General features: G+C 39.3%; 2 protein-coding genes and 1 long non-coding RNA gene across 5 annotated transcripts; 2 read left to right on the top strand and 1 right to left on the bottom strand.

Moving 5' to 3' along the window:
- Window positions 1-15,628: 15,628 nt before the first annotated feature.
- On the top strand, window positions 15,629-17,852 carry LOC310636771. Its single transcript, XR_014491790.1, has 3 exons — window positions 15,629-15,894; window positions 16,783-16,859; window positions 17,628-17,852. It is a non-coding gene; the product is annotated as an uncharacterized lncRNA (long non-coding RNA).
- A 68,853-nt stretch (window positions 17,853-86,705) lies between these two features.
- On the top strand, window positions 86,706-136,422 carry CHST13 (carbohydrate sulfotransferase 13). Its single transcript, XM_083353851.1, has 3 exons — window positions 86,706-86,954; window positions 129,815-129,897; window positions 133,447-136,422. Exons 1-3 carry the CDS (start codon window positions 86,861-86,863, stop codon window positions 134,290-134,292), a joined length of 1,023 nt encoding a protein of 340 aa, XP_083209977.1. The 5' UTR covers window positions 86,706-86,860; the 3' UTR covers window positions 134,293-136,422.
- A 14,222-nt stretch (window positions 136,423-150,644) lies between these two features.
- On the bottom strand, window positions 150,645-189,754 carry SLC41A3 (solute carrier family 41 member 3). Of its 3 annotated transcripts, none has more exons than XM_083353849.1 (11): window positions 189,691-189,754; window positions 184,420-184,733; window positions 173,098-173,205; window positions 170,491-170,562; window positions 168,938-169,082; window positions 164,066-164,212; window positions 158,634-158,778; window positions 157,298-157,377; window positions 154,501-154,635; window positions 153,310-153,458; window positions 150,645-152,121 (listed from the first exon to the last, which is right to left on the bottom strand). In XM_083353849.1, exons 2-11 carry the CDS (start codon window positions 184,723-184,725, stop codon window positions 151,936-151,938), a joined length of 1,473 nt encoding a protein of 490 aa, XP_083209975.1. In that variant the 5' UTR covers window positions 184,726-184,733; window positions 189,691-189,754; the 3' UTR covers window positions 150,645-151,935. The 3 variants fall into 3 exon arrangements, with proteins under 3 accessions (XP_083209975.1, XP_083209976.1, XP_083209974.1); XM_083353850.1 differs by lacking the exon at window positions 189,691-189,754 and adding an exon at window positions 189,547-189,652; XM_083353848.1 differs by lacking the exon at window positions 189,691-189,754 and adding an exon at window positions 186,585-187,015.
- Between the last annotated feature and the right edge of the window lie 57,759 nt (window positions 189,755-247,513).

Genomic DNA, 247,513 nt, shown 5'->3' with positions numbered 1-247,513 from the left:
TCAAGCTCTCTAACCGCTGGATAAAAACAATCTTTCATGAATAGCTGATTAGAACAACTTCAAATTGTAGAACAAATTGTTGAATGTTCTATAATTGGATTATTTGGAAACAAGTTTACAATTTTAAAATTAGTTTCAGAGCTGGGTATTTTTGAAAGGGGTTACTTCTAGGAGAGATGAACTATCTGACCTGTTTCTAATGTGGTAACCCTACTTGAAAAATCATTTCCCCCACTTTCTACAGATGTATTCTAAATATGTTGGTTCAACTCATATTTTAAAGGTGCATCGTGATAAAGATTGTGAGAAGTTTGGGAAAGTAATGGGAGGAATGTTAGGAGAAGGAGGAAGAAGTTGGTTAGTATCTGACAGTTCAGCCAGGCTGTAAAAACCTCCATCAAGACTACTGTACATAACAAAATATCTGAAAATATTCTATGTTAATGAATGCACTAATTATGAAGGCTGGAAGTCTTTGTGGCAGTTTCCAAGAATTTGTACTTGCATTAAAAAGTATAAGTTCTGTAATTTTGACTTTGTTGATCAGGTTTAAGGTTTGAAGTTAGTCCATTAATTATTCAAATATGTATATTAAATATAATGGATGGCCAGTGATAAGGGCAGTTAAAAATATAAATATTTCTGAGCCATTCATAGCTTATGCAATTAAAGATATATGCATGGCCATGACAAAAAAACATAATTGGAATGTGCACCCAGAGGCATAATGGATTTTAGGTCTTTCAGGACAAGTTCAAACAATTTATTAAATGATTCATTTTAAAATAGGGAAGGTGGTTATTTCTTAAATGCTAATTAGTGGATTAGTATTTCATTAAAAGTAGAATATCATGTTGCTTGATTTCTACAACCAATAATTAAAGCTGAGATAATACAAGTGCATGTTAATATATACTTGAGCGAAACTGCAAGAACAAGCTTGCTTACGTCAGACCGATTTTTAGTTAGAGGTATAGTGTGGAAGGACATAAAGGACAGCCTGTGTTCCTTCCTCCACTCACTTCTTGGCCCTCCTCCATCAAAAACGACCCAGCTGTAAATCAAATTGCAGCATTGGACAAGAAGTGGGAAGGAGAAGCAGAAATAATGGCTGCCTAGGAGCTCTGCAACCCTGGCTCTTGCAACAAATGGGCTGAATAAACAGAACTAAAGCCTAGGAATCAAAACTAAAACTAAACCTTCATGAGAAAAGGCAACAGGACAGGACCACTTGAGAGGTGGTGTGTGTATTTCCTTCCCTCACAGTGGTGTGGTAAACATTCAAGCCATTTTAAAAACTCAAGAAGCCTAGCAAGGAACAAACAGAAAACACAGAGACCTATTTCTTTCACAGAAATAGAAAACAGAGATTTAAAAGATAGATTGAGCTCTGTAGAAAACATTGTACAACTATATAGAGCAGGGGTTCCCAACCAGAGGGTGCGAAAACTTGGTTTTTCAAAATTATAGTGTATGCATAATTCGTTGCCGTTATTTAAAACTTTTGTAAGGGGTGAGAGAATATATCAACCATTCTAGGGGGTGCGGGGTATAGAGAAGGTTGGGAGCCACTGATATAGAGTGACAATAAAAATATACAGCAATTTTTCATTCAGTTGTGTACAATTCTCAAAATACATCTGGACAAGTTCTTAAAGTTTACTTGGCATAGTTTTTCAGAAGTAGTTTTCATTGTCTCCTTCCTAGGGCTGAGAGAAAGTGACTGGCCCAATGCCACCCAGATGGCTTTCATGCCTTGAGAGACACTAGGTTTCTAACTGATGCCTTAACCACAGTTTTAGAAATATAAGTCACCAATAAATATATTGAGATATAAAATAGATGTGAAGATATAGTGAAATTGGACTTTAAAGAGTAGTATAGATAAAAATCTTATAGAAAGTATATAAAATAGGAAAAAAAGTTTTATTATTAAGATTCATTTCTACACTAGTTGACAACATTTATAACTTAACATTTGTTTCCAATGCTTTGTGTGCATTGAATCTGAGTCAATCTAAATTATTGCAGGTTCAAAAAAACTTCAACATGTTAGCAATCAATTTAGCTTGAAGGGCAAAAAAATGTGCAAGTAAATGTTAGAGCAGTGATTGAAGCCTCAAGTTGCTCAAATATTTCAAATCTACAATTTTTTCTATGCAGGAATCTTGACATGGCTTCTGTGGAAAAATTCAAAATATTTCTTTTTTTAATTTCAAATGAATGGAATTATGTGATAGAGGTTAGAGGTTTAAAAATGCAATAAATAAAATTCCAAATATTTTTTATTGCCAGGAAGTACTGTAAGAAGGTATGCAGAAGAACATATGATAAATGAAATTGCTGTTAAAATATAAAGAAAACATTGCAAAATAATAACTGTAACTGCTGTATGTCAAATCCAGTCTTATTTATAGCGAGATTTATGTTCAAAATTTTGCACCTCTCCTACCCAAAGCTATCTAATGGTCTGACCCAATGTTTCTCCACTTTTAAGACAGATGGACTTCAGTTCCCAGAATTCCCAAGCCAGCATGGTTGAAAAACACTAGTCTGAACTACCCTCCTTTGTGGGGAGGGGGGAGGCTTGGTTTTCATTTATCCCTTATTTGGTTTTTCAGTAATGGACAGTCCTGCTACATAGTTTTCTCTGACCATGTGAGAGCTAACCCTATTGGCTAATAGGACAATCAGGATTGGTGGGGGGAAGCATTTCCCTCTATCCTCATCAAAGACTAATTATTTACTTTCAAGGCACTGTGCAATTTAATTAGAACAGATCTTACACCTACCTTCTGACCTGGAACTACCAATTTCAATGTCTAAAATGCTGGTCTATAACACTGGCTAGAATCCAAATCATGCACAATTCACAATTCTACCTGAATCAAGAGAAACAGATCCATGGGTCATCACATGCTGGTAGCATCCAAGTCCTTAACCTCATGCAGAAGGTTCATGGGCAAGAGAACATCTGGAACCTGCAAAACTTCCCTTCAAATTGGCATGAACTTGAGCCTAATAGTTGTACTGGCATACTTTTCCCCGTGCTGTTATCTGAAACAAAAACATAGCTAATAACTGAGGCACCAGGCCCACTCATACTATTATTATAAGAATATTAAATACATTTTAGAATGCAAAATGGGATTATAAAATGGTGGTTCGAAGCTGCACGCAGCATCTAGGCTGCCTCCTTCCGCAACCCTTTAAGGCAGGCACAAAAATTATATCGCTTTTATTGCTTTTTTATTAGACTGTGGAGCCTGTGAAGAACGGTGGGTAAAATCTAACAAATAAAGAGGAATAAACAATATACGCGTTTCCCCAGAAAGACGCCAGAACGTGTGTGTATCACATAGAAACAATCTTGTAGTCCTGCAGCGAAGCAACTCAATGCTTCCAAGGGAAGATTTATTTATTTATTTATTTATTTATTTATTTATTTATTTATTATTTATTTATTAATTTAATTTATATACCGCCCTTCTCCCGAAGGACTCAGGGCGGTTAACAGGGCAATACATAAAAACAAGTTACAAAAATTAAAAATTATTGAAAAGTAATTAAACAGTGCCCATAATAAATTAATACAGATTGAAAATTAAAATCCATTTATAAAATCCCACCCCGTCCCATCAGGCCAGGCCAGCTTGTTCAAAGATATTTCATTTATTCCAGTTGAAGGCGATTTTAAATTGCTTTAATTCAGCGGCACCAGACGGTAGGGCGACGCTCGTGCAATCAAGGGGGAAGAGTTGTTACTATGCCGGTCAAGTGCAAGCAACAGGGACGGGCTCGAATCCACAGGCATCTGACCGATCCTAACGTTCACGCGCAAACCTCAGCGACGAAGGCAAGGGAACGCCGGTGCTGAGGCTCGGTATATATAAAAAAAAAGTTTTGCTCTCTCCAGTCCGACCGTCCTGCACCTTCGCAAATTTGCCCAATTTTCAGACAGGGCAGCCTGAGGAAGACTCGACTCCGTCCGCTTCAACCCGTCCTTTCATTAAGGCTACTTTCAGCAGAAATACTTAAAAAAAAAAGCCTCCAGAAGCTTCAGAAGTTGGTCTTGCCAAGAAAACGTTCACGTTGGCGGCAAAAACATTCCTTTCTATCAGCAATGGCAGACTTCCGTTTTCCAAAGAATTCGTTCTTCTGTAGCGGCAAAAGCCAAGGAAAGAGGTCAACCACGGGCGGCTTCTTTGGCAGCGGTGTTTTATCTATTGATTTATTTATCTATCTTATTTTTTTTATGCCGCCCAGCTCCCCTGATAACGGCGGTTCGGTTGGGATGGCCGTTCTGAAGGAGACGTCCCCGCCACCTCCGCTTCTCCTTGCCTGGAATGGCTCCCATAAAAGCGTCGCCGAAGCGGGCGAGCGCAACTCTCCTCTCGCTCGAATGTCGAATTCTATTGGCTCCGCCCCATCCCCCCCCCCCGCTCGCTGGGAACTTTTAATAGAAGGCGGCGCGCTCGCGAATGACCCTCGCGTTCCAACTTGGAAGGGTGGGCGGTTGTCCATTCTCTCGCCGCCGCCTCCTCCGGATGAAGTTCTCCGGCAGCCTTGTTTGAGCCGCCCCTGGAGAGTTTCCTTGACATACTGCGTGGATCTCTCTCCCCCGCCCCACCGGGAACCCGAAGTTTCTCCCAGGGCCAACTCCAGCGCCTTTTTTTCTCCTCACCGTTTGGCCATTTTATCCTGTTGCTTTGAGGGACATAAATGGAGCTCTCTCCCTCCACGCCTTTCTCTTATTTTTGGGAAATCTCGTTGTTTTAAGCTGAAGCAAGCACTTCTGGTAACTGGAAGAAAGCGAGTTGATGGGGCGGGGGGGGGGGGGAATGAGCCTAGGAGCCCTTCTGATTTTTGTTGACGGGTAAATCCTAATAGGAAACGGTTCACAGTGCAGTGTATGTGTCAGGACTAAGTTTTGGAAGAAAACAAATTATCAATAATAATTGTATATATCTATATATACTACAAAAGGGACTGTGGCTCAGCTGAGCTTGTCGATCAGATGGTCGGCAGTTTGGCTACATAACAGAGTGTCCCAGCTTCTGCCAACCTAGCAGTTCGAAAGCTCGTAAAAATGCAAGTAGAAAAATAGGGACCATTACGGTGGGAAGGTAACAGCGTTCCGTGCGCCTTTGGCGTCTAGTCATGCTGGCCACATGACCACAGAGACATCCTCGGACAAGCGCTGGCTCTTTGGCTTTGAAATGGAGATGAGCACTGGCCCCTAGAGTTGGAAACGACTAGCATGCATGTACAGGGGAACCTTTACCTTTATCTGTATATATACTACAATTGTATATATGTATATTATTATGAATTAAATCATATCCCTGTTGAATATACAGTAGAGGTGACAAATAGATTTAAGGAATTAGATCTGACAGACAGAGTGCCTGAAGAACTATGGACAGAGGTTCGCAACATTGTACAACAGGTAGCAACCAAAACCATCCCAAAGAAAAAGAAATGCAAGAAAGCAAAATGGCTGTCTGAGGAAGCTTTGCAAATAGCTGAGGAAAGGAGGGAAGCGAAAGGCAAGGGAGAAAAAGAAAGATATGCCCAATTAAATGCAGAATTCCAAAGAATAGCTAGAAGAGATAAGAATGCCTTATTAAATGAACAATGCAAAGAAATAGAAGAAAACAATAGAATAGGGAGGACCAGAGATCTTTTCAAGAAAATTGGAGAGATGAAAGGAACGTTTCATGCAAAAATGGGCATGATAAAGGACCAAAATGGCAGGGACCTAACAAAGGCAGAAGAGATTAAGAAGAGGTGGCAAAATTACACAGAAGAACCATACAAGAATGAGCTTAACGTCCCTGATAATCACAATGAGGTGGTCACTGACCTCGAGCCAGACATCCTAGAATGTGAAGTGAAGTGGGCCTTAGAAAAGCTGAGCAACAACAAAGCTAGTGGAGGTGACAGTATTCCAGCTGAGCTATTCAAAATCTTAAAAGATGATGCAGTAAAAGTGCTACACTCAATTTGCCAGCAAATTTGGAAAACTCAACAGTGGCCACAGGATTGGAAAAGATCAGTTTACATTCCAATTCCAAAGAAAGGCAGTGCCAAAGAATGTTCAAACTATCGCACCATTGCACTCATTTCACATGCTAGTAAAGTTATGCTTAAAATCCTACAAGCTAGACTCCAGCAGTATGTGGATCGAGAACTACCAGAAGTACAGGCAGGATTTCAAAGAGGCAGAGGAACTAGAGATCAAATTGCTAACATACGCTGGATCATGGAGAAAGCTAGAGAGTTCCAGAAAAACATCTACTTTTGCTTCATTGACTATGCTAAAGCCTTTGATTGTGTGGATCATAACAAACTCTGGCAAGTTCTTAAAGAGATGGGCATACCAGACCATCTTATTTGTCTCTTGAGAAATCTATATGCGGGCCAAGAAGCAACAGTGAGAACTGGACACGGAACCACTGATTGGTTCAAAATTGGGAAAGGAGTCCGGCAAGGCTGTATACTGTCGCCTTGCCTATTTAACTTATATGCAGAGCACATCATGAGAAAGGCAGGGCTAGATGAATCAAAAGTTGGAATTAAGATTGCCGGAAGAAACATCAACAACCTAAGATATGCAGATGATACCACTCTAATGGCAGAAAGTGAAGAACTAAAGAGCCTCTTGTTGCGGGTGAAGAAGGAGAGTGCAAAAGTTGGGTTGAAACTAAACATTAAGAAAACCAAGATCATGGCATCTGGCCCTCTCAATTCCTGGCAAATAGATGGGGAAGAAATGGAGGTAGTGACAGATTTTATTTTCCTGGGCTCCAAGATCACTGTAGATGGGGACTGTAGTCAAGAAATTAAAAGAAGCTTGCTCCTCGGGAGGAAAGCCATGGCAAATCTAGACAGCACACTAAAAAGCAGAGACATCACCCTGTCAACAAAAGTGCGTATAGTCAAGGCTATGGTCTTCCCAGTTGCAATGTATGGCAGTGAAAGTTGGACCATAAGAAAGGCTGAGCGCCCAAGAATTGAGGCCTTTGAACTGTGGTGCTGGAGAAGACTCCTGTGAGTCCCTTGGACTGCAGGGCGATCAAACCGGTCAGTCCTAGAGGAGATCAATCCTGACTGCTCTTTAGAAGCCAGATCCTGAAGCTAAAACTCAAATACTTTGGCCACCTAATGAGAAGGAAGGACTCATTGGAGAAGAGCCTAATGCTGGGAAAGATTGAGGGCAATAGAAGAAGGGGACGACAGAGAATGAGGTGGCTGGATGGAGTCATTGAAGCAGTAGGCGTGAGCTTAGATGGACTCCAGAAGATGGTAGAGGACAGGAAGGCCTGGAGGAACATTGTCCATAGGGTCGCGATGGGTCGGACACGACTTCGCAACTAACAACAACAACAACAATATTATTATTATCTCTAATAATCTTAAAAACTTGAATCCTAGGTATATTCATTAAAATACAATAGAGCTACTGAACTCCGGGATAGAAAAAACTTTAATAGATACAACTTAGCTTTCGTCAATCCTCTGTTGACATCGTCAGAGTTGGTAATTAGTAATTATATAGCTTATATAGCTTATATAGACTTATAAAGATCTAAGACTTCTCCATTGGCTCTTGTGAACCAAATATTTCATATTTTTCACCACAATAACAACCTTGTGGTAGGCTGCTAGAGGGTAAATAACCCAAAGTCATCCAGTGTAGTTGAAGGTGGAATAGAATCTGGATCTCTCAATTTCTAGTCCAACACTTTAATCACTGTACTACACTTTTACCCTCTTCCACCTTTTATTCATTCCACTTGTATAGAGCTGACTGACCCTGACTTGATAGCACAGAATCAGTGCAATACAGATTCAGTGCTTAGCAATAATAATACGTTTTTAATATTATTATTCCCTGGCTACAGACTCTATATCTGTGAATTTGGAACCTAGGAAGATAAACTTACTACCATACTTTCTTCTCTACTTAATTATATTGGGTCGGTATTGCCTCTGTCATAATCATATTTCCTCTTTCACTTCCCCTATATTTTCTGTATTAAGAATTAAAACTGATGCATTCGTGCTACTTCCCATGATTGTTTGATGGGGTTTTAATATTGTAGTATTTTCAATGTAGTCTGCCAAATTATTTTGATTTCTTTTGTTTGTACTCAGTGCCCAGTTGATCAATTCCTCTGAGTAATCTTGGGTATCTAATGACCTTTGGCATTTTTTTAACTTAAATGCTTTAAATATTGTATAGAATTATTTTTCAGTTAGGAAACCGTTTTCAAGGTCTAAGATTAGTTGATGAAAAAAATAGGGTACTGAATATTTTGCATTCGATCAGATTCTTATAACACTCTTTCTCATTAGCTGGACAGAATTAGCCCGAGCTGAACTCTGTTTAAGAGTTTGTCAAACTCCTGTTAAAATAAATGTGTGGCACTTCCTCTTTATTAGGGAAATTAATGCTTTGTTTTTAATTTCAGGTAAATGCTTTACTAGTTAACGACTGCATTCTTGAGTACCAGAAAGTTGCTTAAGCCAAGTTTCCTTCTGGCTGCTCATCAGGCTTAGGAATGGATATCAGTCAAACAACTGCCAGTGCTATTAAAAAGCCAAAAAAAAGAGGTGTCAAAAATAAAAAGAAAAGGTGAATTTGAATTTTTATATGTAAACATGTTTGCATTTTGTTTTTGTTTTTTCCTCAAGGGTTTATCTTTTTAGTGTTTTATGTTTCAATAGTTCATAGACAGGGATGCTTAGTTGCAGTATTGTTTTTTTTCTTTTTCTAAAAATTTTTTTCAGTAAATTCTATTTTTCTTGCAATATCCATCCAGAGGTGAGGCAGCTAGCTGCTGGTTTGTTTGTTTTTTTTTGCTTTTAATTTAGATTCCTGCATTAGACAGAAGCATGGGTTCAAAAGCCCAAATGATTCTTTCCAACTGTGTAATTTTATAATGTGGAAATATCTTTCACTGACCATAAATGAGTAAAAGCTGATTCTCAATAAATTTATTTTTAGGACATGCTCGGAAATATTTCATTTGTTTTGTATTCCAAGGATTATGCCCTAAAACAACTCTAACATATTTTAGGTTAAAAATGTGTCCCCAGGTAATCACACACCAGCTCTGTAAATTCAGATTAAGTGTCTTGACCTGGAAAAATCACTTTACAGGTAGTTCTCGATTTACAACCATTTGTTTACTTATCATTCAAAGTTACAACAGCACTGAAAACAGTCCTCGCACTTATAACCATTGCAGAATCCCCACAGCTATGTGCAGAAAATTCAGATGCTTGTCAACTGCCATGTATTTATGATGATTGCAGTGTCCTGGGATCATGTAATCACCATTTTTGACCTTCCCAGCCAGCTTTTGACAAGCAATGCTAATGGGGAGAGCCAGATGCATTTAACAACTGCAATGATTTGCTTAACACCTGTGGCAAAAAAGGTAGCAAAATCAGGCACAACTCATTTAACAACCATTTTGGTTAGCAAGGGAAATCTTTGCCCCAATTGTGGTCATAAATAAAGAACTATCTGCATTACTATTTTCCTGACATTCCGAGACTCTGAAGACTTTGTAATTGAAAACTGAAGTTTCTCAGTGAGGAAGAAATTCATACCCATCCATATATTTATGTTTTCGTGATTGTAGACTAGTTACTGATAATTTAAAATTGTATTCTTCAAAGACTGCAATCCTCACAATTTGTTTGATATTGAAATTGCAACAAGCTTCAGTACAACCTAAGAAATGAACAAACAGTAAATGCAGCAAAAGTTAAGACCACAAAAGAAATAAGGTGCTATGTGAATATAACACTGCAATATCCCCAAATAAACCCTTTTCTTTGAGACAATCCTTCCATCTATAAGCTACATCCTCTTAATGCTAGCCAGGTACCATGGAGAGAACCTTGGCCACAGAGCCTTTGAATTTTATCCAAAATATATTTAACATAAAACTGAGTGTCTCTGTCAATGGCGATCTCTTGGAAATGGGAGGAACCAGTTCAAATAAAAGAATTTTGATTATTGCATATTGCACACAAGAACAAATGTGAGTACCATTGTTATCAAGAATAGCTGCATAGATTACCTAGGACTGCAGTATTAAATTAGATGCAATTTACTTATCCATGTCTACTTAAAACTCAGTTATATTGAGTTTAATTGGGTTTACTATTAAATATGTGTCAGAAACACTACAGGCTTTCATTTCTCTGTTGACTTCAACTATATAGGAAGTCAAGACTTCAGGTTAAAACTCATAATTTGTCTTTTTAATGGTGTGTCTAAGACTTTAAAGGAAGGTTTGGAAGGCTAGAACAAAAAATGGGCGGTTTTAAAAGAAAAACTAAATTTAATTTAATTTATGGTAAATTTAAATGCAATTATATATTTCATATATAATTAATAATTTTCCTTTCTGCTGCAATAATTATCATTTGGATTAATTTTTGAGGAATTATAAAATGGAACTTTTCAAAAGCATCTCAACATTTCAATAGGAGAACCCAGCTTCTCCAAATTTGAAAATCTTGAACAAAGGCCTTGAATTTTACTTTCACTCTTGGTTCCTCTTACTGTCTCAAGTCCTGCTCCCTAGAACAATGTCATGACCAAAAGCTGCTGATTTATTTGAAAAATTGCCATTGTGGTACGTTTTGTGTGCTATCATAGTAATAGGAGGTATTGTAATTATAATAACAATTCCTTATTTAATTCATATATTTATTTTTGTGAAGATTAACTTTTCAAGATGAAACCCATCCTGAAGAGGACTTAACTGTAAAAGAATCAAAACATTTGTAAGTATATATACTGTGGAATCTACCTGAATGATGATGATGTTATCCATTCAGTCATGTCCAACTCTTGGCAATTCTATGGGCTGGGTTTCTCCACATCTCCTTGAACAAGTGATTTTGTACTACTTTGAGTTTTAGGATGTAGCTTTTCTTTTGAGCTTTAATATTAAGCATACTAAGATTCTAAGTTGATAAATTTTCCCCTTTTAAGTCTTTTGAAGATGAGGATAATTAGCTGTGATTCAGATTCATTTTTCTTCATATTTTATTTATATGTTTTCAACATATTTTTAAAAACTGTTACAGTGCGTTCTAACGTTTGGTTTTTTTCCCCTCTGTTTCAGAGTCACAGCAAAGACTCCTAGTTACCTTACCTTTGGCTTTTTTTTAATTAAAAGCTTACCTTACCACAGTCTAGATATAGTAGGAGGTAAGAGGAAAAATAAATGTTACTTATTTAAAGAAAAAGTCCGGAGAATTTGTTGAAAATTAAAAGGTTGTTTGCATATATGTGAGCATTAGAGAGAGCAAGACCTCATGTTAGCAAGGATGAGTGAAACAAACTTTACACCCATATGTGTAAAGTAGGCCAATCTCAACCCCTAGTGTACTATATCCTTCCACGAGAGTGGTCAAAAACCATATGCACCATATGTAAGTGCCTAAGAAGAAAGAGAAAGGGAAATGATCTCAGTTAAGCAATCTCCTAGTCAAAAAGCAGCCAGAGTGATAAGCAAATAGTGGACACAGAGTAAATCCTTAACTCTTTATCTTTATCCCACTCTCCAGCTGACTTTGTAATAATGCTGCTTGGGGGGTGTGTGTGTGAAAGCCCTAATAAGCAGGCATATACATAGAATGAAGGCTACTGCTAAGCTTGTAAGCCGCCCTGAGTCTTCGGAGAAGGGCGGGATATAAATGGAATTAAAATAAAAAAAATAAAAAAATTATTGTTTGGAAAACATGAGGTGTTGAGGAGTCAGTGGCCTTGATTTAAATCTGTAACAGAAACACTGTTGCCTTCACTTAGTCTTTGCTTATGAAAACATGGAGGAATTCCACAGAAGTTTTGAATTAACTAAGAGGTCATGTAGATCACCACTCCCAATTTGCTTTTCAGAATAGGAGGAACCATCAAACAGCATCAGGAAGTTGCACTAAAGACTGAAGCATGTCTATGGAGATTCTTAGTCATCCAGGTCACGGTTGTCCCAAAGGTATTCTTTCCAAAAGCAACTGGACTTTCTTTGTTTTTTCTTGAAGACTCAAGTGAAGACTTTTCCTTCAAGACTCAAGAAGTGGCCTCAATGACTCTCAGAGAGTAATGAACGTCCTTCAGAGTGCTAATGATCAGTTAACTAGCACTGATGATGTTACCTAGTTAGGGTAATGAAAATAACTGCAAGGAATATAAATCCTTCTCTTCCCCACCATTCAGTCAGAACTGAAGAATTTCTTGGATGAAAAGTTAAACTCTTCAAGGACAAAAACAAGAAAGTCCAGTTGCCTTTTGAAAAAGCACCTTTAGGACCAAGACTGAAGCAGGAATAGTAGTAATTTGACAACATTTGCTTCTTATCTATTTTTCTTCAAAGGAGCATGTCTTGAGAAGAGCTTAGTCATAAAACTCAGTAGACTTCATATTTATTGTCCTCTTTTTTTAATCTCATGTTGCTTTTTACTATAAAACAAACCAATATTTTTTTTGTTGATAGTTGTGATCTGAAAACATTCCTTTTAACAATCCTTTGTAGCAACCTATAATAACAGGAGTAAAAAACTGGTGCTGATAGATGGAAGAGGATTTTTCAGTCTGGATTTGGTACCGTCCAACTCTACTGGTGAGGTGAATCAAGGGATGGTCTTCCATTTCATTTTACATATTCTATTTGGAGAGATGTATCTTTTATAAGAATCCAGAACTCCTTTATAAGCTTTGTTCTAGTATTATATTTAATACTTTGATATTAACTCTTTTTTGCTTCATTTCTCTGTTGAGTTCTTAATGCTTTCCAATATTTTTATAATAGTATGATTGCTTTTTACTGGATATTTAAATCCTTTTAGAAAATAATTTTCTGTCCATTATTACAGAATTATCAGAAATACATGAATTTAATTTTTAAAATTTAAATTTTACATTTTCATTAACATTTTGATAGCATTTATGTAAATAAATTATATTTATGCATTAAGTATGCATATGTGTTTCTATGGATTTGTACCATATTATCTTACTAGGAAGATTGGGCTGTAGGCACTAGGATATATATATATATACTGCAACACAAGCAAGTAAGTACACACATCGATGGAGTATACATTACTCCTTCCTTTCTCTGCTTGTCTTCTTGGTTAAATGGAGTAATTTATTTAACAGTCTGCTAAAAAGGTAGTTGCATTTCTATGCTTAGTATCCAATAGTTTTCCCTTTTGATGTAGCCAATATAGAAACACAATTATTAGTGTCTTCATAGACAAATAGTTAATTATTTTTAAGAAAATAGTATTATATATTCATTTAAGAGACTGCATTTGGTTATCAGGTTTAATCAGAATGTTTATTTTCCCATTTTAGCTAAAAGAGAGATGTATTTTCCAAAGTATCAGTTTAATTTGGCAAGAATAATCACTTACTCTGAAAAATACAATGTTTACTTTGTTCTGCAAAAAGATTTTGGAATAAAGGTAAGCTAATATATTTCCTTATAATATATCTCTATCAAAAGCTCAAGAATATTTTTAAAGTGGACATTATATCTCTATCAAAAGCTCAAGAATATTTTTAAGTGGACATTTCTGGAATATTTGAAAGATGGAAGAAAGAATTGGCATTTCTGATAAAGCTATTGTAATGGTTCCGATAAATGAGACCGGTAGAAATAAGAACTCTGAGGCATTTTCTTTCCTCAAAGAACACTTTTAATGGCTACATAATATCAGCACGAACAAAGGTGAAACCAAAACTGAAAGTTACCCCCCCAAAAAAGTTACAAAGTTGAACTCCCCATCCATTAGTGTGTCATAAATCACAATCTCCAATTAACACCTTTGGTAGGCTTCCTGACAGTAGCTCCAGCCCTACAAACACATAGGCTGCTTGACCTTGGTCCCCAAAAGAAAGTTATTTTTTGACTCAACTATAAGAATGCATCTCCCCCCTCCCATTGCTGTGGCAGCCAAAAAACGAAGAAAAATGGTTGTATTCAGAGTGTTTGAAGGTCTGACAGTTATAGCAATGAATTCAGGTTTTTTAATATATTAAAATGATATCTACAGATTTGAGAATAAGATTGATTCATTCAAAATGTATTTAGGGTGTGATGAACTCATCCTAACTTCAGCCTCAGGAGATAATATTGTTACTACAATAAACATTAAGGTAATATAAAAATGTTATTAAAAACTAAGAGTTTCTGAGAACAAATAATGGTTGTTATGCATGCATATGCTAAAAAAAAGAGATATGGTTGTTACAATTTACTGTAAATAATGGTTCTCACTCTTGGAGGTTTTGCACAACTTGGTTTGCAACCTTTAATCCAGGAAGTTGGGTTAAGTATTTAAGAGTCAATTAAAATTATTGATTTTTTTTAATCTTCCGATAGACTGCAAATAGTCAAGATTTGACCAAGAATATTGAGGTCATATTAACATCTCACAGCTGGTCCTTAGAAGTTCTTCCTCCTCTATTTCAGTAAAAAATTAATGAAATTGGTATGAATCTTGCTGAATCTTTCCACCATAGCAAGCAGGCAACGACAAGCTTGTTCTGAAATCTTGCCAAGAAAACTGCAGGGATTTGTTCAAGCAGTTTGCCAGGAATCAAGTCTGACGTGAAGGCATCAATTAAAAAAACCAACCACAACCACAAGAACATCAGGAGAATAATGTTGGATCAGACAAGCATCTTTATCATATGTACATACATACACACATTCATACTGTTTTATTCCAAGAGTTTCTTTAAATTCCTTAGAGTTTCTAACAAAACACGATCCACTTGAAGGAGCCAGAAGGGCAGCCTTCAGTTTAGAAAATGTTTTTCTTTAAAAAAATAATAATCTGTGTTGCATCAGTGAGAATGGATTTGGGGCAGCTACAGCTATTTTATCCCTATATAAATTTAATAAATCTAACCTAAACCTAATATGGTCACAGTTAGCCAATAGGTAATATTTAAAAAAGGTTGAGGACTCTGTTTAGCGCTTACTTAGTAGCAATTGTTCTAAGGACAGAAAAAAAATGGGGGGCATGGAAGGAGTTTCAATAAAGCTTGTGCTAAAATTTAAGATTACATATAATATAGGCAATGTGTGGAAAGCTGACATTGTATAGAATGTCTAGGAAATCGATGTATGACATTTTTAGGCAAAGTATGAAATGTCAGTATTATGGTTTATTTTAATATGCTACATAGTTACTCTCCCTAGGTATTTTGTATAATACTATTATACAGCTATTCAGGCAAAGTATGAAAAGACAGTCATGAAGAGTTTAGGTTACGATTAGTCTAACCCTAACTCTAACCCTAAAATGCCTAATTTCACATATTGAGGGTAACATGTGCACACCTTTGGTAGATGAGATTTTCTTTGCAGTGTTGGTTCTGCTTTAAACAACAGGTTTGCTTCCTTACTTGTTTGCGTGCTTACATGCTGATTTGGGATTTTAGAAAGTTTGTATCCTGTCCTTTACAGAGTTCTAGGTGACTCACAGCAAATACATTAATACATCATTGCTATACACTACAAATAAAAAATAGAAAACAGCAGCTAAGACCAATCATGCTTAAAAAGCAGAAATTCATAAAAAAACGCAAAAACTTTGTGTTCTAAGACCATCCTTAAAATGAAGGTCTTCAGCTTCTGAAAGGTTATCAGGTATCTAGTAAAATTCTTGGTTTGTTGCTTGTTTTGTATTCCACCCGATTTTTGATATAAGTAATTGTTTCTTAAGGTTTACAACAAGAACTACGCTGAAATTTGCTCTGTGGAAAATCCAGGTTTAGGTCGATTAACATTTATATCATTTAACCCAGTGAAAGAGGAACTTATCAGTGGAGGAATCACTGGAGTAAAGGTGATGGTTTATTTTATCCTTATTATTGATAGGTTGGCTTGTTGCTGAAATGATCCGTAATATGTGAAATTGGATATTTGGGGAAGAGATCTGTATAAAACCAGAAGATACTGTATCTTGCTATTTAAAGCCCTACAGGTTTATATGTTATTCCTGATATCTCTATATGATCAGAAACCTCTTAGGTAGTTTCTATTAATAATTGGCACCTTTCAAGTACTGTTGAATGCAGGAGCTTTGTTCAAAAAAGAACAATCTGGTCCATAAAAATATAATTTCCATCTCTCTCTTGACTTACTAACTAGACTTATTGGCTTCATAAAAGAAGTAAGGCTCATCTTTACCCTCCCATAAAAAATGTATGTAATTTTATAAATATATTGTCCAAGCAGTTTTTTTAAAGAATAGACTGGTTTATCTTTGTGAATTAGATAACAGAGTATATCATATACTCACCAGAGAAAAACAGGCGTGGGTGAAATGTAATCAAGGTAAGTGTCGATGCCATGAATTGGGTCATTTTCCCACAGATCTCAAGGGCCCTTGGTGCTCTCTGAGCTTGGTTGTTTTCTTGTAGACGTTTCATTACCCAGACTAGGTAATACCATCAGTGCTAGCACTGAGGATGAGAGCGCCAAGGACCCCTCATTTCAACCCTGACCTACAATAATCTCCTTTAATCGTATCATGGATCTCAATAAACAGTTCTTTTAAACACCATAAATGATCTGTAATTTCTCTATAATTCCTTTATGTCCCAGCACTGTGTTACACTATTTCTTCTTAAATTCCTGGATATCCACTTCAAATATCAAATCATAGTTGGTTTATTTTTATGTATATTTAGGTAAGCTTATACATACATTTATATTTCTTTCTGTCTTTTAGACTTGGAAATTTAAAGAAAAGAAGCTCCCACTTGACTTTAATCCTATTCCAATGTACAATTACAGTCTTTTCCTTAGGTACATTATTTCTCTGAGCTTTGAATTACATACTATGTAGCTATGACCTAAATCTCTGTGTATATGTTTTATTGTATTTTGTCACAAATTATGTAACTTAAATGTATGGGAATGCAGTATAATGCTAAGAAAGCTATGTCTAGCTAAAGAATAGGAGACAAAATTAAATTCCTATGGTCATGTTATATTTGCTGTGAAAAACATTTTGAACTTAGAACCATTTTGAATATTCTGACTTTCAAAAGAAATCCCATGTGTTCCGAGAGTCTTGTCCTAATCTTGCAGTGTGAATGTTGAGTAATATAAAGTCACCTTGAAGCAAGAACCATTTCCAGCCTTGAAACTGGCTAGTTCATATGTTTTGTTCTTTATGCAACATTTAATACATTTCAGAAATGTTATTTCATGCTTAGAGCAAAAAGCACTCAAGCTATTTCAGATTTTGTTCTGCCAAAACTCAGTCACCTCAGCTCAGTTCTCAGCAAATACGCAAATTAGCAGTGTGAAATGTGATCCTCAATAAGTGAGAGATTATTGATATTGTTTTTTCACAGCATTGTTTGTAGGTTTATAAAAAATATGCAGAAATTATTAATATTGTTTTCTCATAGCATTGTTTCTAGGTTTCTAAAACAAATATGCTTTTATTTGTTACAATGCTGGGACTTTCTTATCTGATTGAAGTTATTGTTTTTTAAGAAAAAAGGATTTAAAGAATGTTTATGGCATTTTCATAATTCAACATGTTGCTAATATTTTGAATTGTAGTACAGAATATCCACATATGGGGAGGAGATGGTGTACAAACATGGATTTTGATGTCACTATGCAAAGATATTACTGCTTTTCTGATGGCCACTTATTCTGCTATGATATCAATGGGAAAATGCTACTTGAGATACTCAATGCACACCAAAGTTCTATTCTCTCTTGTGTCTACTCATCTAATGTTAACATTTTGCTTACTTCTTCAAAAGGCAATGAAAGTAAGTTGGCACCTAAAAGCAAATATACTGTACATACATTTATCTTATCTTGTTATTGACTCAGTTATTTTTGTTTTAAAAAAATAATGGTGATAACCGAAAGATGTTCATTAACATGGAATTTACACTGCTTAATCAGCAAGATCATAAAAACAGAACAGATATTTTAATGTATTTAGTTACCTGTAAATTTTTCAGAAAATTGAACAGGAACAATGGGTGACACCTCAAAAGATACTACCTTTTTATGCAGTGAAGACTAGCAGATATACAAAAATTTATGTAAGATAATCTTTAAAAGGATTTATATGCTTGGCATGGATTAAATCTCAGTTGGAGCTAGTACCAGAGGTTTGAGCTTGCTTTCTACAAAGAGAAATTTATTGATTTGTACTTTATATTTCTTAAATGACTACTTCCCTCCCAAATTTCTTCTTAATTCTCCTAACTATTCTATTAAACCCTTGAAAGAAATTTGCAGTTTTAAAAACCTGTTTTATTCTATGAATTCTACTGTACAATTAATACTTAAAAAGAATATATATATATATATATATATATATATATATATATATATATATATATATATATATATATATATATATTACAGTTGCCTCCTTAGAAGATGAGATTTGTCCCCATACTGTATTGCTATATCGCTGCAGTTTCATTTGCACTTCCTTTTGGTTATTAATATACATAACAGGGAGGGAGAGTGTAGGGAGAAATATAAGGAGGAAGGAGAGTATATGTATATGCATATACCTGTGTATCTGTGTGAGAGTTTTGAATATTCGAGGGAATGGTTGGTATTGCAACCAAGTAGTAGTATGTAGAAGAAGAATTCCTGCCACAGACACAAGGAGTTCAATTGGAGGAGTCTGACCTTCCGGGGAGATTTCCAGTATGACTTGGAACGGGGAAGGGTTGCTATCAGAGTTCAGTTCTGCATTCAAGAGTGCCATTTGTGCAAGGTACTTGCACTGCTTAATAAGGAAGGAGTTAGGTCTTGGATTTTTACTCTGCAAAAAAAATTTCAACAAGGGATGCTAAGGGATGCATTTTTCTCTTTGATCTTCTCATACACTCCATTGAGATGGTTCCTGAACCATACTGCATCTATTCTTTGTCATGGGCTCTTTTAACTATGCCCAATTAAGTGGGCTCAAAATATAAAACAGCCAACTCAAAATGGGTCTCTAGACAGTGCGCATGTACACACACACACAGAAGCATTCACAAGCTATTACTGTTCACCACTACTACACTCTTCTCCACTGCTGCTAGCTACTACTTCTACTCCAACTACTCCTACTTGTGAGTCCTATTATTCCTACTCCTTGTGCATATTGCTAGAGAAAACTGTCTCTTTCTATCTGTTTCAGGCTTCTTTAGATCTACAAAGCTGTTTTACAACAACAGCTTTTATAGTCAATATGCAACCCCTGCTTGGGAGAGGGCTTAAAACAGCATGGGTGCTATCCATTTCTGGGCACCATGTTCTCTCACACCTTTTGTCAAAATCCAAAAATGTAATTTACAGTATTAGGGCCATAGAAATCTCTCATGTGCTTTTTTATGAAATATTACTTACTAGCTACAGTTTTAATTCCTCAGAATTAAGACAGATAGAAAAAAAACATGTGCTTTAACATAGAGTACAACAGGGGTGTCAAACTGCCGGCCCACGGGCTGGATGCATCATCCGGAAGCCACGCCCATCCCATTGCCAGCAGTGGCAAAACTGTCCCGATACTTTGCGCGATACTAATACTTTGCAAAATGATATGGTGAAATACCGTATTTTTCCATGTATAAGATGCTATTTTTTTCCTGCAAACACCTCTTCAAAAATCAGGTGCATCTTATACATGGAAAAATAATGGTAAGCTCTGCAGCCCAGGGCATGCCTGTGTTGGTTGCCATGCCACCTGGTGCAGGTGTCAAGCCCCTGTGGGCTTGCCATTAACAGGAGCTGGGAGGGGGCACGATCTTTGGCCTGCCAAACCTGTGGATTTGCCAGCTCAGCTGTTCAGCGCTCCGCCAAACAGCTGATCAGCACGGAGAGCGTCTTATACAAGGGTGCGTCTTATAGACGGAAAAATATGGTAATAGAACAGAATAGAATAGAGACAGGTTGTTCCACTGATTAATTGTTCTAACTGTCAAGAAAGTTCTCCTTAGTTCTAGGCTGCTTCTGTCTGAGATCTTGGGGGTCTTCTAGTCCAGGGCCCTGCTGTCTGTACACACAGACAGCAGGCAACAGAGCTTTGGTGTGAACTACAATTTCTGGTCTCTTGACCCAATAGCTTAATTTCAGCAAGTAGCATTTTTGGGTTTAGTTCCTTGAAATAATATAAAAGGGTAGGAAATCCATCCTAATGGAGACTATCTGTAGTCCATTATACATATTTGCAAACACCTCCTGCAAAGGGTCAAAATACCAGTGCAAAGAAACTGAAAACAAGAAAATTGGAAGTATAAAAAAAATTACAGAAATCAAGGGAAATTTTTATACAAGATTGTCATAATAAAAGAACAAAACCAAGCATCTCCTGGAGAAAGAAGGTGTTCAGATGAATGTATAGAAGATCAAACAGAATAGAGCTGGAAGAGATCTTGGGGGTCTTCTAGTCCAGGGCCCTGCTCAAGCAGGAGAACCTGTACCATCTCAGACAAGTGACAGTCCAGCCTCTTCTTAAAAACCTCCAGTGATGGAGCACCCACAATTTCAGAAGGCAAGCTGTTCCACTGGTTAGCTGTCCTCACTGTTTAGGAAGTGTTTCCTTAATTCCATGTTCCTTCTCTCTTTGATTAGTTTCCAACCATTGTTTCTTGTCCTGCCCTCTCCTGCTTGGGAGAATAATTTGAGCTCCCTCTTCTTTGTGGCAGCGCCTGAAATATTGGAACACTGCTATCGTGTCACCCCTAGACTTTCTCTTCATTAAACTAGACATAGCCAATTCCAGCAACCGTTCCTTATATGTTTTAGCCTGTCTTCACTCTTTGTTGCTTTTCTCTTCACTCTTTCTAGAGTCTCAATAGCTTTTTTACATCATGATGACCAAAAACTGGATTCAGTATTCCAAGTGTGGCCTTACCAAGGCGTTATAAAGTGGTATTAACACTTCATGTGATCTTGATTCTATCCCTCTGTTAATGCAGCCTAGCACTGTGTTGGTTTTTTGGCAGCTGCATCACACTGCTGGCTCATATTTAAGTGATTGTCCACTAGGACTCCAATCTAGTTCTAGACTAATATTTCCCACTTGGGCAATGTCCATATGTATTGATTTCAATTCCTGGATTTTTCAGCAATTAATATGTTGACTGGGGACAGATATGCATTGACATACAAATTTGGCCAGGTTGGAAATAATGATCTAGTTAGAGGGGCCACACAATGAACTTCCCTTCAGGTTTTACAAGGAGAAAATGTCATAAGTATGTGACCTTTTGTATTCATTTATTGTGATTCAAGTATTTATGCACATACGTTTATTTCTTTGTTCAATGCATATAACTGCCCACCTCACATACGTGGATTCCAACTTTATATATGTAACTGGATCTATGTTTTTCTTATCTTTTTAATCCAGTAAAATCTTGGAATGACCAAGGCTGCTTGCTGCATGTATTTCAAGGTCATTCCAAAACGGTTACAAAGCTTCTACTGCACCCAAACACTACTTCTTTATTTATCTCTGGATCTCTAGATGGATCAGTCAAACTCTGGTCATTCGATACTATGGATGCTTTTTACAGGTAGCTGGAAAAAAACTTTTTTTCTAAAATCCTCATATCCCCTGAGTTGAATCCAAAGACACTGTTATAAAGAAAGTTTCCTGAGCATCAGTCCATGTGTTTCCTATATTAAAATGTGTACTATAAAAAATCAGGGAGCTTCAGAAGCTTTTTTTTTAAAAAAAAATTTATATACCAACATTGACAGTGGTATAATTGTGAGTATACTTTGCAGCTCTGGAACATGCAGAGGATGTCAGATTATCATTATTTTCTCTTGTTATCTTGGAGGTAACCAGTAACTAAACTCTTCTTTGAACCCACTATCAGTGCATCAGATTATGAGTTAATGAAAACTCTTCATTCCCTTTCAACAATTAAATAGCATCTAATCTATGCCTTAATTTTTTAAAGAAATATTGGGTAGCTTGCAAAAAAAAAACAAAAATGAATCATATACTACCCACTTCTGGAAAGCTAAAAGATAAATAGCAAGGGAATTTTAAAAATATAAACACATGCTTTTAGCTATGGCGATATAGTGGTAAACCTGCATTAAGAAGCCTTTTGGTAGGGAGAACAAAGGAATAGCAGCTATAAAAATGCATATACAAATATCAGGGCATGGAAATTCCATTACAAAACACTGACTTTAATGGAGCCATGGGGAGAGGATTGATTGCAGATACTGTTACCTGCTCTGATTTCAGATGAAAATAAAGTGGTGAAACTGAAGTCAAGAATCAGGCTTATGGTAAAAAATTCCACCTACGGAAAGCAGGGAATTTTCATGAGCTACGCAAATGTTATGGAAGTTTTCACTGATAGAGTAATGTCAGCAACATTGTATATATTAAAAGGGAAAAGAGTTTTCAGCAAGAAATACAGAAAGAGAAAGCTGTACAAACATCAGGTTAGAAATGAGAGTCTATGAGACATTCTATTGGCAGTTTAAAAATATTCAGAAGGACTTAGAGTGACAGGATACCTCTGGATGAGTTTCATATCAGTTACAATAAGTAGGCTAGTATTAAGCTTTTAGAATATAAAAATATAAATAGAATATAAAAATATAAATATTAAAGTTGTAGTGCAGAACAGGGCTCAAACTAAGCTGGAACTAATATTAATAAAATAATATTAATAAATAAAATAATATTAATAAATAAAATAATATTAATAAAAAGTTATTTTGAATTACTGTCTATAAAATAAATTTATTTTTATAAAAATGTTGGATTTTTCCCTTGCATGAATCCTTGTAAATATCTCAGTGATGCATACAGAAACTATGGAATTATATTCTAAAACATATATGAGGACTCTGGTTCAATTATACACATTTTGTTATCATTTTGTGAACATGTTTAATTTTGTTCAATTATACACATTTTATTATCATTTTATGAACATGTTTAATTTTGTTCTGTAACACATTTGAAGCTGGTTTCTTCAGCAGTACATAACTGGCAACTGACTTCTTTTTTCTTCTTACATTTGGTCTATATTATCATTCTTCTTTATCCAGTTTATCCCTCTTCCAAGAAGGAATACTTTCAATTGGCACGATGGAAGATAAATTTCTTTACTGCTGTTCAGCTCACAATGTTCATATTTATGATCTGAATTCATTTACCAGCTTTTGGAGTCATGTTAGCAGCCCAATAAATCACTTGCACATCTATAGCGCTGTTGGGAAATCCAGCAGGGTGGCTGCAATGGGTGTTGACAACAGGTATGTGAAAATGATAATAAAACTGGCAATCTTCCTTTAAACTGTCTTAGGATTTTTGTTAGGTATTAATGTTTTTAATATGAACTCGTGACCTCCCGGCTAGACTACTGCAACGCTCTCTACATGGGGCTGCCCTTGAGGACCACTCGGAGGCTTCAACTGGTGCAGAATGCAGCTGCACGAGTTGTTATGGGAGTTTCCCAATACTCCCGTGTAACACCTCTTCTCCGTGAGCTCCATTGGCTTCCAGTTGCCCTCCGGGTGAGATTCAAGGTGCTCGTAATGATCTATAAAGCTCTCAATGGCTTGGGTCCGGATTATCTAAGGGAACACCTGCTGCCGGCATCAACTTCCCATCGTCCCGTGCGCTCCCACAGGGAGGGCCTTCTTAGGGTACCGCCGGTCAAGGAATGCCGGCGGGTTATCCCCAGGGGAAGGGCGTTCTCTGTGGGTGCGCCGGCCCTTTGGAACCATCTTCCCACGGAGCTTAGGACTGCCCCCGACCTTCGCTCATTTCGCAGGGAATTGAAAACTTGGCTTTTTGAGCTGTTTGGCCCAGACTGAGGGGTTTTAATTATTTATTAATGGGGTTTTAGTTTAAATTCAGGGACTTAATTTAATTTTAGTTTTAATTCGATTTTAACTTTGTATGTATGTATTTTTAATTTTTCCCTGTAAACCGCCCTGAGTCCTACGGGAATAGGGCGGTATACAAGTTTAAATAATAATAATAATAATAATAAAAAATTCTGATAAGAACTGAAATAGTGCCCAAATAAGTACATTTGTGGATAATAATATCTTTTAAAATGTTATCATATATAACTAAAATAAACTTCACTAATTTATGACGGCTGTCTATAGGGAAGCATTTTATGACAACAAAACCATTACTTAAGATTTATGTATGCTATAACTGTGAAGTGTTTTTTAAGATATACTGAATTTTCTCTGTTTATTTTCAAAGTTTAAGAATATTGTCTCTTCAAACTGGGAAGAGATTATGCACCGTTCTGCCACCTCCTTATCCCCCTATGCTTCAGCCAGTTCTCAGTTTCACCTACAACCGAACTTGTGGAACTATTTATTTTCTATTGACACACTATGATATATGGATTTATACAGCAAGGTAATAGAAAGTATGACACCTCTATTTTAATAACAGTTGAAAATAGTAATTATTATGTTAGGAGAGGATAATGAGTTGGATGTGAAAAATGAGAAAAGTTGAAGTTAAAAATCTAAGGGGAAAAAAATAGCAAGTACCTTTTTCTGTATTTAAATTTTAATATGTGGTAGAATTGATGGAATTAATTTATAGAAATGGGCCAAGACTTGTAACATCAGGATGTTGTGGATCTTATTTCAATGAAAAAGAAAGCATCTTTGTTTTGCTGATATATTTCAAAACTAAAATGAAACACACATAGTGTATACTTGCTTTCAGCTTCAAATGTCTTAGCAAATAAAAACATTTTAATAAATGTAAGCAAAACAGTTGCAAAATGTATGTATTTGTTTTTGTATGTCCACAGTATAATTGTGTTGTGCCAATTTTGCTGGTGTTTTTCATTAATAAAAATAATTAAACTGTTAATCTGATAAAAATTAATATATAATAATATGAATTTGCTTCCAATCCACAGTAATATGCCATCTTGAAATCTATGATACATTTTATAAATTCTTTTTTCTTAGTGTTCATAGTGCCTTTTGATTTTCTAATTTGCATGGGGAAGAAATAAGAGAAAGAATGAGCTATCTTTGCTGCCCAATATATACATTTGCTTAGCTGAATAATTAGGATGACTTATTACTTGGATGATCCTAAAGATTTCTTCTTCCCATATTTGGGCCGACAGGTGTATCAAAAAACACTCAAAACATATTTCCTCCCCTGTCTCTTCCCTCCCTGATACAGCTGACAAATTGAGAAAGAGCCTGTGGCCCAGGGGTCAACACACCTGCCTAATGTGCAAGCAGACCAGGTTCAAATCTCAGAAGGGTAGGGCTGGCTGATGAGAGCTAATTAGCTCAAAACAGCTATCCCAGTGACCCTTTAACTCTTTGTTAGCAATCCAAAAATTTAGTGTGTGTGTGTGTGTGTGTGTATATATATATATATATATATATATATATATATATATATATATATATATATATATATATATATATATATATATATATGTATATATATATATATATATCTGACTGATGAAGACTAATGAGTCAGAAATGCATCTCAGCCTCCCTTAATTCTTTGTTAGTAATTTACACACACACACACACACACACATATATATATTCAATACTTTATTGAAACTGCGATATCATTGTTTTTATTATTATTATTTGTTCGAGCCAAGAATTTTAAATGACTTAAACAAATTATTGTTAAAACACATTATTTAACCTCTCTTTTTAAAAATAAATGTTGACATACCTTCTGTATTTTATCTCTGAAAACAGAACATGGGATTTATTTACAATGGAAGATCAGAATATATCACCATTTTAAATTAATTATAATTTTAATTTCCATTTGGTATGCAGTTTGCCCTTCTAATTGGCCACCAGCTCCCTATTCTTTTTAAACTTGAGCCTTCGGTTGTTATATAAAAAGTCTTGCCAAAAATGCCTTGCCTCAGATGATGTGCTTAATGAATATTAGGTTAAACCTCAGCTCTGATTATTTGCAGATGTGTGCATCCTTAATTCCTAAAAAATAATTTGTATTAATCCTCAGAATTTTTTATCTTTGTCTGTTGGGTGAGATAATAACTAGCTCTGTGGTTTTTGAAGCACTTGATAAATAATATTTAAAGGGATGGGAGTTTTTGAAAAAAATAAAACAGACTTGCCATTTCTTGTATTGTGTTGCAATCTGAAGAACAGTTGATTGGATATTCATGTCAACATATTCATCTATAGTTAAAGTGAGAATATCGAATATAGCAGACTATTTTTTCCCACAGTGTTAATTTTAATGTGAAAAGACAATGAAATCAACATCAAAAGGTAACTCAAAAAGTAATTTCTCAAATGAAATTATCAGAGTATTTTTTTCTGCTTTCAGTGTCAAAGACAGATTCCTATCTTTCATCTTTATTGTTAAAATTGTTTGATTTTTTTTTAAAAAAAATCAAAACAGCATTTTGTATTATATAGCACCTGTTATTCGTCCCAGCTTCTGCCAACCTAGCAGTTTGAAAGCACGTAAAAATTCAAGTAGAAAAATAGGAACCACTACGGTGGGAAGGTAATAGCGTTCCGTGCACCTTTGGCGTCTAGTCATGCCAGCCACATGACCATGGAGACATCCTCGGACAAGCTCTTTGGCTTTGAAACGGAGATGAGCACTGGCCCCTAGAGTTGGAAATGACTAGCACGTATGTGCAGGGGAACCTTTACCATCTATCTATCTATCTATCTATCTATCTATCTATCTATCTATCTATCTATCTATATGGATCTTTGGTTATTCGGGTTTTTCCCCGCGTAGAACTAAAGGTGTAGGCGCAACGTTTCGACGGAAAGAAACCTAACTACAGCTGCAACATCAGCCACTTTAAACCCCTCCAAACCACACAATAAGCAAACTGACACCCACTATAAAAACATGGCACCACCACAAACACGAAGCCGAACAAAAGCAGCACAACTCACTAGCTCAGGTCTGGAGCTGGCAGCTGAGACCAGCCCATCCACTCAGAACACACCCACCATTCAAAACACACTCCCACCCAATCAGAACACACTTGGTCCCCCACCCAATCAGAGCACACCTCCACCCACAGAACAAACCCCCTCTGGCAGTTTAAAAAAGAGGAACAAACAGCCACATGCTTCTCCCAGAAGAAGGAAGCTAAAGCCACCAGCCTGATGATGACGGATGGGATTCCGTCGAAACGTTGCGCCTACACCTTTAGTTCTACGCGGGGAAAAACCCGAATAACCAAAGATCCACTTACAAACACCCGCGAAAACCTCAGAAAACACACACACACACACACACACACAGATATGTATATATATATATATATATATATATATATATATATATATATATATATATATATATATTCACATACACACATACATACGTACGTACACATATGGTGTAAATTGCTTGTTCTTCCTAATACAATAGTTAATTTCAATTTAATCTTAGTCCCATTATTATTGCTATTGATATTATATACCTGAGGTTGGTTTTGATTTTAGGACTGATCCTGCATGTAGAGCAGCAGTATGGACCACAAGAGAACTACAAGAACATTTACATCGAAAACACCCTTTAGCTTCGCAAGTATCTTTAATTTTTGTTGTAGTTAAACCAAATTGTTGGACAGCTTTTTTATATGTTATAGAGAATTTCATGAACAATTTTGGTTTGTTCAAGACAAGTCATTTTGGTGGTATTAGCACACAACATTTAAAATATTGGGTATATATAACTCATTTTTCAAAACACACCATAATTTTGTTTCACAAATTTCTAATATAATGATCATTATGAAAATTATTTATTAATTGCATTTATAATTATCTTTTCTATTTAGAAAGTGCAGAAGATAGCTAATTATAAAAACACCTTTAAAATTAAAAATCATTCATCTAGGCCAGTGGTGGGATTCAGTCGGTTCGCACCAGTTCAGCAGAACGGGTAGCTAATTTTTTGTTGCCCAGGCCCAGAACAGACTTCCAGAAGGGGCATCCACACAGAGAACCAGTTGTTACGTACTTGAATCCCACCACTGGATCCAGCTAAAGAGGAGAGTCTTGAATCTTTGTCAAAATAATAGTAGCAATTAGTGGTATCTCCAAAGAAACCGCATCCAATAGCCCTGGAGCAACAACCAAAAATGAAAACATTTCTAAGAAGGTTTGTCCAGATATCAGTACCCAGACGTGGTCTCCCAGTCAAGTCCTAAGATACTTAGGTCAAAAGCAACATTTTATACTGTGGCCAGAATAAAACTGAAAACAGTACAGGACTTGCAACATAGAGGTAACATGTGCGTAGTACTGTGATAGTTAACAGCACACACATCCTTAGTGTGTTTCAGCATTAGATGTTAAATAATCTATGTTGACTTGCAAAGTGCTCCCTGTGTCTGAAAGAATAGAATAGAGCTGGAAGGGACCTTGGAGGTCTTCTAGTCCAGCCCCCTGCTTGAGCAGGAGAACCTATATCATCTCAGGCCAGTGACAAGGAAATAGTCTAATCTAGCGGAAGAGAGTTGAATGCATGTAGGGTATGAAAGTGTAGGTTTAATTATAAATGAAAAGGCAAAGGTTTATGGCACAATATATGAACTATGTTTTTAGGTTGTTAAGGCTTTGCATGGAAGCTTAGAACTGTTATTTCTTATGCTGCAGGAATTGGTAATAATGGAAAAACCAATTAATTTTTGGATTACAAGGAAGGTGGTTTAATCTTGTGAAAGTCCACACCTAATGGCTTTCCAGGGAATAGAGACTGGGGTTTTTTTCCACCAGAAAGCCTTTTATGATCACACAGTTGGGAAAAGATCTGAAGAATCAGAAAGAATGAAAAAAAAGCCTCTGCAGTGTTGCCGGGGGAAAAATTGTTAAGACTACCTTATTTAGCTTTCTGGAGCAGCAGATCAATGTTTAAAGTAGCATAATCACTTAACATGTTCTGAACACGGCCTGAAAGTAAAGAATGAAAACTGCTAATTGCTAATGCAAACCCAGCTGATATCCTACTAAGAGATCAAAGAAAACTAATAGGACTACATTCTCCCTATCCCTTTCACATCACAGTGGTCAAAGCAGTCTCAATCTTACATCCTGGTAGAAGCCTGTTTTGTTTCATAAAAATAAACAAAACAGGAAAGAAAAGCTTCCCAGTTACCCTTTTGGAGTAGCTGTAAGACTGCTCTCCATCAGACCGGATCAACTGATTGTGTAGCCTGTGCAGAGGGATAAGCACTTCCCTAAGATTGGCTGACTGAGTCCGTCATATCATGCAAATACAGTCATTATCTGAGAACTTAAGTAAATTACTGAAACATCTGATCAGAGCAGGAATGGAAATTAGAACTCTGGCTTAAAGTGTGTATCTCTCATCTTTGTAAGCAGTAAAGAAACTGGAATACATCATAAGCCAAAGATTATACAAAGTAGTAGGGATGCTTACATTTTTTATATAAGGGAAAGATTTTCTTTTTGAGCTGTGTGAACATTAACTAATCAGAACAAAGGATTTTAGAATAGACTGTTAAACCAAAAGCACAGAAACTGCACTTAAGACCTTTTTTGGGGGGAGGGGGTAAACAATAGGGTAAATAAGTTTCTGAGTAATACTATCTGAAAAGAAGAAAAGAACTCACAAAAATGAAATAAGATTGATGCACAGGTTTATTTACTAAAATAGAAAGATGTTTCTCATTGTCTACAAATGGTTGAAGATGCTTTTCACTGAAATCAAAATGATCCCTGACCACGGGCTACTACATTTCCACATGCAACCTCTTAAAATAATAACAAATTATTAAATTTATATGCTGCTATACTCTCAGCAACTCAGGGACACAGCTTCTTTGAGAAGGGAAAAAGCTACTGCCTACCAAGTCCAGCTTAAATGGACTCCAGAAGATGGTAGAGGACAGGGAGGCCTGGAGGAACGTTGTCCATGGGGTCGCAATGGGTCGGACATGAGTTCGCAACTAACAACAACAACACCATGTTGAAATAGTACTTTGTGGATGTCTGCTCACTTTTTCTGTTGGGATGGAATAACTTTATTAGGAAAATGATATGGTCACATTGTATTATGACTAATAATTGATAATTAATAGTTTTGGCTGGTAAATGCAAAACAACTGATCAAAATCTGTTTATGAAACTGCTGTCTTTTCTATAAAAGTAAGTTGACTTACAACTGATAGATTGATTAAAAGGTATCTCAATATACCTTTCTAGATGTATTGAGAAAAATGGATATTTTCAACATACACAGAAAAGGAACTTTAGGACTTCAGCAAAATGTGAATGCCTCTGTAGCTTGTCCTCACCACTATGTTACTTGGTAGATGAAGGAATGGTGTATGCAGATAATCAGGAATTTCTGGTTCTTGGTATGCAGGTAAAAATGCACCTAGATATATATGTGTGTGTGTGTATATATATATATATTTGCTGTTAGAGATTATTTGAAAATGATAACAACTTTGGCATGTTTCACAAATATTACAAATAAAAATATTCCTCCCTAAATCACTGATCATTAAGAAGGTGGTACACACAATCAGAACTTTAAGATTCTTTTATTATAGTCAATCTTAATAAAAGTAATTTTAGTCTGATTTACCTAGTAGAGCTCACATGTACTGATATAGTCTAAAACACGGGTGTCAAACTCGATCGCCTCACATGACATGTCGAGACTTTTTTTGCCTTTGCAAAGCTGGGCTGGGCCAGGCCTGCATGTGATCCATCCAGCCCACAGGCCCCAGTTTGACAACCCTGCTTTAAAGTATCATCACGAATCGAATTATACTTTTCAGGAAAATAATATGAGCCACGTTGTCAAATAAAGGTAAAGTAGTGTCAGATTAAAAATCAAAATGCTGCTTGTTTGGATCAGTGTGAGAGAAAAGATTTTAGACTAAAAGGCACGTTTATTCTCATCTAACATATTGGTTGATATGAAAGATGAGAAGTTGAGTATGAAAGGAGATGGGCATTGAGATTGAGGAAAGTGAGCAAACTCACCAAAGGAGATGAAAGGGGAAAAAGGGGTGGCCCACTGCATGGGGATTATAAAATAGTATCAGGTGAGCACATAGCATCGGAAAAAATATGTCCATAGGAATGTAAAAAGTGTCTGGAATTCAAAAGGCTATAAGGAATGATTTGAAGTATTGACTGTGTTTAGCCTGGAGAAGAGAAGAATATGTAGACCATGAAAGCTATCTTCAGACGTGAAGAATTGTGATGTGGAAATGTTTCAGGTTTGTTGCAGAAGATAGGAGAAGAAATAGTGTGCTCAAACTGCAAACAAGTAGATTTTAGCTGAATATCAGGAAAAAAAATCCTAATGATAATAGTTGTTCAGCAATGGAGAAGGTTGCCATGAGTAGTGGTGGGCTGACTGGTGATGGAAGTATTATTAAAAAGAGGCTGAATGCCACGTGCCAGAGATGCAATATTAGGGTTTGCCTAACTGGATGGGATTGCCAGAGTCCCTTCTAAACCTAACGTTCTGTGATTCTAGGGAACACTGAAATTTCATTTTTCTAGGGAATAATTAAATTTCATTCAACCATTTAAATTAGGATTTTGAGTCAATAAATCAAAGTTTCATTGGCTAAAATTAAAATTAAATAAAATTAAACTTCGATTTGTTGATTTAGGATGAGTTTAATTATAGGGCATAAACTTTCATTATTTTTATATTCCTTGTCTTTCATGCTAGGTGACAACCAGTAATTATGTTTGAGGTGTTTAGTGTATTTTAAGCAAGTATAGCAATTTATTCAGATTATGTATAAATACATATTTTAGTTTGTTCAGGCAAACTGTATAATGCAGTATGAAATGATCAGTTTATTTGTTCGGTACTTAAACATTTGAACAGTATAATCAACACACAGTACATCATTTTAGGATTACTGGAAACAAGAATAAGCAACTTTATATTTCATCCATTCATTAATGTACATATGAGATGTGATGTTACATTATTTCAATTTGCCACAGAGTTTTGTACATCATAAAATGTATCTCTAAATAATTGTAGAGTGGGTCTCTAATATTTTGATAGTTGTGACTCAAAGATTATAAACAAATATGAGGTTGAATTTAGAACTTAGTCATTAGATTTTTATTTGGTGACTTTTATCAAACTGTAGATTTCTATAACAGGGCTTTGAACATTTTGGGGCAACAGTTTAGAATTTCCCAGAATCCTTGATCAAGGGGCAAAATTCTAGAAATAAAAAGTTGGCTGCCTTTAAATGATATTTTTTGACCTTAGTCTTTCCAGTTATTAGGAAATGCTTGAATGAAAAACCTTTGAAAAACCCTGATCTATAAAACATTTATTTTCAAGAATTTAAACATTTTAAGTAGCTTATTCATATAAAATGAATAACACAAAGTCATTGTCTCCTGAACACAGTGATACAATGAGAAATCATCCCATAATGCTCCATAGAAAATCTCTGTTTGTGGATTTCCATATATCTATATGTATATGGTCATGTGGTATATCATATTTTCATCATACTGGGTATATATATTTCTTTTAAAAGGATGGAAGAATTCTATTTCTCCATACATCAGTTCAAAACTTGGTATATTATGAGATGGCTACTTATGAAGATCCTGTAAGTGCATCTTTCCTAATATTTCTTTTAATTTAATGTCAAAGATATGTACAAACATGAATCAGTTTCTTGTTTCAAAATTCAATATAATGCCACTTTGAATTATAAATTTACTTTGTCATGCTTTTAAAGTAAGGTTTGATTGTGTAAAATGGATATCACTGGGATCTGCTATGCTGGGCAGATCTTCATCCATTTTGGAATGTTAGATGTCCGGAAAATTTCAGTACAGTTATGCAAAAATTATCATTTCAGTTATCAAAAGCTGCTACAAGAATAGTCCTATGTGTTATAGTATCTTGATTTGCTATGTCCTTTATGTAATAAAGGTTGAGACACAGTTTTTTGATCAATGCATAAAAGGTTGCATATATACACAGAGCTCTGTATTACACACAAAAAATTACTTCAGTTGCTTCAGAGGAGATTTTTCAATCGCAAAATTCCAATATTCATTAAAATTTGTTTTACCAACTCCTAAAATGTTATGAACTAAACATTAAATCTAGCATGTTTTTCCCATGACTGGTACTTCTGGAATTCAGAAAAAAAAGGGTTGAGGTTACTGAAATTTCTAGAAATGGAAGTAAAATGTTAGCTGATTCACTGAGTTTAAATATCATGATGAAATCAATAACATGCTACGTACCCTATCTGACATTTACTTGTTTATATAAAAGGAATATTTATTTACAAGGCTGACATGGGCGCTGTCTCATACAGTGAAATTTTGTGAATTTGGAAAGTCTACCAAGCAACCATTCTGGGTCAGCCCAGGTGGTATTAATAACAATAGTAATAAAAAAAATGCAATCACATTTCTGAGTTTCAAACTTCTTTTGTAAGAATTTAATATTATTAAGCTTATATTAAAAAAGTATTCCTCAAATATTAAATTTTGTTTCCCAAAACTATATAGAAGTATTAACCCATTTAATCCAATAACTTTTTACATTTGTTTTTATTTTTAATTTATATAATCACTTAATCAGTTAGAAATTGTTTTTATTAAAAATACATCCAACATTTAGATCATCCATTTGGATCATGATATAGTCCATCATCAATTGGTAATCATGTGCCAGAAACCAAAATACAAACTGATTCACTACAGGAGTCTACCTGCTCTGGAACTGGTCTTTCAAGTTTATGTGCCAAACGATTCCACTGTTTTCACAAGGCTTGTGAGTATAATATTGTGAGTGTAGAGTTGAATGGCATTGAAAGAACTATACTTATTTATTCATTATAACTGCTTGTTTCTTTATGATTCCTCTAATCACAATGTATGGATCCTATATGTTGCTTGATCTATCTGGCTACTGTATATCTCTGCAGCTGGTCACATAGCAGAAAAGGGTTCTAATTGTGGATATGAGGAGATCTTTTTAATATTTGTACTGAATTTATTATCCCAAGACTCGTGAATGATGAGCACTTCTATTACACACAAAGTAAAAAAAGTGAAAAAATGGTATGAATAGATATGACCAGTTGACTTTCAGGTTTCACTATACTTTATATGGAGATTATTCCTAAAGTAGTATAATTCTTGCCAAGTTGTCTTTTAGACATTCAGTTTTGAAGATCATATAGGAGCTGTGACCAGGGGGGGCTTTTGCCCAGGTTCGCCTGGTGTGCCAGTTGCAGCCCTACTTGGACCGAGATGCACTACGCACAGTCACTCATGCGCTCGTGACCTCTCAGATAGACTACTGCAACGCTCTCTACATGGGGCTGCCTTTGAATACCACTCGGAGGCTCCAGCTGGTGCAGAATGCGGCTGCGCGAGTTGTGATGGGGGTCTCCCAATACTCCCATGTAACACCTCTGCTCCGCGAGCTGCATTGGCTTCCAGTTGTCTTCCGGGTGAGATTCAAGGTGCTGGTGATGACCTATAAATGGTATGTGTCCGGGTTATTTACGGGAGTACATTTTGCCGGCATTAACTTCCCATCGTCCTGTGTGCTCCCACAGAGAGGGCCTCCTCAGGGTGCCGTCGGGGGGAGAGCATTCTCTGTGGGTGCACCTGTCCTCTGGAATCAGCTTCCTGTTGAGCTCCGGATGGCTCCCGACCTTCGCTCTTTTCGCTGTGACCTGAAGACTTGGCTATTTGCCGGCCTGGACTGAGGGACTGGGATTTTAGATCTTAAATTTTAAAAAAATTTAATTTTTAGAATGTGTTTTATTGTTTAGGGCTATTTGGTTTAATTTCATTTTAATTTTTGTATATTATGTGCTGTTCATAGTGTTTTAATTGCCCTGTACACTGCCCCGAGTCCCTTGGGAGAGGGGCGGTATATAAATCCAAATAAATAAATAAATAAATAAATAAATAAATAAATAAATAAATAAATAAATAAATAAATACATAAATAAATACATAAATAAATAAATAAATATGACATACTTTTTTGTTATGATTTTAGACCAATGATACTGAACTGCCTTTACCTTTCATAAAATAATGGTGTTAATAGTGAACTTGTGGAACAATACCAGTAAATATATGGGAAATTATATGGAAAACACTTTTACTAATTTTCTATGCTTAACTCTTCAGTTTCATTTTACATAGCTATTTTAATTCCTCTGTTTCAGGAAAGAGAAAAACTAGGAGCAGAAGCTGTTTATCTGAAAACAGACCTGTTTTTATGTATTAGCTGAAAAAGCAATGATTTGACACCTATTATAAAGCTGTTATTGATTCTGAACCCATTTGCATATTTCAGGACAGATCACTTTTTATTGGCCTGAAATCTGGCATCGTGGATATTTTAAATATTCTAGAGGAAAACAATGAAATGATATTTCCTGAAAAAGGTATGAAATTCGTTGTTAAAAATTTAATGTACAAATCAATTAGAAGAATTGAAACATACCTTTCTGTATTAGAAATTTTTCTAGCACGGGCCACTAACACAGTTTCCCCCCTGGATATCTGATTCTATGGTTGTGGTCAAAAAAACAGACTAAGAAAATAAGGGATAGTTATGACTTAACAGTTAGAGTTCACATATGTTCAGTAAGAACAGAATCATATTGTGGTCATCATGCTGTGTAAATCCATTTGATTGCAAATAGGTGGGGCTGATTGTTCCACTTATTTGCAGCAGACGCACAATTTAATTCACTTAGATTAGTTCTATCTGTAAATCAGATACTTATCATTTAGTTGGGCATCATGCCCAGAAAAGGCAAGTTGAATATTGTGCAACTGTTATTTAAATCACAAGGCTCTTCAAATAGATAAGATGACTATTACGTACATGGATACAATTTGTATAGTCAAATCCTCTAGGTCTAATTATTCTAGTTTTCTTCTGTTTCTAGATCTAGTTTTGTCTAGTTGTCATATCATTATAATAGCAGAATTTTTTGTTTGACCCTTAGTTGATAACTGCTGGTATAAATCATAAGTATCTATTTTTTCCAAGGGATCAAATATTACTAGGATGGGATGGGCTAAGCTGATGATGAGGTTGATGACAGAAAGCTGAGTAATTTGTTCATAATTGACAAGAGTTATTCTCTGAATAATACCATATTGTGTAATATAGTTGAATAGGATAGGATAGGATAGGATAGGATAGGATAGGATAGGATAGGATAGGATAGGATAGGATAGAATAGAATAGAATAGAATCTGGAAGGGACCTTGGGGGGCTTCCAGTCCAGCCCCCTGCTTAAGCAGGAGAACCTACACCATCTCAGACAGGTGATTGTCCAGTCTCTTCTTAAAGATCTCCAGTGATGGGGTGCCCACAATTTCTGGGGGTAAGCTGTTCCACTGGTTGATTGTCTTCACTGTCAGGAAGTTTCTCCTTAGATCCAGGTTGCTTCTCTCCTTGATCAGTTTCCAACCACTGTTTCTTGTCCTGCCCTCTGGTGCTTTGGTGAACAACCTGACCCCTTCTGCCTTGTGGCAGACCCTCAGATACTGAAACACTCCCCTATTTCTTCTTTTCTTTAAACTAGCCAAACCCAAGTCCCTCCAGGCCTTTGATCATCCTAGTTGCTCTTCTCTGAATTGAATGAACTCTGAAGTTCATGTCACCTGTTTAATTCCACCCAAAAATATTCTAGTTAGGAATTCTGTAACACTTCTCAAATACTTTGCACGGTTTAACTTCTGTTGTTCAGATGCTTTCAAGTCTTCATGACTTGTTGAACATTGTTTTGCCAGACTATCAGTAATTGCAATTACCACTCCATTTAGTTAATATTTGTTTTTCTTTTTTATTTATTAAATCTTTTTGAATAAACAATTAGAAACAAAGAGGGAGATCCCAATACTTTATAAAGACATGATGTATCTCAACTATCTCATTTGTAACAATAAATATTAAATACTAATTTAAAATATAAAAGAACTTCTCTCCTGAGCAGTGTTTAAGTGCATATTTGGGGCCAAACATGATAGAAACAAACTTTCCAATGCCTTGGTCACTGTTAAAGTTGCTAGGTTGGCTGCTGCAAATTCTAATTCTCTGCTAGGTAACAAAACTCTAATCTTCTGCAACCTACACACACTGGTTTTATCACCATTTTTCTTTTATAGTTAGAAACCAGGTATGTTGCCTTAAAGTGGAGAAAACAAAATGAAGGAAGAGCCCGTGCTGGCCACTGGAAAGCATTCCCTCCACACTTATCTGCTTTTAGCTGATTTTGTTAAAAAATAAAATAAAATACACAATGTGTGAAGTTTTCTAAAGTTAGATTACATAAAGAAAAACATGTATTTCTGGTTATTTACTCTGTGAGATAGATTAATTGCACTGCATATGGACATGAAGTACAATAAAGGGTTGGTGGATAGTTCAGTGTTACTTCCTGTTAATTAAGACTTCTTTCTATTTAGTCGACCTACAGTATGCACCATCAATTCTTTCAAGGAAGATATAGGCAGCTGTAATTTATTGTCTCATTTAACTTTCCAATAGATTGTAATCGAAACAAGTGAAATGTTTAAGAAGGCAGCTAAATCCATTTCCACTTAATTTAATGCAATATTAGCATATGTACTGTTTATGAGTAATGTAGTGCTACTACAGTTATGACAGTGTTAAATTCCTATCATTGCAGATTAAAATGCTTTCCTGACAGGATGGAATATTAGCCAACTGCACTTGTTGGGTACAGCATTTAAAAACCATCACAACTAGATACAGTGGTGGGATTCAAATACCTGAACAACCTATTCTCTGTGTGGACACTACTTCTGGAAGTCCATTCCGGGCCTGGGCCTCCAAGGCCCAGAACAGATGTCAACAGACTTCCAGAAGTGGCATCCATGCACTTCCGGTGGACCAGTCTGGGTGGCCTCCCACAGGCCTCCGAGACTCAGAACAGACTTCCGGAAGCAGTGTCCACACACATCCGGTGGTCAGTTCTGGGCCTTGCAAAAATGGGCTAGGGCTTCAGCCAGTTTGCCAAAGTCAGCAAAAAATTAGCTACTGGTTCTGCCAAACCAGTGCGAACCGGCTGAATCCCACCACTGACTAGATATAGACCCTTTATTCTGTGCAGAACATAACTGGGACATGGAAAGTACCTGAAAAAAAGTGTTTGATATCTTGCATGGACTGGATGCTGCATTCAGATCAGTCTTTGCACAACAAGGATATGTTGTCTTGGCCAGCATACTAGCAATTTAAAAATCTAATGATAGCAAATGTTATCATTATAAATATTGCCATTGAGATTTATATAAGGTAAATTGAAGTGATTGGGGAAAAAACCCCTGTGTCTTACAATATGTTAAAGAGTAAGTGTGAATTGTTTTTTTTCCCCCGCAGGATATTCCTCTGTTAATTTTAGTCATACTATATTTTGTAGTATTACTGTCCAAATTAGCCATACTGCAATTAGCAAATCTATAGACTCAGTGAAGCAGAGAAAAAGACATAAACCTGTAGATAGTGTTAAAATAATTTAAAATTGAAAGGTGTATTCAAACTCTGAAATTATGTAGCATAATTCAGAACTGAAATTCATGTTCCTTCTTCAAGAGAAAATAGAAGAAAAAAATCTTCCAGCAACCTACCATGAGGGTCCTGTGATAGCAGTGGATTCCTGCAAGAATCTTTCTGTCTTTCTGAGTTGTGGGTAGGTAAATAAATCAGTGTTGCCCTTCTATAAAATAAGGTCATAAAGTAATGAAATGATGATGATGATGATGGAAGGGACTTGGAGATCATCTAGTCTAACCCACTGCTCAGGCAGGAACCCCTATACCGTTTCAAACAAATGGCTGTCCAGTCTCTTCTTAAAAACTTCCAGTGTTGGAGCATTCACAGCTTCTGGAGGCAGGTTTTTCCACTGATTAATTGTTCTAACTGTCAGGAAATTTCTCCATAGTTCTAGGTTGCTTCTCTCCTTGACTAGTTTCCATCCATTGCTTCTTGTCCTGCTTTCAGGTGCTTTGGAGAATAGCTTGACTCCCTCTTGTTTGTGGCAACCCCTGAGATGTTGGACCACTGCCATCATATCATTCCTCGTCCTTCTCTTCATTAAACTAGAAATACCCAATTTCAGCAACTGTTCTTTATATGTTTTAGCCTCCAGTCCCTTAATCATCTTTGTTGTTCTTCTCTGCACTCTCTCTAGAGTCTCAATATCTTTTTTACATCGTGGTGACCAAAACTGGATGCAGTATTCCAAGTGTGGCCTTACCAAAGCATTGTAAAGTGGTTTTAACACTTCACATGATCTTAATTCTATCCCTGTTAAGGCAGCCTAGCACTGTGTTGGCTTTTTTGGCAGCTGCAGCACTCTGCTGGCTCATATTTGAGTGATTGTCCACTAGGACTCTGAAATCCATCTCACAGTTATTACAATTGAGCAAGGTACCACCTATACTATACCTGTGCATTTGGTTTTTCTTGCCTAAATGTAGAACCTTACTTTTTTCACCATTGAATTTTATTTTGTTAGATAGCGCCCAATGTTCAAGTCTGTCAAGATCTTTCTGTATCTTAAACCTGCAAATTTGATGAGTTCCCCATCTATCCCCTCATCCAAATCTTTGATGAAGATGTTGAAGAGCACTGGGCTCAGAACAGAGCCCTGGGGCACCCCACTACACACTTCCCTCCACATAGATGCAGTTCCATTGAGGACCACACGCTGAGTACGGCCGGTCAGCCAGCTACGAATCCATCTGGTGGTGATGCTGTTTAACCCACATTTTTCTGTCTTATCAAGTAATAGGTTATGGTCTACTTTATCAAATGCCTTACTGAAGTCCAAGTAAATTATATCTACAGCATTCCTCTGATCCACTAATTTTGTCACTTGGTCAAAGAATGCAATAAGATTTGTCTGGCATGATCTGCTTTTGACAAACCCATGTTGACTTTTGGTAATGACTTTGTTTGCCTCTACGTGTTCACTGATTCATTGCTTTATTATCTTTTCCAGAATCTTCCCAGGTATTGAGGTCAGGTCTGTAGTTTCCTGGATCCATTTTTTCCCCTTTTTTGAAGATGGGAACTACATCAGTTCTTTTTGCAGACAAACGAGTGCCTCTTTGAAAAAGAATGAAAAATTGGCACTCTGAAAAATAATGCTTGCCAGGGTATTTGGTGGCTATTCCTTAATTTTTCATTCAGATTTCTGATTAGGAGGGCTGCCATAGCTATTTCTGAAACTTCTTGCTTCAGCATTAGATTGCTCATTCTTACTGCTGCCCAGCAAGAGGGGGGCATTGTCTCTTTCTTTGCAACCTAACAAACTCAACATTATAGGAAGCACTCATGGCATTTTCCCAAACACTTTTCAAATCTAGTAGGAAGGAAGGATGGAAGGCTGAATCAACCTTGAGCTGGTCAGAATCGAACTCCTGGCAGTGAACAGAGTTAGCTTGCAATACTGCATTCTAACCACTGCACTACCACAGCTCTTCCAATGAAATAAGCTGGAATTGTGTTACACTGAGGAATTTAGCCAGAGTCTTAGATTCCTCAGTGAAAGACCGTCTCCTTTCTCCCTTCTCTCTGTTCCTCTGTTTACGCTGTTTCTTTGTGGCCTGGCTCTCTTTCCATTTCTTGTAGCTGTTTTTGTTTTGTTTCTAGACCCTCCATAAGTTTTGTGTGTACAGTAATGCTGCTTCTGAATCTTTATTTTTCTTTTTCTCCTCATAGGAATTAGATGGAATTAGTTGTATTTTTACTATCCCCTACTTTAGGAATCCCATCCAGTTGAGAATCTTTTCTGTTAAGTTACTTCTGCTAAGGATTTTACCACTGATTTAAGTACCACTGATTTAAAATATATTGTTTTGAAATCTGAGATACATATTTGACTACTTTCAATTTTAGCTTATGTTATAAGCAAGACTTTTATATTGCATGATGATCTTTTATCCCCATATCCCTGGTTTTTCAACTTATAACAGAACAGAATGTTTCATAACAGAAACTTCCTCATGTCTTCCCTATTGATTAGTATCAAAGCAAGTATAACTGATTCTCCTGTTTTCTCCATTATCTGAATAATAAAATTGTCAGTAAGACAAGTCAGGAATTTCCTAAAAAGGACAATACTTGATTTTTTTTCTCTTAGCAAGGAATAGCCTTTCATTATAATTCCATTCCTCTTTGTAAAATTTGCAGTTTTAGAATCTTCTGTGCTTTTCATTTAAGTAGGCAAGGGATAACAAGTACAAAAATGCTATCACCTTAAATGTTCATCTATCTATTTTAACTGAAATGCTCTGTACAGACCACCAAATTTATTCATTTGGGGCTATATGACTGAGACAGAAAGATTGCACATCGAAGTTGTCTGTAAATGCCTTTTGTTATATACGTACATTTAATGCATTATATTTGAAAATGTGAACTGAATGTAGAAATGTAAACAAAATTAGTAATCTTAATAAATTTAGTCTGAAAATTATTTAATAAAATAAAAAATGCATCTGATACTGTCTATTTTGAAGAGGAAGTATTTTTCTTTGTTCATCTAAGGTATTGAGCTAGTCCCTCTTTAAAAACAATTTTGGGATGAAATTTGACTACTGTACAAGCTTAATTGAAGCAAAAATGTCTATACTATTTGCTTCCTATGTATTTTAGTAGTATGTGGATCTTGAACTTAAGCATTTGCATAAAAATAAATTAAATTCTGTATAATGATTATTTCTTTTATTTTCTAGTTCAGATGCTACAATAAAACTGTGGAACATTGATAAAGATCTATTGGCTGAGATTGCACTTGATAATACTTTAAGCACAGCCTGTTTCCTCAATAATTCTGGTGATATTTTACTGGCTTTCAAAAATGATATTTATATCTTATATCACAGTAAAATGTTGCACAATTTGAGAACTAGTATTCAAACTTCCAAAGTTTCAGAAGCAGGTAATCTTAATTATGATATTAACTGAGTTTTTATATCAGTCTATCCCAACCCTTTTAATTCAGATGCATACACTACTACAGTATATTTAATGGAATTTAAGACCTTGCAATGCTGCAGCCTCTTTGTGTCAAGTTGTTCTATGTGTTAATAGGGAATTCACTGTGTGCATGTGGATTCTCAGATAGCCAAAGTATTTGCACAAAAAGGGAAGGTATCAGCAAATGTTGGGAAATTTACAAAAACATGAACTAAAAATAATTACATGGAAGGGGAATTTAAAACAGATGAATAATGTTCGTGCTTACCTACTGAACATGGAAATTATTATATATAGCCTATTTCCAAGGATACTTCTTCACCTCACTTTGAACCATAGCCATGTGACTGCAAGCATGGAAACTGTACATATTTCTGGGAGAAGTATATAAATTGAATAAATAAATAAATAAATAAGTTGGGGAACTATTTTAGAGGGCAAAGGCTTAACAGAGAAGCATGCTTCCTGGGTCTGCAAGATGACATTTAATTGAAGGACCTGCACATACTTACTCTCCCTTATTGTACTGGATGGGAAGAAACAAATGAAGACAGTAGTCCTTCAAATAACCAGGCCATGAAAGGCTTTATAAGTTTTGTCCTGCATCTTGAATTATATCCTGAAGCCAACTGGTAACCAATGCAGTTTGCAAAGCAATGTGAAGACATGGGCGTAATGAGAAACACCCATTACTCTCCACACTGCTGCATTTTGAACCAGCTGTTGCTTTGAGATGGTCCTCAGAACACATCACAATTGTGAAGGGACAAGGATATGAAAGATCTTTTTGAGGTCTTTTCAAAGTCTCTTCAAGGTCTTTTCAAGATCTCTTCAAGCAGTACCTGCAAGTCCAGAGGACCGCCCAATTACCTGCCTGCATTATTAATTCCATTTTTTGAATGCACATTAGTTCCTTCAAGCAAGTTATTTGCTGTGAAAATCCCAGTTGGCAACATTTATAGTTACCAAAACTCACAAACTAACTATTTCTTTATAAGGAGTGTTTCCAAGTGATTCCTGCTTAATGCTACCCATCAAAAATATAATATTGCCATTCCGCTTTTTCCTTAGCAGGAGATGCAATAATTATTATTAGAAGAAACAATAGTTTCTTTCATAAGTAAGGTTCGTGACACATTTGCATATCTTTATTATATGAACTGTGAATAGTGAAGTTAACTGAAATAGTAACCCCTGGTCATGAGCAGCTGCAGCAAACCAAGATTACATCAAAATGATGACATTCGCATGGTGATGTCATGATGGAAATCCCACTTTTAGATTTTTGTATCTCGTTGTCATTGCAAGTCCTAAGTTGTGGTGTTGATACCTGCTCATACCCATGCTTCTGGTTAAATGCAACAAAGGAAGGGTAAAGTGATTCATACTATTGAACATGAGAAACTGAACTTTTTAAAGGCTTTTTTACATGTAACGTATGTCTTCAAGAACTCAAAATGACATCAAGTTTGTCAGGATATGAATTCAAGAAAAACAAATTGTGTTTGCTATTCATTTGAGCAAAGTATAAAAGAATATCAGTAATGAGTACAAGACATACATGATACACTGAAGAGAGAGAAGGTCCCTGATGACGGGCTTCTGCATGAGCCCAAAAGATTGGATCCTGCAACATTATCCTGGGACATGTATCATTCACTTGAAAAGTAAATTAGGGTTCCTTGTTTAATTCTAAATTTTACAAAAAATTAAGTGGGATTTTTAACCAAATTTAGCTATCATGTAGTATTACAATATAAGTGTCACCACTGTGATCTCCTTTCTAGAATCCTACATTTTTGAAAGCCAGCTTTTAGATTACCAATACAAAATGGATGTCCCTAAATCAGTTGAGATGGCTTCATATCTGGTAGGTACTCTTTTGATATTACTTTAATCAGCTGAGGACTTGAAAACACACTGAGCATTAAAGACATAGACCAGTAAACTAAGCAGCATTTAATATTAGATGCAGAGTCTGCCACCCTCTGTTAAATATATTTTAGCATAATAACACCAAGGGGAAATTCTAGTTGTAGGATTTCTTTAAAATGTAAGTTTAGAATATTTATTTATTTTTTATTTTTTTTTAAAATTCCATTTTATATCCCGCCCTTCTCCGAAGACTCAGGGCGGCTTACAAGCTTAGCAGGAGCCTTCATTCTATGTATATGCCTGCTTATTAGGGCTTTCACACACACCCCAAGCGGCATTATTACAAAGTCAGCTTAATTGCCCCCAACAATCTTCGTCCTCATTTTACCTACCTCGGAAGGATGGAAGGCTGAGTCAACCTGTTGATATGGTATCAACAAAAACTTATTTTTTTCATTATAATGTGTATAAGCATGTTCTTACATGATGGTTTCTGTTTTTTTAAAAAATATTAAGAATTCAGTAGATGCTTAGCTTTGATTTCTCACTGGGATCATATTTCACTGTTCCTACAGTGCAAACCACTTAAGTCACCGAGACTTCAGTTCTTTACTCGCCTTAGCATAAGCCTCCTTTTATTAATAAAGAGGTAAAATATACAAGGCAACCTTTGTATATTTTAACTTTCCAACATAAATATCATATAGTGTTAAAAGTTATAATGCCATGGATATATTTACTGTTTTTGTTTGTTTGTTTTCTTTTGGTTAGGTGCCTTATAAGGGCTATGCCTTCACTGAAGATTTTACATCGGATTTGGAGGTTTTGCCAGAGAAGAAAGGAAAGGTAAGAATACAAAAGGCCTACAATATAAAGAAAAATGTACTTCTATCCAGTCTCTACAAGATTTGGCTAGTGTGATTTAACGAATAAAACCGTGAAGAGATGAATTAATGATGGTCTCAAACCCATGAAATTTGACACCAGCAGAATAAACCTCTTAAGAGTATAATGGAAAGGAAACAAAATTCTTTCCTAATAGCTGTTCTTATTATTTATTGAAGATAAAAAGGAATTTGGGGGGGGCGTCTTCTAAGTAATATCTACTTACTCATTCGTCTCATTAGGTGGCTTTTGTTTAATCTACCTCAATAAAGTTGTTCTGAAAATGAATAAATCTATAACTGTTTAGAAGGTTTACTTGAAGGAAGGGTGGGATACAAAGTAATATATAATATTGGAGTTGTTAAATGTTTCATTGTTAACCAGTGCAGCACAACTTTAATAGAGTCGAGAATTAAAGGTCACACTTCTTTGTCATGATTTTGTTGTGATGAATATAGCAGGAAAAGGAAAAAGGAAATACTTAAGATAGCCCAACCTTTCTGATAACAACTGCTAATGTATCATTTAGTGAGTCAAATCATAGTTTCTGTAGTATTTAAAGGGTCCTACAAATAGTGTAAGAAGTTTCCAAATGTATTTGTATAAAATTTATGATCAATTAATAAAATAAATTTCATTTTTAGCATATTACAATCAAGGTTATATCTTTTTTTTCTCATCCCTTAGAGATTCTCACAATTGCCACTAGCTCCCTCAATGATATACTTGTCTCCCTGTACCTCAGAGGCATCTTTAAAAATATTTGATTTCCTTCTCCAAGATGGAACTCATGGCTTAGAAGAACAAGATAAAGCTAAGAGTAATGTTTTTGAGAATTAATACATTTCTGAGATGAGCATAGCACCCATTATTTGAAAGGCATACATTTTCTGTCTGATGAAAACCTATCCCAGACCAACAAGCATACTTTTTCTAGCTTAATAATATCTTCACTTAGTTTAATTGGTGTGCACTAAAATCTGAATAATGGAGAAAAATTGGGAACTACTATATATTATGATTAAATAATTGCTCATGAAATGCCCTGATGCAACACAAAAGGAAAAATCAATTGTACATTTCAACTTGATGATATATACTTTGTTTTATTAATCTCATTTATTTGTCCTTTCTATTCCTCCTTTTGCTCCAGTTTGTTTCCACCTTATAGTCTCCTCTGAGCACTAAATAGGTGGAAAGATATGTCCAACAATTTATCTACTTATCACTGAACTGTGGTTCCCAATTCATCGATTCTGAGTTGTAACAAACTATTGTAGTAGAACTAAAAATTTTTTATTCTTTCTAATTTTAAAAGGATGACTTCAGTATTGCTTGCTTTGGACTAGCAAAACAGGACTAGCAAAAACAAAATACTTCTGCATATTAACCAGAAGCTCCACGTTTTATTAAATAAATGGTTGAAACTATGTAAATTAGTATATAGTGCATTCCAAATCAGAAACTGAACAATATTCATATATGTCATATATTTCCTTTCACATAGCACAGATGGAAAGCAAACATCTAAGCTGGACACTGAAGCAGCTGCTATTTTAAGAGATACAGAGCAGAAATACTATATATTACCTGCCTTTACATATAACACTAGAGGTAGACAATTCAATACTATTGCAAATAAAGAGAGAATGCAATCAAACAAATGTTAACAATTTACTTTAGTTAAGGAACATTTGGTTTCAGTTTAAACTAGTAAAGCTTGCCTTTCAGCCACAGATTTCCGATTTCAGTGACAGAGAATAAATGTGAAGACTCAACAGATAAGATGATTTGATTTATTTCCTCAGTGTATAAAAGAATGATTGTGACCAAAGATATGAAATACATGCCTGAGCCCAAACCTGCAGCACCAGCTATGTTGGAAATGCCATTCTTTGGTGTTTCTCCATCTCCATCTTTTATTGAAGAGCCACTTGAGACAACTACGCAGCAGGAAGAGCAGGTTTTTATGATAATTTGTATGGTTAATGTTAAAATATTACAGGAACAATTCTTTAAGCAAATAAGCTGCAACTGAATATCTGTGTGCATTCTCCTTTCAAATTGCCCTTTATGTTTTTTTTTTAAATATCAGCTCATGTTAAGCGTGATCAGAATATCTTCTGTTCTTCTGGATGGTTCATACCTGTGTGAAAAATAGGTTTCTCCCAAATCTTCAAAAGACACTGAAGCTTCACACACCATTATTCTAACAGTGATTTCGCCAGGATCCTAGGACTGTTATCACATCTTTTATTAGAAAAAGTGAATAGTTGTTCTGTACCAGCCTGCTACCGGCCCTGCAAAAAAGGCAGGGACAACCCCTTTTACAAGAAGGCAAGAGGCTGGAATTAAGCCTGCCAAATTTATGAATACAAAAACAAACAAAACAAGACACGAACCAAGAAACAGGAGCTTTTCAAGCGGTTGCCTTCAGCAAACCAGCCCTCCCACGCATTCCCCTTTTATACAGTTCAGGGCGTGGCTTCTCTCTGCCTCCTTCCAAGGTGCCCCATTGCCTTCCTCTGTTTACTCCTGATTGACTGCCTCCTGCGTCGGGCGTCCTTGAACAGGGCCAGCTGTGGGTCATCTTCATCCACGCTGTCAGACTAACACAGCTGGGTCTCCGTCATGACCAGGTGGGAGGGGCCCGGCTGAGGGCTCTGCGGAGCCTCAAGGCCATCATCAGCAAGTTCTTCAACACCCCCCTCCTCCTCCTCTGATTCGTCCGACCCAACTGCCGAACCCACAGGCTGACCCTGAATCACAACAATAGTATGGTCAAATAGCATACGATAAGAGCAATATCAATGCCTTTTCCTTATGAGCTTGCTTTGCCCAAACTAAGGATCCACTGGCTGCAGCATTATAGCCATCAGCAAGAATACAGAATCCTAAGCAGGAAATTCTTTGCAAATTAGCATCATGAACTACAACTGTTTTCGGTTCTGAGTTTCCTTCCAGTGGGATTCTTTTCTTTTCTTTCTTTTCCTTCTCTCACTCTCACTTTTTGGTTCTCAGACTATTTAATTTAATTTAATTTAATTTAATTTTAATTCCATTTATATCCCGCCCTTTCTCCGAAGACTCAGGGCGGCTTACAAGCTTAGCAGTAGCCTTCATTCTATGTATATGCCTGCTTATTAGGGCTTTCACACACCTCCCAAGCGGCATTATTACAAAGTCAGCTTATTGCCCCCAACAATCTGGGTCCTCATTTACCCCTTTATAGGAGTTTTTGCTCCTCTTATTTCCTTTTCCAGGGTTTCTTCTTTTTATCTTTTCCCCCGATTCACTCTCCCCCTTTTTTTTTCTTCTAGTCCCCTTTCCATTTTCTGTTTACTATTTTCTTGTTCTAATTTTTGAGTTTACTTTATATTTATTTATTTGTTTATTTTATTAAATTTTTATGCTACCTGTCTCACCTACAAGGTGACTTATCTTCCAGAATCTCAAAGCTTTGGAGTTTCGTTTCCACTAAGGAGGCAAATTGGGTTAATGCCTTTGTCTGGCAATTTTCTTGAGAGCAAAATATCTTCTTTTTTCCCCCTTTTCTTTCTTATATATTTGGGAAACTTAAAAAAATGGAATTGCTACATAATTATCTGTATACTATAATTGTCACTGCATGTTTTTTTTTAGTTCATCAGAAAAGTTTATTTCTAACTGTACATTTCCCCTGCTCTCTGCACCTGTGGTGATAGCTTATCTGGTAACCATAGTGATTCTCACATGTTCAGCTATGTTATGGCTTCAGACTGTTTTGTGCGCATGTCTAGAAAAAGTTTCTCACAGTTATTCTTTTATTTTCTTTCACTTTGCTGTTACGGTCTGTTATGTTAGGATGTAGTCAGCTAGCTCTCTTTATAAGATTATGCGTCGTGTTTTATTTCCTTCCTTCATGCACATCATGCATCCTCTGAAGCACGGTCCTTTGTCCTCTACTAAGGTGATTTATACCTTGACGATAATATTGAGTTTATGTTGCAGTCCTAGGATTGCCAGTATTTACGTTATGAGCAAAAAGATAAGAGTTCTGAATTTTTCACCTTCAGCAAGTGTTGTACTTAATTTGTGACATCTAATACTGCTTTATTGTTTTAAAGACAATTGATAACATGACTGCATTATCCATAGAGGAGCCATTAAATAACACACAGCATCAAACTTGCAAAGAAACGTCTCCAACAGCACCAGAAATAATTCCAAAGCAGTCTTACTGTTTGCATAAAAAGACAAAATCAGACCCAAATATTTGTACATGTGAGTTTTTATTATCTACATAAAATAAATCCCTAAATGTAATAGATATTGTTTTGGGAGTAAGTGTTGACTTTGTGGCCACATAACTGCTAACAGATGCCTGTCAATATATCTGTTCTTTCCTGAAAATGTAAAAAGATTAATTTTGGATTGGATGGCAAATATTATTTAATAATTTCCTTCTGAAATTGGAGCCTTGTTTCTGCTTCATAGAGTTAAAGTAACGAATGCAAGAATGTATTCTAATGCTATAAGATATAAATCTGTTTGAATTCATTGGGATGTTGTTCTAAGTGAAATATACCACAGTAATGTCGTATATCTTTACAGTATTTGTTAAATAACATGTATAACAAGTGGAACCCACAGCAGAATACTGCAGTGTTTCCCTCCCGCTAAAGCACTCAGCATTCCATAATAGTCTCCAGAAAAGGAAGGGAAGATTTAGAATGCTGCTTAGTGGAAAATAAAATAAAATAAATAAATCCTCCAACTCGCTAGAATTGAAACCCCTGTATATGTAAGCACACTGCAGACTATTCTACAAGAAAAAGCCAGGCTTGAGTAGTTGGATTCGTGCTTCATAATTAAAAGCCCATAACTAGAGCTTGCATGAACAGAAGCAATGGCATGATCAGTTCTGCGTTATCAGAACTGCCACTTTCAGGAACTTCCAGAATCAACTGCAGACTGGCTCCTTGTTTTTCTGAACTCCATCTAATCATTCATCTCAATATTGTTGCCTCCACGTTACCGATGCTGTGATTCCTGCTCTCCTTCAGTTCTGTTACCGGGTTTCAGTTTGACAATCCTTGGTTTGAAGAACTAACCATTCATCAATAATGGGCTTCTAGGGATACCGTTGTAAGATTCAGAATAGCCTTTGCCTTTTTTTATTATGCATTACATATTTAATTTTTTTTAGTATTTCTCCTTCCAATATAAAAGATTATTTGGTTTATTGCTGGCAGAATGCAGCATTTTCTCCATTTGTCCTATCAACTTTTCTTTCCTTTTGGAAGGCAAACCTTGTACAGTATTAACCTTGCTATTAGCAAGCTGAGGCGCTGCCATGTGCACTGCCTTCAAGCCGTGAATTACAAACAAGAAATTACAATAACCAGCTGGATTTGCAGACAAATGTGGCTTATGATAGCATGTGCACCAGTGGATTGCAGTTCAAAAAGCAATAGAAAAATAACTAACAATAATTTCCTCTAGGATCATTTTTTTAAGATGTAACAATTTCCATATACTTGATACATGCAAATAATATTATTACATTAGTTTTCACATTTTTTGGTTTTGTTTTTGGTTAGATTCTTATATATTTGAAGGAAAGGTGGAAAAGGATACTGGAAAAGACAAACTGCACAGGAGAGAAACGGTATCCTCTTACTTAATATAAAATTACTTTAAAGCCTGCTGCCTTTAATAGGGGAATAAAACATTTCTGTAACCATTACTGTAATAAATAAGCATTCTTAATTTTAATTGAGTTATATTATTGTTAAATGTTTTTCCAATATTTTTTATTTATTTTTTTATTTTTAATTCCATTTATATCCCGCCCTTCTCTGAAGACTCAGGGTGGCTTACAAGCTTAGCAGTAGCCTTCATTCTATGTATATGCCTGCTTATTAGGGCTTTCACACACACCCCAAGCGGCATTATTACAAAGTCAGCTTAATTGCCCCCAACAATCTGGGTCCTCATTTTACCTACCTCGGAAGGATGGAAGGCTGAGTCAACCTTGAGCCTGGTGGGATGCGAACCTGCACTAATTGCAGGCAGCTGGTGTTACTTAAGGAGGCATTAGCCCACTGCTCCACCAAGGCTCTGTATGATTTTTCAGAACCCCACATGGAAAAACCTCTCTCCACAGAACTGGTTCCTGGTGCCCAAAAGTTTGGGGACCTCTGCTATAACCCATGCAATTTAATATTCAGGATTCTTTTTTCTTTCTTTCTTTTTTTTTGCTGTATCATTAGAAGTCAATTAATACCACCCTGGAATTGGGCACAGTTGCGTATACAGAATAAAATAACGTTGATGTTGCATTATGTAAACAGATTATTGGCCACAGCACAATACAAATACGGCATCTATGACTCATTTCATTTTGCAATAATTAGATTTTTTTGATTACCAGGTTATTGTTTAATGTGGTTAATTATTTAAATGTATTTTACTTCCTAGTATCCTAAGGAGAAGATACGTTTTGAAGACAAAGTCACATACTCTGGCTTGACCGAAATACAGAAAAGAGTGAGGGTTTTTGAGCTTTATTTTTTCCAATACTTATATTTTGACTTTTGGAGGATTTTGCTCTTAGAAAATAGCCCAGTTCAAGCCTGAACAAAAATGAATGTTCCCGAGAATGCAGACCTGATGAAGGAGTGCTGCATCATTTTCTAGCTTTAGCAGCTCTTTAGTATCTCAAAATAAATATGGACTATTAAGATTGTGCTGCTCGGTTCACTGATATCATGTTACCTAAATCTGGCCAAAGAAATGCAAATTTCTAATATAATAATGGAATGGCCTTTTTCTCTTTTTTCCCCTAAAGCTACTCTGGTTCTGTCATTATGTTATGATTTACATCTTTCTCGTCTAATTTTCTCAAAGAAAATTTTACAAAAATGTTGCCCACGTTGATGGTATTTTAAAAGGGTTCACCCACGAGCGCTGCCATCTGCTGGTGACAAGTGTGTATTTTCTAACTACAGTATAACTGGTTTTGTTGCGTGGCTTATTTCTAATCATTATTAGAACTATTCTAGAAGGAATTTACCTTCTTGTCATAATGTTTCTATCTTGTAATTTTAATATCATTTACTTCTTTTTATTTTTGTAATTTATATAGCAACCATTTCCCCAGCTTATTTTCACATTCAATTTTTTTTTTTAGATTATTTTACTTCAGTTTGTCTCATTAAAATAAAGAACTGCCGACGTAAAAGTTTAATTTGTTGTGTAATAGTTTTCTGGGAATTTCCTTTAACTTATTTTTACAATGTTTCTTTTTGTAATAATGTTTCATTCAGTCTCCATCTAAAGAAACTAATTTTCTTTTTGTGCTCTTTTCTGATGTGGCTATAATAATTGATATTTTTATAGTCTTTTGTAAACAGTAGTGCTATCTGAATTGATGTCAAAATCCTGAATCTGACCTAGTTTGAATAAACAGAAAAAAATTATCTGTGTAATTTTCCTTACCCAAATTTGATACGGTTATATATTGTCTTTAAAAATAAGTATTATATGCCTATAAAGAGCACTGTTTCCTGTCTTTCAGTCATAAATGTACTTGTTTATAAGGGCAAATGTTTGGAAAATATAATTATTCAGTTATTTCTATAATTATATTATATGAAATGTTTAGAAACAAGAGCTCAAGAAACACAAGCCAAGGAAGCTAGGCAAAAGAGGAAAAGTTGGTCTCATGAAGAAGTGGTTGCCGAAATATAGAAAACCTTTTTCTGCAACAATGGTAATTACTGTTCTATAAATAAAAACAGTATTCTTTTTTGCTCTTCTAACTGACCAATTACTGATCACCCTTATTTGCTATCCTCTGATCTCCCCTTATTCCCCTTTTCCATCTCCTGCATTATTTGCCTACCATAAATTCTCTACAAAGTCTTTAAAAAGCTAATCAAGTGATTAAGTACATGCTGAAATACGTGCAGTGCATTTGGAGGCCACAAAGGATACTTCAGTAGTGCATGGAAGTTCGTTCACCAAACACATCAACTTTAAGGTATTTCTAAATAGGACTCAGCCAAACTGTGGATGGAATGCATTCCATGCTACTTGTTTATTTATAATTCACATTTTAATTTTACAACTCTCAGCTGTCCATTCTCAATTTAGATGTCTAGGAAAAGGACCTGCTATTATGTTGAAACAATACCTGCTCTATTTTAAGAGCTTGTCGATCAGAAGGTCGGCAGTTTGGCGGGTCGAATCCCGAGTGCCGCGTAGCAGAGTGAGTGCCTGTTACTCATCCCAGCTTCTGCCAACCTAGCAGTTCGAAAGCACGTAAAAATGCAAGTAGAAAAATAGGGACCACTATGGTGGGAAGGTAACAGTGTTCCGTGCGCCTTTGGTGTCTAGTCATGCTGGCCACATGACCACAGGGACGTCTTCGGACAAACGCTGGCTCTTTGGCTTTGAAACGGAGATGAGCACCGGCCCCTAGAGTTGGAAACGACTAGCACGCATGTGCGGGGGAACCTTTACCTTTACCTCTGTTCCTCAGCTCTTCCCACAACCACCATGAGACATTCAGGAAAATGCATGAGGAAATAAATAGGTTTTCAGTCCTTCCTTCCTTCCTTCCTTCCTTCCTTCCTTCCTTCCTTCCAGTAACTGAGAGGCTTAAAAAGAGGTATGAACATCAAAACAGAAAATAAAAAAAAATACATCAGTAAGAGCATTGCCACAGGGTCAAAGAAACACAATATTTTTACATATGGGAGATACTCTTAATTTAAAAGGGAAGATTGTTCTGCATAATGGACGTCACAAAGGAGAATCCCAGCTGACTGAAGCCCAGATAAATAAGTTATCAATAGGTCACAGCATTGTAAGTAAAGCATCCTTAACAGAACACAATAACCAGATATGCCTGGATGAGAAGAAGTTTCTGAACTACTTAAAGCTTCATACAGGTAGTCCTCAACTTACAACCGCAGTTTGTACAACACATTACAAAATCCAGCAATGAAGTTACCAAAGAAGGTAACACCTTCCATACCAGGCATAGCTGATAACAGCGACTATTACCAATAGCTATTAATTATTGCTAAAGTGACTGTGGGAGTAGAATCAAATTAGAAGAAATTATACTCCTGCACAAAATCTATAAAAGTTGTCTTATCACATGATTGCAGCTGATTCTAGATACTGAGACCTGACACCAGATAAACATAAACCAGATATTTCTGTCTTGGTTTGGGCTACTACTATAATCTCAGGTCTCCTGTTCCTATAAGGAAAATGGATGAGGGATTTACAACCAAACAACAATTTTCAAACTCCAGAGAACCCTTTTTTTAGAAACGACTGCATAATAGTTTCTTTGGTGGTAGATGACACCACACTACCACAATAATAAAGAATTAAACTATTTCTTAAAATTTATTACTAATTCTTCTATTTCACACTCCTATCCACACAGCAGCTTAATGCAAGGAGTATTCAGGAGATGGTGGGGAAGAAATAGCTATTTCACCTGTAGTGTCCATTTTGCCACATTTGTTAAAGAAATATAAACATCAATTTCTGTTCCCTCCAGGGTTCTGGAAGATCACGAGACATCAGCATACGGCCTCGATCAGCACACTCTGCAACTTATGTTGGTAAGATCAGGTATTCCGAAACTAAGTCAAATTTGTTTCTGTCCAGCTCAAGCCCAAAGATGATACAGTAAGATCCAATTGAGTCCAATCCTTTATTTTCTTACACCTACAGTGATGGATAGAATCTTGCTCAGGACTGTGCAGTCTCTTATTCCAGGCTGTTTTACATTGCCAAATCACACCCTCCCAGTGGTGGGATTCAAATATGTCAACAACCAGTTTTCTTTGTGGATACCACTTCCAGAAGTCCATTCTGGGTCTGGGCAACAAAAAAAAATAGCTACCGGTTCTGCTAAACTGGTGCAAACTGGCTGAATCCCACCACTGCACCCTCCCCTCCCTACTTTTCTAGGTCTACATTCCATCACAGTTTCATACAGAAAAGAGGAGACAAAAACAAAACTTTGCATAACATTTTTTTTCAAAATCAAAGTAATGTTAATTTTAACAGTTATTGAATTAAGAATATATTTGAGGGATATTAATTCTTTAATTCTAGGCATTTTAATTACAGTATAGTTTATGCATGATATCACAGTTTCTTAGTGATATGCTAAATAGTATAGAATTGTTTCCTTCATCTCATTATCTGACTCAGAAGTAAATTTGTACACTGGAACCAAAAGACTACCAAAAATAAGCAATATTTAGTAGCAACAAGCTCGGGTATTTCATGATCCAAGATAAACCTCTTAGGATAGGATAGGATAGGATAGGATAGGATAGGATAGGATAGGATAGGATGGGATGGGATGGGATGGGATGGGATGGGATGGGATGGGATGGGATGGGATGGGATGGGATGGGATGGGATGGGATGGGATGGGATGGGATGGGATGGGATGGGATGGGTAAGGTAAGGTAGGATAAGATAAGATAAGATAAGATAAGATAAGATAAGATAAGATAAGATAAGATAAGATAAGATAAGATAAGATAACTTTTATTGTCATTGGTGGATCACAATAGCTTCCGTTTAACCTAATTACAGTAAAGTTCAATTGATGGATCAAGAAAGCTGGCTGCCAATACATATAGTGTATGCTTACCCACATTTTACATTATCCATGGTGGAGCAACCAGAATACCAGTTCACTAGGATTTAGGAAATTGATTTATGGCAGTATCAAAAATGATTAAATTTAAAAAGCCATGCTCCTTAAAGATTCCCTAGCATAGTTTTGCCCTGAAGCCTATCCTTCATTGAGAGAAAGTTTAGTGGAAGATCTGTGAGTGCCACTGCTTGGCATAATACTAAATATCACTTTAAGCCCAAATGCCAAATGATAGATGTTGCTCCGGAAAAGCAAGCAGCGATCTTCTTATGGAAGGTGACAGAGAGCAATCCAAGCATGTTGCATCAGGATCCTGCTCTGAGAAAATCACTGATCTAATGGGAACTTTCTGCAAGACAAGAGGCTTTAAGTCTGTTAATTCCTCTGTACTGAAACACTATAAAATATTTTTGATAGGGAAAGAGGAGCAATAGTGGATTAATATTCAATGGGGCTGGGGATGGAGATGGAGGGAATGGAAGGGGTAGCAGTAGTTAAGCCACACAAGGGAGCAATCTCCAGGTTGGCCTCTCAGAGGAAAAAAAATTGCTTTCTTTGCAGTTACCTTAAATAGCCAGAATGTGGAGCACAAGCCACACAAACTGTTTTGGAAATATGGAGTTAGTTCTTAGATATTAGCTACAGTTATGTGAAATGGTCCTTTTCCTTCCAAACAAAAACATGACTGCCTGGACATTTTAGCTATATTTTCTTGCTGAGTGAGCCTCTAGTGAAACAATTCTACAAACATCCTCAGAGTGAATTAGATATACCATCTAAACTGTGAAGGCCTCTATGATTTTTAATAGATACTTCTTTGGAAGAAAGTCCTAATTCTCATGATGTAGGGTAGGCCACATCTAAAATTAGATTATCACCAGTTGTAGTACTAAGTAGTAGTTGCTTTAAAATCACCATCACCAAGCAGTTTATATAACATAATTGCCTAATCCAGTAGCACCCTTATACTGTAATTGGCTACTAAACCAAAATTAAGCCATAGGACTTTTCTGTTACGATTGCGCACTGAGACTCCACAGTCAGTATTCCTTTATCACTGTTGTAGAGATTCACATCCTAAGTATGGTAAGAATGTTAAATATATAAAAGAAATGAGAAACAAGGAAATATGATTCTGACTACGTATGGCTAAAAGCAGGAAGGAAGAACAATGCAACATTGATTTTGTGTAATTTAAAGCATTAATGTTACCTCTTTCCTACTGGGAGTTAAAGGCAGCTAAGAATACTAATTTTTCTAAAAAGTCATTACAATGAAAAGCAACATTAAAAATCAAAATGCAAAACTAATTGGTAGGAAATTGCTAAAAGAACTAAAGCATATTCTTGACTGATTATAGTAGCATGTTAAAGATTACTTGTTGAATAGCTTGCTATAAAGAAAGTCTTTAACTTCGTTTAGAAGATCCTGCATAAAATGGACATCCTAAAGGAGGTGTGTGCAGATTCTAATTGCTAGTACTTTCTCTAGTACTAGCTGAGATTTTCCTCAAGTTGGTGGATTTACTGTACCAAAAACTTCAGCATTCATTCTTAACAAGTAGGCACCCAGTAGGCCAATAGTATGATTAACTATCACACACACACACATTCAGTGACATTGTTTGTACTATTGTGATGTAATATAATGTGTCTCATATTTATGAAATATTAAAATCTTTTAAACCTCCAGTTTGTCAGAATCATCCACAGGTAAAGCAATTGAAATTCACTAAAATTGAAGACTTTATTTTTAAAAAAATTGAGGCTACATTTTTAGTAGATTGTCATTTTCTGAAAGTTGGTGATTTATTTAGCATTTTGTGAAGCCGCTCTTCAGAATATTCTAGATATTTTAGATATTTAATGTTCTAAATCATAGGGAGCTGTCCACAGCCATCAGCTGTGAAACTGATGGCATTCTCTGCGATTAACATAAAGTAGAATTTTTTAAACTGTGCTGCAGGCAGCCAATTTACTTGCCATCCTAATAATTAAGTATAACAGTTTTCAATCAACCAAATCAAAATTAGTTATACTATCGACTTGTGGCTTCTATAAGTAAAAGGCCAAGAAGTTATGAAGAATTTTATATTGCTATCCTTTATTCTAAATAATTCTAAATATAAAGTTACTTTACTCAGGTAAACTTTGATTACAAAATTTGTATATATATATATATATATATATATATATATATATATATATATAGTGAAGTCATTGGAAAATATAGGATTTCATTCTACCACAGGGTCACTTTATTATCTTCTAAAAAACACTCTACCAAATAAATATTGCTTAAGTGACCTCATTGCTTTGTTATCAACTCAAACTAGTCAGGAAATACAGACTGATGTGTTAAAACCTCTATGTGTGTATTTTGCACATTATAAGTTCAGTTCTTCAAGAAATGTGTTAATATGTCTGAATAATGTAGAAATGTCAACAGCAATGCTCATCTAGCTTTTAAAAACTTTTATTATGCGTTATCTTCTGCCAGCAGGACTAGCCTTCCTGCACTTTATAAAGATGTCAAATTGAACTTCTTTTTGAGAGATTTTTATTATTATTATTATTATTATTATTATTATTATTATTATTATTATTATTATTATTATTATTATTATTATTATTATTATTATTTTGCTTCGGTGTTGTTGTAGAAATATGACTTTGTAGTTGCCTACTTTCCATTATATATTCTGCTCTAGAAATATTTCTATAATTCAAAAGTCACAAATGTGAAGATAAATTAGCAGAAGAGGAATGTGAGTCTATACTGGTATTTTTCATTTTTATAGCCAGTATTGTCCTGCGGGGGAAAAAAACAGTAAGAAAAGCTTATGACAACTTAAAGGATGAGTGTAGTGGTATTGATTTGTAATCATGCTTATGTTGTTATTATCTAGGTTAACAGTAGTTTAAAAGTATTGACTTGCCTAGGATTAACCTTAATTATTAGTGTCAAGGCCAAACTACAGCCATAGTCTTTATTTTAGCTAACTCTAGACTTGAAGTAAGGCAGATTCTCTGAAATTAGGGGCTTCAGCTAGATTCTGAATGCAGATGACTAATGGCCTTGCTCTTTTGATCTATTTTGATCAGAAGACCAGGTTTCTAGTACTTGAGCAGTACTGATTGATCCTGAAACTTCCCCTGCCATTAATTGCAGGAATAGTGTTAAACCTCCCATTTTGACTTGCATTTAAAGAAAACTCTAGTCTAGAGCATAGACAAGAAGCATGCATACATAGTTCATATTAGCTCACTGGGCCTGTAATCTGAATTTTCTAGTTCAGGTATTGCACACCACAAGAGATGTCTCTTTTCATATTGGGTTACTAGGCATTCAATATTCATTGAGTGGAATATTAGATGACATCTTCTAGGTTTATTATGAAAGGACAAAAAATGAAGAATGTTACCATGGTGAAAGCATTTGGATTCTCACTGGATGTACCCATCTCTATACAATAAAAATAAGAGTGGTTGTGAGGCTACCAGTGCTGCGCAGCTAGATCCGATCTCTTGGGTGGATTTCTCACTGTTTGGGGACCCTAAATGAGCCCAAAACCACCCCAGAGAGGTGGCAAGGAAGGAGGGAAGCCCCGCCGATCCTGGGGAGACAGTGGTTGATCTGGACGTCTGGGGAAAACCGACAGAAGAAAGGCTAGTGTCATTCGTGAATTTAGCCCAAGCTACATGCAGCTGTAGCCAAAAAGTACCAAACTAAGCATGATTGTAAACAGCATGACTGAACTGGATAAGAATAATGATTTTCTCTCTTCTACCTGATTGATTTCCTGAGAGAAAAAAAGAAAAAAACCCAGAAGTAAAAATCCTCCAAAAGTGAGGAGGGTGTATGTCTTTGTTCCACCACCCTCTAAACAGAAGCGGCAAATTAAGTTTGGGGGGCAGAATTGAAAGATGGACCCGTGCTGACATCTAGTGGTGGGTGAAAATACTGCCCTAAATATATATAGCCCAGAAAGAAAAGCCTGTTGCTGTGACCTTCAGGGTGTTGATTACACAAAGATTAGCTGTAACAAAAGAAAACATTCTTGACTATCTACAAAGTGAGAACTACAAAACTTAGAAAAAAATTGACCTTCCTGGATTATAAATATTTTTTTTAAATTGCAACTTTAAAGTGATTGGCAGAGAAAGGACTTTTGGTCATTATGGAGCATCAGAGATCTTCAGAAAGAATATACCAAGAAAAAATAAATACTTACCAGGAGAAAATGTTTGTTCTGTTACAACAAATGCAAATGATATTAACTTCAAACCATGAGGAAATTAAAAATGAATTTGAAAATATAAATGAATGCATTCTCAATTTAACATCACAACAATCAAATGACCAGAAAAAAAAGAGAGAGAGATCGTGTAAAACAGTCAACTGAATATAAGCTAGTGGAGACTCAAGTGGAGAAGGACTTGCAAGAAACATTGAACATTGAAAAGACCACAAAGTCTTTTCAAGATTTAACAAAATGGATTGCTGAGTCGTTGGGAGTACTACAAGAAATGGGGAGACAAGGGATGATGAGAGAAATCTTCAGTGAATATGAAGAACCAAAATCTTTTTACAAAGACATGATGTTTGATTTGCCTACTATATCCACAACAACATTTTCAACATTATGGAAAGACTCTGATGCAACGGAATATATTGATTGGGAGACATGCTTGCTAAAAGAAGAGGGCTAAAGTGAAAATTGAGGAATTAGATGATGGGGTGTATCAGAGGGAATATTTAAAAATTAAACAGTTGTTTGAATATGGCTGAAGAAATTGAAAGTTTTATTTTAAGAGGGATGAACCCTCTAAGTAAGACAGTATCTTTTCTTTTTTCTTTTGTTTTTCAATATGAGAACTATAAAAATGCGTGGGATGTTTAACATAAAGGAAATGTTTTAGATATTTAAATGTAATTGATTTTAAGAAAATTCCAATGGATAACTAAAAATGGGAAAAATGTTTTGAATAGAGTTAAAAGATTAGATGATTGGATTTATTAAATGGAACATTTAAAGATTAAGCATAGTTTTAATTATGGGTAAAAAGAACAGAAAGAATTTGGAAATAAGTGTATACTAGTTCAAGAGGGATATGTATTTTAAGTAGTATTATTTTCTTTTTTCTTTTTTCTTTTTCTCTCTCTCTCGCATCTTTTCTTGTTTATATCTTCCTTTTGTATCTTTTTCTTACTTACCTTTTAAGATATGAAAATAGATTTAAATACTTCAAGGTAATTAATGCTGGAAAAATTTTAACCAGTAGTGCTGTGGAACATCCAGGTGCTCTTTTGCAAACTTCAAACGTGGACCGATGAAACCAAAATTGAGTTGTTTGGGAAAAACACACAACACTATGTGTGGAGAAAAAAAAGGCACAGCACGCCAACATCAAAACCTCATCCCCACTGTAAAACATGGCGGAGGGAGCATCATGATTTGGGGCTGCTTTGCTGCCTCAGGGCCTAGATGGATTGTTGTCATTGATGGGAAAATGAATTCCAGAGTTTATCAGGACATTTTGCAGGAAAACATACGACCATCTGTCCACCAACTGAAGCTCCACAGAGGATGGGTGATGCAACAGGACAATGACCCAAAGCATACAAGTAATTCAACCAAACAATGGCTTCAACAGAACAGAATACGCCTTCTGGAGTGGCCCAGTCAGAGTCCTGACCTCAACCCGATTGAAATGCTGTGGCATGACCTTAAGAGAGCGATTCACACCAGACATTCCAAGAATATTGCTACACTGAAACAGTTTTGTGCAGAGGAGTGGTCCAAAATTACTCCAGATCATTGTGCAGGTCTGATCTGCAACTACATGAAACGTTTGGTTGACGTTATTGCTGCCAAAGGAGGGTCAACCAGTTATTAAGTCCAAAGGTTCACATACTTTTCCACCTTGCACTGTGAATGTTTCCATCTTATGTTCAATTAAAACATGACAACAGCTAATGTTTTTGTAGTATTATTTTAAGCAGACTGTGTTTTTCTATTGTTGTGACTTAATGACGTTTAGAGCGCATTTTATGGCCAATTCATGCAAAAAACCACGTAATCCCAAAGGGTTCACATACTTTTTCTTGCAACTGTAGAAAGTTCGGAACAGAAACAGATAACTCCCACCTCCCCCCCCCAAAAAATACTATATATAAGACAAGAGAATCTGGATATATATTTTGTCCAGAAAACAAAATTTTCCATCTGAAACAAGGAAACATAGGCAAAGGTGGAATGGAAGATGATACTGTTCATTTCTGCCTTCCAACAGAAACAGTTTGTGCCACACTTATGATGGCACAACTTGACACCGCAGGGTTTGCACTTAACCAGAGGAAACTTCAGATGCATAATAAATAAATGCCTAAGCAGAATATTCAGATAGCCTGGAATTTCAATTAAGGATTAACAAATATAAATAAGAGTACATTCTGCTTGTTTGTTTTTTGTATTAGGACAAAAAGTGTTCCCTGCCCTTGGACCTCAGGTAGGACATATTTAGTATGAATGTAACATTTAAAGGAAATTTATGCTATATTCAATATTTGTGTTGGATGTTATACTTTGAAACATTGGGCCATCTGGGAGATATTGGTTGGATCTTGGTGTTCTTTGAGCAAGTTTTCTTCTTACAATTAGTAATCTAGATAAAACTATTAATACTTCAACAGAAGAGAGAAGAGTGACTGGCTTTTATGTTTGACAGTTTGTCCTGCCTGCCCTGATCAGAAATATAGTTTGTACAGTCTGTGTCAACGCTACAACGAACCTGGCCGCAGTCAGAACCTTGACAGTCTGTTTCTCATTGGCCTAGCTTGGTTCATTGTTTTGTTTCATCTTAGATTGTTCTTCACTTAAGCATTCTTGCTGCACTGGTAGTAAATTATTCCCGTAGTGATTCCTAAAATAGAGAATTCATTCTCTAAAAATTGTTGGAAATGTAATAATCAAATCAGACCATTTTTTTCTTCTTCACGAATAGCAATATTTTAAAGCCCAACAGTTTTAGAAAATGATTTATAAAAGAATGAAACACATTTTAAATGTTGAATACTACGTATTCTATAAAGTATACCAAGCTGGCTTTGTATAGATTGACAGCTGCTAAGGTACTTTGTGCTTTTCTCTGATAATTTTATTGTGGAAATGCTCACCAATGTCAAAAATAACCTTGTGTTTGAAAAATAAATTGGATAAAGCATTCAGTGTGACTTGGAAACTAGTCCTGAATTATAATTCCACCTGTGGGTTTGTACTGCATCCAAATTTTGGTTTTCTTCTTTCCTAAGCTTTTACATTTCTTTATTATTTGTGAAGTATAGATTTTTGATTAGGCAAAAATCATTACAATCTTTCATTTTGCTTATAATTTAGACTATATGATTACTGCATATTATCTTGATTACTCTGAAATTTTAAATGGACATTCTGTATAATATTTCAGTATATAGAATAAAACCAGTGTTGCTCTGACATTTTTATTTGATCTTTCTAGATCTCTTTCCTAATTATTTTTTTGCTTTTCTTGTTTTTCTGTTTGTTCTTGATTATGTGTTTAAATATTTAATAACATCTTTAAGAGGTAAATAATGAAATCTCTTGAGAAAATAGCTCATATATCTGTATTTTCATATTCCAAACCTTAACATAGTAGTCATTTAGCATTTCTCTCTGCTTCAGGCATTATCACCTACTGAAAAAAGGTATGTATTATGAAAAGAAAATATTGACAAATAATGTAAATAAATGAAATAATAGTTGATCAATGCTCTACTTCCTCAAACTTCCCCGTATCTGAAAAAGACTTTGGGGACTTATTTATTGGAAGTCTCATATTTGTGTTTACTCAGATTGAAAAGTGAATTAAAAGAATTGGCATGACAAGAATTAAGGAAAGCACTAGTAGTTTGTTCATTAATTAATAAAAAAATGTTAAATAAATACATGTTGAATGAATGGGTTAATGAATTCATTTATTTAACATTTTCTATGGCCACTCATCTTAACCAATATAACTTGGGGTCACAAGCAAAGACATAAAAACACAAAGAGCAATCAGAAGCCAAATTTAAAAGTTACTTGAGATATCCTAAAAAAAATTCTGTAGCACATAAAAGCACACACATACCAGGCTCCACTACCATCCTGTTTCCACAAACGGGAAGAGATAGATCTTCATGGCCTTCCAGAAGACCAGCAGGTTAGGGCCATCCAAATCTTAGGGGGAAAATTATTTCACAAGGCAAATGCCATAAGAGAGAAGGGGTCTTGGGTCCTGCCAGATGACTTTGCTTCCTAGAAAGGAACCTGAGCACGCTGTTAGAGTCTAGTAGAATAGACAGAAATATTCAGATACAGACTTGCAAGTAACCTGGTTCCATGCCATGTAGGGCTTTAAGTGACAACCAGCATCTTGAATTGCACCCAGAAGGCTACTGGAAATCAATGCAGCTCTCATAGAGGTTATATTACCTGGGTACACTATGGTATGCCAAAACTTCATGTTCTGCCACATTGTGTGTTAAATAGCGGGTTCTTTGGCACAGGAATGAAGACGCAAAGCTGAGTACAAGGTAACTCATAGTTTATTTTGTGCAGAAACTGTACTAGGGAAAAGGCTGCAGCTAGTCGCAATATATAGTCTAGCCCCTAGGCGGCAGCCAATAGGTTTGAATCAACCATTGCCGCCTGGAGATAGCCAATTGCAGCACAGGAGACTGGTAGTCTGGGTTGCTGGAGAGCTGTTAGCTGCTCCAGGAAACCACATGGTATTCTTTAAGAGCCCAGTACATAACACCCCTCCCCTCTTAGACCAAACCATAATAACACCAATTAGTCTCAACAATTGTCAAGACTGATTATCCAAACACATTAAAATAAAAGTGGTAATAATAATAAAAGTAAAAAAAAACAATGTAGGTAACAATGTTATTAAACGACGTCTCAATGAATAGGCTTCAAAAATGGCACTATTAGACAGTTACATCATAGCATTAGTTTCTGTAGTGTAGTGGCAACAGGAATTACAACAATATATAGCTCTTTATTTTACAACATAATCTGCAAGATATGAAGGAGGCTTGTGTGCCCTAGAGGAACATCTTGGAGTTCCCATCACTTTGTGCTCTACCAGCTTACCCAGTGTGCTGGGTAGACTTGTGTCTCTTCGTGCTCCTGAGTCAAGGGGATTTGATGCACTCTGGCTGGCCTCTCCAGTTTGGCCCACCCCAGAGTCAGACTGTTCGGCAGAGTAGGCATAGCAGTTGCTGAAGTTCAGTTGGCTTTCTCCTTCAGGAGACCCATGTTGCACTCCAGGGCTCCCCAGTTCTCCCTCCGGTTCTGCCTCAGTTAAGAAGGAAAAGTCCTGATAGTCCATGTGAGGACTGGCTTGGCTGCAAGTTTGAGGACCTTGGGAGGGACTTATGAAGCAGTCCTCACTTAATGGCCATTCTGGAAACCATTTCCTGAGGTGATCAATGTGTCGTCTAACAACTCGTCCTCCCTCCAACCCCACTTCATAAGATAGGGGTCCGGATGCCTTGGTAATTTGACCAGGAACCCACAGATTCCCATGACCATAATTCCTGGCCCAAACCCAATCGCCCCCTCGCAGCCCCCTCGGGGGTTTTGGTCGAGAGGCTTCTGCTGCCACTCTATCTGGATGCAACCTGTCCAGTTTAGTAATCAAATGCCTCCCCCAACGTAGTTCTGCAGGACTTTTGCCTGTAGCAGTGCAGGGCGTAGAATGCTAGCAAAGTAAAAAATCTGCCAATCTGTGATGCCAGTCACCTGTTACAATGCGCTTGAGTGCTTCCTTCATTGTCCTCACCATGTGTTCAGCTTGACCATTAGAAGATGGATGAAAGGGCGCAGACGTTGCATGTCTGATGAGATTAGCTCTAAGGAAGGCCTGAAATTCAGCAGCACTGAATTGGGCCCCATTGTCTGAAACTAAGACATTTGGCAACCCATGTGTGGCAAAGAGTTTTCTCAGCACCTGGATGGTCCTAGCAGTCGTCATGTTAGGAACTGGAATTACTTCCAGCCATTTGGAATGGCTATCCACTACTATAAGGAAGAGCTGTCCCTGAAAGGGCCCAGCGTAGTCTATGTGAACTCTAGACCAGGGAGTGTGCATTTCCTCCCACCTGTGAACTGGAGCCTGTGGCATTTCAGGCCTAGATTTCTAGCATGTATAACAACCATGGACTTGAGCCTCAATGGCCTTATCAAGGCCAGGTTCACCAGAGGTAGCTTCTAGCTAAAGCTTTCATTCTGACAATGCCAGGATGGCCTTCATGTAATGATTGTAAAACCCTGTCTCTTAGGGAAGTAGGAATTATGACTCTGTTTCCCCATAAAATGCACCCTTTATGGGCAGATAACTCATGCCTCCTGACAAAATAGCTCTGAAATTCTGAGCCTGGATTTTTATCCAACCAACCCATATATACCCATGACAACACTCTACTAAGTATTTTATCTGTGGCAGTTTCAGCAGCAATGTCCCCAGCATGGAGGGGAAATTCAGTTATGTATGGATAATATTCTAGCAGCTGGAGCCGGATCTGGATCCATTAGTGGCAGTGGTAGTCTGCTGAGGCCATCAGCATGGCCCATTTCCTTGCCCAGTTTGTGAATTAATTTAAAATTGTATGCAGATAGGAAAATAGACCATCTCAGCATTCTTGGAGATAGTATGTGGGGGGTTTGTTTGTCTGTTGTGAAAAGTCCCAACAGAGGTTTGTGGTCAGTGTATACTGTGAAATCCCTGCCATACAAATAGTCATGGAATTTTTTTATTCCAGCAACGATGGATAGCCAATTGCAGCACAGGAGACTTGTAGTCTGGGTTGCTGGAGAGCCATTAGCTGCTCCAGCAACCCACGTGGTATTCTTTAAGAGCCCAGTACATAACATTGTGGATTAGCTGAAGCTACTGAATGTGCTTCAATGTAGCCCTAAATAAATGACATTGCAGTAGTCTTGCATGTACAGGACTAAGGTATGAGTAACTAAGCAGTCCTTTCCAGTCTAAGAACCGGCACAACTGGTGCATATTGATTTATACAAAAGACTCCCCTGGCCATGGCTGCTACCTACTGTTCAAGAGCCATGGGTCTCGGAGGACCTTCAAGTTACCTTAGCCATAGTTAATGATGGGAGGTGTCTGGATACCAGAGGAGGGGGGCTTAAACTCATAATCTTTCAGTCTTGTTAGGGTTCAGTCAAGTCTACCCAGGATCACATAATCTTAAGGTATGAGGAAAGGCTATCACACTGTCAAGGTGCAGATGTAACTTGTTATCATCAACATATTGATTATACTTAACCTGATGCTTCCAGATTACTTTTAATAGGAGTAGAGTACAGAGCAGTAGCCAAGGGCTAGGCCTGCCCCCCCCCACACACACACCAAGTTGTATATTGTCAATCTTATTGAATTTCCATTGATTATGATGTCAAATTAACAAAGTTATGCAGGTTTGATTTGCAGGGGTGTCAAACTACTGCCCACGGGCCGGACACGTCATCCGGAAGCTGTACCCACCCCTTTGCCAGCAATGACAAAACCATCCCGATACATTGCGTTATGTCACATGCCATTGCGAGTTTGATATGTCTGATTTAGAGCTTAAATAAAATTTCTCTGTAATTCATACTGGGCAAAAAGTTTCTAGGTCCCCTTAGAAAGGAGAAACTGGCTTTCATTTCTATTGTTCTAGCCAAACTCATTGTTGGTTCTTGGTTTTCCTCTGTCAAGTGTCTCAGTGCACTGGCTCTGGGTCTGCCTTTTTTTTATTATTTTTTGCGGTGGCCTCTGAAATGATTTTGTCACATATGTTGCTTTTGAGTTTATAGTTATTCCACCACAAATGCAATTTTCTTGTATTTTATACTATATTAAAGCTATTGTATTGGCCTGAGAACTTATTAGTGGCAGATATTTCTTGGCACTTGTGACATACTCTTCGGAAAGCTTTGAAAAACATACACATACTTTGCAGTTGATATTATCAATATTATGATAATACTGAATTACTTGTAGACCAATGAAATCATGCTGTTGAATACACTTAAAGTATTTAAGTTTAAAATGTAATTAGGAAAATATTTTTTTTCTAAAAAAAAAGTTATAACTGGAAAATCATGTTGAAGAAAAAAGCTCCTTATATAGTTTATTAGTCCATTTTGCCAATTGCATATTTGTTTTTTGATCTCCCTCACCTGACTAGGGTCCTACTAGTTCAAAATTATGTATTTTTTTTCTTTATAGGCCATCTTCAAGAAAGAAAACAGAACAACAGTGCAATGAAGGCTATCAATTCTCTAAGGAAAAAGATATAAGGTACCCTTATTATAAAACATATGAAGTACCATTAATAACAATTACTGTTATTAATAATTTGATTTTTTCTTCTAGGATATGTTCAGTATGATTTACACATTGAAACATAGAGCACATTAAAGAATGAATTTACAACCCAATAATAACTAGTCAAGCTAATAATAACTATAAATATAAGCTGCAAATGTCATATCAAATGTTTTCCTGACTTGACGTGTGTCAAATAATTGTACAAATTGTACAAAGCCACCTACCCCAAGAGCTCCTGTTAAACCAGAGCTTAGTTAAAGCAAAGCTTTTCAAGGTAGCAAGGTCATACAGGACTTGTTGCGAGCCTGGAGTATTATAGCAGTTAAAACTAATATTATTATTATGGGAGAACTTAATATTGTGTATCCTCAACTTTTTACTGGGTTTTTGTGGTTTAGATGAGGAATGTGTGTATGCACAGCTTCAAGACGTCATATGTCCTTTACCGCAGTGTAGCAGTAATGAGTTATGTAGTTTTGTGGGGAAGAGAATGGCTATTGACAGTCATGATCTCCAAAATGTATACTCATTTATTTATTTATGAGCGCCAGACCTTTGTGGGTGTGCCAGACCTTTGGAACCGTTTACCGATTGAGCTCCAGATGGCTCCTGACCTTCGCTCCTTCCGCCGTGACCTAAAAACTTATTTATTTGAATTAGCTGGCCTGGTCTGATGGGTTTGGGAATTTTAATATTAATTTTAATTAATTTTACTGTAATTGGGCTTAATATTTAATTCTATCTTAACTTTTGTACACTGTATTTTTATTGTATCTCCTGCCCTGTACACCGCCCTGAATCCTTTGGGAGAAGGGCAGTATAGAAATTAAATTATTATTATTATTATTATTATTATTATTATTATTATTATTATTATTATTATTATTATTATTATTATTATTATTATTAGACTTATATACCGCCCTTCTCCCGTAGGACTCAGGGCGGTTCACGAGTTTTTTTTAAAAAACAATACACAAGTTACAAAAATTAAAAACAATTAAAATAATTACACTAACCTTGCACTAAAAACCCCAATTACAATTAAAATACAATTAAAACCCCAGTTAATACCCTCAGTCCAGGCCAGAAAGCTCAAAGAGCCAGGTCTTCAGGTCCCGGCGGAATGAGCAGAGGTCAGGGGCAGTCCTAAGCTCTACAGGTAGCTGGTTCCAAAGGGCCGGCGCACCCACAGAGAAGGCCCTCCCCCTGGGTATTGTCCGCCGGCAATCTTTTACTGGCGGTACCCTGACAAGACCCTCCCTGTGGGAGCACACAGGACGAAGGGAGCTTGATGCCGGCAGCAGGTGTTCCCTCAGATATCCCGGACCCAAGCCATTTAGGGCTTTATAGGTCATCACCAGCACCTTGAATCATTACAGTACCCTTGTTACTGAAAGTATATTTCAAGGCCTTTTTGTTAAATGGAAGTGAAAGTAAAGTTTAAAAAAAGATCTACTTCCTAATATTGATTACTAAAAGATTTGCATTTAGTAGCAAAGTTCATAATAAATCTTTGTAGGATCAGAAATCATAAATGAATGACAGTCTAGAAGCATATCGTTAAAATTCAGAGCTATTTATATCTTGCCTTTTGTTTAGAGTGGTGTTCTTGAGGAAGGAAAATGAACGAATTCAGCAAGTGGAGGAACAGAGTTTGACGCAAGAACCTGAAAAAAGGTTGTCTTCTCACAGACGCTGTTTCACACCTAACAACTCTCAGCAATGTAAGGTTGATTATTTAATTAGCATAACAGGACTACTGTAAAGGGTTAGACGGAATAGAAAAACAAACATTCTGGGAAAAAGATGAGAAGGCAAACCTTTTCCACTCCTTTGCCAAGTGAATTGCATCATGTGTTTAGCTCACCAGAATTGAGCTCAAGTTAAAAGATAATTTATGTTTAAATGCAAAATTGCACCAAAAGAAATGGCTCCTCTCTTTTTTCTAATGTTGACTTAGTATCATTATTTTTTTAGTAAAACTGTTTATAATGATCAGTATGAGTTTAAGGCATAATCAACAGAAAGTGGAAAGTGAAATTATGAATTAGGTTTTTAATAGCCTTAAAAGAGAGGTGAGGCCAAAAGATGAACAACACCGCAAAATTTGAATTAAAAGGGCCGGAATATTTTTTCCAAAGTTCAACTCTCAGTTTTTCTTGTTGCTTAATGATAGGCCACATAAAGACAATCAAAATTAGAAGTTATGACCCGTTAAGTGTCAGTGTGCTCTTAACCTTAATTTATTTGCGGATGACTTCTGTTCTAAATGACAACTAGGCTGAGCCTATGGTTTACATGAGGCATGCAATTCAAAATGTTTCTTCCATTCTATGTAATTACTGGCCACTTAAAGCCCAGTATACACCCTTTCCATACCAGCAGAGCAGATGACATCAGTGGAATATACTTTCCAACTAAAATAGATACTTCTTCCCTGGTATAATTTTAGTTACGCCACAATATACCATAAAAGAGCTGCCGATGTTATTTCAGTGATAACATTTAGATTTTTAAATATATGTATAATTTGAACCTCTGACTCCCTAAATAGACTTCCTACGTTAATTGAGTAACAAATTTACAAGTTTAGGCTACAAATTAATATATTTAAACACGAGCAAAATAGTAGATAGCCTACCTTTAACATATGCCTTTATAATTTGTCCGAGAAATCCAATTAACTAATGTTTCCAACATGAAGGTGATTGTATGCCAGTCGGAATATTTTGCAACTGGTATATTTCTTACAGGAAGACAAGCTAATTCTTGTCCAAGATTTCAGGTTCTGCACTATTATGTATTATTTAAACGTGGTGTTTTCAGGCAACAAATGCCTAGCCATAGAACATTCTGTTGCACGCCACCTAGTTTAGACGAAATGCTAGAAAAATATATACTGTTTCATCATGAAGTTCTTTTGTCTGTCATCTTTAAACTGGGTCAAAAAAAATCTCTATTGACAGGATAGTTTTGTCAATAGGCGTATGTTATGGCTGTGTTATGTTTGAGGTCAATTCATCTAGCACAGATGAGACCTATTATAGCATGGCTTCTTATGATCTGTCAAATATAGTAGGTCCAAAACTGCATAATTCACCAGCTTGCCTCTTTTAAGATTGATTGAATTAATGCATGTTAACATAGTCTGTTAGCTTTCTACTTTTCTATAAAAATAGATATCCATGATGTAGATATTAAAACTTATAAACCTCTGGATAATTTTCACTTGGGATATGGAATCAATCCCACATTGATCATAATTGGTCTTGCTTGATCTTTCACCATCTTCAATAATATTAATCATGGTTTTGTTCTAGACTCGCTGTAAGCATTGAGAGTAGGAAGCATTGTTTTTCAGTGCGTTCCCCCCATCTTGAATGTGTGATTTCAGTTGGTAGTGATGGGGAAAAAGAAGTTCAAGGATCATGGTCCTCTATTGTGGGGTTCTACAACATTGGACAGTTTCTCTCTTCCTTATTTAACAGGAACATGAAGCCACAGAAGGAAGTCGATCAATTGCTACACAGGCAGATATCATCAGTATACAGTATAGGATAATCAGTTCCATGTCTCAATTGCGGGCCAAACAGGAGATGTGTGGTTAGGATGCTTTCTTGTTGACTGGGACACTTAGGGTCTAAGATAGGGATGACTACCTTTAGGTTCAATGCTAGTAAGATAGAATGGCTGTGAATGCAAAAGCCAGTTTGGTCTAGTGCAGGGATCTCCAAACTTGGCAACTTTAAGACCTGTGGACTTCAACTCCCAGAATTCCTCAGCCAGGCAGGAATTCTGGGAGTTGAAGTCCACAAGTCTTAAAGTTGCCAAGTTGAAGACCCCTGGTCTAGTAGTTATGGCAGCAGGCATGAAGCTGGGTGACTCAGTCTATTAGCCCAACTTACCTCACAATGTTGTTGTTGTGGGGAAAATAGGAGGAGAAAGGAGTATTGAGCATATTTGCCACATTGACATATTTATAAACATAATAAAGGTGAAATAAAAAAAATATTTTTAATGATTCCACAGAAATGTCATCTTTAATTCGCTATGCTATGGTGACTGGAATAAATAGTAAATGCATTTATTCATTTTCATCCACATTTTGCACAAATCAATGAAACTTTTTTTCCAGTGTCAAATGTACAAAATCAGCAATTTATTAAATCAATTAATCAATAAAAAGAAGAATTAATAAAAGCAGTATACTATTAAGAATCACTTATACAAATAAAAAATGCTGAGTATGTTTGTACCTGATAGCAAAATGATTGTTCAAAGTTAAGTATATCTTCTCACAGGAGAATATGCCCTAACAAGGTTATCATTATCAAAGTAGGTAAATAGAAGCATTGTCTTATCTTAAATTCTTACCTTACTCTTCCTTATCATTTAGTGGGAACAATTCCCACTGAAATCAGGCTTGGTTTTTAGTAGGTAAGCATAAGACTATTTTGTTGTATCAATGCATATAGCTTGATATCAGAAATTATGCTTTACAATGTCTGCAAATACATAGAAAACAACCTTATAACTGAGGGAAACCATCACTTAGAAAGTTTATTGACCATAAGGTCAATTTTAAACCAAGAATGTAAATTTAATAAATTAAATATAACATTCCTAAATATTTATATCTCTTTCTCTTTATTCCTGGTTGCCTAGATCAAAGTTTAGAATATTCCAACATTGCATCTGAATCATTTTTTGCTATGATGAAGCCTTTCAAACAATATCAAAGACGCCCATATACTGTGATGGAAGAAAGTACCATTAACCTTCCTAGGGACTTTCCTTACAGGTAAATCAATAAATTATTTTAAAAATGTCAATTTGTTTATTAAATGAATTTCTTTCAGTATACCGTAGTTTAAAAAAATCTTGCTCTTGTTCACATCAAGATTTCATCCACCTGAAAGTAAAGTAAATGCAGTTATTCCATGTGCAGTGCAGCACTCAACGTTTAAATTTTATTTTGCCTTTTCAACCTTCTTCTTGGGTAGATTTGTCTTTGAGTAAATTTCCAGGATTTGAGGGGATTTTTATCCTACTTTAACATCTGCAGGGGATACTGTATCATTTCCTGTCCAGTTAGATAACATAGAAATCCTTCTAGAATTCACCAAGAAAAATAATGAAAGAGAAAAGGGGTGGTTCTGTTTGAAAAGGAATTCTTTTAACAAACTTCTCTTATAATGAAACTAAGTTTGGGGTGGGGTGGGGGGCTTTTTCTTTATAAATAATTGTGCTCTGTATTATTCAGTTAATAGCTTCTTGTATCCCTGGCTCTAATAAACATGAGAAGCACACTTCTATCATATTTTTATTATTGATTTCCATTTATGCTGCTATTTTCTGTAGCACTGCATTGCTGAAATGCTTATTTAATTGTTTTGAAATATTTTTCTTTTGGGAAGCCGGAAAAGAAACAAGAACCATCCTCACTGTGTGCAATTTTGTGAAGTTTTAAGTTTCTTAAACAGTTCTGAAGCCTGTCAAATCGGTTATTCTATTATATGTATATTAACCCAGGTTTGAAGAAACAGATTACAACAGACATACTTCCCATCACAGGCAGACACATTCTCTGTGGTAATATGAGTGTTCCTAAGAGCAGGAATCTCTCCTGAGACTTAGCAAAGCAGGCTTTATAATTCTAACTCAAAGGACATTTTTAACAAGGAAAAACATTATAAAGATAGACAAAGCTCAGCACTTAGTTAACTGCATCTTAGCATGTAAAGAATCCCAAGGTATGTGCTCTGTGTGCAGGGCTTTTTTTCTCATTGAACGCTCAGAACGGAGTTCCGGCACCTTTTTTGGATGGAACCTTGTAGGGTAGGCAAGGCGGGTTGTATAACATGTGTGAGTTCCGGCACCTTTTTCTTTTACAAAAAAAGCACTGTCTGTGTGTATGTGTGTGTGTCTGAGAAGAAAACTAAAAGGAAATGATCTGAAATTAGCACAAAGTAGGCAGAGAGATGAAGAGGGACACAGAATAAATCTCTATAGATATCCAATTGCACTTTGTGCTCAGTAGCTTACAAGGTGCCAGAGGATCAGGATTCACACTTCCAACATGCTCATTTTAATCAAGTTTTGGGGTTATGAAAAAGGTGGAAGAGTTTTGTAAATACATAACTGTAAAGGGAAGGTGATGGGTATCTGGCTCTGTAATAAACTAGTAACAAAGAATGGCAACTAGTAAGCCTTCTTTGGAATATCTGGAAATATCCTACAAAAGAAAAAAATCATGTCTGTTTGGACATACAGTATGTCCCTATGGAAGTGGACATAGGAATGCAAAATATTCTGACACTAGATTAGTGTCAGAATATTCTGACATTGTATTAAATTGGCATGAATTTTTTTGTCCTTAATTAATATATATTTAATTCAGTGTAATTTGTTATATTCATAGGCTGGCCTGGGGGACACCAACCACTCAAGATCTGAGCATAAAACTTTATCATCCCAAGATGAAATTCAGAAAGGAACATGGAACAAGCAAAGTGGTTCAAGAAAGAATTTTGCAACCAACCAGATCAATTCCAGACAAAGGGTATATTTCGTAGATAACAATCACTATCATACCAACACTTCTTTGTTAGCAATGGAGTTAATTGTGTCAGCATTATATTAGCAATGGAGTTAATTGTTTCAGAATTTTCATGTGGAGACAAAAGAGAATATTTTTTCCAGTGTGGTCTTTCAATGCATTTTCAAGGTTTCATAGATTTTTAAGTAAAAGGGAAAATATTTACAGAACAGTCCAGTTTTAGAAATTAGGGACGCGGTGGCTCAGTGTGTTAGGATGCTGAGCTTGTCGATCAGAAGGTTGGCAGTTTGGCAGGTCGAATCCTGAGTGCCGCATAACAGAGTGAGCGCCTGTTACTCGTCCCAGCTTCTGCCAACCTAGCAGTTCAAAAACACTTAAAAATGCAAGTAGAAAAATAGGGACCACTAAGGTGGGAAGGTAACAGCGTTCCGTGCGCCTTTGGCGTCTAGTCATGCCGGCCACATGACCACGGAGACGTCCTCAGACAAGCGCTGGCTCTTTGGCTTTGAAACAGAAATGAACACCGGCCCCTAGAGTTGGAAACGACTAGCACGCATGTGCTGGGGAATCTTTACCTTTATCAGTTTTAGAAGAATGCTATTTTATTGCTACTAAAACCTAAACATTTTTAAGCTGAACTGAGCAGATAGATATTATCCATTTTTATAACATTTTCCCACAATAATCAGGTTGGTTTTTTTTATACAGTCAATAGGGTAGAGTTGATAATGTAGACTTCTTGCCTTGATAAAAATGCCAAACCTGATGCTAGTTTCACATTGCTAGCAAATAATAGGATCTAGAGATATTTGAGCAATCTTTTGATTTCACAGATGCATCAATGGCTCCAGAATAAAAAATAAAAAATGAAACGTCATAGATTTTATCCTTACTATTGCATAATATGCAAGGTTTATCTCTAGTATAATGTGATATTTCCATGGATGTGCAGAATTTTCAAAGCTGCTATCGCTAATGTAATAAAGACATTCAAACATTTAAAAACAACTCTATATCCACTAGGTTAACAGATTTACTATTTCCTCTATTGGAAAATTGAGCATGGCAATAGTAAAAATATGAAAATCAATAGAACAGGGGGAAAAAGCATTGAACTGGAATTGAACTTCTGTCCTTTTAAAAAAGAGAGGATGCCAAAATACTGATTCTTAAAGAAAATAAAGACTATGCTTTATGGTCCCTGGGTGGCCTGAAATCAAAATACAAAGTCAGCTTGTAGGGTTTGTTCCTGAAGAACAGACTGTCAGCAGTAAAACAAGGCATTTCAAAGGTCCCTGGTTTTTACTTTTACTTTTGTAATGCTAATTGAGCATAAATCAAGATGAAATTATGTGTGACACATGAGAAAGAATTTATCTAAGGAACTAAAGAAGCACGAGTTCTGTTGTCTTTTGTTGTCTTACACTTACACAAAGGCCCATCTCAAAACTTCCAACTGGTGAAGAAGTAACCCAAAAAGTTTGATTTTTTTTTACATCCAGCTACTCTACCGTTCTGTTTCCTTGAGTGTAGCAAAAAGTGGTTATACTGTCTTGTAAAACTTGAAACACTTGATCATCCTCTTGATGTTTGTAATTTTACTTCAATCAGGAACTGTTTACTTTGTAAACTTTTGAAGTTCTAGTGATGGCAAACCTTTCAGAGATCGAGTGCCCAAACTGCAACCCAAAACCCACTTATGTATCGTCGGGTGCCAGGTGGGCGTGGCTGATTGGGTGGGCGTGGCCCATTGGATAGGCGTGGCCCATTGGGTAGGCGTGGCTTCAGTGGTAACGGCATGCTGGGTGGGACTAAAAAGTTCAATCAATCAATTCCAACTTTGCGAGAAGTTGAAATTAATTGATTGAACCTTTGTTTTTTTGCACACGGCGGCGGAGGCCTAAAGCGAAAAGATTTTATAAAACCCATCTGAAGGCCTAGGGCGACAGCGCGCGTGCCAACAAAAAGAGCTCTGCATGGCACACGTGCCACAGGTTCGCCACCACGGTTCTAGTCAGTTCACTCTAGTTAAGAACATGAATCTGTGGTGGGGACTTCACTCTAAAAATTATTGAATGTTTAGTTAATATTTCAATATAGTCAATAGGGCCATTGACTGATTTTCTCTCTTCCACTCTTCAGGAGATACATCTTAGTGAATGACCCAAATTCATCACCTTCAGCTCCTGTCATGAGTTCACTGGAAAACAGGCTGCTCAGTGCTCGTTTCCCTGCACAGAGAGAAAAGATTCTCCGTTCCCTCTTCTGAGATATGCAGGAACCCAAGTAGTCTTATCCATTTCTTTCACCAGCTTCTTCGGTGTAGTGAATAAGACATTTTCAACATCTTTACTTCTCGCAAATCCTCACTAGGTAATAATGTATAGGTAAAAGCACACTCTTTATGCATTTTCCCCCAAACCAATCTAATAGTGCCTTCTCCCTTTACAGCATTTGAACAAATTAGCCATGCAATAACACCAATATCTGAGCATCCATATTTCATGGTGTAGTACGAATTCTTTTACGATGTACTTTTTGCACCTTTTAATCTATTCTTATGTGATATTATTTTCAGTTGAGTAGTTTTTGAAGGAGTAACAGCAGATCAAAATATTTGGTTTGTTTTTCTTTTCTTTTCCCGATATGGCGTGTACTGCACTTTCTCAAACTTGCAAAGGCAGGGTTAACTCTCTGTGGTGTTTCTGTAGGCATGTCAACATGTTTTTGGTAAACTGGTGATCTGTTCATTTACAGTCCAATCTTCCTTGAGGGTTAATTAATAACTAGTTTTAGTTACTACTGAGATGTTGGGGTTAAGATTAGCTTAGTGAATCCTGAAAGGGGAGTCACTTTAAAATTAAGACAGCTCACAAACTGCTGAAGCCTGCATATAGAGATTTCTTGCCCTCTTATCAATGCTTTGGAACCTATGTCTTTAAAATGTCTTATTGTACTTTAATTCAAGAGATGTGAGTTGGTAGACATACCTTAAATAAGACCATACCCTTAAGATCTTTAAATAAAATACATGATATAGAAACAAATTTATTGTAATTTTGCTAAACCAATAAATGATGCATTTAAAATTACTCTTTCGCCAATATTTCTCTTTTTCCTTTTGTAATATTTTGTCCTTTAGTTGCTTTCTAAACTCCAGTTTTCAGAGTTCTTCTAGTATAATCAATAAATGTGGTATCTCCATATCTTGAGCTCTTTTTTACAATACTTGGAGCCCTTTTTGAAAGCAGCAGTAATGTTTGGAGGCTGGAAATACATAATAACATTAGTATAAGCCACAACATAAGCTCAATAATTTTAAAATCAAAGAAGTACTCTACTCATTCCAACAAGCCAGAAGAAAATAAACACGAACATGACCTCACCTAAGACAATTTTCATTTCAATATAAGCCAGCTGCCTCCTTAGGCTTGAACAGAACGACCAAATATCCATTGATTCTGAAAGATGGGAGCTCTAAAATTTAAACTCTTGGTCATCAACCTATCTGTACTCTTAGATTGCTACATAGACACATCTTCTATGTGAATATGAATTTATTCTCATCTGCAGTAATGATGATTAAAAAACAGCTAATCAAGTTGTGTCTAGAAATTTGCTGCAGAAAAACAAATCTTTGAATTAAGTCATGGGTAACAATGATCCGATCTCCAGTCTACCTTTTTAGGGAAGGTGGTAGAGAGAGCGGTTGGACATCAGCTCCAGAGGATTGTGAAGACAACAAATGATTCGGACTCATTTCAGTTGGATTTCAAATCAGGGTTCAGGATGAAGAAAGGATCAGCTATGGTCCTTGAGGACTTGTAGTAAAGTTGAGAAGATTATAGTACATCTCCCCTTGTATTCCCTAATCTCTCAAATGTTCTTGTTACCATCCTTTCAGATCACTTTTGCCGGTTGAGAGTAGGGAGTATTGTTTTAGGATGGTTCTCCTCCTTTCACTGTGGCTGGTTTCAAGAGGTGTTGACACCGGTGTCGAGGGGAGTGTTTGCACCCATGGTCCCTCACTTATTTCAACACTCTCCCTTTCTATTTAACATCAACATTAAACCAGTGAGTGAAATAATCCTCTAGTCTGGGGTCAGGTATCATAAAGATGTTGTATATCTCAAACCTTGGCAGGCTAAGTGATGCAGTAGAAGTCCTAAGCCAGCATCTCAAGGCTGCACAGCTCTGGATGAGAAGGAACAGACTTAAACTGAATCACGGAGACTGAACAGCTTTGCCTGTTTGCCCCACCACCACCCATATTGTGCCAGATTGCTTGGACTGGGAGGCCCTAAACTAGCAGGCCCTTTAGACAGGGACACATCCTAGTCCAGGGGTAGGCAACCTCGGCTCTTTTATGACTCATGGACTTCAACTCCCAGAATTCCTGAGTCAGCTGACTTCAGAATTCTGGGAGTTGAAGTCCATGAGTCATAAAAGAGCTGAGGTTGCCTACCCCTGTCCTAGTCAATTCACAATCAGATTATTGTAGCACATAGTACATGGTAGTGATTTTGAAGCTTTCTGGAAGGAAAATGGCTTTCCCCACAATTATTAGGATAGTCCGAGGCTGGAGCCCACTGACTGTGATTTTATTTTAATGTATTGGGCATGCTGTTTTAGGATACTATGAGTAGTTTTTTTGAATGTTGGTTTCTGTTTTATGTTACTCTTTTATGTTATTGCTGTTGACATGAGCTTCCCAGAGTGATGCCACATGAGATAGGTGGTCTAACTGTCATCTACATGTATTTGGGGCAATTTTCAATTGATAGTAATAAAAAGGTATTCTATGGATGTTACCTAGCATGTGCTGTGCCTCATATCTCACGAATCAAAAAAATGTATTTATTAACATTAAAAAATGAATGTAAACAATTTGATCTAATTCAGAAGAGGTTATCATCCCTGAATTCCCCTATTTTGCCACACAGCATTCTCTCCTCATTTTGAAACCAGGATTATGTACTCAGCAACACATTCAGACCAGCTTCACATATTTGTAAGCATAGTTTTTGCTACATAATTTTTAATTTGCTGCTGTGCATATCCATTCACTTACAGATCTTAGTTTAATTAAACACAATCTCTGAAGAAAACGTACAAATTTTAGTAGCTGGAGATACCACATCCAACTTCACTTAGCAGTTGGCCCTTTTGAAAATGCCCCAATTAGTTTTGGTTTGTCTGAATAGTCAAAATTCCTCCACAAACCAATAGCCACAGCTAAGTGTATAGCAAACAATAAAGCAATTTCCCATCACCCTTTGAACCAATGCTTAGTGGAGCAAGAAATAAAGGAGGCAAGCTAGAAGGTTAGAGGTTTCCTCAAGTCATGGTTGAAGACTTTTCTTATCCTAGAGGAGAAAGGAGAAATACGTTGAGAGGGATTGAGAGCAGAACAAACCCACTTCTGTGCAAAAGGGTCTGCAATGGAGTTATAAGCTATGAAAGATCTTGGCATTCATTCTTGTGCCAGAGCTGCTTTGTGTTTTTGCTATGCCATCTCAAAGGTTTAATTGTAGGAAATTAGGCATTTCTCCTAGACAATTTCAAAAATTTAAATGCTGGCAGGAATCCTTTCCTACTGTTTTCCAATCTTGCAAACATTTCCTTACTTATCTCTAACCTATTTGCCTGTTCTTTTCAATACACAGTTGGTTGGCAGTGGGAACAGAGGTCAATGTCCTTGGGTACTTTACAGTCTTGCCTACAGTCATTTTGTGTATTACAGTTCTGAAACTGATGGAAAACTCATCATGCACTGGGATGGAACACTCACAAAATAAAAAGCTGTCCGTGAGCACAGATTCATTTTATGCACCAGCTGCATCCCATTCCATTCCTCAAATATTCCTCTTTAAAAGAAACATGTGTAAAAGTAAAATCTTTCATGTGTTTTTGTCAGCATCGAGGATCCCTTACCGTGTACTCACTGGAATGTAAATGTAGCAAAGTCACAAGTCTGAGAGCAGTTGTAGCAACAGCTGACTGACACAGGTATCAGTGTGAACCTGTAACTGTCCGGGTGAAAATTTACACTTTTCCCTTCAGAAAGAATTCAAAAAGGAAGGAATGTTTAGGTTTTTAAGTCCTATACACGCCCTCCAATCTCAGGATTTTTTATAAACTGGGAAGTGGGAAAGAGACACTGGGAGAGTGGTGGTAAAGGTTATTGATGGCATTCTCAAAAAAAAAAACAAGCTCACAAAGTGTATTTTAAACTAAAGATAAAGAATATGATGTTTTTCAGACTTTTGTTTTGTTTACATACCAGCAGAGAACAAAATAAAAGTGCTTCATACCAGGAATATCCTCCTGTCTTTCATGGCTGTTCCACCATGTCCCAAAGTGCTTTTTCAAAAGGCAACTGGACTTCCTTGTTTTTCTTTGAAGACATTTTGCTTCTCATCCAAGAAGCTTCTTCAGCTCTGGCTAGATGGTGGGTAATGGAAGAATTTAAATAATAATAATAAACCTTTATTGTCAAAGTACAACATGTGTACATTGAGATTAGCTGAGCCTCCCCCCGTGCTCTCTCCCCCCAACACACAGTGACAACAAACCCTCCATCCTACCACACCATGTGGTGGTATTCCTTGCAGATGTATTTATGTTACAAGTACACAAAACCTCAGAGAGTTGGAGAAGCATCCCTGACTCTGAGAAAATACTTTAGTTGCTCTTTCCATTGTTGAATTTAGTTGTTGTTGTTAGTTGTGAAGTTGTGTCTGACCCATCACGACCCCATGAACAACGTTTCTCCAGGCCTTCCTGTCCTCTACCATCTTCTGGAGTCCATTTAGGCTCACACCTACTGCTTCAGTGACTCCATCCAGCCACCTCATTCTCTGTCGTCCCCTTCTTCTCTTCCCCTCAAACTTTCCCAGCATTAGGCTCTTCTCCAGTGAGTCCTTCCTTCTCATTAGGTGGTCAAAGTATTTGAGTTTCAACTTCAGGATCTGGCCTTCTAAAGAGCAGTCAGGGTTGATCTCCTCTAGGACTGACCACCTTGATCGCCTTGCAGTCCAAGGGACTCGCAGGAGTCTTCTCCAGCACCAAAATTCAAAGGCTTCAATTCTTTGGCGCTCAGCCTTTCTTATGGTCCAACTTTCACAGATATACATTGCAACTGGGAAGACCATAGCCTTGACTATACACACTTTTTTTGGCAGGGTGATGTCTCTGCTTCTTAGTGTGCTGTCTAGATTTGCCATGGCTTTCCTCCCCAGGAGCAAGCATCTTTTAATTTCTTGGCTGTACTTCCCGTCTGCAATGATCTTGGAGCCCAGGAAAATAAAATCTGTGTTGAATTCAGTGGTAGGATTCAAATATGTGAACAACTGTTTCTCTGTGTGGATGCCGCTTCTGGAAGTCCATTTTGGGCCTGGGCAACAAAAAATTAGCCACCGGTTCTGCCAAAGTGGTGCGAACCGGCTGAATTCCACCACTGGTTGAACTGACATGGTATATTAATCCTAAGCATCCAGAGAGAGTAAAGGAGGAGAAAAAGGAAATTGCATTTACCATACATGGAAGACAGTGGCAGAAGGAAACAATGTGATTAAGCTGCTTGTAGAAATGAAAGTTAGAGAGGAATCAACAAAATCAGGTTAGAATTCAGGGAAAGAAGTCACGGGGGAAACTTCTTTGCTCACTGATAATTGAATCAATGTGCTGCATCGTCTCCTAGAGCAGGGATTGGCAAATGCCCAGCAATATGGTTAATAGGAGCAGCATGTGTATCTCCTTTAACTCAGTAAGCAATGGAAGAAGAAACATTTGCAGAGCCTTTGAACCCAGCTAATCCTCTTCTTTTCCTAGCTATTTTTCTGTTATTTCTTTCAGTTGTTTTTTCTGGTTTTTGTTATTGCCCGATTGTATCTTATTAAAATATTTGCTTTCCTCTTTTGCTTGTTCGTTTTAATCTTTGATTTAATGAGTTTATATTTTTAGTTATCCTTGTACCCCACAATGAAATGGGTATTAGGCCGAAGACTTAAATTCATCAGTATACATGAATGTGATGGGTTTACAAGGGCTTTGGTTTCAACAATAACCATTCTCATCTTTGAATGAGAATGGAACATGATAGCAGTGTTCCAATATCTCAGGGGCTGCCACAAAGAAGAGGGAGTCAAGCTATTCTCCAAAGCGCCTGAAAGCAGGACAAGAAGCAACGGATGGAAACTAGTCAAGGAGAGAAGCAACCTAGAACTAAGGAGAAACTTCCTGACAGTTAGAACAATTAACCAGTGGAACAACCTGCCTCCAGAAGTGGTCAGTGCTCCAACACTGGAGGTTTTTAAGAAGAGACTGGACAGCCATTTGCCTGAAATGGTATAGGGTTTCCTGCCTGAGCAGGGGGTTGGACTAGATGACCTCCAAGGTCCCTTCCAACTTTATTATTATTATTATCATCATTATCATCGTTATTATTATTATTATTATTATTATTATTATTATTATTATTATTATTATGAAAATGTAGAGAGGACTCGCTTGATAGAACAGGGAGAAGAATGTAAATGGGATTACCCTGAGCACATTTACTTCAGAAAGATGCTTTGAGAGCTGACTCTCATGAAAAGAAAACAATGCTAAATAAAGTCATTGCAATAAAAGGGTCAAAGTTTTTCTTTTCAAATATCTTAACAAATAAAGCTTTGGGGGGGAGGGCCTACCAAAGTCATACTTTTTCATTCAGACAAAGGAATTTTATTTCTCAGGCTTATCTAGTCTGCATGGATTTTCTCAATGTAGGAATGGATCAAAACTTAAAAATATATGGTATATGTTTGTGCGTGCACAAAACCGTCTTTAGGATGTTATTCATGGTCTACATTAATATCCATGTGCAAAACCTCACTCACCATTTTGCACAGAAATAAAATTCTGTATTTGTGAAATTGAAAGTTTAGTGTAGAATGTTTTAGGAATAGGGCAACTTTAAAACCTGTGGACTTCAACTCCCAACACCCAACTTCATGCTAGGTGGGGAATTCTGGGAGTTGAAGTCCACAAGTTTTAAAGTCGCCAAGATTGAAATCTCCCCCACTCCCCCACTTAGAATATTGTTTCAACTCTCCTTCCCAGAATTATCAGTGACCTTTTCAGTACTGCGGTCCCATCAGAGAAAAAAGTATGGTAGAGATTTTCATATCTGTTTCCAATTTAAACTGAGATGTGATTGGGGAAATGGAGAGAATTATAAAAGCAAGTTTAAATAAATACCTTCCCTGAAGTTCATTGCAAATTCAGCCTCCAAAAATGAGTATAAAGCAAGAAACTTAAAGCTTGGAGAGAAAATGTAGCAAGATTGTTTCTTTGAATGTAGCAGAGGATCATGTTGTTCAAAGAAGTAATAGCACTTAAACTCATATACCACTATAGCATTCTCTGAGCAATTTAGAGTCAGCATATTTTTTTTTAAATTCCATTTATATCCCGCCCTTCTCCGAAGACTCAGGGCGGCTTACAAGCTTAGCAGTAGCCTTCATTCTATGTATATGCCTGCTTATTAGGGCTTTCACACCCCCTCCCAAGCGGCATTATTACAAAGTCAGCTTAATTGCCCCCAACAATCTGGGTCCTCATTTTACCTACCTCGGAAGGATGGAAGGCTGAGTCAACCTTGAGCCTGGTGGGATGCGAACCTGCACTAATTGCAGGCAGCTGGTGTTACTTAAGGAGGCATTAGCCCACTGCTCCACCAAGGCTGCTGATATTGCTCCCCAACAACTTGTGTCCTCATTTTACCAACCTCGGAAGGATGGAAGGCTGAGTCAACCTTGAGCCAGTCAACTTTCTAAGAATGTTTTTAGCTAATCCAAATAGTTTTTTTTAACACAGTTAGCTTCCTGTTTCTCTTTCCCCCTACCAATAAGAGTAACTATCATGATGAATGGCTTGTTAGCATGTTAGCACCTATTAGTGATTATTGCACTGCAGGTCCTTCTGAGTTTGCGGGACAGATAGAGAAGCTTGTTGGTTTGCAATTAGTTTCTTCAGTAGATCTCTTAGGATTTGTCTTAGGATAAAATGGCATTTGTGGTATTGTCCTTACCTTCAGTAAGGTTGGCTCTTGCTCCTTTTGTGCCCATGGGAGAGATTTGGCCACTTATTTGGATTTCTTGGATGAATTCTACATATTATCTGTACAATATTCATGTAACAGAATTGTTAATAAAGATTTGCAGAACCTGTCTGTGCAAGTATATTTGCTGTCAGGCAAAAACCATTTGGATTGGAATTTTATCACTAGTAACAAGTTAAAAAGCTGCAGAGACTGTTGTGTGTAGGATGGGAATTAAGACTGTATATCAGAGTATGTTTCTGTGAGAGGTGTTTGTCTGAAGAATTATAAAAGCGAGGTGACTGCACTGAGAATGGGTTACCTATATTTAAAAATTAAAGATATTCTCAAACTGAAGTTGACTCCTAGTCTGCAACCTTGATATTCCTCAGAGATCTCTTGCCAAAGGGTTACAAAGGCCCAACCATGTTTTGCTGCCAAACCCAGCTAAGGTTTGCTATTCTGAGATGTTCTCTTAGTTAACTACCGGTACACGAACACATCCATCTTTCTCTCTCTTTCTTTAAACAATACTCCAAGTTGGTTTGTCTCTGCCCTTCCCAGAATTTTCCTTTCCCCAGTTTTGCCTCTGGCTGTAGGATTTCCCAGTGATTTCCCATCCAAGTACTACATTAACTCACCCCCACCCAAGATTAGCCAAGGATTGATAAGTGCTGCCCTCCCCTGTGAATCCTTCTAAAGGAAAGAGGGGGAAAAACCCCCCTCACCTTCCAGGGTCTACTCTAGAGTTTATGGCACGTAAATGATTTCAGATTCTATTCTAAGGATCTCTATATAGGATTTGGGAAGTCTCTAATATTTTCTAAAAAATGTGGGGACCACCACCCAACAAAGTTGAGAATAAGGGCCGTCAGGCTTAATAACTCCATAGGCAGCAGAGCCTTACACCCCGTTACTTTATAACAGAAAAGGGACTTCTGAGACAGGGCAGTCCACGGACTGAGCTGCCAAGGGCTAAGAGAACTGGCGTCTCTCAAATGCTGGCCCAGGAAACTCCAAGCATCGCGAAGACAGCGAGGCAGTTCTTTCCTAGGGATAAGATTATTTTCCCAAACTAATCACCAGATGCTTAACTTTTCAGCTGCCTTTAAAGGAAACTCTTTGCACGCTCAGGGAACGGTCTAGTCCAGCGTTTTCCAACCTTAGGAACTTGAAGATGCGTGGACTTCAACTCCCAGAATTCCCCAGGCAGCATAGCTGGCTGGGGAATTCTGGGAGTTGAAGTCCACACATCTTCAAGTTCCTAAGGTTGGAAAACGCTGGTCTAGTCCTCCGGGAGTCTGGATTCCCCCGTTAAAAAGAACAAACATTGAAGCCGGCCTTCCAAAGGTAAAAGGTAAAGGTAAAGGTTCCCCCGCACATGCGTGCTAGTCGTTTCCAACTCTAGGGGCCGGTGCTCATCTCCGTTTCAAAGCCAAAGAGCCAGCGCTTGTCCGAGGACGTCTCCGTGGTCATGTGGCCAGCATGACTAGACACCAAAGGCGCACGGAACGCTGTTACCTTCCCACCGGAGTGGTCCCTATTTTTCTACGTGCTTTCGAACTGCTAGGTTGGCAGAAGCTGGGACGAGTAACAGGCGCTCACTCTGTTACGCAGCACTCGGGATTCGACCCGCCAAACTGCCGACCTTCTGATCGACAAGCTCAGCGTCCTGAGCCACTGAGCCACTTGGCCTTCCAAAACCCTTCCCCAAACACGCAACCTGAAAAGCAAACGGGACATTACAACCCGGTGTGCCTTTTGCCTGCGTATTGTGACTTCTTTCTTTACTCGGACTGATCCACGGGACAGGAAGACGGAGGGGGGGCCCCCGCCTTTCCGTTTTTCCCGGACGGTCGCTGTTATAAACTTTTCTCCGCTTTCCCACCCCCCCCCCGCCTAACCCCTCGAAGACATTAGGCACATACGTGCACAGATAGGTACAGAGGGGGTGACACCCAAAGGAAGAGAGACCTGACCCAGGAAAGCATCGTCTCCTCTCTTCTTTGCTCTTCGAGCCTCACTTCCCCGGCCCGCTTACTTAGTACGGTCCTATCCTGTGAAGAGGTTTCTCCCCGCTTGGCCCAGGGGGAGCTCTGGGCTTGCGAGCCAGAGGAGGTGGAAGCGGCGGAGCTGGGCTGCCAGCCGCTCGGAGCGGAGCCGGACAAGCCCGGCCATGAGTCGCTGGCGCCAATCCTGGCCATTTCGCCGAACTTCCACCAAGCTCTGATCCGGGGTTGGGGTGGGGTGGGGTGGGGGAATGCGGCGCAAGGGCGAAGATGAGAAGAAGCCGGGTGCACCGCATGGTCTTGGCCACTTGCGTGGGCTCTTTGCTCCTGGTCATCTTCTACTTCCAGAGTAGCCTGAACCCGGGTAAGTTAAAGATTGACCTCGGAGCCTCGTCCCCGTCACCTTTTCCGGCAGGAATGTTCTTTCGGGGGGGGGGCAAGAGGGCTTCACCCCCACCCCCACCCTGGTAATCTTCCTGACCCTAAATTGAAATAACGAAGAGACACCTCGAGCCTTTTCTCTCGATTTTTTTTATTTTATTTTATTTCTGGCGTTAAGTTCTCCTCCAGACAGACACCAATATTTTAAGGTGGCCTCTCGGGAGACGCGCTCCGGGGCTTTCGTTGCCAAAAGGCTTCAGACGAAGCTTGTCCCGGAGGGGTTTCCTCTTGCCTCCTCCTGCTTTAACCGAGACTCGGAGGCAGACGAGCAGACTTCCCCGTTCGTCAGGCGGCAGAGCGGTTAAATTAATTAACGACCTTATTAGGGGCTTCGCTTTTGAAAGTATCATTGACGAATGGAGAAAATAACGTTATTGCACGACCGGTACGGGCTACCGACTCTAGCTTTTGCACTGGTAGTCCTCGACTTACAACACACACAGTTCATTCGAAGTTACAACGGCACTGAAAAAAGCGAGTTGTGGCTGTTTTGCATATCTTACCATCTTGCGGCATCCTCATGGTTACATGGTCAAAATTCGGGATGCTTAGCAACTGGTTTACATTTATGACTCTGGCATGCCCTGGAGCCATGCGGGTCACCTTTTGCAACCTTCTGACCAGCCCAAGTCGATGGAGAAGCCAGAGTCACTTAGGTTTGTAACCGGGTTGCAAACTTAACAGCTGCAATGATTCACTTAACAACTGTGATTAAGAAATGTTATAAAATGAGGCAAAAATGACTCGCTTAGCAATGAATATAAATTTTGGGCTCAGTTGTGGTTGTAAGTCGAGGACTACCTGTACTTGGATGTTAAATGGGTGTGATTTCTGAGAAGAGCTAAGAAGAGAGGATTGGGCTCCAGGGCAGAGGGGAAAAAAGATCACTGAGAGATGTCAAGCGGTGAAATACCTTTCAGTCTGCTGGCTTCAGTGAAAAGATTTTAGTGGTTTTATTTTCATGCTGAGACATGAGCCAGTAGGATTAATTGATTTTCAACAGGTAACTGAGTCAACATCTGGAGAAGAATTTCTGATACAAAATTGTGCTTAAGGAGTGTAGAAGTTTCCAGGTGGCTGGGATTCTTTGCAGAGAACGAGGAGGACAACAATATAGATAATAGCATAAGATCGTCTTAAAATCCCAATTAACTTTGTGACTTATTTCAAAGTGGTTTCAAGTTTAGATTTCTTGATTGTGTAGACATAAAGGACATGGAATGCAATTTGCACAGAATATATTGGAGGCTGATGGCCTTGAAAGATGTGAAGATAAGTCAAGGCTTCAATTTAACTGACTTCAGTTAAAGGAATGGGGGATGAAATCAGCTACCTTCACTATAGGCTTATAGACTTAACTTTTCTGAACTAACAGTTCATCTCAATATAGTGCAAATGAGTTGTAAGCAGCACTGGTAAGCAAGTACAAATTTACTGTGATTGGTAAGTAAGTAGAGTCATAGAAGTGACTACAGGAGACCGCCTAAGATTGCATATTTTAGCGAAGTTCATTCGACTGGTGGTTGCACATTTTGACAGTGGAGTGTGACATACAGCTGCAAACTGAGGTGTGCTTAAAAATTTCCTTTGACATAAGTGACACCCAGAGTATCTGTAGAGGAGATAGAATTGGAATAGAAATCCAGCTATTCCTATATTGGCCTTAATTTCTTGGATTCTGAGCATTAACAAGCAAAATGACTTACATGAATGAGACGCCTGCACTTTCTAAGGCCTGTCCTAAGAGTATGGCACTCCTCTTCACACAGAGATGAACTTACAGTTTTTAGCAATCTACATCCATTTACAATGTAATTTTTAACATCACTGTGACACTAATTTAATTAGTGGGAGGGAGGAATCTTGGATATGTTCACCGCCTTAAGTTATTTGTAAAAATAATAAAGGAGGAATACAAATAAAATCTTGGAGGTGAAGCAATACAGATGGGAAGGAACTGAAAAAGCATAGAAGTGTTACACTCCAGACAGATACCTTTGTTGATCACATATGCCATGTTCTCTTCAGCTGCTCTGGACTCAATAGGTAATAACACCCGTGGTTTACTGAGGCAGTGGGAATACTAAAGAGAAGATTCCCCGGAAAGAAAGCCCATTGAAAACCTCTCAAGTAGGAAAGCAGTTCCAGTTCTCTTCCTCTGTTCTTTTGATCCCTTACTTCTTCCCCAAAACTCATAGACATTCCCGTGGATCACCTAAGTGAGGCTGGCTGTGCACAAACTCAACTGAGTTTTCCAGATTCAAGAATGTGCGTAGAGTTACCTAATGGAGCTTGGAATAGGCTGACAGAAGCTTCGTTCACAGATGCTTGGCTTTAGCTGGATGGGGCTTGTGACACAAATAGAAGAAGTTGGAACTCACTCATATATTTATTTTCTGGACTCTGTCCATCCCTTCCTACTTTATATACTGAGAAAGATCTGTTGCATATAAAAATGCATTTTTCAATGGGACTTAATACTATTCAACTTTGTATTTGTTCCATTAATTTAAGTAGAACTTAAGCACAGGTGCCACCTTCCGTACATGCCTATTTGGAAGTTCCATTCAGTTTGATGGGGATTTTTCTTGAATATATGTTTAGGATAGCAGGATGTATGAATTTCCTGCTGAAGACCAAACCCCATATAACTAAAATGAAGAGATTCAATGAATGAGAGAGCAACTCTTCCTTATGTAGCCATTGAAAAGAAAGGCAGTGTAGTTTATTTCCAGCTTAAAAATGCATGAGACTATATAGCCTTGGTATCAACATTCTTGACTCCGATGGTATTTTCCACCATTATTCTTTGGTATCTATGACTTTGAATTAACAAGTTGATTGGCCTTCAAAAAGGTAGTTTATTCAAGGAGAAATCATGACAAAGCCTTTGGATGAAGACATGAATGAATTGCTGTTCATTTCATTGATTCTTTTCTAAAGCAGAAATAACTTGGATTTCATGTATTGGCTGGGTTAGGAGTTCCAAAGTATTGGCAAGAGGTTATGAATTGGAAAACAAAATTCCGTTACAGCCCTAACAAATTAAAAGCCAATTCATTTCTATGCCAGTTAACTAGCAGATTGATCCACCTATTAATTCAATTCATGGTTTGGCTACTCATCCAAGCAGTGCCAAGCTTAGAGAAGCCATCCTTTCTCCTGCTCCCCCGCCTTCATTTTGGTTCTTGGAAGTATATTGTTTCTTCATTTTAGAAATGTCCATGTGACACTTGTGAATCAAATATATGCCAGTATTTCTCAAGAACATCTTAGCAGTTGCCAGGATTATGCTGATGTTAGTGTTGACCTTTTTTAGCACTGTGAATTGCAAGTAACATTTTGAGTATACTGTTTTAATGAGAAGAATATGCGACAAAGCGTAATTAACAACTTTCTAGCTTAGCAACAGAAATTTTGAGCTCAGTTGTGGCTTCAAGTCAAGGACTACTTGGTCTTGTGCTTTTCCAGAGCCTGCTAGATATTCACACTTCTTAACCTGAAACAGAATTTTTGAGAAGCCAGCTTTGGAGCCTCTAAGCTTTGGTGGTATATCTGCTGTATTGTCCCACATCTGTATAGTGATGGTAAAAATGATCAACTAGGCCAGGGCTTTTCAACCTTTTCACCCACTGTACGACTTTTAGGATATGGCAACATCCGAGTACCACCAGTCACCTAGCAAGGTGTCAAAAACTTGATGACCAAAAAAAAAGGAAAAAAATGATGAAGTATAGGTAGTCCTCAACTTACAACAGTTTGCTTAGTGACTGTTCAAAGTTACAATGGCACTGAAAAAAGTGCCCCCCCAAGCCACAGCCGAGCAAGATGCCTGCCTGCCCGGCGGCGCTCTTCCTCCTGTCCAAGGTTTTCATTGTTGTGAGCATTTCTGTTGAGGATTGGCAGTGGGGGTAGGGTTGGGTGGGGGTTGGTTTTTATTTCCCCCCCCCCCGCTGGGTGGTTGTAGCAGGTTTGGTCACTTCGCATGACCCTGGGACACTGTGACCATCATAAATATGAATCAGTTGCCAAGCATCTGAATGTAAATCACAAGACCCTGGGGATGCTGCAGCATTCCAGCTGATTGGGCTCAGAAGCACCAGGATCAGTGCCAAGCTCCAGCTGGAGCCTGGCGCTCATCCTGGCACTCCCGCTGAGCCCTGACAGCCCTGAAGAAGCGCTGATCCTGGTACTTCTACTGAGCCCTGACAGCCCTGCAGCTCCAGCCATCTCTTGCTCAGGCTTGTGCGGTGCTGCCACCGGTTCAGCTCATTCCCCTCCTCCACTACCACTTTTCTAGGATGGCCGCGTACTACCTGCCAGGTGCCAATGTACCACAGGTGGTACCCGTACCACTGGTTGAAAAGCCCTGACCCAGGCTAAGCCAACAGGCTATAAAGTGTTTATGGAAAAACTACAAGCAGTCTCCTTGTGGCTAATTCTCTGTCAATTATTGTATAGCCATCATGATGTCTTACAGACTTTTCTATGAATACATCTAACTGTTCCTAATGCCTTCCAAATTGGGGCCAGCTTGGAGTGCTGAGTTCTAAATGTGCTTTGCAGTGTTCTTTCTTTTATATCAAGTCTCAGTTTCTGTTGGAGTGGTCATCCTAATCCTAACTGAAGTATCCAGGGAAAACTTCCCAATTTTTAATCCCTTTAAAATGAACTTTGAATGAACAAAATGACATGGTTTAAGAGAAGCACTCTTTTGAAAGAATTATCATTGGATGAATCTGATTTTAAGAATGCTTATAGATCCTATTCTTATATTTATCTATCCCGGTGCACCATTTAAGACATTACCCATGTAATCTCAATGGCTAAAACAATGATATAGTGATTATTAGGGATTGACAAAAGGTTTGGAATAGGCTAAACTGGTATAAAAGGTGAAGCTTTACTTGTACAAGAATGTAGTTGCATTTATTTAATAAGGCTTTATTTACATGAGTTTACTCAGTTGATTTAATCCTGTCTTGTTTGCAGGAGCTTGTACTCCACCCTCAATGTTACACCACAGTACGTTACTGCAAATTTCTATGCCCTTGGATCAGTTGAACCTTTGTATTCCTAATCCTATTCCAACTGGAGGCCTCCAGTCTTTCTCATCCTGAGTAGTAGTAAGATGTATAGATGTCAAGTCTCAGAATTCTCAGCAATGATATTTCCAGTTGGGAAATTCTGCAAGTGAAGATTCACCCTCCCAAAGGCCGACTTGGCCATATCGTCTCACCCATAAAAGCTTTCTAGAGGAAGGACAATGTGGGTGGAGGTGTTTTTTGCTGTACTTGAGGGGAAGGGAGAGGAACAAGCTGAAAACACACAGTAGAACAGCGGCTCCCAGCCTTTTCTATACCCCGCCTCCCTAGAATGCTTCTGATATATTCTCGCACCCCTTCGAACAAAAGTTCGAAATAACAGCAATGAATTATGCATATACACTATAATTTTGAAAACCCAAGTTTTCACACCCCCTGGAATATCGTCTCGCACCCCCAGGAGGTGCGAGCACACCTGGTTGGGAACCTCTGCAGTAGAAGATAGAGACAAAGGTATGGAAAGACAAATTAGGAAAATGCCTATGCCACAGGTATTTGAAGAAGGAAGCATTTTCTTTGCTAATAGAAATATCTGAATCAGTGGAGGTAATAGAAATAAACGCTAAACACTTTACATTAAGGGCAAAACTAATCCAACTCATCCATTGATGCAAACAGTAGAACAAAAAAGGCATATTATACTGTTTTATAAGAGGACTATAGGGTGTACAGGATTCAACCATCAAAATGTTCTTTATTCTCCTTAAATATTAAACTGCCTTTAAAGAGCAGATATGCTTTCCCCTTCTACCTCACTCTAACTGTTAGGATTACAGGCTTGAAGACGGTCACTGTCCTACTGAATGATATATCCAGCACAGAAGAGAGTTAGTCAGATGATAATGCTTATTGTTCTCTAGATCTAGTGTCTTGGTAGAAACACGCAAGGAGCAGTTTCCTTTTAGGACTCCTAAGGATGCACGACCCCCATCCCACCCACACCAGGGATCTTCCAAAAGTGTGACCCATACCGTTTTCATCCCATACCCAGGCCTGAATCCTGATCAAAAGGATCCAGATAATCTGCTTCATCCAAGGTTCTCTGAAACTGCTACACAATCACCTTCTCAATCACCTCACCCCTAAAAGGATGAAATATAGTCCAGTATAGTAGGTTCCAGCTATGGCTTCTTGATGAAAAGGTGAGCCAAAGCCCTCTTAAGAAGCAAAGGAACAACTCCTCACTCCACAACCAATTAACCATTGCTAGAACCCATTCACATGACACCCCTGGGCTTCTTTCAGTAGCCAAGAGGGGCATGAATTGAAAGAGCAGGAAATTGAGATTGCAGTCCTTTGAAACCTATCCACTTCCTTGGGTCCATTTTTTATTTAATATAATAAGAATTGTATTAATTTAAATATAAGACAGTAAATACCAAGAGGAAAAGAGAGGAAAGATTTAATGGAATAGTTTGAGATTGTACTAAAGATATTTGTATGTTATTGAAATATTGACCAACTCACCCACCATGTTGATTTTCAAATATTTAAATGTTAGATATATACACACACACATGCACAAGCTGTAGATTTATTAATAAAACAAAAATCTATAAAGAAAGCCTTAGGTACTGTGTTAGTATTAGTATTGACATTGAACTCAGTAAATACACCTCAATGTGAATGAAATGCTATTAATTATAAACTGGACAGGCTCTTGCAGAGGAAGAATCTCCTTCAACCAAAGTTTTTTTTACCTTCTGGAGCAGGCCCTAATACTATTCCTACTCTATATTGTGACATTGAAATGGCTTCTTCCTGAGAGATGCCCTCTCCTTAGCTACTAAAATTCATATTTTTAATATCCCAGAGCCCAGGAGCATGGGGAAAAGTTATAATTGGCAGACTTTTATTTACAGTCAAGGCCCAAAGTCTGAATCCTACAGAACTACTGGCTGAAAGTTTGCAAGAAATGGCTGCCCCTAGAGAAACTTTCCAAGCTATGCCTGCAGCCTGTTGAGCTAAAAGTTGCTTCAAAATTGCCTGACAACAAAGCCATTGTTTCTCCTTGAACATAGCTGCGAGGAGCCCCATATGAATAGGACCTCACAGAGGAAGATCCAAAGACTTTTAGATAGCTGAAATAGAAAAGCTTTACCTGCCTTGGTTTCCCAAACCCCTTTGATACCAATTGTTGGGTTTTGGTTGGGTGGGGAGAAGCAACACAAGGGGTAAGACCTTTAAAATTACAGCAGAGGTAAAGAGTTAAAGTCTCCCTGCCTCTCCAGGCCCCTTTCTCCTGAGTCAGAGAGGTGGTGTAAGACTAAGGCAGAAGGCATTATTTTAAATCGTATCCAAGTCCCTAGATGCTGTTTTTAAGAGTTGACTGTGCTGTGGTTTTATAGATGTGGCTTCTGTTTAGCTAACACACAGCATATGAAGCAAAAAATGGAATTGTTACTCTACTTTGATGGTTGATGGGTTTAGATCTCAAGAAAATAACAGTTTTGTCCCTTTTAAATGTAAGCTAAAAATCATGCTTTTTAAAAATCAGTTATGTCCTTCCTAGTTTTCACAGCACTTACGTTGTTTTTAGTTCTAATGGTTTTTGCAAGGACATAGTTTTCCCCTGCAATATTATTTCAGCATGTCATAGCGTGATCAAGCTAATACTTAGTTATCTGAGATGATAATTTATGCTTGCAACTTTAGTTTCCTTGCAAACTTGGTACATAATCCCCCTCCATAAAACTGAAAAAACTCTACATATGGCAAATTGACAGAATGATATCCTATTGGTTCTATACATTTGCTGTTGTAACAATATGATGTTTTAATGCTTACAGTTCTATGTGTAGTCTGATATGTAATGCACAACTTTCTCAACATTGTATTATTGAAGATCAGAAACTATTGTTTTGATCTGTTTTTTCACAAAAATAACATTTCATTGGTGGCTGCTGATTTACTGCTGATTTTGTGACCAGTCCAGCAACTGATCTTAATCTATCATTCATCTTAATGATTCAAAATTACACAGGGCCTTTTTGTGTGTGTGTATTTCAACACCCAAGAGACAGAATCTTTACATATATCAGGGCAAATAACATAACGTCTGCTTTAGTAATGGAATATGCAAAATGATTGGAGTTGTCAGTCCAGAACCTGGATCTCAAGTACCAGCTACACAAATGCAGCTGCAAATGAACTAATGTTCTTTATAAACATCATAATAAATGGACAAAGAACTGATATGGGCATAAAAGAAGGGATAATTCCATATTCACCACTTTGAATGCCCAGGGGAAAAGGAAGCAGATATCGGAATATCTAATTCTGCAGCATTTTTGTTTTTCATAATATAAATATTACTAACCCTTTGATTGCAAATATCTCACATATCTCTTTAGATGGAGGAATTTTGGAAAAACAGCAGGAGTCTAAACTTGTTTGCTTTGAGACTAAATGTAGAAATTCAGCCAGTAGTTGGCTGGCTTTGCAAAATTTAGTGTTTACACATTTTGCAGGTTTCAGAATATTAGATACTTCTATTTCCTGTGAGAGTTATTTTTAAAAATGTCACCTTCTCATCCTTTCCTCTCTTTCTGTCATGAAGAAGTTCCTCACTTCTGGGAAAATATAACAACTATTGTCTCTTGCCTTTTTGCAATTTTCTGTCTCTGTATTGTGCAAGTTACACATTTATTTAATTAATTTCAGCTCTGGGACTAGAAACACTAACTTCAGATTAAAAAAAAATGCAAGTGTCAACAGGGAAGGCTGATGCCACTTTTACAACACATGTTGATGACTTTTAGAAGATGAAATGAGAAGAGAGTATTTTCCGAAGTTGATGGAATTCTATTATTGGTACCATCATTTTAGAGTTTATAAATAACCACTCTGAGGCCTCTGGGACAAAAAGCGAAGGAAGGTGGTGAGAGGAACACCCATGCTGTATTCACATGACAGAATGTTAAGTTTGATCAAGATGTGCAGGTTGAATGTAGGTTGATCCCTCTTATTTAGGAGAGGGAAATCTTCATTTCCCCCAACAGTTATACAATCCTTGACCTATGACCACAATTTGGACCTGGAAAATTCATGATTAAGTGGTGCAGTCGTTAATCAAGGTATGTGATTGCACTCAATTTTATGACTTTTTTTGCCTTGGTTGTTAAGTGAATTACACATACAAATTCAAGTTAGAGTTAGGAACAGAATTTGTTTCTTAACCAGGCACTGCCTGTAACAAAAGCGGTTAGATCCCTTCCTTCATGGACTGTCTCCATCTGCAGTCCTCAACGTACAACCACAATTAAGCCCCAGATTTCTATTGCTAAGCAAGGCAGTTGTTAATAGCAATAGCACTTACACTTATTTACCACTTCACAGTGCTTTACATCCCTCTCTAAGCAGTTTACAGAGTCAGCATATTGCCCCAGACAATCTGGGTCCTCAGAAAGAAAGGCTGAGTCAACCTTCAACCGGTCAGGATTGAACTCCTGGCTGTGGACAGAGTTTGCCTGCAATACTGCACTTAACCACTGTGCCACCATGGCTCTTAAGTGAGTTGCACCCCATAGTTGACTAGTTTTGCCATAGTTGTTAAGTGAACAATGTGGTCCTTAAGTGAATCTGGGGTCTCCCGTTGACTTTATTTGTTGGACGCCAGCTGGGAAAGTTACAAATGGTGATCACATAACCCCAGGACAGTGCAACAGTCATAAATACATGCCAGTTGCCAAGCTCCTATCGCATGACCATGGGCATGCTGTAACGGTCATGAAAACCAGTCATAAGTCACTCTATTTAGGGCAGTTGTAACTTCCAATGGTTAGTAAATGAATACCTATAAATTGAGGGCTACCTGTATTTAAATTTGTCTTAACTGCTGTAAGAAAAAGGAGAGAAAGACCACCTTGCTTACAGTCTTAAAGTCTTAAAGAATGTTTAGTATCCTCAGTTATAGAAGGGAACTGAGGAAAGCTACAGATTTGTTTTTATATTAAAAATGCTGGTGATCAAGTGGCAGGAGAGGAAACTTTATTTGGTAGGATTTGGTGGATGATTGGAAAACTGCTGGACATAAACTTCAGTTTTCTTTGAGAGTTCTGTTTTAGCACTGTTACTTGTGTTACTTGTTCTTGCTTGTGCATTTTTCCTCTCTGCACATTTTACTTGCAGGAGCTATTTGAACTGTGCTGTTTTGTTGCTGTGTTTGAGCTGGATTAAATCTTCTGAATATTCCCTTCTGCAATATTTTTTACACCTCCCAGACTTGGAAACCATTTGGTTGGCTCCAAATAGAAAAATGCCAGGAATGAACAGAAATCTATTTTATGTGTCCCTTGGTACTTATCCAGTTCAACCCATGTGATGCAGATTTGGAAAAAGAGGTTGTGGGTTCCACCTTAGCTTCGGTTGTCCCATGTGGGTATGCTCTCCTCCGAAACACATCTGCCTGCTCCAGTTTCTTTCTGGCTGCAGGGAACAGCTGATCTTCTCTTTTGAGTGCATAGAATCAAACCAGTGTTAAATAGGTTGCCCTCAGGAGCTTTTCCATGCCCATCGGTTGTATCAAGAACCTGGCTCTTTCCTTAGCACTCCAGCCATTAGTGAGAGATGCTCCTTTTGTTGCTGTTAAGAAAGGCTTTATTATAAGCATATAGTCACTTTGTACCCTACGAGGTAATGTTGAAAACATAAAGAACGTAGAGAGGTAGTTTGATTTAGCGGTTAAGGCACCAGACTAGAAACTGGGAAGCTGTGAGTTTTAGTCCCATCTTAGGCATGGGAGCCCACTTGGTAACTTTGGGCCAATGGCTCTTTCCCAGACCAATTCATATCACAAGGTTGTTGTTATGGAGAAAATAGAAAGAAGTATTAGCTATGTTCACCTCCTTGAGTTACTTATAAAAATAATAAAATGAAAGTAAAGGCAGTAACAATAGTAATAGGCACCTTGGGTGTGATCCCAAAAGAATTGGAGCATCACCTGAATACCATCAGCATAGACAAATTTGTCATCAGTCAATTGCAAAGAGCAGTTTTACTCGGAACAGTTCACCTCCTGTGACGATATGTGTAACACCATCAAACATCCACATCTGTCTATCCCAGGTTCTTAGGGAGGACAATAGGCAGATTAAAGCTGTCTTGTTACAGCTATTCCTATAAAACGATGTCCCAGGTACCCCGAAGGCAAGCTCAGGGGGCATGAAAACCCTTCTGCAGAGCAGAGGGACAAGAGTGACCTTGATCTTGATTTGAAGAAAGTGATTCTCAAGTATAAGCCTTCACAGTGGATATGTTTCATTATGAGACTATCTTGAAATTATGGCAAATTCTGGCTTACTGTTCAGAGGCAAATATGTTTCTTGATTTCTCCAAGGCATTAAAATAGTTGGCTTAAAGCTTCAGAACTGCCTCTGGCTTTTAAAAGTCACAGGGAAGACCCCCGAAATCTTTCCCAAAGAGTCTGATTATTAGATTTCCTCCTCTTCCTCCTCCTCCTCCTCCTCCTCCTCCTCCTCCTCCTCCTCCTCCTCCTCCTCCTCCTTTTCTTGACATAACTGCATTTAATTGATTTTATTTTACATGAATTAAATATAAATGAAATAAAGTCAAATGTACTTTCCATCCTGGCCCCATTACATCACTGTCATAGCTCCTACCTTTTATTTGAATGGAAAAAAATGACTTTATCAGAAACTATTCAAAAAAGATGTTTCCATTTCATCAGAAGCTGGGTTCCTATTTTCTCACATTTCCCCTGACAAATAAGAATCTGAAAACAGCATCTGCAACTGGTTTGTTTCTTTCGATTTAACAACCAAGTGGCAAGCAAGGATCCAGGTTTTAATATACAGTAAAATCTTGATGTTATGAATCAAGTAGAAGAAAAGGGGATGGCATATTTAAGAGCTGGGATTTTTATTTTGGGTTCTTGATTGTTTGTTGCTTTTCCTGGATAATTTACCTACCTACTTAATTGCTTTCCAATTATATACCTTTTTTGTTTGCTGAAAATAGTCTAGGAATTGTGCTTCTCATTTTAATATTTGCTGCCATTGATCTGTCCAACTGAAGTAAGAATGGCTGTTTTTCCCAATATGGTTTTTGTATAATATTGTAGGGGATTCTATGTTACCATTTCCTCTATGGTTTTCTATCAGTTTGAATGTATGTTTATTGGGTATAGAAAAGGAATACTGTGATAGCTTAGTAATAGTATTTAGGCTTATATATCACCTCATAGCGTAAACTCTGGGCTATTTACAGTGTCACATTATTTGCATATAGCCCCCAACAATCTCATTTTACTGACCTCTGAAGGATGAGTCAACCTTAAGTCCCTTCAGGATCGAACTGCAGGCTATGGGCAGAGTTGATCAAATATATTGTGATAGTGGCAGTTGATCAAATACATTGCAGAATAAGTTTTCATAAGCCCATTTTGCAGATGCCAGAAACAGTCATGGAAGATGGTACATACAGATTTTTTAAAGGACTGTGTTAAACTTTTGTAGATTTGCCAAGGAATCCTGGAAGAATGCTGAGTACAATGCTTAAATCTCTAGTTCCCTCAAAATCTGTCGTATTGGACTGAGTTATATTACTTGATTTTTATAAGCCTTTCCATTTCTTCTTCAGCAATGATGAAGTCTTAGCTTAAATAGAAATGAGTAAGATAAGTTGGAAAGATATGAAAAATTGTACTGTATCTCCATTCTTCCATTGTCCGGGAACTGTACCATGAACTGGAATTCATCAGTTCCAGATGTGGAATTGGCAGACAAACTAGAAACAAACCATTCAGGCACATGTTACCCTCTGAGAATGTCAAGTTTGAGCAGTACATCAGAGGGTAAATCTATTTATTTGTTGATGTCTGTGACATTCCTGGAGCTAATTTATAATGTACAAAAGCAGTCATGTGAAACATTAGCACAGCCTGAGAATGAATAAATGGTCACATTTACTCCAGGAAAAGCTAAAGATTCATTAGGTCACTTTGAACACTATTTGCATGTTGTCATTTGAAGCAGTAGGTGACAAACCCTGTATAGTGTGGCTCCGTGAAACAAAGCATACATTGTGCCGTTACATCCCACATTGTACAGAGGATAGTACCATCCATTTATAATTCATATTTATAATTCAACCATATTTTTCCATTGCTATTTCCCTTTTTTTTCTGTTTCTCTCATTGCACAAAGTCTATTTTGAGAAGGGCAGAAGAAGGATGCATTGTCCATAAATGTAGAGCTTCTTTGTGTTATTCTTCTATCATTTTGTTTGTTTGGTTTAACTATGGGGTCCTTGGTGCTCTCTGAGCTTGGTTGTTTCTTTACCCAACTAGCAAACATCATCAGTAGTAAAAGGGAGTGGGATTTGCTTTCCCTTTAAATACAAGTGGCTTGCCCTGTCAGTGTTGGTGGAAGTGTTCTTGGTGGTTCTTTGATAAGATTGTTGTTTACTGTTTCATTGTTTGTCTGATTTGGTAGTTTCTTAATTCAAGTATTGTTTACTGCTTGATAATTGATCTGGCATTAGTCCTGTTTGTTTTAAATAAGCATGGTTCTTATGCAGGAATATGCAGATGAATTTATCTGAGTTTATTACCCTTTTGGATGGATTTGTATTAAGATTTTGTTGCACATCTCATGTAAAATGAAATATTTAATGTGAGATTCCTTTTCTTGTTCTTTCCTTCAGATAGGAAGCAGTTTAAAGCTCTTTTGTATTCTGAGTCAGTTTGTTTAACAGGCTTTTGTAAAACAATCTTCCAGTTCTTTCTCAGGGATCCTAAGGAATTAAAGCAAAAAATGAAAACAAAATTGGAGTTCCACTCTATATGTAACTGTTGGTTAATCACCTATTTGCTCTCAGAACAATGCTGGACTTTGTCAAGCTTTAGTTAATAGAATTAAGTTCAGTCTAGTGTTACATCTTCTGTATTGGAACTTGGCAGGCTCTTATTATGCATGTCTGGATTTTTCACTGCAGTATAAATGAAAATACCATTAAACACGGACTCGTCTTTGCTTGGGTTTTTTATGGGTGGGTGGGGCAAGCATTCAGGTTTCCAAATACCTGGTGCTGATGATTTCCATAAAGTTTAATAAGATAGGCCGCTTTGGGAATATGCTAATTCAGTATGTGGGTGGTGGATGAGTGGGCGTGTATGAGTAAAAACTTTTTCAGGCAGAAAATTAGAGATAGAGGTACAGCATCCAAGGCATCTGTAATCTAAAGGAGGAATGTCCATTTGAGCATCTCAGGACTTGGATACTTCATTTCTCTTATTGTGGTTGAATATTACCATGTGACCTAAGCAGCTTGTTTGATGACACTGTAGGAGAAGAGCAACTGTTAAATAGGCATATATATTTCATTAACTGAAATTAGGTTATTTCAAATGCTCTGGCTTAATTGACTGTTATATAAGAGAGAATTAACTGAAGGTAGTTTATTTGTTTGCTTCTAATATTTTTAATCACAGTCAAGCTGGCTTCTTACTCCTAAGTTTTTCAAGAGAAACTACTTCTGTGCTGTGCACTGTGGCAAATACAGTACAACCTGTTACAACAAGCTAGGATTAACCCTTCCCAAAACCCCCAGAAACAATAAAAGTACAGCTGCAATCCTTTTCCTTCTCCACCCTTCTTATTCATTACCAATTATCCGACTCTATCGTTATGGAATTTCCAGGCTGTTTGAGAATATATTTTGGCAGTTGAGGCTGTTAATCCCAGATAATCTTTGTATAGATTGATTCTATTTTAATTCCTTCACAATTCCTTTTAAATTGAATAAAATAAGAAAATAATTAGAATTTCATAGAGGCCAAGTTCAGAGCAAACAAATGAAGCCCAGGCAACCTCAGGTCAATCCCGGGCTAATCCTGGATAATGTTGATGCTTAATCATAGGATTTTGTGCCTTGTGAGATTGATAGAATGATTGTTAAGGAGAGAACTGGGATGGCTATTGGACAGCTTCTGAGCAGAGTGAGACATTAATAAGGGTCTTTTTTGTGCAGAAATTTGGCTTTAAAATTGGTGGAAAGTCAAACAGTCTTTATTCTTCTGAAAGTCTCACAAAACCAACAAGGGGATTAAGGGTAGTCTGATGCTCTGTCCAACCAGAAACATTTTTTTTTAAAAAAACAAACAATCTATGGCTTCTCTAATTGTTAAGCTATATAGTCTTTTGCTTGCACATATTTAACAATCTAAAAATAGTGAGAAAAATGTGTGTAGAAAAGAATATTTAAAATATGCCCTATTTATCCTTTGATAAAAGGCAGATCCAGGCAGCTACTAAAATTCTGTTCTTTCTCATCTAATATGAAGAAAGAACAGAAATAGCCCTGAGCCACAATAATAGCAGTATCTGAAGAATTAAAGTCAGGCTAAGTAAAATCAGAATGGGATTAAGTTTGCATCTTCCTTACATAGCTGCAGGAGCAGCATTACAGTCACTATGAAGCATGCTAGAATTTTTCCCCCCTAATTGAAATTTTCCCAAACTCATTTGAACATTGTAGGATCAGCTACTTTTGCACCAAAGTATGTATGTATGTATGCATGTGTCTTTGTGTTCCATATGGTTGCACAGCATATGCAGAGGGCAGCCATTATGCAACAGAATAGATTTGCATAACTCTAACCATATCCAGGTATTCCATTCTTTTAGAATTACAGTGTAATTCTCAATCAAACTGTCTAGATTTTTGGTTAGACATTTCTTCTTCTTTATTATACGTAGGTTAGTTATTGGTGGGAAAAAGAGCATGCATGCTAGAATTGTGAATGGTTAAATTTAGGGCTTGTGCATTTTTTGATCCAACTAAATTAAAAAGATTTTTCAGACATGCACTAATACTAGTACAGCATTAACAGGAAATACTCAGTTCTGGAACTGACTCACTTAAGCAAATGTATCTTGACTATAAACTTGACAACTGTCCTCAGATTCTCAAAGCACAAATAGGAAGCAGTAAAGATGCAAAATCTGTGAACCAGCTCAATGCATTACAATAACGATATGCATTGAGAGCTCTGTGCTTGTTTTAGTAGACATACATGCACCAATACCTGCTAGCCTTTTCATACTTTTCAGCTTTCTTGCCAGCTTCCTTAGCTTTATTATGGAGAAGAAAGACTGATTCTCCATTTGGAAGAAACAAAAATAGTTATTTTGGAAAGCAGGATCATTGGACTTCCAGGGAAGCAATTAACAGACTGAAGACGGTTCCGAAAAGTAGAGCTGATGGTCACAGCGTATTGTAGAGCTGGTAATTAGAGTGGAAATTCCTCTTCAGACAAGTGAGATTTGAGATTGCCCACAAGTGCTCCAGACAGCTGCTTCTTATCAGGAAACTATCAGGCAGTAGTCTCTGGTGGGTTTAGAGATCTGAAGACAAGGGAATAAACCACTTTGTTCAAACTGTGTTTGGTGCCATGATCCTCATTTGGGACTGAGATCTGAATCTGAAGAAGCTGCTGCAGCTGAAACTGTGGAATGTTAGCCTCGGGAGGCACCAAGTCAAGAGCCACAAGGCTGATCAAGCATAGGTGCCACCTGTACAGCTGAGACAGTCAGATGAGGATGACATAAGCCTCCCAGTCTCTGCACCTAGCAAGTAGAGAAGAGAGCAAAGTTGTTCCATGAGGCTACTTGCTAAGCAACAGAATAGATTTCTTGATGGAATTGCAGCTGGCTGCAGTTGATTTAAGAGGCAACCCTGACCCATGTTCTCCTATATAGGATATATAGGATCAATGGTTGGGGGAGGTTACTCTCTTTTTTTACTGAATTTTGCCCACCCCAATGCCCCCAAATGTGTTGAACTATAGATCCCCTCCTTCCAAGTAGTATAGCTATCCCTGGATGGAAAACCTGTGAGAATAGTAGAAATTACGGTCTTCACACATCAGAGGGCCAGTTTGGTATGTGGTTAAGGTGATGGCCAAAAGACTGTGAGTTCTAGTTCCATCTTAGGCATGAATACTGGTTGTCACTCTCTCTGAGCCTAACCTCCTCATCAGGTTGTTGTGGGGAAAATAGTAAGAAAAACTATTAGATATGTTAGCTTTTAGTTACTGACAAAGAAATAAAGGTGGTGTAAGGACCCATTTCAACTAACCACCCAGGAAAACAGAACTCTTGAAACAGGCATTGTCTCAAAAGGATATTTTTTTATTAGGGATCAGTGACAGTAGGGAAGTCAAGGCGAGATCTGGGGAAAATCCCGCACAGTATAGTTAAGCTAGCAATATTCCCACCAAAGTCATAATGTCCATTTGAAATTCAGCCAATCCACAGGTGGTATGATGTGTGGGTAATTAGCACAGTTGGTGGCATCTCAAGGTCTTCTCCAGCTTTCATTTCTCTGTAACTGTCTCCCTGATAAGGGAGACACATTCCTTTCTCAAGGATAGAGGCAGAAGAGTGAAAATAGAAAGCGAAAGTCATCCCAAGCTCCCCCTCCTCCCAGCAGAATGGCAAGGAAAACACAGAGTTTTTGGGGACCTGACAGGTGGGGAAAAATCTAATAAAATATGGATGACACCCAATGGAGGGGAATTGACCTAACTTATTCTTCATCTAGAAATACTACTTTCTTTTTCCCAGACCACTAACTGCCTTAACTTCTAAGTCCCTGTTGCCCATTCTCACCAGTGAAGTTAACAGTTTGTCCTTGTAGTAATACTTACTTCTACCCATTTGCACCCAAAACACATTTCTGTACCACATCTGCTATATTTTATTTTAAAAAGAAAAATATTTAGAGGCCACTTCCAGTAGCAAAATAGCCCACCAATGCATCTTCAGATAATTGACATAAACTGTAATTGATAATACACTTCAAACTACTTGGCTCTTGCTAACCCCCAGCCTAATTCAATGTTAAGACCCAGCAAATGTCTTCTGCTGAAAATATCAGTTGGCAATTAACAATTACCTCAACAATCCAAATCTATTTATAATATTGTTATAGAAAACATCTGCTCAGGCTCTCCTAGGGCCTCTGTTGTAATGCGATAGATGAAGACATCTATTTGCAATTTATGTATTTGTATTTAATGTCTTATTTCATGCTTCTCCCAGCTAACCTGCTTTTTTTGCTGTGAGGTTTTGGGTGATTTAAGTATCTCTGCTGATCTTATAGAGCAGGGGTCTTCAAACTTGGCCCTTTTATGACTTGTGGACTTCAACTCCCAGAATTGCTCAGCCAGGCACGGGAGTTGAAGTCCACAAGTCATAAAAGGGCCAAGTTTGAAGACCCGTTATAGATGAATGAGGATTTGAACCAGAGTTTTCATGGTGCCAGTTCAACCAAGCAGTACCTCTGTCTGTGTGTGTGTGTGTGTGTGTGTGTGCGTGCGCACACACACGCAAGTAGATTAATGAGACATAAACAGTACCTTGAATTGGGTTCCATCCCAACTGGCAACCCAATGTAGCCCCTATAGTTTAGAGAACATTCTGCTGTACTGGATTTCCTCAGTGAGAAAGTGGATAGACCAGTTCTCTACTATCTGTAGCTTTCAATAATTTATTAGAGTAAACTCATACATTATTAGCATTCCTTCCTCTTCATTTCCCTGTTTATATACAGTCTTCTTCTGTTGGACTTGCTATTTGCTATTTTCATTGAAAATCATTTAAAACAATACTTAATAAATTCTTAATAAATAAATTATTAACAAATACTTAATACTCTTCCCCACAAATGAATTTTCACTCCCTTTTCCTGGGTAGTAGAGTATGAACCAATTAATCATCAAATCTATAGAAGTATGCTTGATCAGAAATATGATTTCATAGTCAAGGACACATAAGCCAGGAAGCAACTCTGCTAAATTTCTTACCATCTGTAGGATCTCCAGGAATTCAGAAGAAGCCAAGCTATTTCTAGGCAGGGGAGAGTTGGCAATGGGAAGGATGAACTAGAGAGGAGTTCCTTCAATGGAGTATATGTAACTGTTTTTCTTTAATAAAGTTAACAAGGAAATAGTTTGTGAGAGAAGGAACATTTCGTGGTCAATAAAGTAGAACTTCTAATTCCAAATGCTGTTTTATTATTCATATGTCCATATATATATATATATATTATATATTGCTGCTCAGTGCAGCTCAAACTCTATTTGATTCAAACTTGCACAGCTTTCATATCCAGTTGCCTATGCCTTCAGTGACTTCTGAATTGGAAGTGAATTTGTGTTTATTCAATACTGGTTTATCTCATGCCAGAACAGCTGTCTGAGGCTTCTTTATTTATTGCCTTCATATAATCCATCCAATATTGAACTTGCTTACATTCTCTTTTGTCTTGCAAATAACAGTCAATTTTTTTTCCTTACTGCACTGAATCTTTTCGATTGCCAAAATTTACAGGTGATAAACACTGTGGATAGTTTGTGATTAGTAAGTGATTATCTTATGCACAAGATACAGATACTGCAAAAAAAGAAATATGAGTCTCCTAAATTATAAAATGTTGCACCATGTAATATATGTTATGTATTTATTCACAAGCATAGCATTATGTTTTATGGATCTTTAGTAAAGTAGAAAATTGCACCACAGCCAATTTAGTGTTTTTTTTTTGAAAAATGAAGAGGAAAGTGTTCATTGCTCAGCCATATGGAACTATATGAATAATCATCATGTTCATCTAAGTCAGGGGTGTCAAACTGCTGGCCCGTGGGCCAGATGCGTCATTGGGAAACTTGTTGTTGTTGTTAGCTGCGAAGTCGTGTCCGACCCATCGCGACCCTATGGACAACATTCCTCCAGGCCTTCCTGTCCTCTACCATCTTCTGGAGTCCATTTAAGCTCACGCCTACTGCTTCAGTGACTCCATCCAGCCACCTCATTCTCTGTCGTCCCCTTCTTCTATTGCCCTCGATCTTTCCCAGCATTAGGCTTTTCTCCAGTGAGTCCTTCCTTCTCATTAGGTGGCCAAAGTATTTGAGTTTTAGCTTCAGGATCTGGCCTTCTAAAGAGCAGTCGGGATTGATCTCCTCTAGGACTGACCGGTTTGATTTCCATTGGGAAACTACGCCCACCCAATTGCCGGTAATGGTGAAAAAGCTCCGATACATTGTGTGATGTCACATGACATCGCTAGTTTGACATGTCTGATCTAAGTGAGAGAGCTTGTGTCAAACCAATGAGCTAGACACACTCATGTGTACAAGAAGTACAATATAATCCATATGGCTGATATATTAAATATCCTATTACTATTTTGATGGGAATTGCAGTTTTGGAAATAATTTGGTATTCTTCTTTCTTCATTTGGTGCTTCCCATGGCTGATAGTTGGAATCACCAGAAGGAAAGAATAACAGAACAAGAATAATAGAATAACAGAGTTGGAAGAGACCTAGGAGGTCATCTAGTCCAACCTCCTACTCAGGCAGGAAACCCTACACCATTTCAGGCAAATGGTTGTCCAATCTCTTCTTAAACACCTCCAGTGTTGAAGCACCCAAAACTTCTGGAGGCAAGCCTTTCCACTGATTAATTGTTCTAAGTGTCAGGAAATTTCTCCGTAGTTCTAGGCTGGTTCTCTCCTTGAATGGTTTCCATTAAGAAAGAGAAGGGTATGAAATACCATCTCTACTATATGACAGTGGCATCTTATCTGCTGGATTAAATCTATATAGTTGTCTATACTGAACTAAGTAGAAGTTGAAAAATGACCTTTTTCCAACCTGAGCCCTGAGGAGATGTGTTTCCAGTGTATGAGGGTTCCCAGATAATTTTCATTAAAGACAATAAAGATGTCACAGGCTACAGAGGCCTCAGACTAGGAAAGAAGATGCTTTTCAGTCTAAACTGTTCATATAGGACAGTTAGTCTTTTGTTCTAACTATCTGATGATGATACCCACCTTTTTATTTCGACCCCAAACCACCCCAGTGATGCCCTCGATGTGATGTCCCATTGCCTGGAGGCGGTTTGGGTCTGGATGGGGAGGAACAGGCTTCGGATCAACCCTGACAAGACTGAGTAGCTGTGTGTACCGGCATCTCAGGAAATTCAGAATATTCCATCTCTTTCTATGGGGGGGGTGAGTTATTCCCCCCCCGTAGATAGGGCTCACAACTTGGGAGTCCTCCTAGATTCACAGCTTTCTTTAGAAGATCATATAGTAACTGTGACTAGGGGGGCCTTTGCCCAGATTCGCCTGGTGTGCCAGTTGCGGCCCTATCTAAACCGGGATGCCTTGCGTACGGTCATTCATGCACTCGTGACCTCTCGATTAGACTACTGCAACGCTCTCTACATGGGGCTGCCCTTGAGGACCACTCGGAGGCTCCAACTGGTGCAGAATGCAGTCGCGAGAGTCGTGCTGGGAGTCTCCCGATACTCCCATGTTACACCTTTGCTCCGTGAGCTGCATTGGCTGCCAGTTGTCTTCCGGGTGAGATTCAAGGTGCTGGTAATGACCTTTAAAGCCCTACATGGCATGGGTCCGGAGTACCTTAGGGAGCACCTGCGGCCGGCATCAACTTCCCTCTGCCCAGTGCGCTCCCACAGAGAGGGCCTCCTCAGGGTGCCACCGGTCAGAGAATGCCGTCTGGTGGCCCCCAGGGGGAGGTCCTTCTCTGTGGGTGCGCCAGATTTGTGGAACCGTTTACCGGTCGAGCTCCGGATGGCGCCCAACCTTCGCTCCTTCCGACGGGATCTAAAGACCTACTTGTTTGAACAAGCCGGCCTGGCCTGATGGGTTTGGGTTTTATTATTGCTTTTAATGTATTTTAACTTATTGTTGTAAGGCATTGGGCATTTTGTTTAATTTTCTCTTAACTTTTGTATCTTTGTATTTTAGTATTTATTGCCCTGTTCACCGCCCTGAGTCCTTCGGGAGAAGGGCGGTATACAAATAAAATTATTATTATTATTATTATTATTATTATTATTATTATTATTATTATTATTATTATTATTATTATTATTATTATTATTATTATCCTTTGTATGAAACTCCACAGTTGACTGAAAGGGCAGGTGTGCAAAGGTGGAAGAGGCTCCCTGATATGAATTGTACTGAGCTAATTTTGCAGCAGGTTTCTGTCCCCAGCAGATAGCTCAAGACAGTAGGACTCCTGGCATGGACTTAGCAGCAAGATTGCTTTGGTGTATTGAGATGTAGAGAGTAAGGAAGATGACTTTATTTATTAATTAAATTTATATCCTGCTCATCTCTTACAATAGAGTAAAAACAAGGTAAAACTTTAAAATATTCAAATCATAAATTTTATGGAAAGATCTGTAAGAAAAGTTTTAACTTTTCCTTTGGAGTTAGGTTCCTAGTCTGGTCTGCCTAGTGTGATTCTGAATGGAGAGCTTTCCTTTCCGAAAACTTGAGGCATTGAACTGGACAGTGCCAGTTAAATGTCTCAGATGAAATAAAATTGAGGCCAGGGCCGTTCAGCTTTGGCAACTTTAAGACCTGTGAACTTCCATTCCCAGAATTCCCCAGCCAGCCACAGTAAGTTGGAGATTCCGGGAGCAGAAGTCCACAAGTCTTAAAGTTGCCAGTGTTAGACACCCCTGACTTAAGCATTTATATGATGACGTAAGTCACTTGCCAGGGTGGGCAGGACTGAATTTCACACTGGCATATATGACTTGATTTCTCTAGGCTGGGCCCAAGAATTGCAAGTGTTAAATGGCCTGCACAGATGTGAGAATGATATGTATAGCACTTTAAAAAAAAAGAACTAAGAATTTTCCCTGATATTTTAAACTAGACAATAATAAAAGAGAACAGAACCATCACATAATATTTTCCAAAAAAAAAAAGCAACAGATTTCAGGGGGGGAATATCTTGCCCTTAAGAAGCAGTTGGCTTACCCACAGTTTCTAGTTAACCACATTTTCCACTTATGTTTCTAAAAGAGGAGTACCATTTGCAGCCCTTGAACCCATCCATCCTCTGATGTGATCCTCTGTTTCTCCCAGCCCTTAGAAAAGTCTTGGTTTGTATCTCTCCAAAATCACACATTCTTTTATTCTGAGATGCTTTCCATTGAAGACCATACTGTTGGTGCTTAACACTCATATTTATTCTCTGATGAATATATATATATATTTTATCTAAATGCATACATTTTCTAGAGGTTTCTGGATCTATATTATTAATGCAGTCTTAACTGTGAATATTTAAATCAGTTACTTTATCAGCTTATTTAGAGCCAGTTTAATCTAGAGGTTTAAGTCCCACCTTAACCATGAAAGCCAGCTGGATGGCTTTGGGCCAGTCACTCTCTCTCAGCCTAACCCACCTCACAAGGTTATTGTGGGGAAAATAGGAGGAGGAAGGAGCATTGAGTGTGTTGGGCCAGTACTGTTTTTGCAAGCATCCCACTGCAGCTATTAAGTCTAGGGTGTTTGCTAGGTAAATTGTTCCAGCCCTTTCAGACTTAAGCGGGTTGTCAGGCCACAGGCCAGTCTTTCTTGGAAAAAGGAAAATGCCTGCAGTCTGGAGACAGATGAATCTGCAGGAAGGGACGACCAATAGCTAAAAATAAAGATTGTCTTCAAGGGCAATGTAAGTTAGTGACTGACTGCCAAAAGGTAGTTGAATTTTTTCCATTCAGATCTGTGCCATATGGTCCTTGCATGGTTTTTTAGTTAGCAGAACTGAAAGACAGCAATGGTAAGATGGTAAGAAAGCCAGCTGGCACATCTCCCCTGGACTTCCTGTCGTAGTCATAATGCCCTTTTCCTACTTTCGACTAATTTGCTGGTTTCTCTACTGCGTGTAGAAGATTGCATTGTTTCACTGTACAAAATTCTGACTGGCCACGTCATAGTTCAGTCCCATAAATCCCTATGAGTTGCCCATTTGGAAACTGAAGATGAAGTTGTGTTCTACACAGCCTATACAGGGGAAGAGAAGGAAGTTCCATGTCGCCGCGGACAATTTTGCTGTTGAATTAAGGTGGCAAATTGACCGATGCCCAACAAGTGTTCACGTGTCACAACCTGAGGGAGTCCTTTTCGGACCTCTGATTCAACATGTTTTTCGTATTCTGATTGCCAGATGACATATTGAGCAGGAGTTAGAAGCATAGAAAAAAGAGTTTTCCAATCATAAAGTAACATTGCCGAGTTAGCATCTACTAATGAATCAAGTACCGTATATACTTGAGTATAAGCCAAATTTTTCAGCCCACTTTTTGGGCTGAAAAATTCCACTTCGGCTTATACTCCAGTCAACAAAAAAACTTACCGAGGACTTGTGCGCTGCCGAGGCTTTGGTGCTTCCAGGATCGCGCGCACCTCTCCCAAGCCACCGCCGTCCGGAGACCTGACAAAGTTTGGGGAGGTGCGCGCGCAAACCTCCCCAAACGTCGGCAGGTCTTCGTTCCGCTGCGGAAAGAAGCAGGCAGGCTGCTTCGTTCCGCAGCGGAAAGAAGCAGGCAGGCAGGGCGTGGAGGTCCGGAGACCTGCCGACGTTTGGGGAGGTTTGGGGAGGTGCGCGCGCACCTCCCCAAACCTCCCCAAACTTCAGCAGGTCTCCGGACGGCGACGGCTTGGGAGAGGTGCGTGCGATCCTGGAAGCACCGAAGCCTCGGCCGCGCGCAAGTCCTCGGTAAGCTCCGGGCGGTCACTTGCTTCGCGTCTCCTGAGGGAAGGGGGGGCGACTGGAGCGGGCGTGTTTCCTCACCTGCTGGGCGCCGCGATTTGCCCGGGGAACGCACGGGCCCCGAATGGCAGCGTGGAGCGAGGAAGCGGACAGCCAGGGCTTCCCCGAGAACCGTGGCCACACAGGGTATTCCTGTGTATTCAGGCTTGCAAAATGGCGGATCGAGCCTCTGCTGGCGGCAGAGGCTTGCAGAATGGCGGATCGGCTTATACTCGAGTCAACAACTTTTCCCAGTTTTGGGGGGTGAAATTGGGGGTCTCGGCTTATACTCGAGTCGGCTTATACTCAAGTATATACGGTAATCCTTTAACATATGGCGATTGGATACCATATTCTTTTACTGCCATTTTCAAATCTTTTAATAATTTTATAGGTATATTTTGATGAATTGCAGGACCCCCTCCACCCGGGGCTAAATTTAAAGGATAAAGAGATGTTTCTTCAGGAGAATCCATCAGAAAAACAGATGAAGTAAGAAGATTTGTTAATTGGCCTCCTGGCAATAAGGTTGGAGAAGAGGAGGCTAGGAATTCAGATGACGATGAAGAATGTAAGGAAGGTTTGTCAGAAGATGTTGTAGATGGTGCGGAAGGATAGGGTGGGGGGGCTTCAGATGAAGGCGGAAGATCAGAAGAGTGATCAAGAGGTTTAGAGGTAGAAGATGTCAGATCTAAAGGAGATGGCAAAAGTTTTAATGCTGCCATCACTGCTTGCCATGCGGACAAAATGTCAGCAGGCGCCCTGGGATGACTGTGAAGATATTTACCTAGCTTTTCCCAGGTTATAACAGACAAAGTGCCTGATTCCGGATAAGCCGGACAATTTTTGTTAATATATTGTAAAAGTTTTGTTAAAAGTCTCTTTCCTACAGGATGGACCATGGTGCTATTGTATTTTTGAACAAAATTAGCATTCTGCACTATATTAAAAAGTTCGTCCCTATGACCTGACGAAACTTTGGAAAGTGGGGAGCCCATTACTCACGATTAGAAGCCTTCTCCGAGGTGCGTGGTAACAGGAGTGCAGGCAGTACACCCCTGGGCAGGAGTCGTACTGTGGAGTTGAAGCCGCGATCCCGGACGAGCCCCCAGTTGTCGCGTCGAGCGACTGATCAGGGTTCCGGCCTCAACTCTTAGAGCCCCGTAACAGGGGTGAGAATTTAGAGGGACCCTCGCAAGGGTGAACACCTTGAATATGGAAGGATTTTGCCCTTTGCCACCGACCCAGTGTGCCGGACGTTCCGACGGTCACACTTGGGAACTGCGATAGCGCAGGAACAGGATCCTAGGACAAACTGAGGCACCAACACAAGTTTGTTCAAGGTGAGAGAGCACAGAGTGCCCGGGGTGGATGGTGTTGCCCCCCGAACAGCTTTGCACAGCACTCTTTTATTGAGCAGTTTCATCAGGGAGGGGGAAGTACACACATGAGGAAGCAACATATGGAAGGTCATAGGAAAACATAGCTCATTGCATACAACTGCTAATGAAGAGGGCAAAGGTCATCACAGGAAACAATAAAGCATAACTTATCGTATACAAATGCTAACAGAGAAGACAAGGGTTATCACAGGAAGGCATAACTTGAGGCAAGGACAATTACAGGAGACAGGAAGCCATATCTTGAGGCAAGGGCAATTACAGGAGACAAGTCTTGTTATATACAATTGTAAATGGAGGAGGCAGAGGTATTTGTTGTATACAATTGTAAATGGAGGAGGCAGAGGTTTTTGTTGTATACAATTGTAAATGGAGGAGGCAGAGGTTTATCACTAGAGACAGGAATGCAGAACTTTATAACTTTCAATATAGAAGGCAAAAAGGTCTTTGGGAGTCTAGGATAACTACAGTTCCAGCCATATGTTTGTTTCTTGCTTCTATGGAATGTGCAGAAGGACCTCCCAAGGATGCCTCTGAACTTGAGCCATGGTGAAATTAGGGCTGGGCCAGATCCAAAAATAACAAGGGCTCCATCTCCGCCACGGCAACTGAAGAGCACTGTGGCAAAATGACACTTGACACTGTTTGCTGCATCTCCCAATTCTGTTTTTCTTTTTTTCTTTTTTTACAAATTTGTAATCACAGGTCAAGAATGTTGTGTTATCCCAGTTCCTTATTTCTAATTTTAAGCTGTTACTTTGTTCTATCATAGAATGCTACTTATCCCCTGCATAAATCCGGTAGGGGCTATAGAGGTTGGTTTATTTTACTCCTGTGGGCATAGGACGTTGTGATTTCAGTGATTCAAAACATAATGGATAATGATGCAAAAAGGTGTATCTGTGAAAGAGAATATAGAAAGCTAAAAATCTGTAAATTGTGCCCCCTTCTCAGGAGCATCTGTCTAGGGCATGGGTGTCAAACTCGTCCTGTGACATGTCACAACTTTTTTGCATTGCCGGAGCTAGGGTGGGCGTGGCCTCCATATGATGCAACCGGCCCGTGGGCCAGCAGTTTGACACCCCTGCTCTAGGGCAATATTACTCCACCTCAGCATCTTTAAGCTGTGTGAATTCTGAGAGTTGAAGTCCACATGCCTTAAAGTTGCTGCAGTTGAGAAACATTGTTCTAAGAGTTCTTTCTCATCCCCTCACTGTGATGCTGGAAAATGAACCTGGAACTTCTGCGTAGGAAACACACATCTAAACCTTCATACTTAATGATAGACTGGTTTGAGACACAATGGCCACGCCTTCCTTAACAACATTGGAGAAGACCATTTTCTCTCTTTCCATTTTGTGTTGATTGTTACATTCTAAAAGGCTAACTCGAGCTAAGGCATAAAAGTAAACCACCAACAAATGCAATTTTCCTCTTCAAAGCAACAGGAGCACTATAATAAGGAGGAAAAAGTATTTTGGATCACTCTTCAAGATCCCTGGGTAATTATTGACCAGAGCTATAATTTCTCCTTTTAAAGCAACTGTATAATTTTCAACATCTTTTTATATCTTGTGTAGACTCAACCAAAAGAGAAGGAGGTGGCTGAATCCAGTAGCTGGAAAGATTAACATTTTGTACATGCTACCGATGGGACAACATTTTCATTTTGAACCTCTTTTGGACTTCCTTGGCTAGTCTAAAGAAAAGAAGAATTAGGGGAGACATAATAGCAGTATACGAGTATTTGAGGGGCTGCCACAAAGAAGAGGGGGTTGTGTTATTCACTAGAGCATCAGAGGGAAGGATGAGAAACAATGGTTGGAAACTGATCAAAGAGAGAAGCAACCTGGAATTAAGGAAAAACTTCCTGACAGTGAGGACAAACAACCAGTGGAACAGCTTGCCTTCAGAAATCATGGGTGCTCCATCACTGGAGATTTTTAAAAAGAGGCTTAGACAGTCACTTGTCTGAGATGGTATAGGTTCTCCTGCTTGAGCAAGGGACTGGACTAGAAGACTTCCAAGGTCCCTTCCAGCTTCGCTTCTATTCTATTCTATTCTATTCTATTCTATTCTATTCTATTCTATTCTATTCTATTCTATTCTATTCTATTCTATTCTTTCTATTCTATTCTATTCTATTCTATTCTACTCTACTCTACTCTACTCTACTCTACTCTATTTTCTAAGGTCAATGCTTTTAAATAACGTAGTAGATTCTGATGGCAGAATGGGGTAGCTGAAATTAGAATTTAGAACTTCAGTTTATTAAGCTGCCCCACATACTTAAAACTTTTCACAGAAGGTGGCATATCTCATTCCCTGAAATGACCTGTGAATAAAGTGGTGATTACAAACAGCAGATATATTTCCTGCCTGTATACTTCCAATTGTTGGATGAATTTAGATTTAATCATCTGTTCATTCCCTGGAAAGGAAAGATTCAGACGTGATTGACCCATGTTGTGCAATTCTCTTGGCCTATTTCCTTGCCTTTCTTATGCTTAGTTGGAAAGGAGAGAGGAAGCTTGAAATTTGGGTTAATAGGAAGAAAACGAGTACAGCTGTGACTAATTCTCTACTCAGAAGCAAACTTGGATTTGGATCTCTTGATCGGATAAAACCAATGCCAAATATAATATTGGAATCTTGTAGAAAAGTTAAAGGGTGACCAGATCCATCTATCTAAATGTATTTAGAGTGCTGTGTCAAAAAATGATAATAAGGGGAAAGATTAGAGAGGCATTTAATCAGGGGCTTGGATGCTGGGTGCTAAAGCTATCCCCAAATACCTGATTTCAGATAGTCAATAGGAACAAAGCTCTTTCTTAAATTCAGGCTTTCAAAGGTTACCAGAGAACATTCATTCTTTGTCCTTCACCCCATTCAGTCAGATTAATAACTCATCCAGCTGCTTCACATTGATTTCCTTCCTATTCTTGAAAGAGAATGATAGGAACCAACTGGCAGCCCATTTCAAGACCTTGGTTTAAAGTGATTATTGCTGTCCAATAGTTAGGGGATGATAGAATAGAATATTGCTTCAACCTGGGATAGTTTTCTTTTCCAAATATGGAAGGATTGATGGCAGGAGAGGTGAACAAGCAAAGCTGTTCATTGTTCATGAAAAAATATGAAAGAATCTAAAGCAATCTTTCCTATTGTATATTAGCAACTGTTAGTTGTTTTTATTAAACCTTTATTTCAATGGATTGTACTGGGAAAGGCATACCATATCTGCCCAATTCCATTCATTTTACAAAATTTGTTAGAAATTAACAGAGAATACATTTTAAAGGTACAAATGTAATAAATGGAATGTATTATACAGGTGCAAAATTCCTATGGATCAATGTCTATTTTAGATGAGCCTTGGTGGAGCAGTGGGCTAATGCCTCCTTAAGTAACACCAGCTGCCTGCAATTAGTGCAGGTTCGAGTCCCACCAGGCTCAAGGTTGACTCAGCCTTCCATCCTTCCGAGGTAGGTAAAATGAGGACCCAGATTGTTGGGGGCAATTAAGCTGACTTTGTAATAATGCCGCTTGGGGTGTGTGTGAAAGCCCTAATAAGCAGGCATATACATAGAATGAAGGCTACTGCTAAGCTTGTAAGCCGCCCTGAGTCTTCGGAGAAGGGCGGGATATAAATGGAATTAAATAAAATAAATAAAATAAATAAATTAAGTGGAAAATCGTAATTGTTTCAGGTCAGCAAAACATTTATAAGGCAAGATGTTGCATAAAACAAGTTGTTTAGGGAAAAGGAGGGAAAGAAATTGAGGGACCCAGATTTGTTAAAACAGTAGAAATAGATTTTATTATTTAGTTATTGTATTTTTTAAATCCCATATTTATTATTTTAAAAGTAATTCAAGGTGGTGAACACACCTAATATCCCTTCTTCATTTTCCCCACAATGACAACCCTGTGAGGTGGGTTAGGTTGAGAGAGACTGATTGCTTCAAGGTCACCCAGCTGACTTTCATAACTATGGCCGGACTAGAATTCACAGTCTGCTGGTTTCTAGGCCAGCATCTTCATTAAGTGCAGATGACTTGACTTCAAAATATTCAGCTCTCCTTCCCAGCCCCCCTTCAACGTTTGGTAAATCGTGCCAGTTGAAAAGTTCTAGAAATGTTGAAAGTATCCAAAGTCTTAACAAAATTTTGGTTAGGTTTGTTATACAAACATATGGATTATTATTGTTGTGCTTTTAGTGTTTGTTTATTTTTCAAGGGTTGTTGATTGCCCTCATTTCTATTCTTGTATATATGTAAAATGGATCTGAGCCATCACAGCAACATGTGTCTGTGTGATTTGTGTGGTTGATAGATGAGTAACATCTGTCTCATCAAGAGTGATTAAACTCATTTGAGGAGCCCTAGTTAGTGTGGCCAGTGGTGAATAATGTTAGGAATTGTGGATCAGTAACAGTTGGAGGATCACAAGTTCCCATCCATAGGTTAGGGAGAGACAGTGTACGGTGGAACATCTTGTTCCTGGATACAAAACATCATCACTCTCAGAACAGTGGTTTTCAAACTTAATAACAGACATAATAACAGAATAGCAGAGTTGGAAGGGACCTTGAAGGTCTTCTAGTCCAGCCACCTGCTCAAGCAGGAAATGGTTCTCAGGCAAAATGGCTGTCCAATTTCTTATTAAAAACCTCCAGTGTTAGAGCACCCACAACTTCTGGAGGCAAGTTGTTCCACTGATTAATTGTTCCAACCAGTGCTTTTTTTGTAAAAGAAAAAGGTGCCGGAACTCACACATGTCATACAATCTGCCTTGCCTACCCTATAAGGTTCCATCCAAAAAAGGTGCCGGAACTCCGTTCTGAGCGTTCTATGAGGAAAAAAGTCCTGGTTCCAACTGTCAGAAAATTTCTCCTTATTTCTAGTTTGCTTCTTTCCTTTTAGTTAGTTTCCTTCCATTGCTTTTTGTCCTGCCTTCACGTGCTTTGGAGAATAGGTTGACTTCCTCTTCTTTGTGGCTGCCCCTTAGAAATTGGCTGGGGAATTCATTAAACTAGACATACCCAATTCCACCAACTGTTCCTTATATGTTCTAGCCTCCAGTCCCCTAATCATCTTTGTTGCTCTTCTCTGTACTCTTTCTAGAGTCTCAACATCTTTTTTTACATCGTGGTGACCAAAACTGCATGCAGTATTCCAAGTGTGGCCTTACCAAGGCACTGTAAAGTGGTATTAATACTTCACCTGATCTTGATTCTATCCCTCTGTTAATGCAGCCTAGCACTGTGTTGCAGAAGAAAACTACTGTTCTAGATTTAGACCTATTAAAATGATTGAAAGACAATGCTTGTCTCTGTTGGCAATTGATCCAGATCAAACTCCCCCTATATTTTATATTAAATACTGATTATATGGAGTATGAGAAAAGAATAATTTGTGAAATGGGTACAAGTGTTTTGTTCAGGTTAGTTCTCAATACTGAAATGTGCAATCTGTGGTTACTGATAGATGTGGTCCTTCAACCCATATGAATGGCCCCAGATGGCTGGAAATGATAGGTATTGTGGTTGGAAATAGATGCCTTCATCCCCTCATGGTCTGGAAAAAAGAGGACTTGCCTGGAGAGCTGGAATTTCAATGGAAAAACCTAAGTTTTGTTTTGTTAAACTCATTTCATTGTAAAATTGGGCTTGATGTTTGAAATGAGATTGTATGAGCAGAACAGAGGTAAGGATCCTCCTAGAAGCAGTCCTGCTTCTTCAATAACAAATTTTTTTTCTTGGACTTAACAGCTGTGACTTTGCTAAACCCCTCCAACTATGTCTGATAGCACTCGTTGCTTCATAAAGTTGGATGATTTTCAGCTAGGATATTTACATCTTGGGAAACCTGTAGTGATGGAAAATCCGGCTGTACTGATGATTGTGATCTCAATATTTACGGCCAGAACATCTATTTTTCTGAATATGGGAAGAAGAAAATGTGTGCATTGCATTTGGTCTCCAAAGTGCTTTTAGTGTGCACCTCCCTAATGCCCTTTTCCAATATGGTATGAAATGTCCTAAGGTTTAGAGCAGCAGTCCCCAATCTTTTTGGCACCAGAGACTGGTTTCATGGAAGACAATTTTGGGGGTGGGGGTGGGGAGGAGCTTATAACCTAGATCCCTTGCATGTGCAGTTTACAGTAGGGTTCATGCTCCTATAAGAATCTAATGCCTGATAATCTGAGGTGGAGCTGAGGTGGTGAACGGCTGCAAATACAGACAAAGCTTTGCTCACCTCAAGCTGTGTGGCCTGGTTCCTAACATGCCATGGCCCAGGATCAGTCCATGGACCAGGGGTTGGGGACAACTGCTTTTGTATAGAGACCATTTATTTTATTTTATTTTATTTTATTTTATTTTAATTTAATTCCATTTATATCCCGCCCTTCTCCGAAAACTCAGGGCGGCTTACAAGCTTAGCAGTAGCCTTCATTCTATGTATATGCCTGCTTATTAGGGCTTTCACACAAACCCCAAGCGGCATTATTACAAAGTCAGCTTAATTGCCCCCAACAATCTGAGTCCTCATTTTACCTACCTCGGAAGGATGGAAGGCTGAGTCAACCTTGAGCCTGGTGGGACTCGAACCTGCACTAATTGCAGGCAGCTGGTATTACTTAAGGAGGCATTAGCCCACTGCTCCACCAAGGCTCATTTGCAGTTATAATGGTGATAAAGTAACTTTATAGCCAATCCTCACATTTATAATCTTTTTGCAAGTCTGTAAAGCAAAGAGCAGCTTTGTAAGATGAGGGGCCTGGGGGTTCAAGCCCTTTGAAAAATGGCTAAAGGAACTGGGTATGTTTTGCTGAGAAGTCTGAGGGGAGAGAAAAGAGCAGTCTTCCAACATTTGAAGGCTGTCCCAGGGGAGAGGGTGTTGGTTTATTTTCCATAAAGAGGTAGGCAAGAAGCGATGGCTGAGAGTTCACCCAGAGGGAGATGCAACCTGGAAATAAGGAGACACTTCCTCGTGTTGACAACTATCAAGCAGTGGAACAGCTTGCCTCACAGATATGTGGGTGCTCCATTGTTGGATGTGTTCAAGAAAAGATGGGACAACCATTGGTCCATGATGATATGGAGACTCCTGCCTTGGACTGAGATTGGACTAAAAGACCTCCAAGGTCTCTTCCAACTCTATGATTTTTAAGATCATAAGCACAGTTGCAATTTCACTTATCAACCACTTTCCTTAATGATCAAGCTGCTTGTGGTCTCTAAATAAGAACTTCATATATTCTGCAAATATTTTCATAGGTACAATTTTCAAGATGAGCTGCTGCCATCCTGTAGTTATTAAACCGATTTCTCATTTAAGTGAAGAATCTTGCATATGTGTGTTAAATTTTGTTCTGTTAGTTTCAACTAATTTTTCTAAAGAAGATTATTTTCGATGCACACGCTGTACATTTCAGCTGTCTACAAATTGGATAGGTATTCTTCACTTCTTCATCTCTCATTAAAAATGGATGTAATGACTCTTCCAGTCATGATGTTGACAATGGCTAGAAAAGGCATAGAGGAAGGGAGAATACCTTTGGGCAGAGCTAGTGAGATAAAGAGTAAGTTCTTCGTCTGGAATTGGAAATTCCCCAATCAGATCCTTCGTCTATGTCCATTAGAACTTTACCAAAATGCTTTTACTTGCGTCGGTAACAGTAATTTTGTGGGCAAGAATAGCAGTTGCTTGCAATACCCCACTTCCTTCTTCACTACAGTACAGCCAAATGGGGAAGAGGCCTGTTTAGACCACTCAAATTCATTTCCTGTAACTTCATTGCATCATCTCCTCTTTGCTTTTTCCTTTAGCAGCAGCCTGCCTTGTGAACAGCTTCGTTGCTTGCCCCAACTAACGGTTTCTGCTGAAGGAGCTTGCTTCATCAGCTCTTCTGTGACATGCAAGGAGGAGAGTAGGCTAACGGTTTGGTTTATGTGGTTAAGTTCATTTTCTGATGACCTCTGACTCTGGTGAAAGCACTTACGACCAGCTTAACAGCTACACAATAGTTAGAAAGTTGCATTTTCCAGGTGCCCATCAACAGTCTATATAGATAGGGTTTATCAAATTTTGAGATTTACCTTCCTTGAGTATATCATCTCTTTCTAAATCACAGAAATGATGCCAACAGAGGCATCAACTCTGGACAGCAGTTATGAATAGATACAGGAAAGCCAGTTCTGTTCTAATATGTTGTTATTAGGACCATTACCCCTGAGTTGCAAAAACCTGGATGGGTAGCAAATTAGATCTTGGCTTTCATTTAGCAATCATCTTTTGCAGCCTAGATCTAGTGGTTCTATCATTATCATGATACTCATGAGGAAAGGGACCACAGATGCTATAATAGAAAACAGGTATCAATATGTTTGTGGTAAGAAACTAAAACTAACACATTTTTTTAGTGAGAAACCCTTTCCTCATAGCAATTATAGTAGTAATCCTTGAAATCTTTTTGGTGGAGCTGCCTTGACCACAGCAGGTCCAAAACTTCAAAGTGGAGTCAGATGGTTTCTTATGGTTTGAACAGACTCTCAGCAAGACATTGCACAAGAACATCAGTTAGTTGTAAGAACTGATGCAATGCATTGGGCAATTATTACTGGAAGCTGCCACTTATTGAATCTTAAGCACGAAAAATTTCAGCACACATACATTTTTGAGATATCCCTGCCTTAAAAGAGAATAGCAAGAGTAAAGAAAAGACAGCAGAGGAAACTCTGAATTGTTCAGCATGGATCCTGTAGAGAAGTTGTGCTGAACTCATTCAGAAAGTGTTATACTTCAATTGAAAAAGAAATAACAGTGTTAAGAAAAATGTTTCAAAAAGGAAACTTATTAGTTAATACCACCATCCTCTGATCCACATGACATTTCAGGCTATTGGTTTGACTTATTTATCAAAGGAGTTTGTGAATATGGTTTTTATATATCTTTATTTCCTGTTTCAGCCTAACCGAAGGCCATCGACAGGCAGTAGTCACAACAGTGACAGCTCATATTTGTAAAAATATATATATAAGCTTTTATTAATTCTTTTTTCTTTACATACATATGTTAATTTTTCAACCAGCGTGCGGTCTGGGTTCGAAGGCGCTAATACATAATCAAATCCTACTCTTTGGTTCTCTCCTCTAGCCATTTGTAGAATAATTTCCAGCTTTGATAGTATTCTGTTTCTTCTTTATCTTTCAATCTCATAGTTAGTCTGTCCATCTTAGCGCATTCCAGTATTTTTTTAATTACTTCTTCCTCTGGTGGTATTCCTTCATTTTTCCAGTATTGTGCGAAGATTATTCTTGTTGCCATTTGTAATATGTAGAACCAAATATAAACTTTGCTTATTAATCTTTTCTGGTGTTATACCTAATAGAAAAAATTCAGGATTAAATACTACATGTTCTCCCAATATTTTTTCTAACCAAGCATGTATTTTTCTCTAATAAGCCTTTGCTTTATCACATGTCCACCAGATATGATAGTATGTGCCTGAATTATGTTTACATTTCCAACATCTATCTGACATATTTTTAAACATTTTTGCTAATCTTGCTGGTGGCAGGTGCCATCTATAAAACATTTTATATAAATTTTCTTTATACGCAGTTGACATCAGTTTATAATTTCTCTCCCATAATTTTTGCCATTTTTCTAATTCTATATTATAACCAAACTTTTTCGCCCACCTTGTCATTGTCTCTTTAGTTTGTTCACTTTCCATCTCTAAAATTAACAAAAATTATACATTTTCTTAATTAGTTTCTCATCAGAGGTTAACAATATCTTATCAAATACAGTTTGTTCTTTATAAAACCCATACAGTTTCACATCTTTTTCTTATCTATTTTGTATTTGTAACTGTACCCACCATGACATCATGATGCCCTGATTTTCCAGCTCTTGTTTCTATTTTAATGTCCCATCAGTATTTAAAATATCTCTATATGCCCAATTTTTTTCAAAATCTACCAAATTTGGATGTGAAAAAGCTTCCGCCGTTAATAACCACCCTGGAATTTTTACATATATTTTAGTTTTGATTTTTTCTCTTATTGTTATCAAAGCATTTCTAATATAGTGATTTTGGAAATACTTATGAATTTTTTTTCCTGTACCACAAAAAAGCATGCCACCCCAAGTGTAAGTCACGTCCCTCCAAATATAACAACCTTTTATTCCTAAGAGTTATCCGTTCTTTCACCCATGTTAATATAGATGCTTGATAATAGCATCTTGCAATGTTTTCATCTTTATTCTAGCTTTCTTTCCTTGCCAAACAAACTTCAAAATTAATGAATTTAACTCTTGGAAAAAAAATTTCTCAAGTTTTATTGGAATTGTTTGAAATAAAAATAAGATCTTAGGCAATATATTCATTTTGACTGTAGCAATTCTTCCTAATAGTGACAATTGTAAGTTCTTCCTCTTTTCCAAATCTAGCTTTATTTGTTTCAATAGCCTTATGTAATTGTCTTCTTTTATTGTTGAGCATTTGGCTGATAAATATATACCCAAATATTTAACCTTTTTCACTACCTGTACCTCTATTGATTCTGACAATCGGCTTTTTTGCTTATCCGTGAGATTCTTAACTATTATCTTAGTTTTTTCTTTATTTATTTTTAATCCCGCTATTTTTCCATACTGTTCTATCTTTCCCCACAGTTTGGGAATCATCTCCAGGGGTTCTTCCAAAATAAATAGTAAATCATCAGCAAATGCTTGTAACTTTTATGTTTCACCCTTTATCCCCAACCCTTTAATTTCTATGTCTTGTCTGATATTTTGATTTAAAACTTCCAAAGTGAAAATGAATAACAGAGGGGATAATGGGCATCCTTGCCTTGTGCCTTTTCTTATCTCAAAGCTCTCAGTACAATCTCAATTCACAATCACTTTGGCTGTTTGTTTGTTTGTTATATATTGTTTTGACCATATTTATAAAATTCTGTCCAAAGTCCATTGTTTGTAGTTGGTGAATCATAAATTGCCATGAAAGATTATCAAATGCCTTTTGAGCTTCTAAGAATATTAGTGCCATTTGTTTCCCTGGATGTAGCTCATAATATTCTAATACATCTATTATCACTCTTAGATTATTTTTAATTTGTCTGTTTGGTAAAAAGCCATTTTGATCTGGATGTATAAATTCCACTAAATATTTCTTCAATCTTTCCGCCATTATTGAAGTAAAAATTTTATAATCCACATTGAGCAATGAAATCGGTCTATAGTTCTTAATTTTGGTCAAATCAGAATCTTCTTTTGGTTTTAAAGTGATATTTGCTTCAATCCACATAGTTGGAAGTCTAGCTTCTAATAAAAGTCCATTACAAACGTCTTTCAACGGTTTGCTTAGTATCTCTTGTAAATTCTTATATAACTCCGCAGGAAGCCCATCTGGGCCTGGTGCTTTTCAATTTTTTTGTCTTTTTATGGCCTCTGATATTTCCATTGTAACCCTTTCATCTAACATAGTTTTAAATGTCTCTGAAATCTTTGGAATATTACTTTCTTCCAAATATTTTACAGTTTTCTCTCTTGAAGTTTCCTCCTTGTCATACAATTACTTATAGTATTCTTTGACTATCTTTTTTATTTCTTCATTTTTATATTGTAAATAACCTTTCCCATCGAGTAAAGTTATGTATCGTTTTTTTTCTTTCTGTTTTTTAAGTTTATAAGCTAACCATCTTCCCGGCTTATTGGCATTTTTGAAAAAATTGTGTTTCGCTCTTTTTATCTGTTCTGCCACTTTTTCTGAGTCTAACAGGTTTAATTTATGTTTTATTATGTCCATTTCTCTTTTCAAAGTCTTTTTTGTGGATTTTTTGCAGTTCTAATTCTAACTTTCCAAATTCTTCTTTTAATAATACATATTGCTGTTTTCTCTGTTTATTTTTCCTTGCCATATACGTTATAGATATGCCTCTAAAGTATGCTTTAGCTGTGTCCCATACATTTTGTACTGTTGTGTCTTCTTTTTAATTTTCTTTGAAGAAGAATTCCATTTCTTTTTTCGCTAACTCTATGAATTCTTTTTCTTTTAATATGAAATGATTTAAAGTCCATCTTGGCCTTTTTTGTATTCCTTTCCAGGTCATTTTCAGAGGATTATGATCTGCCCATGTGCCTGTTTCTATTTCAATGTACTGTACGTTCATTCTCACGTCAGCAGTCATCCAAATCATATCAATCCTTGACCAAGATTTTTGACTATTTGAATAGAAAGTATATTGCAATTTTTGTGTTCCCTCCAGATGTCTTGAATTCCAATTTCCTCAGCCATATCAAAAAATGCCTTAGGTAACCTTCTTCTTCCACTTTTTCCTGTTTTTTTACTTTTATAATCAATTTTTCCATCTATTATTGCATTGAAATCTAGTAATCAAATGTTTTGGTACTCCATTTCTATTATTTTTCTATGTAGGTTTTTGTAAAATTTTTCTTGATTGTTGTTTGGTGCATAAATTACCACTAATATTTGCTTTTGATGCGGATAAATTTCTACCATTAAAATTCTTCCTTCTTTATCTGAATATACCATTTTAGAATCTATTGTCTCTTTAATAGTGTGTGGTACAAGTGTGTGGTACAAGGAGCATGTGATATATTCACAAGGAGTTTGTGAATATGTTACATGCTCCTTGTACCACACACTTTTCATGTTTTAATTTAATTTAATTTAATTTAATTTAATTTAATTTAATTTATTAATATTTCTATACCGCCCTTCTCCCGAAGGACTCAGGGTGGTGAACAGGGCAAGAATAAAAACACAGAATTACAAAAGTTAAAAAAATGATTAAATACATGCCCACTAAAAACAATTAATACATAGTAAAACCCCAATAAAATACAATAAGAACCCTACCAATCCCCCATCAGGCCAGACCGGCTTTTTCGAACAAGTATGTTTTTAGATCGCGGCGAAAGGAGCGAAGATCGGGCGCCATCCGGAGCTCAACCGGTAACTGATTCCATAGCTCCGGGGTGCCCACAGAGAAGGATCTCCCCCTGGGGGCCACCAATCGACATTCTCTGACCGGTGGCACCCTGAGGAGGCCCTCTCTGTGGGAACGCACAGGGCGGAGGGAAGTTGATGCCGGCAGCACTTCGGCATCAAGTTTGCACATATAACACTATGCTATGAGATGCAGGTAGTCCTCAACTTACAACAGTTCATTTACAGACCATTCAAAGTTACAACGGCATTGAAAAAAGTAACTTATGATCATTTTTCACACAACCTTTGTAGCAGCCCCATGATCATGTGACCAAAATTCAGTTGCCTGGCAATTGGCTCACACTTATGGCCATTGCTGTGCCCCAAGGTCATGTGATCACCTTTTGTGACCTTCTGACAAGCAAAGCCAATGGGAAAGCCAGATTCACTTACCAACCGTGTTGCTAACTTATCAACTGCAGTGTTTCACTTAACAACCGTGGCAAGAAAGGTCGTAAAATGGGGCAAAAGTCACTTAACAAATGTCTCACTTAACCACAGAATTGTTGGGCTCAGTTGTGGTCATAAGTCGAGAACTACCTGTACATTGTATTATACTGTATGACAAGCACACTTAGGCACTTGCAGAACAAGACAGAAACAGATAAACAGCAGAAAGAAAAAGTGTTGAGTTTTTAATAGTGTTTTTACATGCAGAAAGACTGGATACAGAGACTAAAGGCACCTCAGCAGGAAGTCAAACATATGGAGTGAGAGTTAAAGAAAGTTAAAGTCATAGATTTGGGTAAAGAATCACACAACAGAAAGGATCAGACAAGAAAGAGCAGACCAATTTTTTTCAAGTAGAGCAGAATAAACCTGAGTGTATTGCTATCTCTCACTCTAAGCCAGCGGCTCTCAACCTTTTCTAAACCCCAGACCGCTAGAATGCTTCTGATATATTCTTGCACTCCTTACAAAAGTTTGAAATAATGGCAACGAATTATGCCTGTAGTTTTGAAACTTCTAAACCCAACTTCTCGCACCCCTTGGAATATCATCTTGTACGAGCACCCCTGGTTGGGAACCTCTGCTCCAAGCAAACCTGCCTAGATAAATTCTAATAGAAGAATGAGAAACAAACTGCAGTGCAGTGTTCCTAAGTATTCTGAATTTCCAGAACTCATTGATCAGCAGCTCATGTCAAATTAACTCTTCTTTCCCGGTTTTCTCTTTCTTCTTCTTTAACTGTAATCTTTAGTCCTCTCTTGTTCCCTCTATTCATTCACAGTTGCATTGGTTCCAAAACCAATTGTTGTGTTGTTGTTTTTTTAATTTAAAACAAAAGCATTTTCCCAAGGGAAAGTTTGTTTATAATGACACAAAGTCTTGTTTCAAATTTACTTGTAATTTTCTAAAATCAAAGATTTAATCACACTTTTGCTTTTTATTATTATTTTTTTTAAAAAAAAGTTCTTAAATTTGTAGTTAAAACTTTCTTTTGCTAAGGACTGAAGGAAACTGTCAAACTTGGCACTGTCATACTTGTCAATCTAAACGTTTTCAATAGTTGAAAAGCAGTTGATAAGCAATTTCTGGATGCGATTTAGAAAAGGAAGCATACAAACTCAATGTCCTTTTCAAAGGCACCAATCACATTTTGAGCAAGGGTCTTGTGCCTGCCAGAGAAGCAACTGTTTGGAACACTTGGGGATGATCTCAAGTCTTCTCCTTGTCCAGAGAAAAATAATTGAACAACCAGACTACTCGCCTCTTCATTCTGCCTTGATCATTGGCTCTCCTTTTCATAGAACTGTCTGCAGTCCACCATTTCTTTCTCCTCCTAGAGTCAAGTGGGGCTCATGCAGCTCTTCAGTAAATGATTAAGTAAATAAAAGTTGAAGAATAAAAATATGCAAATTTAGAAAAAACATAACTATTCTTGGACTCCTGGAAAGCAATTAATTTAATTTAATTTATTAATATTTCTATACCGCCCTTCTCCCGAAGGACTCAGGGCGGTGTACAGGGCAAGAATAAGACACAGAGTTACAAAAATTAAAAGGTAATTAAATACATGCCCATAAAAACAGTTGATACATTAATAAAAACCCCAATAAAATGATAGTAAAAACCCCACCAATCCACCCTCAGGCCAGGCCGGCTTGTTCGAACAGGTATGTTTTCAGATCGCGGCGAAAGGAGCGAAGATCGGGCGCTGTCCAGAGCTCAACCGGTAACTGGTTCCATAGCTCCGGGGCGCCCACAGAGAAAGATCTCCCCCTGGGGGCCACCAATCTACATTCTCTGACCGGTGGCACCCTGAGGAGTCCCTCTCTGTGGGAACGCACAGGGCGGAGGGAAGTTGACGCCGGTGAATGGTGAACTGAAGACTTTATTTTTAGCAGAGTTGATGACTGTAGTGGAAAATGGAGCTGGTGAGTGAATTAGATCCCCAGAGTCCTCTCCAGATGAAGAAGAGGACTTAGGTTCACCCAGAATGTTCCTTGCAGATGCTGTCTCTGATGAGACCAGCTGCTTCTAGCAGATTTTAGAGTTCTGGCAGCAAGAATAGTCAGTTTTGCCCAAGCCATAGTTTCTTTGAGTTTCATTACACTGGGTGATTTTTCTTCAACCTGCAGCAAAAGAAGCTTTATGTAAGTTTAAAACTTAAAGAAAAACCTTTTATTTGAAAATAAGCAATAAAAGTTTATTAGAATGTTGATTTTGGAAAGCTTTTAAATGGCAGAAGGGATCAGATGGACTGGAAGTAAGATTTGAAAAACACAAGGAATAGTTCCTGTAGTTTGTTTAAAATCTTACTAAAATATATGAAAATGTTGAGTTTAAGTGTAAAAAAATAGCCCTGGGAAAATGTGCTGAATGAAAGAAAAACATGATAACAGCAGACCTTGAAGGCTGGTTACCAGAGGCAACCAGAAAAATTAAAGATTATAATTAAAGGAGAAGGCCACTAATATAGAATGGAAAAAAATATTTTAACTCTGGAAGAATTCAAAGATATTTGGAAACAATGTACCCAGAACTTTCTCTTTAGAGAATCATATAATAATAATTTTTACTAAAAATGGAAAATACAAAGAGAAAATTATTACTGAAAAAAGCAAAACCTAAACTATTCTTTATAATTAGTTTTGGGAGAGAAACAGGGCAGAGAACGAGTGAGACAATCCTATTATTCAGGGGTCTTCAAACTTGGCCCTTTTATGACTTGTGGACTTCAACTCCCAGAATTCCTCAGCCAGCTGGCTGGCTGAGGAATTCTGGGAGTTGAAGTCCACAAGTCATAAAAGGGCCAAGTTTGAAGACCCCTGCTATTATTAGATCAACTGAAACTCATTTATAGGCACTCAACTTAACCAAATGCTCTTTGAGAATTTTCCCACTTTGGTGCTATTTTGTCTTTCTTCCTCTTATCTTTTTTCCTAATACTTCTTTGAGGAGGAAGACAGAACAATCACAAAAGGCAGATGATGTTGTTTAGATATTTGGGAAAGTTCCATCATGAGGACAGGGTGGTTGTTCAACAGTAGTCTTAATTTAAAGAATGCTGTTCCCATCCTTACTTTTTGTATTCCTTCTCTAAGTATGACCAAACTTGTACTTTCCATGAAATAGAAAAACTTTGCCACATATCTTTAAAGTCTCTTCTCCCCCCCACCGCCCCCATTTTTCTTTTCCAGCTGCAGAAGACAGGATATTGAGGATTAGCTGGCACAGGAAATCGGGTCGAAGTCCACTTCAGACTCTTTACAAGGATGACCAGGTAAATGGACTTCAAAAAGCAAAGTGGTTGTAATTGAAGAAAGAGAACAGGCTATTTATTTATTTATTAAATGTACATGCCACCCATCTTGGCAATGAATGTGACACTCAGCGGCTTTCAGTGCAATGAAATATAAATATAAAATCTCTTAGAGATTCTATGGGCCAGGTCTCTCCACATCACCCAAACTTCTTTGAGTTGTTCTGTGCTCTGGCTGATGTCAGCTTTGATGGTGAATGATAAATAGACAATTAATAGCTGAAGAAAACTTTGCATGCAGAGAATGTGACCTTCCTCCCCACCTCAGCAATTGCTATAAAGTTGTGCAGATTGTCCTGTGAATTGGAGATTTGGACCCTGCCCACAGCTTTAACATACAAATATTTTATTTGTAAAGTTTTTTCAGAGCCAAATAGGGTAAGTTTTCTCCACCTAATTTGGAAATACAGGATAATCCCTGTGAGTGAAAGTAAGCCCCTTGTCCCTGAATTCCTCATGTCCTTTTCCTTACCCTTTTGGCTGTGCAGAAAATAATCAGGAGGCACACAAAAAATAGCGTGGAGGCCAAGTTGCTAATCCAGTCAGTACCTTTTGAGAACTGGCATATAATAAGAAGGGATGTCAACATCTCTTTTAATACTTGCCAAACCATCTATTATATTGCTAAGTGATGTTGATAACCTAGTCCTAGAATGAGTTGAGTTTTCTGGAATGCCAATTTTTTGTTTTAGAAATTGAATCATTTCAGATCCATTCTACTTGTCATTTTTTTTACAAACCAAAATTGGGGGATACTGACTCTCTTTGTCTCAGAAATAAGAGCTGGTTATAACTGAGAACTGAGAAAATGACTAAATGAACACCCGCAGAGAGGAGTAATATATCCAGAATAACAAACATGCCCACATATATAAAGAATATTGCAAATGCAAATGTTTACTTAATTTGCCAACTTTAAGAGGTTTACTTTAGAACTGTGAACTCAACCCTAAAAAAATTGTCCTGCTAGGCATCTTAAAAATCTACTGGATACTGCGGCCACCTACAAACAGAAAAGCATATTGTGCCTCCTGAAATTCTCCAGAGGCTCCTACTATGAAGTGCTTGTGGGTCTCAGAGATCTATCGGTAGTTTGAATTCTGCCTAATAGGATTTCATCATAAAAGTTGGGAATCCTGGCCTGAGGTAAAACAAAGGATGGCATCAATGAATAACAATCTGCAACACCTTGTATAGATCTTCAGGTTCACTAAACAATGGTGAATACAAATAGAACTTCAAATAAACTTTTTGTGCAATAGCATAACAGGTGGATAGTACTTGGGTGGCAGACTGCCGGGTGCTCCTAGGGCAGTGAGCTATATTGGGGAGCAGGAAAAAAAAATTCACCTGGAAGAAAAAGAGAGCAAACCACTTTCATATGCTGCCAAGAAAACTACGTGGACCTCTCTGTGAAGTAACTTGAAAAGCAGAAATATCTCATATTCAGTGTCTAAAAAATGATAAAATATGGCGGCGGCGGGGGGGGAAATGAAGGAATAATAAAAACAATACGATCCTATGACACTTCCAAGAATGAAATACATAATCCTGAGGTAATGTAGGAAAAGGATTAGGTAAAATTTATTTATTTTTAATAATCCCTGTGACACCTCTCTGAATATCTGCCCATCTTCCTACCTTGCCTGCCTTCCTTTTTAAGACTCTTTTAATGAGAACTTAATGATTTAAATAGGCGGGTTGCAAAGCAGTAAACCAAACTTTAGTATAATCTTTACTTCCAGCAGTGCTGTTGAAATGTCTTCAGGTTTCTATGAAAAAATAAAATGGCGGATAACCGTATCTCAATTCTTTGGTTATAAGTGTGTCCATCTGCTTTCGGGGGGGAGTGGAGGGGGAAGGAATATTCTAGAGAATTGGGGGTTGGGCTGGCAGGCAAATCTTACCTGTTTGCCTTCTAGTGAAAAACTGTTTTGTAATTGGCTTCAGCCATTGTCTTATAAAAAGAATGTGCCCCGCCACCAAAAGTCATTGATCGAGAGGGCACATATCACATGTGCTCCGCATCCTAAATGTGCCCACCCACCCCTGGCCTAAGCATGTGTGCATCCAAAGAAGTGTATTTATGAAGTTTATGGCATACTAAATGTGCTCATCTGTCTCTCTTTATGAATATAACAGCTTGCTGAAAGGAGAGCTTTATATATATTTAGTCAAACTGCAAATAAGCACCTTGTTTTAACTACGTATAATTAGGAGGAAGGAAAAAGGTTTTGCCCCTATAAACAGATGCTGCTTTATGCTTTTATAAGGAACATTCAAAAGATATCCGAAGTCCATACATGAATAGTATCTTTCCTAGAACCAAAATGTTGCAAAAGGCCCTAGAAGTTTCAGGGATTTTTCTGAACTTTTCCTTAGGTGAAGTGCTATAAAATGTCAGATAGACAGGGAATAATTTTTTTTTAAAAAAGAAGTCCTCCATTAGCCAGAAGTTACAGGAAATCAAGAATAAATTCCAAGAAAGAAAGGTATTTCCTGATTTTGTCATGTGTCATACCTTCAAGAGCCAAGCTGAAATCCCTGGTGACCTGAGGCACCCTTTTCTCCTAGGAAAGGTCTCCAATTATGGGAAGAAATGAAGCTTGGAATAGCCAAGGGCAAATCATGGAGATAGACCTACATTTACAGTATTTTGGTTCAAGAGTATTTTGCTCCGGCTAAGAGCACTCAGCTGGGCATTTGGTGTAGCCCTTGATGCCCCTCCATACTAAACTAATGCATTTTAACATTGTTCATATCAATCCTTCTGTATCACTAAAACAAAATCAGAGATGATCGGGGAAAGGAAAGAGACAACGGAGTCCTTCATTCAGAGGACATACCATTGTTATTCGGAAACCTTGAAAGAGCTGATGACAAATAGTATGGGAGTATTTCCATTCGGAATCCACATTTTGACGGATAGGTAAATTTTGGATTTATACCCCCCCCCGCCTCAGTGCAGACAGATACATTCAATTGAAATATCCATCATAGAAGCAATTAAGTTAAAAATAAAATGGAACATGTTTAGACCCTTACCTTTCCCCCTCACTGCTGCTGCTCCTTAACAGCATTTCTAAGACTGAAAATGAGACACAGTATAGGAAAATTGGTTAAGTAATCTGCTCTCTAAACTGGTCCTTCCCAGTCTGATGACCTAGAGTCTGTGGGCTCCAAATCTCAGATTTCGACTTTCTAGTTGGGAATTCTGAGGTTACAGTCACGTGCCACCTGAAAGAAAGCCCCCCAGGTTTACCCAGTTTTTACCTTCTGTTAACCTTTAATTCCTCACTATTAAAGGGTAAGAGCACCACTTTAAGGAGCAATTATAACCCATGTTACGACTACTGATGAATCTTAAAGGTGTCCAAAGATATCAGTTCCTGTGTATAGGTATTGGCAGCATGTAGGGGAGAGTATTATTGGGATCTTACGAAAAAAGCTTGGCACATAGCATGAAGTGACTCCTGTTCCTCCTTATGTCCTTGTCTTATGTCTCCTCAGCTTGAGCAATCTTCCCTGCAGGCAACTCACCGGCACAGGAGGGAGCTGCTGAGCAGTATGTGCCATCGTTATACCCGCAAGCGACGCCTCCTAACTCCAGATGATTTGCGGCACCTGGTGGTGGACGATGTTCATGAGATGCTCTACTGCTATGTCCCCAAGGTGGCTTGCACTAATTGGAAGAGGGTCTTGATGGTCTTGACAGGGCAGGGCAAGTACCAGGACCCCCTGGAAATCCCAGCACATGAAGCTCACGTACCTGCCAACCTTCACACTCTCTCTGAGTACAGCACTCCTGAGATCAACTACCGCTTGCGCAACTACCTCAAGTTCATCTTTGTACGGGAGCCTCTGGAACGGCTGGTCTCAGCCTACCGGAACAAATTCACCCGTAACTACAACACGGCATTCCATAAACGCTACGGGACCAAGATAATCCGGCGGCACCGTCAGGACCCTAGCAGCGAGGCCCTGGAAAATGGCCATGATGTGCGTTTTGAGGAGTTTGTGTACTATCTGTTGGATCCAAAGACCCAGCGTGAGGAGCCTTTCAACGAGCATTGGGAGCGAGTGCACTCCCTTTGCCATCCATGCATTCTCCACTATGATATCATTGGCAAGTATGAGACCTTGACTGATGATGCCAACTATATCTTGCAGTTGGTTGGGGCTGATGCAGGCATCAAGTTCCCCTCCTCTTCTAAGATCATCAGAACCAACAACAACCTGACTGCAAAGTTCTTCAAGAATATCAGCCCCTTCTACCAAAGAAGATTATTTAATTTATACAAGATGGATTACTTGCTCTTCAATTACACCATCCCTTCTTATTTACATCTGCGATGAGGCTGGTGATAGGCCCTTTCCTCATCGTTTCTGCCGTCAATCAAGAGACATGGATATGAGATGCTTACAGTTCTACCTATGCCTGTTTTTTGTTTATGTTTGATCAGCACAAAGACTTCTCTCCGTATTTTGTTCCTGTTTCAGTAGACAGAATCTACGATGGTTTGTATATCCTTCCTCCTGTTCTTAACCAAACAGCATTTGTTTCTAGGAAGCACTGGAACTATGTCCTTTTGTCAGGAGGTGGGAGAATCTGTGTGGAAGTAGGAGACATAATAAAATGTGCATGCATTTAATGTGTTCAGTTATAATCCCCTCACACCCCTCTCCTCCACACTGATGGAATAAAGGGGAATATGAGCCAGAAGTATCTAATTGCAAACAGAGGCAGAATTGTCTATTAGATAAGAGTCTTCTGTGTCTCCCCCTTGTACCATCCTTGCAGCTGGTGTTTCAGAGAACTGTATTTTCTTGGAAACACCCCCACCCCCTGCATTTTCCCATCAAGTTCTGCTGCCATGCAGATTCCATCAATTTGCACTGGAGTGACGCTTAGTGGGTTGCCCACTTGTCTGTGCAGATTTGTCTGTGTGAGAAGATCTTGACCAAAAGAAATATTTAATTATTTGCCTTGGCCTTTTTTTCATGTGAATATGTTTTGGGTATGTGCAAAAATTGTGGTGGTGTCCTGTTTTATGTAGGCCTAATCAAACTATGCTCCAGAATCAAGCTCTTCAGTTTAATTAGTGGACCCTCATTCAGATGGGAGAAATGAACTCCCGTAGAACTGTATTTTTTGTAGGTGATACCAAAGACACTGGGAGGTCAGCGGACTTTGGGCAGTGTCCACTTGACTAGAATTCTTATATATGAAACTGGATTGATCTCAGAGAGAGTTTTAAGAAGAGAACCGATTGTTCTTCTGGAACAGGCGTTCCCCAGATATGTTTGACCAAAACCTGTCTTCTCTTACCAATATGACAGCTCTCATGGGTGATAATGGGAATCTGGCACATTTGGAGAGTACTGAGTTGTGAAAGCTGAACAGAGCATTGATCAGAGGTTCTGCTGTGCCTTTAAACAGTATCCCCCAGAAGACACATGTTGGGTTAATCATTAACAGTGCCTTTTTGTAGAGCATTGCTATATTGTCTCAGTCATGTTTTCTGTCTAAAATAGCTGTCTCCTTCTTCTAAGTGGGAGCATCTGTTTTACTGTAGAAATCAGGGTATGGCTTCGGAGGCAGAGATTGCATGTGGAATTAGGCTGTACAGAGAGAAACAAAAATTTAACTGGTAAAATTGGAGGGTTTTACTTGAAGCAACAATCCTAGAAGACCACATTTAATTCAGTCCACCTGGACAGCTTTGCTTAAGTTGGCATTTTTTTCTCCACATGGTTACATTTCTGTGTATACCAAAATATATGCCCTCATTTATGTAAATTGGTTGGAAGTGGAGTTATTGTACAACAGCATCACCCAACCTAGTGCTGTCTGGATGTGTTGGCTTTTAACACCCATAAGTCCCACTAAGCATGTTCAGACTGTCTAGGAATCGGGGGTATTCAAATCTAATACAGATTCTGTCTGAATAATTTGATTTATGCCATACGCTACCGAATGTACTTGTTTGCATGAAGTATATAGGGCATACATATTAAAGACATGATTTGGTTCTGCTGATTCCTGCTGTATGAATGTGGCATTTCCACCCCATAGTTACTTGCTTTTAGTAGGAGAGAATGAATTCCCAAGAGAGGATTGAATAGTTCAGAGTTTGAATTAGTCAGTTCACCTGTGCAGCGCCCCAGTATCACTCCAAGCTTTAATTTTAGGTAGCTTAGATTCTGACCATAGCTTTTTCTTACGATGAGACACTTGGCAATAAGATTGAATGTTCTTATGGATGGAATGAAGTGACAGGAGGGCAACTGTTCAAAGTTACCCAAGGTACTTTGTGATTAATTCAGAATTCAAATTCAAATTCAAATCTGTCTCCAATTGTCAGCTTTGCAAAATAGGCCAGACTAGAAGCACCCTCAGATGAACTAGATCTAACATTATTGTAAGATTACATTAACAGAATCTTGTAAGACTGAAAATACCTCTCTCCCCCATCTTTATAATCCAAGGAGGGTCCCTTCTGAGATGTTTGCCTCACACTCATTCCTTCTGCTGATTCAGCTTTCTCTTATCTAACTGTTGCCTAGTCTGCTGTTCTTTCTCCTGTCTCCAGAGTCATTCATGCACACCATTGCACCAAGTTTGCAATCTCTGGGATATGTAGCTAGCTTATTGGCTGGGAATTCTGCATGTTTGATCCCAGCATATAGGAAAGGTGCCAGCTTGGGAAGGGTGTTATTTACTTTGCAAGTATGTAATTACTATACACTAACGTGTAACCAGTGATGCTGTCTGCTCTTTGGTTTGCAATTTTCCCATTGCTTGCTGTGAGAATTAATTAATTACATTTAAAATACCAATGAATTAGAAATCCATATTATTTAAAAATTGAACTAGGCAACTGTGGTAATCTCCTCAAAAGATTGTCTAAAAGCATCAGAAATAAAACTTAAATGTGTGCCAATATACAAAATTCAGTGATCAGTGAAATATGAGAAGAAAACTTGGGTACCTAGTGATTAAACTTACTTTTAAAAATAAACATAGCTAGGACTTACTTAGATGAAAATTCCATTGGCATATTTACTTCTAGTAAATTGATATTTATTCTTGTTCTGGACACATGTTTCTGCTAAAGTGAACAGATCCACCCAAAATTATTCCCATTGGTGAAGTAGCCTGCAATCTTCTCTCTTCCTCCCTGGGAAATCATACTGAAGTGAATAGCATTTACCTTAGACTTAGAGTAAGCAACTATAAGATTATGCTGTTGGACACAGGAAAAAAAACAGGAGGACCTGTATATGCTCAAGAACATTACATATTTTTTTTATGACTAGCTTGTGATTTGGTTTATTTGTTTGTTTTTTAAACCCAACATTTTTGTTTATCTCAGTGGTAGCTTATCAGTTATTTTAACTTGTGAAGATAAAATGCAATGGGCAATTGAAAATCATATTCCTCAGTAAAATCCTAGCAGAAAAACAGAATACAAATGTAATAAGACATAACAATAACTCTAATGGCAGAAAGTGAAGAAGAACTAAAGAGCCTCTTGTTGCGGGTGAAGAAGGAGAGTGCAAAAGGTGGGCTGAAACTTAACATTAAGAAAACCAAGATCATGGCATCCGGCCCTCTCAATTCCTGGCAAATAGATGGGGAAGAAATGGAGGTAGTGACAGATTTTATTTTCCTGGGCTCTAAGATCACTGCAGACAGGGACTACAGCCAAGAAATTAAGACACTTGCTCCTGGGGAGGAAAGCCATGGTTAGACAGCACACTAAAAAGCAGAGACATCACCCTATCAACATAAGTGTGTATAGTCAAGGCTATGGTCTTCCCAGTTGCAATGTATGGCTGTGAAAGTTGGACCATAAGAAAGGCTGAGCACCAAAGAATTGAAGCCTTTGAACTATGGTGCTGGAGAAGACTCCTGCGAGTCCCTTGGACTGCAGGGCGATCAAACTGGTCAGTCCTGACTGCTCTTTAGAAGGCCAGATCCTGAAGTTGAAACTCAAATACTTTGGCCACCTAAGGAGAAGGAAGGACCCACTGGAGAAGAGCCTAAAGCTGGGAAAGGTTGAGGGCAATAGAAGAAGGGGACGACAGAGAATGAGGTGGCTGGATGGAGTCACTGAAGCAGCAGGCATGAGCTTAAATGGACTCCAGAAGATGGTAGAGGACAGGAAGGCCTGGAGGAATGTTGTCCATGGGGTCACGATGGGTTGGACATGACTTCGCAGCTAACAACAACAACAACATAACTATAGTATAATCAGGGAAAACAGTTAACATGCAGAATATAAATATAAACTGCATCAGGAACATCAAATAATTTTAACAACACAAATGTGTTAAAGAAGTGACTCTCTAAAAACATACAAACCACCAAGAACCATCACTGATTGAAAGCCATCATTGCAGATGAGGCCTATCACCAAACATTTGACATTAATGGAAGGACAGTGAAGCTTCAGGTATTGGTCTCAGATGTTCAGACAGGTTATGTCCTGATTTATGTATTTTAGCTGAAGTTTATAGGTAGTAATTGAACCAATATTATCAGAAAAATGACATGAAATCATGAGACAGTTAATTTATGTATTTTTGTCCTATAAGCAACAGGCTGTTTCTATCATATGCATTGAATTAGATTGAATTAGAAAGTGATTAGGGTTTGTTTAGTACCCTTGAGCCAATACTGATTCCTGCCAAGTGGCTTGTCAAGTCCCTGCAGTTTTCTTGGCATGATTTTTTCCCCCAGAAGCAATTTGCCATTGCCTCTTTCCTGAGGCTGGGAGAGAAAGTGACAGGCCCAATGCCACCCAGCTATCTTAGTGCCTAAGGCAGGACCAGAATTCCCAGTCTTCAGCTTTCCAGCCTGGTGCCTTTAACCGCAATCTCACAAACTTGATTCAGACGGGAGATGCATCTGTCAAGTGCAAAATGCCCATTTCAAGTGGGATGTAGTTGATTTCAAATTTGGGGTGGCTTTCCCAATAATTTTGGAAGTGGTTCAAGCCTGAAATGTTTATAGACTGAAGAAAACAGCCTATTTCTGCACGTGAATCGGTTATTTGTTCTGCAAATAAAACCATTCACATTAAAAATGCACAGTCCTACTGCAAATACATCTGCACGTTGCCGCCCAATGAAAAATAGAGGTAATGAAAATGCAAAAAAAAGGGGGGGAGGGGGGAGATGAGAAAAGAAAAAGCCGCATCCTGTGGTAATAACATTCACATGCTTATTCTGAAAGAAATCGTAAAAGCTCAGAGATGTTTACTGGTTATATTTATGGGATGAACTGAACTGAACTGAACTGAACTCCTGAACCGGAAACTAATCTAGGAACCTTGCATGTGAGATTTTAGACTTCCATTTCTAATGAGATTGAACAAATCATGACCAACTTCGGGCATGCATGCCCTGTCAAGGCAACCAAATTTTTGAATGTGCATGGGGGATGGCATTATTTATTTTGTTGCTAAGATTTCTCTACCCTTCATTCAGACTGCTACTAAGAAGTGTATAGGATAAACAAAGTTTAGAAAAGAATGATAGCATCATCCATAGTAGTGCCATCCAGCAGTGATAGGTCCAAACTTAACACCCTCCTCCTCCCGCCAAAAGAGCTATCCCACAACAAGGTTTTCACAAGCTTGTGGAAACTCATTAGGGAAATGGAGGGCTGTGTCCAGGAGGACGAGCTGTTCTCCATTGAAAAAGCTCAACTACAGGGTCTCTACATTAAGTCTCTCTCTCTCTCTCTCTCTCTCTCTCTCTCTCTCTCTCTCTCTCTCTCTCTCTCTCTCTCTCTCTCTCTCTCTCTCTCTCTCTCCCCCCCCCACACTAAAGCAGGGGTAGGCAACCTCGGCTCTTTTATGACTCATGGACTTCAACTCCCAGCTATGCTGACTCAGGAATTCTGGGAGTTGAAGTCCATGAGTCATATAAGAGCCGAGGTTGCCTACCCCTGCACTAAGGCCTAGATATCCATCTGTGTTAAAAGTGAAAAGAAAGTATACATTCCAGGGTTTCTCCCAGTGGCTCTGATTCTTTTCTGAGGGGCTCTTTCTTTCAAGCCTTGGTCTCCTTTTTCTTTCTGAACATGGCATTAGCTTTGTTATTTATTAAAATTATTTATGTGTTAGATCAGACATGTCAAACACAAGGCCCGGGGGCCAGATCTGGCCCGCGAAGTGGTTTCATGTGGCCCACGAAGCCACCCTAGAAACAGTGAGGGAACGGCCCCCACTGTGGGGGAGGGTCTCTTGGCCCTGGCCCAGAGACCCTCCTTCTGCCAGAGACCTTCAGATCTGTCCCACTCCTGCCCAGGCCCCCATAGGCACCCTTGATGCGAACGATGTAGAGTTGGCCATGCCCACCCAGTAGGCCATACGCACTCTAGCCACGACCACCCAGTAGGCCACGCCCACCCTGGCCATACCCACCCGGCCCCCTGAGGGCAACCGCAATGCTGATGCGGCCCTGAATGAAATTGAGTTTGACACCCCTGTGTTAGATTATATCCACCTTTTCCTGCTGGAGCTCAAGGTACCATACTTTAGGCCAGGGGTCTTCAAACTCGGCCCTTTTATGACTCGTGGACTTCAACTCTCAGAATTCCTCAGCCAGGCATGCCTGGCTGAGGAATTCTGGGAGTTGAAGTCCACGAGTCATAAAAGGGCCGAGTTTGAAGACCCCTGCTTTAGGCACTCCATAGCCATGCCAAAATCCAAAGTCACAATTTTCTGTCTCTTTGCTACCATCCAGTGGTCTTATAAATTACTGCAGCTCAGATTTCGTATGCCCAGGATAGGTAGCATTTTCCTTTCCTCTCCCTTTAACAACGCCTCTGTGGGTAGGTTGGGCTGAAAGAGCATGAATAACCTAAATCTTACATGACTGATAGTAGACTTGAACCTGGATCTTCCTTATCACTGAGTAACATCTTGATTCCTTTGTTGGTCTTTAAAGTCTTCCCAGAGCTCTTCTTCTGTGTCCAGGCAAGGCTGTTACAATAACCTTCCCTCAGTGGTGGAACTTTATAGGCCATCCAGATGTCATCATTTTCCACTTGTAATTTAATTTTACCCTTTCTTTTAGCTGTTCTCTTACCACACACAGAGATACATTTGTTAAGGATGGAAGAATGGAGTAATTATTCAGTGCCTTTTGACTTGTCCATCTGGAAACATGCTTTTACTGCTATAGTTTTTACAGGAGTTTTTTGTTCAGTTAAATATAAATTTCTGGTACTTATAATATCTAGAAACCATATAGAGCTACAAGGACATCTTAAGGTCAGAGTGATGAACAGCCATTTTAAAGAGGAATGTAATAGTTCTTTATGCAGTAAGATGCCAATTCTTTTTCTTAAATGTTTTGCTTTTTGCACATCGCCTGATGAAGAGTTCTGGAGAACATGAAAGCTTGCAAAAATATTTGTGTTAATTTTATTTAATCCTAATAAATATCTTACCTAATAAATATCTTAACGGATTTGGATTCTTTTTTTCTGTCTTAAATTGACCAACTTTTTTAATTATGCGTTTATTTTTTAATGTGATTTACTACATTGTAATTACAGATTTGTTCTCTGCTAAATTCCTTTGCAGTACTTTGCAGTACCATTTCCACTTGACAAGCCATCAAGCCACTTGACAAGCCATCAAAGATTTCTATGAGAGTCATTATTGGATGATAGCATGTCATAACAACACATTTCAACAAGACTTTTTTTTTAAAAAAAAAAAGTGGGATGCTTGCTATTTGGATTGTGTGGTATTCTCAATTCCATTCAGGAGGGATCCTTTGAAAAGTGTGAGGCTATGGGATCCTGGAAACTCATGCATCTGCTTTCATGAATCACAAAGAAATGCTGCATTGATGCACCCATATATTGAAACCACCTTTTCCAAACTTAATCCAAAGCACTGCACACCCCTATTTGCTTTGCAGTTGGAACGGGATCACTCTAGAAAAAACAGGGAAAACATAGGCAACATCTTGTCCAGTATTACCAATCTTGCTGAACATTTACCTCCAACATACGTACATGTAGGGAGTCTCATTAAAAGGGGAAATAATTCATGTTGCTGTTTGGCTGCTTAAACCAGTTTTCTCCAATATGATGTCTTCCAGATGTGATGAGACTGCATCTCATTGAATTTTCAGATAACCTGCTTGTACTAGCTGGCAATATTAAGAACTACTGTAATTTCATCACATCTAGAGTGGGTCAGATTAGGAAGGACTATTTTAGATGTTTCATTTAGGACAAAGAGATGCAACAAAACTCTGCAGCATTTTGAATTCAGAGGGAAAAGATGCTTCACATAGCATTTGTTGGTGGCTTTTTGAAAAAGTTACATGTTTTCCTGGATGATGCTCCATAACTTTTTTTTGTCTGTTTTTTGCCACTGGTGGGGGAGTTTGGTTACTGTTCTCTCTAGCTGAGATTATATTTTGGGTTTTATTATTGATCACATTGTTTTGTGTATGCTCTGCCACCCAGTGGTTGGCTTGGCAGAGCATAAACAAGGGTTGGGTGGCCTAGAAACATTATAATGCATTTAATTAATAATCAGCCCCCTAACTCTGGAATTCCTTCCTTTCAATATGGAAGCAGTGTGATTGATGATCATCACTGCTGCATGCTGAAGTTGAAAATAAATGAAAATTCTACTGTCCTAAAGAAAGTTTAAATCATTAAAAACAATAACAATCTCCCAACAGAAACACATTGTAGCACCCCTATTATTTATGCAATGAGCACTGGCCACGGTGTACAAATGCAAAAACTCATGATGGTCCTTCCACCCCCAGCCCCAGCCCCTTCCCAGATATGCTGAGAATGTCCCAAGAGCACCAGAAAGATTGCTTTTGCTTTGTTCTAGACGCAGGGGTAGGCAACCTTGGTTCTTTTATGACTCATGGACTTCAACTCCCAGAATCCCTGAGCTGGCTGGCTCAGGAATTCTGGGAGCTGAAGTCCACGAGTCATAAAAGAGCCAAGATTGCCCACCCCTGTGAGGATTGGGATTTAATAAACAAAAGTTTCTTTTCACAGATTTTTTATCATGGAGCAAAATGCATTTAAAGCAATTTAGCACAGAATAAGGATATGCAAATATAAGTAGATTTCTGAAAGTTTGAAACAGAACAACATTCTGTTTCTGACTTGTTTTTATCAAAAGGATCAGCAAAATGAATCTTTAGGAAAGAATTGGAAGCTCAGTTCAGAACTGGCATTCCAAACCCATATGTAAGTTAATGCACTAAGGGCATTTGTGCCAATCACACCTAATATGGATTGTGGATTCTGGAAATGTAGTTTTTTAAAATATTAGCAAATACCTATTCCGAGATAATGTGGTGGTGGAGAAGTCAAATACTCTGGCAGAATGACTGAAATGGATTTATAGATTAACGTAAATCTTATTTGATCTCTCCCCCCTAATCCCTCTGTAGACACGCTTCTTATTTTGTGTGCATGGTTGTGTATTGTGTGTCAGTAAGTGTATTTTGTTATTTTGCTCATTAGGTTTATAGTATAGCAGCAGTAATGTTATTTAGCAAAACTGTTAAACTGAAGCATTGAACATAATTTTTATTTATTTTTATTTATTAAAAGTATGTGCTGTCCATTTCACCCTCAACAGACTTCTGTGTGCCTGTTGATCAAATTGGCAGCATCACGCATACCTGCCTTACACAAATTCTGATTTTGTTAGGCGTCAATTCAACAGTAGTTCAAATGAACTTGAAATAGAATTTGCGCCACCTGCCGGAAATAGGCTAGCTTGGATTAGACCAGGGGTGGGGAACCTTGGCTGGCTCAGGAATTCTGGGAGTTGAAGTCCACAAGTCATAAAAAAGCCAAGGTTTCCCATTCCTGGATCAGACAGCCCTTGGCCATCGGATGTGGCTAAATTACAATTTCTAGCCTAACTGATTAATAGTAAGAAATGTTGAGAGTCCTCATTGAGCAACATCTAGAAATAAAAAAAAATACTTTTTCCCAATATTGCTCTCGATTTCATGGATATAAGGGATGGAGTACTGTCAATTATTCAGTTTTTTCCAACTCAGTGACCTTATGACTTACAAATTGCTGCATCAGGACTTAATATGAAATCATTTCTCCATTTTCCATATTTTAAGCCACTGTACCATATTTTAAGCACACAAATCTTCATAGTGCTCACAGTTTTAGGGTTATGATTGTTCTGCAAAGTATCACTCTTGGTCCAGGAATTCGTATACAAGTTAACCAGTGGTGGGATTCAAATATGTGAACAACAGATTCTCTATGTGGATGCTCCTTCCGGAAGTCCATTCTGGGCCTGGGCAAGAAAAAATTAGCTACTGGTTCTGCTGAAGTGGTGCGAACCGGCTGAATCCCACCACTGAAGTTACCCTGATCAGATTCCCCTGTCTTTTAATAGCAGGTGTGACAGGCGGGAGACCAATAAATACAGCTTTCCCCCAACACGGAGATGAAATGACACAGACCAAGCAGATGGCTGATCTCTAGCTGTAGTTCCAGAGAAGTATCTGAAGGACTGTTGGATAGAAAATTTAGATTGTCTTCAGCTGGTAAAGACAAGCCAGCTGGTTCTTTTATATCTATCTCTTGTAAACTAGTAAAAGTATTTGCATTTGGGAACGGCTGTGACCTGAATCCTGCAGTCAAACTCTGTAGTTAATTAAGGCTCATTTTTAAATATATCCTCTTCTGAAATTTGCTTGCCATTCCTTTATTATTCTTGTAAAGTGCTAAGCACATTGATTTGTGCTTTAAATTGTAAGCTGCCCTGAGTCTTCGGAGAAGGGCGGGATATAAATGGGATTTTTTTAAAAAAAGTGCAGAATCCTTGTTCCTTCTTTTTGAATCATAGAACCACATGGTAAAATTATGTATCATCTTTTTTGTTAAAAAGTCTGAAGAATTTCTTCTGGCTTTAACCTTTGGTCAATTAAATTGAGTTTACTGCATACAGTGGAATTAATCTGCCTTCCCTCCGACTGTATTAACCAATAATCTGTCATCAAATAGCCACACAGTTCTTTCTTTCAGTAAAAAAAATCAGACTTTACTCTCCAATGGCTTTCTGAATGGACTATATTTGCTTCAACATAACACCAAAAGATTGGGCTTAGTAATAAATCTTTGTTTTCCCCCCAGAAAGGATTTAATTGTGATCATGTGACCATAGAAAGAAAATATTCTATAATTGCTGCAATGCGAACAACAAAAACCCAACCATAAAGAAAAACCCTGGAGCAATAACCCAATTTCTGCAAAGCAGCAGTATGTGTTTTTACTTGCACTGTGTTTCTGAGTGCAAGCTGAAGGGATTTCTAAAACTCTTACCTGGGGCTGGTTTCCTTGGAATTTGTTTGTGGGAGGCAGCTTGGCATTTACAAAGCATGTGTTTGTTTACAAATAAGCTGGCTGTGGATATCTGGAATTCAGTCGAAGAATCCTGAAAAACAGCAAATGTCTACTGGTTCTGCATAACATTTTAATAAGATATTCCTTAGGATTCAAAGGTTCTGGCAGATACACAAATCCACCTTTTTCTGTCTTTTCCAATCTGCTCCATACAGCAATCTGTTATTCTTTTCACAAGTGAAATGCCTACGGTGGTATCATCTGTATCCAAGGCGGATGTGTATAGGTCTTTCATGAAAAGGGAGGGAGGGTGTAGTTAAAAAAAGTCAAGATGGCTAAGCTGTCTAATTGAAGCCTCCCCATTTTTGCACACGTCGCAACATGGCACACATCAGAAGGGGCAGATTTTGATCTTACAGGTGTGATGACATTTTTACTTTTTTAAAACGTCTGCAGACATCCTGGGACAGAGGTGTGTGTGTGTGTGTGTGTCTGTGTGTGTGTGTGTGTGTGTGTGTGTGTGTTGGAGGGAAAGTCTAATCCATTTTCCAAACTAGTTACTCTTTCCTAGATTTTGGATGGTTCCTAAACTTCCAGACCTCAGTCTAACTCAATCAGCAACCAACTACAGAACACACACAATTAGAAGAGATGAGAAGTCCCTAAGAATTGCTCCTAATTGTTCATACAGATAGACCTTGTTTACAAACAGTATTTGGGACCAGGATCTCTATCACTAATGAACAGTCATGCTGCCTCAATAGTGAATGAGGGCAGATTTCTATTGTGATAGGCCCACAGATGACATGGCAGCTATGAGCTCCATAATTTAACATGACTGATATCAGCACAGATGCTGAAGTTCCCAAGCAGTAGCAGGTGTAATGGCAAAACCTTCCCTTCCCAGGCCCTCTCTTCCCTAAAACAGGACAAATCTGGGCCCAGATAACCCTGACCAGTTCACCCAACTGCATTTCTGTTACAGAAACCAGATCAAATCCCCTAGGAGAATCGTATTCACCAGCAAATGGGTGTTTGACAAGAGAAGGAACATAATGGGGAATTACTGGGTCACCTCCCACTTTTTCTAGGCAGAAGCAGATCCTGGTTGAATTATTTCTCATTTCCCCATAACTACGTGCCAGGAAGTTGTTTAATCTAGAAACCCATTTGAAGCAATTCCAGAGCTCTTTCTGTGCCTTGTTGTTTTTATTTTTCAGTAAATTGTATACATATTTTTAAAATCACCAAGATTCTTGGATAGAATCTGTACATCTATCAGGTTCAGTTACGATGCTATGAACATGAACTTACTCCAACTGCAGCCTGGGTTTAGAAAGTACATTACTACATTTTGGTGATCTCTTTTAGTTGCTAATACTATTTCTTTTCCTAAAACACAATTATGCTCCTATATATGTCTAAGAATCTCTGTGACATGGTCTTGTGGTCTTTCGGTCTCAATCTCTTCATACGTTTTTAAAAATGCCTCCCATTAAGAAGGGTTTTTTTATATTGACAGTTCATTTAGGATGCCTCTTTTAGCACAGTTCTCTGAAAAAGAAGCATAGGCCATCTGCAATTAGCAGTAGTGACTCTGGTGAAGGCATAGTGTGGCATGAGAAGGTAACAGTTGATTGTAGATACTCATCATCCGGGTATTCCAGAAAAACACTATCTTAGGGTTCTCTGTCCCCTTCAAAATACAATTGTGGAGCACTCAAAATTCCCCATTTGGAAGACTCTATTGGATGGCTGAGTTCCACCCTGAGTCTAGGAGGTGAGATGCATTTCATGATTGGACTATAGCAATTCAAGGAATGCAATTTGCTAAAATGGAACAGAAGCAAAAGAAAAAGAGTTGCCAGCAATCTAAAGCCTTGGTGGAGCAGTGGGCTAATGCCTCCTTAAGTAACACCAATTGCCTGCAATTAGTGCAGGTTCGCATCCCACCAGGCTCAAGGTTGACTCAGCCTTCCATCCTTCCGAGGTAGGTAAAATGAGGACCCAGATTGTTGGGGGCAATTAAGCTGACTTTGTAATAATGCCGCTTGCGGGTGTGTGTGTGAAAGCCCTAACAAGCAGGCATATACATCGAATGAAGGCTACTGCTAAGCTTGTAAGCCGCCCTGAGTCTTCGGAGAAGGGCGGGATATAAATGGAATTAAAATAAAAATAAATAAAATAAAGAAGTGAATTTGATGAGAGAGCGCCAGAGCTAAAATATACACTGTTTTAGATATAGAGCTAAAACAGTACTGTTGTTGGTGTCTAATTTTGCCGCCTCACCCAACAACACAACCGATGCAGTATTCCAGTTTTTGAGGGGTTGCCACAAAGAAACTTAACATTAAGAAAACCAAGATCATGGCATCTGGCCCTCTCAATTCCTGGCAAATAGATGGGGAAGAAATGGAGGTAGTGACAGATTTTATTTTCCTGGGCTCCAAGATCACCGCAGACGGGGAGTAGAGCCAAGAAATTAAAGACGCTTGCTCCTGGGGAGGAAAGCCATGGCAAATCTAGACAGCACACTAAAAAGCAGAGACATCACCCTGTCAACAAAAGTGTGTATAGTCAAGACTATGGTCTTCCCAGTTGCAATGTATGGCTGTGAAAGTTGGACCATAAGAAAGGCTGAGCGCCAAAGAATCGAGGCCTTTGAATTATGGTGCTGGAGAAGACTCCTGCAAGTCCCTTGGACTGCAAGGTGTTCAAACTGGTCAGTCCAAGAGGAGATGAACCCTGACTGCTCTTTAGAAGGCCAGATCCTGAAGTGGAAACTCAAATACTTTGGCCACTTAATGAGAAGGAAGGACTCACTGGAGAAGAGCCTAATGCTGGGAAAGATTGAGGGCAATAGAAGAAGGGGACGACAGAGAATGAGGTGGCTGGATGGAGTCACTGAAGCAGTAGGCGTGAGCTTAAATGGACTCCAGAAGATGGTAGAGGACAGGAAGGCCTGGAGGAACATTGTCCATGGGGTCGCGATGGGTAGGACACGGCTTCGCAGCTAACAACAACAAAAACACAAAGAATAGGGGGCCAAATTATTCTCCGAAGCACCAGAGGGCAGGACAAGAATGGATGGAAACTAATCAAGGAGAGAAGCAACCTGGAATTACGGAGAAACTTCCTGACAGTGAGGACAATTAACCAGTGGAAAAGCTTGCCTTCAGAAATCATGGGTGCTCCATCACTGGAGGTTAAACCAGTCACCTAGAGATAGGGAGCACTTCCTTTCACTGAGTGAGTCTAACCAGAAATGGATTCTTATATTCAGCGGAAAGTGGGACTCAGCCTAAAGCAGGGGTAGGCAACCTCGGCTCTTTTATGACTCATGGACTTCCTGGGAGTTGAAGTCCATGAGTCATAAAAGAGCCGAGGTTGCCTACCCCTGGTCTAAAGGCTCCATTCCAGCTTTTTGAAACTTTTTTTAAAAAAAAAAAAACAACCAAATTTGGCAAGCTAAAAATTAGAACATTTATACTACTGGAAGACAGAATGCTTGGAAATATATTTGCTTATCTAGAGTCAGTTAAATGTTCATCTGTGGGGGGAAAAATACCCCTCTCTTCAATTTGTGTTTTATTCATCCCTTATGGTAGCTCCCCAATCACTTTGAGAATATTAGTTTTCAAGACAGAGAACTGGATATACTGCCAACCACTATGGGATGGAAAGTTTTAAGGATCCTTAGTGAGTTCTTAGTAAGAACTTTCAAAGTAATGCCCATTCATGACTTAGACAGAACATTTTTGTGGGGAAACGTGCTCCAACTAATTATTCTTTGCACCACTTGTTTTTCCTGCCTGTTTTAAATGAGTTGGAATTACCTAAGAGCAAAGATAAAACATGACCAGATGTTCTCTAGGGACTCCACCCAAAGTAGAAATAAACAACAGTGTTTTTAGATAAAAGCCACATCTTGCTTCAGACTACAACCAGGACTCTTGTTTGGGAAGAGAAGCTATGCTACTTAAACCAAAATAAAGTCAATGGAATATAATCATTTACAGATTCTTTGACTATTCCATTTTCTTCCTTCATAATGTATATTCATTCAGATCCTATTACTTATTTATGGTAATGTTACATTAGCCAGGAGACTACAGTGTGATATAAAGTAGTTGTTTGCAAACTGTTAAGAGTGTTAGTCCTTTCTGGCCTGATGGGGAATATTAGGGTTTTTAATGGGTTTTTTACTATTTTATTGTCATTGTATTTTAATTGGGCATTGGTTTAATTTCTTTTTAATTTTTGTACTGTTATTTATATATGCCCTGTTAACCGCCCTGAGTCCTTCGGGAGAAGGGCGGTATAGAAATTGAATAAACCTAACCTAAACCTTTCAGTTCAGAGTGCACCAGAAGGGGGCGGGCTAGTTCCACATTCGGAAAGATTCAACAGCATTTTGCAGCAACATTTGGGACTTCTCTCCCACCAAAGTCACCTCACGCTCATGCGTTGGGGAAGGTCTGGCACAGGCTGGATTCACCGTTTTTCTCATTGAATGGGTACCTATTTATCTACTCACATGTAACATGCTTTCAAACTGCTAGGTTGGCAGAAGCTGAGGCAAATGACAGGAGCTCACTCCGCCACATGATGCTAGGGCTCAAACAGTTGGAGTACAGACCTTCTCTAGTGTCATTAAGCCACCTCGCTCTGTTCAGATCCTATAATAACATTTTAAAAATATTTCAGTGAGTGACTGCAAATTGAAGGTATCTCATGTTTTGGAGAGAGCCATTAGAGCAGGGGTGTCAAACTGCCGGCCCACAGGCCGGATGCGTCATCCGGAAGCTGCGCCCACCCCATTGCCGGCAATGGCAAAACCGTCCCGATACGTTGTGTGACATCACGTGACATCGCGAGTTTGATAAGTCTGCATTAGAGTCATAAAATAAGGAAGCATTAAGAGGCCTTCTAATGTATATTTTAGAGTTCCACTTGCATGTTTACTTGTTCTACCTTCCCTACTTTCCCTTGTGGGTCAAGGTGATGTAGTGATAGGCAGACTGAGGTTCAGGTTTTTCTTCAGTCAAAAAAATCCCCCCTCCCCCCAAGCTATTTCTCAGAGTAGTTGTGACAAAAGTGGGAGGCAGGAATAGTATGGATGTAATCTTGAGTTGAATGAGGATGTATGACTTTTTTTTTTAAAAAAAATCGCTTTTTCAACTGTGTTCAATGCAATTGTCTACACCAGACTGATTCTTATAATTCTTATAACTGATAAAGCTGATACGTCTTACTTGCTGGATCTTAGAAATTATTAGCTTAATAACTAGTCCTGGACCACATAATGAAGCCATCCAAGTACTAGCCATTATTTATATTTTATTTTGTATGTGTACATTTCTGTCACCCCATAAAAACAATAATCTGTCTTGAACATGTAAAACAAAACAAAAAAGAGAAGAGTGTAAAAAAAAAAAAGAAGATGGAAATTTGATTAAGCCTGACACTTGTACTGGAGGCGTACGGAAATTCAACCTCCATTTTTCTATTATAAAAATTCCTTTGAGTTAAAAACTCAGTTATCATGGGTCTCTCCGCCAGAAATAAATGAGTTCATTTCCCTGCCTTTGGAACAGCTAAGAGGTCACACAAAGGTTTGTCCCTGACCCAGAATTCACGAAGGTCTGTTCTTCCCAGCACAAAGCTACTACAGACAGTAAAAATTTTCCATCAAACTTCCTCCTCTGACTACTTCTAGGGGAGCCTTCAGAATTTGGCTTTTAAATTTAAGCTGGTCCTTATTTTCAGATTTCCCTACAGTAGCAGGTATACTCAGCAAAAAGCTTTGGCCCAGGAAAGTAGCATAATAAGATGGGAAAGATCAGTTGCTGATTACCCTTCCATCACTGACTGGTGCTTTCTTCTAAAAAATTTTCTCTCCAAAGCACATATTTTATTTTCATTCCTATATACAATCAGGTGTTGGAAGTTTCAATATTTAGGTTCTCTTCCCCCCCCCATTATGTTCCCTGTTAAAGTGCAAGAAAATACACAAACACAGAGACACATATCCCATCCCCCAAGTTGAACATTAGTGGACAGATTAAAAAATTTAATGCAAAGTAATTTTCGCTGAGCAGGTTGCCATAATGCATGAGGTGTCATGAAGCAGATTTTGCACTTTGTTTCTCTTTTTATGTTTAGGGGTTCAGTGAAAACAGTCCTGGACATAATTTTCCCTCTTTCTTTGTGGGAACATATAGCAGACAGAAAGCAAAATGCCTTCTTTGAAGGGTAGTGGAGACAACGTGGCATCTCATCAAGGACACAAGCTCAACCCTACTGAAAACGGGGGTTAGCTTTCTGGTAGCATCAAGAGACTGTTCAAACCAAGCCACTTTAGTAACATTCCTTGACTGGTTGAAAAACTGATCAGAAGGCTTCACAATCCTTTCCTTGCTGACACTTCAAACGCTGTGATACATGATTATGCTACGTCATTGGTCGCTCTTTTCCAACTTTCAGCTATGCAGTGTTGAGATCAAAAGGGAGGACAATCTATTCCAGTTCAGGAACCTGGATGCCCTCTTTTCAGCATCCTGTTGAAGATTGTGAGAGATTCGCAGGCAGTTTGACACTACGGCTGAAACGCTTTAGTTGCCTAGTTTTGACTCCAAGCCACTGAGCAACCAAAGCAAGTAGAAGCAAACTGCCAGGAAGCCAGTGCCCAGGAGATCTCCTAGGGCAGTGAGGTAGGGGATGGAATAATTGTCAGGATCCAGACCCTTTCTCCACATTAGTCGCACAATGATGTCAGCCACGTAGAGCAGAATTCCCACCTGCAAGTGAGAAACAAAACAAGTGCAGCAGTCACCAGCATGATATCGTAGTGCTGCCATATATTCCATCAGCTGTGATAGCTGAAAGTTCACACATTCTACAGCTGAGACAAAATCTTGCCCTTCTCATTTCTTTCCCCTATTTAGGAAGCATAAAGTATGTATCTGTGTAATTTGGTCAATTGGGATATTGTAATGCGGGGGTCCCCAACCCACAGATCACGACCACTACCGGGCCTTAAGCCCCTTAGCACCGGGCCGCAGAAGTGGCAGATGGGTGTGTGTGCCCACTGCTTGCACAAATGGAGCCGTGCACACACTTGCCCGTGGCTCACACGGAACCATCGCCTCTCCCCACCACCCCCTCACCCGATCCGCAAAGCCAGAAAGGTTGGGGAATTCTGCTGTAATAGTATGTGGAAAGCTTTTGGGAAACAGGGAGAAGAGATGCTGCTTAAGGAATGGTCAGGTAAGAGACAGCATAATCTGCAGCCGGATCATGGGTACAAGAGGATCACAAGGGACGTTCTCTAGTTTCTTGGTCTCTAAAAGAAATAGGAGAATTCTCCTTCAGACTTGCAAGATCATGTTAATGTAACTTTACAATAAAGCAGAATTAGCTGATCTGGTTATGTTTCTTGTCTAATCTATTTGGTAAGGCTGACAGATATGTCAGTCCAGATGCTGTCTTGACCACAATCCCCACATCTTGGGCTGCTACTCTTTTGCACCCACCCACACTATCTCCCAAATTCTTGCTGCACCAGTAACCATAGCAGCAATCAGACCAAGACTGGAATCATGGCTTTCTGTATTAGATAGCATTGCCCTGAAGTCAAAGGAAGAGCAATCATCGTACAGTTTACAGATCTGACTGTCAAGCAGGAGAACAGGCGATTGGGTACTGGGAGACAGTAGCGGTCATCAGGACTGAAAAGAACAGCCATGATACAATAACAAGAGAGTGGGAAAAATTTAGCAATCAGATTTCTCATTTTAAGAGAAAAGTCACTGCAAAATTTAGGTATTGTTTTCCTTTGGGTTGGCATGGATGTAAAAGAGATCCTCTGGGGGATGAAATGTGGGCAAAGAGCGATTTTGGGATGATGTTAATGGATGGAAAATAACAATAAGCTATGGCCATATCCAAAGCTGAATCCCAAATTCTAAAAGTCAGTTTCTGGTTACCTGCAGGACAGCAGCTGTCAGATAAAGCGCCACAAAAGTGAATGTGATTGCTGTGTGGCCCCCCTCAAAGAGATGTATAGCATAGAGGAACACCAGGTGTCCTGGGATCACTAGCAAGATCAGGACACGGGCTGATTTAGAATTGATACCTGCAAGAAAGAATAAAGATTGTAATTATGATCACAAAGGAAATAAGAGCTGAGTTCTTTGAAAAACATAGTAGGGACTAGCATTAGCAATAGCACTTAAGACTTATATACTGCTTCACAATGCTTTACAGCCTTCTCTAAGCAGTTTACAGAGTCAGCATATTGCCCCCAACAAGCTGGGTCCTCATTTTACCGATCTCAGAAGGATGGAAGGCTGAGTCAACCTTGAGCTGGTCAGGATCGAACTGCTGGCAGTGGAATGCAGAAGTAGCCTGCTATACTGCATTCTAACTACTGTGCCACCACAGCTCTTAATACCTAGTATCCATTATATTTTATTGGTCTAGGCAAAGAAGCAGAAAGTTCCAAAATCATCATTATCACCAACATGTGCATTTATTATATAAATGTAACAAATAGTGCTAGAAGTCCACCATAATAATAACATGGTCGACAACAAACCAACAAACAGAAGCTGTCATGGAATGGAGTGGAATGAGAAATTTTGAAGGTGAAAAATCTATTGTGAAATGGGAACAAAAGGAGAAAGCAGAATCAGAAGAGAATAACAGGCAACAGTAAGAGAAAAGGCGATGGTTAAAAGACTTGGAGGGAGGGATGGAGGGAGAGAGAGAGAGAGGGAGGGAGAGAGAGAGAGAGAGAAAGAGAGGGAGAGATGTGTTAGGGCTTCTATTCATAAGGAAGGAGATTTATTTTCAAAAAAATCTAACCATTGTCCTTCATATATCATCTTACCTTCAACTCATTCTGTTTCAACATAAAACTGAATATTCTTTAACACAGAGAACTCTCTGCATGTTGTTTTTCAAATAATATTTGCTAATAAGCCTTTTGTACAACCTTTTCATCGTTAGACAATGCATATAATTTTCTGACTGTGGGAAACAAGAATAGTTTTCTGTATCACTGAATGGAGACCCACGCATTACATGTGGTTAATGGGGTACATATTCCCAGTACAGTACTTTCTGAAATTCTAGAGTCCGGGTATGCAAATAGCAAGGGTCCAATGGCCTTCTACCTGAAGCGAAGAAGGTGGTACACGGATTAGGCCAATGCTGCCTCATTTTGTGTGGCAGGACTCCAGGCATGCTCCAGAAATGCAGAAATGTGGAGATGCGACTGGCCTGGATAGCCACCAAATTGCCACCAACACCTGCAGAGCCAAAGGACAGAACACAAGCATTATCCCTCTGTACAAGAAAGACAGAAGCTTTGCCGAACGCCACGGAAACATCAGTGCGAGTCATGTGGGAGCTTCTCCTTACAGGGGTGGGCAACCTTTGGATCTCCATAGCCCACTATTAACATTTTGTAGCCAAGGACTGCAAGGCCTCGTGGGTGTTTGTTGAGGATATAAATCGGACAGATAGGCTTATAGAAGAATTCTCTTTTTTTTCATCTTGGGTTTTTGCAGGATCATAGGCAGTTCTTTCTTTCAGAGGCTTACAATGTATTTTCTGGGTGATTCCTACCACACCATGGCAGCAAACTGTAACTTTTGGTAACTGAAGGCAGAAATAATTATGAGGCCACTCAGTTCACTCATTCCTGTTCTGGAAGGAAGCTCCTAGTGAAAGCATTTAAATACTGTCACGCTGTTATATTTAATTAATTAAATTTTATTAGATTTATATACCGCCCTTTCCCCAAGGACTCAGGGCGGTTTACAGGGCATTTTAAAATCACACCAATAAAAAATACAAAAGTTAAAAGACAATTAAAAAGATTAAATTATCCCTGAAAATATTGTCCCTTTCTCCTAATAATTTTACGATAAGAATACACATACGTACATATAATAAAGTAGAAAGCAAGGTCATCTGAGCCCCACTTTAAAATTCCACAAATAAGGTAGAGGGATCATACGATAAAAGCCTCACCTGGAAGTAACCTCAGTACAACTTAGTTGATATAGAAAAGGAGATGCATCGATCTAGTATTGGTGGTAGTCAATATTTGGCCCTAATCAATACATTTTTCAATGTAAGATGAAATTGAGAATTCAGCAGACTCAGAGGGATTTTTCCTCCTTTAGAAACGGACAGGGCTTTTTTATTTTCATTTATTATCAAATTTATTGGCCTCTCACCTTATCATAGGGTAAATCCTGCCTCTTTCCAAGAGGTTAAAAACAACTGCAACAAATTTGGAGGGGGGAGGGGGAAGATGCCACTTTTCTTTTACTTCTGTTGACAAATGTAGATGAAGTAAATTTGACATCTGTTCCACTCAAACTATTGAGGGGGGGAGGGGCTGTCCTCTACTTTTCATTGTTTCTCACAAGAGAAACATCTCATCCCCATCCCAGATTCCATACAGAATGCTCTTCTTGCATTCAGAGTCATTAACTTCCCGGCCTTCACAAACACTTAAACTTTGAAGGAAAGATTGGCCCAAGCGCTAGTATTTTTACATCAGCATTCTGCAGAAATTCAGCTTGTGAAAAGTCTTCAAGAACAAGAGCTAATTCTTGTGTGATCTAATATCCTTATTATCGGTCCACGCTTTCACTTCCTTATGCAGAAACAGAAGAAAGGGGGTCCCCTCCTTTTTTTCTCAGCTAGTAAAGCAGGTTTTATATCTTCTTTCTCCCTGCCTACACTATGTCTGGCAGCACGCTGTATGTACACTGTGAATAACAGCCCCAATCCAAAATCATAGTTCAAACGTCAAGGCGCTATTCATAATGTGATTTACACAAGGAAGACCGTCCCTTCCCCAGCATGATCCTCAGCATTTTAGAGGATTCCAGGGTCTCCTTCTCCTGGTGATGTGAGGAGCTGCCACATAACTTTGGCAAGAGTAGCCCTCTCCTCTATAACCTATTTGGCACAGCCTGTTTGCTGAAGCACTGACACCTGCTTTTAATTTCATTTCCTCAGAAATGAACACAGCCAGAAGGCTTTTGCATTCTTAATCCACTTCAAAAAATAAACTACAAAATAAAAATAAATTGAAGAAGTCACGTCCTTCATTCAGCTGATCAACTGATGTCATGGAAGCTTTACATTTACACACGTGGCCTTTCCCATCCATTTTTTTCCAACTCAAATTGTGCAGTATCCACTGCATATTGATGGAGCTTTCTTTACATAGATCCTGCTCTGAGTTTAGACTGATCAAACTTCTGTTTCATTCTTTTATTTTCTTCAAATTGTTAAATATATCTCTAGGGCAATTACAGTGAAGTTTAAACTGGTATCTAAATCTCAGCATGCAATGCAACTTATCCATTACAAACTCCATGCCTTCATTATATGAATAAGTTGATTTTCTGGACCCATACATAAGTGCTAAGAATACACATAGCATTTGAAGAATTTAATATTCCAGTAAAAATCAATATATTCTTGGCATAGAAACTAAGCCAATGGTGTGTTTAGAGAGTGTTTCTTCACACTGGCAAGTCTAAGATGTGTGAATATCCACTCCTAGAATTCCCCAGCTAGCATGCATGGTTAGAGCAATACAATTCTTCTGTCCAGCAACGTTTCATCATCTGAGTTTTGAATTTAGAATTATTTTAATAAAATGAAGATGTTCCACTACAGAATTACAACTCTTCTCCTTTACAGCCTGCTGATAATCAAATTAAATTACTCAATTGAGAAGAATTTTAATTACTGAATGTCCTAATACATCCCCAGAGTGAAAAATGCTAAATAATATACTGTAATGTACTTTTGTGAGAGAATCAGGGTTTGTTTATCTTTCCTATCAAACCTTGGAACCCCAGTCTTAAAACAATAAAGCAGAAATTATATTTCATTTCATTTGCAATCCTTTATTCTTTAAAAAAACAACAACAACCTTACCGTTGATCACTGGAACGAAAACAGCAATGCCTACAAAGTTTGGTTGTGTTACAGTTTTGTCCAAAATTACTCCACCAAGGCTGTTTCAAAACATACACATTCATTCATTAGTCTAATTTACCAATAGTCTGCATGCAAACTACTATCGTCTATTCAAGCATAAATACAACTATACATCATTAGCATAAACTAGCAACACATTCGCAAGTAAGAATTCAAACTTTATGAAAGTTAAGTCAGGAAGTTAAGAAAGTTTACAAACAGAACAAGAATTTTAAATTTGCCTTCAGGAAAGAGAGCAGTAAAAGAAAAAGGACCCCCCACACACACACATGAAAAGATTTGATGTCAGTATATCTGTGTTTGATGAGATCTAAATTCTATCTCTTTCAACCGATAGTCAGTCACATGTCAGTGGAAAGCCAATGTAGGGCTTGACCACAAAAGCACCTTCCACTCAGGTTTCTCAGAAACTGTCAGTGGGAAATGTAATAATAATAATAATAATAATAATAATAATAATAATAATAATAATAATAATAATAATAATAATAATAATAATAATAGTTGGAAGGGATCTTGGAGGTCATCTAGTCCAACCCCCTGCTCAGGCAGGAAACCCTATACCATTTCAGACAAATGGTTGGCCTGTCTCTTCTTAAAAACCTCCAGTGTTGTTCCACTGGTTAATTGTTCTAACTGTCAGGAAGTTTCTCCTTAGTTCTAGGTTGCTTCTTTAATAATTATTATTTATTACTATAGGCCCAAATGAAAACATTACAGGATGAAAACGTATTTATTGAAGATGACAGTTTATAATCTACCATGCTGGTCCAACATAGGTTAGTAGATAGGTTTTTATTTTATTTATCGGTCTTGGGTTGAGAGTGAGTGATCAGCCCAAAGTTACCCAGCTGACTATTCATATGTTTTACTTATTTGGGGGGGGGCAATCATCACCACTCAAAGCTTCAAAATTATTTTCTAGAAGCTAAATCCATGTTTTGAAGCTGATGTTTTTAAATAATGTGTTAGACGATTGGACAAACTGAGGGAAATTAAAAGCTGGAACATTTTTAGTACACTAATTTCAAGACAGAAAGAACTGTGCCTTCTAAGTAATTCTCCTTTTATTTATTTCAAATACCATAAAAAACCCACCTACTTTGGCTTCTTAAAGATTCAAATCTAGATGCTTATTAGTAAAGATTTCACTAACATATTCCAGATAGGCAGAGACAATCCCCAACAAAAAGCCATAATTTAACAAAACTGATTATTATACTGATTTTTCCACATAGCCAGTTAGCAAAGCTCTGTCTTCAGTGATGATTACCTGCTGATGATCATTGCGATTATAATTGGCTGCCATCCAGTCTTCAAGACTTCAGCAATGGGAGGACTCTGCCGAGCAATAGCAATCCACAAAGGAATCAAAACAATGAAAATGGTACAGACCATGGGGGACAGATATGTTACATCTGTCAAAAAAAGAAAGAAAAAGAAAAACAAAATCCCAGATTTACATTTGAATTTTCAGTTCTGAAAGATTAAATCACATCTTTATTTTGGTAAAATGATTCAATGGTTTTCAACTAAAAACATAGTTGCAGCAATAGGACACCCAAGTCCTATCGCCCTCGGAACTGTATTTGATGGGCATCCTTTTTCAATCACCTGCTATATGAGAAATAACTGGAAAATATATTGGACATGAAAATGAAGATTGTTAAACTTCAATAATAAGAAGAGAAGTGCCTGAAAATGTAAAACAATAGTTCAAATATTTATGTTTTAATGTTTCATTCAAAGAATCTGCAAGATGGATTAAAATTTAGTAATATAAAAGATATCATACATGTAATATACTGTAATTTATTTATTTATTTTAATTCCATTTATATCCCGCCCTTCTCCGAAGACTCAGGGCGGCTTACAAGCTTAGCAGTAGTCTTCATTCTATGTATATGCCTGCTTATTAGGGCTTTCACCCCCACCCCAAGCGGCATTATTACAAAGTCAGCTTATTGCCCCCAACAATCTGGGTCCTCATTTTACCTACCTCGGAAGGATGGAAGGCTGAGTCAACCTTGGATTTTGCAGCACTAGATGTAGTAAACAATGACATCAATCAAGGTCATAATGGCAATAATTCATCAATAGTAATTCAAAATCCATAGGTTCATGTGGGAGGTAGTTCCTCAGATGTACTTCACTGGAAGTTTAGCATGAATACCTTCATCTTAATTAAGATAAAAATGCTACATTTTTATATAAATGTCATCCTAAAGTATAGTAACTCAGCCTTAATCTTTCAAAGCACTGAATTTGTTCTTCATTTTTTCATAGACTTGGTTTCGAGGAAACAACAACTTATTTTGTGAATTAGTTTAACAAATGTTGTCATACTTTCCTGTAGAATTCCCCGTTACAAAGAGAATTTCAGATTTTCTTCAATTATGACAAATAGTCCAATTTGAAGCAGAAAGCTTCAACCTATGATACCTGATCTGAGGCTCTTACTGTGAAATGTAGTTTCTGCCACACATAATATCCTCATAGCCTGAAGAGTTCCACTAGTGATCCATCTATCCATAGCTATGTCTCTGTTTGCTGCTGAGCAAACCTGGAACTCCTTAGGGAGAAATGGCTTGTACATTGCTGCTCTTCTGGGATTCCCATTTTTAGCCAATGCTTTTCTGATGATAGATTCATGGACATTGATTTTAGCTAAGTCAGGTTTACAGATTTCCAGATGTGGTTTTTGAATTTTTTATGACTCCCCAGTCAATGTTATGCTCTGCTCTTGGGAATAATTGTGACAAGATGGCCACTTTGGAAAAGATTCACTTTTATCTCCAATAATATTTCAATATTTTATAAGTGTCTCACTATTAACCAGTGAGACCCCAGGATTTTGTAGTCCTTTCCAATGGGGATGGGGATTGATGATTTTTTTTTTAAATAGAGATCTTTGAACATTTATATTCAGCTGGGAATTATGTGCTGCTGAGAACTTTACTGTTAAATTCAGCCACAATTCTTTAATTAATTCTTTAATTAAGTTTTCATAAAACTGATCTTGCCAATTATACTTTAACTGAACTGACTGAACTAGAGGAACAATTTTTTTCATACCGGCACATTACATGTTGAAAGATTTTGCTTATTAAACAAGTAAAACATGCATCAAATGATGGTGATATTTATTGACTTAGGCTTTCTTTATGTCAATAGAATTACATCATTCTAATAAAACTCAGTGGGGAAGATTTTTATTTTGAAAACCTGAATAAAAGGGCAGATACTTATTTGCACATCAAATACTGTGGTATTTTTATTTGTAATGGCTTAATTCCTGTGGATTAATTTGTCATATTATTTGAACTGGAATTTAAAAAATGGCACAAGTCCAAACAGAAAACCTGAAAACCAGCCATTTAAAATATTATATTTTAATATAATATTTATGCTTTTTAACCAACAGATCTTTACATGCACAAACCTTTAAACAAAACAGGATTTATTGAAGTAATATTATTAGTTTTACGTCAGCCTAACATTTTGCTGGCATCTGCTCTTCAAGGGCAGAGTGACCTTCTTTGTAACTTCTCAGCAGCTCACAGGCAAAAAAATAACAACACCCAAGTATTGGTTCGGCTTTTGTATTCATGGCTGATAATGTCTGATTGGTTCACGTCACAAGAGTCCAAGAAAGCTGGTTCCTAAGTGGTTCCTTGTCTAAGTAAACTTCACTGCCAATGAAATGTCAGAACATTAGATCATGATGATTCAGTATTTAAAGTTCACCACGGCTTGATTGATGCTCACCATGAAAGTTTACACCACTATAATATTGAGAAAATTATCAGAAGGAGGGGAAGATTGTAAAAAATTCTTAAGATTTTTCTTCGTAGGTTGTCCCACTCAAATGGTAATAGAAGTCAGAGAAGTCAACTTCTATTTTAGTAAAATCTCAGGGCTTTTTTTCTCATAGAACGCTCAGAACGGAGTTCCGGCACCTTTTTTGGATGGAACCTTGTAGGGTAGGCAAGGCAGGTTGTATGACATGTGTGAGTTCCTGCACCTTTTTCTTTTACAAAAAAAGCACTGCTCATGACGGATTTATAGATACTGTCATGGAATTAGACCTTCATGTCATGGTGCCTTCATCTGTTTTGGATTTCAACTGCCTTAAGGTTTATGAGAGCTGAAACACAAGAGTTTTAGGGGGAAAAGTTGGTGTGATGCATCATTATGGCAGCTGAAATCCATTTCTTTTAGAATTTTTTCTGGCTACAAACTGAATTGTATCAATTGAGAGTTAAGCTGAGCATGTTCCTTTTTTTCTTGGAAGTGAGTTTCATTCCATCTAGATCAATTTCATATTTCCTTTATAGCAATCCCAAAGTAGCATTGAGATTACCTGACTATTCTGCCTAGAATAAGGTAATACAAATAGTCCAATTGTACTATAGCTATACTATAGCTCAAAAATTCAGCTCAAAAATTAGGTTGCAAAGTGAGAAATTTGTTAAGTGAGTTTTGCCCTATTTGATGATTTTTCTGGCCACATTTGTTAAGTTCAGTTGTTAAACTAGTTACAAGGTTGTTAAGTGAATCTGGCCTCCTCACTAACTTTCCTTGTTTAAAAGGTCACAAAAGGTGATCACATGATCCCAGGACACTGCAACCATCATACATGTGAATCAGTTGTCAAGTATATGAATGTAAATCACATGACTATGGGGATGCTGCAACTGTCGTTAAGTGTGAAAAATGGTCATAAGTGAGCTTTTTTCAGTGCCATTGTAATGCAGAACAGTCACTAAGTGAACTATTGTAAATCGAGGACTACCTATAATAGAATTATAGAAATGTATTTCAATCTCTGTTGAAAACAACCTATATTCTCAAACAAGGACTGCCCTGAACTACTTTCAGCAAAGAATCCCTCCATTATTTGCAATGGAACATTCCATAGTTGAATAGTCCTCATCTGCAAAAAATTAGTGCCCCCCCAATTTTCTTCCATTGCTTAAACTGCTCTAGTCTGCCCTCTCCTCTGGAGATAATCAGTGAATCTGAGCTACAAATAAAATAATTATTACTATCTTAGCCTGCTTCACCATAAGTGAGCTGCAAGAAATTAATTTATTAATTCTCTTTAGTTAGTAACCCTTTCATCATTTTCTCTTTCTGAAATAATATAGCATTGGAATGACCTTGAAAAGGGCAGGAGATCTTGTACAGAAGACAGACAAGACTGCTAGACCAGCAGAAAACAAACATGAGTCAGAAGCAGAAGGAAGGCAGGCTTCGGAAACACCTTGAAACAAACAGAAGAGTGTCAAACATTTGATGCCCTAATAATCTTTCTTATAAGATTCTCCACCTGCTCTTTGTAACTGGCCCAAAGCTGGGCTAATAGCAACTCAATCTCCAGTCAAGAATTCCTGAAATGCGCTTTTCATTTTCCTGCAAAAGATGTTGTCAAAGCCTAAAGCCGGTGGGATGAAATCACAAAACCGCATTAATCGCAAAGCAAGCAATTTCAAAGAAAAGAAAATGCAGCCTCCTCTGTGAAAAGCAAGGTATAATTCTACAAGACACAATATTAGATGACAGAAGCTTGCTGCTTAGGAAACAGGTGGAAGTGCTATATCTCTACCTGGCTTATGAGGGGAGGTGGAGGTGGTGAAATGCTTGAGAAACCTAAGCAAACTCTCTGCTTCCGGTAGCAAGATTTACACATTTTTCAACTCTCTCTTCTATTATTAGAGATACAGAACACCGTAACTCTCTGTACCTTTCAGCCTTTTAATATTTTGCAGAACAGGTACTCCAGGAGCAGCCTGAAGTAGGGGACAAGTTTGTGTCCAAAATTGGGCCTGCACAGTGTTATACAATGAGTTTTATGGAAGTGTTTATGGATGTGTTTTCTGGGTCATATCTCATTGCACATCAGCTGAATCCTGAAGTGCATGAACGTGGCACCAGAGGTACAATACAATGTCCCCTCCTTTTACTAAGGTATGGCGTGATTGCTGCCTTTGAAAAAAAGAACTGGATCCATCCAGAGTAGCCATAAATAGTCACATAACCTGTTCTCGTTTTTTAAAATTACAACTTCCCCTATCATTGTTAAATTCTTCCAAAGGGGTAAACAAATCTTTAAAGATTGAAAATAAAGTACAAAGCCTACAACTCAGCCAGACTTCAGAATACTTTCTAGGTCATTTGAAAACATTTACCTGTGCCTATACCGTTTCATAATATAAAATATTCATGCTTCATATAAAGACAGAATGGGCTGTTTTATATATAAAGTGTCCTGCCACAAAGACTGAAGGGAAGGTGGAATTTGGACACGCTTTAAGTATTTTCTCTGCCAGTTTAAATCTGCCAAAATATTATTTTCTATACAGCTTATATTGGCCCAGAAACCTATTTTTATTAAGGCAGGATTAGATAATTTCAAGGATATTTGGCATCCAAGAATGTTGATGCTTATTTGTTACTTTTACCTGTCAAAGAACAATGTCTCTGCATTGGTTATTTGCCTTTTGATGCCTATTCATAAATAAACAAAGGCCATTAAAACTCATTAAGGTGAGCTTTCCATAGACAGAAGAAGATTGTCCATTACTGCATTCCATACTCAGCCTTCCAAGGTATCTCCCATTGATAAGAAAACTATTCCAAAATCATTTTTTTGTAATGTATTGAACTAGCTGCTGAGTTCCCAAGATTTTCTCATTAACATACCTATATATCTGAAGAGAATACTGCTAATTCCAGCCAGCAGACTAAGAGTAATCAAATCCCCAAGGCTTGCAGCTATAGGAGTAGCAACATTATCTGGATTTATCCCAATCTTTCTTGCTCCAATGATCACACCAATCATCAACAATCCTAGGAAAGAGAGATACCACAGATTTAGAAAGTTTCCAATAAATCTGCAGAATAACAAAAGTTCAGAACACCTCTGGAACTTCTTCTTTTCCAAAGCCCACAGAGCTAGAAGCAGCAGACTGGTATGCCAGGGTCTTTTAAGTGTGACTAGAATGGAGAGATGAGAGAATAATACTTGTTAGCATCTGGGATGCAGTGAAGAGAATTAAAAGGTACTGGGAAAAATAGACCAAATACAGCATCAAAAAGCCCGTTATTGAAAGTATCAGCAGGGACTATAAATAATTCTGTATAGTTTTTAAAATATTCACTCACATTTTTCACATTGGAAAACTTAAAATGGGTATATTAACCACGGAGTTGGGAAGAGAATTTCTACAACTGGATGGCTATGTCAAGGAAAGAGGATCCCTTGCTGAATTATAGTTTCCAGGAGTCACCTCCATGAACCATGCTGCCGAGGTCCCTGGGAACTGCAATTCAGTAATATCTGAAGAGTCACCACATCCCATTCTTAATAGATCTTTGCTTCTATACATCAGCTTCTATACAATACACATTTATGCATTGTTTCATATATCACCTTTTATTGTCGGCTTCTTTCTTTTTGACTATCCCATCAACTATATCAAACCACAACTGGGTTGGTCTTTGATTTCTTTTAGACACATTCATTGTGTCTTCAGATATTTGATTTTAATTAATTCTCTCTCTCTCTCTCTCTCTCTCTCTCTCTCTCTCTCTCTCTCTCTCTCTCTCTCTCCAATGTACTTTTTGTGTACCTATCATTCACTTCTTTATTCAATCCACATTCGTTTAGTAGCCATTCATTCTTGAGCCTATCTCATTTCACCATACATACGCCCAGTGCTTTTTTTGTAAAAGAAAAAGGTGCCGGAAGTCACACATGTCATACAACCCGCCTTGCCTACCCTACAAGGTTCCATCAAAAAAGGTGCCAGAACTCCGTTCTGGGTGTTCTATGACAAAAAAAGCCCTGCATACGTCTTTAGAACACTATGCATTCCCCTTACATTCAGTTTACTTTTATGATATATATTACAACTCCAACTCTCAATTCCCTAATATAAAGCAGGCAGCACACTTATATACTCAAGCATTTTTTGTTTCCCACCCCCACAAATGTGCATTCCTAACAACAATCCACATACTACCCACTACCTTTCTACCAAGATTTTCTTGTCTTCAAATTCTTCCACTCATTTCCCTAAACTGAATAAACGTTCTACCAATGTATATAAATTCATCTACTTCCAGTAGGTTTTTGCAACTTATGTACAGTTTGCTATAGTTCACTCTGCTTTCCTTGTCAAACAGAACTATGTTCTTTGACAAATTAATTTTTAGATCCATATTTCTTACTGTATCATTTCCTGCAAAAGATCTGAATTCTCACCTCACACACAGGATGGTCAGCAGACAAAAGTACACCTACTCTATGTTCATCCACCAAATGACACACTTCAACTATCACCACGAGTTTTCCTTGTACTTTAATCTATGTTACTGTTATTATGCTCCTTCAAAATAGGCTTGACTCCTGATGACTACATGGATAGAGCCATGCAGTTTTTTTTACAATATTTTTATAATAATAATAATAATAATAATAATAATAATAATAATAATAATAATAATAAAAAGTTGGAAGGGACCTTGGAGGTCATCTAGTCCAACCCCCTGCTCAGGCAGGAAACCCTATACCATTTCAGGCAAATGGCTGTCCAGTCTCTTCTTAAAAACTTCCAGTGTTGGAGCATTCACCACTTCTGGAGGCAGGTTGTTCCACTGGTTAATTGTTCTAACTGTCAGGAAGTTTCTCCTTAGTTCTAGGTTGCTTCTCTCCTTGACTAGTTTCCATCCGTTGCTTCTTGTCCTGCTTTCAGGCGCTTTGGAGAATAGCTTGACTCCCTCTTCTTTGTGGTAGCCCCTGAGATATTGGAACACTGCTATCATGTCACCCCTCACCCTTCTCTTCATTAAACTACACATAGCCAATTCCAGCAACCGTTCCTTTTGAAAATGGTTTGCCACCATCTTTTTACGATTGAGTGTGACTGACCCAAAGTCATCCACCTGGTTTTGTGCCTAAGGGAGAAGTTAAACTTCCATTCTTCCTGCTTTGGTCCAGCACCTTTAACTACTATACTAAACTTTGTTCTCTTACATTAATCTATAGAGACACTAAATAACCAAAGGGACATCATACATCCTTATTACATTCCCTGCTCAATGTTGGCTCATTTGTTGAGAATTCCATTTAATATAATTCATGCTTTACTTCTTTTACATGGACTCTTACTGCATTCCAAAGCTATCTTTCAACTTCATGCTTGCTCAAAAATTCCATAATTGAAGCCTACTCACTTTATCGCATGCTTTATCTAAATAACACTGCACAATAAACTTTATCTCATTCAAACATTTTTCAATGACCTCCTGAACAGCAACAATCTGATTTGCACTCATGTATTGCCCTTTCCAAAAAAATTTCTCAGTCACCTCTTTGTTTTGACAGCCTAGAAAAAAAAACGGGTCATCACCTTAAAACACTGCTGCTGCTGCATTCATTTTTTTTACATTTATACACCAGCATTTCTCATGTGAAACATAGCAGCTTGTTCCTTCCTCTTCTTAAAAAGTCATATGCTGCTCTCTTGTGGAAGACCTGCACACTTCTTGGAGCAAGAACACTTTGATTATTAAGCCATATTTCAGGAATAAGGCCTCATGATCCTGACAGGATAGGAAAAAAGTTTTAAAGGTGAAAAAGAAAAACCCATCTGTGACAAGACGAGGGCAGAGTTTTATCTAAGCAGAAGTGGTGACCCCAGGAGAAACAACAGAAGGTGGTAAATAAGATTTATGTCAAGAGTAAAGAAACTGAAAGTGAGGCTGTTTTCCTAAAAGTCCCTGCACAAAGCCATTTAGCTGAAACTGCTTGTGGATGCTTGCAAGGGATACTATGAGTAAAAGATTAATTTTATACGAAACTAGTATTAAATGGACTCCAGAAGATGGTAGAGGACAGGAAGGCCTGGAGGAACGTTGTCCATAGGGTCGCAATGGATCGGACACGACTTCGCAGCTAACAACAAAGTATTTTTAGGTGATATAGAAGAATGGAAAATAGTAGCTCCTACCTCTATGGAACGGATTCAGAATTTATACCTGTTATTATGGTGTTGCTACCACTTCTGCACCACCAAAAACACATCTAAAAAGTGGGTGTCCACTAAACAATGTCATTTTTTTGGATCCTGGAGTTGTCCCTTGTCTAGGGCGCAGGATAGCTCTAACCCCGTTAAGTCTTTTGTAAGACATTTAGACTTCATTTTTATCCCAAATTATTTAGGCTCTATGATTAAGCAAGCTCTGCTGATTAATGGTGCTTAATTGTATTTCTGAGTGACATAGAGTAGGTTGAAAAATCAACTCATACAAACAGGATGGGCTACAGCTCATTCTTCATACACAGGACTCCAGATTTAGTCACTGGCAATTCAAAATAATTCAACATAAAAAAGACTATTCTCTGAAGAACCATAGCCTGAGAAAGCAGACCAGCAATGTGCAGATTTTCTGAGCTACAGATAGCAATTGGCCTTTGAGTATGGAGCCCACACTCCATGCTTAAAACCATAGGGAGGAATAAGACAAAACTAACATTCACTTACATGTAATGAAATTAAAGGTAAAGGTAAAGGTTCCCCCGCACATGCGTGCTAGTTGTTTCCAACTCTAGGGGCCGGTGCTCATCTCTGTTTCAAAGCCGAAGAGCCAGCGCTTGTCCAAGGACGTCTCCGTGGTCATGTGGCTGGCATGACTAGACGCCAAAGGCGCACGGAACGCTGTTACCTTCCCACTGTAGTGGTCCCTATTTTTCTACTTGCATTTTTAACGTGCTTTCGAACTGCTAGGTTGGCAGAAGCTGGGATGAGTAACAGGCATTAATACAATTATTCTTCATTCAACTATTTAAATTCAGTAGCATTAATCCAGTTATTCTTCATTCAACTTTTTAACTGCCCTACTGTCCCACTGAATCTTGCAACTGAAGTCTTTGGAACTGCACCCATGGCTTTAAGGGGCTGCATCTCAAGCGATAGACCTGTAACTAAGCCAGATGGCATATTGGTCTGATCTGGCCCCATTAGAAACATAGATGCTTGGAACAGATTACTGGTTCATGTAGATCAGGGGTGTCAAACTGCCGGCTCATGGGCCGGATGTGTCATGCCGAAACCGTGTCCACCCCAGCTCCGGCAATAGGAAAAAAGTCATGATACGTCGCAACACATCACATGATGTGGCAAGTTTGATACCCCTGATATAGATGGTTATGTATTTCCATACTCCCATCAATTTTTAATTGATTAATTTTAATTTATTTTATTGGGGCTGTTAATTTAATTCTTTTTAACTTTTGTATTGCTGTATTTTATTGTTGTTAGCTGCCCTGAGTCCTTCGGGAGATAGGGCGGCATATAAGTCCCAAAAATAAATAAATAAATTTGTTACTAATACAGTCCATGTGACTTCCCAAGGAAAGAATCCAAACTGTCTACAAATAGTTATAAAATAATGACCAGGAACCAAATGCAAACAATTTGTATGAGGAGCAGAATTAAAATTTCAAAAGCAGGGCCAGTTAGTATTCCAGGAATCACGAGAGTTTAAAAAAAAACAGCAACAACAACTCACCAAGGAAAAAGGCAGCTACGAATGCTGTTGTCAGGCTGCTGGCACACAACACAATGGCATGGTTTAGCTCCAAATACTCATTAGAAAGTGCGCCTAGAAGGATTGCTGCTACAGCTGCCAGAAGACCTATCACAGTGGCTTGTACCTGTCAAGCAGAAACAATGAAGAACAGAACATCTCAAGAGGCTGCAGTGGAGATCAGTTCAGAAGCATTTCTTCAGATCTCTTTCCTAGATGGAAGGCATGAACGTGTTAATGTGTCGAGTGTCCCCAACAGCATCACCCAAGGATGATTAAGCTTTTCATGCAGAGAAAAGCAGTGTGTGTTTTTGTCCTTCACTTTATCTTTGCCAGTTACTCTTTTCATAGTACAAAGTTACTTTTCAGACAGACTTATGAAAGTAAGTTCATGTGTGAAATAGCCAATCTGTAAAACATGAAATGAATTTCACCCTCCACAGGCTTCTGTTGAACGGATACCTTATTAGGCAATTACTTTTAGTCAGCTGACAAATGTTTCCTTAAACAACAAAAAGACTGAAACTTCATCTGAGAAGGTGGTGTGGAATTAAATATCTGGAATGCAATAAGGACTTATTTGTGAATCATTTGATTGGAACCTTAAACTCTTAACCTATAGTAATTCAGGTGAGGTTGAACTGTAAGGTGTAACAATTCACTTTCGGGATGCTGAGAGCTGTACTTCAGCAATAGTTGGTGGGACAGCACATATTTCCCTTTCCACAATCTCATCAATTAAATCCCCTATTTAACAAAGTAATTTGATACAGTAATAAATCAATAAATGTTTTTAGCTATTGTCAGTATTTTATACTTCATGACACTTTGTGTGCGTTTGGTTAAATGGGTACTGATCTGGGAGAAATGAAAGCCAAAAATCTAACCCTGTGTAATCAAAATGTTGTTGCTTTGCTAGAGGAACCTAGATATCTTTGTTGAAACCAGGGATATTTCACAAATGTGAAATGAGTGTTCCAAATCATACTGAAAAAGTAATGGCCTATGAGTCCCATGACCCATTTTAAAACTATTAAACTTAATTGGCATTCTGAGTAACATGGAGTAAATTAAACAGTGATAGGAATCATCATTGTCTTGACTAGTAAAGAGAATTTTCTGTGTAGGCCTTTCCAATGTCTTATAATACCTCACAAACCTGTGGCTGTAGGAATCGGCTGCTTCTAGACTGACAGCTCCTACTGCCACCAATCAAAAGGTAATATGTAGTTACTCTGACTTTTCCTCTAATCCTAATTTCTGTACAAAAAAAAGCCAGACAAAAGTAGCTGGAAACAGAAATGCTATAAAAGCTGTGATGCCTGGACCTTTTCCCTAAAACATGTGAAAAAATAATCACCTCATTAGGAAACAACTAACATCAAGAGTTTGTACAAGAAAAAAGCAGGACTTCCATTTCTGAAGTGACACAATTAATAAACAGCTGTAATAAGTGAGGATCAGATTAATTATCCAGGGGCTCTAATTGACTAGTATTATTCAAAAGTTTCCATAAAAAATTTAGACTTGCTTACCTGAATCAAGGCCATATTGCAAATAACCATTTTCCATTTTTCCTGTGTATTGTCCATCCGGCCAGTATTAGCCTGAAATGCCCAGGAGACAACATGTAACTCTTATGCAGGGAAGGAGAGCTCCTGATGATATAAGATTGCCCCTGTGCTTTGGCAGGATTGTGCCAGGGCACCACTATCAGTCTCTTTCATTTTCATCTTTATGAAAAACCGCAAGGGATATGCCTGCAGGGAATGGATTTCTTTTTCCTTCCAACTGGCAATATGACCAGTTTAAAAATAGATTTACAAGGACCGTGGCCAGTTTGGAGTACAGTTTGGATGCACACAATCAGGAGGTACAACTGCTAATTGTCTGAACTCCATACTCATCTCCAAGGCAGGCGCCATTGGACTTTATCACAGCAGCTCATAGAAGGAGTAACCTGATACTCATACTAAGCTACAATGTTCTACCCAGAGCTAAAAATGTTTCAAATCTCTGGAAAAAAAGGGAAGAACATTTGCAAGGTTTGGGAATTCTGAACAGGGTAACGACATTTGTTTAGAGCCTTGGTGGAGCAGTGGGCTAATGCCTCCTTAAGTAACACCAGCTGCCTGCAATTAGTGCAGGTTCGCGTCCCACCAGGCTCAAAGTTGACTCAGCCTTCCATCCTTCCGAGGTAGGTAAAATGAGGACCCAGATTGTTGGGGACAATAAGCTGACTTTGTAATAATGCCGCTTGGGGTGTGTGTGAAAGCCCTAATAAGCAGGCATATACATAGAATGAAGGCTACTGCTAAGCTTGTAAGCCGCCCTGAGTCTTCGGAGAAGGGCGGGATATAAATGGAATAAAATAAATAAATAAATAAAATAAATAAATAAGCCAAGCTGATAGCAGAGAAGGGCCCAAATACCTGGCTTTGACTTCTGGCCTAAGGATCAGAGAGAAGTATGGAGACCTTAAAATGGCTGGGCTGTCCTTGAATTGCTGTGCTCTCTCGGGGAATGTACTCTATACTTTAATGGTTTAAGTGGTTTTTTTATGTTTGTATTGTTTGTATGGCTGTTTCATTTTTTAATTTTTTTTGGTACTGTTTATGTTTTAATTGTAAACCACCCAGACTCAAGAATATGAGATAGGCAACTATAGAAATTGAATGAATGAATAAAGAAGGGAATTACAGTCAGACAAAATATGCAAACCTCCTAAATGCTGCTAGCAACCCAACTACTATCAAGATGGATATTTTTAACTCTTTGGATCAACCTAAATGATTGCTTAACAAGTATGTGTCATTAATTCAAGATGCTGGGCTTAATTCAGAGGCATGCACATGCAATACTAGCTCAACTGTCCTAAGCCAACACAGTACAGGTTATCTTGGGATAAAAAATATTATTGCAGGTTCGCATCCCACCAGGCTCAAGGTTGACTCAGCCTTCCATCCTTCTGAGGTAGGTAAAATGAGGACCCAGATTGTTGGGGGCAATAAGCTGACTTTGTAACAATGCCGCTTGGGGGGGGGGGGCAAAAGCCCTAATAAGCAGGCATATACATAGAATGAAGGCTATTGCTAAGCACATTTGATTTGTGCTTAGATTGTAAGCCGCCCTGAGTCTTCGGAGAAGGGCGGGATATAAATGGGATTAAAATAAAAATAAAAAATAAAAAAAGTTATCTTGGGATATCGTGCTCTTGATTTGTAGCTTTTCATCTTAGTCAAGTTAATTTTAATATCCTTGTAGTTATGATTTTACTGTACTGTAAACCATCCAGAGTGAGGATAGTGGATGGTGAGATGGGTGGCATGCATAAATAAATAAATAAATCCCTTCCCTTTCATAATCATGGATGGCAAATAGTACATTTGGCATGCTGTTACATTAAAAAGAGAACATAAACATTTTATTGTTAAGGTCACATTAATAATAGTGAGGAACTTCACTCCTGTCTTTCTGTAGATCTACATCAGACATGTCAAACACAAGGCCCGGGGGCTGGATCTGGCCCGCAAAGTGGTTTCATATGGCCCACGAAGCCATCCTGGAAACAGTGAGGGAATGCCCCCCCCCCTGCCTTGGCCCTGGCTCAGAGACCCTCCTTCTGCCATAGACCCTCAGATCTGTCCCACTCCTGCCCAGGCCCCCATAGGCACCCTTGATGCGAACGATGTAGAGCTGGCCACGCCCACCCAGTAGGCCATACACACTCTAGCCATGCCCACCCAGTAGGCCACACCCACCCTGGCCACACCCACCCGGCCCCCTTAGGGCAACCGCAATGCTGATGTGGCCCTCAATGAAATTGAGTTTGACACCCCTGATCTAGATGGAGGTCTTGTGGCTTCATCTCTAAAATGGCTCCCTCAGACCTTTGCTCAAATATATTATTGGATACCTAAAATATAATTCTTTCCAAATATGTGGTACAGTAGAGAAACCAGAGACACAATTCTAACAGAAATGTTGTTCATGACCACCATGGAACGTAAAATATACAGACCCAACCTACTTACGATAAGAACTATTGTGTATAGGTGATCACATGTCAATACTTTTCTTACCAAACAAGAACTCTGAATCCTTCTCTGTGTATTAAAAGACAACATAAAGAGGATACTTACAGCTGTAGAAAGTCTAGATGCCAAGGTCATTTCAAGATTGCCTTTCAAACCAATCAGGGCTGGAATCAGAATAAACATTTCTCTGATTTTTATAAATACTTTCCAGTGCTGAAAGGGAGAGAAGAAAGCATTCATTGTGATATTAATTGTAACATGAACATTCATACAAGCTTTGAACTACTGTACTACATAGATTTCCCAGCAGCTCTGAATTGTATGCTGTTTTTCAGTGTTTTCAGTGTTTTTCAGTGCTAAATACCTAAGCAACAATTAATAAAGAAAATTGAAATAAATCAGCATTCTTGTGACAATTCTATAAAAGTATATAACAAAATTAAAGACAAACTATTTTTTATTGGACCAAACATGTATCATGGAAACTAATTAAATAGTTCCAATGACATCATTCAATCTTTCTTTGCACATGCACAACTTCAAAATCAGGAAAATGGACATTAACTGCTATATTTTCATTTTATGGATCAAAAAAAAGCAACCACAACCATAGAAAAAATGAAACAAAACAAAGCCAAACCAACCCCTCTCTTCTTCTTTGACTATAGCACTGCAGCTGCTTTCTCCAGAAAACAACTTTCTTCTAAACTCTCCAACTAAGATCCTGATGGTCAACTTCTGATGGTCAAACCCTCCTCTCTTCTGCCCCTTTTTCTCCTCTCTTGGACAGGACAAGAAAGACTTGGGGAGAAATGTGGCCATTTGATAAGATAGTGAGCATAGCAATCAGGGTTACTATACCCCATACACAACAGTTACTTAAGAGGGAGGTTAAGGAATGGGATTGTGTGAGGGCTCCTTCTAGGGCAAGAGCCTCATAGCAGCTAGTGTGTGGGTAGTTGTTTGTACTCCCCACCTTGAGTGGAAGCTAGGTGGAAGGGTTTTGGGTGATTGGTCCGCTTCCGAGTGGCCAGTGAGAGGGACCTGCTGGGAGAGAAGACAGTGTGGTTGTTGCAGGGGGCTGGAAAGGGGGAGAGATCTTTTGCTATGGCACCATAGAGGTTCCCTCCCCCTCACTGACACCCCCCTCCCCCTGGGATGTACAAATACGAGTTCTCTAATTTTATGATCTACTTGGTGGCCAATCCTGCACAACAAAGTTGTTTTAGATTGAAGAACACAAAGTTCAAGAGTGTACTGCATTTGATTATAAATGACTTGAAAGTGAAGAGGAAAAAAACATAGTAGAAAGTGAAGTTTGGAGTGATAAGAGGTTTGCCTAAGCCTTTTTCCATTCCTTATATGTAATGCATTAATGGACTATTTCCTTTTCTGTTTTTTGCCTCTAAATCAGAGACACCCTTCAAGTGGCAGAGAATTTCTACAGGAAGTATTTTAAAAAACAAACACAATAAACATATTATTGACTATCATTCCTATGCCTTTTAAATTACAAATAAACCTGAAATTACAGGACTGCCGTCTCACTTTTCAACCTGTTCTGCTTATTAGCAATCAAGCAGGGAAATAAATGTTCCTAATGATAACATAATGGGCACAGTCCAACCCACTGATATCAATGGGGCTTCTCCCTAATTAGGCATAGAGTGTTCTGTGACTGAGTAATTATTCCTTGGCTGAGTTCACACAACATGCTAAACCCTAGTCAGGTTTAACAAAACATAACATAGCTTAGCAAAACACAAGTTTCCTATGTCCAAACAAATAAATCATATTATGGTTTAACATGTTGACTTGATTCACACAACATACTAAGACAGAGGCTAGGTCTAAGCAACCTGTTGAACCATAAACTATCCAATTGTGATTTAACCCAGTCTAATGTTTTGCACACAAATCCTGCACTCTTTGCATGAGTATATATACACAACTGGAGGGTTGTTATAAGGCCCTATGAAACAAAGCAATCATAAACAAGAATTCTATTTATTTAGAGGACATGATATATGAAGAAAATAATTTGGGCCAGTGAGAGTCATTCAGCCTTAGATTAGGAAGTTCAAAAGCATAGATCCACTAACTCGCTGCACTAGCATACAGGTCGTCCTTGACTTACAACCATTTGTTTAGTGACCATTCAAAATTACAACGGCACTGAAAAAAGTGACTTAGGACTATTGTTCACACTTAACAATCATTGCAGCATCCCCAGGGTCAAAATTCAGCATCCCCAGGGTCAAAATTCAGATCTTTGGCAACTGGTCCATATTTATGATGGTCGCAGGGTCCCAGGGTCACATGATCACCTTTTGCAAGCTTCTGACAAGCAAAGTCAATGGGGAAGCCAGATTCACTTAACAACTGTGTTACTAACTTAGAAGTGAACTGATTCACTTAACAACTGTGGCAAGGAAGGTCGTAAAATGGGGCAAAACTCACTTAACAAATATCTCACTTAGCAACATAAATTTTGGGCTCAATTGTGGGTGCAATTTACCTATAGTAAACTATGCTCCATAAACTAAACTTCAGTGAGACGGCTTTCAACCTGCAGTGGACTGATTCAGGCTGATAATAAATGACACACACACACACGCCTCTCTCTCTCACACACACACAAACCACTCACACACACATATACACACTCCTTTCAAACAACCCCAGGAGGACAAGAAAAATATATTCTTAAGAATGAAAGAAAGTTGTAGTTTGCAGTTGAAAAGTTAAGTAAAAAAAATAAATTTTAAAGGAAAAAAGTGGCTAGAATTGGCCTAATAACTGAGAGTATCTTGCAAGGAGGATCTAATGAGGACCAGGAGTTGCTGTAACCCAGCTTTTCCGCAATAACCTCTGCTGGGGTTTTCCACCTAGATTCTGGGCCACATGAGCAGCTTCCTTGTCACAAAAATCCACCCAATGCTGGGAACACAATATTCCTGACACCGCATGTGATATTTCCAAGGCATTTACATTTTTCCTAACATATTCTGGCTTGTGGCTGATGAGTATGTTCTTGGATCAGTTCAATCCTAGTATTTCTCCTCCAGGACACTTAGAAAGAACAACAGGTGGACAATGAATAAGAGCCTTTCATCCAACTCAGTCTGTCCACAAAGACTCTCTGGAGAGCCCTGACATTCTCACAGAAGATACTTTTCCCCCAGGCAGGTAGAACAAATACTGCACCTAGCTCCCACGTAGCCAAATTAAAAATAGATGCTCGCAGTCAGCCTACCCCTCATTATCAAGGAAGTTGAAAGAACATACATACTTGGAGAATATCCATCACCAAACCAGCAACAACCAGGCCTAAACCTGCCAGTATATACGGCCCGAAGATCTGTGATGCAATGGAGAAGCATGTTTCTGGAAGGAATCCACTGGGTGATCTGAAAAACTTACAGGTAAAACCTCTGAGTTTCTTCCCTCGGAAGCGCAGCTCCAATTTCAGCTCCGTGACTACCATTATTGAATGCCATTAACCCATACTAAAGAAGCAGAGGACAAAAGGACATCCCAAAATTGGAGTAGTCTTCAATCTTCAAACAGAGTTTCAAGGCACCTTTGGGTTACAGTTACCCCACCACGTGTTTCAAAAATCCGATGTCCTTTTTTTTCTTCTTCCACGGGAGAGCAAAGTTCGTTTCCAAAATGTATTCAGATTAGCTGAGCTTGGTTTCCACTATGCTTTGAGTCAGTTTCCAGCTATCACGACCTGGCTGAAAACCAGAAAGACTGGCTGAAGCTAGGACACTGAAGAGTTACCAGCATAAATAGTGCTAGGTTGTGCTGGAATTGCTTAAAATACTTCAGTCACTTGTGTCCTTTCTCCTCCACTTACAAAGACAGTAATTGAAAAGATAAGCTTGCAGGGCCGAAATAGTCACAGCGCCATCAAGCACACCCTGTGTGACGCTGAATCTTTCTTACTGTTCTAAGGCAAAGAAGAAAGTTTACTCCAGTTTTCCTTTCCTGTTTTGCTTCCTCAAGGTGAAGAAAAGTCATTAGGAACAGGAGCTTAATCCCAACTACAACTACAAAGATTACAGAAGAGCTCAGAGGGGAAAGTAAAGGAGAAAATCGATGAGGCTATTCTAGTTAAAAGGCACTTTTCATCCTTTCTTTTCTTCTGATTTCCTAGCTCTGCTTTGGGTACACAACTTTAGAAAACAGATAATCTGTATCTATCTCTAAATGACTTGACTTTCAGAAATCCTGAATGAACACCAATGAGGTTCAAAAGCCAGCACCCTTATCTGCTGTCATCAGTTTAAATTCAGGTACTTTTCAGGCTTTGTCTCTTTGCAAAACTTGTAATTTATTCAGTTATGTAAAAAATTACATTTGGGATTTTCCTGCTTTGGTCAATTCTTTCAAAAGAAGGGAAAGAGCTGTCATAGATTATACAATAATCCTTTGGATGCTCTTTGCTAGCTCAAGGCCAGTAAGTAAATCTCCTTCACAGTTCTAAGTTTTCATGAAAAGGATATAGCAATAAATGACAAAATCCAAATGCTCGGATAATTAAAATAAACCAGGAATATCCAGAATTAGAGAATTTTTTTTTCCTTTAAAAGATGTTTCACATCTGGTTGCACTACCCTGGAATCCAGATAAGCAGAAATTTCAAAGGATAAAACTTCCTCTCTTGACTCTATTTTTTTCCATGTGACCTTTCTCCAAACACCTTAGAATGACATGCATCCTCATAACTTTGTGAGGCAATTTAAACTGGAAGTCCATGATGCATATAGAGTCATTCTGGGTGCCGCATAACCCAAAAGGGATTTAAACCCAGTCTTTGCAGTCAGCCTTTAACCCCACCTCAACATTGTCTGCACCACACCAGTCAATCAATTCGATAGTAGTCTGGTTACTACAAATAAAACCAGCAATCTTCCTAAGGCATGCTGGTTGGTCTAAAAAAAGCTTTCTCTGATAACGTGTTGAGCTTAATCCAAGAACTCTGTTTGCTTAGCTGCTTTCTTTCCCACACTAAGGAGGTACAGAGGAGGTCGAAGAAAGCTGGGTTTAAATTTATAAGTCCTGTAACCAGCATTAATTGAGGAAGAAACTTGGAAAGTCACCTTCAGACATGAGCTTTCTACACTGGGACAGAAAATAAAAGAGTCACAGTCTTTTTGTTCCCATAGATAGCCACCCTCCAAAATCCAGGGTTTGTTGCCCTCGTTTCCTTTTATCCACTGAAAAATTTCCTTCAGGATGCACAAATCCACCCAACACAGAAAACCCAGCACATGAATGGGGATGGTCAGCTCTGATGAGTATAAGGGAGGAGAACTGGCAGTTGGAGCTCAGGATTCTTTCTGGGAGGGGGGGGGAGGAAGGTCAATGAACTTCATCCTTTATGAGCCAGAGTAGAAAAAATGGCCTTGAAGGACAGGAGGAAGTGCCCCTACCAAGGTAATGATCAGATAAGAGGGGCTCAAGTCCACACCAAGAAACTAATTTGAGAAAATGTTTCAGACAAGCCCTTCTCAAGTTCACACGAATATAAAGTTGGGGTTGCGGGAAAGCATATCGAGACTTGCAAGATTCTGAGGATTCCTGTTGGGAAACTCCCAGCCAGGCAGGGAGAAGGGATCAAGCAGGGAACTAGCCTTGAGTCCTTGCACAGCAGCAAGAAGTCTGACCCAGACACCCCCTTAAATTCCATGAAACCTTATTTGATTGTTCCTTACGAAAGGCAAGCAATCTGGGGAAATTCTTATGTGTTATTGGGAACACAATAAAGTTGCTGACTTGGACTTTTCACAAATGTATCTGGTTGCTTGCACCAGACAAGTCCTAAGCTATATGTGCCATTGGTTTCTTGGTCTGGTCCACCTTGTAGGGCTGACCCAATGGATGGAGGCTGGCTACGTTGCTTCCCAGGTTGTGTTGCTTTTCTTGAAAATGGGGCTTATAGAATAACTCTTTTGAAGAGGAAAAAGAGCTGCAGTCAAGGCAATGGTCAATAAGAGAGCCCAAAGCAGGAATACAATTTGAGATCCATTTCAGACTTGACCCTCCCTAGTTCTCTGCCATAAAGATAGAGAGGGAGACATATTTAAGGTTGCAAGGATTTGTCACTGCAGTTTTAGTATTCATGACTTTGGCGTTCAAGTCTGGTTTACCCTGAAGGGATGACACAATGGATGGGGCAGGGCTGTTCTTCCCTAGGCTGCATCGCTTTCCTTGGAGACAAGAGATGGTACTCTTCTACTTTTGATTAGTGGTTGAACTCCTAAGGTGCTTACCTTTAGCTGCATATCTATAGTAAACCCACATTTACTGAGCTGCGGTGGCGCAGTGGTTAGAATGCAGTACTGCAGGCTACTTCTGCTGACTGCCCGTTGCTTGGCAACTCGGCAGTTCGATTCTTAGTGTCTCAAGGTTGACTCATCCTTCCATCCTTCCGAGGTCTGTAAAATCAGGACCCAGATTGTTGAGGTCAATATGCTGACTCTGTAAACAGCTTAGAGAGGGCTGTAAAGCACTGTGAAGCGGCATATACTGCGTGCACAATTCAGGCAAGTGAGTATTTTGACCATATCATTTTCATGCATATTTTCCACCTCCAAGACGTATAGACTTGAATGCTTAGTGGATATAAGCATATCAGATGATGTGTACACCTTGAACTTCTGGGTGCTCCAGGTAAGTTGCAGTTCTGGAATATGACAGCACTGGAGGATAATGGGTTCTTGGTAGCTTCACATTTGATTCTTCTCATGTCTTTGCCAGTTAATGTGTGTCTTTTTTTCTCAAAACATTTCTTGCAACCCTTTTGACTATTTGCAACAAAATGTTTGATGGTCCTGTGATCACACCCCAATACGTTAGCAATTTCAAGAGTGCTGCTTCCCTCTGAAAGACTTTTTACAATTTTTGACTTTTCAGAGTCAGTTAAATCTCTTTTTTGGCCAATTTTGCCTGAGGAAAAGAAACTGCCTAATAATTATGCACACCTTGATATAGGGTGTTGATCTCCTTACGCCACACCCTCTCTCATTACACAAATACACTTCATCTGATATGCTTATATCCACCAAGCATTCAAGTCTACACAGCTTGGAAGTGGAAAATATGCATGAAAATGATGATATGGTCAAAACACTCACTTGCCTAATAATTGTGCACGCAGTGTATAAGTCTAAGTGATATTGCTATTGCTATTTAAATGGAAGCCATTTTGTAGGAATGCTTCCAAAACACCATGATTACAGCTAGAATTCCCAATTTCTATCCCTCATGCCTCCTATTAGCCACCTAAACCATTTACATCCTGATCACTGTAGCTGTGCCAATGAATAGAGTCTGGTAGTGCTCAAGCATTAAGCAGTCTGGTGGCTCTGCTCTTTGCTATTTTTCTTCATCAGAGACTGAGCCATGTGCAGTTGTTAAAGCTGGATGTTCAAAGAGGAAGCAAGTCCAGCTTTTATGAACATCTATATCTTGGGTGTATGGATCTATTGTTCCTTACTATATACCAAACACTAAGTAAGCATCATGAACAAGTAGTCCTCGCTTAACAACCCTGACTGAAACTGGTAAATCTGCCTTTAAGTGAAGCTGTCATGAAGTGGGAAATTGTGTGAGCATAATTGTGTGAGCATGCTTTTCAACTGGAAAGAGACAAGAGTACGGAACTTAGATTCACACCTTAAGCTTTTGTTTGCCTCCTAACTACCACCACCTGCTCTTTGGAATGCTTGAGCGGCATTGAAAGCAGTGCAGTTGTATTGGCAGCCTAGAAGATGTCGGAGTGCTGCTCAGCTTATTGTTTTGAAATCCCTTTTTCTCCAATCTCTTCACTCTCCAAGGAGGAGGAGGGGGAAAAAAGCAAATGATTTCTGTAGGCAATCTCTCCTGTGCCTGATCCTTTCTGCTAGTGGTGTGATCACATTGCTTTTAATGTGTAGAAGATTAAATAGCTTACTCTCTTGAAATCCGTCTCCAATCTCTCTGCTGGGATGAGGAGGAAAGAGTTAGGCAAAGGAGAGACTGCCTGCAGAAATTGCTTGCTTGCCTCCTCCTGCCCTACAAAGTGGAGAGATTGGGGAGGAAAATATTTCAAGCTGTTTGCATAGAGTACCCAAGGCTCCCCACCCCAGGCTGCTGGTATAATTGCACTGCTTTTGATGTGTAGAAGAGCAAATAGCTTGACCTTATTTACAATCCCTTTATCTCCAATCTTTCTGTTCTGCAACAAAAAAAGAAAAACAATCCACATATCTGGCATAGGATAACTCATACTGCCTGCAGTGGTGATCTTCTGACTGAGGGACATTGCAAAAGTTGTAAATGGGCCACAGAATGATGTTTTTCAGCACCATTGTAACTTCAAACAGTTGCTGAATGAATGGTTGATAAATGAGGATTACCTGTAAAGCCTTTAGGTCAGAGGTCCCCATCCTTTTGGGCAACAGGGACTGGTTATGTGGAGAGAGGTTTTTTCGCGGGACTGGACGGTGCATGGTTTTGTGTGCTGCCTGCATCCCGCAGATGGGGCTTTGCTTGTTTGTGCAGACCATGGCCTGGTACCGGTTCACGGACTGGGGATTGGAGACCCCTGCTTTAGGTAATGAATCAGCATTCAGAGAGCAGCAGTTAATGAAAATTCATTTTGTGTCATTAGTATCACCACCACCATCCCTAGAGAGCTATCTGAAATGCTTTAAAAGGGTTTGGATTAAATGATCTCTGAGTTTCTTCCAATTGTCTGACTGTTACTATCATGAAATAAGGTATCTTCAGTAAAAAGTGCTGTTACCAAAGAAATAGTAATATTATTTTTCTATTAATACACCAGAATAGGAGCTTTATTTTCATTACAACACCCCTGAGCAGTGCCGGTATCCATATAAAGAGAGGGAACTAGCAGTTTAGTGTAGTGGTTAAGGTGATGGCTTAGAAATGGGAGACTATGAGTTCTAATCCAGTCATAGGCTTGAAATCCAGTCAAATACCTTGGGCCAGACACTTTCAGCCCAACCCACTCACAGGGTTGTTGTTGTGGGGAGAGTAGGAAAAGGGAGTATTATATATGTTCACCACCTTGAGTTACTTATAAAATAAGAATGGTGGGATAAAAATCAAATAAATAAAAAATGTATATATGTCTATCACAATATTCTCTTTTAAACATTTTTTTCTATCCTTCCTGGCATGTGAGATGACATGTGGGGGGCTTCTTGTGCTGATTAATGCTTCTCTGTGGGAAGGGTTGATGCCTCAGGCTTTTAAAGAGTTTGTGGTCTGCCCTCTTTTTTAAGAAGCCATCACTAGACTCCACCGTATTGGATAATCTTCATCCTTTTTTTTCTTTTAATAACCCTATAATCCCTTAATTCGGGTATAGTCGGAACGACTGGGTAGAGCTGAGCGCTTACTGGCCGGGTCCCCTGCCTGACGCCTACACGGAGTTTGCAGCATATATTTTCTCTTTGTGTGCTGAGAGAGAAACATTCACTACAATTTAGGATTGAACTTGAAATATATGGCATGCCATAGAAAATTGCTGCTTCGGACATTTATCCATTCAAGACAGGAGAATGTTTTCTAATTTAAAACTGTTGGATAACCCATATATTCCTGCCTTAAACTTTAGTTTGGAAACTGAGCAGAGGCCTATTAATTATTTAATGATGCATTTACAAAGTATTTCTCTCTCTCTCTCTCTCTCTCTCTCTCTCTCTCTCTCTCTCTCTCTCTCTCTCTCTCTCTCTCTCTCCATTAATAGCTCAGCACCTTAAGAACAGTCTTTCCTCTACTTTCACTTTTAGGCCAACTCATGAGGTAACTTTTTATATGATACCTTTATTATATTACTTGCATATCTTCTCCAGCCCACAAAGCAAAAATAGAAAGGTGCTCATCTCTGCTCTAACTGAAATCTGATTATTTATTTATATACCTTTGCTCTTTAGGCACAACGTTCTTTAGGCTAACTCTTCTCTTCCTGTACTCTATAAAATGTCATGCACAATAATGGTACTATGTCAATAAATGGTAACATCACCAACTTGATAAACTGGAAAAACCAATTGGGAAATAAACTGGGTTTGCCAACAAAATCAATACACTTCTGGAACATTAAGCATAACCCTCCTCTAGGTAATTGGCTAAATCATTTTAACTTTGGAGCACTACTAAAGTCTGTTGCAGGAGAGAACCACAAAGTCTGAAGAGAAGAAAATACACGCAGAATCCTACACCAGTCTCCACATATTCAGGAGGCAACTAAACTCACATTAGTTCAGCTGGGTATAAAATATTCCGAAACAGGTAAAATCTTATGAAACTCAGTTGATTTCCTTCATGTGACACAGTAACATGAAATTAATGCTAGGGAGAAATTTGAACTCTGGCCCAGAGAAAACAGGCAAAAGGCACTTTAATGTCAACCTATCAGAAAGACAAGGGGGCAACCTGACCTCTTACCTCGCTAGTTAAATAAATTTGATAATGCAAGCAAGGATTTCAGTGCTGAAAAAGTAACCTATTAGAATAAACTTAATCAAATTGCTTGTTTGAATTTAAAAACAAGAGGCTGCTTTTATTTATTTTATACAGTTTATCTACATTTCACTCCAGTGAGACTCCATGTGGTGTACAACAGTAAAAAATAACAGTGCATGATCATATAAAAGAACAGTATTGAAATAAAGTCTACGTCTCTCAATTCATACTGAGTTCCTTCAATTAAATATTTAAAGCAGTATTTGTTGCAGCAAGATTAGCCTCTCCGATGATTTGTTTTAAAATTATGCTTGCTTTGGGAGCTTGCTGTTTCATCTTAAAGTTATTGCACAGAAGACAGTTTGCAAACATAAGATTAAAAAATACATATAAAACCAAAGAAATCAGTGGGAATTAGCAAAGAAAAATATGGAAAAACATAGGATCATCGTTAAAAAAAACCACAGGAAATGATAGAAGTTTGATTTGGATCACATGTAATTGAACATGACATTAGACTGTTATAAACCTTTTTAGCTGGAAACGGTTACAGAAAAACTCCCCCCCCCAAATCTAGAGCCTTTCAAATGCATTGGACTGTCACTTTCATGATGCCCATTGGTGTGCTAGCTGAACTATTACGGAAATTTTAGTGCAACCCATCTGGAAGACATAAAAGAAGGCAACTGTAAAAAGTTCTTGTACGATCCAAATGCAGGCACACCTGCTGTACTAAATCCTATCAACCTTATATTCAAATGCAGAGTAGAACATACTCTCAAAAGCTGAGCACGTGTACAATTATTTAGATTTAAATCCGAATTAATTTTAGAAGCTTAGTCCCCAGGGTACATGCACAGCAACCAACCAAATGCACACGGTCAAACTTCTTAGGCAACCAAATGCAGCAAAGCAGATGCCCAGGATTTCCATTCACCTTACCTGAATGTAATCCAAGACCATCCCTGCCAGGACCATGCCCATGCCTGCCAGCAGGTAAGGCAGGAGCACCTGGAGGCCAATCGCCAAGGCCGATTCCTCCTGCAGTTTTGCCATGGCCACTTTTGCCTCGGGAGGCTGCTTCTGAGGCAGGAGCAAAGGGCCATCCTCTGTGCTCTGGCTGCCAAGTTTGCTTTCTTTGTGTTTACTCTTGCTCTTCGCTTTCTGCCTGGATCGCTCTCCATTCCTGGCTCGACCTTCTTTCCGACGCTGCCGAGTTTCTTCGCCTTTCATGTTGATTTTTCCCATTCAGGAGTCTTTTGAGGAGTGGATATGATGAGGCCCAGGACAATTAACCAATCAGAAAATAAGCAAGAGGAAGAAAGCGATAAGATAGAACATCCTATCATAATATTTAAAAAGAGCATCCTGGTATTCTTTTTCTTTTGAAAACCATCACTTCTTTCCCAAACTATGCCAGCTGCTGCAGCTCTTCCCATGGATACACGTTTCACCAAAGACCTACACAATCTGCCCACTTATTGATGCAATGGCAACTGAATACTTCTTCTCAAGAGCTTCCGAGCTTCTCAGAGAAACTATGGCCCATTTCCCTGTTAACTAATAAAAGCAATGCACATGTTACCTAATATATACAGCCTACCCAAATCCAGAAATCTGAATTTCTAAGGCTATTTATGTGGGACAGATGGAGTTCAGTGAAATGAATGCATCTGTGAAAATCAAAGCTACTTCTTGGGTGCCAAAGTCATGTCATATATAATTTATTTATCCAGTCTCTGAAGTCAATGCCCTTCAGCTTCTTGGATCCGAATTCCCATACTGTCTGGGCATAATTAGAGTTGCATTCAGAATAAAGAGTTAAAAGGGACCTTGGAGGTCTTCCAATCCACCCGCCTGGAATCCAATCATTCAAGACAAATGGTTGTCCAATCTCTTTTGAAATCATCCAGTAAAGCCACAGCCACAACTTCTAGAGGCATGCCACTCCACTGAGTGTTCTCACTGTTAGGAAATTTCTCCTTAGTTCTAGATTGGATCACTCCTTGATAAGTTAACTCAGTTAACTTAGAGGGCAATATACTGGGAAATCTGCATCTATTCACCTCTTAGATCAGGGCACCAGGAACCAGTTCCGTGGAGAGAGGTTTTTCTGTGGACAGGAGGGGGTGAGGTTTCGAATGCTGTCTGCATCACATGGATGGGGCTTTGCTTCTTTGCGCAGCCCAGTTTCTGACATGCCATGGACCTATGCCGGTTGGTCTTAAGATCCTGTTCCCCCCCAAAAAATATGCAGTTTCAGCTTCAAAAGTATCTTTCTCAGTAACTGGACGCCTATTTACATAGGTCCTACTGCACCATTTCTATAGGTTTCCCATTCTTGTTGCTGATAGGCAATTATTGCATTTTTCATTACTGTTTTCTGAATAATATTTTTGAATGTGCAGAGTGACAAACGTAGCCGGGACATTCTGAAGGAGGGAAATACATTCCTTTCTGAGGCACTTTAAAGTTGTGGAAAACCAGCAGGTTTGCTGGAGTGAATTGTTACTAACTTAATGTGAGACATCCCCAAGTGGTGAAAGATTTGATGAAAGAATTTTGCTTTCCATCTTCCAAACTGCCAATTAAATCAAAAAGTACATCAAACTAAGTAACCCTAGTAGCTAAAACTAATAGCCTAACAGGATTCCTTCAGTACTGCCAATGGACTTCTGATTTAGGATCGAGCCCATCAGATGTGTAAGACTGATTCATCTCTCAGGGTCAGAAAGGATGAGATTTGTTTCTGCAACTCCAGATCTTCCCTCATCGGGAATGACAGCAACCAGGGCAAGGAATTGCATAGGATGAAGGAGAAGCGATATGACTGACTACCTGTTCCCTTTCCATCATCTCCTACTTTCAGGTTCCTTCGTGATACTAAACAAACATAAAAAGCACTTTATAAATAATGATCAGCAAGAAGAGAGTTATCCTTCCCCTCTTGCAACTTCACCATAGAAGAACAGAACCGGACCGAGATGAATGGAAAGGCCAGGAGGCTCCAAACGGAGCCATCGGGTTAAGGAAGCATCTGCTCTCACGGGATCTCTTCACAAAGCCCTGGAGCAGAGAAGCACCCCTCGCGATCCCTGGCCACTTACCCGGCGCCTTTGTCTTTTCTCGCCAGAGTCTACCGCCCCCTGCGGCCCGAAAGAGGCACAGCGCGCATCTGGAGCTCAACCAAAGGAGGACAGAAGGCGCGCAAATGGCAAGGCGTGGCCTCGTCCACATCTGGAACGGCGGGTTCCCCGGCGCCCTGGACCTCGCCCGGTCGCCTTTGTTCAGACAACCCCCGGCCGAGGCGAGCGGAAAAGGAAGCGCCGAGCCAGAAAGGGAGGGAAGGAGGAGGCGAGAGAATTGCGGGCGGGGGGGGAACCCGTGGGCAGGGACGGAGGGATGGAGAGGGACCCGCTCCTCCGCCGACGCAGCGTGGCGACCTTTAGGCGTTTCTCAGCCGAGTGGGGGGGGGTCTGCCCGGAGCCTGTTAGGGAAGCGGCCGAGGTTTGCTCAGCCGCTGCGGCCTCCTTCCGGCAACGCTACAGTTGCCGCTCCGCTTGCAATGCAATCGCTTTGATTTGCTGGCATATCCAGGAAGTGGAGATAATCGGTGATTACGGGGTAGGGAGGAGAAGACTCCGCCCGTGCTGATAGGTTCACGTTAGCCTTCCCCAACCTGGTGCCCTCCAGATGGATTTGACTAGGGCAGGGGTAGGCAACCTCGGCTCTTTTATGACTCGTGGACTTCAACTCCCAGAATTCCTGAGCCAGCTATGCTGGCTCAGGAATTCTGGGAGTTGAAGTCCACGAGTCATAAAAGAGCCGAGGTTGCCGACCCCTGGACTAGGGTGCCGCATCTGGGTTGGGAATTCTTTGCTGTCTTCCAGTGGCCACTCGAAGGTTTGCTACACTCTCAGGAATGTGGTGGAGTTGGGAAGATTGGTCTCAAGTTTTTCTCTACTCCCGGAATGGAAGCCATAGAGCAGGATCCCATCTGGATCGGTCACCGGGACCAGAGGTTTTGTCTTCCGAGCTTTCGGACTCGTTCTGGAGCCCATTCTCAGGGCACTTCTCTGCGTGCTTTGGGTTAAATACCACAGACAGAACAGCCCAAAGCACACAGAGAAGTGCCCTGAGAATGGGCTCCAGAACGAGTCCGAAAGCTCGGAAGACAAAACCTCTGGTCCCGGTGACCAACCCAGATTGAACGCTGCAACATAATCTTGGGACACGTATATTCTCCTTCATTCTCCTACATTACTGGGACTTTGCAGGAAATCCCACTAAGAATTGATGTAATAATAATTGGTCTTTAAAGTGCTGTAAGAGACTTTCTTTGGAGGCAGAATTTCTGAGAATGAAGCCTTTTGTACAAATATGAATTATGTTTTTTAATTTTTTTTAAAGAAAACTTGCTCTGAGAACAGCAACTGTAAGAGGGAGCTTGGAGGCCTAATGGACGATCACTTGACCATGATCCAGCAGTATGCAGCAGCCAAAAAAGCTAATACAATCATCAGCAGCAGCCAAAAAAGCTAATATAAACAGAGGCATAGAATCAAGATCATGCAAAGTATTAGTACCGCTTTATAAGACCACACCTGGAATACTGCAGCCAATTTTGGTCACCATACTACAAAAAAGACCTTGAGAGTTTGGAAAAAATTCAGAGAAGAGCAACTAAGATTATCCAAGGCCTGGAAACTAAAGCATACAAAGAACGGCTGCGGGACTTGGGTTTGGCTAGTCTAAAGAAAAGAAGAAATAGGGGAGACATGATAGCAGTATTCCAGTATCTGAGGTGCTGCCGCAAGGAAGAAGGCATCATACTATTCTCCAAAGCAACAGAGGACAAGACAAGAAACAATGGTTGGAAACTGACCAAAGAGAGAAGCAACCTGGAATTAAGGAAAAACTTCCTAACAGTGAGGACAATTAACCAGTGGAACAGCTTGCCTCCAGAAATTGTGGGTGCTCCATCACTGGAGATTTTTAGGGAGAGGCTAGACAGTCACTTGTCTGAAATGATATAGCTTCTCCTGCTTGAGCAGGGGGCTGGACTAGAAGATCTCCAAGGTCCCTTTCAGATTCTAGTCTAGTCTATTCTCTTTGTCTCCAAAGCAAGAAATAGATATTAGATAAAGGAAAACAAAATTTCCTGCTGAAAATCATGGTATATTGATGAAAGACTGTCAAAGGCAAAGTGATTCCAAATGTCATTTGGATTTTTCTTTTTCCCTTTTCAAGTGAGATGAGATGGAGATAGTATGCAGAATGATGTTAAAACCAAGACCCCACTTTTTTAGAAAGAAAAGGAAAGAAAGAAGAGAATGAAGGAAGGAGAGAAAGAAAAGGAAGGAGAGAAGAAAAGGAAAGAAGAAGAAAAAAGGTGGAAATTCTGAGGGGTATGACTTTGAAATTCTGATGAATTGTATTACTTCACACAACAGCTGCCACTAAGCCAATTGCTCACAATATAGCTATGTTTGTTGCTATAAATATGCTCCAATCAAACAAACAATGCTAGTAACCTCAAAGAGAGTCATTTAGCAGAACTGCTCCATCTGGAAAAACCCCTTCTGGTGAAGATGTATTGCTTAATACTTGTAGTAATAGTTTTCCTTTCCTTCCAGAGCACGCTGAGTTTGAAGGATGTTGGGATATTGCATCTTCTATTAAAATTAAGTTGGAGGAGAATGAATGGGTACTTCAAATCTTAATATTCACATTTCTGTCACAATTTACAGAGAACGAAAATCTTCCTCAATGAGTGAATGGAAGTATAATGCATATACTAATAAAGAGGAACATAATTTATACCACACAATGACAACCAAAACTAGTCACAACATCTTTATGTATTAACAGGACATGCTTGTTCTATCATTACCTGTTGTACTCAGGTTGGGTGTGTCGGTATCTGTTGTCCAAGCCAGCGCAAACATATTTGTGTACTTGTAGGTAATATAATTGCAGCACTAAAGCACACGATACCACTAGATCAGCCATACTCATGCAACATGAATAGGAATCATGCTATCGCATTTCAGACTGAAGAAATGTTACCTCCAATCCTCAGCTACAATGACAGCCTGTGCTAAAAAAACAGCCAGTTCAGAAAATGAAGTGAATAGGTGAAAAGATTTTTAAATTGTGTTTCATGGGATCCCCTGTCAGATTATCACTTGAAAGGCAATTTCTCCCACCCACCCCTCTCCAAGACACAGCCTTCTGGAGGTGATGGTAACTGAAAACTGCAGCTGCTGTGGACTCTTTTTCGTGATGTCACTTGTAAATCAGGCAGGCTTCAGTTTCAATCCACTTAGCATTTCTCTACATCTTTTCAAGGGAAGTGTCTCTTTGTATGATCTGGGCCAGGATGAGTCTCTTCCCTCCCCAAAAGAAGAAATGGAGGCACCCAAAGTTGCACATTCACTCATATGAGCTGTAAGGAAAGCAAGCTTGGATGAGTGAGGATTGAGATGGTGTGGGGAGCTATCCATGTTAAAAATAGGGTTGCTTCACCAAGGCAGTTTTTAGAGCTCTACTGCTATCGGTTTTCATCTAGCTGAGCTCCAAGAAATGGGAAATGCCTTGAGCAATGCAGAAGAGTCAAGGGTTGAGAGAGCAGCTTTGCTCTGTGCACAAATACTTTGGCACTTGTAATGCTTTGATATAAATCATTTTGAAGAACACCAAGAAACGTTATGGGTTACTGGTTTGACCAGATTAAAAAAAGTATAAAACCAACGCAGAGAATTACCACCAGATAGATTCGTAACCGGCTGACCAAACGCATTCAATGTGTAGTCCTTAATGGAACTGCATCTACATGAAAGGAGGTATGCAGTGGGGTGCCCCAAGGCTCTGTTTTAGTACTCTTCAATATCTTCATCAATGATTTAGATGAGGGGACAGAAGGGAAAGTCATCAAATTTGCAGATAACACCAAACTGGCAGGAATAGGCAACACTCCAGATGATAGGCTCAATATATACAGAAGGATCTTGATAGATGTGGACACTGGGCACTATCTAACAAAATGAAAATCAATGGTGAAAAAAGTAAGCTTCTACATTTAGGCAAGAAAAACCAAATGCACAGGTATAGTATAGGTGGTACCTGGCTCAACAGTAGTAACTATGAGAGGACTAGTGGACAATCAATTAAATATGAGCCAACAGTGTGCTGCAGCTGCCAAAAAAAGCCAATGTTGTCCTAGACTGCATTAACAAGGATAGAATCAAGATCATGTGAGGTGTTACTACTACTTTATAATACCTTAGTAAGATCACTTAGAACAGGGCTTTTCAACCTTTTCACCCATTATTCCACTTTTAGGATATGGCAACATCTGAGTACCACCAATCGCCTAGCAAGGTGTCAAAAACTTGATGACCAAAAAAAAAAAAAGGAAAAAAGTGATGAAGTACTTGTAGTCCTTGACTTACAACAGTTTGCTTAGTGACTGTTCGAAGTTACAATGGCACTGAAGAAAGTGCCCCCCAAGCCACAGCCGAGCAAGACGCCTGCCCGCCCGGTGGCACTCTTCCTCCTGTCCAAGATTTTCATTGTTGTGAGCATTTCTGTTGAGGATTGGCAGCGGGGGTGGGGTGGGGTGGGTGTTTGGTTTTTATTCCCCCCCCCCATCTGCTGGGTAGTTGCAGCAGGTTTTGGTCACTTCACATGACCCTGGGACACTGTGACCGTCCTATCTGAATGTAAGCATCTGAATGTAAATCACAAGACACTGGAGACGCTGCAACATTCCAGTTGATCAGCGCTTCTTCTGGGCTCAGCAGAAGCACCAGGATCAGTGCTGAGCTCCAGCTGGAGCCTGGCGCTGATCCTGAGGCTTCCCCTGAGGCCTGACAGCCCTGAAGAAGCGCTGATCCTGGTGCTTCCACTGAGCCCTGACAGCCCTGCAGCTCCAGCCATCTCTCGCTCAGGCTTGTGCGGTGCTGCCACCGGTTCAGCTTATTCCCATCCCCCGCTACCACTTTTCTAGGATAGTCATGTACCACCTGCCAGGTGCCGATGTACCACAGGTGGTACCTGTACCACTGGTTGAAAAGCCCTGACTTAGAACAGGCATGTCAAACTCGTGACGTCGCGTGACATATCGTGACTTTTTCCCCATTGCTGGCAATGGGGTGAGCATGGTTTTGTCGTGATACATTCGGCCTGCGGGCCGGCAGTTTGACATGCCTGACTTAGAATATTGCATCCAATTTTGGTACCTATAAAAAAGATGTTGAGACTTTAGAAAGCGTGCAGAGAAAAGCAATAAAGATTAGGGGACTGGTGGCTAAAACATAAGAAACAGTTGCTGGAATTGGGTGTGTCTAGTTTAATGAAGAAAAGGGCAAGGGGTGACATGATAGCAGTGTTCCAATATCTCAGGGGCTGCCACAAAGAAGAGGCCAGGACAAGAAGCAATAGTTGGAAATTTATCGAGAGAAGCAACCTAGAACTAAGGAGACATTTCCTGACTGCACAATTAATCAGTGGAACGACTTGCCTTCAGAAGTTGTGGGTGCTCCAACACTGGAAGTTTTTAGAAAGAGATTAGACAAACATTTGTCTGAAATGGTATAGGATTTCCTGCCTGAGCACGTAGTTAAAGTAAAAGACCTCCAAGGGCCCTTCCAACTTTCTTATTTCTTTCTGAGCCAGTTTGATCTAGTGGTTAAGGCACCAGGCTAGGAATTGGGAAATCATGAGTTCTAGTCCTGCCTTACATATGGAAGCCAGTTGAATCACTCACTCTCAACTCAACTCATATCATAGTGGGAAAATAGGAGGAGGAAGGTCTGTTGAATACATTCACCACCTTTAGTTAATTGTAAAAAATAATAAATGTGGGATACAAATAAATATAAATGAATACATTAAAAAACCAGCAAGGTATGTAATAAATTGTCAGTCAACTCCAATCTGATCTAGACAGTCTGGCCCTTTGAAATGGCCTTAATTATTCTGAAAATTGTTCAGCTTTTTAAACCACCTAAGCTTAAGCTGCAGATCCCTTGGATTCATTTTCTGTGGTTGCATCACATAACTGGGCTTAATTTTCTTTCTACCTAGCAAAACAATCAAGATGACTTTCCAGCTTTGCTATTGTGAAGATTGTAACGCTTCTTTATTTCTGCTTTCTCCCAGACCAAGAGTAACTTCCCATGGACAAGAGAAGTTAAAGAGACAAATGGCTTTCTCTTCAATGGTAGAGGGAAGAACGCTTTTATTTTCCCCAAATTCTGAAGTCAGTGATGCTTGTCACTAAGCAAATACGAAGCGGCCTCACTTTCCATACTGTGATGAACTTTCAACTGCTTAATATATAGACCCATCATTCTGTTCCTTTCAGAGTAAAGTAATGTTGTGCAAAGACAAAAAAGGAGTGAATTGTAATCTCCCATTGTTACTGTTGTGAGCTTTTCTTGATTTTTTTAGTAAAGTGAACAGAAAGACCTCATCCATCTCCTCTGGTTTTCTAAGCAATGTATGATATACTCCCACAACAATATGGGAGTATATTTTATCAGTTTGCATAATGCAAAGACTGATCATTATTGGTTGTATTGTCAAGGTTTAATAATGTGTTTATGAATTGGGCTGAGTAATTTCCTCTGTATGTAACGTATGTTCTATTATTTCTCATTTTTGCTGGTTTTGGGCATTTCATTCCTTTGGTTATTTTAAAATTATATATTAAAACATAGTTAAAGTTCCAACATTTTTTTTCACAAGTGCTATTGCTAAGTTGGATATTACCCATCCTACCTCCTTGTATTTGATTTTTGCTTCCTAGGTGAAGAACTTGGTAGCTGTCCGTTAAATTTCATTTTGTTATTTTCAGTTCATTTCTTTGATTTATCAAAACTTTTTTTTGAATTTCAGTTCTGTCTTCTACACCATGAGATATTTTGTCTTTATGTCTTTTGGCATGAGATAATGGGTTGTAATTTGCATAGTAAACCTTCCTTCCAGACTGCACCATGGGCTGTGGTCAGGTGCTTTTAACCAGGGCTGTTTTTCTCGTAGAACGCTCAGAACGGCGTTCCGGCACCTTTTTTTGCAAAAAAAAAGTTCCCTCTATTGGCTTTCGAAAGCTGATTGGGGGGGTAAATCTTGGCTCTTTTTTATGACGCATGGACTTCAACTCCCAGAAATCCTGAGCCAGTCATGCAGAGGGGAAAGAGAGAGGTTTCCAAGCTGAGCCATGCTGGCTCAGGAATTCTGGGAGTTGAAGTCCTTGAGTCATAAAAGAGCCAAGGTTGCCTACCCTGCACTAGAGGAGGACATTAAAATTATTTACAAGGTTACTTCTTTAGGAACTAAACTTTTAAAATCTAAAACAGCTAATTCAAAAAAGCCAACAGGAAAGAACCTCATATTTTTCATCTGCTTCTGTCTTTTGGAAGGTAAAATTAGATAACAAAATAATCTATTTCCTATGTTAGCATCTCTGCAATGAAATCAATAAAGGTAACAGGAAAGAAATGAGACACATTTTTCTCAATGTAATATGTCTAATTTAGCTGATGCTAGAAAAAATAGTATCTTTTGTAAATACTCTTGAAAACTATGTTGAATCTGTAACCATCTATTACAACTAAACCACTTTAAACAATTCTTAAGAATGAAATATTCTTAATTTGGACTTTACTTTTACTGTTTGGACTCTTGTATGTTTTGTAAAATAGATTATTTAGAATCTAGTTATGTTGCACTTCAGTCTTTAGATAATTAACCTGGTAACAATATATGATGTTTTCCATGGTGAGCTTAACATCGATAGCAACATTTATTAAAAAGGCTAAAATAATTTCTGGTGGTATTATCTGTACATTAAAATTTTGCTTAGTCACAATCTTTCACTTTTCACATTCTGGACAAGCAATGGTCATATATACTAGCAAAAGATGTTACATATGTGCATAAGTGTAGTCAGTAGCATATGCCTTTTTAAAAATATCAAACATGCAAAGAAACAAAAATAAGTCCAAAATATATGTATTACATCCAGAAATGCCAACTTCGCAACCAATATTTCTCATCCATAACTATGGCACCCCAAGGATACCTGCATACATGCAAATGCTTCTCTGGGATTAGTAACGCAGCAGGGATTGCTTTTTCCTTCCAGTAATACAGTTGCAAGAAAAAGTATGTGAACCCTTTGGGATTACGTGGTTTTTTGCATGAATTGGCCATAAAATGCACTCTAAACGTCATGTAAGTTACAACAATAGAAATACACAGTCTGCTTAAAATAATACTACACAAACATTGGCTGTTGTCATGTTTTAATTGAACATAAGATGGAAACATTCACAGTGCAGGGTGGAAAAAGTATATGAACCTTTGGACTTAATAACTGGTTGACCCTCCTTTGGCAGCAATAACCTCAACCAAACGTTTCCTGTAGATTGCTGGGAAATACCAAACGTGGCATTGAGAATCCCAATGTTTGTTACAAATTTTTCTGGATGTGGTTGGAAAGAGACCTAGAAATACCAGCACAAATACATCACACTTGTTGAACGTGCACACTTGTTCACACACTCACTTACTGCCCTGATGCTTCCAAATGCCATTTGATCATTCTCTCACTCACTTACTGCCCCATCGCTTCCAAACGCTTCCAAATGCCACTTGCTCGCTCACTCACTTACTGCATTTGGAAGCAACGGGGCAGTAAGTGAACGAGTGCCAGTGCCGGAGGCCATCAGCTCTTTGGTGTCAGAGACCACTGCCACAAGGAACACAGCTCACTGCCACAAGGAACACAGCTCTGGTTCGGGGTTCGGAGCAGCTCTGGGTGGGGGCTCAGCACGGGTTGTGGCGTGGCAACTGCAGGGAGGGGAATCCCCATGGCGGCTGTGGGGAGGGGAATCCCCGCAGCATGTGGCTCTGAGCTGCAGGGCCAGGGGTGCAAAGGATGGGTAGCAACGCTGTAGCAAGACACTGGCATCACTCCCAGTGACAGCACCTCTGAGTTCCAGCACCCTTTTTTTTTTTTTTTGAAAAAAAGCACTGCTTTTAACTATTGTGATTTTAAGGGCTTGTTGGAGTCCTGCTTCAGTGTGACTTGTACAGCTCAGCACCTAATCAAAATTCTGTTTGTTCCACAAGGAGGTGTTCTAATGGCCTATAAAATATACCTATTTTAGACAGCATTTTGCCATTAGCTGTTATGAGTGAGAGATTGGCCATTTTACCCAGATCAAGTGCAAAATAATAATTATATAATGTTATTTCCCATGTCTTCTAACAAAGTAAATGACCAAGGGTTTAATAAAAAGTACGATGGAAGCAAATTTTGTAAATGGATTGACTGTGACCAACAGAGTTATATTTTCTTGGCTACTGCAGTCAAATCAAAATTCCATTTGTTGTTTTTGTTCTTACTATTCAAATATGTAGCCATTATAACACAAGAAAGCTGTTACATATGGAAATGATTTGTGATCACACAGACTTAATTCTTGGAAAAAAGTATAAATAAAACATTTCCACAAAATTAGTAGCAGGAAATTCAGATTGTTTTGTTTGGAGTGCTCATCTCTTCAGTTGTCATCTGTAAAAACTTAAATAAGACCTCCAGGATTGGGGCATTTCAAAGACTGTGAGATCTTGAAAAGGAACGGGATCTTAAAAAAGAGTATATATGTTACTGGCAATGTGTGAGAATCTGGCACTATGTAGAATGCCTACGAAATCTCTAGAATGTGTGACATTTTTAGGCAAAGATTGAAATGTCTGTGTTATTTTAATATGCTATATACTTTCCCTAGGCACTGTGTATGATACCTAGATATTATGCAGAACGACAAGTGTTATGTACATAGGGGATGTCACACAATGAGAAGCCACTGACACCACAGGTGGCAGGGTGCTCTGCCAGGATTGGCAGGGCATCCTTTGGTGGGAAATCTGGATATTGGGATTGGTTCGAAGTATACCTGGCTAGGTATATAAAAGGGGCAGTAGCCCTTTGTTAGAGTTAGTCTGTGCTGAAGCAATAAAGTGTACTATGTGTACCCTGTTGTCCTGAGTCGTCCATCTTGGCCATGCGGTCCAGAACTCATGATCTAACAACAAGAACTATTTAGGCAAAGAGAGTCATGAAAAGAATTAGGGTTAACCCTAACCCTAATCCTCTATTGAAAAGACCTATATGAAAATGAAAGAAAAAGTGCAAAATTTAATACAGGACTTTCTTGCTGAAATAAACAAGGAAAAAAGACCAGTATTGACCTACTTATTGCAACAACGAAGGCTAGAATGGCATGTTAGAGGGGAGTATTTTATATTTTGCTAGTTTCCTTTTGGCATTGCATAGAATGCCTAGGAAATGTGTGAAATGTTAAGCATTTCATACTTTGATGTCCCATTTTTGGCATTCTATACATTTCCTAAGTTAAGGGACGTGGTGGCTCAGTGGGTTACGACACTGAGCTTGTCGATCATATGGTTGGCAGTTTGGCGGGTCGAATCCTGAGTGCCGCATAACAGAGTGAGCACCTGTTACTCGTCCCAGCTTCTGCCAACCTAGCAGTTCAAAAACACTTAAAAATGCAAGTAGAAAAATAGGGACCACTAAGGTGGGAAGGTAACAGTGTTCCGTGTGGCTTTGGCGTCTAGTGATGCCGGCCACATGACCACGGAGACGTCCTCGGACAAGCGCTGGCTCTTCGGCTTTGAAACAGAGATGAGCACCGGCCCCTAGAGTCGAAAACGACTAGCACGCATGTGCGGGGGAACCTTTACCTTTACCTATACATTTCCTAGGCATTCTATAAAATGCCCAATTTCACACACACACACACACACACACACACACACACACACACACACACATATACATATACAGTATAACATTCTTCAGCGTATGCTATTTGCACTGTACATAGAGCAACATTTCCTAATCATCTTTACCCAGTTCCTATAACTCTCAGCCAATACAGCTTTTCTGGATGAGAATTATAGTTATATCAGTTTGAGGAAGCTAGGTTTTAGATGGCTATAATTTATCTATAAAGTTTGTTTGAACTCAACTTTATCTTTTATTGTCTCCTCTCAAAACTTCCATAGAACAGAAGAATCTAGCTAGGGAGATAATAATTGTGGTTTTATTTTTCATCTCAATTCTGTTTATCAAAAGTAATACTCTGGTATTTTTCATTTTCTTAATTTCAATGCATTCAAGCTAAGGAAAGCAGGGAGAAGCAAGATGATGTAACTGTAAATAGAAAGAATGCCTAGCTTTCAAAGAATCACATTTACAGGCCAGTGTTACATGAGAAACATCAACTTTATTTAGAAAGCAGCATTATAACAGGAACAATGTCTGGTTTATTTTATTTAGACAGCATGGTGTTTCCTTTATTCTCCTAGAAAAAGGAGGTAAAAATGCAACACCTCTTTGATACATCCTTTGCCCCCTAATAGCCCATAAGCTTAAAAATGTCAAAAGCTGATGCATATGTAGAACTATTTGGAAAGGCTCACTTTAGCTTTTCAGGTCAGAAGTGTTGCAGCAGAAGAGAAATGGAGTTCCCTTTCTTGTATGGAGATACAAGTGTGCAGAATTTCCAGAGAAGACCATGAAATGCTAGACCTGGCCATTTCACTTGTGCGTGACACATTTCTATATAGCATGAGCATCTCCTAAAATTATGAATCTCTGAGAGGAGCACATGAAATTTAGAGGAAAAAGAATTTTTTAAAATAAAGAACAAGTTAAGAAACAGCCTAAATGCTACAATAATGTAAATGCATCCTTAATGTTCATATTTTGTTTGCATCACACAGCAATTAAATACTGACATTTTTTCCCCCTTGAAACCTGAGCAAGGGGAACAGTGGAAGGTAGATTGTGAACATTTGTATGTAAATGACTGCTATTTTATGTCAATGTTGGTCAGAGAATAAATCAGGGATATGTGAAGTCTCCATGGTTATTTACTGCATTTATGGATAAATGTTTCAGGAATACTTGTGGGGACATTAGAGGAATGTTGATTGGGAATATGATTGTTTGTATAAAGGTAGTTCTCAACTTATGACCACAATTAAGCCCAAAATTTCTGTTGCTAAATGAAACAGTTGTCAAGTGAAGTTGATCCATTTTACTACCTTTCTTGTCACAGTTGTTAAGTGAATCATTTAGTAACATGGTTGTTAAGTGAGTCTGGTTTCCCCACTGACTTTGCTTGTCAGAAGTTCGCAAAAGGTGATCACATGACCCCAGGACACAACAGTCATCATAAATATGAGTCAGTTGCCAAGCATCCGAATTTTGATCACATGACCATGGAGAGGCTACAATGATTGTAAGTTTAAAAAATGATCATAACTCACTTTTTTCAGTGATGTAACTTTGAATGGTCACTAAATGAACTGTTGTAATTTGAGGACTACCTGTACTTTTACACAGAGATAACGTTACATTGTTGGTGAAGAGCCAAAATGGAATACAGTGATTCTCAAGCGACTTAATGATGAAACAAAAATTATATAGATTTGAGCATTAATTTACTGATGGCCAATATAGTTCTACTTGAAAGCGAAAATGGAGTGAACAGAAGCAAATTAGAAAACTAGAGTAATTCAGATACCATCACAGAAGAGAAATTGTATGGAGAAATTTTAAAGAGTGCCAGTGATGATAGCAAAATAGCACATTGGGTGTAGTCTGTTGCAAGGAATGAATATGAATAGATAAAAATGGCTATGCTGTAGAGTACGCTGTCCAGTTTCTTATATTGAAATAGAAGTTGGATCAGTGGTGGGATTCATCCAGTTCGCATCAGTTCGGCAGAACCAGTAGCTAATTTTTTATTGCCCAGGCCCAGAATGGACTTCTGGAAGCGGCATCCACACAGAGAACTGGTTGTTCACATATTTGAATCCTACCACTGAGGTAGATATAGCAGGAAAATCAATAAAGTATATTAAATGTGATGGGAGATGAATTGTTATAAAGAACTTGATCAGTAGGAAAGAAGAACATTCAGGTCATTTGAAGAAAATGTTTAAGAATGAGATAAATGGAGAAGCTCTTTGTGGTTTGAATAAGTTGGTGAAATCCTAAAAAAGAGAAGAGATGAGAAGTCTAAAGAATAAAAGGCAATGTAATGAAACTATAGATGTGACAAAAACAAGGATGAATTTGCAAGGATGCATGTTGTTGTTAGTTGCGAAGTCGTGTCCGACCCATCGCGACCCTATGGACAATGTTCCTCCAGGCCTTCCTGTCCTCTACCATCTTCTGGAGTCCATCTAAGCTCACGCCTACTGCTTCAGTGACTCCATCCAGCCACCTCATTCTCTGTCGTCCCCTTCTTCTATTGCCCTCAATCTTTCCCAGCATTAGGCTCTTCTCCAGTGAATCCTTCCTTCTCATTAGGTGGCCAAAGTATTTGAGTTTAAGCTTCAGGATCTGGCCTTCTAAAGAGCAGTCAGGGTTGATCTCCTCTAGGACTGACCGGTTTGATCGCCTTGCAGTCCAAGGGACTCGCAGGAGTCTTCTCCAGCACCATAGTTCAAAGGCTTCAATTCTTTGGCGCTCAGCCTTTCTTATGGTCCAGCTTTCACTGCCATACATTGCAACTGGGAAGACCATAGCCTTGACTATGCGCACTTTTGTTGACAGGGTGATGTCTCTGCTTTTTAGTGTGCTGTCTAGATTTGCCATGGCTTTCCTTCCCAGGAGCAAGCGTCTTTTAATTTCTTGGCTACAGTCCCCATGTGCAGTGATCTTGGAGCCCAGGAAAACAAAATCTGTCACTACCTCCATTTCTTCCCCATCTATTTGCCAGGAATTGAGAGGGCCAGATGCCATGATCTTGGTTTTCTTAATGTTTAGTTTCAACCCAAGTTTTGCACTTTCCTTCTTCACCCGCAACAAGAGGCTCTTTAGTTCTTCTTCACTTTCTGCCATTAGAGTGCATAGATAGGTATAATAAATAATGTTTTTGTAAACTGGAGTTAGGTAGATTTCCTTTCCCCCCTGTCTTATGTCCTGCCATTTACCAGCTGCTTTCACTCTTTTTCTGTATTTTGCATAACATTGCTTACCCCAAAATGGAATAATAGCCTTCTGGGCATGTATTGTATGGTTGTGAGTATATTCGAACGAAATAAACTTTTCAAGAAGTGCATGAATCTTCAGTTGCCTGTAGGTGGCAGCATTAGAATATGAAACCCATATTCTAATCCTCGGAGAGAAAGAAAATACAAAGAACTAAGGGGAATTCCGAGCCTTCAGGGTTACTACAGTAGTATCTGCTTAACTGCACTACAGTTATCCCATACTGCTTGCATAGATTGTGATGTGACTTGTTTCCACATCCCAGTGGAATGGGACTCAGGCATCTGACATTCAGATGATAGCTGGATTTTCTGATTTATTGCTCATTAGCTCAGCTTCGCAGTACAGTACAGGGGTCTTCAAACTTGGCCCTTTTATTTATTTTATTTTTTTTAATTCCATTTATATCCCGCCCTTCTCTGAAGACTCAGGGCGGCTTACAAGCTTAGCAGTAGCCTTCATTCTATGCATATGCCTGCTTATTAGGGCTTTCACACACACACCCCAGCGGCATTATTACAAAGTCAGCTTAATTGCCCCCAACAATCTAGGTCCTCATGAAGTCCTTATGACTTGTGGACTTCAACTCCCAGAATTCCTCAGCCAGGCACGCTGAGCTGACCCCTGCCTCAGTATATCTGGGTCCCATGCTTTCAAAAACTGACTACACCCTTGGTTGCTGGAATGATCATAGACTCACATGATGCTGTGTTACGCTGAAGTGTTGCACCATTTTCCCGTGCATCTGTTTATTTTCAATTCTTTCAATTGCGTTTCTATCATCCTAGATCAGTGGTCCACCAAATAGTGCTAAGCTCTCTGGAATCAAAGGCTAGGGCTGACTGGAGCATCTCCAACGTGTAGTGCAGCAAGTAATAGTTGGAAATAGCTATGTGAGTTCAGTCTCGCAGACTGAAAAGTTCAACATTCCCCAAATGCTAGTTACTGAAGCCCATCTTGGAATTGATTTGAGTGGGATGGATCAATTTATGGGCAGATAGACCTAGCAAGGAGAATATGAAAAATTGATAAAGAAATCATGAAATCATGTCATTGTAAGAATGAATGTACAATATAATCTTTAATAAAAAGATAGATGGCATTGCAAAAAGAAACTTATGTAGTTTCTATACGTCTGTGCAGAGCGCATATGAAGGTGTTTGAAATATACAATTGGGGAATGTAAATATATTGCATTCCAATTGCAATTGCAATTGGTAGTGGGCTACAACTATGATAATCAAGTACAACTATGATAATCAGCTGATGGGAACTGCAGTCCACACTCTGGCATTATTTCTTTCCCTGATCTAGAGTTGAGATAGTTTTTGTTTGGGTATATCATCATCATCTTGTTTTAATTCTTTTTTATTTATTTGAATCTTTGTAATGTGTTATTTGTAATCTAGAGCAGGGGTCTGCAACCTTGACAACTTTAAGACTTGTGGACTTCAGCTATGCTGGCTGAGGAATTCTGGGAGCTAAAGTCCACAAGTCTTAAAGTTGTCAAGGTTGCAGATCCCTGATCTAGAGTCATTTAAGTGAGGCAACGTCTTAATTGATTAAGTAAATGTATAAAAGAAAAATATTGGGTTTAGGAAGCCTTCTTTGCAACTGAATTGAGAAGGTCTTCCCTTTGCTGCTGCTATGTGGGAAGATGCTCCCTTGTCCACTTCCATTAACACCAGCAGAGTGTCCCACAGGAGACTCAACCATCCTGCATGTAACCTCATGGAAGAAGTTTGTTCAGCCATGTGATTTTAAAATTAGCCTCCGTGGACTTTAATGACAGCCCCGTGCAATCTGATCTGGTAGTAGCCAAGCAAATGGTACAAAAAATAAGGAAAATTGCTTCGAAATTATGTGGTCTGTGTCAGATCTATTTTCCCCTCTTTTTTTTTCCTGTATGTCTACAAGTGAGTATACTTTAAAATATTCCAAGAACTATTCCATACTGCAGCAAAGAAAAATGCTCTTACAAATGGGTCTATTGGCATTTCCTTTTTTTCTGAGAAGAGTATTGTAACGCTGAACACTTAAGGTTGTTGGCCAATGACAACAGCAAGAAGAAAAATGAGCCTCAAAAACATTCAGCGATAGATTCATAAGATACGCAGTGTGCCCAGAAAGCATATGATTTTGGTGTGGTCAAGAGTGTGTTTGTCACATAGCTCTCTCTGTTAAGGAAGGGGGAAGCATGGTGTTAAAAGAGCTCTGCACACCCCCTCCAAGTCCCTGGGCAGTCCTCCAGCCTATGGGTTAGCCTTGATGCTCATGAATCAGCCTCTTTTGCAAAATTGCCTCCCCAGCTTGTTTACTTGGAAACTAAGTGCTTAAGGAACAGGGTGCTTTCCATGCATAACAATGATCCCTGTTTTAGATGGTCTCCCTTTGCTTTCACTCATGTTTACCAAGGGAGGCATATGTGTGCAAGGAAGCCTGTCTTTGCAAGAAATTTCCAGGAAACTGACCCAAAGAACATGAGAACATTTTCATTTTGAGACTGAGCTGACATTTGATGGCGCCAACATTTTAACTAACACGTACAAATGTGCCTGTTTTTTGTCCAGGTCTAGATAGATAAGAGAACTTAATTAGTAAAACAATCAACTTTTGTTTGGAATTCTCATTGCTACAATTGCACAAGGATTTAATGGTCTGGTGGGAAATACTGTGATGAATTTTGGGGGCCCCTGATGCTTCTTCATAGAGAACAGACTATAGACTATAATAGCAGAGCAGAGCATAGCTCCTCCTCCTCCTCCTCCTCCTCCTCCTCCTCCTCCTCCCCCTCCTCCTCCTCCTTCCCCTTCTCCTTTTCCCTCTTCCTCATCCAGCACACATCCATGTGGTTTTCTTGGCAACAATTTTATAGGCGGTTTGCTTTGCCTTCTTCCAAGGTCAGTTGGTTTTTGTGCCTACGTAGGACTAGATTTCACAATCTCTACAGGATGCTGTAATTGAGATCTGGGTATTTTATGGACCAGAGGCCACATCCGGCCCTTCGGCTGCCCTTGCCTGGCCCATGGCATTGATGGCATTGGTGGCACTGACGGCAGGGAGTGCAGCACTGGTGGCAAGGGTGGGGCAGTAGCAGCAGGAGGCAGGGCAACAGTCGGGGGGGCTGGGGCAGTGGCAATCTTCTACAACAATCCCAGTGTCTCACGTGGCCCTTGGAGAAATTCATTGCCCAGCCCTGCTCTAATTGTACACATGTGAACCATTAGAATCCAGTGGATATAATAGGATTTTGTTTTCCAGCCCTAAGGATTAGGATGTTAGGTTTTTAGGATTGGTTATGGTCTTTAAGTCCTTACATGGCATGGGTCCGGAGTACCTCAGGGAACATCTGCTGCCGGCGTCAACTTCCCTCTGCCCTGTGTGTTCCCACAGAGAGGGCCTCCTCAGGGTGCCACCGGTCAGAGAATGTCGGCTGGTGGCCCCCAGGGGGAGGGCCTTCTCTGTGGGCGCCCCGGAGCTATGGAATCAGTTACCGGTTGAGCTCCGGACGGCACCGGACCTTCGCTCCTTCCGGCGCGGTCTGAAGACCCATTTATTTGAACAAGCTGGCCTGGCCTGATGGGGGGATTTTAGGGTTTTTTAATGGGTTTTTATATTGTTACTGTTTTATCTGGGCAATTATTTAATTCTCTTTTAATTTTTGTATTTTCTATTTATATATGCCCTGTTCACCGCCCTGAGTCCTTCGGGAGAAGGGCAGTATACAAATTTGATAAAATAAATAAATAAATAAATAAATGTCACGATACACAGTACCCGTCTCTGGTATTAGCTCAGCATGCTGGATTAGAATATAAAAAAAGGAAATATCATTTTGCCCGTTCTCTGACAAAGAGTAAATGAAAGGGTAAAGTCAGTTAATCTTGGTACTCACATCTATTGTACATATTAACCATGAGCTGTCACTGGGGGTGTGTGTGGTTATTGTTTTTTGGTTTTTCCCCTATACTGTGTTTATTGTTTGTAAGCTGCCTAGAGTCACTGTGAGTGAGTAGGGGCACTGTATAGAATTAAAAAACCACACAATAACAATAAGAAACAATAAGCCTCCCCATCCCCCTGGCAACAACACATGGTTAATATGTACAACAGACATGAGGACCAAGATTGAATTTTAGAAAATATAAAATTTCTAAATAAATAAAATAAAATAAAATAAATATTTGGATGTCAACCATGCAGCTTATACTTGGGGTGGTAAGTGATCTGAATTGAAAAATATTAAAATGTGTTAACTCAACCTGTTAAATTCAGGCAGGCTTTGAGTCAATTAATGTAGAATCCCCAGCGTCATTTTTGGAGGTAACTAAAGATCGGTAGGAGTGAAAATAATTAACCACGGATGCCTTTAAAAGTGCTAATGTTTCGGAGGAAAATTCCAGTATTTTTGTGGCTTGTTCTTCATTACTGTGAATGATTTGCTTTTGATCATAGTGATGCTGTCTCCGATAACTGAAATGGGCATACAATTTTACGCATCAGGTCTGCTTAGAAAGTAATCGGTCATTTAATATATTATTCCATTATTCCATTTAATAATGGGTACCAACAGCCAATAGTGAACCAATGTATTGTAGCAATGTACAAAATAGCAATTAGTAGTAGTTCTATTCTCACTGGTGTCTATTAAATACAACATCAAGAAAATGTTTTGTTCTCATTATATTGCTGCTGATAAGTAGAACCCACAATTCTAAGGCTCGTGGTTTCTGAAGCCACCAGATTCATGGTCTCGATGTGAAAATTTCACTGTCCTGCCAAGTCCCTTGGCCACAGCCCCATTTGAAATACTGCAGTGCCTCCCATCTCTTTTCTCCTGATTCACATTAGATTGCTCTCCAATCTCCTACTATGCTGACAAGAGGGTTTTTTTTTAATAGCCTTATTTCCATTTGCACTTGGTAGAAGTAGTCCTCAACTTACAACCATTTGTTTAGGGACAGTTCAAAGTTAAAATGGCACCAGAAAAGGTGATGTATGACCGGTTTTCATGTTTACAACCTGTTGCAGCATCCCCATGGTCGCCTGATCAAAATTCGGCAACTAGCATGTCTTTTTGGATAGTTGCACTGTCCTGGGATCATCTGATCACCATTTGTAAACTTCCGACAAGCAAAGTGAATGGATTTGCTTAACAAATGCTCGATTCACTTAATAACTGCAGTGCTTTGCTTAACTGCAACTGTGGCAAAAAGGTCGTAAAATGGGACACAAGTCACTTAACAGCAAAGGTAATGTTGGGCTCAGCTGTGGTCCTATGTTGAGGACTACCTGTAGTAGTATCTTTTACAGTGAGTAAACATGTGGGGTAAAAAACAACAACAATACCCTTAAACTTTTTTAGAAAAGGCTTTAAGTCTTTTTCTGCCTTTATGGGAAAACAGAAGTAATTATAATTATAAGCGGAATTCTACAACTTTCCACACAATTCATTTAGTAGTGGCATGTAGTAAATAATATAGTAATCTGGTTCAATAGCAATATGATGATCTGCCATCAGGGTTACCACCAAAAAAATGGAAACAAACAAATGGAAACAAACAGTGATAACTATCTGGAAATTGTACAGGGCATTGGTTGCCATTGAATCATCGGGCATAGTTTCAGGTTGTAATATGGCTATAATGTAAAAATGGTGTTGATCAGTTGCTTCTGATGGATATAATTTCTCTAGAGCTGTCTGTTCAGTAACAGTTTCTTTGAGTAACTGTAAGCTTATACTTGCTGTCAGTGATAGCATCAGGGGAGCACTGTGGCTCATGAGGTTGAAAGACTGGACTCATAATCGGAAGCTTTGCGTTCAAGACCCGTTGATGCTGTGGGGCAGTGGTGAGCTCCTGTCTCCTGCTTCAGCTGCTGCCGATCCAATGATTTGAAAGTAGGCGACTGTGAGTAGATAAATGGCTATCACTTTGATGGACGTGAAAGGAACCCCCATCTGAGCATCCCACAGGCATCAGTGACGTCACTGGCAAATCTTTTCACCACACACAAATATTAGTAGTAGTGATAGCATCCAGTAATTTTGCCTTCTTTTGGCCTCTTTTTTCATTGTCTTCTGTTATTTTTTTAGTTTTTCAGTTTTTATCAAATGACTTTTCCTTTTAGCTTCACCTTCATTATCAGTACTTCCAGGGAACAGGCAGTTTTTACTTCCCTAATGTGGGAAAAAATTATTCTTCTTGCAGTCCTGAAAATGCTCAATAATTTTCTTCAGCACACCGAAGGAAGCAATTTTTCTTGGTTCAGCTTTCTGATATCTACCTCTGTTCTGATTGTTGCTTCCTGGTCATACAAATTCTCAGATCAGCAGATAGAGTTGCATGGTACACCCATGTTTATAATCTAAAAAGTGTGATTTACATACTTGAAAGCCTTAGTATAATCCATAAAGAAAATAAATAAATGTCATTTTGATATCCCCTTGCCTTTTTCATTATCCATCAGATGGTATCCATGTGATCTGGTGACCCCATTTCTTCTGAATCCATTTTGTAGCTGTATTCATTGCTGAAATCCATTGCAAATCATGAACATTATTATTAAACTTATACTGCCAATATAAGCACAGCACAAGACATTGTGGGCTGTTCCCTGACACCACTGGATGACATCGCCAGGGCTCGTTGCCTTGGAAGAGTGAGGAAGATTCTCAGGGATGACTCACACCCTGGACGATATCTCTTTACTCTCCTACCATCCTGTAGGAGATATAGGAATATAGCCAGCCGTACCAACAGGCTGAAAAATAGCTTTTATCCGTGGGCTGTTAGGCTTTTAAATGGGACATAATCTTATGCAGAATTGACTTGGGAGGCCGGTGTGTGGTGTAGTTGGTTCACATAGTGTGGTGGGATGGAGGGTTTGTTGTCACTGTGTGTTGGGGGGGAGAGCACGGGGGGAGGCTCAGCTAATCTCAATGTACACATGTTGTACTTTGACAATAAAGGTTTATTATTAAGCTCTCTCAGCAATTTATATTAAGTTCTTATTTAGAATAGAGCTGGAAGGGACCATAGAGGTCTTCTAATCCAGCCCCCTGCTCAAATAGGAGAACCTATACCATTTCAGACAAGTGACTGTCTAGTCTCTTCTTAAAAACCTCCAGTGATGGAACACCCATGAGTTCTGAAGGCAAGCTGTATTCTCACTGTTAGGAAGTTTCTCCTAATTCCAGGTAGCTTCTCTCTTTGGTCAGTTTCCAACCATTGTTACTTGTCCTGCCCTCTGGTGTTTTGGACGCTGAACTTGTCGATCGGAAGGTCGGCAGTTTGGCGGGTCGAATCCCGAGTGCCGCGTAACAGAGTGAGCGCCTGTTACTCGTCCCAGCTTCTGCCCACCTAGCAGTTCGAAAGCACGTAAAAATGCAAGTAGAAAAATAGGGACCACTACGGTGGGAAGGTAACAGCGTTCCGTGCGCCTTTGGTGTCTAGTCATGCCGGCCACATGACCACGGAGACGTCCTCGGACAAGCGCTGGCTCTTCGGCTTTGAAACGGAGATGAGCACCGGCCCCTAGAGTCGGAAACGACTAGCACGCATGTGCGGGGGAACCTTTACCTTTACCTTTTTATGATGCCCTCTGCTTTGTGACAGGCCCTCAAATACTGGAATACTACTATCATGTCATCCCTATTTCTTCTTTTCTTTTGACTAGCCAAACCCAAGTCCTGCAGCCGCTCTTCATATTTTTTTTAGTCTCCAGGCCTGGGATCATTTTAGTTGTTCTTCTTGAACTTTTTCCAAAGTCTCAACATCTTTTTTGTAGTATGACGACCAAATTGGTTGCAGTATTCCAGGTGTTGTCTTACTAAGGTTTTATAAAGCAGTACTAATACATCACGTGATCTTGATTCTATGCCTTATACAACCCTGGAATGTATTAGCTTTTTTGGCTGCTGCTGCACACTCATAGTCAAGTGATCGTCCACTAGGACTCCAAGCTCCCTCTCACAGTTACTGTTTTTGAGTAAAACTTTGCTTTTCTCCACATTAAAATTCATTTTTTTGGATAGGGCCTATTGTTCAAGTTCATCAAGATCTGTTTGGATCCTGAGCTAGTCTTTTGGGGTATTGGCTATTACTACTAGATTAGAGTCATCTGCAAATTTGATGCATTCCCCTTTGATTCCCTCATCTAAGTCATTGATGAAGACATTGAAGAATACTGGGCATACGACGGAGCCTTGTGGTACCCCACTGCTTGCTTCTCTCCATGTGGATGTAACACCATTGAGGACTATTTGTTGAGTATGATTTGTCAGCCAGCTACAAATCCATGTGATGGTGATGTTGTCTATTCTGCCTCTTTCTAGCTTATCAAGAAGTAGGCAGTGGTGGGATTCAAATATGTGAACAACCGGTTCTTTGTGTGGATGCCACTTCCAGAAGTCCATTCTGGGCCCAGGCAACAAAATAATAGCTACCGGTTCTGCCAAAGTGGTGCAAACTGGCTGAATCCCACCACTGGAAATAGGTTGTGGTCTACTTTGTCACATGCCTCACTGAAATCTAAGTATATTGTGTCAAGGCATTTTGCTGGTCTACTAATTTAGTCGCTTTATCAAAAACTGAAATAAGATTGGTTTGGCATGATCTGTTTTTAACAAACCCATGCTGGCTATTAGTTATAATTTTGTTTGCTTCTAGTTGTTTTCAGATCTGTTTTTTTATTTTATTTTCCAGGATCTTCCCAGGTATTGATGTTAGACTGATTGGTCTATAGTTTCCTGGGTCTGTTTTTTTTTCTTCCTTTCTTGAAGATGGGAACCCCCGGTTCTCCAGGATTTGAAAGATATGGTACAATGTTTCTGAGATAACATCTGCCTGGTCCTTCAGAACTCTGGGATGTAATCTATCGGGTTCTGGTGATTTATATTCGTCAAGGTCAGATAGGTGTTCTCTTACCATTTTCTTGCTTATTTTATTTTTTGTTTCTAGTTTGTCTTTCACAGTATTTGTTTTTGGTATGTTGTGCTATAATTTCTTTTTGTGTGAAGACTGATGCAAAGAATGAGTTAAGCAGCTCTGCTTTCTCCCTATTGCTTGTTACTTCCTTGCCATCTTCTCTCTTTAGCGGACCTATAGTTTCCTTGACTTTTTTCTTCTTATTAATATGTTGAAAGAAACTTTTTTTTTTATTATCCTTGATTTCTGTTGCAAGTCTTTGTTCATTCTGAGTCTTTGCTTTCCTGACTTTGTATTTGCATGTTCTGGTTGTCTGCTGATAATCAGCCTTAGTTATGTGTTCCTCTTTCCATTTTTTGCACTTGTCTTTTTTGACTTTCAGTTTATCTGAGAGATCTTTGTGCAGCCATGCTGGTTTCTTCTTGACTTTCTTGTTTTTCTTTTTCAGTGGTACTGTGCTGGACTGGGCTTTTATGATAGCATTTTTCAGAGTTTCCCATGCTTCTTGAGTTGTTTTCCCCTTTAGGATTTTCATCCATAGAATCTTTCCTAGGTTAGAAAGAGCTGTTAAAATCAGCAATTTTGAAGTTTAAGACACTAGTTGAATTGTTTTCTATTGCTTGTGTTTGCATTATACTGAATTCCAATATGATGTGGTGACTTTCCCCCAAGATTCTGGCAACTTCAATTCCCTTTATCACTTCTTCTCTATTAGTAAAAATTAGGTCCGGTATAGCTTTACTTCTAGTTCCCTCCTCTACCTTTTGGATGACAAAATTGTTGGCTAGGTTGGTTAGGAATCTGTTTGATCTCCTGCTCATTGCAGAGTTTGTCTCCCAGCTGATATCTGGATTGTTATGTATTGGGCTCACTTGTGGTTATCTGGAGCAGTTAACGGCTCTCCAGCAACCCAGACTCCAGGTCTCCAGTGCTGCTATTGGCTGTCCCTAGGCGGCAATGGTTGCTTTATACCTATTGGCTGCCGCCTAGGGGCTAGGCTATAAATTGCTGCTAGTTGCAGCCCAATTCTCAGTTCAGATTCTGCAAGAAATAAACCATGAGTTTTCCTGAACTCACTTGCCTCATCTTCTTTCCTGCGCAAAGAACCCGCGACATAACATGGATAGTTGAAGTCTCCCATTACTACTGTGGCATGCTTTCTACATACATTTGTTAACTGGTTGGCAAAGAGTCCATCTATTTCTTCTGATTGGTTGAGTGGCTTGTAATATACTCCTATGGCAATGTCAATTCTTTCCCCTTTTATATTGACCCATATAGATTCTGGAGGGCTTTTATCTTTTATCAGGTATATTTCTGTACATACGTAATATTCTCTTACATATAGTGCAACTTCCCCTCCTCTTTTTGTAGTTCTGTTTCTTTTGAACAATTTGTATCCATCCATCAGTCCATTCCAGTCATGGGTTTTGTCCCACCAGGTTTCTGTAATGCCAGCTATATCATACCCACCCTCATGTACTATTTCTAGGTGAGGTTCCTATTCACGAGGAGAATGCATGCACACAAATAGCTTAAATAGAGTATCTACATTTTTTTTATTTTGCATATTCACAGCAATTTGCTTCCTTTCTCTGCTTCTAGATTTAGTTTGGTGGAAAGTCTGGAATCTTCAGGAAGATAGTGAACAGTGTCCATTTCTAGAGCTGGACGTAAAAATGGATCTGAGATGAAAAAACCCAATAATACCATGCTCAGCAAGAAGGCATGTGCTATCTGGGAGTGAATGAGAAACCTGTGAATGGAAATTGCTGCTTTCTCTGTGGAAAAATCTGCAGCTGCTGTTGAGTAGCAAGAGGTATGTAGGTTGTCAGCATTCCATGTTTGTGGCCTGTTCCTTCCTGGGGCTGTTGGGAAGCTTCAGGCATCTCAATTAGTGGGAACATATTACAGCCTGTAATCAGGGTCAGTTTAATACAGGAAGTTCTCGACTTGCAATACCTACTGGGATCAGAATTTCCACTTCTAGTCAAGGCAGTTGTAAAGTGAGTCAGGCCCGGTTTTGCACCTCTTTTTGCCATGGTTGTTAAGCAAATCTGGTTTCCTCCATTGACTTTGCTTGTCATAAGCTGGCTGGGAAGGTCACAGATGGCAATCACATGACACTGGGATGCTGCAGTCATTGGAAATACATGCCAGTTGCCAAGTGCTTAAATTTTGATCCCATGACTGTGGAGACGTTGCAACAATCTTAAGCATGAGGACAGTCATGTCACTTTTTTGAGTGACGTTGTAACTTTGAATGGTTACCAAACACAAATGGTTGTAAATTAAAGACTATCTGTGCACATGCAATGTAAAGCTGAACGACTCATTGTCATTCCTCAGAGGCTAAACTGTACAAAGACAATAATGGAAAAATTCTTTCTCAGACTGATTCCTCACTTGGAAACTCTGGGTTTATGTTTCCAGGGGCAAGGCTCTTTGTCTACCTGTTACTTTTGAGATGTGTAGAGGTACAGATCCCAGTCCTGAATAGCAAGCTTGCATTTTGCTAATTAAGAAAAAATAACCAAGGATGCCTGGGTATAGATGGATAGATGGGAAAAAGCAAGAGAAAGGTTGCTGCTAGTGTCAAGGCTGTGGTTACGCCCAACATCACTGAAGTGCAGTGAGATGTATAGTTCTGCAGCTGGAGCACAACCCTGGCTCTCAGGACTAAACTCTCCTAAACTCTCTGATCTTGACACTGATAACTGAAGAGTTAGCAGAGCTACTGTTAGTGTAATTATGATCCGCAAGGAACAGGCTGTGCTTGGCCTCAGCAGAGGCAAGAGGAGTACACATTTGGTTTATAAATGGCACACATGGTATGTTAGTTATGTCTGAGCTCATAGGCAAACCCTCAGAGGCAGAAGATGATTTATTATTGTTTGTAGGATAATTTTAGGCTCTTTGGGAAACTAGAGTGCCAGGAGAGCACAGCCACATGCAGCACAATTGTCTTAAGAAGGAAGACTGGCAGAAACGATCATTTCCCTGAAATAAGAATTCCAAAGCTGATTTGTGGCCATTTATTTATTTACTGGCATTTTTAATCCCATTGAAAAAAGATTCTATATCCATCAAAATCTGTTAAACTATAAAACAACCCCATCCTCAAAGCACAACTTGACAACAATATGCAATGTCCTTCATCCCATAGCGCTGGGGAAAGAACTGTAAGGGGGCTACTGTTTGGGCCTCTGAAGGGAAAATATTTGACAATACAGGGCTATATCCAAATAACCCCATACTCTACCCTTCTGCTCTGATTTCACATAGGGGGAGCCCTCTCAACCCTAATATAAGGGCTGAACCAATTAGATGAGTCAGTGGTACCTGAACTGCCATAAAACCAGCAGTTCAAGTCAAAACCTCGAAAACAAACCAAACGTTAGGAAGAAACTCAGACTAGCTCTGCAATGCCTCACTCTTTCAAACCCATGCTCTTCAAAGGGGTGATTGGGCACCATGCAATAGTTGTCAATAGTTGAAAAATGGTGGGCTTCTTCAAGAGGGGATGCACCCCTTCCTCCATCAAAACAAGGACATAATCCCTTGCAGGACCCGTGTCATGTCTTCCACAGCACACACATGGAGTCCAGGCCAAAGTGAACCACAATGATTTCACCTGTAAAATGTGGTCCAAGTTCTCATGGAGGACTCGGGGAGATCTTCCTCCTACCATTCCCCCAAAGGGAGCAAGTGACCCTACATGAAACCACTGATTGAGGCGGCTCTTATTGTTCTTGAAAACAGTAACTTTTGAAGTACCAGCTGCTGGGAAATAATTATGCTTGCAAGCCTGGGGCACTACATGCACCAAGGTTCTGCTGCCCGGCTATACTGTTAACAGGCCAAATACCTTTCTTCATATGTACTCAAATTAGACTTTGTAATGTTTTAATGTTTTTATTGTTTTAAAATGGTTTTAAGATTTTAATTGCAATATATGCTTTTGAACTGTGAGCCACAATTTGCTGAGATGAGAGGCTATAGAAATCAAATAAGAAATAAATAAAATGTGGAAAGAGGTTCTCCTGCCCTGCTTAGGGGCCACTGTTGGCCAGGAATGGCAGAACATGATGAATTAAATAGGCCATTGGCCTCATCTGGCAGGGCCCTTACATTCTGATCTTCATCATGAAGTGACCCTCAGTTGTGTATGATAGAATCCATTATGTAAAGGAAATCACTGCATGCCTCAATAGATGATCATCAACCTCTTATAGTGAAGTATCACAGCCCTTCATCTCCTACTTTGCAGCTTTTTTCACCTTTTCCAGTGGTGGATTTTTTAAAAAAATAATTGTACAAGATGCCAAAGGCAATTCCCATCCATGAACTTAGTAATGGCAGTTAGTAGTTATTTAGGACAAAATTGCAGCAGCAGTTAATTGTGCCATAGTTCCATTGTTGTCTGCTTCTGTTTAAACTACAACACTGTTTTCATTGGTGTTATGGGGACATTCTGTTTCCATAGCTTAGGGTTTGGAAAAGAGAGCATTTTGTCTCCTGCCAAATCAACCCCATCAAGGAACAGCCATCACTCATGTGAAAAATCCTCAGTGAGCAGAAATCATCAACAATGAAAGAATTATATTATAGGGAAATGACCCAAAAGGTGCAGAAAGAACTAAAAAAGAAGTAAGAAGTTGGTATGTTTAATAATAACAATGAACGGTTTTTGATGTTTAATCCATGAAAGGCTTGGCATAATATCTTTTTGGCCCTGCCAAGAGAGCCCTGGATGTCTTTAAAATGCTTGTTCTTCCATCTTGTCCATCACGGTCAAATTCCTATTCCCAGTGTAATCGTCTAAATTTTACCTAGCTGTAAAATGATTATAATTAATAATATATGATTTGTATTTTCCTTCTCAGTTATTGGAAATCCAGGGCAAACTCAGTTCAATGAAGTGCTAAGATTCTTGAATAGATGAAGTCTTTTTATTTTGGCATCTTTTAACAATTCTAACAAGATATGAGAATTCAACTCTGAAAAATAAGTCTTGGCTAAAAAAAATTGTAAATACAACATTCTATGCTCAAGGGCCTTTAAGTAATGCTTCTTAAACCTTATGATGATGAATACACTCAGATTTTCCATCACTCTTAAATATATAAACTCTGCCCTTCAGTCCAGAGCAATGTTAAGACTCAATCTCTTAGTTTAATACTGCCAATTGCATAAGTAAGGTATGTCTTCTGTTTATGGAAATAGTGCTTACCGTGGGATATTTCTGGCCACAGTCATGCTTGGATAGATGCCTTTGGGAAATGACATGGTGTTCCCAGAGCACCACATTTCCTCGTCTTGCCTGGTAAAAAGAGGCACCTTATAGAGTATCTTCACTTTTTTAGGGAAAAGCCAGAGTTCTTATTGATTGTTCATCCTTATATAGTACTTTAGAAGAGTTTTGTAACTTGGAGACAAGCAAGGGAAAATTAATTAGTTGTGGAAAACAAACCAAATTGCAATCACCATCATTTTTCAAATTGAATACCAATCAGATTTAGCAACTAGTATAGCCCACAAAAACTCTGTGTGCGAAAGAACTCACTGGTGATTGCCATTTGTGCCATCCTCCCATTTTGAGAAGAAGACCAGAAGGAAAAATGCAGTGTCAGTGAAGACAATGGCTATTTCCAGACATTTGCGGTAGAGTATTTCCTCACTCAGTTCTTGTTTTGCTCAATTATTTCTGAATGAATCCAGCTCATAACAAAACCAAGTTAACCTGGTTAAGGTCTGAGGTGTTTCAGTTTCTAAAGAAAGCTATTTTTATTATGGATTGTTATCACTTCTCTTTTACTTGATGGAAAACTGTGGATTGATATCTTCATTCTAGAAAAGATGGAATTATGGTGCCTTGAAGAAAATTTTAGAAGCAAATCCACCAAGACGGAATGTAGAAAGGAAGGCAGAAGAAATGAAGCACAGAGATTCAACTCTAAAATAACTTATGCCATATCAAATTTCCTTGTCTTTAAAATGCCACAAGAGTCTTGAGTAGCACAAGGTGCTGCTGAACTGATGGACACAGGATCAGAGAGACAGCTATGGCCCAAGTCTCTTCTCCACTTGTGCTCCCCCATATCTAAATATCTAATATTTGGGTGGACATCTTTATTACGTAATCTGTGGGATAGATTCTTCCACACCTGGCTCCATTTTTTAAAAAAATTACAAACATTATCTAGAATTACAGTACAGTGATGGCGGGAGCTAGCAAAGATGAACATGGATGCCTGACATCATGAGGAGATGCCTATCACACTTCTTAATAAAGTCATTTGTGTTTTCCTGAAAGCAGAATTGATTGTAAGCTGCTCAGAGTTTTAGAAGGCAAGATGGGCAATAAATAAATAGATAAACAAACAAACAAAGAAATGCAAGATAAATGCATGGCAGGCAGTTCATGTTTGAATATGAAAGTATGGTTGAATTGTACTTCCGGTGGCGACGCGACGCCGAAGACAGCCGTCTCCGGGCTGCCCGCTCCGCAGCTGTGTTTTTTCCATCGTAAACAGCGCCGATCAGCTGTTTAGATGGATTTGAAGCCCCCTCCTCGGGAGAAGAGGAGGGGGTGAGGCCCCAGGTAGGGGTTGAGCTCTCCGTGGCTGCCTGAGCTGAGAGTTTGGGCGGCTGAAGGATTGAGCCCCCCCGAAGCCTGGGTTGCTCCGAGCTGCGCAGCGTCTCTGCTCCGTGATTTTTGGAGCAGAGCCAGGCGTTAGCAACCACCCCTGCCAAAAGGAAATACTTTTGAGTATCAAGATGCAGGCAGAGCGGTACAGGAGGTCAAGGTGATGTGGACTTTTAGCTTTACTCTCTAGCTCAATGGATTTTATAGCTTTAAAGTGAAAGTGCGCAATAAGTGAAAGTGGGGAAAGATGGCGGCCAAGACTTCTAAAACTCTTCGGAGTGCGGGGTCTTCCCAGGTGCAACAGACCTCCTTGCAAGCTTTGCTTCCTCCTGCATTTCCTCCGGCACTGACGCTTAAGGATTTACAAGATGCCCTTGAAAAGCATTCACGGTTAATGTCTGATATGATGGATGAAAAGTTGAAAAAGCTGGAGGAGAAATTGGAGAAGAAGATGGAAGAGAAGTTTAGAGCAATGAGGGTAGACATGTTGTCTATGATTGAAAGTGTAGCTGAATGTGTGCAACAGTTGGGTGAAAAAGTGGAGGATCTCAGTCAAAAGAACTCTATATTAGAAGCAAAGGTATTAGAGAATGAAAATATAAGGGACAAAATGGACGGAGAATTGAGTCTTGTTCAGTACCAACAGATGCAGTATGCTATTAGAATTAGGGGTTTAAAGGAGAATTCTAAAGAAGATTTAAAGCAGCTGATCTCTGAGGCTTTGGAACCGGTACTGGGCCAACCAGCATCTGAAATTGAGGGAAGTATGGATAAAATTTTCGTGTAAATTCATGGATTGCAAGACAGAGGAAGTTACCCAGAGATGTGGTGGTCTATTTTACAAAGAGAGTAATTAGAGATGAAGTCATTCAAGCTGCTTATGATACTAAATTGGTAGTTGCTGAGCAAGAAGTTTTGGTTTTAAAAGAGATTCCTCCAAAGATTTTAAGGAGAAGGAAAGATTTTGCATTTCTTGTACAGGAACTTAAGAAATGCGATGTCAAGTTTAGATGGGAGATTCCAGTTGGACTGGTGGTGATGCACGAAGGTAAAAGACATCGTTTGGTTACTGTGGCCCAGGCACGTGATTTTTATAGCAATGTGTTAAAAGCAACCCCCCTATCACTTTTGGAAGCTGCAAAGGGACATGGCGAGGGAAAGCCTCAAGATGTTGCAGATAGACAGACAGAGGAGAACGGTGCTGGAGGGGATCAAGTTACAGCCTCATCGGTTGCTGCTGGAGAGCAGAGGATGACGCGTGCCGCCCTAAGACGAGCGAGACGAGAGCAAGAGCAAGACAAGCAGAAAGTTATGGAACCTCCAAAGCGTACTTATAGTGAAGCTGTGGGAAGGGCGCGGTCCAAAGAAGATACAGGGGTCATTTCAGACGTGCTCCAAAAGCTTTGGAGCATCAAGATTGGTGACTAAATCCCCAATTTAGAATGTCAATGGATTAAATTCATCATAGAGGAGAAAGAAAGTTTTTCAATATTTAAAACAATTTAAGACTGATGCTATTTGTTTGCAAGAAATGTATATTAGGGTTATGGACTAAAAGCATTTATTGAATTTAAGATTGGGTATGCAAGCTCCTAATCAATAACAAGTTGATTTTTCTTAACTTACTACATATAAAGGTTACTTAATTGGATTATAATTTTTTTAAATTTTTTATTTTATTTTCATTGAAGATTGGAATGGTGTCCTAGACGTATAGATGGATGATCTGGAACTGTGAGACATTTGGTGTGATATATGCAAGAACTATTTTTGATCATAGATCAGTTTGGTTGGAGATTAATAAGGTTAATAGAGATAGGCGCTTTTGGTGCGTAATTGAGAATTTGTTTAGAATTTAGAGAAATGTGGGAGAATGTAAATAGTAGATGAAAAATTTTTTTTCTTCTTTTTTGAAATTAATATGAATAAGGATTGGGATTAAGAAATTTTATTTAGTATTTGAGTAAAGTTCCTTTTCTGTTTTCTTTCTTTCTTTTCTTATCTGTAATAGTAATATTGTTTGTAATCATTTTACATGAGCTAGAGGGTGATAGAATTAATAGTTTATTGTGATAGCATATGGATGCTTATGGTTTTTTTTATACCCTGTATTTAGCTCTGGGACGTCGGGGGGGAGGAGGGAATGGGGGAGAGGGATAGGGAGGGTTAGATAGGGGTGGGGGAGGGGGGATTAAATTTAAAATGTAATGTAAAACTTTTTAAATAAAAAAAAGTATGGTTGAATTGTTTAGAAATTGCTGGATGTGAAAATTATTTTATTAACATGGTCATCTGCTATACGTGGATACAATATGTTGACATCAAGGACAGTGCTGTCCACAACAGGTCAACAAGAGGGATGCAAGAGCAGCTCCCTTTATGCTGCAGTTGCCAAGATGGCTGCATAATAACAAATAACAGAGTTGGAAGGAATCTTGGAGGTCTTCTAGTCCAACCTCCTACTCAAGCAGGAGACCCTATACCAGGGGTCTGCAACCTTGACAACTTTAAGACTTGTGGACTTCAGAATTCCTTAGCCAGCATTCTGGGAGCTGAAGTTCACAAATCTTAAAGTTGTCAAGGTTGCAGACCCCTGCCTTATATCATTCTGGATAAGTGGCTGTCCAGTCTCTTCTTAAAAACTGCCAGTGATGGAGCACCCACAACTTCTGAAGGCAAGCCGTTCCTTTGGCTAATTGTTCTAACTGGACAAATTGGAAAATTGGAAGCTAGCTGGATGGGCTAATTTTGATATTTCTGTTTCCTTTTGATCTACCATGTTGTTACAATAGCCGTTTCAAAGGCTGTTCTGGTGACTTTTGTTTCTGTATAACTAAAACCTGAACCCCAAATAAGTGAAGAATTTGGGTTTGGTTAAAATGGAGAGACTTAAAGATGATAAATCCTGGTAAACTTTTGTGTGAAACTCTGCAAGGGGAAAGTGGCTACTGGACTTTCTTGTTTTTTCTACAGGAACCATTTGTGCCACACAGACTCATCCCCAACAACCTGCACCTGTCTTCAACAGTGAAGGGACACAGGGCAGAAAAACATCCTGCAGCCAAGAAGGCTCCATTTTCACTACTCAGGTGACCCTGAGGACACAGGCAAACCTCCCAATGGACTCAACAACTCTCTAAAAGAATGCAAATGACCAGCTGTCTGCAAGGAATACGAATCCTTCCATCCTCCTGAAAAAGCACCTTTGGGACTGCCACATTTTAGAATAATAATAGGTTTGTCCCCAAGCAGAAGAATTATCCTGCTTCTCTGTAAAGAAACGTTCCAAAACAAAACAAAACACAAAACAAATCTTCGTCTCCTAAGGTTTTTATTTTCTTTCCAAGAAGCAACTGTTACATTTAGATATGCTGTATCAATTTCCATCACATATGGTGATTAAAACTTGGCCATGGAAGTCAGTGGTAGGCAATTATATACCATGCGTTTTGCTGCTTCTGTAAAATTCCTGAGACATCTCTCAACTCTTGTTAGGTGAGTTGGGCTAAGGGAGGTGACTGGCCCAAAGTCATCCAGCTGGTTTTCATGCCTAAAATAGGATTAGAACTCACATGTCTCCTGGTTTCTAGATTGGTGCCTTAATCATTAGGCAAAACTGGGTCTCAAATACTTTACTACAGGTCACTGACCCCATATATATACACCAGAGCAGTTAAATAAAATGTAATAAAATAAGAGAGATGAAAAAAAGAAAGGCAAAAGAGAAAAAAAATAATATACAATAAAATAGGAGAAAAGTATGTCGATGGAGGTTTTTAGTTATTCAGGTAGAGTTCTTTCGAAGTTGAGTCATGATAACTGGACTTCTTTTCTTGTTGTTCTAGAGATTTTTGCAGTGCTGTTTATACTGTACATAGTCTCAAAAAGTCAGGCCAATGTTAATTTGCCATTGGATGCGTGCATGGGTTCTACAAGCTATAAGCGCAAACTTTGCAACAATTGGTATTATTTCAGGGTCCTTTTTTTTGCCAGAAGGAATTGTACATAAAATTCCTCTGGTTCTCATTAGGAAAAGGCCTAATGAGAAGTGTTAAAAGTTCCATATGCAGGTAGCTAGAGAAGTTACAGAAGTGCAGAGTTTCTCAATCTTGGCAACTATAAGATGGATTTCAAGCCCCAGGATTCCCCAGCATACAAGCTCCACAAGATTTATGAACTGTAAGATGGTTAAGACATCAACTTAAGTCTGTATTTTACTGTACTCTGCAATTCTGTGTCAAGGATTCAGTGAGATCAGTGCATTTGAGAGTTGAGGGCCATATGGTTGCCTCTGGACACCCCCTGCTGGGTTCCTACTGGGCTTCCTTGTACAGTTAGTTGGCAACTGTGAGAACAGGCTGCTAGCTTAAATGGGCAGGGGTCTGTTCCAACAGGAACAACTTCTGTTCTTATGTTCTACACTTTGTCTAAGAGTTGCAAAGGACTGTTTTTCTTCCAGTGATAGCTGGACCTCTGCTACAAAGCCCACTGTCTGAATTTTATGCCCAATTTGTTGCTTCGAAATAGATCAAAATTTTTCAAGCAGATGAGAGAGATCAAGATGGGGGTAATATGTCTCAGATTTTTGCTAATTTGAAACAACAGTTGATATTGTGTTGTGTAAATGTTTAGCTTTGTGATTGTGACTTACAATTAATATAAATTATTTGACTAAATAAATAAACACACCTCTGGGAATTGGTCTAAGAAGATTTTTCCTCTAAAGGCAGGAAATAAAATAAAATGAAATAAAATTCTTCAGGCCTGGTACTCAAGTTTCTTCTAAATAAAAGGATGAATTGTAAGCTGAATTCAAAGCTTTCATTTTGTTTTCAAAGCATATATATATAGAGAGAGAGGCTGCATCATGAGCAAATAGCTGCATTTGTCATGTGATATGCATGAGACCAATACTTTTTAAAAAAAATAGAATCAGAATTCTTTCTTGGCCAACTGTGATTGGACACACAAGGAATTTGTCTCTGGTGCATAAGCTCTTAGTGTACATACAAGCAACGTTATAAATCGTGATCATAATCATAAAATACATTCATCATAAATCATAAGATACAACACTCAGTGACAGTCATAGGATACTAAATAAGCAATCAACATAAATCATACTAAGATGCTAACTAAAATAATGAATATAAATCATAACATACAAGTAACAAAGTTATAGTCATAAGAAAATAAGGAAATAGGTAATAGGTAATAGGAAAGATGAGAAGGATAATAGTAATACAGCCCTACTAGGTAGTTTGACAATGTTGTGGGAATTAGTTGTGGGAATTAGCAGTGATGTCATGCAAAAAAAGCTGTCCTTGTGTATAGTTGTTTTGGCGTGCAATGCCCTATAGCGCCATCTTGAGGGAAGAAGCTGAAACAGTTTATGTCCAGGATGTGGGGGAGTCTGTAGGTATTTTCACAGCCCTTTTTCTGATTCATGCAATATACAGGTCCTCAATGGAAGGCAAGCTGGTAACAATTGTTTTTTCGGCAGTTCTAACTATCCATTCAAATCTTTGTCTGTCTTGTTTGGCTGCAGTGCCAAACCACAGCTATAAAAGTGCAAATGATATACTGATATTCAAATGACTTTTTTTAAAAAAATCCCATTTATATCCCGCCCTTCTCCGAAGACTCAGGGCGGCTTACAATCTAAGAACCACAAATCAATGTGCTTAGCAATAGCCTTCATAATATGTACTGTATATGCCTGCTTATTAGGGCTTTCACCACCACCCCAGCAGCATTTTTACAAAGTCAGCTTATTGCCCCAAACAATCTGGGTCCTTTTAATATGTTTTGATTGTTTGCTAAAACAGTTACATAAAACTCAAGCACCACTAAAAATGAAGGACTAAAATAACTTTTATTTTGCATATTGAAAAAGTATCATTTTCGTCAGGTGGCAACTAACAGAGATCAAAGTAGTATGCATGAAAATGCAACAGGCATGTTGAGAAATTGACATGATAAGAATTACTAAAGAGCTTGATTAATCTAACAAAGGGAATATAGTTCACAAAGCATTAGCACGAAGTTTTACATGTAGGAAATTGGACAGTTTTATATGTGTAATATATTGGGCTTGCTTGTTAATACCACGTGGTAACGGCTGGAAGGCTGTTTGAGCAGGGAGCTAGCTAACGGCTCCAGCATCTCAGACAGCCTGTCTCCAGCACTGCTATTGGTTGCCCCTAGGTGGCAATAGGTTGCTTCAAACCTATTGGCCGTCGCCTAGGGGCCAGGGTATAAATTGCTGCATCTGCAGCCCTGTTCTCTAGTTCAGATCCTGCAAGCAATAAACCATGATCTTTGCTGAACTCACTCGCCTTGTCTTCATTCCTGTGCAACGAACCCAGTACACAACACTGGTGACGAAGGTGGGATCCTGCTTCTCTGTCAAAGCTGAAAGTCACTAGGGGAGAGGCAGTGCACGCCTGGCGGGAAAAGCAAATTCCCACCCCCTTACGGTCGGCTAGCTAAGCCACGGTAGCAACCATGCACTCAGTGGACCAGTCCCTGGGCAACGGAGAGGCAGGATTCGAAGACGTTGAGATCCAGTCGCGAAGACCAGCAGAATGCCCAAGGTCGGAAGGCTGCAAGAATTTGACATCAAGCAACCAGAAGGATGGCCCTCGTACCTGTCCCAGGTTGAGAACTACCTTTGGGTGAACGAGGTCGCAGAGGATGGACTGAAGGCCGCCACGCTGCTTTGTGTGTGTGGCCCAGCAACGTTTGATCTGGCCAAAAACCTGTTTGCGCCCACGCCATTGGAATCCATCTCCTATGCTGAACTGAAGAAGAAGCTTGGAGAATACTTCCAACCAAAAATGTCGGTGATTGCATGGTGCTACGCCTTCGAACAACAAGTACAGCAGCCAGGAGAGACTGCATCCGAGTACATTGCAGCCTTGAGGCAGGCTGCATGCCTGTGTCGATTTTCAGACATCAAAGAGCGACTTTGAGACCGGCTCATCTGCAGCCTCTGCAACCGAGAGCTGCAGCAAAAACGTTTTGCCAGAGAGGTTCTGTCGTTTGCAGATGCCCAGAACAAAGTCATGGCGGACGAAGGTGCTGGTGGAGCCGTCCAAATGATTTGGCCTGCCAGAATGACACAACATGAAGAAGCTGTCCACCATGAGGACTCCAAAGAAGATGCTAAAGTCGACCAGTTACACAGACAACCCGACCAACAGCTCCACAGCAGCAAGCAGCAAGAGACTACTTACAAGGCAGATCTCTTGCCTAGATGTCCAGATTGTGGCGGCCGCCACCAATGCTCGGACTGCAGGTTCCAGACAGCCAAGTGCTGGGCCTGCGGAAAAACCGGCCACATCGCATCAGTTTGCTGAGGTCACCAGAGGGACCGGCCATTGAATCGCCAGTCGGAAGATCCGACCAGGAGAGGTACCGAGGCCCCAGGGCCGTTCATTGTGGGGTTTTGCTCAAGCCATAGAAGTGTCTGCCATACCGGGGCCCGACACCCCCTTAAACCCAAGTATAGACTTCAGGTGGAGCTACAAGGGGTCCCCTGAAAGATGGAGCTGGACACAGGCTCTGTTCTGTACCAGCCTGCTACCGGCCTTGCAGAAAGGCAACCCCTGAACAAACAGCAGAGGCTGGAGAGCGTCTGAGGCTGGAAAGCGTCTGCCAAGTTTAATTCACAAGCAAAACAACAGAACATGAAACAAGATACCGGAACTTTGATCCTCAAACGGAACGGTTGCTTTCAGCAACCAGCCCTTCCCCAAACACTCCCTTTATTAGAGTTCAGGGCGTGGCCTCCCTGTGCCTCCTTCCGAGGAGTCCCACAGCCTTTCTCTGCTTGCTTCTACTGGTCTGCCTCCTGCGTCGGGCGTCCTTGAACAGGGCCAGCTGTGGGTCCTCTTCATCTGCACTGTCGGGCTCGCGCAGCTGAGAAGAGGGACCTGGCTGAGGGCTCTGCGAAGCCTCCAAGCCATCATCAGCAAGTTCGTCTTCAACACCCTCCTCCTCCCCCTCGTTTGAGTCATCCGAGTCATCCGAGCCGGCTGCCGGACCCACAGGCTGACCCTGAGTCACAACACTATCCCGCACCGCAGGGCCCTTCCCCCGGGGCTGCCGATCCGGATGCGGTCGGGATGGGAATTGTTCGTGAAAAGCAGTCACCAACGCAGGGGCATGAACGGCGGTCGCGTCTTCCCAGGTGAAGTCCTCCGGCCCGTACCCTTTCCACTCGATCAGGTACTGGAAACGACTTTTCAACCAACGGGAATCCCTGATGCTGGCGACCTCGTACTCGGGGGTGCTGCCTCCATCACGAGGTCCTGATGGGGAAGGTTCCGCTTGGCGGAGTGGACAAGCCGGTTGTTCGGGGACCAACAGGGACCGATGGAAGACGGGGTGCACGCGCAGGGAACGTGGCAGAGTTAAACGATAGGCGACCGGATTGATGACAGCCTCGACTGGGAACGGTCCTAAATATCGGTGATCTAGCTTCCTCACCGGCCGTGTGGACGGTAGGTTCCTGGTGGACAGCCAGACCCAATCCCCCGATAGTGGAGGCGTATCCCTTCTTGACTGATCGGCAAACCTTTTCTAGTCGGCCTTGGCCTTCTCCAACTGCCGTCGCACCAAACGATGGATCGCCTGTAACTCTGCCATGAAGTCGTTCGCTGCCGACTCCGGTGAGTCCATGGGAGAAAGGGGGAAAAACCGGGGGTGATAACCCACATTGGCCAAGAACGGTGTCATCTGCGTGGAGGTGTGCTGCGAGTTGTTAAAGGCAAACTCGGCTATGGCCAGATAGTCCACCCAATTGTCCTGCTGCAGGTTGACGTAGCAGCGCAGATACTGCTCCAGGATACTGATGACCTTCTCGGTTCCCCCGTCAGTTTGAGGATGATGCGCGGACGAGAGGCAAACCTTGATGTCCAACGCACGCATCAACTCCTGCCAGAAGCGGGCTGTAAACTGGGCCCCCCTATCGGAGACGACTCTATCGAGGAGGCCGTGCAGCCGAAACACCTGTTGGATAAACATACGACTAGTGGCGCGAGCTGACGGTAAGCCGCGACAGGGGATGAAGTGCGCCATCTTGGTCAGCATGTCCACCACCACAAACACTGTCGTGAAGCCGGAGGATGGGGGTAAATCCGTCAGAAAGTCCATGGACACAGCCCCCCAGGGTCTCTTGGGTGTTGGCAAAGGCTGCAGTAATCCAGGCGGGGCCCCTGTCGCTGACTTGGCCTGCCTGCATGGCATGCAGGAGGTGACATAAGACTGGATGTCGTGTCGAACTCGGGGCCACCAGAAGGTACGGGAGACCAGGTTCAGAGTCTTGAACAGGCCAAAATGCCCCGCTGCCGGGTTATCATGACACTGGCTGAGGACGAGTCCCCTGAGTGGCCCTCCCGGAACATAGAGCCGGTCACGATAATACAAGAGTCCATCCGTGACCGTCCAAGGCGAATCTGGCCCCACCTCCTCCTTCCGCTGAGCCACCCACGCCTCCTGCTGCTGTGCCTCCCGGATCCGAGCCCGTATATCAACCGGCTCCCGCACCGCAGCAAAAGACTCGACGGGGATCACTGTCCTGGGCAGAAGCTTGTCTTCCACTCGGGTATATTCAGGCTTCCTGGACAGAGCATCCGCCCTCTGATTGTGCCCGCTTGGTATGTACCGAACCCGGAAGTCAAACCTCGCAAAGAAAAGAGACCACCGGATCTGGCGTTGGTTCAAATTCCGAGCGGTCTGCAGGCTTTCCAGATTCTTATGGTCTGTCCGGACCTCGATTTGATGCCGCGCTCCCTCCAGATGATGCCTCCAAGCCTCGAACGCCGCTTTGATGGCCAGCAGCTCCTTCTCCCAGATGGTATAGTTGCGCTCCGAGGGGTTCAATTTTCGAGAGTGATACGTGCAAGGGAAAAGGGTACCGCTGGGCGTCGTTGCCTGGAGTAACACGGCCCCAATGGCAATGTCGGAGGCGTCCGCCTCCACGACAAACGGCCGTTGCGGGTCAGGATGCTTCAAGATGGGCTCCTTCATAAAGGCTTCCTTCAAAGCCTGGAACGCCTGTTGTTCGGGTGCGTTCCACTGGAACCGAGTCTTCTTCTGCAGGAGCCGGGTGAGGGGGGCTGTCAAGGCAGCAAAGCCAGGGATGAATGTTCGGTAGTAGTTGGCAAATCCAAGAAGTCGCTGAACATCCTTCACGCGACGCGGGGGTTGCCAACTCTGCAACGACTCCACCTTACTCGGCTCCATGGCGATGCCCTCAGGAGAAATGCGGTGACCCAGGAAATCGATGGTCACCTGGTAGAACTGGCACTTCTCCAACTTGGCAAACAGCCGATGTTCTCGAAGTCGCTGCAGGACCTGACGGAGATGCTGATGATGCACTTCACGCGACGGGGAGTAGATCAGGATGTCGTCAAGGTAGATCACGACAAACTGGTCCAGCAGATCCCGGAAGATGTCGTTCATAAAATGCTGAAACACAGCGGGGGCGTTGGTCAGGCCAAACGGCATCACCGTGTACTCAAAATGTCCATAGCGAGTACCAAACGCCGTCTTCCACTCATCACCCGGCCGAACCCTGACGAGGTTGTAAGCTCCACGTAAGTCCAGTTTCGTGAAGATCTTAGCCTCCCGGAGACGGTCCAAGAGCTCGGGGATGAGGGGCAGCGGGTAACGGTTGCGCACCGTGATGGCGTTGAGTTTCCGGTAGTCACAGCAAAGCCGTAACTCGCCCGACTTCTTTTTGACGAAGAGCACAGGTGCAGACACTGGCGAGGACGAGGGCCGGATGAAACCGCGAGCCAAATTCTTCTTCAGGAAGTCCCGCAATGCAGCCAACTCGGGCTCCGACATGGAGTACAAACGCCCCACTGGAAGAGGCGCATCAGGGACTAAATCAATGGAGCAGTCATAGGGCCTGTGCGGGGGTAATTGATCTGCCTCTGACTCGCTGAACACATCAGCAAAGTCAGACAGTTCGGGAGGCAAGGAAACCCCTGGGGAACCCTCCACCTGGCCGGCACAGATATGGCGGGTGTGGTCCACGCACTGCAAGCTTGGGAAGGTGACCAAGTTCTGTGACCAATAGATCTGTGGGTCATGCGCCCGGAGCCACGCCAGTCCCAAGACCACGGGGAAGTGCAGATCTGAAGTGATGTAGAACTGGATAGCCTCCACATGGGAACTGATGGCCATACATACTGGTTGCGTGGCGGCCGTAATAGGCCCAGACAGGAGCACTCGACCATTGATAGTCTCCACTAACATGGGCGGATCCACCGGACACTGGGGAACAGCCCATTTGGCCACAAAGGCTGAGTCCATAAAGTTTGTGGTGGCCCCAGAGTCAATTAAGGCATGGACTGGAATCCCCTCTGGCTTGCCAGGAAGGATCAGACGTGCCTCCAAAATCAAATGCCGTGGAGGTTCACAGGCACCATCGGAACGGCATCGCTCGGTGTTGTTGTTGTGGGACGCCTGATCTATCACACCGTCTAGATCGGGCTTGGGGCGTTTCCCGACAGCAAAGTAGGGGACTTTCTCGGGGCAGGCTTGGTCACTGATGCCCGCTGACGCTTCTTTGGGCAAGAAGCAGCCAAATGTCCAGGGTCCCCACAGTAAAAACACCCCCCCCCCAATCGTCGTCTGTTCATTTCCGTCACCGATAGACGAGACCTGGCGGCACCCAGCTCCATTGGCTCCTCCCTTTGGACTGGGGGCTCACGCACAGCAGGGGCGGCAGGGGTCTGTGGGGTGGCACGGCGACTCTTTCGCTGCTGCAGCCGGGCATCGATCCGCAGGCAAAGATGGATCAGCCCATTCAGGTCTGAGGGAATGTCCACGCGGGCCAGCTCATCCAACATCTCCTCCGACAATCCATCCTGGAAGGCGTCCACGAGCGCAGCCTCATTCCAGGCGGAATCCTGGCTAAGCAGCCGAAAATCGCTGATATAGGCCTGTAGGGGGCGTTGACCCTGCCTCAGAGCTTTCAGGCGTCGGGTGGCAGTCTGCGTCTTAATTGGGTCCTCGTACATTAGACGCATATGGTCACAAAACCCCACAAAGTTGTCCAACAATGGGCTAGGTTGAGCCAGCAGAGGCGTGCCCCAACGAGCTGCATCCCCCGAAAGAAGGCTTAACACAAACCCCACCTTATCCCGGTCGGTGGGGAAATCAGCCGCTCTCACGCTGATAAAGAGCTGGCATTGTCCCAGGAAAGCAGGAAACAGTTCAGGAATACCTGTAAATTTGTCCGGTATTGCTACCTGGCATTTTCTCCTGGGTGGGGGTGCAGCATGAACCTGTGCTTGCAGTTGAGCCACTTGAGCTGCCAGCAAAGTGAGTTGCTGAGTGAGCTGAGCATTCTCGGCACGAAGCTGCTCCATAATAGTTGTAAGGGGTGGGAGGCTGAAAGCAAACTGTTCTGTACCAGCCTGCTACCGGCCTTGCAGAAAGGCAACCCCTGAACAAACAGCAGAGGCTGGAGAGCGTCTGAGGCTGGAAAGCCTCTGCCAAGTTTAATTCACAAGCAAAACAACAGAACATGAAACAAGATACCGGAACTTTGATCCTCAAACGGAACGGTTGCTTTCAGCAACCAGCCCTTCCCCAAACACTCCCTTTATTAGAGTTCAGGGCGTGGCCTCCCTGTGCCTCCTTCCGAGGAGTCCCACAGCCTTTCTCTGCTTGCTTCTACTGGTCTGCCTCCTGCGTCGGGCGTCCTTGAACAGGGCCAGCTGTGGGTCCTCTTCATCTGCACTGTCGGGCTCGCGCAGCTGAGAAGAGGGACCTGGCTGAGGGCTCTGCGAAGCCTCCAAGCCATCATCAGCAAGTTCGTCTTCAACACCCTCCTCCTCCCCCTCGTCTGAGTCATCCGAATCATCCGAGCCGGCTGCCGGACCCACAGGCTGACCCTGAGTCACAACAGGCTCCACCATTTCCATTATTTCTATGGACACATTTAATTTTGTGTGCAGTCGCAGTAGGAGATGGACCAAGCTGAGGCCCTCTGACATACTTTTAACAGATTTTCAGAATGCAAAAGTTGTAGTCAAGGGTGAAGCCACCTTGGCCATTAAATTTAAGGGATTTTCAGGACACCTGGATGTTGTTGTAGTAGGGGGCCAGAGAACGAGCCTAATTGGGCTCGATTGGTTTAATGCACTAGGCATCCTTGTAACCGGTATCAACCAGACACAAATTGCGAGTCTAGTGTCAGTTTGCGAGGACGTATTTGACGTATTTGATTCAGCTCTAGGAACTTACACGGGCCCACCAATAGCATTCATACTAGACCCAGGATTAAGCCTAACAGGGTCCCCTTTGCCCTCAAGCACAAAATAGACACGGAACTAGACAAGCTTGTGGAACAGGGCGTTTTGCAACTAGTAGATGGTGGGGAGTGGGAAACTCCTATTGTAACACCACTTAAAGCCAACGAGGAAGTCAGAATATGTGCAGATTATAAATGCACAATTAACCGGCCCTTTAAACAGCACACATACCCAGTCCCAGTGGTGAGCCACATCCTGGCATCTTTGCAGGGTGGCACCATTTTTGCAAAATTAGATTTGGTGCAGGCCTATCAGCAACTACCTGTTGATGAGGCCACAGCTGCAGCACAGCCAATTGTGACCCACAGGGGGGCTTTCAGAGTAAAGCACTTGCAATTTGGGGTCAGTGTAGCCCCGGGCATTTTTCAGGGAATCATGGAACACATGCTCAAAGGCATTCCAGGGGTTTGCCCCTATTTTGATGACATGCTTATTGCCAAGGAATCCACAGAGGTGCTAGCAAGGAGGCTCAGAGCCGTCCTGCAGAGGCTGTATGAAGCAGGCCTCAAACTAAAAAAGAGCAAATGCAGCATTGGAGTTCCCTCAACTGAATTTTTGAGGTTTCGCATTGATGCTAATGGCATCTACCCAGCTGAGTCCAAAGTGAAGGCCATTCAGATGGCACCTAGCCCTAAAACAAAAGGAGAGCTGCAAGCATTCTTGGGCCTCCTCAACTTCTACCACGCATTCCTTCGGACCACAAAAGAGTCACTGAAGCGTATAGTGACTGAGGACTGGCATCAAAGATTGGCAGATTTTTTACTTTGCCAGCATTCCATGCTCTGCACGGCTACAGGGAAAAGCCCAGCAGAGCTGTGCTGGGGGAGGCGACTGATCATGAAACTGGACAGGTTGCATCCAGATAGGGTGGCAGCAGAAGCTTCACGCCCAAAACCCCTGAGGGGGCTGCAAGTGGGCAATGGGGTGTGGGCCAGGAACTATGGGCATGGGAATTTGTGGTTGCCTGGAAAAATTACTAAAACATCAGGCCCCCTTTCTTACGAAGTGGGGCTGGAGGGCAGGCAAGTTGTCTGGCACCACATCAATCAGCTTAGGAAGCGTTTCCCAGAATGGCCACAAACTGAGGACTTCATCACAAGTCCTTACCAAAGTCCACAAACCGGCAGCCAAGCCAGCCCATGCATAGACCCCAAAGGCTCACACAGCCCAAGCAACGAGGAGTTGGCCATAGAGGAGGGGAGCCCGGACATGCAACATGGGTCCCCTGACGGAGAAAGCCAACCTGATGGCTACAGCCACTGTGCTAACTCTGCTGAACAAATTGACTCTGGGGTGGGCCAACCAGGAAAGGCCAGCCAGAGAACACCGAGCCACTCTGAATCACTTGAACTAACAGACACTGGTCTACCCAGCCCAGTGGGCAAGCTGGTAGGCCAGGATGTGCCTGGGTCACCAAGGCATTCCACAAGGTCATGCAAACCTCCTGCTTATCTGCAAGATTTTGTTCTGAAATAATAAAGTTATAATGTTGTATGTATTTAATGCTGACCTACAAGATTGTAATGGACAATGGAGCTATAATGTTGTAAGTACTTTATTGTGCTGCTAAGTGGAACCTATTCACACCAGTGTTAAGTCTTTCTAAAGTGTATTGCTATAGTGTTGTTCATTCTAAGGGGGGAGGGGTGTAATGTATTGGGCTTGCTTGTTAAGATCAAACGGATTCCTGACAAACCTAGCAGACAACTTTGTCTCCCAAAAAGTAGAGAAGGGAACTAGGGGATTAGCCATATTGGATTTAATTCTCACAAACAGAGATGAAACGATAGAAAATGTCGAAGCCACAGGAACCTTGGGGGGAAGTGATCATGCAATATTGGAATTCAACATTCTGGAGGCACAAGCAATAGAACACAGCCAAACTAGAGTCTTGGACTTTAAAAGAGCTAATTTCAATAAACTTAGAGAGACCATGGGAAGAATTCCATGGATGAGAATCCTAAAGGGGAAAACAACTCAAGAAGCTTGGGAAATTTTGAAAAGTGAGATAATAAAGGCCCAGTCTAGTACAATACCAACAAAGAAGAAAAATAACAGCTCTCAAAAGAAACCAGCTTGGCTGCATAAAGAACTCTCTGATAAATTGAAAGATAAAAAGGACAAGTATAAGAATTGGAAAGAGGGGCACATAACTAAGTCAGAATATCAGCAAATAGCCCGTGCCTGCAAAGATGAAGTGAGGAAAGCTAAGGCTCAAAATGAACTAAGGCTTGCAACCAAAGTCAAAAATAACAAAAAATGCTTCTTTCAACATATAAAAAACAAGAAAAAAGTTAAGGAAATGATTGGTCCATTAGTGGGGGAAGGTGGCAAGAAGGTGACAAGCAATAGGGAGAAAGCAGAATTATTTAACTCATTTTTTGCATCTGTCTTTACACAAAGGGAAAAAACAGTCCAACCTACCAAAACCAGTGCCATAAAAAACAGAATAGAAACGCAAGTTAAGATAGGCAAAAAAATGGTAAGTGAACACCTGTCCAGCCTAGACACATTCAAATCACCAGGACCAGATGGATTACACCCCAAAGTTCTCAAGGAACTGGCAGACGTGATCTCAGAACCACTGAATTATATTTTGCAAAGATCCTGGAGCACTGGGGAACTACCAGAGGACTGGAAGAGAGCTGATGTAGTTCCCATCTTCAAAAAAGGGGAAAAAAATAGATCCAGGAAACTACAGACCTATCAGCCTGACCTCAATATCTGGGAAGATTCTGGAAAAGATAATCAAACAACAAATCAGCGAACACCTTGATGCAAACAAAGTCATCACTAAAAGTCAACATGGGTTTGTAAAAAACAGATTATGCCAGACAAATCTTATTACATTCTTTGACCAAGTGACAAAATTAGTGGACCAGAGGAATGCTGTAGATATAATTTACTTGGACTTCAGTAAGGCATTTGATAAAGTAGATCACAACCTACTACTTGATAAGATAGAAAAATGTGGGTTAGATAGCATCACCACCAGATGGATTCGTAGCTGGCTGACAGGCCGTACTGGAACTGCATCTACATGGAAGGAAGTGTGTAGTGGGGTGCCCCAGGGCTCTGTTCTGGGCCCACTGCTCTTCAACATCTTCATCAATGATTTGGATGAGGGGATAGATGGGGAAATCATCAAATTTGCAGACAACACCAAGCTGGCAGGAATAGCCAATACTCCAGAAGATAGGCTTAAAATACAGGAGGATCTGGACAGACTCAAACACTGGGCACTATCTAACAAAATGAAATTCAATGGTGAAAAAAGTAAGGTTCTACATTTAGGCAAGAAAAATCAAATGCACAGGTATAGTATAGGTGGTACCTTGCTCAATAGTAGTAACTGTGAGAGGGATCTTGGTGTCTTAGTAGACAATCACTTCAATATGAGCCAGCAGTGTGCTGCGGCTGCGAAAAAAGCCAACACAGTGCTAGGCTGCATTAACAGAGGGATAGAATCAAGATCAAGTGAAGTACTAATACCACTTTACAATGCTTTGGTAAGGCCACACCTGGAATACTGCATCCAGTTTTGGTCACCACAATGTAAAAAAGATGTCGAGACTCTAGAAAGGGTACAGAGAAGAGCAACAAAGATGATTGGGGGACTGGAGGCTAAAACATATAGGGAACGGTTGCTGGAATTGGGTAAGTGTAGTTTAACGAAGAGAAGAGTGAGGGGTGACATGATAGCAGTGTTCCAATATCTCAGGGGCTGCCACAAAGAAGAGGGAGTCAAGCTATTCTCCAAAGCACCTGAAAGCAAGACAAGAAGCAATGGATGGAAACTAGTCAAAGAGAGAAGCAACCTAGAACTAAGGAGAAACTTCCTGACAGTTAGAACAATTAACCAGTGGAACAACCTGCCTCCAGAGGTGGTGAATGCTGCAACACTGAAGGTTTTTAAGAAGAGACTGGACAGCCATTTGCCTGAAATGGTATAGTGTTTCCTGCCTGAGCAGGGGGTTGGACTAGATGACCTGCAAGGTCCCTTCCAACTTATTGTTATTGTTATTGTCAGTGCTTTTTTTGTAAAAGAAAAAGGTGCCGGAACTCACACATGTCATACATCCTACCCTTGCCTACCCTGTCCATCCAAAAAAGGTGCCGGAACTCCGTTCTGAGTGTTCTATGAGAAAAAAAGCCCTGGTTATTGTTAACACCACGTGGTAACAGCTGGCAGGCTGCTAGAGCAGGCAGCTAGCTAACAGCTCCCAGCATCTCGGACAGCCCGTCTCCAGTGCTGCTATTGGTTGCCACTAGGTGGCAATAGGTTGCTTCAAACCTTTTGGCCGCTGCCTAGGGGCCAGGGTATAAATTACTGCATCTGCAACCCTGTTCTCTAGTTCAGATTCTGCAAGCAATAAACCATGATCTTTGCTGAACTCACTCGCCTCGTCTTCATTCCTGCGCAACAAACCCAGTACACAACAATATAATTTTATTTTTCTCACCTGTTGAGTGAGTTAGCATTGGCCCTTGGTTGTCTGAGACAGAGGTGACAAGAGACAAACTGTTGAAAATAGCCAAATTACTAAAATGTCTTAGGTGACTTTTTAAAAGTTATTTTAATCCTTCATTTTTAGAGTTGCTTGAGTTTTATGCAACTATTTTAGCAATCAAACAAAACATATTAAAAGTCTCCTTCACCAGATGGCATACATAATGGCTTTTCCACATTTAAGTCCCTCCTACATTATTGCCTTTATTTATTTAGCATGGCCTTCATGTTACATTTTAGAAGATATATATTACTGCTTTAATAAAGTACAGTAATACATGTGGTCCCTTAGTATCTTCCTGTTCTTACCAGTTTCAATTCAAGGCACATGTTTCTAATGTTTTTGTTTTTCATAAGTCTCTTTTATGGAGTGTGGAGCATTCTCCATAACCATCAATCTGCTGTATTTTGAATGTCTGTTTTTGTGTTTTTTGAACAAACACTCCTTTCATCAACCTCGTCTGACCTTCTATTTTTTTTTAACAATCAGTTCTCTAGAACAATCTCTCTCAATCTTTAAGATGTGTGGACTTCATTTCCCAGAATTCCTGAGCTAACCATACTAGCTGGGGAATTCTGGAAGTTGAAGTCCACAAACTTCCGAAGTTGAGAAACACAGCTCTAGAATCTTCCCCTCTGGATAAATCTTTTCCCAGCTCTTTCCTGCTCATGTTCTGGAATTTTGACTGCATTTCACAGGGTGCCCTTCCAAATATAAGAGGTATTGCTGCATCAAGATGGGACAGAACTGTTGAGATTTACAACATTTACAGCACAATCTTGTACAGGACCGAAGTTCAGCTAAGTTCAGAGAGACATATGTACAGGATAACTGCCTCAAAAGTTCTTCTTTAAACCTTTCAACATGGCCAACCAATACTGGCCACTCTTAAAGGTTTTGAAAAGAAATAGTGACAAATAGGCTAGAGGATTACAGCTTGGATCCTTTTGTTAAGTTGTGCAAGATTCAGATGTAGCAATGGGAAAGCTGCATTGTAGAATCAAATTAAAAAACCTTTGCTGTCGTGAACCCAATCTCAGCAAAGGATAGGATCTCCTGCTGAATGTTCTGAGGTCTCTGTGTGATCCCTTCTGCCTCTCTGGGCTCTCTTCCCAGATGGGATCCTTCAGCTGAAAAAAGAGATTCCACTGAATAAACACTTCTCCAGTATTCAGTTTGCCAGCACACCTTCAGACTGCATCTCCCTGCTCACTTTCCCCTCTGTTTCCGAAGGATTCTGGAGATTCTGGGACCTCTGCCACTGGGGATTAAGCTTGCACATGTCTCTCACAGCACAGAAAAGCTAGAACATCATGTTATTTCCATTCATTTACTCTTTGTGTTCCCTCAAAGGCCTGCCTTGCTCCTGTGTTCCACGCCAAGTACTCTTCTTTCTGTTGCTATAGTGCTGCTGCTGGGTTGGTATTAATATGCTGAGTAACTTCAGATCTTTGATCCTTCTACTTTTCAATGCCTTTTATGAGGTGTTTCCCTCTTGATGGCATAGCCCTGCATTCCCAGGGAATGATTAAACAAAACACTCTGAACGAAGAAATCTGCTTCACAAAGGCACTCGCTAGCAATGGCAGGACTCTAGGGTAGATTGGAAGAGCCACAGGATGAACCTGGAGAATAATTCTTCAGTTTGTTGCACCCTATACACTGTGCCCTTGCTCTGCTAATTTGCAGAGTTAGATAGATCGTTTTCAGCTGTGGTAATTTCTCCTCAGTCATCACATACAGCTCTCTGTGCACACCATCCTGAAATTGTCCAGATATATTGGAACTGAAACTTCTGTATGCCCAGTTAGCTCGGCTACTTGCCAGGCTGGCTAGATGTTCTGAAAATGGAAAGTGCAGTTTACGTGGAGGGTGCCAGTAAGGAAAGACTGGTGTACAGTATTATAAAGATTACTCTTGTCATTTGGCTGAAATACAGACAAACACACAGTAAAAGCACATACACATACAGGACTATTGATACTCATTCCTCCCACTTATTGCTATCCCTATCTGTTATAAGGAACAAAGAGCCATTCACTATTTTTTAAAAGCATCACCAGGCTTTTCAAAATTCTTCTACTGGAACATATTTTGTTCTCCTCCTAAGCAAAGCCCCAGCATGCCTCACTACAGAATTTCTTTGACATAGCAGGGGAAAGTTTCCATGTGTTATTAGTGCTTCTGCTTGTGTTATGGAATGGGACAGCAGGAGACATAGACTAGGCACAAGTGAGGAAGGATAGACAACCTAGCAGGCCAGATTAAGCCCGGAGGATGATGGAGCTCAGCTTTAAACATTTGCAAAACTTACTGCCTCTGGAATCTCTGTTACTTATTTGCTATTCTTTCTTTTTTTAATGCCACACTACTCTTTCCTCTTAATACTGACACTTTTCCCCTGGAAAACTATAACTAAATATGAAGCAAAATGTCTTCTTCTTCCTGAATCATGAGCCTGTTATGTCCAAAAAAAGAGAGTTGGATGTGTGCTTTCTCCCAATCTTTTCTCATTCACACTCATGCTGTGGAACTTTCAGTCATCTTGCCCTCAAAAAATTGCTTTTCCAGGATTCCTACATTAAGTGTGTCCAACCTGCACTCTGCAAATATTTTCCCACAATTAACTATTTTAACCTGTCAGTAGGTTGTACTCTGGAATCAGTCCTTGGATTACTCACATTCACCACAAACATCTAACAATGGATCAAGCTCTGAGATCATCTCTTAGGGCTCCTCACATTTAGCAGTTGGATGTGTCAGTCAATGCTGAACTCCAGGAATATCTCTTGTCGGGTATCCTGCATTTATTTGGTCTTCATCTTGCTCAATCATATGTTTCAAGTATGGCCATATTTCAAATACGGAAAGCACCTTTTCATGTTCATTTGAGTAAAATGGAAGCATAAAATTTGAAAATAAGATCATTTTTAAAGGTCTTTTTGCTTTATGTTTTAGTCTTCATCCTCTAATAACTTTTGTTGCTCTTCTTTACACTCTTTCTTTAATCTCAACATCTTTTTTGTATTGCAGTGAGCAAAACTGGATGCAGTATGGCAAGTGTATAAAATAGTATATAGTGGTACTAATACTTCACATGATCTTGATATTATTCTACTGTTGATGCAGCATAGGACTACACTGGTGTTTTTTTTTTTTTTTTTGCAGCTGCAGCACACTCCTGGCTCATACTTAAACGGTTGTCCACTAGAACAGGGGTCTCCAACCCCTGGTCGGTGGACTGGTATCAGGCCACAACATGCCAGCAATTGGACCACACAAACAAGCAAAGCCTCATCCATGGGATGCAGGCAGCACACAAAACCACACACCCTGCAGTCCACGGAAAAACCTCTCACCGTGTAACCGGCATCTGGGGCCAAAAAAGATTGTGGACCTCTGCACTAGAACTCCTAGATCCCTCTCACAGTTACATCTGTTGCATCTTATCACAAACTTTGGCTTAATTCCCATGAACCAAGTGAAATAAAGGCTCATCTGGAATGACTCTATGAACATTTATTTGGTTACTAAAACATATAATTTTAACATAATAAAAGAGCAGTTTTCCCCCAAATGTAATACTGATACAAAGAAGTTAAGCATGACTAGGATGTATAAATATGGGTAAGAAGGAAACCAAACCTTGCGGACCAGGCTTGTATTCCTTTTTGTCTTCCATATCTTGGACAGCCATTTGCCTGAAATGGTATAAGGTTTCCTGCCTGAGCAGGGGGTTGGACTAGATGACCTCCAAGGTCTCTTCCATCATCATCTTCTTCTTCTTCTTCTTCTTCTTCTTCTTCTTCTTCTTCTTCTTCTTCTTCTTCTTCTTCTTCTTATTATTATTATTATTATTATTATTATTATTATTATTATTATTGCAGCAGCCTCTGATACATTCAGGAGTATGCACTAGACTCCCACAACTCCCAAATCTTAAGCCATTTTAGGCTGAGTTGCTCTATTTTGAGGTGAAACAGAATCAACCCAGAGCAATTATTAAAAGGGATCAGTAAAACAAGATAGATGATTGTTAATATTAATGACATTACATAGTTCAGGAATGTTCTTTAATTATGTAATCTTCCCCCTTTCTGCAATTAACATGTGCTAAAATCCAAAAGTGTATTCAAGGGGTTATTAAGTAACTTATTAACTATTTTAATATGTCAGTAGTTTTGCTAGATTAACTATAATGACTATGTTTGGAATTCTATGTTTCTCCATATTTCTATTTGCTCCCAACCACAAAAATAACTTTTTCCATCTAAATTTAAAAATTAGTTTCTAATTAAAGTCTTATGCGGAAGCAAGATTACATAGTTAAATCTTGTATGTCACATTTGTAAGAAGGTTTATTAAGTTCTATATTTGGAGGCTATGGACAGAAATATTCAAATCAATTTTCTTCAAGAAAAAGACAAAGGAAGTCCAGTTGCCTTTTGAAAAATCACCTTTGGAACAACTGTGAATTGAATGGCTGAGAATCTCCATAGACACGAAGGACCAGGAACCACCATAATATTAGTCTGGAGAAGAACTTAATTCATAGTTATTGTTGACTTTTCTTGCTTCATTCTTTCTTACTTACTCTTTCTTTCACTTTTTCTCCAGGAACTCAGATCAGTTTATGTAGAATCACTGTCTTATTTTTTTTTACTCATAATAGAAAACCTCTGGTTATACTGAGTATGACTGATTGGCACAAAACTCCCCACTGATTTTTCATGGTTGAAAGAGACCTCAATTGTAAATCAACATTTTAATCATTATACTTCACCACACTTTGAAAATAATGGTGCTGAGACATCCAACTGTCAGGAATGGTTTGAGTACCACTGATCCTTCCTTGAGGTCAAGCTGGGTGAGATCCTATTTAACTATAGCTTCTAAACTAAACATTTTTTTTCTATTTGGTCCATGTGAAGCAGGGTCTTTAGGGTAGCTATCCCAAGGCTAGAACTCCGTCACACAGTTAATTGACCCCATCCTTCTTCAAATATATGACCCAAAGCAAAAGATTTCTAAATTCGTTCCTGGTGAAGGAGATGCTCTGAAGTAAATGGAATAATGCTAGGAATGGAGTCCAGCTTACAGCTTGAGCTCATTATATGGAACATTGCGAAAAACCAGATGCTCACGGCTTACCCATTTGAAATGTATAGTCAGATCTTTGGGAAACAGTAGCATCTACTATCTCTAAATATGACATTTAAAAAGGAAAATTCATTTCAGCACAAGCAAGGCACTTTCTTCTCTTTGTCCTCTTCCTGGATAAAGACCTATTTAGAGAGAAAATGAATGCTGATTTTCATACTAATATTTTTAAATCGGAAAATATACTTTAGTCTCTCTTTACCCCAGATTGACGTCTTTAAGCTAGAATGGAAATAGCACTATTTTATAAACAGACATTATTCAAGGTAAACAACATACCCAGAGCAGATTTTAGCAGCTTCAGTATTAACCATACATATTTGGAGAAAGATGACATAACTATTTTATTGCAGAAAGCCAGCTCAAGTTTAAACAATGTGAAAAATTCTGCATCAGGGGTTCATGTTGGAATGCTAACTTCTTTAAACAGCAATACTTTGCAGTCATGAAAAAATGCCATTATTCTCGTCTATGATTAAATTAAGGTTGATATGAAATCACAACCCCTTTGCAAGGGTTTTCCCCATAATGGTTGACCATTGTTGCAGTTTTAGCCATTTTAGCAAGCTTTCTCAAAGTGGTTGATTTTATGTATGAGTCTTGGATATGGTGCAACCAATATTTCAATATTAATACTCCTTAAATATAAACAAGGGACATGGTGGTTCAGTGGGTTAGGACGCTGAGCTTGTCGATCAAATGGTTGGCAGTTTGGCGGATCGAATCCCGTGTGCCACGTAACAGAGTGAGCACCTGTTACTCGTCCCAGCTTCTGCCAACCTAGCAGTTCGAAAGCACGTAAAAATGCAAGTAGAAAAATTGGGACCACTACGGTGGGAAGGTAACAGCGCTCCCTGCGCCTTTGGTGTCTAGTCATGCCGGCCACATGACCATGGAGACATCCTCGGACAAGTGCTGGCTCTTCGGCTTTGAAACGGAGATGAGCACCAGCCCCTAGAGTAGGAAACGACTAGCACGCATGTGCGGGGGAACATTTACCTTTACCTTAAATATAAACAAAGAGAGCCAGTGCAATGTAATGGTTAAGTTGGTGGACCAGGAGCAAAAAGACTCAGGTTCTTTTCTTCCCTTAGGCCTGGGACCCAGCTGGGTGAACTTAAGCCAGTAACTTCCACTGGTTCAGCACAAGCTGACTGAAAAACAAACATCATGCTGCATCATGTTTCGATAGGTTTGCTGCATGAACTAATCAAGCACTTAGTTCAGTGTTTCTCAACCTTGGTTCCTTGAGGATATGTGTGGACTTCAAGTTGCAGAATTCCCCAACCATCATTGGGAGTTCTGGAAATTCTGGGAATTGAAGTCTACACAATTTCATGGTGCCAAGCAGTGGTGGGATTCAAATATGTGAGCAACTGGTTCTCTGTATGGATGCCGCTTCCGGAAGTCCATTCTGGGCCTGGGCAACAAAAAATTAGCTACCGGTTCTGCCAAAGTAGTGTGAACCGGCTGAATCCCACCACTGGTGCCAAGGTTGAGAAGCATTGACCTAGTTCAAATGCTAAGAAGAATACTGAAGACAAGTGCTGCATGCAACCGAAATGTAAATAAAGTGGAACATAAAATGACAAATTCATTTTGTTATTGAATCCTAATGCCAAGTTCTTTTCATTGCTTTGGAGGGAGTGTAGGAAGGAAGGAGGGAGAAAAGGAAGAGGGAGAAGAATATCCAGAAAGGGATGGGGGAAAAAAAACTAAGAAAGTTATGTAAGAAATCTCATAGACGGCTGCAGTGACAATGACGATGGTCATTGCCTAAATTATGTGGTACTTTCAGGATATTAGTTGGCATTTATTCATCATTTCTGTTTAGCCTTTATCTCCCTAGGTTTCCTTTCCCTTTTTTCATGTTTCCCATCCATCTTGATGGCAACTACAGAAGGGTTTGATTTCTGTTATTACTCCTTCCGGCTGCCATTTTGTTTCTCCATAATGTCATAGACATGGTGCATAAATGAAACAGATATTTGAAGAACTGGGCATGCTTTCTCATTAAAGCCATATGAAATTATGCATTTTAATTTCTGAATTATGATTGACTTCCCCCCTCCCCATTTTGGCATTTTGATGAATGATTAACTTTTTCTGAATTGGCCACCTTAGAGGAAAAACCTTTAAATAGGAACATTGGGATGCTTACACAGTTCTTAGCTCCTAAAATTCTGAATGGAAAGACTGATGGCTGTATTGGCTGAGAATTTGTAACATGTGTAACCTGGCAACATGTAGGGATGATACAAATCTTAGGAAATTATATATAGAAGATGTAACATACCCAAGTGTAGAATATATTTATGATACAAATAGCTTACCTGATTTTCAAAGATAAAGCTGAACTAATTCTCATTCAGGCCGGATTTGGTTGTTTAACAGTTGCCTTTAAACATCAGGTTATAAACAAGCAGGGTTTCAAAAAAATGTATCCTTGGTTTATCATTGCACCTCCCCCCATTACACCTCAAATGCTTTGATAGTTCTTTCTGTTCCTACAAAGTCCATTTCATCATTAATATTAGTGGCCGGCTACATAAAGAGGAAAACTGTACTGTACTGTAATAGATGTCAAATGTCAGTTCCAAAATCTGAATAAGAATTTTGAAGTAGGAAAGGAGAAGCCCTCAGAGGCAAGTCAGATCATTTAAAAATAAAAGGAATGTGATTGTTGAGTATGGTTTGTGGAAAAGCTGTATGTGCCTTGATGCTGAAATATTGCATGCCAATTTTTTAGGCACGCAGTAAGGCAGTGGTTTGAAATAATGCATTCCAAGCATAAATCAAATACACCTACTGTATTACTTTGGATAATTCTGTGGGTTTTTTTATTTAAATGTGATCTACAAGGTATTTTAGATGCATTCAAGTAATCAAAAAAATAGGGAGGACTTAACACGCAGGCAGTTATACATGCCTTAGCTATTGCTGCAGAAAAGGCCCTGATATTGCAATGATTTTGCTCATAAGAAGTCAGCATACTTGCAATTGCATGAAGGCATGCTTCTCCCTTGCAGATAACTCTTCTACATGGATGGATGGTCAAAAGCAGGGAGGATGATAGAATTTGAGTGGCATGACACTGACAAGAAAGATAACAACTTTTTTTCTGGAGATCTCAGTAGGGACATTTATGCTTTATTCTGATTCCATACTTGGAGGTGTTCATACTTTGGCATTCATTCATATAATGCCGACACAATCATCCAAACAAAATTCACCAGAAAAAAACCAACCCCTTCTATCCCAGTTTTCAAAGATATTTTAATTCAAAAGCTTGATTATTTTTTTATTTGATTTTATTAAATTTATATGCCGCCCTTCTCCCTGAGGACTCAGGGCGGCTCACAACCATAAAAATTAAAAAAACATAAAGTAAAATTTTTAAAAAAGAATTAAACAATAGATGCAATAAATACAAGACAATTTAACCCAGTAAAAAGCCTAATTAAAAACCGTAGTCAGTCCAGGGCCTCTTGTTGGAACAACCAGGTCTTCAGGTCACAGGGACCGAAGGTCAAGGGCTGACTCAAAATTTGAAAGATGTCTTTTGCCAAGCTTTATTTTTTTCTTTTTAAATGGATTGTGAAAGGGGAGAAAAAAAGACCAGGGTTTAACAGAGTAATTGAGTGAAGTTTGCTCTTAACTAATTGGTCTGAGCAAAGAAGCTGGGAGGAACAAAACTGAGGGTGCTGCTAAGTTATTCAAATGATTTTGTCTTGCAGATACCAGCTAAGCTGGCCAAATCATTGTTCCCTTCCAGTTATAAAATTCTGCTGCAACCAGAACTTTCAAAAGGCTACACTATTATTATTATTTTTTTCAGAGGAGTAGTTATTTTTGTCTTCTTCAGCAAAGAGTAGAAGGAACTGAAAGGCTTGATGGTGCTTGAAGATTTTGGGGTTCTCCCCCTCCTCCCTTTCTTCAGTTAGTATCAGAGATACTAAGCATTTTGCAACATGCTTCTCATTCTGGATTACAATTGTGCGATAGAATAGAATAGAATAGAATAGAATAGAATAGAATAGAATAGAATAGAATAGAATAGAATAGAGTAGAGTAGAGTAGAGTAGAGTAGAGTAGAGTAGAGTAGAGTAGAGTAGAGTAGAATAGAATAGAATAGAATAGAATAGAATAGAATAGAATAGAATAGAATAGAATAGAATAGAATACTGTAGAATAGAATAGAATAGAATAGAATAGAATAGAATAGAATAGAATAGAATAGAATAGAATAGAATAGAATAGAATAGAATAGAATAGAATAGAATAGAATAGAATAGAATAGAATAGAATAGAATAGAATAGAATAGAACTGGAAGGTCTATTCTTGGAGGTCTTCTAGTCCAGCCCCCTGCTCAAGCAGGAGAATCTATACCATTTCAGACAAGTGACTGTCCAGTCTCTTCTTAAAAACCTCCAGTGATGAAGCACCCATGATTTCTGAAGTAAAAAGTGGAGGAATTTGGAGGTCTGAAGTTAGCAGGGTTCTCAGTCTCACCTCTACTAGTACAAGAAAGATGGGGAGATTTTTATGCTAGCCTCTTCTCATCCCCCAGCCTCAGGGTCTTTGCCCTACAAAAGTTTATTTTATTGTTTTGATATATATTTATTTTAATGTGTTTACTATTTTCTCATATGCTCTGCAGATAAATGTATGGAAGGATAAACGAAAAGGTATGTATAAATGGATGGATCTACCTAATCATGAATCAATCAATATATAAAACAGTGCAGAGTTCATTATGCGGCCTCCATACATTCTATATCAGAGATCCCCAACCTTTTGGGCACCACGGAGAAAGGTTTCTCCATGGACCGGAGGGTGTGTGGTTTTGTGTGCTGCCTGCATCCCGCCAATGGGGCTTTGCTTGTTTGTGCAGACCGGTTGCTGGCATGCCACAGACTGGTACTGATCCACAGACTGGGGGTTGGGGACCCCTGTTCTATATCATTGACTGGCCTGCCCACCTCAGCCCTTTGTTTGCTGAAAATATCCAAAGATTTCCTGCTTTTGTTGCTGCTGTTTGTTAATATTCCAGTGCTGTTTTTATATCTCATGGAGAAAAGATTAAAATGCAAAGCAGAACATATGTTACATTTGTACAGCAAGTTAACAGAACTTTTGTCTCATGATAAGAGCCCTCACCAAAAGCTGTTTTTCCCCTTAATGAACTCTTTGATTAGCATGAATCTGAGCCATTTGAATGTCCTACAAAGTTCTGATTTATCAGTTTCTGCTGCATATGCAATTGAGTTGTGTTCTTTCTGGTGCCCAACAACAACTTCTATTCCCGTGACGAGGGATTAATTTAATTAGAGAATACATAAGATTTTAATTTGGTCTTGATGGTGTCTGTTTGCTCTTGATTCGTTGCAAGTATCGCAAAGCACCATTGAAGAGGTTGATGTGGTCCTGAGATTTGGTCTGGGTGAGCCCCAATTGAATATTCAGGATTTTTAGCTCCTGTGTTTCTAATTACCTTGCATACAAGAAAATTTCAGGCTGAGCCAGCTGCCAGCTTTTTCAGGCGATCAGTTGCATTCCCAAATTTGAAATGTAGAGTTAGAGAATACTACTACTTACACCCCCAGCCTGAAAATAAAACCCAGCAATCAGAATTTGGGCAGCAAACTGACTGCTTATTCAAAATATTAGGTCACATCATCTGCACTTCATTAGATGTGTTTCCTAGCCAGGGAATACAGCGCCAGCAATATCTTCAAGGGGGAATAACTGATGCTTTTGCCAAATGTTTGCAATTTATTGGCTCTTGCAAATGGTGATGTCGGGAGTCACAGAGCTATGGGCATAAACTCAGTCAGCTCCAGACATTAGACAGACGGAATGCACCTTATTTGGGTCTTAAGAAATTGATGGCAAGCTTGTAAATCAATCAAGTGTCTGGAGTTTTACGATTCTGAGGCAGGATGCTGAAGAACACTTTCTACATGTTTTGTGTTGGTGCATCATAGTTAATGTTGTTCAGCACTTACCAAATGGGTGCACTTATGCGCACAATATAATTTTATTGAACAGCTCATTTAGGCCTAAAGTTCAGTTTTGCAAAAGCTATAACACATTCATTGTGCCCAATTTTTAATGAATTTTTTATTGTATTGCTAAAATATACAAACATGTGCAAAATCTAGTTATTTTGAGGCAAGGCAGCTGGCTGAATCTGGCTTTCATTGCTTTGCAAGCTGGAGAGCCTTGCCTTGTGAATCATCAGGGCAGAATGTGTAACCTCAAATGCACAGAACTTGGGGTTGAACCAGAGAATGGCTATTTTCTGCACTTCTGAAACTTTTGAGAGCCTCTTTGATGTAGTGGTTAAAGCATCAGGCTTAAAAAGTGGGAGACTGTGAGTTCTAGTTCTGCTTTAAGCACAAAGCCCAGCTGGCAGATCCCAGGCTAGCCACTTTCTCTCATTCCTAGGAAGGAGGCAATGGAAAACTACTCTTGAAAAGCCTTGCCAAGAAAATGGCAAGGATTTATCCAGGCAGTCCCATATAATTGGACAGGATTGAATGGAAGGAAAAAAAAATCTACCTAGTTCTCTCATTCTTTTGTAAGTGCTAATTTCCCATTTCTTCACTGAGAAATAGAAATGCTGCCATGTGCAAGTACTCTTAGTTTCAAGTATTTTCAACCAAACTGGACTATATAGTCTATAGAGGTCCATATAGGATATCTCATTCATTTCTCAAAAATAATGGATAAAACTCCCATCAGCAAATTCCTTTAGTATCCTGGGAACTTGAGTTCCAAGGAACTCAAAATGAGTAGATGTTGGACAGCCCCTAACCTGTTGGGTCATCTTTTCAGAGATATTTTCTTAGCTAAACAGAGAAACAAAATGACCATGGGTAGGCAAATAAGCAATGGGAGTAGAACCAATTTCCAACTTCCTATTGGCTTCCTGATTGATTTGCCTTGTGGAAAGCAGTCAGGGAGTTTCCAAAATACATCCTCCCTCCCTCCCTCCCTCCCTCCCTCCCTCCCTTCCTTCGTTCCTTCCTTCTTCAGAATTTCCAGGTGGCATCCATAGCCTCTTTGCTGAAAAGGTTAAGTCCCTCTGCTTTTTCTTTGTTACATTTTGCCATTTCCATCGACCAACTGTCTTATTTTTTATTTTTTCTTCATTTTATTTTGGATGTATTTTGAAAAAGCAATTTTTGTTTTTCTTTGAATCCCTCATTAACTTCAGTTCATTTTAAGACTTAGCTTTCCTGATAATCATTTTTACAAATTCAGACTGTACTATTCTGTACTATTTCTTGAAGATCTGTTCTATCTCCTATATGGTTTTTTTTATTTTTAGATTTTCTATAAACTTTTTGTATATCCACATGGGTGGCTTCTGTAGTTTTCCATATTCTCCCCCATTGCAGTTATTCATTATTATGCTTTTAGTGATTCTTTTTTTTTAAAGAAACCCCACCTGTGTTAGCAGTTAGCTTCTTTTCCTTTAGTTTCACTTGCCATGGATTCCTGCATAATATTGTTCTCAGTTCATTAAAAGTAGAAGTCAAGATATGTGTTTTACTTCATTTGCTTTTAATTTGCCTTAAAATTAAGAATGTAATCACAGTGTAATCACTTACTCCAAAAGTTCCCATTCATGGCACTTAATTCATTAAGTTTCACTTGTTTAGATCTGATCAAAGTTAGTGGTCTCCTTGTATTTTCTATTTAAACTTGAAATAGAAACTTATTTTTTAAAAGAAACTAATTAACTCTGCTTGGCAGAGTTTGTCTTGTGACTAACATTAGGATAATTAATGTTTCCCCCATTGTTATGGTTTACACCTCTTTGAAATATCTGCAATTTGCTTTCTGAAGATATCACTTATGTTTGAATGTATAGTTTGATACTTGTATCATCAAAAACACTGTAGCTGCTGTGTCAACTTCTTTTAACTCAGATTCTCTCCAGTGACTAGAACAGGGGTCAGCAACCTGAAACAGTGAAAGAGCCACTCGGAACCGGTTCCCTCACAAAAGGAAAAACTGGGAGCCGCAAAAAATGTGTGCACATGCGCGTACATGCGCGCATGCGCAGAACAGGGTTTGACTGAAGAGTGGAGCCAAGGCGAGATATGCACCTACCCTGCATATTTGAATTGATTGGTTGAACTTTTTTAGTCCCACCTTTTTTTTTTTTTTGGACTGCACATGGCAGAGGACTGGGAGCTGCAGGAGACGGCTGAAAGAGCCACATGCGGCTCCGGAGCCGCGGGTTGCAGACCTGTGGACTAGAATAACTAGAAGACTTCCAAGACTTTCTACTATTCTATGCTCCATGTTCTATGGCTCCTAAACCAGTTGTATC

This window comes from Vipera ursinii, assembly GCF_947247035.1.
Source record: "Vipera ursinii genome assembly, chromosome: 2".
NCBI classification, from domain to species: Eukaryota; Metazoa; Chordata; class Lepidosauria; order Squamata; family Viperidae; genus Vipera; species Vipera ursinii.
The sequence above is the reverse complement of the archived record's forward strand: the minus strand, read 5'-3'. Positions and strand labels throughout refer to the sequence as shown.

Coding starts and splice junctions, on each gene's coding strand:
- CHST13 (XM_083353851.1), top strand. CDS start 86,861: ATGAGAAGAAGCCGGGTGCACCGCATGGTCTTGGCCACTTGCGTGGGC. Junction 86,955..129,814: donor CCAGAGTAGCCTGAACCCGG/GTAAGTTAAAGA, acceptor TTTCTTTTCCAG/CTGCAGAAGACAGGATATTG. Junction 129,898..133,446: donor CTCTTTACAAGGATGACCAG/GTAAATGGACTT, acceptor ATGTCTCCTCAG/CTTGAGCAATCTTCCCTGCA.
- SLC41A3 (XM_083353849.1), bottom strand. CDS start 184,725: ATGGGAAAAATCAACATGAAAGGCGAAGAAACTCGGCAGCGTCGGAAA. Junction 173,206..184,419: donor TGGTCTTGGATTACATTCAG/GTAAGGTGAATG, acceptor TCTCCCTTTCAG/CACTGGAAAGTATTTATAAA. Junction 164,213..168,937: donor CGTAGCTGCCTTTTTCCTTG/GTGAGTTGTTGT, acceptor TCTCTTTCCTAG/GATTGTTGATGATTGGTGTG.